Genomic DNA, 288358 nt, shown 5'->3' on the forward strand with positions numbered 1-288358 from the left:
CAAATCGAATCGAAAAGAATCGAATCGAAAAGAACTGAATCGAATCGAAAAGAAACGAATCGAACCGAATCAAAAAGAAAACAATCGAATCGAATCAAATACAAAAGAATCGCTTTGAGTAGCATAGAATTGAAAAGAATCGAATCAATCAAATTGAAAACAATCGAATCGAAAAGAATCGAATCAAAAAAAGTCGAATCGAAACGAAAACAATCGAATCGAATCGAATCTAAAAGAATCGTATTGAATTGCATCGAGTCGAAAAGACTCGAATCAAAAAGACTCGAATCGAATTGAATCAAATCGAAAAGAATCTAATAGAAGCCACTCGAACAGAATCAAATCGAAATGATTCAAAATGAATCGAATAGAATAGAATCGAAAAAAATCGAAACGAATCGAAACGAATCGAAACGAATTGAATCGAAGAGAATCGATTAGATTCGAAATGAAAAGAATCGTATTGAATCGAATCGAAAAGAATCAAATCGAATCGAATCGAAAGAATTGAATCAAATCGAAAAGAATCCAATCGAATCGAAAAGAATGGAACTGAATGGAATCAAATCGAAAAGAATCTAATCGAATCGAAAAGAATCGAATCAAATTTAATGGAATCGAAAAGAATCGAATTGATTCGAAAAGAATCGAAATGAAACAAATCAGATCAAATGGAAAAGCATCAAATCGAATTGACAAGAATCGAATCGAATCGAAATGAATCGAATCAAAAAGAATCGAATCGAAAAGAATCGAATTGAAAAGAATCGAATCGAATCGAAAAGACTTGAATCAAATTAAAAATATCAAATCGAATCGAATCGCAAAGAATCGAATTGAAAAGACTCGAATGGAAACGAATCGATTTGAAACGAAAAGAATCGAATCGAATCGAAAAGAATCGAATTGTATCTAATCAAAAAGAATCGAATCGTATCGACTCGAATCGAAAAGAATCCAATTGCATCATCGAATGGAAACTAATCGAATTGAATAGAATCGAAAAGAATCGAATCGAATCAAATCGAAAACAATCAAATTGAATTGACCGAAAAGAATCGAATTGAATCAAATCGAATCGAAATGAAAGAATCGAATCGATTCAAATAGAAAAGAATCGAATCGAAAAGAATCAAATTGACACGAAAAGAATCGAATCGAATCAAAAAGTATCGAATTGATTCGAAAACATTCGAATCGAAAAGAATCGAATTGAAATGAATCCGATCGAAATGAAAAGAATCTACTCGAATCGAATCCAAAAGAATCGAATCCAAAAGAATCGAATCGAATCCAAAAAATCGAATTGAATTGAATCAAAAGAAATGAATTGAATTGAATCCAAAAGGAACTAATCGAATCAAATCGAAAAAAACTCGAATAGAAGCAAATCGAATCAAAAAGAATCGAATAGATTCGAATAAAAAAGAATCGAATTGAGGGATCCCTGGGTGGCGCAGCGGTTTAGCGCCTGCCTTTGGCCCAGGGCGCGATCCTGGAGACCAGGGATCGAATCCCACATCGGGCTCCCGGTGCATGGAGCCTGCTTCTCCCTCTGCCTGTGTCTCTGCCTCTCTCACTCTCTCTGTCACTATCATAAATAAAAGAATCGAATTGAATCCAGTTGAAAAAAATCATAAAGAATCAAATCGAAAAGAATCGAATTCCATGTAACGAAAAGATTCGAATTGAAAAGAATCGAATCGAAACAAAAGAATCGAATCGAATCGACATGAATCAAAAAGAATCGAATCAAAACGAATCGAAAAGAAACAAATCAAGTAGAATCTAAAAGAATCGAATCGAATCAAATCGAAAAAATTCGAATAGAATTGTCTCGAAAAGAATCAAAACGAATCGAACCGAAGAGAATCGATTCGAATCAAAATAAAAAGTATCGTATCAAATCGAATCGAAAAGAATCATATCAAATAGAATCGAAAGAATGGAATCAAATCTAAAACAATCGAATCGAATCGAAAAGAATCGAATTGAACGGAATGGAATCGAAAAGAATACAATGGAATAGAATCGAAAGAAATCGAATAGAATCAAATCAAACCAAAAAGAATCGAATTGAATTGATCCTAACCAAAAGAAGCGAAATGAATCGACTCGAACCGAAAAAATAAAATCGAAAAGAATCTAATCTCAACGAAAATCATCGAAATGAATAGAATCGAAAAGAATCGAATTGAATCAAATCGAAAAGAATCGAATGGAATCCAATCGAAAAGAATCAGATTGATTCGAATCGAAACAAATTGAATCCAATCGAAAAGAATCTAATTGAATCGAATCGAAAAGAATCGAATTCAATCCAAACGAATCGATTCGAATGGAATAGAAAAGAATAGAATAGAATACAATCGAAAAGAATCAAATCGAATCGAAAAGAATCGAATCGAAAAGAACTGAATCGAATCGAAAAGAAACGAATCGAACCGAATCAAAAAGAAAACAATCGAATCGAATCAAATACAAAAGAATCGCTTTGAATAGCATAGAATTGAAAAGAATCGAATCAATCGAATTGAAAACAATCGAATCGAAAAGAATCGAATCAAAAAAAGTCGAATCGAAACGAAAACAATCGAATCGAATCGAATCTAAAAGAATCGTATTGAATTGCATCGAGTCGAAAAGACTCGAATCAAAAAGACTCGAATCGAATTGAATCAAATCGAAAAGAATCTAATAGAAGCCACTCGAACAGAATCAAATCGAAATGATTCAAAATGAATCGAATAGAATAGAATCGAAAAAAATCGAAACGAATCGAAACGAATCGAAACGAATTGAATCGAAGAGAATCGATTAGATTCGAAATGAAAAGAATCGTATTGAATCGAATCGAAAAGAATCAAATCGAATCGAATCGAAAGAATTGAATCAAATCGAAAAGAATCCAATTGAATCGAAAAGAATCGAACTGAATGGAATCAAATCGAAAAGAATCTAATCGAATCGAAAAGAATCGAATCAAATTTAATGGAATCGAAAAGAATCGAATTGATTCGAAAAGAATCGAAATGAAACAAATCAGATCAAATGGAAAAGCATCAAATCGAATTGACAAGAATCGAATCGAATCGAAATGAATCGAATCAAAAAGAATCGAATCGAAAAGAATCGAATTGAAAAGAATCGAATCGAATCGAAAAGACTTGAATCAAATTAAAAATATCAAATCGAATCGAATCGCAAAGAATCGAATTGAAATGACTCGAATGGAAACGAATCGATTTGAAACGAAAAGAATCGAATCGAATCGAAAAGAATCGAATTGTATCTAATCAAAAAAATCGAATCGTATCGACTCGAATCGAAAAGAATCCAATTGCATCATCGAATGGAAACTAATCGAATTGAATAGAATCGAAAAGAATCGAATCGAATCAAATCGAAAACAATCAAATTGAATTGACCGAAAAGAATCGAATTGAATCAAATCGAATCGAAATGAAAGAATCGAATCGATTCAAATAGAAAAGAATCGAATCGAAAAGAATCAAATTGACACGAAAAGAATCGAATCGAATCAAAAAGTATCGAATTGATTCGAAAACATTCGAATCGAATTGAAATGAATCCGATCGAAATGAAAAGAATCTACTCGAATCGAATCCAAAAGAATCGAATCCAAAAGAATCGAATCGAATCCAAAAGAATCGAATTGAATTGAATCAAAAGAAATGAATTGAATTGAATCCAAAAGGAACTAATCGAATCAAATCGAAAAAACTCGAATAGAAGCAAATCGAATCAAAAAGAATCGAATAGATTCGAATAAAAAAGAATCGAATTGAGGGATCCCTGGGTGGCGCAGCGGTTTAGCGCCTGCCTTTGGCCCAGGGCGCGATCCTGGAGACCCGGGATCGAATCCCACATCGGGCTCCCGGTGCATGGAGCCTGCTTCTCCCTCTGCCTGTGTCTCTGCCTCTCTCACTCTCTCTGTGAGTATCATAAAAAAAGAATCGAATTGAATCGTGTTGAAAAAAATCATAAAGAATCAATTCGAAAAGAATCGAATTCCATGTAACGAAAAGATTCGAATTGAAAAGAATCGAATCGAAACAAAAGAATCGAATCGAATCGACATGAATCAAAAAGAATCGAATCAAAACGAATCGAAAAGAAACAAATCAAGTAGAATCTAAAAGAATCGAATCGAATCAAATCGAAAAAATTCGAATAGAATTGAATCGAAAAGAATCAAAACGAATCGAACCGAAGAGAATCGATTCGAATCAAGATAAAAAGTATCGTATCAAATCGAATCGAAAAGAATCCTATCAAATAGAATCGAAAGAATGGAATCAAATCTAAAACAATCGAATCGAATCGAAAAGAATCGAATTGAACGGAATGGAATCGAAAAGAATACAATAGAATAGAATCGAAAGAAATCGAATAGAATCAAATCAAATCAAAAAGAATCGAATTGAATTGATCCTAACCAAAATAAGCGAAATGAATCGACTCGAACCGAAAAAATAAAATCGAAAAGAATCTAATCTCAACGAAAATCATCGAAATGAATAGAATCGAAAAGAATCGAATTGAATCAAATCGAAAAGAATCGAATGGAATCCAATCGAAAAGAATCAAATTGATTCGAATCGAAACAAATTGAATCCAATCGAAAAGAATCTAATTGAATCGAATCGAAAAGAATCGAATTCAATCCAAACGAATCGATTCGAATGGAATAGAAAAGAATAGAATAGAATACAATCGAAAAGAATCAAATCGAATCGAAAAGAATCGAATCGAAAAGAACTGAATCGAATCGAAAAGAAACGAATCGAACCGAATCAAAAAGAAAACAATCGAATCGAATCAAATACAAAAGAATCGCTTTGAATAGCATAGAATTGAAAAGAATCGAATCAATCGAATTGAAAACAATCGAATCGAAAAGAATCGAATCAAAAAAAGTCGAATCGAAACGAAAACAATCGAATCGAATCGAATCTAAAAGAATCGTATTGAATTGCATCGAGTCGAAAAGACTCGAATCAAAAAGACTCGAATCGAATTGAATCAAATCGAAAAGAATCTAATAGAAACCACTCGAACAGAATCAAATCGAAATGATTCAAAATGAATCGAATAGAATAGAATCGAAAAAAATCGAAACGAATCGAAACGAATTGAATCGAAGAGAATCGATTAGAATAGAAATGAAAAGAATCGTATTGAATCGAATCGAAAAGAATCAAATCGAATCGAATCGAAAGAATTGAATCAAATCGAAAAGAATCCAATCGAATCGAAAAGAATGGAACTGAATGGAATCAAATCGAAAAGAATCGAATCGAATCGAAAAGAATCGAATCAAATTTAATGGAATCGAAAAGAATCGAATTGATTCGAAAAGAATCGAAATGAAACAAATCAGATCAAATGGAAAAGCATCAAATCGAATTGACAAGAATCGAATCGAATCGAAATGAATCGAATCAAAAAGAATCGAATCGAAAAGAATCGAATTGAAAAGAATCGAATCGAATCGAAAAGACTTGAATCAAATTAAAAATATCAAATCGAATCGAATCGCAAAGAATCGAATTGAAAAGACTCGAATGGAAACGAATCGATTTGAAACGAAAAGAATCGAATCGAATCGAATCGAATTGAATTGAAAGAATCGAATTGAATAGAAAAAAATCGAATAAAAAAGAATCGAATCTTAAAGAAAAGAATCAAATTGAATCAGTCGATTAAATTCTAGTCGAATCCAATCAAAAAGAATGAAATCGAGTCCAATCGAATCGAAAAGAATCGAATCGAATCGAAATTTATCTAATCAAAAAGAATCGAATCGTATCGACTGGAATCGAAAAGAATCCAATTGCATCATCGAATGGAAAATAATCGAATTGAATAGAATAGAAAACAATCGAATCGAATCAAATCGAAAAGAATCAAATTGAATTGATCGAAAAGAATCGAATTGAATCAAATCGAATCGAAATGAAAGAATCGAATCGATTCAAATAGAAAAGAATCAAATCGAAAAGAATCAAATCGACACGAAAAGAATCGAATCGAATCAAAAAGTATCGAATTGATTCGAAAACATTCGAATCGAAATGAATCGAATCCGATCGAAATGAAAAGAATCTACTCGATTCGAATCCAAAAGAATCGAATCCAAAAGATCGAATCGAATCAAAAAGAATCGAATTGAATTGAATCAAAAGAAATGAATTGAATTGAATCAAAAAGGAACTAATCGAATCAAATCGAATAGAATCAAATCGAATCAAAAAGAATCGAATAGATTCGAATAACAAAGAATCGAATTGAGGGATCCCTGGGTGGCGCAGCGGTTTAGCGCCTGCCTTTGGCCCAGGGCGCGATCCTGGAGACCCGGGATCGAATCCCACATCGGGCTCCTGGTGCATGGAGCCTACTTCTCCCTCTGCCTGTGTCTCTGCCTCTCTCACTCTCTCTGTGACTATCATAAAAAAAAGAATCGAATTGAATCCAGTTGAAAAAAATCATAAAGAATCAAATCGAAAAGAATCGAATTCCATGTAACGAAAAGATTCGAATTGAAAAGAATCGAATCGAAACAAAAGAATCGAATCGAATCGACATGAATCAAAAAGAATCGAATCAAAACGAATCGAAAAGAAACAAATCAAGTAGAATCTAAAAGAATCGAATCGAATCCAATCGAAAAAATTCGAATAGAATTGAAGCGAAAAGAATCAAACCGAATCGAACCGAAAGAGAATCGATTCGAATCAAAATAAAAAGTATCGTATCAAATCGAATCGAAAAGAATCATATCAAATAGAATCGAAAGAATGGAATCAAATCTAAAACAATCGAATCGAATCGAAAAGAAACTAATTGAACGGAATGGAATCGAAAAGAATAAAATGGAATAGAATCGAAAGAAATCGAATAGAATCAAATCAAATCAAAAAGAATCGAATTGAATTGATCCTAACCAAAATAAGCGAAATGAATCGACTCGAACCGAAAAAAATCAAATCGAAAAGAATCTAATCTCAACGAAAATCATCGAAATGAATAGAATCGAAAAGAATCGAATTGAATCAAATCGAAAAGAATCGAATGGAATCCAATCGAAAAGAATCAAATTGATTCGAATCGAAACAAATTGAATCCAATCGAAAAGAATCTAATTGAATCGAATCGAAAAGAATCGAATTCAATCCAAACGAATCGATTCGAATGGAATAGAAAAGAATAGAATAGAATAGAATCGAAAAGTATCAAATCGAATCGAAAAGAATCGAATCGAAAAGAACTGAATCGAATCGAAAAGAAACGAATCGAACCGAATCAAAAAGAAAACAATCGAATCGAATCAAATACAAAAGAATCGCTTTGAGTAGCATAGAATTGAAAAGAATCGAATCAATCAAATTGAAAACAATCGAATCGAAAAGAATCGAATCAAAAAAAGTCGAATCGAAACGAAAACAATCGAATCGAATCGAATCTAAAAGAATCGTATTGAATTGCATCGAGTCGAAAAGACTCGAATCAAAAAGACTCGAATCGAATTGAATCAAATCGAAAAGAATCTAATAGAAGCCACTCGAACAGAATCAAATCGAAATGATTCAAAATGAATCGAATAGAATAGAATCGAAAAAATCGAAACGAATCGAAACGAATCGAAACGAATTGAATCGAAGAGAATCGATTAGATTCGAAATGAAAAGAATCGTATTGAATCGAATCGAAAAGAATCAAATCGAATCGAATCGAAAGAATTGAATCAAATCGAAAAGAATCCAATCGAATCGAAAAGGATCGAACTGAATGGAATCAAATCGAAAAGAATCTAATCGAATCGAAAAGAATCGAATCAAATTTAATGGAATCGAAAAGAATCGAATTGATTCGAAAAGAATCGAAATGAAACAAATCAGATCAAATGGAAAAGCATCAAATCGAATTGACAAGAATCGAATCGAATCGAAATGAATCGAATCAAAAAGAATCGAATCGAAAAGAATCGAATTGAAAAGAATCGAATCGAATCGAAAAGACTTGAATCAAATTAAAAATATCAAATCGAATCGAATCGCAAAGAATCGAATTGAAAAGACTCGAATGGAAACGAATCGATTTGAAACGAAAAGAATCGAATCGAATTGAAAAGAATCGAATTGTATCTAATCAAAAAGAATCGAATCGTATCGACTCGAATCGAAAAGAATCCAATTGCATCATCGAATGGAAACTAATCGAATTGAATAGAATCGAAAAGAATCGAATCGAATCAAATCGAAAACAATCAAATTGAATTGACCGAAAAGAATCGAATTGAATCAAATCGAATCGAAATGAAAGAATCGAATCGATTCAAATAGAAAAGAATCGAATCGAAAAGAATCAAATTGACACGAAAAGAATCGAATCGAATCAAAAAGTATCGAATTGATTCGAAAACATTCGAATCGAAAAGAATCGAATTGAAATGAATCCGATCGAAATGAAAAGAATCTACTCGAATCGAATCCAAAAGAATCGAATCCAAAAGAATCGAATCGAATCCAAAAGAATCGAATTGAATTGAATCAAAAGAAATGAATTGAATTGAATCCAAAAGGAACTAATCGAATCAAATCGAAAAAAACTCGAATAGAAGCAAATCGAATCAAAAAGAATCGAATAGATTCGAATAAAAAAGAATCGAATTGAGGGATCCCTGGGTGGCGCAGCGGTTTAGCGCCTGCCTTTGGCCCAGGGCGCGATCCTGGAGACCAGGGATCGAATCCCACATCGGGCTCCCAGTGCATGGAGCCTGCTTCTCCCTCTGCCTGTGTCTCTGCCTCTCTCACTCTCTCTGTCACTATCATAAATAAAAGAATCGAATTGAATCCAGTTGAAAAAAATCATAAAGAATCAAATCGAAAAGAATCGAATTCCATGTAACGAAAAGATTCGAATTGAAAAGAATCGAATCGAAACAAAAGAATCGAATCGAATCGACATGAATCAAAAAGAATCGAATCAAAACGAATCGAAAAGAAACAAATCAAGTAGAATCTAAAAGAATCGAATCGAATCAAATCGAAAAAATTCGAATAGAATTGTCTCGAAAAGAATCAAAACGAATCGAACCGAAGAGAATCGATTCGAATCAAAATAAAAAGTATCGTATCAAATCGAATCGAAAAGAATCCTATCAAATAGAATCGAAAGAATGGAATCAAATCTAAAACAATCGAATCGAATCGAAAAGAATCGAATTGAACGGAATGGAATCGAAAAGAATACAATGGAATAGAATCGAAAGAAATCGAATAGAATCAAATCAAATCAAAAAGAATCGAATTGAATTGATCCTAACCAAAATAAGCGAAATGAATCGACTCGAACCGAAAAAATAAAATCGAAAAGAATCTAATCTCAACGAAAATCATCCAAATGAATAGAATCGAAAAGAATCGAATTGAATCAAATCGAAAAGAATCGAATGGAATCCAATCGAAAAGAATCAGATTGATTCGAATCGAAACAAATTGAATCCAATCGAAAAGAATCTAATTGAATCGAATCGAAAAGAATCGAATTCAATCCAAACGAATCGATTCGAATGGAATAGAAAAGAATAGAATCGAATAGAATCGAAAAGAATCAAATCGAATCGAAAAGAATCGAATCGAAAAGAATTGAATCGAACCGAAAAGAAACGAATCGAACCGAATCAAAAAGAAAACAATCGAATCGAATCAAATACAAAAGAATCGCTTTGAGTAGCATAGAATTGAAAAGAATCGAATCAATCGAATTGAAAACAATCGAATCGAAAAGAATCGAATCAAAAAAAGTCGAATCGAAACGAAAACAATCGAATCGAATCGAATCTAAAAGAATCGTATTGAATTGCATCGAGTCGAAAAGACTCGAATCAAAAAGACTCGAATCGAATTGAATCAAATCGAAAAGAATCTAATAGAAACCACTCGAACAGAATCAAATCGAAATGATTCAAAATGAATCGAATAGAATAGAATCGAAAAAAATCGAAACGAATCGAAACGAATTGAATCGAAGAGAATCGATTAGAATAGAAATGAAAAGAATCGTATTGAATCGAATCGAAAAGAATCAAATCGAATCGAATCGAAAGAATTGAATCAAATCGAAAAGAATCCAATCGAATCGAAAAGAATCGAACTGAATGGAATCAAATCGAAAAGAATCGAATCGAATCGAAAAGAATCGAATCAAATTTAATGGAATCGAAAAGAATCGAATTTATTCGAAAAGAATCGAAATGAAACAAATCAGATCAAATGGAAAAGCATCAAATCGAATTGACAAGAATCGAATCGAATCGAAATGAATCGAATCAAAAAGAATCGAATCGAAAAGAATCGAATTGAAAAGAATCGAATCGAATCGAAAAGACTTGAATCAAATTAAAAATATCAAATCGAATCGAATCGCAAAGAATCGAATTGAAAAGACTCGAATGGAAACGAATCGATTTGAAACGAAAAGAATCGAATCGAATCGAATCGAATTGAATTGAAAGAATCGAATTGAATAGAAAAAAATCGAATAAAAAAGAATCGAATCTTAAAGAAAAGAATCAAATTGAATCAGTCGATTAAATTCTAGTCGAATCCAATCAAAAAGAATGAAATCGAGTCCAATCGAATCGAAAAGAATCGAATCGAATCGAAATTTATCTAATCAAAAAGAATCGAATCGTATCGACTGGAATCGAAAAGAATCCAATTGCATCATCGAATGGAAAATAATCGAATTGAATAGAATAGAAAACAATCGAATCGAATCAAATCGAAAAGAATCAAATTGAATTGATCGAAAAGAATCGAATTGAATCAAATCGAATCGAAATGAAAGAATCGAATCGATTCAAATAGAAAAGAATCAAATCGAAAAGAATCAAACCGACACGAAAAGAATCGAATCGAATCAAAAAGTATCGAATTGATTCGAAAACATTCGAATCGAAATGAATCGAATCCGATCGAAATGAAAAGAATCTACTCGATTCGAATCCAAAAGAATCGAATCCAAAAGATCGAATCGAATCAAAAAGAATCGAATTGAATTGAATCAAAAGAAATGAATTGAATTGAATCCAAAAGGAACTAATCGAATCAAATCGAAAAAAACTCGAATAGAAGCAAATCGAATCAAAAAGAATCGAATAGATTCGAATAAAAAAGAATCGAATTGAGGGATCCCTGGGTGGCGCAGCGGTTTAGCGCCTGCCTTTGGCCCAGGGCGCGATCCTGGAGACCAGGGATCGAATCCCACATCGGGCTCCTGGTGCATGGAGCCTGCTTCTCCCTCTGCCTGTGTCTCTGCCTCTCTCACTCTCTCTGTCACTATCATAAATAAAAGAATCGAATGGAATCGTGTTGAAAAAAATCATAAAGAATCAAATCGAAAAGAATCGAATTCCATGTAACGAAAAGATTCGAATTGAAAAGAATCGAATCGAAACAAAAGAATCGAATCGAATCGACATGAATCAAAAAGAATCGAATCAAAACGAATCGAAAAGAAACAAATCAAGTAGAATCTAAAAGAATCGAATCGAATCAAATCGAAAAAATTCGAATAGAATTGTCTCGAAAAGAATCAAAACGAATCGAACCGAAGAGAATCGATTCGAATCAAAATAAAAAGTATCGTATCAAATCGAATCGAAAAGAATCCTATCAAATAGAATCGAAAGAATGGAATCAAATCTAAAACAATCGAATCGAATCGAAAAGAATCGAATTGAACGGAATGGAATCGAAAAGAATACAATGGAATAGAATCGAAAGAAATCGAATAGAATCAAATCAAATCAAAAAGAATCGAATTGAATTGATCCTAACCAAAATAAGCGAAATGAATCGACTCGAACCGAAAAAATAAAATCGAAAAGAATCTAATCTCAACGAAAATCATCGAAATGAATAGAATCGAAAAGAATCGAATTGAATCAAATCGAAAAGAATCGAATGGAATCCAATCGAAAAGAATCAGATTGATTCGAATCGAAACAAATTGAATCCAATCGAAAAGAATCTAATTGAATCGAATCGAAAAGAATCGAATTCAATCCAAACGAATCGATTCGAATGGAATAGAAAAGAATAGAATAGAATACAATCGAAAAGAATCAAATCGAATCGAAAAGAATCGAATCGAAAAGAACTGAATCGAATCGAAAAGAAACGAATCGAACCGAATCAAAAAGAAAACAATCGAATCGAATCAAATACAAAAGAATCGCTTTGAATAGCATAGAATTGAAAAGAATCGAATCAATCGAATTGAAAACAATTGAATCGAAAAGAATCGAATCAAAAAAAGTCGAATCGAAACGAAAACAATCGAATCGAATCGAATCTAAAAGAATCGTATTGAATTGCATCGAGTCGAAAAGACTCGAATCAAAAAGACTCGAATCGAATTGAATCAAATCGAAAAGAATCTAATAGAAGCCACTCGAACAGAATCAAATCGAAATGATTCAAAATGAATCGAATAGAATAGAATCGAAAAAAATCGAAACGAATCGAAACGAATCGAAACGAATTGAATCGAAGAGAATCGATTAGATTCGAAATGAAAGAATCGTATTGAATCGAATCGAAAAGAATCAAATCGAATCGAATCGAAAGAATTGAATCAAATCGAAAAGAATCCAATTGAATCGAAAAGAATCGAACTGAATGGAATCAAATCGAAAAGAATCTAATCGAATCGAAAAGAATCGAATCAAATTTAATGGAATCGAAAAGAATCGAATTGATTCGAAAAGAATCGAAATGAAGGAATGGAAGTGGGAGGAGCAAGATGGCGGAAGAGTAGGGTCTCCAAATCACCTGTCTCCACCAAACTACCTAGAAAACCTTCAAATTATCCTGAAAATCTATGAATTCGGCCTGAGATTTAAAGAGAGACCAGCTGGAATGCTACAGTGAGAAGAGTTCGCGCATCTATCAAGGTAGGAAGACGGGGAAAAAGAAATAAAGAAACAAAGGCCTCCAAGGGGGAGGGGCCCCGCGAGGAGCCGGGCTGAGGCCGGGGCGAGTGTCCCCAGGACAGGAGAGCCCCGTCCCGGAGGAGCAGGAGCTGCACCGACCTTCCCGGGCGGAAAGGGGCTCGTGGGGAGTTGGAGCAGGACCAGGAGGGCGAGGAGGCCCTCGGGCTCCCGGGGACAGTAACAGAGCAACTGCGCGCCCAGGAGAGTGCGCCGAGCTCCCTAAGGGCTGCAGCGCGCACGGCGGGACCCGGAGCAGCTCGGGGGGGCTCGGGGGCGGCTCCGTGGAGGGGGCTGCGGGGCCCCGGGAGCAGCTCGGAGGGGCTCGGGCAGAAGAAGAGGCTCCGTGCGGAGGGGGCTGCGCGGTTCCAGGACCAGCTCGGAGGGGCTCGGGCAGCAGCTCCGCGGAGGGGGCTGCGCGGCCCGGGAGCGCGAATCCACCAGCGCAGGCCCCGGAGCACAGGGCGCCGGGACACAGCCCAGGATCCCGCCTCCCCCGGGACAGGCAGAGGCCGGGAGGGCCCAGGACAGCAAGGACGCTCCTGCCCCAGCTGAGCAGATCAGCGGCCCCGCCCCGGAGCCTCCAGGCCCTGCAGACGGAGTTCCTGCCGGAGCTGAATCCAGGTTTCCAGAGCTGCCCCGCCACTGGGGCTGTTCCTCCTGCGGCCTCACGGGGTAAACAACCCCCACTGAGCCCTGCACCAGGCAGGGGCACAGCAGCTCCCCCAACTGCTAACACCTGAAAATCAGCACAACAGGCCCCTCCCCCAGAAGATCAGCTAGACTGACAACTTCCAGGAGAAGCCAAGGGACTTAAAGTACACAGAATCAGAAGATACTCCCCGGTGGTTCTTTTTTTTTTTTTTTTTTTTTTTGGTTTTTTTTTGTTTGTTTGTTTTGTTTTGTTTTGTTTTGTTTTGCTTTTTGATTTGTTTCCTTCCCCCACCCCCTTTTTTCCTCCTTTCTTTTTCTTTCTCTTTTTCTTTTTTTTTTTTTTTTCGTTTTTTTTTCTTTTTCTTCCCTTTTTTTTTCTCTTTCTCTTTTCTTTCCTTCTTTCTCTCCTCTCTTTTTCTCTTTTTCCCAATACAACTTGCTTTTGGCCACTCTGCACTGAGCAAAATGACTAGAAGGAAAACCTCACCTCAAAAGAAAGAATCAGAAACAGTCCTCTCTCCCACAGAGTTACAAAATCTGGATTACAATTCAATGTCAGAAAGCCAATTCAGAAGCACTATTATACAGCTACTGGTGGCTCTAGAAAAAAGTATAAAGGACTCAAGAGACTTCATGACTGCAGAATTTAGAGCTAATCAGGCAGAAATTAAAAACCAATTGAATGAGATGCAATCCAAACTAGAAGTCCTAACGACGAGGGTTAACGACGTGGAAGAACGAGTGAGTGACCTAGAAGACAAGTTGACAGCAAAGAGGGAAACTGAGGAAAAAAGAGACAAACAATTAAAAGACCATGAAGATAGATTAAGGGAAATAAACGACAGCCTGAGGAAGAAAAACCTACGTTTAATTGGGGTTCCCGAGGGCGCCGAAAGGGACAGAGGGCCAGAATATGTATTTGAACAAATTCTAGCTGAAAACTTTCCTAATCTGGGAAGGGAAACAGGCATTCAGATCCAGGAAATAGAGAGATCCCCCCCTAAAATCAATAAAAACCGTTCAACACCTCGACATTTAATTGTGAAGCTTGCAAATTCCAAAGATAAGGAGAAGATCCTTAAAGCAGCAAGAGACAAGAAATCCCTGACTTTTATGGGGAGGAGTATTAGGGTAACAGCAGACCTCTCCACAGAGACCTGGCAGGCCAGAAAGGGCTGGCAGGATATATTCAGGGTCCTAAATGAAAAGAACATGCAACCAAGAATACTTTATCCAGCAAGGCTCTCATTCAAAATGGAAGGAGAGATAAAGAGCTTCCAAGACAGGCAGCAACTAAAAGAATATGTGACCTCCAAACCAGCTCTGCAAGAAATTTTAAGGGGGCCTCTTAAAATTCCCCTTTAAGAAGAAGTTCAGTGGAACAGTCCACAAAAACAAAGACTGAATAGATATCATGATGACACTAAACTCATATCTCTCAATAGTAACTCTGAATGTGAACGGGCTTAATGACCCCATCAAAAGGCGCAGGGTTTCAGACTGGATAAAAAAGCAGGACCCATCTATTTGCTGTCTACAAGAGACTCATTTTAGACAGAAGGACACCTACAGCCTGAAAATAAAAGGTTGGAGAACCATTTACCATTCGAATGGTCCTCAAAAGAAAGCAGGGGTAGCCATCCTTATATCAGATAAACTAAAATTTACCCCAAAGACTGTAGTGAGAGATGAAGAGGGACACTATATCATACTTAAAGGATCTATTCAACAAGAGGACTTAACAATCCTCAATATATATGCTCCAAATGTGGGAGCTGCCAAATATATAAATCAATTATTAACCAAAGTGAAGAAATACTTAGATAATAATACACTTATACTTGGTGACTTCAATCTAGCTCTTTCTATACTCGATAGGTCTTCTAAGCAAAACATCTCCAAAGAAACGAGAGCTTTAAATGATACACTGGACCAGATGGATTTCACAGATATCTACAGAACTTTACATCCAAACTCAACTGAATACACATTCTTCTCAAGCGCACATGGAACTTTCTCCAGAATAGACCACATATTGGGTCACAAATCGGGTCTGAACCGATACCAAAAGATTGGGATTGTCCCCTGCATATTCTCGGACCATAATGCCTTGAAATTAGAACTAAATCACAACAAGAAGTTTGGAAGGACCTCAAACACATGGAGGTTAAGGACCATCCTGCTAAAAGATAAAAGGGTCAACCAGGAAATTAAGGAAGAATTAAAAAGATTCATGGAAACTAATGAGAATGAAGATACAACCGTTCAAAATCTTTGGGATGCAGCAAAAGCAGTCCTAAGGGGGAAATACATCGCAATACAAGCATCCATTCAAAAACTGGAAAGAACTCAAATACAAAAGCTAACCTTACACATAAAGGAGCTAGAGAAAAAACAGCAAATAGATCCTACACCCAAGAGAAGAAGGGAGCTAATAAAGATTCGAGCAGAACTCAACGAAATCGAGACCAGAAGAACTGTGGAACAGATCAACAGAACCAGGAGTTGGTTCTTTGAAAGAATTAATAAGATAGATAAACCATTAGCCAGCCTTATTAAAAAGAAGAGAGAGAAGACTCAAATTAATAAAATCATGAATGAGAAAGGAGAGATCACTACCAACACCAAGGAAATACAAACGATTTTAAAAACCTATTATGAACAGCTATACGCCAATAAATTAGGCAATCTAGAAGAAATGGACGCATTCCTGGAAAGCCACAAACTACCAAAACTGGAACAGGAAGAAATAGAAAACCTGAACAGGCCAATAACCAGGGAGGAAATTGAAGCAGTCATCAAAAACCTCCCAAGACACAAGAGTCCAGGGCCAGATGGCTTCCCAGGAGAATTTTATCAAACGTTTAAAGAAGAAATCATACCTATTCTCCTAAAGCTGTTTGGAAAGATAGAAAGAGATGGAGTACTTCCAAATTCGTTCTATGAAGCCAGCATCACCTTAATTCCAAAGCCAGACAAAGACCCCGCCAAAAAGGAGAATTACAGACCAATATCCCTGATGAACATGGATGCAAAAATTCTCAACAAGATACTGGCCAATAGGATCCAACAGTACATTAAGAAAATTATTCACCATGACCAAGTAGGATTTATCCCTGGGACACAAGGCTGGTTCAACACCCGTAAAACAATCAATGTGATTCATCATATCAGCAAGAGAAAAACCAAGAACCATATGATCCTCTCATTGGATGCAGAGAAAGCATTTGACAAAATACAGCATCCATTCCTGATCAAAACTCTTCAGAGTGTAGGGATAGAGGGAACATTCCTCGACATCTTAAAAGCCATCTATGAAAAGCCCACAGCAAATATCATTCTCAATGGGGAAGCACTGGGAGCCTTTCCCCTAAGATCAGGAACAAGACAGGGATGTCCACTCTCACCACTGCTATTCAACATAGTACTGGAAGTCCTAGCCTCAGCAATCAGACAACAAAAAGACATTAAAGGCATTCAAATTGGCAAAGAAGAAGTCAAACTCTCCCTCTTCGCCGATGACATGATACTCTACATAGAAAACCCAAAAGTCTCCACCCCAAGATTGCTAGAACTCATACAGCAATTCGGTAGCGTGGCAGGATACAAAATCAATGCCCAGAAGTCAGTGGCATTTCTATACACTAACAATGAGACTGAAGAAAGAGAAATTAAGGAGTCAATCCCATTTACAATTGCACCCAAAAGCATAAGATACCTAGGAATAAACCTCACCAAAGATGTAAAGGATCTATACCCTCAAAACTATAGAACACTTCTGAAAGAAATTGAGGAAGACACAAAGAGATGGAAAAATATTCCATGCTCATGGATTGGCAGAATTAATATTGTGAAAATGTCAATGTTACCCAGGGCAATATACACGTTTAATGCAATCCCTATCAAAATACCATGGACTTTCTTCAGAGAGTTAGAACAAATTATTTTAAGATTTGTGTGGAATCAGAAGAGACCCCGAATAGCCAGGGGAATTTTAAAAAAGAAAACCATATCTGGGGGCATCACAATGCCAGATTTCAGGTTGTACTACAAAGCTGTGGTCATCAAGACAGTGTGGTACTGGCACAAAAACAGACACATAGATCAGTGGAACAGAATAGAGAATCCAGAAGTGGACCCTGAACTTTATGGGCAACTAATATTCGATAAAGGAGGAAAGACTATCCATTGGAAGAAAGACAGTCTCTTCAATAAATGGTGCTGGGAAAATTGGACATCCACATGCAGAAGAATGAAACTAGACCACTCTCTTTCACCATACACAAAGATAAACTCAAAATGGATGAAAGATCTAAATGTGAGGCAAGATTCCATCAAAATCCTAGAGAAGAACACAGGCAACACCCTTTTTGAACTCGGCCATAGTAACTTCTTGCAAGATACATCCACGAAGGCAAAAGAAACAAAAGCAAAAATGAACTATTGGGACTTCATCAAGATAAGAAGCTTTTGCACAGCAAAGGATACAGTCAACAAAACTCAAAGACAACCTACAGAATGGGAGAAGATACTTGCAAATGACATATCAGATAAAGGGCTAGTTTCCAAGATCTATAAAGAACTTATTAAACTCAACACCAAAGAAACAAACAATCCAATCATGAAATGGGCAAAAGACATGAACAGAAATCTCACAGAAGAAGACATAGACATGGCCAACATACACATGAGAAAATGCTCTGCATCACTTGCCATCAGGGAAATACAAATCAAAACCACAATGAGATACCACCTCACACCAGTGAGAATGGGAAAAATTAACAAGGCAGGAAACAACAAATGTTGGAGAGGATGTGGAGAAAAGGGAACCCTCTTACACTGTTGGTGGGAATGTGAACTGGTGCAGCCACTGTGGAAAACTGTGTGGAGGTTCCTCAAACAGTTAAAAATATACCTGCCCTACGACCCAGCAATTGCACTGTTGGGGATTTACCCCAAAGATACAAATGCAATGAAACGCTGGGACACCTGCACCCCGATGTTTCTAGCAGCAATGGCCACGATAGCCAAACTGTGGAAGGAGCCTCGGTGTCCAACGAAAGATGAATGGATAAAGAAGATGTGGTTTATGTATACAATGGAATATTACTCAGCTATTAGAAATGACAAATACCCACCATTTGCTTCAACGTGGATGGAACTGGAGGGTATTATGCTGAGTGAAGTAAGTCAGTCGGAGAAGGACAAACATTATATGTTCTCATTCATTTGGGGAATATAAATAATAGTGAAAGGGAAAATAAGGGAAGGGAGAAGAAATGTGTGGGAAATATCAGAAAGGGAGACAGAACATAAAGACTGCTAACTCTGGGAAACGAACTAGGGGTGGTAGAAGGGGAGGAGGGCGGGGGGTGGGAGTGAATGGGTGACGGGCACTGGGTGTTATTCTGTATGTTAGTAAATTGAACACCAATAAAAAAAAAAAAAAAAAAAAAAAAACAAAAAGGAATGGAAGTATCTGGATGAAAAATCTGGCTCTTGCCAAAAATAAACCTTTTAGTTCCTGGACTGTTGACAACTTGTCTATGAGGAAATCTGAGGCTGTGGAATGCAGACTGAAGAGATCTTTTCTCTCATGCTGGAAAGAACTCTGGACGCAAAGTCACAGGAAATGGTGTCCAATGCAACAAGTGCCAATGCTTTCCAGCTCGGCGATTTTTAGCAAATCACATAAATATTCTGTGACTTGAAGGTTTTTTGTTTTTAATTGAAGTGCATATTTACTTGGATTTCTTTAATTTTTCCTTCATGCCCTTTCTCAGTCCCACAGTTTCCCCCAGGATACCACATTTCATTCCCATGGTCTAAGATCTTCTTGGTTGTGATAGTTCTTTAAACTTTGATTTTGATGACCTTTACAGTTTTAAGGATTACTAGTTAAATGTTGTTTAAAATTGATATTTGTCTAATGTTTTTCTCATGGTTGTACTGGGGTCATGGTTTTGGGAAGAAAGATCACAGAAATGAAGAGCCATTTTCACCATTTCATACCGAGGGTACATACCATCAACATGAATTATAACTGGTGATGTTAATCTGATCATCTGGATGACATCATGCTTGTCAAGTTTTTCTACTGTGAAGTTATTCATTTTTTCCTATCTCCATACTGTGGGACTTGCAAAGATGTATCATCTACACTTAAGAAGTAGGAAGTTTGGCTCTCTCGCTTGACACTGGAATATCTAAATAAATTATTTAGAATTTTTCTAGATGAAAAAAAAAAAAAAAAAAAAAAAAAAAAAGAAAAGAATCGAAATGAAACAAATCAGATCAAATGGAAAAGCATCAAATCGAATTGACAAGAATCGAATCGAATCGAAATGAATCGAATCAAAAAGAATCGAATCGAAAAGAATCGAATTGAAAAGAATCGAATCGAATCGAAAAGACTTGAATCAAATTAAAAATATCAAATCGAATCGAATCACAAAGAATCGAATTGAAATGACTCGAATGGAAACGAATCGATTTGAAACGAAAAGAATCGAATCGAATCGAAAAGAATCGAATTGTATCTAATCAAAAAAATCGAATCGTATCGACTCGAATCGAAAAGAATCCAATTGCATCATCGAATGGAAACTAATCGAATTGAATAGAATCGAAAAGAATCGAATCGAATCAAATCGAAAACAATCAAATTGAATTGACCGAAAAGAATCGAATTGAATCAAATCGAATCGAAATGAAAGAATCGAATCGATTCAAATAGAAAAGAATCGAATCGAAAAGAATCAAATTGACACGAAAAGAATCGAATCGAATCAAAAAGTATCGAATTGATTCGAAAACATTCGAATCGAATTGAAATGAATCCGATCGAAATGAAAAGAATCTACTCGAATCGAATCCAAAAGAATCGAATCCAAAAGAATCGAATCGAATCCAAAAGAATCGAATTGAATTGAATCAAAAGAAATGAATTGAATTGAATCCAAAAGGAACTAATCGAATCAAATCGAAAAAACTCGAATAGAAGCAAATCGAATCAAAAAGAATCGAATAGATTCGAATAAAAAAGAATCGAATTGAGGGATCCCTGGGTGGCGCAGCGGTTTAGCGCCTGCCTTTGGCCCAGGGCGCGATCCTGGAGACCCGGGATCGAATCCCACATCGGGCTCCCGGTGCATGGAGCCTGCTTCTCCCTCTGCCTGTGTCTCTGCCTCTCTCACTCTCTCTGTGAGTATCATAAAAAAGGAATCGAATTGAATCGTGTTGAAAAAAATCATAAAGAATCAATTCGAAAAGAATCGAATTCCATGTAACGAAAAGATTCGAATTGAAAAGAATCGAATCGAAACAAAAGAATCGAATCGAATCGACATGAATCAAAAAGAATCGAATCAAAACGAATCGAAAAGAAACAAATCAAGTAGAATCTAAAAGAATCGAATCGAATCAAATCGAAAACATTCGAATAGAATTGAATCGAAAAGAATCAAAACGAATCGAACCGAAGAGAATCGATTCGAATCAAGATAAAAAGTATCGTATCAAATCGAATCGAAAAGAATCCTATCAAATAGAATCGAAAGAATGGAATCAAATCTAAAACAATCGAATCGAATCGAAAAGAATCGAATTGAACGGAATGGAATCGAAAAGAATACAATAGAATAGAATCGAAAGAAATCGAATAGAATCAAATCAAATCAAAAAGAATCGAATTGAATTGATCCTAACCAAAATAAGCGAAATGAATCGACTCGAACCGAAAAAATAAAATCGAAAAGAATCTAATCTCAACGAAAATCATCGAAATGAATAGAATCGAAAAGAATCGAATTGAATCAAATCGAAAAGAATCGAATGGAATCCAATCGAAAAGAATCAGATTGATTCGAATCGAAACAAATTGAATCCAATCGAAAAGAATCTAATTGAATCGAATCGAAAAGAATCGAATTCAATCCAAACGAATCGATTCGAATGGAATAGAAAAGAATAGAATAGAATACAATCGAAAAGAATCAAATCGAATCGAAAAGAATCGAATCGAAAAGAACTGAATCGAATCGAAAAGAAACGAATCGAACCGAATCAAAAAGAAAACAATCGAATCGAATCAAATACAAAAGAATCGCTTTGAATAGCATAGAATTGAAAAGAATCGAATCAATCGAATTGAAAACAATCGAATCGAAAAGAATCGAATCAAAAAAAGTCGAATCGAAACGAAAACAATCGAATCGAATCGAATCTAAAAGAATCGTATTGAATTGCATCGAGTCGAAAAGACTCGAATCAAAAAGACTCGAATCGAATTGAATCAAATCGAAAAGAATCTAATAGAAGCCACTCGAACAGAATCAAATCGAAATGATTCAAAATGAATCGAATAGAATAGAATCGAAAAAAATCGAAACGAATCGAAACGAATCGAAACGAATTGAATCGAAGAGAATCGATTAGATTCGAAATGAAAAGAATCGTATTGAATCGAATCGAAAAGAATCAAATCGAATCGAATCGAAAGAATTGAATCAAATCGAAAAGAATCCAATCGAATCGAAAAGGATCGAACTGAATGGAATCAAATCGAAAAGAATCTAATCGAATCGAAAAGAATCGAATCAAATTTAATGGAATCGAAAAGAATCGAATTGATTCGAAAAGAATCGAAATGAAACAAATCAGATCAAATGGAAAAGCATCAAATCGAATTGACAAGAATCGAATCGAATCGAAATGAATCGAATCAAAAATAATCGAATCGAAAAGAATCGAATTGAAAAGAATCGAATCGAATCGAAAAGACTTGAATCAAATTAAAAATATCAAATCGAATCGAATCGCAAAGAATCGAATTGAAATGACTCGAATGGAAACGAATCGATTTGAAACGAAAAGAATCGAATCGAATCGAAAAGAATCGAATTGTATCTAATCAAAAAGAATCGAATCGTATCGACTCGAATCGAAAAGAATCCAATTGCATCATCGAATGGAAACTAATCGAATTGAATAGAATCGAAAAGAATCGAATCGAATCAAATCGAAAACAATCAAATTGAATTGACCGAAAAGAATCGAATTGAATCAAATCGAATCGAAATGAAAGAATCGAATCGATTCAAATAGAAAAGAATCGAATCGAAAAGAATCAAAGTGACACGAAAAGAATCGAATCGAATCAAAAAGTATCGAATTGATTCGAAAACATTCGAATCGAAAAGAATCGAATTGAAATGAATCCGATCGAAATGAAAAGAATCTACTCGAATCGAATCCAAAAGAATCGAATCCAAACGAATCGAATCGAATCCAAAAGAATCGAATTGAATTGAATCAAAAGAAATGAATTGAATTGAATCCAAAAGGAACTAATCGAATCAAATCGAAAAAACTCGAATAGAAGCAAATCGAATCAAAAAGAATCGAATAGATTCGAATAAAAAAGAAACGAATTGAGGGATCCCTGGGTGGCGCAGCGGTTTAGCGCCTGCCTTTGGCCCAGGGCGCGATCCTGGAGACCAGGGATCGAATCCCACATCGGGCTCCCGGTGCATGGAGCCTGCTTCTCCCTCTGCCTGTGTCTCTGCCTCTCTCACTCTCTCTGTCACTATCATAAATAAAAGAATCGAATTGAATCCAGTAGAAAAAAATCATAAAGAATCAAATCGAAAAGAATCGAATTCCATGTAACGAAAAGATTCGAATTGAAAAGAATCGAATCGAAACAAAAGAATCGAATCGAATCGACATGAATCAAAAAGAATCGAATCAAAACGAATCGAAAAGAAACAAATCAAGTAGAATCTAAAAGAATCGAATCGAATCAAATCGAAAAAATTCGAATAGAATTGAATCGAAAAGAATCAAAACGAATCGAACCGAAGAGAATCGATTCGAATCAAAATAAAAAGTATCGTATCAAATCGAATCGAAAAGAATCCTATCAAATAGAATCGAAAGAATGGAATCAAATCTAAAACAATCGAATCGAATCGAAAAGAATCGAATTGAACGGAATGGAATCGAAAAGAATACAATAGAATAGAATCGAAAGAAATCGAATAGAATCAAATCAAATCAAAAAGAATCGAATTGAATTGATCCTAACCAAAATAAGCGAAATGAATCGACTCGAACCGAAAAAATAAAATCGAAAAGAATCTAATCTCAACGAAAATCATCGAAATGAATAGAATCGAAAAGAATCGAATTGAATCAAATCGAAAAGAATCGAATGGAATCCAATCGAAAAGAATCAGATTGATTCGAATCGAAACAAATTGAATCCAATCGAAAAGAATCTAATTGAATCGAATCGAAAAGAATCGAATTCAATCCAAACGAATCGATTCGAATGGAATAGAAAAGAATAGAATCGAATAGAATCGAAAAGTATCAAATCGAATCGAAAAGAATCGAATCGAAAAGAATTGAATCGAATCGAAAAGAAACGAATCGAACCGAATCAAAAAGAAAACAATCGAATCGAATCAAATACAAAAGAATCGCTTTGAGTAGCATAGAATTGAAAAGAATCGAATCAATCGAATTGAAAACAATCGAATCGAAAAGAATCGAATCAAAAAAAGTCGAATCGAAACGAAAACAATCGAATCGAATCGAATCTAAAAGAATCGTATTGAATTGCATCGAGTCGAAAAGACTCGAATCAAAAAGACTCGAATCGAATTGAATCAAATCGAAAAGAATCTAATAGAAGCCACTCGAACAGAATCAAATCGAAATGATTCAAAATGAATCGAATAGAATAGAATCGAAAAAATCGAAACGAATCGAAACGAATCGAAACGAATTGAAACGAAGAGAATCGATTAGATTCGAAATGAAAAGAATCGTATTGAATCGAATCGAAAAGAATCAAATCGAATCGAATCGAAAGAATTGAATCAAATCGAAAAGAATCCAATCGAATCGAAAAGGATCGAACTGAATGGAATCAAATCGAAAAGAATCTAATCGAATCGAAAAGAATCGAATCAAATTTAATGGAATCGAAAAGAATCGAATTGATTCGAAAAGAATCGAAATGAAACAAATCAGATCAAATGGAAAAGCATCAAATCGAATTGACAAGAATCGAATCGAATCGAAATGAATCGAATCAAAAAGAATCGAATCGAAAAGAATCGAATTGAAAAGAATCGAATCGAATCGAAAAGACTTGAATCAAATTAAAAATATCAAATCGAATCGAATCACAAAGAATCGAATTGAAATGACTCGAATGGAAACGAATCGATTTGAAACGAAAAGAATCGAATCGAATTGAAAAGAATCGAATTGTATCTAATCAAAAAGAATCGAATCGTATCGACTCGAATCGAAAAGAATCCAATTGCATCATCGAATGGAAACTAATCGAATTGAATAGAATCGAAAAGAATCGAATCGAATCAAATCGAAAACAATCAAATTGAATTGACCGAAAAGAATCGAATTGAATCAAATCGAATCGAAATGAAAGAATCGAATCGATTCAAATAGAAAAGAATCGAATCGAAAAGAATCAAATTGACACGAAAAGAATCGAATCGAATCAAAAAGTATCGAATTGATTCGAAAACATTCGAATCGAAAAGAATCGAATTGAAATGAATCCGATCGAAATGAAAAGAATCTACTCGAATCGAATCCAAAAGAATCGAATCCAAAAGAATCGAATCGAATCCAAAAGAATCGAATTGAATTGAATCAAAAGAAATGAATTGAATTGAATCCAAAAGGAACTAATCGAATCAAATCGAAAAAACTCGAATAGAAGCAAATCGAATCAAAAATAATCGAATAGATTCGAATAAAAAAGAATCGAATTGAGGGATCCCTGGGTGGCGCAGCGGTTTAGCGCCTGCCTTTGGCCCAGGGCGCGATCCTGGAGACCAGGGATCGAATCCCACATCGGGCTCCCGGTGCATGGAGCCTGCTTCTCCCTCTGCCTGTGTCTCTGCCTCTCTCACTCTCTCTGTGACTATCATAAATAAAAGAATCGAATTGAATCCAGTAGAAAAAAATCATAAAGAATCAAATCGAAAAGAATCGAATTCCATGTAACGAAAAGATTCGAATTGAAAAGAATCGAATCGAAACAAAAGAATCGAATCGAATCGACATGAATCAAAAAGAATCGAATCAAAACGAATCGAAAAGAAACAAATCAAGTAGAATCTAAAAGAATCGAATCGAATCAAATCGAAAAAATTCGAATAGAATTGAATCGAAAAGAATCAAAACGAATCGAACCGAAGAGAATCGATTCGAATCAAAATAAAAAGTATCGTATCAAATCGAATCGAAAAGAATCATATCAAATAGAATCGAAAGAATGGAATCAAATCTAAAACAATCGAATCGAATCGAAAAGAATCGAATTGAACGGAATGGAATCGAAAAGAATACAATAGAATAGAATCGAAAGAAATCGAATAGAATCAAATCAAATCAAAAAGAATCGAATTGAATTGATCCTAACCAAAATAAGCGAAATGAATCGACTCGAACCGAAAAAATAAAATCGAAAAGAATCTAATCTCAACGAAAATCATCGAAATGAATAGAATCGAAAAGAATCGAATTGAATCAAATCGAAAAGAATCGAATGGAATCCAATCGAAAAGAATCAGATTGATTCGAATCGAAACAAATTGAATCCAATCGAAAAGAATCTAATTGAATCGAATCGAAAAGAATCGAATTCAATCCAAACGAATCGATTCGAATGGAATAGAAAAGAATAGAATCGAATACAATCGAAAAGAATCAAATCGAATCGAAAAGAATCGAATCGAAAAGAATTGAATCGAATCGAAAAGAAACGAATCGAACCGAATCAAAAAGAAAACAATCGAATCGAATCAAATACAAAAGAATCGCTTTGAGTAGCATAGAATTGAAAAGAATCGAATCAATCGAATTGAAAACAATCGAATCGAAAAGAATCGAATCAAAAAAAGTCGAATCGAAACGAAAACAATCGAATCGAATCGAATCTAAAAGAATCGTATTGAATTGCATCGAGTCGAAAAGACTCGAATCAAAAAGACTCGAATCGAATTGAATCAAATTGAAAAGAATCTAATAGAAGCCACTCGAACAGAATCAAATCGAAATGATTCAAAATGAATCGAATAGAATAGAATCGAAAAAAATCGAAACGAATCGAAACGAATCGAAACGAATTGAATCGAAGAGAATCGATTAGATTCGAAATGAAAAGAATCGTATTGAATCGAATCGAAAAGAATCAAATCGAATCGAATCGAAAGAATTGAATCAAATCGAAAAGAATCCAATCGAATCGAAAAGAATCGAACTGAATGGAATCAAATCGAAAAGAATCTAATCGAATCGAAAAGAATCGAATCAAATTTAATGGAATCGAAAAGAATCGAATTGATTCGAAAAGAATCGAAATGAAACAAATCAGATCAAATGGAAAAGCATCAAATCGAATTGACAAGAATCGAATCGAATCGAAATGAATCGAATCAAAAAGAATCGAATCGAAAAGAATCGAATTGAAAAGAATCGAATCGAATCGAAAAGACTTGAATCAAATTAAAAATATCAAATCGAATCGAATCGCAAAGAATCGAATTGAAATGACTCGAATGGAAACGAATCGATTTGAAACGAAAAGAATCGAATCGAATCGAAAAGAATCGAATTGTATCTAATCAAAAAGAATCGAATCGTATCGACTCGAATCGAAAAGAATCCAATTGCATCATCGAATGGAAACTAATCGAATTGAATAGAATCGAAAAGAATCGAATCGAATCAAATTGAAAACAATCAAATTGAATTGACCGAAAAGAATCGAATTGAATCAAATCGAATCGAAATGAAAGAATCGAATCGATTCAAATAGAAAAGAATCGAATCGAAAAGAATCAAATTGACACGAAAAGAATCGAATCGAATGAAAAAGTATCGAATTGATTCGAAAACATTCGAATCGAATTGAAAGGAATCCGATCGAAATGAAAAGAATCTACTCGAATCGAATCCAAAAGAATCGAATCCAAACGAATCGAATCGAATCCAAAAGAATCGAATTGAATTGAATCAAAAGAAATGAATTGAATTGAATCCAAAAGGAACTAATCGAATCAAATCGAAAAAACTCGAATAGAAGCAAATCGAATCAAAAAGAATCGAATAGATTCGAATAAAAAAGAATCGAATTGAGGGATCCCTGGGTGGCGCAGCGGTTTAGCGCCTGCCTTTGGCCCAGGGCGCGATCCTGGAGACCCGGGATCGAATCCCACATCGGGCTCCCGGTGCATGGAGCCTGCTTCTCCCTCTGCCTGTGTCTCTGCCTCTCTCACTCTCTCTGTGAGTATCATAAAAAAAGAATCGAATTGAATCGTGTTGAAAAAAATCATAAAGAATCAAATCGAAAAGAATCGAATTCCATGTAACGAAAAGATTCGAATTGAAAAGAATCGAATCGAAACAAAAGAATCGAATCGAATCGACATGAATCAAAAAGAATCGAATCAAAACGAATCGAAAAGAAACAAATCAAGTAGAATCTAAAAGAATCGAATCGAATCAAATCGAAAAAATTCGAATAGAATTGAATCGAAAAGAATCAAAACGAATCGAACCGAAGAGAATCGATTCGAATCAAAATAAAAAGTATCGTATCAAATCGAATCGAAAAGAATCATATCAAATAGAATCGAAAGAATGGAATCAAATCTAAAACAATCGAATCGAATCGAAAAGAATCGAATTGAACGGAATGGAATCGAAAAGAATACAATAGAATAGAATCGAAAGAAATCGAATAGAATCAAATCAAATCAAAAAGAATCGAATTGAATTGATCCTAACCAAAATAAGCGAAATGAATCGACTCGAACCGAAAAAATAAAATCGAAAAGAATCTAATCTCAACGAAAATCATCGAAATGAATAGAATCGAAAAGAATCGAATTGAATCAAATCGAAAAGAATCGAATGGAATCCAATCGAAAAGAATCAGATTGATTCGAATCGAAACAAATTGAATCCAATCGAAAAGAATCTAATTGAATCGAATCGAAAAGAATCGAATTCAATCCAAACGAATCGATTCGAATGGAATAGAAAAGAATAGAATAGAATACAATCGAAAAGAATCAAATCGAATCGAAAAGAATCGAATCGAAAAGAACTGAATCGAATCGAAAAGAAACGAATCGAACCGAATCAAAAAGAAAACAATCGAATCGAATCAAATACAAAAGAATCGCTTTGAATAGCATAGAATTGAAAAGAATCGAATCAATCGAATTGAAAACAATCGAATCGAAAAGAATCGAATCAAAAAAAGTCGAATCGAAACGAAAACAATCGAATCGAATCGAATCTAAAAGAATCGTATTGAATTGCATCGAGTCGAAAAGACTCGAATCAAAAAGACTCGAATCGAATTGAATCAAATCGAAAAGAATCTAATAGAAGCCACTCGAACAGAATCAAATCGAAATGATTCAAAATGAATCGAATAGAATAGAATCGAAAAAATCGAAACGAATCGAAACGAATCGAAACGAATTGAAACGAAGAGAATCGATTAGATTCGAAATGAAAAGAATCGTATTGAATCGAATCGAAAAGAATCAAATCGAATCGAATCGAAAGAATTGAATCAAATCGAAAAGAATCCAATCGAATCGAAAAGGATCGAACTGAATGGAATCAAATCGAAAAGAATCTAATCGAATCGAAAAGAATCGAATCAAATTTAATGGAATCGAAAAGAATCGAATTGATTCGAAAAGAATCGAAATGAAACAAATCAGATCAAATGGAAAAGCATCAAATCGAATTGACAAGAATCGAATCGAATCGAAATGAATCGAATCAAAAAGAATCGAATCGAAAAGAATCGAATTGAAAAGAATCGAATCGAATCGAAAAGACTTGAATCAAATTAAAAATATCAAATCGAATCGAATCGCAAAGAATCGAATTGAAATGACTCGAATGGAAACGAATCGATTTGAAACGAAAAGAATCGAATCGAATTGAAAAGAATCGAATTGTATCTAATCAAAAAGAATCGAATCGTATCGACTCGAATCGAAAAGAATCCAATTGCATCATCGAATGGAAACTAATCGAATTGAATAGAATCGAAAAGAATCGAATCGAATCAAATCGAAAACAATCAAATTGAATTGACCGAAAAGAATCGAATTGAATCAAATCGAATCGAAATGAAAGAATCGAATCGATTCAAATAGAAAAGAATCGAATCGAAAAGAATCAAATTGACACGAAAAGAATCGAATCGAATCAAAAAGTATCGAATTGATTCGAAAACATTCGAATCGAAAAGAATCGAATTGAAATGAATCCGATCGAAATGAAAAGAATCTACTCGAATCGAATCCAAAAGAATCGAATCCAAAAGAATCGAATCGAATCCAAAAGAATCGAATTGAATTGAATCAAAAGAAATGAATTGAATTGAATCCAAAAGGAACTAATCGAATCAAATCGAAAAAACTCGAATAGAAGCAAATCGAATCAAAAAGAATCGAATAGATTCGAATAAAAAAGAATCGAATTGAGGGATCCCTGGGTGGCGCAGCGGTTTAGCGCCTGCCTTTGGCCCAGGGCGCGATCCTGGAGACCAGGGATCGAATCCCACATCGGGCTCCCGGTGCATGGAGCCTGCTTCTCCCTCTGCCTGTGTCTCTGCCTCTCTCACTCTCTCTGTCACTATCATAAATAAAAGAATCGAATTGAATCCAGTTGAAAAAAATCATAAAGAATCAAATCGAAAAGAATCGAATTCCATGTAACGAAAAGATTCGAATTGAAAAGAATCGAATCGAAACAAAAGAATCGAATCGAATCGACATGAATCAAAAAGAATCGAATCAAAACGAATCGAAAAGAAACAAATCAAGTAGAATCTAAAAGAATCGAATCGAATCAAATCGAAAAAATTCGAATAGAATTGAATCGAAAAGAATCAAAACGAATCGAACCGAAGAGAATCGATTCGAATCAAAATAAAAAGTATCGTATCAAATCGAATCGAAAAGAATCCTATCAAATAGAATCGAAAGAATGGAATCAAATCTAAAACAATCGAATCGAATCGAAAAGAATCGAATTGAACGGAATGGAATCGAAAAGAATACAATAGAATAGAATCGAAAGAAATCGAATAGAATCAAATCAAATCAAAAAGAATCGAATTGAATTGATCCTAACCAAAATAAGCGAAATGAATCGACTCGAACCGAAAAAATAAAATCGAAAAGAATCTAATCTCAACGAAAATCATCGAAATGAATAGAATCGAAAAGAATCGAATTGAATCAAATCGAAAAGAATCGAATGGAATCCAATCGAAAAGAATCAGATTGATTCGAATCGAAACAAATTGAATCCAATCGAAAAGAATCTAATTGAATCGAATCGAAAAGAATCGAATTCAATCCAAACGAATCGATTCGAATGGAATAGAAAAGAATAGAATCGAATAGAATCGAAAAGAATCAAATCGAATCGAAAAGAATCGAATCGAAAAGAATTGAATCGAATCGAAAAGAAACGAATCGAACCGAATCAAAAAGAAAACAATCGAATCGAATCAAATACAAAAGAATCGCTTTGAGTAGCATAGAATTGAAAAGAATCGAATCAATCGAATTGAAAACAATCGAATCGAAAAGAATCGAATCAAAAAAAGTCGAATCGAAACGAAAACAATCGAATCGAATCGAATCTAAAAGAATCGTATTGAATTGCATCGAGTCGAAAAGACTCGAATCAAAAAGACTCGAATCGAATTGAATCAAATTGAAAAGAATCTAATAGAAGCCACTCGAACAGAATCAAATCGAAATGATTCAAAATGAATCGAATAGAATAGAATCGAAAAAAATCGAAACGAATCGAAACGAATCGAAACGAATTGAATCGAAGAGAATCGATTAGATTCGAAATGAAAAGAATCGTATTGAATCGAATCGAAAAGAATCAAATCGAATCGAATCGAAAGAATTGAATCAAATCGAAAAGAATCCAATCGAATCGAAAAGAATCGAACTGAATGGAATCAAATCGAAAAGAATCTAATCGAATCGAAAAGAATCGAATCAAATTTAATGGAATCGAAAAGAATCGAATTGATTCGAAAAGAATCGAAATGAAACAAATCAGATCAAATGGAAAAGCATCAAATCGAATTGACAAGAATCGAATCGAATCGAAATGAATCGAATCAAAAAGAATCGAATCGAAAAGAATCGAATTGAAAAGAATCGAATCGAATCGAAAAGACTTGAATCAAATTAAAAATATCAAATCGAATCGAATCGCAAAGAATCGAATTGAAATGACTCGAATGGAAACGAATCGATTTGAAACGAAAAGAATCGAATCGAATCGAAAAGAATCGAATTGTATCTAATCAAAAAGAATCGAATCGTATCGACTCGAATCGAAAAGAATCCAATTGCATCATCGAATGGAAACTAATCGAATTGAATAGAATCGAAAAGAATCGAATCGAATCAAATCGAAAACAATCAAATTGAATTGACCGAAAAGAATCGAATTGAATCAAATCGAATCGAAATGAAAGAATCGAATCGATTCAAATAGAAAAGAATCGAATCGAAAAGAATCAAATTGACACGAAAAGAATCGAATCGAATCAAAAAGTATCGAATTGATTCGAAAACATTCGAATCGAAAAGAATCGAATTGAAATGAATCCGATCGAAATGAAAAGAATCTACTCGAATCGAATCCAAAAGAATCGAATCCAAACGAATCGAATCGAATCCAAAAGAATCGAATTGAATTGAATCAAAAGAAATGAATTGAATTGAATCCAAAAGGAACTAATCGAATCAAATCGAAAAAACTCGAATAGAAGCAAATCGAATCAAAAAGAATCGAATAGATTCGAATAAAAAAGAATCGAATTGAGGGATCCCTGGGTGGCGCAGCGGTTTAGCGCCTGCCTTTGGCCCAGGGCGCGATCCTGGAGACCCGGGATCGAATCCCACATCGGGCTCCCGGTGCATGGAGCCTGCTTCTCCCTCTGCCTGTGTCTCTGCCTCTCTCACTCTCTCTGTGAGTATCATAAAAAAAGAATCGAATTGAATCGTGTTGAAAAAAATCATAAAGAATCAAATCGAAAAGAATCGAATTCCATGTAACGAAAAGATTCGAATTGAAAAGAATCGAATCGAAACAAAAGAATCGAATCGAATCGACATGAATCAAAAAGAATCGAATCAAAACGAATCGAAAAGAAACAAATCAAGTAGAATCTAAAAGAATCGAATCGAATCAAATCGAAAAAATTCGAATAGAATTGAATCGAAAAGAATCAAAACGAATCGAACCGAAGAGAATCGATTCGAATCAAAATAAAAAGTATCGTATCAAATCGAATCGAAAAGAATCATATCAAATAGAATCGAAAGAATGGAATCAAATCTAAAACAATCGAATCGAATCGAAAAGAATCGAATTGAACGGAATGGAATCGAAAAGAATACAATAGAATAGAATCGAAAGAAATCGAATAGAATCAAATCAAATCAAAAAGAATCGAATTGAATTGATCCTAACCAAAATAAGCGAAATGAATCGACTCGAACCGAAAAAATAAAATCGAAAAGAATCTAATCTCAACGAAAATCATCGAAATGAATAGAATCGAAAAGAATCGAATTGAATCAAATCGAAAAGAATCGAATGGAATCCAATCGAAAAGAATCAGATTGATTCGAATCGAAACAAATTGAATCCAATCGAAAAGAATCTAATTGAATCGAATCGAAAAGAATCGAATTCAATCCAAACGAATCGATTCGAATGGAATAGAAAAGAATAGAATAGAATACAATCGAAAAGAATCAAATCGAATCGAAAAGAATCGAATCGAAAAGAACTGAATCGAATCGAAAAGAAACGAATCGAACCGAATCAAAAAGAAAACAATCGAATCGAATCAAATACAAAAGAATCGCTTTGAATAGCATAGAATTGAAAAGAATCGAATCAATCGAATTGAAAACAATCGAATCGAAAAGAATCGAATCAAAAAAAGTCGAATCGAAACGAAAACAATCGAATCGAATCGAATCTAAAAGAATCGTATTGAATTGCATCGAGTCGAAAAGACTCGAATCAAAAAGACTCGAATCGAATTGAATCAAATCGAAAAGAATCTAATAGAAGCCACTCGAACAGAATCAAATCGAAATGATTCAAAATGAATCGAATAGAATAGAATCGAAAAAATCGAAACGAATCGAAACGAATCGAAACGAATTGAAACGAAGAGAATCGATTAGATTCGAAATGAAAAGAATCGTATTGAATCGAATCGAAAAGAATCAAATCGAATCGAATCGAAAGAATTGAATCAAATCGAAAAGAATCCAATCGAATCGAAAAGGATCGAACTGAATGGAATCAAATCGAAAAGAATCTAATCGAATCGAAAAGAATCGAATCAAATTTAATGGAATCGAAAAGAATCGAATTGATTCGAAAAGAATCGAAATGAAACAAATCAGATCAAATGGAAAAGCATCAAATCGAATTGACAAGAATCGAATCGAATCGAAATGAATCGAATCAAAAAGAATCGAATCGAAAAGAATCGAATTGAAAAGAATCGAATCGAATCGAAAAGACTTGAATCAAATTAAAAATATCAAATCGAATCGAATCGCAAAGAATCGAATCAAATGACTCGAATGGAAACGAATCGATTTGAAACGAAAAGAATCGAATCGAATTGAAAAGAATCGAATTGTATCTAATCAAAAAGAATCGAATCGTATCGACTCGAATCGAAAAGAATCCAATTGCATCATCGAATGGAAACTAATCGAATTGAATAGAATCGAAAAGAATCGAATCGAATCAAATCGAAAACAATCAAATTGAATTGACCGAAAAGAATCGAATTGAATCAAATCGAATCGAAATGAAAGAATCGAATCGATTCAAATAGAAAAGAATCGAATCGAAAAGAATCAAATTGACACGAAAAGAATCGAATCGAATCAAAAAGTATCGAATTGATTCGAAAACATTCGAATCGAAAAGAATCGAATTGAAATGAATCCGATCGAAATGAAAAGAATCTACTCGAATCGAATCCAAAAGAATCGAATCCAAAAGAATCGAATCGAATCCAAAAGAATCGAATTGAATTGAATCAAAAGAAATGAATTGAATTGAATCCAAAAGGAACTAATCGAATCAAATCGAAAAAACTCGAATAGAAGCAAATCGAATCAAAAATAATCGAATAGATTCGAATAAAAAAGAATCGAATTGAGGGATCCCTGGGTGGCGCAGCGGTTTAGCGCCTGCCTTTGGCCCAGGGCGCGATCCTGGAGACACGGGATCGAATCCCACATCGGGCTCCCGGTGCATGGAGCCTGCTTCTCCCTCTGCCTGTGTCTCTGCCTCTCTCACTCTCTCTGTGACTATCATAAAAAAAAGAATCGAATTGAATCCAGTTGAAAAAAATCATAAAGAATCAAATCGAAAAGAATCGAATTCCATGTAACGAAAAGATTCGAATTGAAAAGAATCGAATCGAAACAAAAGAATCGAATCGAATCGACATGAATCAAAAAGAATCGAATCAAAACGAATCGAAAAGAAACAAATCAAGTAGAATCTAAAAGAATCGAATCGAATCAAATCGAAAAAATTCGAATAGAATTGAATCGAAAAGAATCAAAACGAATCGAACCGAAGAGAATCGATTCGAATCAAAATAAAAAGTATCGTATCAAATCGAATCGAAAAGAATCCTATCAAATAGAATCGAAAGAATGGAATCAAATCTAAAACAATCGAATCGAATCGAAAAGAATCGAATTGAACGGAATGGAATCGAAAAGAATACAATAGAATAGAATCGAAAGAAATCGAATAGAATCAAATCAAATCAAAAAGAATCGAATTGAATTGATCCTAACCAAAATAAGCGAAATGAATCGACTCGAACCGAAAAAATAAAATCGAAAAGAATCTAATCTCAACGAAAATCATCGAAATGAATAGAATCGAAAAGAATCGAATTGAATCAAATCGAAAAGAATCGAATGGAATCCAATCGAAAAGAATCAGATTGATTCGAATCGAAACAAATTGAATCCAATCGAAAAGAATCTAATTGAATCGAATCGAAAAGAATCGAATTCAATCCAAACGAATCGATTCGAATGGAATAGAAAAGAATAGAATCGAATAGAATCGAAAAGAATCAAATCGAATCGAAAAGAATCGAATCGAAAAGAATTGAATCGAATCGAAAAGAAACGAATCGAACCGAATCAAAAAGAAAACAATCGAATCGAATCAAATACAAAAGAATCGCTTTGAGTAGCATAGAATTGAAAAGAATCGAATCAATCGAATTGAAAACAATCGAATCGAAAAGAATCGAATCAAAAAAAGTCGAATCGAAACGAAAACAATCGAATCGAATCGAATCTAAAAGAATCGTATTGAATTGCATCGAGTCGAAAAGACTCGAATCAAAAAGACTCGAATCGAATTGAATCAAATTGAAAAGAATCTAATAGAAGCCACTCGAACAGAATCAAATCGAAATGATTCAAAATGAATCGAATAGAATAGAATCGAAAAAAATCGAAACGAATCGAAACGAATCGAAACGAATTGAATCGAAGAGAATCGATTAGATTCGAAATGAAAAGAATCGTATTGAATCGAATCGAAAAGAATCAAATCGAATCGAATCGAAAGAATTGAATCAAATCGAAAAGAATCCAATCGAATCGAAAAGAATCGAACTGAATGGAATCAAATCGAAAAGAATCTAATCGAATCGAAAAGAATCGAATCAAATTTAATGGAATCGAAAAGAATCGAATTGATTCGAAAAGAATCGAAATGAAACAAATCAGATCAAATGGAAAAGCATCAAATCGAATTGACAAGAATCGAATCGAATCGAAATGAATCGAATCAAAAAGAATCGAATCGAAAAGAATCGAATTGAAAAGAATCGAATCGAATCGAAAAGACTTGAATCAAATTAAAAATATCAAATCGAATCGAATCGCAAAGAATCGAATTGAAATGACTCGAATGGAAACGAATCGATTTGAAACGAAAAGAATCGAATCGAATCGAAAAGAATCGAATTGTATCTAATCAAAAAGAATCGAATCGTATCGACTCGAATCGAAAAGAATCCAATTGCATCATCGAATGGAAACTAATCGAATTGAATAGAATCGAAAAGAATCGAATCGAATCAAATCGAAAACAATCAAATTGAATTGACCGAAAAGAATCGAATTGAATCAAATCGAATCGAAATGAAAGAATCGAATCGATTCAAATAGAAAAGAATCGAATCGAAAAGAATCAAATCGACACGAAAAGAATCGAATCGAATCAAAAAGTATCGAATTGATTCGAAAACATTCGAATCGAAAAGAATCGAATTGAAATGAATCCGATCGAAATGAAAAGAATCTACTCGAATCGAATCCAAAAGAATCGAATCCAAAAGAATCGAATCGAATCCAAAAAATCGAATTGAATTGAATCAAAAGAAATGAATTGAATTGAATCCAAAAGGAACTAATCGAATCAAATCGAAAAAAACTCGAATAGAAGCAAATCGAATCAAAAAGAATCGAATAGATTCGAATAAAAAAGAATCGAATTGAGGGATCCCTGGGTGGCGCAGCGGTTTAGCGCCTGCCTTTGGCCCAGGGCGCGATCCTGGAGACCAGGGATCGAATCCCACATCGGGCTCCCGGTGCATGGAGCCTGCTTCTCCCTCTGCCTGTGTCTCTGCCTCTCTCACTCTCTCTGTCACTATCATAAATAAAAGAATCGAATTGAATCCAGTTGAAAAAAATCATAAAGAATCAAATCGAAAAGAATCGAATTCCATGTAACGAAAAGATTCGAATTGAAAAGAATCGAATCGAAACAAAAGAATCGAATCGAATCGACATGAATCAAAAAGAATCGAATCAAAACGAATCGAAAAGAAACAAATCAAGTAGAATCTAAAAGAATCGAATCGAATCAAATCGAAAAAATTCGAATAGAATTGAATCGAAAAGAATCAAAACGAATCGAACCGAAGAGAATCGATTCGAATCAAAATAAAAAGTATCGTATCAAATCGAATCGAAAAGAATCATATCAAATAGAATCGAAAGAATGGAATCAAATCTAAAACAATCGAATCGAATCGAAAAGAATCGAATTGAACGGAATGGAATCGAAAAGAATACAATGGAATAGAATCGAAAGAAATCGAATAGAATCAAATCAAATCAAAAAGAATCGAATTGAATTGATCCTAACCAAAATAAGCGAAATGAATCGACTCGAACCGAAAAAATAAAATCGAAAAGAATCTAATCTCAACGAAAATCATCGAAATGAATAGAATCGAAAAGAATCGAATTGAATCAAATCGAAAAGAATCGAATGGAATCCAATCGAAAAGAATCAGATTGATTCGAATCGAAACAAATTGAATCCAATCGAAAAGAATCTAATTGAATCGAATCGAAAAGAATCGAATTCAATCCAAACGAATCGATTCGAATGGAATAGAAAAGAATAGAATAGAATACAATCGAAAAGAATCAAATCGAATCGAAAAGAATCGAATCGAAAAGAACTGAATCGAATCGAAAAGAAACGAATCGAACCGAATCAAAAAGAAAACAATCGAATCGAATCAAATACAAAAGAATCGCTTTGAATAGCATAGAATTGAAAAGAATCGAATCAATCGAATTGAAAACAATCGAATCGAAAAGAATCGAATCAAAAAAAGTCGAATCGAAACGAAAACAATCGAATCGAATCGAATCTAAAAGAATCGTATTGAATTGCATCGAGTCGAAAAGACTCGAATCAAAAAGACTCGAATCGAATTGAATCAAATCGAAAAGAATCTAATAGAAACCACTCGAACAGAATCAAATCGAAATGATTCAAAATGAATCGAATAGAATAGAATCGAAAAAAATCGAAACGAATCGAAACGAATTGAATCGAAGAGAATCGATTAGAATAGAAATGAAAAGAATCGTATTGAATCGAATCGAAAAGAATCAAATCGAATCGAATCGAAAGAATTGAATCAAATCGAAAAGAATCCAATCGAATCGAAAAGAATCGAACTGAATGGAATCAAATCGAAAAGAATCGAATCGAATCGAAAAGAATCGAATCAAATTTAATGGAATCGAAAAGAATCGAATTTATTCGAAAAGAATCGAAATGAAACAAATCAGATCAAATGGAAAAGCATCAATTCGAATTGACAAGAATCGAATCGAATCGAAATGAATCGAATCAAAAAGAATCGAATCGAAAAGAATCGAATTGAAAAGAATCGAATCGAATCGAAAAGACTTGAATCAAATTAAAAATATCAAATCGAATCGAATCGCAAAGAATCGAATTGAAAAGACTCGAATGGAAACGAATCGATTTGAAACGAAAAGAATCGAATCGAATCGAATCGAATTGAATTGAAAGAATCGAATTGAATAGAAAAAAATCGAATAAAAAAGAATCGAATCTTAAAGAAAAGAATCAAATTGAATCAGTCGATTAAATTCTAGTCGAATCCAATCAAAAAGAATGAAATCGAGTCCAATCGAATCGAAAAGAATCGAATTGAATCGAAATTTATCTAATCAAAAAGAATCGAATCGTATCGACTGGAATCGAAAAGAATCCAATTGCATCATCGAATGGAAAATAATCGAATTGAATAGAATAGAAAAGAATCGAATCGAATCAAATCGAAAAGAATCAAATTGAATTGATCGAAAAGAATCGAATTGAATCAAATCGAATCGAAATGAAAGAATCGAATCGATTCAAATAGAAAAGAATCAAATCGAAAAGAATCAAATCGACACGAAAAGAATCGAATCGAATCAAAAAGTATCGAATTGATTCAAAAACATTCGAATCGAAATGAATCGAATCCGATCGAAATGAAAAGAATCTACTCGATTCGAATCCAAAAGAATCGAATCCAAAAGATCGAATCGAATCAAAAAGAATCGAATTGAATTGAATCAAAAGAAATGAATTGAATTGAATCAAAAAGGAACTAATCGAATCAAACCGAATAGAATCAAATCGAATCAAAAAGAATCGAATAGATTCGAATAACAAAGAATCGAATTGAGGGATCCCTGGGTGGCGCAGCGGTTTAGCGCCTGCCTTTGGCCCAGGGCGCGATCCTGGAGACCCGGGATCGAATCCCACATCGGGCCCTGGTGCATGGAGCCTACTTCTCCCTCTGCCTGTGTCTCTGCCTCTCTCACTCTCTCTGTGACTATCATAAAAAAAAGAATCGAATTGAATCCAGTTGAAAAAAATCATAAAGAATCAAATCGAAAAGAATCGAATTCCATGTAACGAAAAGATTCGAATTGAAAAGAATCGAATCGAAACAAAAGAATCGAATCGAATCGACATGAATCAAAAAGAATCGAATCAAAACGAATCGAAAAGAAACAAATCAAGTAGAATCTAAAAGAATCGAATCGAATCCAATCGAAAAAATTCGAATAGAATTGAATCGAAAAGAATCAAAACGAATCGAACCGAAAGAGAATCGATTCGAATCAAAATAAAAAGTATCGTATCAAATCGAATCGAAAAGAATCATATCAAATAGAATCGAAAGAATGGAATCAAATCTAAAACAATCGAATCGAATCGAAAAGAAACTAATTGAACGGAATGGAATCGAAAAGAATACAATGGAATAGAATCGAAAGAAATCGAATAGAATCAAATTAAATCAAAAAGAATCGAATTGAATTGATCCTAACCAAAATAAGCGAAATGAATCGACTCGAACCGAAAAAAATCAAATCGAAAAGAATCTAATCTCAACGAAAATCATCGAAATGAATAGAATCGAAAAGAATCGAATTGAATCAAATCGAAAAGAATCGAATGGAATCCAATCGAAAAGAATCAAATTGATTCGAATCGAAACAAATTGAATCCAATCGAAAAGAATCTAATTGAATCGAATCGAAAAGAATCGAATTCAATCCAAACGAATCGATTCGAATGGAATAGAAAAGAATAGAATAGAATAGAATCGAAAAGTATCAAATCGAATCGAAAAGAATCGAATCGAAAAGAACTGAATCGAATCGAAAAGAAACGAATCGAACCGAATCAAAAAGAAAACAATCGAATCGAATCAAATACAAAAGAATCGCTTTGAGTAGCATAGAATTGAAAAGAATCGAATCAATCAAATTGAAAACAATCGAATCGAAAAGAATCGAATCAAAAAAAGTCGAATCGAAACGAAAACAATCGAATCGAATCGAATCTAAAAGAATCGTATTGAATTGCATCGAGTCGAAAAGACTCGAATCAAAAAGACTCGAATCGAATTGAATCAAATCGAAAAGAATCTAATAGAAGCCACTCGAACAGAATCAAATCGAAATGATTCAAAATGAATCGAATAGAATAGAATCGAAAAAAATCGAAACGAATCGAAACGAATCGAAACGAATTGAATCGAAGAGAATCGATTAGATTCGAAATGAAAAGAATCGTATTGAATCGAATCGAAAAGAATCAAATCGAATCGAATCGAAAGAATTGAATCAAATCGAAAAGAATCCAATCGAATCGAAAAGAATGGAACTGAATGGAATCAAATCGAAAAGAATCTAATCGAATCGAAAAGAATCGAATCAAATTTAATGGAATCGAAAAGAATCGAATTGATTCGAAAAGAATCGAAATGAAACAAATCAGATCAAATGGAAAAGCATCAAATCGAATTGACAAGAATCGAATCGAATCGAAATGAATCGAATCAAAAAGAATCGAATCGAAAAGAATCGAATTGAAAAGAATCGAATCGAATCGAAAAGACTTGAATCAAATTAAAAATATCAAATCGAATCGAATCGCAAAGAATCGAATTGAAATGACTCGAATGGAAACGAATCGATTTGAAACGAAAAGAATCGAATCGAATCGAAAAGAATCGAATTGTATCTAATCAAAAAGAATCGAATCGTATCGACTCGAACCGAAAAGAATCCAATTGCATCATCGAATGGAAACTAATCGAATTGAATAGAATCGAAAAGAATCGAATCGAATCAAATCGAAAACAATCAAATTGAATTGACCGAAAAGAATCGAATTGAATCAAATCGAATCGAAATGAAAGAATCGAATCGATTCAAATAGAAAAGAATCGAATCGAAAAGAATCAAATTGACACGAAAAGAATCGAATCGAATCAAAAAGTATCGAATTGATTCGAAAACATTCGAATCGAAAAGAATCGAATTGAAATGAATCCGATCGAAATGAAAAGAATCTACTCGAATCGAATCCAAAAGAATCGAATCCAAAAGAATCGAATCGAATCCAAAAGAATCGAATTGAATTGAATCAAAAGAAATGAATTGAATTGAATCCAAAAGGAACTAATCGAATCAAATCGAAAAAAACTCGAATAGAAGCAAATCGAATCAAAAAGAATCGAATAGATTCGAATAAAAAAGAATCGAATTGAGGGATCCCTGGGTGGCGCAGCGGTTTAGCGCCTGCCTTTGGCCCAGGGCGCGATCCTGGAGACCAGGGATCGAATCCCACATCGGGCTCCCAGTGCATGGAGCCTGCTTCTCCCTCTGCCTGTGTCTCTGCCTCTCTCACTCTCTCTGTCACTATCATAAATAAAAGAATCGAATTGAATCCAGTTGAAAAAAATCATAAAGAATCAAATCGAAAAGAATCGAATTCCATGTAACGAAAAGATTCGAATTGAAAAGAATCGAATCGAAACAAAAGAATCGAATCGAATCGACATGAATCAAAAAGAATCGAATCAAAACGAATCGAAAAGAAACAAATCAAGTAGAATCTAAAAGAATCGAATCGAATCAAATCGAAAAAATTCGAATAGAATTGTCTCGAAAAGAATCAAAACGAATCGAACCGAAGAGAATCGATTCGAATCAAAATAAAAAGTATCGTATCAAATCGAATCGAAAAGAATCCTATCAAATAGAATCGAAAGAATGGAATCAAATCTAAAACAATCGAATCGAATCGAAAAGAATCGAATTGAACGGAATGGAATCGAAAAGAATACAATGGAATAGAATCGAAAGAAATCGAATAGAATCAAATCAAATCAAAAAGAATCGAATTGAATTGATCCTAACCAAAATAAGCGAAATGAATCGACTCGAACCGAAAAAATAAAATCGAAAAGAATCTAATCTCAACGAAAATCATAGAAATGAATAGAATCGAAAAGAATCGAATTGAATCAAATCGAAAAGAATCGAATGGAATCCAATCGAAAAGAATCAGATTGATTCGAATCGAAACAAATTGAATCCAATCGAAAAGAATCTAATTGAATCGAATCGAAAAGAATCGAATTCAATCCAAACGAATCGATTCGAATGGAATAGAAAAGAATAGAATCGAATAGAATCGAAAAGAATCAAATCGAATCGAAAAGAATCGAATCGAAAAGAATTGAATCGAATCGAAAAGAAACGAATCGAACCGAATCAAAAAGAAAACAATCGAATCGAATCAAATACAAAAGAATCGCTTTGAGTAGCATAGAATTGAAAAGAATCGAATCAATCGAATTGAAAACAATCGAATCGAAAAGAATCGAATCAAAAAAAGTCGAATCGAAACGAAAACAATCGAATCGAATCGAATCTAAAAGAATCGTATTGAATTGCATCGAGTCGAAAAGACTCGAATCAAAAAGACTCGAATCGAATTGAATCAAATCGAAAAGAATCTAATAGAAACCACTCGAACAGAATCAAATCGAAATGATTCAAAATGAATCGAATAGAATAGAATCGAAAAAAATCGAAACGAATCGAAACGAATTGAATCGAAGAGAATCGATTAGAATAGAAATGAAAAGAATCGTATTGAATCGAATCGAAAAGAATCAAATCGAATCGAATCGAAAGAATTGAATCAAATCGAAAAGAATCCAATCGAATCGAAAAGAATCGAACTGAATGGAATCAAATCGAAAAGAATCGAATCGAATCGAAAAGAATCGAATCAAATTTAATGGAATCGAAAAGAATCGAATTTATTCTAAAAGAATCGAAATGAAACAAATCAGATCAAATGGAAAAGCATCAAATCGAATTGACAAGAATCGAATCGAATCGAAATGAATCGAATCAAAAAGAATCGAATCGAAAAGAATCGAATTGAAAAGAATCGAATCGAATCGAAAAGACTTGAATCAAATTAAAAATATCAAATCGAATCGAATCGCAAAGAATCGAATTGAAAAGACTCGAATGGAAACGAATCGATTTGAAACGAAAAGAATCGAATCGAATCGAATCGAATTGAATTGAAAGAATCGAATTGAATAGAAAAAAATCGAATAAAAAAGAATCGAATCTTAAAGAAAAGAATCAAATTGAATCAGTCGATTAAATTCTAGTCGAATCCAATCAAAAAGAATGAAATCGAGTCCAATCGAATCGAAAAGAATCGAATCGAATCGAAATTTATCTAATCAAAAAGAATCGAATCGTATCGACTGGAATCGAAAAGAATCCAATTGCATCATCGAATGGAAAATAATCGAATTGAATAGAATAGAAAAGAATCGAATCGAATCAAATCGAAAAGAATCAAATTGAATTGATCGAAAAGAATCGAATTGAATCAAATCGAATCGAAATGAAAGAATCGAATCGATTCAAATAGAAAAGAATCAAATCGAAAAGAATCAAACCGACACGAAAAGAATCGAATCGAATCAAAAAGTATCGAAGTGATTCGAAAACATTCGAATCGAAATGAATCGAATCCGATCGAAATGAAAAGAATCTACTCGATTCGAATCCAAAAGAATCGAATCCAAAAGATCGAATCGAATCAAAAAGAATCGAATTGAATTGAATCAAAAGAAATGAATTGAATTGAATCAAAAAGGAACTAATCGAATCAAATCGAATAGAATCAAATCGAATCAAAAAGAATCGAATAGATTCGAATAACAAAGAATCGAATTGAGGGATCCCTGGGTGGCGCAGCGGTTTAGCGCCTGCCTTTGGCCCAGGGCGCGATCCTGGAGACCCGGGATCGAATCCCACATCGGGCTCCTGGTGCATGGAGCCTACTTCTCCCTCTGCCTGTGTCTCTGCCTCTCTCACTCTCTCTGTGACTATCATAAAAAAAAGAATCGAATTGAATCCAGTTGAAAAAAATCATAAAGAATCAAATCGAAAAGAATCGAATTCCATGTAACGAAAAGATTCGAATTGAAAAGAATCGAATCGAAACAAAAGAATCGAATCGAATCGACATGAATCAAAAAGAATCGAATCAAAACGAATCGAAAAGAAACAAATCAAGTAGAATCTAAAAGAATCGAATCGAATCCAATCGAAAAAATTCGAATAGAATTGAATCGAAAAGAATCAAAACGAATCGAACCGAAAGAGAATCGATTCGAATCAAAATAAAAAGTATCGTATCAAATCGAATCGAAAAGAATCATATCAAATAGATCGAAAGAATGGAATCAAATCTAAAACAATCGAATCGAATCGAAAAGAAACTAATTGAACGGAATGGAATCGAAAAGAATACAATGGAATAGAATCGAAAGAAATCGAATAGAATCAAATCAAATCAAAAAGAATCGAATTGAATTGATCCTAACCAAAATAAGCGAAATGAATCGACTCGAACCGAAAAAAATCAAATCGAAAAGAATCTAATCTCAACGAAAATCATCGAAATGAATAGAATCGAAAAGAATCGAATTGAATCAAATCGAAAAGAATCGAATGGAATCCAATCGAAAAGAATCAAATTGATTCGAATCGAAACAAATTGAATCCAATCGAAAAGAATCTAATTGAATCGAATCGAAAAGAATCGAATTCAATCCAAACGAATCGATTCGAATGGAATAGAAAAGAATAGAATAGAATAGAATCGAAAAGTATCAAATCGAATCGAAAAGAATCGAATCGAAAAGAACTGAATCGAATCGAAAAGAAACGAATCGAACCGAATCAAAAAGAAAACAATCGAATCGAATCAAATACAAAAGAATCGCTTTGAGTAGCATAGAATTGAAAAGAATCGAATCAATCAAATTGAAAACAATCGAATCGAAAAGAATCGAATCAAAAAAAGTCGAATCGAAACGAAAACAATCGAATCGAATCGAATCTAAAAGAATCGTATTGAATTGCATCGAGTCGAAAAGACTCGAATCAAAAAGACTCGAATCGAATTGAATCAAATCGAAAAGAATCTAATAGAAGCCACTCGAACAGAATCAAATCGAAATGATTCAAAATGAATCGAATAGAATAGAATCGAAAAAAATCGAAACGAATCGAAACGAATCGAAACGAATTGAATCGAAGAGAATCGATTAGATTCGAAATGAAAAGAATCGTATTGAATCGAATCGAAAAGAATCAAATCGAATCGAATCGAAAGAATTGAATCAAATCGAAAAGAATCCAATCGAATCGAAAAGAATGGAACTGAATGGAATCAAATCGAAAAGAATCGAATCGAATCGAAAAGAATCGAATCAAATTTAATGGAATCGAAAAGAATCGAATTGATTCGAAAAGAATCGAAATGAAACAAATCAGATCAAATGGAAAAGCATCAAATCGAATTGACAAGAATCGAATCGAATCGAAATGAATCGAATCAAAAAGAATCGAATCGAAAAGAATCGAATTGAAAAGAATCGAATCGAATCGAAAAGACTTGAATCAAATTAAAAATATCAAATCGAATCGAATCGCAAAGAATCGAATTGAAAAGACTCGAATGGAAACGAATCGATTTGAAACGAAAAGAATCGAATCGAATCGAAAAGAATCGAATTGTATCTAATCAAAAAGAATCGAATCGTATCGACTCGAATCGAAAAGAATCCAATTGCATCATCGAATGGAAACTAATCGAATTGAATAGAATCGAAAAGAATCGAATCGAATCAAATCGAAAACAATCAAATTGAATTGACCGAAAAGAATCGAATTGAATCAAATCGAATCGAAATGAAAGAATCGAATCGATTCAAATAGAAAAGAATCGAATCGAAAAGAATCAAATTGACACGAAAAGAATCGAATCGAATCAAAAAGTATCGAATTGATTCGAAAACATTCGAATCGAAAAGAATCGAATTGAAATGAATCCGATCGAAATGAAAAGAATCTACTCGAATCGAATCCAAAAGAATCGAATCCAAAAGAATCGAATCGAATCCAAAAAATCGAATTGAATTGAATCAAAAGAAATGAATTGAATTGAATCCAAAAGGAACTAATCGAATCAAATCGAAAAAAACTCGAATAGAAGCAAATCGAATCAAAAAGAATCGAATAGATTCGAATAAAAAAGAATCGAATTGAGGGATCCCTGGGTGGCGCAGCGGTTTAGCGCCTGCCTTTGGCCCAGGGCGCGATCCTGGAGACCAGGGATCGAATCCCACATCGGGCTCCCGGTGCATGGAGCCTGCTTCTCCCTCTGCCTGTGTCTCTGCCTCTCTCACTCTCTCTGTCACTATCATAAATAAAAGAATCGAATTGAATCCAGTTGAAAAAAATCATAAAGAATCAAATCGAAAAGAATCGAATTCCATGTAACGAAAAGATTCGAATTGAAAAGAATCGAATCGAAACAAAAGAATCGAATCGAATCGACATGAATCAAAAAGAATCGAATCAAAACGAATCGAAAAGAAACAAATCAAGTAGAATCTAAAAGAATCGAATCGAATCAAATCGAAAAAATTCGAATAGAATTGTCTCGAAAAGAATCAAAACGAATCGAACCGAAGAGAATCGATTCGAATCAAAATAAAAAGTATCGTATCAAATCGAATCGAAAAGAATCATATCAAATAGAATCGAAAGAATGGAATCAAATCTAAAACAATCGAATCGAATCGAAAAGAATCGAATTGAACGGAATGGAATCGAAAAGAATACAATGGAATAGAATCGAAAGAAATCGAATAGAATCAAATCAAACCAAAAAGAATCGAATTGAATTGATCCTAACCAAAAGAAGCGAAATGAATCGACTCGAACCGAAAAAATAAAATCGAAAAGAATCTAATCTCAACGAAAATCATCGAAATGAATAGAATCGAAAAGAATCGAATTGAATCAAATCGAAAAGAATCGAATGGAATCCAATCGAAAAGAATCAGATTGATTCGAATCGAAACAAATTGAATCCAATCGAAAAGAATCTAATTGAATCGAATCGAAAAGAATCGAATTCAATCCAAACGAATCGATTCGAATGGAATAGAAAAGAATAGAATAGAATACAATCGAAAAGAATCAAATCGAATCGAAAAGAATCGAATCGAAAAGAACTGAATCGAATCGAAAAGAAACGAATCGAACCGAATCAAAAAGAAAACAATCGAATCGAATCAAATACAAAAGAATCGCTTTGAATAGCATAGAATTGAAAAGAATCGAATCAATCGAATTGAAAACAATCGAATCGAAAAGAATCGAATCAAAAAAAGTCGAATCGAAACGAAAACAATCGAATCGAATCGAATCTAAAAGAATCGTATTGAATTGCATCGAGTCGAAAAGACTCGAATCAAAAAGACTCGAATCGAATTGAATCAAATCGAAAAGAATCTAATAGAAGCCACTCGAACAGAATCAAATCGAAATGATTCAAAATGAATCGAATAGAATAGAATCGAAAAAAATCGAAACGAATCGAAACGAATCGAAACGAATTGAATCGAAGAGAATCGATTAGATTCGAAATGAAAAGAATCGTATTGAATCGAATCGAAAAGAATCAAATCGAATCGAATCGAAAGAATTGAATCAAATCGAAAAGAATCCAATTGAATCGAAAAGAATCGAACTGAATGGAATCAAATCGAAAAGAATCTAATCGAATCGAAAAGAATCGAATCAAATTTAATGGAATCGAAAAGAATCGAATTGATTCGAAAAGAATCGAAATGAAACAAATCAGATCAAATGGAAAAGCATCAAATCGAATTGACAAGAATCGAATCGAATCGAAATGAATCGAATCAAAAAGAATCGAATCGAAAAGAATCGAATTGAAAAGAATCGAATCGAATCGAAAAGACTTGAATCAAATTAAAAATATCAAATCGAATCGAATCGCAAAGAATCGAATTGAAATGACTCGAATGGAAACGAATCGATTTGAAACGAAAAGAATCGAATCGAATCGAAAAGAATCGAATTGTATCTAATCAAAAAAATCGAATCGTATCGACTCGAATCGAAAAGAATCCAATTGCATCATCGAATGGAAACTAATCGAATTGAATAGAATCGAAAAGAATCGAATCGAATCAAATCGAAAACAATCAAATTGAATTGACCGAAAAGAATCGAATTGAATCAAATCGAATCGAAATGAAAGAATCGAATCGATTCAAATAGAAAAGAATCGAATCGAAAAGAATCAAATTGACACGAAAAGAATCGAATCGAATCAAAAAGTATCGAATTGATTCGAAAACATTCGAATCGAATTGAAATGAATCCGATCGAAATGAAAAGAATCTACTCGAATCGAATCCAAAAGAATCGAATCCAAAAGAATCGAATCGAATCCAAAAGAATCGAATTGAATTGAATCAAAAGAAATGAATTGAATTGAATCCAAAAGGAACTAATCGAATCAAATCGAAAAAACTCGAATAGAAGCAAATCGAATCAAAAAGAATCGAATAGATTCGAATAAAAAAGAATCGAATTGAGGGATCCCTGGGTGGCGCAGCGGTTTAGCGCCTGCCTTTGGCCCAGGGCGCGATCCTGGAGACCCGGGATCGAATCCCACATCGGGCTCCCGGTGCATGGAGCCTGCTTCTCCCTCTGCCTGTGTCTCTGCCTCTCTCACTCTCTCTGTGAGTATCATAAAAAAAGAATCGAATTGAATCGTGTTGAAAAAAATCATAAAGAATCAATTCGAAAAGAATCGAATTCCATGTAACGAAAAGATTCGAATTGAAAAGAATCGAATCGAAACAAAAGAATCGAATCGAATCGACATGAATCAAAAAGAATCGAATCAAAACGAATCGAAAAGAAACAAATCAAGTAGAATCTAAAAGAATCGAATCGAATCAAATCGAAAAAATTCGAATAGAATTGAATCGAAAAGAATCAAAACGAATCGAACCGAAGAGAATCGATTCGAATCAAGATAAAAAGTATCGTATCAAATCGAATCGAAAAGAATCCTATCAAATAGAATCGAAAGAATGGAATCAAATCTAAAACAATCGAATCGAATCGAAAAGAATCGAATTGAACGGAATGGAATCGAAAAGAATACAATAGAATAGAATCGAAAGAAATCGAATAGAATCAAATCAAATCAAAAAGAATCGAATTGAATTGATCCTAACCAAAATAAGCGAAATGAATCGACTCGAACCGAAAAAATAAAATCGAAAAGAATCTAATCTCAACGAAAATCATCGAAATGAATAGAATCGAAAAGAATCGAATTGAATCAAATCGAAAAGAATCGAATGGAATCCAATCGAAAAGAATCAAATTGATTCGAATCGAAACAAATTGAATCCAATCGAAAAGAATCTAATTGAATCGAATCGAAAAGAATCGAATTCAATCCAAACGAATCGATTCGAATGGAATAGAAAAGAATAGAATAGAATACAATCGAAAAGAATCAAATCGAATCGAAAAGAATCGAATCGAAAAGAACTGAATCGAATCGAAAAGAAACGAATCGAACCGAATCAAAAAGAAAACAATCGAATCGAATCAAATACAAAAGAATCGCTTTGAATAGCATAGAATTGAAAAGAATCGAATCAATCGAATTGAAAACAATCGAATCGAAAAGAATCGAATCAAAAAAAGTCGAATCGAAACGAAAACAATCGAATCGAATCGAATCTAAAAGAATCGTATTGAATTGCATCGAGTCGAAAAGACTCGAATCAAAAAGACTCGAATCGAATTGAATCAAATCGAAAAGAATCTAATAGAAACCACTCGAACAGAATCAAATCGAAATGATTCAAAATGAATCGAATAGAATAGAATCGAAAAAAATCGAAACGAATCGAAACGAAATGAATCGAAGAGAATCGATTAGAATAGAAATGAAAAGAATCGTATTGAATCGAATCGAAAAGAATCAAATCGAATCGAATCGAAAGAATTGAATCAAATCGAAAAGAATCCAATCGAATCGAAAAGAATGGAACTGAATGGAATCAAATCGAAAAGAATCGAATCGAATCGAAAAGAATCGAATCAAATTTAATGGAATCGAAAAGAATCGAATTGATTCGAAAAGAATCGAAATGAAACAAATCAGATCAAATGGAAAAGCATCAAATCGAATTGACAAGAATCGAATCGAATCGAAATGAATCGAATCAAAAAGAATCGAATCGAAAAGAATCGAATTGAAAAGAATCGAATCGAATCGAAAAGACTTGAATCAAATTAAAAATATCAAATCGAATCGAATCGCAAAGAATCGAATTGAAAAGACTCGAATGGAAACGAATCGATTTGAAACGAAAAGAATCGAATCGAATCGAATCGAATTGAATTGAAAGAATCGAATTGAATAGAAAAAAATCGAATAAAAAAGAATCGAATCTTAAAGAAAAGAATCAAATTGAATCAGTCGATTAAATTCTAGTCGAATCCAATCAAAAAGAATGAAATCGAGTCCAATCGAATCGAAAAGAATCGAATCGAATCGAAATTTATCTAATCAAAAAGAATCGAATCGTATCGACTGGAATCGAAAAGAATCCAATTGCATCATCGAATGGAAAATAATCGAATTGAATAGAATAGAAAACAATCGAATCGAATCAAATCGAAAAGAATCAAATTGAATTGATCGAAAAGAATCGAATTGAATCAAATCGAATCGAAATGAAAGAATCGAATCGATTCAAATAGAAAAGAATCAAATCGAAAAGAATCAAATCGACACGAAAAGAATCGAATCGAATCAAAAAGTATCGAATTGATTCGAAAACATTCGAATCGAAATGAATCGAATCCGATCGAAATGAAAAGAATCTACTCGATTCGAATCCAAAAGAATCGAATCCAAAAGATCGAATCGAATCAAAAAGAATCGAATTGAATTGAATCAAAAGAAATGAATTGAATTGAATCAAAAAGGAACTAATCGAATCAAATCGAATAGAATCAAATCGAATCAAAAAGAATCGAATAGATTCGAATAACAAAGAATCGAATTGAGGGATCCCTGGGTGGCGCAGCGGTTTAGCGCCTGCCTTTGGCCCAGGGCGCGATCCTGGAGACCCGGGATCGAATCCCACATCGGGCTCCTGGTGCATGGAGCCTACTTCTCCCTCTGCCTGTGTCTCTGCCTCTCTCACTCTCTCTGTGACTATCATAAAAAAAAGAATCGAATTGAATCCAGTTGAAAAAAATCATAAAGAATCAAATCGAAAAGAATCGAATTCCATGTAACGAAAAGATTCGAATTGAAAAGAATCGAATCGAAACAAAAGAATCGAATCGAATCGACATGAATCAAAAAGAATCGAATCAAAACGAATCGAAAAGAAACAAATCAAGTAGAATCTAAAAGAATCGAATCGAATCCAATCGAAAAAATTCGAATAGAATTGAAGCGAAAAGAATCAAAACGAATCGAACCGAAAGAGAATCGATTCGAATCAAAATAAAAAGTATCGTATCAAATCGAATCGAAAAGAATCATATCAAATAGAATCGAAAGAATGGAATCAAATCTAAAACAATCGAATCGAATCGAAAAGAAACTAATTGAACGGAATGGAATCGAAAAGAATAAAATGGAATAGAATCGAAAGAAATCGAATAGAATCAAATCAAATCAAAAAGAATCGAATTGAATTGATCCTAACCAAAATAAGCGAAATGAATCGACTCGAACCGAAAAAAATCAAATCGAAAAGAATCTAATCTCAACGAAAATCATCGAAATGAATAGAATCGAAAAGAATCGAATTGAATCAAATCGAAAAGAATCGAATGGAATCCAATCGAAAAGAATCAAATTGATTCGAATCGAAACAAATTGAATCCAATCGAAAAGAATCTAATTGAATCGAATCGAAAAGAATCGAATTCAATCCAAACGAATCGATTCGAATGGAATAGAAAAGAATAGAATAGAATAGAATAGAAAAGTATCAAATCGAATCGAAAAGAATCGAATCGAAAAGAACTGAATCGAATCGAAAAGAAACGAATCGAACCGAATCAAAAAGAAAACAATCGAATCGAATCAAATACAAAAGAATCGCTTTGAGTAGCATAGAATTGAAAAGAATCGAATCAATCAAATTGAAAACAATCGAATCGAAAAGAATCGAATCAAAAAAAGTCGAATCGAAACGAAAACAATCGAATCGAATCGAATCTAAAAGAATCGTATTGAATTGCATCGAGTCGAAAAGACTCGAATCAAAAAGACTCGAATCGAATTGAATCAAATCGAAAAGAATCTAATAGAAGCCACTCGAACAGAATCAAATCGAAATGATTCAAAATGAATCGAATAGAATAGAATCGAAAAAATCGAAACGAATCGAAACGAATCGAAACGAATTGAATCGAAGAGAATCGATTAGATTCGAAATGAAAAGAATCGTATTGAATCGAATCGAAAAGAATCAAATCGAATCGAATCGAAAGAATTGAATCAAATCGAAAAGAATCCAATCGAATCGAAAAGGATCGAACTGAATGGAATCAAATCGAAAAGAATCTAATCGAATCGAAAAGAATCGAATCAAATTTAATGGAATCGAAAAGAATCGAATTGATTCGAAAAGAATCGAAATGAAACAAATCAGATCAAATGGAAAAGCATCAAATCGAATTGACAAGAATCGAATCGAATCGAAATGAATCGAATCAAAAAGAATCGAATCGAAAAGAATCGAATTGAAAAGAATCGAATCGAATCGAAAAGACTTGAATCAAATTAAAAATATCAAATCGAATCGAATCGCAAAGAATCGAATTGAAATGACTCGAATGGAAACGAATCGATTTGAAACGAAAAGAATCGAATCGAATTGAAAAGAATCGAATTGTATCTAATCAAAAAGAATCGAATCGTATCGACTCGAATCGAAAAGAATCCAATTGCATCATCGAATGGAAACTAATCGAATTGAATAGAATCGAAAAGAATCGAATCGAATCAAATCGAAAACAATCAAATTGAATTGACCGAAAAGAATCGAATTGAATCAAATCGAATCGAAATGAAAGAATCGAATCGATTCAAATAGAAAAGAATCGAATCGAAAAGAATCAAATTGACACGAAAAGAATCGAATCGAATCAAAAAGTATCGAATTGATTCGAAAACATTCGAATCGAAAAGAATCGAATTGAAATGAATCCGATCGAAATGAAAAGAATCTACTCGAATCGAATCCAAAAGAATCGAATCCAAAAGAATCGAATCGAATCCAAAAGAATCGAATTGAATTGAATCAAAAGAAATGAATTGAATTGAATCCAAAAGGAACTAATCGAATCAAATCGAAAAAAACTCGAATAGAAGCAAATCGAATCAAAAAGAATCGAATAGATTCGAATAAAAAAGAATCGAATTGAGGGATCCCTGGGTGGCGCAGCGGTTTAGCGCCTGCCTTTGGCCCAGGGCGCGATCCTGGAGACCAGGGATCGAATCCCACATCGGGCTCCCGGTGCATGGAGCCTGCTTCTCCCTCTGCCTGTGTCTCTGCCTCTCTCACTCTCTCTGTCACTATCATAAATAAAAGAATCGAATTGAATCCAGTTGAAAAAAATCATAAAGAATCAAATCGAAAAGAATCGAATTCCATGTAACGAAAAGATTCGAATTGAAAAGAATCGAATCGAAACAAAAGAATCGAATCGAATCGACATGAATCAAAAAGAATCGAATCAAAACGAATCGAAAAGAAACAAATCAAGTAGAATCTAAAAGAATCGAATCGAATCAAATCGAAAAAATTCGAATAGAATTGTCTCGAAAAGAATCAAAACGAATCGAACCGAAGAGAATCGATTCGAATCAAAATAAAAAGTATCGTATCAAATCGAATCGAAAAGAATCCTATCAAATAGAATCGAAAGAATGGAATCAAATCTAAAACAATCGAATCGAATCGAAAAGAATCGAATTGAACGGAATGGAATCGAAAAGAATACAATGGAATAGAATCGAAAGAAATCGAATAGAATCAAATCAAATCAAAAAGAATCGAATTGAATTGATCCTAACCAAAATAAGCGAAATGAATCGACTCGAACCGAAAAAATAAAATCGAAAAGAATCTAATCTCAACGAAAATCATCCAAATGAATAGAATCGAAAAGAATCGAATTGAATCAAATCGAAAAGAATCGAATGGAATCCAATCGAAAAGAATCAGATTGATTCGAATCGAAACAAATTGAATCCAATCGAAAAGAATCTAATTGAATCGAATCGAAAAGAATCGAATTCAATCCAAACGAATCGATTCGAATGGAATAGAAAAGAATAGAATCGAATAGAATCGAAAAGAATCAAATCGAATCGAAAAGAATCGAATCGAAAAGAATTGAATCGAACCGAAAAGAAACGAATCGAACCGAATCAAAAAGAAAACAATCGAATCGAATCAAATACAAAAGAATCGCTTTGAGTAGCATAGAATTGAAAAGAATCGAATCAATCGAATTGAAAACAATCGAATCGAAAAGAATCGAATCAAAAAAAGTCGAATCGAAACGAAAACAATCGAATCGAATCGAATCTAAAAGAATCGTATTGAATTGCATCGAGTCGAAAAGACTCGAATCAAAAAGACTCGAATCGAATTGAATCAAATCGAAAAGAATCTAATAGAAACCACTCGAACAGAATCAAATCGAAATGATTCAAAATGAATCGAATAGAATAGAATCGAAAAAAATCGAAACGAATCGAAACGAATTGAATCGAAGAGAATCGATTAGAATAGAAATGAAAAGAATCGTATTGAATCGAATCGAAAAGAATCAAATCGAATCGAATCGAAAGAATTGAATCAAATCGAAAAGAATCCAATCGAATCGAAAAGAATCGAACTGAATGGAATCAAATCGAAAAGAATCGAATCGAATCGAAAAGAATCGAATCAAATTTAATGGAATCGAAAAGAATCGAATTTATTCGAAAAGAATCGAAATGAAACAAATCAGATCAAATGGAAAAGCATCAAATCGAATTGACAAGAATCGAATCGAATCGAAATGAATCGAATCAAAAAGAATCGAATCGAAAAGAATCGAATTGAAAAGAATCGAATCGAATCGAAAAGACTTGAATCAAATTAAAAATATCAAATCGAATCGAATCGCAAAGAATCGAATTGAAAAGACTCGAATGGAAACGAATCGATTTGAAACGAAAAGAATCGAATCGAATCGAATCGAATTGAATTGAAAGAATCGAATTGAATAGAAAAAAATCGAATAAAAAAGAATCGAATCTTAAAGAAAAGAATCAAATTGAATCAGTCGATTAAATTCTAGTCGAATCCAATCAAAAAGAATGAAATCGAGTCCAATCGAATCGAAAAGAATCGAATCGAATCGAAATTTATCTAATCAAAAAGAATCGAATCGTATCGACTGGAATCGAAAAGAATCCAATTGCATCATCGAATGGAAAATAATCGAATTGAATAGAATAGAAAACAATCGAATCGAATCAAATCGAAAAGAATCAAATTGAATTGATCGAAAAGAATCGAATTGAATCAAATCGAATCGAAATGAAAGAATCGAATCGATTCAAATAGAAAAGAATCAAATCGAAAAGAATCAAACCGACACGAAAAGAATCGAATCGAATCAAAAAGTATCGAATTGATTCGAAAACATTCGAATCGAAATGAATCGAATCCGATCGAAATGAAAAGAATCTACTCGATTCGAATCCAAAAGAATCGAATCCAAAAGATCGAATCGAATCAAAAAGAATCGAATTGAATTGAATCAAAAGAAATGAATTGAATTGAATCCAAAAGGAACTAATCGAATCAAATCGAAAAAAACTCGAATAGAAGCAAATCGAATCAAAAAGAATCGAATAGATTCGAATAAAAAAGAATCGAATTGAGGGATCCCTGGGTGGCGCAGCGGTTTAGCGCCTGCCTTTGGCCCAGGGCGCGATCCTGGAGACCAGGGATCGAATCCCACATCGGGCTCCTGGTGCATGGAGCCTGCTTCTCCCTCTGCCTGTGTCTCTGCCTCTCTCACTCTCTCTGTCACTATCATAAATAAAAGAATCGAATGGAATCGTGTTGAAAAAAATCATAAAGAATCAAATCGAAAAGAATCGAATTCCATGTAACGAAAAGATTCGAATTGAAAAGAATCGAATCGAAACAAAAGAATCGAATCGAATCGACATGAATCAAAAAGAATCGAATCAAAACGAATCGAAAAGAAACAAATCAAGTAGAATCTAAAAGAATCGAATCGAATCAAATCGAAAAAATTCGAATAGAATTGTCTCGAAAAGAATCAAAACGAATCGAACCGAAGAGAATCGATTCGAATCAAAATAAAAAGTATCGTATCAAATCGAATCGAAAAGAATCCTATCAAATAGAATCGAAAGAATGGAATCAAATCTAAAACAATCGAATCGAATCGAAAAGAATCGAATTGAACGGAATGGAATCGAAAAGAATACAATGGAATAGAATCGAAAGAAATCGAATAGAATCAAATCAAATCAAAAAGAATCGAATTGAATTGATCCTAACCAAAATAAGCGAAATGAATCGACTCGAACCGAAAAAATAAAATCGAAAAGAATCTAATCTCAACGAAAATCATCCAAATGAATAGAATCGAAAAGAATCGAATTGAATCAAATCGAAAAGAATCGAATGGAATCCAATCGAAAAGAATCAGATTGATTCGAATCGAAACAAATTGAATCCAATCGAAAAGAATCTAATTGAATCGAATCGAAAAGAATCGAATTCAATCCAAACGAATCGATTCGAATGGAATAGAAAAGAATAGAATCGAATAGAATCGAAAAGAATCAAATCGAATCGAAAAGAATCGAATCGAAAAGAATTGAATCGAACCGAAAAGAAACGAATCGAACCGAATCAAAAAGAAAACAATCGAATCGAATCAAATACAAAAGAATCGCTTTGAGTAGCATAGAATTGAAAAGAATCGAATCAATCGAATTGAAAACAATCGAATCGAAAAGAATCGAATCAAAAAAAGTCGAATCGAAACGAAAACAATCGAATCGAATCGAATCTAAAAGAATCGTATTGAATTGCATCGAGTCGAAAAGACTCGAATCAAAAAGACTCGAATCGAATTGAATCAAATCGAAAAGAATCTAATAGAAACCACTCGAACAGAATCAAATCGAAATGATTCAAAATGAATCGAATAGAATAGAATCGAAAAAAATCGAAACGAATCGAAACGAATTGAATCGAAGAGAATCGATTAGAATAGAAATGAAAAGAATCGTATTGAATCGAATCGAAAAGAATCAAATCGAATCGAATCGAAAGAATTGAATCAAATCGAAAAGAATCCAATCGAATCGAAAAGAATCGAACTGAATGGAATCAAATCGAAAAGAATCTAATCGAATCGAAAAGAATCGAATCAAATTTAATGGAATCGAAAAGAATCGAATTGATTCGAAAAGAATCGAAATGAAACAAATCAGATCAAATGGAAAAGCATCAAATCGAATTGACAAGAATCGAATCGAATCGAAATGAATCGAATCAAAAAGAATCGAATCGAAAAGAATCGAATTGAAAAGAATCGAATCGAATCGAAAAGACTTGAATCAAATTAAAAATATCAAATCGAATCGAATCGCAAAGAATCGAATTGAAAAGACTCGAATGGAAACGAATCGATTTGAAACGAAAAGAATCGAATCGAATCGAATCGAATTGAATTGAAAGAATCGAATTGAATAGAAAAAAATCGAATAAAAAAGAATCGAATCTTAAAGAAAAGAATCAAATTGAATCAGTCGATTAAATTCTAGTCGAATCCAATCAAAAAGAATGAAATCGAGTCCAATCGAATCGAAAAGAATCGAATCGAATCGAAATTTATCTAATCAAAAAGAATCGAATCGTATCGACTGGAATCGAAAAGAATCCAATTGCATCATCGAATGGAAAATAATCGAATTGAATAGAATAGAAAACAATCGAATCGAATCAAATCGAAAAGAATCAAATTGAATTGATCGAAAAGAATCGAATTGAATCAAATCGAATCGAAATGAAAGAATCGAATCGATTCAAATAGAAAAGAATCAAATCGAAAAGAATCAAACCGACACGAAAAGAATCGAATCGAATCAAAAAGTATCGAATTGATTCGAAAACATTCGAATCGAAATGAATCGAATCCGATCGAAATGAAAAGAATCTACTCGATTCGAATCCAAAAGAATCGAATCCAAAAGATCGAATCGAATCAAAAAGAATCGAATTGAATTGAATCAAAAGAAATGAATTGAATTGAATCCAAAAGGAACTAATCGAATCAAATCGAAAAAAACTCGAATAGAAGCAAATCGAATCAAAAAGAATCGAATAGATTCGAATAAAAAAGAATCGAATTGAGGGATCCCTGGGTGGCGCAGCGGTTTAGCGCCTGCCTTTGGCCCAGGGCGCGATCCTGGAGACCAGGGATCGAATCCCACATCGGGCTCCTGGTGCATGGAGCCTGCTTCTCCCTCTGCCTGTGTCTCTGCCTCTCTCACTCTCTCTGTCACTATCATAAAAGAATCGAATGGAATCGTGTTGAAAAAAATCATAAAGAATCAAATCGAAAAGAATCGAATTCCATGTAACGAAAAGATTCGAATTGAAAAGAATCGAATCGAAACAAAAGAATCGAATCGAATCGACATGAATCAAAAAGAATCGAATCAAAACGAATCGAAAAGAAACAAATCAAGTAGAATCTAAAAGAATCGAATCGAATCAAATCGAAAAAATTCGAATAGAATTGTCTCGAAAAGAATCAAAACGAATCGAACCGAAGAGAATCGATTCGAATCAAAATAAAAAGTATCGTATCAAATCGAATCGAAAAGAATCATATCAAATAGAATCGAAAGAATGGAATCAAATCTAAAACAATCGAATCGAATCGAAAAGAATCGAATTGAACGGAATGGAATCGAAAAGAATACAATGGAATAGAATCGAAAGAAATCGAATAGAATCAAATCAAATCAAAAAGAATCGAATTGAATTGATCCTAACCAAAATAAGCGAAATGAATCGACTCGAACCGAAAAAATAAAATCGAAAAGAATCTAATCTCAACGAAAATCATCGAAATGAATAGAATCGAAAAGAATCGAATTGAATCAAATCGAAAAGAATCGAATGGAATCCAATCGAAAAGAATCAGATTGATTCGAATCGAAACAAATTGAATCCAATCGAAAAGAATCTAATTGAATCGAATCGAAAAGAATCGAATTCAATCCAAACGAATCGATTCGAATGGAATAGAAAAGAATAGAATAGAATACAATCGAAAAGAATCAAATCGAATCGAAAAGAATCGAATCGAAAAGAACTGAATCGAATCGAAAAGAAACGAATCGAACCGAATCAAAAAGAAAACAATCGAATCGAATCAAATACAAAAGAATCGCTTTGAATAGCATAGAATTGAAAAGAATCGAATCAATCGAATTGAAAACAATTGAATCGAAAAGAATCGAATCAAAAAAAGTCGAATCGAAACGAAAACAATCGAATCGAATCGAATCTAAAAGAATCGTATTGAATTGCATCGAGTCGAAAAGACTCGAATCAAAAAGACTCGAATCGAATTGAATCAAATCGAAAAGAATCTAATAGAAGCCACTCGAACAGAATCAAATCGAAATGATTCAAAATGAATCGAATAGAATAGAATCGAAAAAAATCGAAACGAATCGAAACGAATCGAAACGAATTGAATCGAAGAGAATCGATTAGATTCGAAATGAAAGAATCGTATTGAATCGAATCGAAAAGAATCAAATCGAATCGAATCGAAAGAATTGAATCAAATCGAAAAGAATCCAATTGAATCGAAAAGAATCGAACTGAATGGAATCAAATCGAAAAGAATCTAATCGAATCGAAAAGAATCGAATCAAATTTAATGGAATCGAAAAGAATCGAATTGATTCGAAAAGAATCGAAATGAAGGAATGGAAGTGGGAGGAGCAAGATGGCGGAAGAGTAGGGTCTCCAAATCACCTGTCTCCACCAAACTACCTAGAAAACCTTCAAATTATCCTGAAAATCTATGAATTCGGCCTGAGATTTAAAGAGAGACCAGCTGGAATGCTACAGTGAGAAGAGTTCGCGCATCTATCAAGGTAGGAAGACGGGGAAAAAGAAATAAAGAAACAAAGGCCTCCAAGGGGGAGGGGCCCCGCGAGGAGCCGGGCTGAGGCCGGGGCGAGTGTCCCCAGGACAGGAGAGCCCCGTCCCGGAGGAGCAGGAGCTGCACCGACCTTCCCGGGCGGAAAGGGGCTCGTGGGGAGTTGGAGCAGGACCAGGAGGGCGAGGAGGCCCTCGGGCTCCCGGGGACAGTAACAGAGCAACTGCGCGCCCAGGAGAGTGCGCCGAGCTCCCTAAGGGCTGCAGCGCGCACGGCGGGACCCGGAGCAGCTCGGGGGGGCTCGGGGGCGGCTCCGTGGAGGGGGCTGCGGGGCCCCGGGAGCAGCTCGGAGGGGCTCGGGCAGAAGAAGAGGCTCCGTGCGGAGGGGGCTGCGCGGTTCCAGGACCAGCTCGGAGGGGCTCGGGCAGCAGCTCCGCGGAGGGGGCTGCGCGGCCCGGGAGCGCGAATCCACCAGCGCAGGCCCCGGAGCACAGGGCGCCGGGACACAGCCCAGGATCCCGCCTCCCCCGGGACAGGCAGAGGCCGGGAGGGCCCAGGACAGCAAGGACGCTCCTGCCCCAGCTGAGCAGATCAGCGGCCCCGCCCCGGAGCCTCCAGGCCCTGCAGACGGAGTTCCTGCCGGAGCTGAATCCAGGTTTCCAGAGCTGCCCCGCCACTGGGGCTGTTCCTCCTGCGGCCTCACGGGGTAAACAACCCCCACTGAGCCCTGCACCAGGCAGGGGCACAGCAGCTCCCCCAACTGCTAACACCTGAAAATCAGCACAACAGGCCCCTCCCCCAGAAGATCAGCTAGACTGACAACTTCCAGGAGAAGCCAAGGGACTTAAAGTACACAGAATCAGAAGATACTCCCCGGTGGTTCTTTTTTTTTTTTTTTTTTTTTTTGGTTTTTTTTTGTTTGTTTGTTTTGTTTTGTTTTGTTTTGTTTTGCTTTTTGATTTGTTTCCTTCCCCCACCCCCTTTTTTCCTCCTTTCTTTTTCTTTCTCTTTTTCTTTTTTTTTTTTTTTTCGTTTTTTTTTCTTTTTCTTCCCTTTTTTTTTCTCTTTCTCTTTTCTTTCCTTCTTTCTCTCCTCTCTTTTTCTCTTTTTCCCAATACAACTTGCTTTTGGCCACTCTGCACTGAGCAAAATGACTAGAAGGAAAACCTCACCTCAAAAGAAAGAATCAGAAACAGTCCTCTCTCCCACAGAGTTACAAAATCTGGATTACAATTCAATGTCAGAAAGCCAATTCAGAAGCACTATTATACAGCTACTGGTGGCTCTAGAAAAAAGTATAAAGGACTCAAGAGACTTCATGACTGCAGAATTTAGAGCTAATCAGGCAGAAATTAAAAACCAATTGAATGAGATGCAATCCAAACTAGAAGTCCTAACGACGAGGGTTAACGACGTGGAAGAACGAGTGAGTGACCTAGAAGACAAGTTGACAGCAAAGAGGGAAACTGAGGAAAAAAGAGACAAACAATTAAAAGACCATGAAGATAGATTAAGGGAAATAAACGACAGCCTGAGGAAGAAAAACCTACGTTTAATTGGGGTTCCCGAGGGCGCCGAAAGGGACAGAGGGCCAGAATATGTATTTGAACAAATTCTAGCTGAAAACTTTCCTAATCTGGGAAGGGAAACAGGCATTCAGATCCAGGAAATAGAGAGATCCCCCCCTAAAATCAATAAAAACCGTTCAACACCTCGACATTTAATTGTGAAGCTTGCAAATTCCAAAGATAAGGAGAAGATCCTTAAAGCAGCAAGAGACAAGAAATCCCTGACTTTTATGGGGAGGAGTATTAGGGTAACAGCAGACCTCTCCACAGAGACCTGGCAGGCCAGAAAGGGCTGGCAGGATATATTCAGGGTCCTAAATGAAAAGAACATGCAACCAAGAATACTTTATCCAGCAAGGCTCTCATTCAAAATGGAAGGAGAGATAAAGAGCTTCCAAGACAGGCAGCAACTAAAAGAATATGTGACCTCCAAACCAGCTCTGCAAGAAATTTTAAGGGGGCCTCTTAAAATTCCCCTTTAAGAAGAAGTTCAGTGGAACAGTCCACAAAAACAAAGACTGAATAGATATCATGATGACACTAAACTCATATCTCTCAATAGTAACTCTGAATGTGAACGGGCTTAATGACCCCATCAAAAGGCGCAGGGTTTCAGACTGGATAAAAAAGCAGGACCCATCTATTTGCTGTCTACAAGAGACTCATTTTAGACAGAAGGACACCTACAGCCTGAAAATAAAAGGTTGGAGAACCATTTACCATTCGAATGGTCCTCAAAAGAAAGCAGGGGTAGCCATCCTTATATCAGATAAACTAAAATTTACCCCAAAGACTGTAGTGAGAGATGAAGAGGGACACTATATCATACTTAAAGGATCTATTCAACAAGAGGACTTAACAATCCTCAATATATATGCTCCAAATGTGGGAGCTGCCAAATATATAAATCAATTATTAACCAAAGTGAAGAAATACTTAGATAATAATACACTTATACTTGGTGACTTCAATCTAGCTCTTTCTATACTCGATAGGTCTTCTAAGCAAAACATCTCCAAAGAAACGAGAGCTTTAAATGATACACTGGACCAGATGGATTTCACAGATATCTACAGAACTTTACATCCAAACTCAACTGAATACACATTCTTCTCAAGCGCACATGGAACTTTCTCCAGAATAGACCACATATTGGGTCACAAATCGGGTCTGAACCGATACCAAAAGATTGGGATTGTCCCCTGCATATTCTCGGACCATAATGCCTTGAAATTAGAACTAAATCACAACAAGAAGTTTGGAAGGACCTCAAACACATGGAGGTTAAGGACCATCCTGCTAAAAGATAAAAGGGTCAACCAGGAAATTAAGGAAGAATTAAAAAGATTCATGGAAACTAATGAGAATGAAGATACAACCGTTCAAAATCTTTGGGATGCAGCAAAAGCAGTCCTAAGGGGGAAATACATCGCAATACAAGCATCCATTCAAAAACTGGAAAGAACTCAAATACAAAAGCTAACCTTACACATAAAGGAGCTAGAGAAAAAACAGCAAATAGATCCTACACCCAAGAGAAGAAGGGAGCTAATAAAGATTCGAGCAGAACTCAACGAAATCGAGACCAGAAGAACTGTGGAACAGATCAACAGAACCAGGAGTTGGTTCTTTGAAAGAATTAATAAGATAGATAAACCATTAGCCAGCCTTATTAAAAAGAAGAGAGAGAAGACTCAAATTAATAAAATCATGAATGAGAAAGGAGAGATCACTACCAACACCAAGGAAATACAAACGATTTTAAAAACCTATTATGAACAGCTATACGCCAATAAATTAGGCAATCTAGAAGAAATGGACGCATTCCTGGAAAGCCACAAACTACCAAAACTGGAACAGGAAGAAATAGAAAACCTGAACAGGCCAATAACCAGGGAGGAAATTGAAGCAGTCATCAAAAACCTCCCAAGACACAAGAGTCCAGGGCCAGATGGCTTCCCAGGAGAATTTTATCAAACGTTTAAAGAAGAAATCATACCTATTCTCCTAAAGCTGTTTGGAAAGATAGAAAGAGATGGAGTACTTCCAAATTCGTTCTATGAAGCCAGCATCACCTTAATTCCAAAGCCAGACAAAGACCCCGCCAAAAAGGAGAATTACAGACCAATATCCCTGATGAACATGGATGCAAAAATTCTCAACAAGATACTGGCCAATAGGATCCAACAGTACATTAAGAAAATTATTCACCATGACCAAGTAGGATTTATCCCTGGGACACAAGGCTGGTTCAACACCCGTAAAACAATCAATGTGATTCATCATATCAGCAAGAGAAAAACCAAGAACCATATGATCCTCTCATTGGATGCAGAGAAAGCATTTGACAAAATACAGCATCCATTCCTGATCAAAACTCTTCAGAGTGTAGGGATAGAGGGAACATTCCTCGACATCTTAAAAGCCATCTATGAAAAGCCCACAGCAAATATCATTCTCAATGGGGAAGCACTGGGAGCCTTTCCCCTAAGATCAGGAACAAGACAGGGATGTCCACTCTCACCACTGCTATTCAACATAGTACTGGAAGTCCTAGCCTCAGCAATCAGACAACAAAAAGACATTAAAGGCATTCAAATTGGCAAAGAAGAAGTCAAACTCTCCCTCTTCGCCGATGACATGATACTCTACATAGAAAACCCAAAAGTCTCCACCCCAAGATTGCTAGAACTCATACAGCAATTCGGTAGCGTGGCAGGATACAAAATCAATGCCCAGAAGTCAGTGGCATTTCTATACACTAACAATGAGACTGAAGAAAGAGAAATTAAGGAGTCAATCCCATTTACAATTGCACCCAAAAGCATAAGATACCTAGGAATAAACCTCACCAAAGATGTAAAGGATCTATACCCTCAAAACTATAGAACACTTCTGAAAGAAATTGAGGAAGACACAAAGAGATGGAAAAATATTCCATGCTCATGGATTGGCAGAATTAATATTGTGAAAATGTCAATGTTACCCAGGGCAATATACACGTTTAATGCAATCCCTATCAAAATACCATGGACTTTCTTCAGAGAGTTAGAACAAATTATTTTAAGATTTGTGTGGAATCAGAAGAGACCCCGAATAGCCAGGGGAATTTTAAAAAAGAAAACCATATCTGGGGGCATCACAATGCCAGATTTCAGGTTGTACTACAAAGCTGTGGTCATCAAGACAGTGTGGTACTGGCACAAAAACAGACACATAGATCAGTGGAACAGAATAGAGAATCCAGAAGTGGACCCTGAACTTTATGGGCAACTAATATTCGATAAAGGAGGAAAGACTATCCATTGGAAGAAAGACAGTCTCTTCAATAAATGGTGCTGGGAAAATTGGACATCCACATGCAGAAGAATGAAACTAGACCACTCTCTTTCACCATACACAAAGATAAACTCAAAATGGATGAAAGATCTAAATGTGAGGCAAGATTCCATCAAAATCCTAGAGAAGAACACAGGCAACACCCTTTTTGAACTCGGCCATAGTAACTTCTTGCAAGATACATCCACGAAGGCAAAAGAAACAAAAGCAAAAATGAACTATTGGGACTTCATCAAGATAAGAAGCTTTTGCACAGCAAAGGATACAGTCAACAAAACTCAAAGACAACCTACAGAATGGGAGAAGATACTTGCAAATGACATATCAGATAAAGGGCTAGTTTCCAAGATCTATAAAGAACTTATTAAACTCAACACCAAAGAAACAAACAATCCAATCATGAAATGGGCAAAAGACATGAACAGAAATCTCACAGAAGAAGACATAGACATGGCCAACATACACATGAGAAAATGCTCTGCATCACTTGCCATCAGGGAAATACAAATCAAAACCACAATGAGATACCACCTCACACCAGTGAGAATGGGAAAAATTAACAAGGCAGGAAACAACAAATGTTGGAGAGGATGTGGAGAAAAGGGAACCCTCTTACACTGTTGGTGGGAATGTGAACTGGTGCAGCCACTGTGGAAAACTGTGTGGAGGTTCCTCAAACAGTTAAAAATATACCTGCCCTACGACCCAGCAATTGCACTGTTGGGGATTTACCCCAAAGATACAAATGCAATGAAACGCTGGGACACCTGCACCCCGATGTTTCTAGCAGCAATGGCCACGATAGCCAAACTGTGGAAGGAGCCTCGGTGTCCAACGAAAGATGAATGGATAAAGAAGATGTGGTTTATGTATACAATGGAATATTACTCAGCTATTAGAAATGACAAATACCCACCATTTGCTTCAACGTGGATGGAACTGGAGGGTATTATGCTGAGTGAAGTAAGTCAGTCGGAGAAGGACAAACATTATATGTTCTCATTCATTTGGGGAATATAAATAATAGTGAAAGGGAAAATAAGGGAAGGGAGAAGAAATGTGTGGGAAATATCAGAAAGGGAGACAGAACATAAAGACTGCTAACTCTGGGAAACGAACTAGGGGTGGTAGAAGGGGAGGAGGGCGGGGGGTGGGAGTGAATGGGTGACGGGCACTGGGTGTTATTCTGTATGTTAGTAAATTGAACACCAATAAAAAAAAAAAAAAAAAAAAAAAAACAAAAAGGAATGGAAGTATCTGGATGAAAAATCTGGCTCTTGCCAAAAATAAACCTTTTAGTTCCTGGACTGTTGACAACTTGTCTATGAGGAAATCTGAGGCTGTGGAATGCAGACTGAAGAGATCTTTTCTCTCATGCTGGAAAGAACTCTGGACGCAAAGTCACAGGAAATGGTGTCCAATGCAACAAGTGCCAATGCTTTCCAGCTCGGCGATTTTTAGCAAATCACATAAATATTCTGTGACTTGAAGGTTTTTTGTTTTTAATTGAAGTGCATATTTACTTGGATTTCTTTAATTTTTCCTTCATGCCCTTTCTCAGTCCCACAGTTTCCCCCAGGATACCACATTTCATTCCCATGGTCTAAGATCTTCTTGGTTGTGATAGTTCTTTAAACTTTGATTTTGATGACCTTTACAGTTTTAAGGATTACTAGTTAAATGTTGTTTAAAATTGATATTTGTCTAATGTTTTTCTCATGGTTGTACTGGGGTCATGGTTTTGGGAAGAAAGATCACAGAAATGAAGAGCCATTTTCACCATTTCATACCGAGGGTACATACCATCAACATGAATTATAACTGGTGATGTTAATCTGATCATCTGGATGACATCATGCTTGTCAAGTTTTTCTACTGTGAAGTTATTCATTTTTTCCTATCTCCATACTGTGGGACTTGCAAAGATGTATCATCTACACTTAAGAAGTAGGAAGTTTGGCTCTCTCGCTTGACACTGGAATATCTAAATAAATTATTTAGAATTTTTCTAGATGAAAAAAAAAAAAAAAAAAAAAAAAAAAAAGAAAAGAATCGAAATGAAACAAATCAGATCAAATGGAAAAGCATCAAATCGAATTGACAAGAATCGAATCGAATCGAAATGAATCGAATCAAAAAGAATCGAATCGAAAAGAATCGAATTGAAAAGAATCGAATCGAATCGAAAAGACTTGAATCAAATTAAAAATATCAAATCGAATCGAATCACAAAGAATCGAATTGAAATGACTCGAATGGAAACGAATCGATTTGAAACGAAAAGAATCGAATCGAATCGAAAAGAATCGAATTGTATCTAATCAAAAAAATCGAATCGTATCGACTCGAATCGAAAAGAATCCAATTGCATCATCGAATGGAAACTAATCGAATTGAATAGAATCGAAAAGAATCGAATCGAATCAAATCGAAAACAATCAAATTGAATTGACCGAAAAGAATCGAATTGAATCAAATCGAATCGAAATGAAAGAATCGAATCGATTCAAATAGAAAAGAATCGAATCGAAAAGAATCAAATTGACACGAAAAGAATCGAATCGAATCAAAAAGTATCGAATTGATTCGAAAACATTCGAATCGAATTGAAATGAATCCGATCGAAATGAAAAGAATCTACTCGAATCGAATCCAAAAGAATCGAATCCAAAAGAATCGAATCGAATCCAAAAGAATCGAATTGAATTGAATCAAAAGAAATGAATTGAATTGAATCCAAAAGGAACTAATCGAATCAAATCGAAAAAACTCGAATAGAAGCAAATCGAATCAAAAAGAATCGAATAGATTCGAATAAAAAAGAATCGAATTGAGGGATCCCTGGGTGGCGCAGCGGTTTAGCGCCTGCCTTTGGCCCAGGGCGCGATCCTGGAGACCCGGGATCGAATCCCACATCGGGCTCCCGGTGCATGGAGCCTGCTTCTCCCTCTGCCTGTGTCTCTGCCTCTCTCACTCTCTCTGTGAGTATCATAAAAAAGGAATCGAATTGAATCGTGTTGAAAAAAATCATAAAGAATCAATTCGAAAAGAATCGAATTCCATGTAACGAAAAGATTCGAATTGAAAAGAATCGAATCGAAACAAAAGAATCGAATCGAATCGACATGAATCAAAAAGAATCGAATCAAAACGAATCGAAAAGAAACAAATCAAGTAGAATCTAAAAGAATCGAATCGAATCAAATCGAAAACATTCGAATAGAATCGAATCGAAAAGAATCAAATCGAATCGAATCGAAAGAATTGAATCAAATCGAAAAGAATCCAATCGAATCGAAAAGGATCGAACTGAATGGAATCAAATCGAAAAGAATCTAATCGAATCGAAAAGAATCGAATCAAATTTAATGGAATCGAAAAGAATCGAATTGATTCGAAAAGAATCGAAATGAAACAAATCAGATCAAATGGAAAAGCATCAAATCGAATTGACAAGAATCGAATCGAATCGAAATGAATCGAATCAAAAATAATCGAATCGAAAAGAATCGAATTGAAAAGAATCGAATCGAATCGAAAAGACTTGAATCAAATTAAAAATATCAAATCGAATCGAATCGCAAAGAATCGAATTGAAATGACTCGAATGGAAACGAATCGATTTGAAACGAAAAGAATCGAATCGAATCGAAAAGAATCGAATTGTATCTAATCAAAAAGAATCGAATCGTATCGACTCGAATCGAAAAGAATCCAATTGCATCATCGAATGGAAACTAATCGAATTGAATAGAATCGAAAAGAATCGAATCGAATCAAATCGAAAACAATCAAATTGAATTGACCGAAAAGAATCGAATTGAATCAAATCGAATCGAAATGAAAGAATCGAATCGATTCAAATAGAAAAGAATCGAATCGAAAAGAATCAAATTGACACGAAAAGAATCGAATCGAATCAAAAAGTATCGAATTGATTCGAAAACATTCGAATCGAAAAGAATCGAATTGAAATGAATCCGATCGAAATGAAAAGAATCTACTCGAATCGAATCCAAAAGAATCGAATCCAAACGAATCGAATCGAATCCAAAAGAATCGAATTGAATTGAATCAAAAGAAATGAATTGAATTGAATCCAAAAGGAACTAATCGAATCAAATCGAAAAAACTCGAATAGAAGCAAATCGAATCAAAAAGAATCGAATAGATTCGAATAAAAAAGAATCGAATTGAGGGATCCCTGGGTGGCGCAGCGGTTTAGCGCCTGCCTTTGGCCCAGGGCGCGATCCTGGAGACCAGGGATCGAATCCCACATCGGGCTCCCGGTGCATGGAGCCTGCTTCTCCCTCTGCCTGTGTCTCTGCCTCTCTCACTCTCTCTGTCACTATCATAAATAAAAGAATCGAATTGAATCCAGTTGAAAAAAATCATAAAGAATCAAATCGAAAAGAATCGAATTCCATGTAACGAAAAGATTCGAATTGAAAAGAATCGAATCGAAACAAAAGAATCGAATCGAATCGACATGAATCAAAAAGAATCGAATCAAAACGAATCGAAAAGAAACAAATCAAGTAGAATCTAAAAGAATCGAATCGAATCAAATCGAAAAAATTCGAATAGAATTGAATCGAAAAGAATCAAAACGAATCGAACCGAAGAGAATCGATTCGAATCAAAATAAAAAGTATCGTATCAAATCGAATCGAAAAGAATCCTATCAAATAGAATCGAAAGAATGGAATCAAATCTAAAACAATCGAATCGAATCGAAAAGAATCGAATTGAACGGAATGGAATCGAAAAGAATACAATAGAATAGAATCGAAAGAAATCGAATAGAATCAAATCAAATCAAAAAGAATCGAATTGAATTGATCCTAACCAAAATAAGCGAAATGAATCGACTCGAACCGAAAAAATAAAATCGAAAAGAATCTAATCTCAACGAAAATCATCGAAATGAATAGAATCGAAAAGAATCGAATTGAATCAAATCGAAAAGAATCGAATGGAATCCAATCGAAAAGAATCAGATTGATTCGAATCGAAACAAATTGAATCCAATCGAAAAGAATCTAATTGAATCGAATCGAAAAGAATCGAATTCAATCCAAACGAATCGATTCGAATGGAATAGAAAAGAATAGAATCGAATAGAATCGAAAAGAATCAAATCGAATCGAAAAGAATCGAATCGAAAAGAATTGAATCGAATCGAAAAGAAACGAATCGAACCGAATCAAAAAGAAAACAATCGAATCGAATCAAATACAAAAGAATCGCTTTGAGTAGCATAGAATTGAAAAGAATCGAATCAATCGAATTGAAAACAATCGAATCGAAAAGAATCGAATCAAAAAAAGTCGAATCGAAACGAAAACAATCGAATCGAATCGAATCTAAAAGAATCGTATTGAATTGCATCGAGTCGAAAAGACTCGAATCAAAAAGACTCGAATCGAATTGAATCAAATCGAAAAGAATCTAATAGAAGCCACTCGAACAGAATCAAATCGAAATGATTCAAAATGAATCGAATAGAATAGAATCGAAAAAATCGAAACGAATCGAAACGAATCGAAACGAATTGAAACGAAGAGAATCGATTAGATTCGAAATGAAAAGAATCGTATTGAATCGAATCGAAAAGAATCAAATCGAATCGAATCGAAAGAATTGAATCAAATCGAAAAGAATCCAATCGAATCGAAAAGGATCGAACTGAATGGAATCAAATCGAAAAGAATCTAATCGAATCGAAAAGAATCGAATCAAATTTAATGGAATCGAAAAGAATCGAATTGATTCGAAAAGAATCGAAATGAAACAAATCAGATCAAATGGAAAAGCATCAAATCGAATTGACAAGAATCGAATCGAATCGAAATGAATCGAATCAAAAAGAATCGAATCGAAAAGAATCGAATTGAAAAGAATCGAATCGAATCGAAAAGACTTGAATCAAATTAAAAATATCAAATCGAATCGAATCACAAAGAATCGAATTGAAATGACTCGAATGGAAACGAATCGATTTGAAACGAAAAGAATCGAATCGAATTGAAAAGAATCGAATTGTATCTAATCAAAAAGAATCGAATCGTATCGACTCGAATCGAAAAGAATCCAATTGCATCATCGAATGGAAACTAATCGAATTGAATAGAATCGAAAAGAATCGAATCGAATCAAATCGAAAACAATCAAATTGAATTGACCGAAAAGAATCGAATTGAATCAAATCGAATCGAAATGAAAGAATCGAATCGATTCAAATAGAAAAGAATCGAATCGAAAAGAATCAAATTGACACGAAAAGAATCGAATCGAATCAAAAAGTATCGAATTGATTCGAAAACATTAGAATCGAAAAGAATCGAATTGAAATGAATCCGATCGAAATGAAAAGAATCTACTCGAATCGAATCCAAAAGAATCGAATCCAAAAGAATCGAATCGAATCCAAAAGAATCGAATTGAATTGAATCAAAAGAAATGAATTGAATTGAATCCAAAAGGAACTAATCGAATCAAATCGAAAAAACTCGAATAGAAGCAAATCGAATCAAAAATAATCGAATAGATTCGAATAAAAAAGAATCGAATTGAGGGATCCCTGGGTGGCGCAGCGGTTTAGCGCCTGCCTTTGGCCCAGGGCGCGATCCTGGAGACCAGGGATCGAATCCCACATCGGGCTCCCGGTGCATGGAGCCTGCTTCTCCCTCTGCCTGTGTCTCTGCCTCTCTCACTCTCTCTGTGACTATCATAAATAAAAGAATCGAATTGAATCCAGTAGAAAAAAATCATAAAGAATCAAATCGAAAAGAATCGAATTCCATGTAACGAAAAGATTCGAATTGAAAAGAATCGAATCGAAACAAAAGAATCGAATCGAATCGACATGAATCAAAAAGAATCGAATCAAAACGAATCGAAAAGAAACAAATCAAGTAGAATCTAAAAGAATCGAATCGAATCAAATCGAAAAAATTCGAATAGAATTGAATCGAAAAGAATCAAAACGAATCGAACCGAAGAGAATCGATTCGAATCAAAATAAAAAGTATCGTATCAAATCGAATCGAAAAGAATCATATCAAATAGAATCGAAAGAATGGAATCAAATCTAAAACAATCGAATCGAATCGAAAAGAATCGAATTGAACGGAATGGAATCGAAAAGAATACAATAGAATAGAATCGAAAGAAATCGAATAGAATCAAATCAAATCAAAAAGAATCGAATTGAATTGATCCTAACCAAAATAAGCGAAATGAATCGACTCGAACCGAAAAAATAAAATCGAAAAGAATCTAATCTCAACGAAAATCATCGAAATGAATAGAATCGAAAAGAATCGAATTGAATCAAATCGAAAAGAATCGAATGGAATCCAATCGAAAAGAATCAGATTGATTCGAATCGAAACAAATTGAATCCAATCGAAAAGAATCTAATTGAATCGAATCGAAAAGAATCGAATTCAATCCAAACGAATCGATTCGAATGGAATAGAAAAGAATAGAATCGAATAGAATCGAAAAGAATCAAATCGAATCGAAAAGAATCGAATCGAAAAGAATTGAATCGAATCGAAAAGAAACGAATCGCACCGAATCAAAAAGAAAACAATCGAATCGAATCAAATACAAAAGAATCGCTTTGAGTAGCATAGAATTGAAAAGAATCGAATCAATCGAATTGAAAACAATCGAATCGAAAAGAATCGAATCAAAAAAAGTCGAATCGAAACGAAAACAATCGAATCGAATCGAATCTAAAAGAATCGTATTGAATTGCATCGAGTCGAAAAGACTCGAATCAAAAAGACTCGAATCGAATTGAATCAAATTGAAAAGAATCTAATAGAAGCCACTCGAACAGAATCAAATCGAAATGATTCAAAATGAATCGAATAGAATAGAATCGAAAAAAATCGAAACGAATCGAAACGAATCGAAACGAATTGAATCGAAGAGAATCGATTAGATTCGAAATGAAAAGAATCGTATTGAATCGAATCGAAAAGAATCAAATCGAATCGAATCGAAAGAATTGAATCAAATCGAAAAGAATCCAATCGAATCGAAAAGAATCGAACTGAATGGAATCAAATCGAAAAGAATCTAATCGAATCGAAAAGAATCGAATCAAATTTAATGGAATCGAAAAGAATCGAATTGATTCGAAAAGAATCGAAATGAAACAAATCAGATCAAATGGAAAAGCATCAAATCGAATTGACAAGAATCGAATCGAATCGAAATGAATCGAATCAAAAAGAATCGAATCGAAAAGAATCGAACTGAAAAGAATCGAATCGAATCGAAAAGACTTGAATCAAATTAAAAATATCAAATCGAATCGAATCGCAAAGAATCGAATTGAAATGACTCGAATGGAAACGAATCGATTTGAAACGAAAAGAATCGAATCGAATCGAAAAGAATCGAATTGTATCTAATCAAAAAGAATCGAATCGTATCGACTCGAATCGAAAAGAATCCAATTGCATCATCGAATGGAAACTAATCGAATTGAATAGAATCGAAAAGAATCGAATCGAATCAAATCGAAAACAATCAAATTGAATTGACCGAAAAGAATCGAATTGAATCAAATCGAATCGAAATGAAAGAATCGAATCGATTCAAATAGAAAAGAATCGAATCGAAAAGAATCAAATTGACACGAAAAGAATCGAATCGAATGAAAAAGTATCGAATTGATTCGAAAACATTCGAATCGAATTGAAAGGAATCCGATCGAAATGAAAAGAATCTACTCGAATCGAATCCAAAAGAATCGAATCCAAAAGAATCGAATCGAATCCAAAAGAATCGAATTGAATTGAATCAAAAGAAATGAATTGAATTGAATCCAAAAGGAACTAATCGAATCAAATCGAAAAAACTCGAATAGAAGCAAATCGAATCAAAAAGAATCGAATAGATTCGAATAAAAAAGAATCGAATTGAGGGATCCCTGGGTGGCGCAGCGGTTTAGCGCCTGCCTTTGGCCCAGGGCGCGATCCTGGAGACCAGGGATCGAATCCCACATCGGGCTCCCGGTGCATGGAGCCTGCTTCTCCCTCTGCCTGTGTCTCTGCCTCTCTCACTCTCTCTGTCACTATCATAAATAAAAGAATCGAATTGAATCCAGTTGAAAAAAATCATAAAGAATCAAATCGAAAAGAATCGAATTCCATGTAACGAAAAGATTCGAATTGAAAAGAATCGAATCGAAACAAAAGAATCGAATCGAATCGACATGAATCAAAAAGAATCGAATCAAAACGAATCGAAAAGAAACAAATCAAGTAGAATCTAAAAGAATCTAATCGAATCAAATCGAAAAAATTCGAATAGAATTGAATCGAAAAGAATCAAAACGAATCGAACCGAAGAGAATCGATTCGAATCAAAATAAAAAGTATCGTATCAAATCGAATCGAAAAGAATCATATCAAATAGAATCGAAAGAATGGAATCAAATCTAAAACAATCGAATCGAATCGAAAAGAATCGAATTGAACGGAATGGAATCGAAAAGAATACAATAGAATAGAATCGAAAGAAATCGAATAGAATCAAATCAAATCAAAAAGAATCGAATTGAATTGATCCTAACCAAAATAAGCGAAATGAATCGACTCGAACCGAAAAAATAAAATCGAAAAGAATCTAATCTCAACGAAAATCATCGAAATGAATAGAATCGAAAAGAATCGAATTGAATCAAATCGAAAAGAATCGAATGGAATCCAATCGAAAAGAATCAGATTGATTCGAATCGAAACAAATTGAATCCAATCGAAAAGAATCTAATTGAATCGAATCGAAAAGAATCGAATTCAATCCAAACGAATCGATTCGAATGGAATAGAAAAGAATAGAATCGAATAGAATCGAAAAGAATCAAATCGAATCGAAAAGAATCGAATCGAAAAGAATTGAATCGAATCGAAAAGAAACGAATCGAACCGAATCAAAAAGAAAACAATCGAATCGAATCAAATACAAAAGAATCGCTTTGAGTAGCATAGAATTGAAAAGAATCGAATCAATCGAATTGAAAACAATCGAATCGAAAAGAATCGAATCAAAAAAAGTCGAATCGAAACGAAAACAATCGAATCGAATCGAATCTAAAAGAATCGTATTGAATTGCATCGAGTCGAAAAGACTCGAATCAAAAAGACTCGAATCGAATTGAATCAAATTGAAAAGAATCTAATAGAAGCCACTCGAACAGAATCAAATCGAAATGATTCAAAATGAATCGAATAGAATAGAATCGAAAAAAATCGAAACGAATCGAAACGAATCGAAACGAATTGAATCGAAGAGAATCGATTAGATTCGAAATGAAAAGAATCGTATTGAATCGAATCGAAAAGAATCAAATCGAATCGAATCGAAAGAATTGAATCAAATCGAAAAGAATCCAATCGAATCGAAAAGAATCGAACTGAATGGAATCAAATCGAAAAGAATCTAATCGAATCGAAAAGAATCGAATCAAATTTAATGGAATCGAAAAGAATCGAATTGATTCGAAAAGAATCGAAATGAAACAAATCAGATCAAATGGAAAAGCATCAAATCGAATTGACAAGAATCGAATCGAATCGAAATGAATCGAATCAAAAAGAATCGAATCGAAAAGAATCGAATTGAAAAGAATCGAATCGAATCGAAAAGACTTGAATCAAATTAAAAATATCAAATCGAATCGAATCGCAAAGAATCGAATTGAAATGACTCGAATGGAAACGAATCGATTTGAAACGAAAAGAATCGAATCGAATCGAAAAGAATCGAATTGTATCTAATCAAAAAGAATCGAATCGTATCGACTCGAATCGAAAAGAATCCAATTGCATCATCGAATGGAAACTAATCGAATTGAATAGAATCGAAAAGAATCGAATCGAATCAAATCGAAAACAATCAAATTGAATTGACCGAAAAGAATCGAATTGAATCAAATCGAATCGAAATGAAAGAATCGAATCGATTCAAATAGAAAAGAATCGAATCGAAAAGAATCAAATTGACACGAAAAGAATCGAATCGAATCAAAAAGTATCGAATTGATTCGAAAACATTCGAATCGAAAAGAATCGAATTGAAATGAATCCGATCGAAATGAAAAGAATCTACTCGAATCGAATCCAAAAGAATCGAATCCAAACGAATCGAATCGAATCCAAAAGAATCGAATTGAATTGAATCAAAAGAAATGAATTGAATTGAATCCAAAAGGAACTAATCGAATCAAATCGAAAAAACTCGAATAGAAGCAAATCGAATCAAAAAGAATCGAATAGATTCGAATAAAAAAGAATCGAATTGAGGGATCCCTGGGTGGCGCAGCGGTTTAGCGCCTGCCTTTGGCCCAGGGCGCGATCCTGGAGACCCGGGATCGAATCCCACATCGGGCTCCCGGTGCATGGAGCCTGCTTCTCCCTCTGCCTGTGTCTCTGCCTCTCTCACTCTCTCTGTGAGTATCATAAAAAAAGAATCGAATTGAATCGTGTTGAAAAAAATCATAAAGAATCAAATCGAAAAGAATCGAATTCCATGTAACGAAAAGATTCGAATTGAAAAGAATCGAATCGAAACAAAAGAATCGAATCGAATCGACATGAATCAAAAAGAATCGAATCAAAACGAATCGAAAAGAAACAAATCAAGTAGAATCTAAAAGAATCGAATCGAATCAAATCGAAAAAATTCGAATAGAATTGAATCGAAAAGAATCAAAACGAATCGAACCGAAGAGAATCGATTCGAATCAAAATAAAAAGTATCGTATCAAATCGAATCGAAAAGAATCATATCAAATAGAATCGAAAGAATGGAATCAAATCTAAAACAATCGAATCGAATCGAAAAGAATCGAATTGAACGGAATGGAATCGAAAAGAATACAATAGAATAGAATCGAAAGAAATCGAATAGAATCAAATCAAATCAAAAAGAATCGAATTGAATTGATCCTAACCAAAATAAGCGAAATGAATCGACTCGAACCGAAAAAATAAAATCGAAAAGAATCTAATCTCAACGAAAATCATCGAAATGAATAGAATCGAAAAGAATCGAATTGAATCAAATCGAAAAGAATCGAATGGAATCCAATCGAAAAGAATCAGATTGATTCGAATCGAAACAAATTGAATCCAATCGAAAAGAATCTAATTGAATCGAATCGAAAAGAATCGAATTCAATCAAAACGAATCGATTCGAATGGAATAGAAAAGAATAGAATAGAATACAATCGAAAAGAATCAAATCGAATCGAAAAGAATCGAATCGAAAAGAACTGAATCGAATCGAAAAGAAACGAATCGAACCGAATCAAAAAGAAAACAATCGAATCGAATCAAATACAAAAGAATCGCTTTGAATAGCATAGAATTGAAAAGAATCGAATCAATCGAATTGAAAACAATCGAATCGAAAAGAATCGAATCAAAAAAAGTCGAATCGAAACGAAAACAATCGAATCGAATCGAATCTAAAAGAATCGTATTGAATTGCATCGAGTCGAAAAGACTCGAATCAAAAAGACTCGAATCGAATTGAATCAAATCGAAAAGAATCTAATAGAAGCCACTCGAACAGAATCAAATCGAAATGATTCAAAATGAATCGAATAGAATAGAATCGAAAAAATCGAAACGAATCGAAACGAATCGAAACGAATTGAAACGAAGAGAATCGATTAGATTCGAAATGAAAAGAATCGTATTGAATCGAATCGAAAAGAATCAAATCGAATCGAATCGAAAGAATTGAATCAAATCGAAAAGAATCCAATCGAATCGAAAAGGATCGAACTGAATGGAATCAAATCGAAAAGAATCTAATCGAATCGAAAAGAATCGAATCAAATTTAATGGAATCGAAAAGAATCGAATTGATTCGAAAAGAATCGAAATGAAACAAATCAGATCAAATGGAAAAGCATCAAATCGAATTGACAAGAATCGAATCGAATCGAAATGAATCGAATCAAAAAGAATCGAATCGAAAAGAATCGAATTGAAAAGAATCGAATCGAATCGAAAAGACTTGAATCAAATTAAAAATATCAAATCGAATCGAATCGCAAAGAATCGAATCAAATGACTCGAATGGAAACGAATCGATTTGAAACGAAAAGAATCGAATCGAATTGAAAAGAATCGAATTGTATCTAATCAAAAAGAATCGAATCGTATCGACTCGAATCGAAAAGAATCCAATTGCATCATCGAATGGAAACTAATCGAATTGAATAGAATCGAAAAGAATCGAATCGAATCAAATCGAAAACAATCAAATTGAATTGACCGAAAAGAATCGAATTGAATCAAATCGAATCGAAATGAAAGAATCGAATCGATTCAAATAGAAAAGAATCGAATCGAAAAGAATCAAATTGACACGAAAAGAATCGAATCGAATCAAAAAGTATCGAATTGATTCGAAAACATTCGAATCGAAAAGAATCGAATTGAAATGAATCCGATCGAAATGAAAAGAATCTACTCGAATCGAATCCAAAAGAATCGAATCCAAAAGAATCGAATCGAATCCAAAAGAATCGAATTGAATTGAATCAAAAGAAATGAATTGAATTGAATCCAAAAGGAACTAATCGAATCAAATCGAAAAAACTCGAATAGAAGCAAATCGAATCAAAAATAATCGAATAGATTCGAATAAAAAAGAATCGAATTGAGGGATCCCTGGGTGGCGCAGCGGTTTAGCGCCTGCCTTTGGCCCAGGGCGCGATCCTGGAGACCAGGGATCGAATCCCACATCGGGCTCCCGGTGCATGGAGCCTGCTTCTCCCTCTGCCTGTGTCTCTGCCTCTCTCACTCTCTCTGTGACTATCATAAAAAAAAGAATCGAATTGAATCCAGTTGAAAAAAATCATAAAGAATCAAATCGAAAAGAATCGAATTCCATGTAACGAAAAGATTCGAATTGAAAAGAATCGAATCGAAACAAAAGAATCGAATCGAATCGACATGAATCAAAAAGAATCGAATCAAAACGAATCGAAAAGAAACAAATCAAGTAGAATCTAAAAGAATCGAATCGAATCAAATCGAAAAAATTCGAATAGAATTGAATCGAAAAGAATCAAAACGAATCGAACCGAAGAGAATCGATTCGAATCAAAATAAAAAGTATCGTATCAAATCGAATCGAAAAGAATCCTATCAAATAGAATCGAAAGAATGGAATCAAATCTAAAACAATCGAATCGAATCGAAAAGAATCGAATTGAACGGAATGGAATCGAAAAGAATACAATAGAATAGAATCGAAAGAAATCGAATAGAATCAAATCAAATCAAAAAGAATCGAATTGAATTGATCCTAACCAAAATAAGCGAAATGAATCGACTCGAACCGAAAAAATAAAATCGAAAAGAATCTAATCTCAACGAAAATCATCGAAATGAATAGAATCGAAAAGAATCGAATTGAATCAAATCGAAAAGAATCGAATGGAATCCAATCGAAAAGAATCAGATTGATTCGAATCGAAACAAATTGAATCCAATCGAAAAGAATCTAATTGAATCGAATCGAAAAGAATCGAATTCAATCCAAACGAATCGATTCGAATGGAATAGAAAAGAATAGAATCGAATAGAATCGAAAAGAATCAAATCGAATCGAAAAGAATCGAATCGAAAAGAATTGAATCGAATCGAAAAGAAACGAATCGAACCGAATCAAAAAGAAAACAATCGAATCGAATCAAATACAAAAGAATCGCTTTGAGTAGCATAGAATTGAAAAGAATCGAATCAATCGAATTGAAAACAATCGAATCGAAAAGAATCGAATCAAAAAAAGTCGAATCGAAACGAAAACAATCGAATCGAATCGAATCTAAAAGAATCGTATTGAATTGCATCGAGTCGAAAAGACTCGAATCAAAAAGACTCGAATCGAATTGAATCAAATTGAAAAGAATCTAATAGAAGCCACTCGAACAGAATCAAATCGAAATGATTCAAAATGAATCGAATAGAATAGAATCGAAAAAAATCGAAACGAATCGAAACGAATCGAAACGAATTGAATCGAAGAGAATCGATTAGATTCGAAATGAAAAGAATCGTATTGAATCGAATCGAAAAGAATCAAATCGAATCGAATCGAAAGAATTGAATCAAATCGAAAAGAATCCAATCGAATCGAAAAGAATGGAACTGAATGGAATCAAATCGAAAAGAATCTAATCGAATCGAAAAGAATCGAATCAAATTTAATGGAATCGAAAAGAATCGAATTGATTCGAAAAGAATCGAAATGAAACAAATCAGATCAAATGGAAAAGCATCAAATCGAATTGACAAGAATCGAATCGAATCGAAATGAATCGAATCAAAAAGAATCGAATCGAAAAGAATCGAATTGAAAAGAATCGAATCGAATCGAAAAGACTTGAATCAAATTAAAAATATCAAATCGAATCGAATCGCAAAGAATCGAATTGAAATGACTCGAATGGAAACGAATCGATTTGAAACGAAAAGAATCGAATCGAATCGAAAAGAATCGAATTGTATCTAATCAAAAAGAATCGAATCGTATCGACTCGAATCGAAAAGAATCCAATTGCATCATCGAATGGAAACTAATCGAATTGAATAGAATCGAAAAGAATCGAATCGAATCAAATCGAAAACAATCAAATTGAATTGACCGAAAAGAATCGAATTGAATCAAATCGAATCGAAATGAAAGAATCGAATCGATTCAAATAGAAAAGAATCGAATCGAAAAGAATCAAATCGACACGAAAAGAATCGAATCGAATCAAAAAGTATCGAATTGATTCGAAAACATTCGAATCGAAAAGAATCGAATTGAAATGAATCCGATCGAAATGAAAAGAATCTACTCGAATCGAATCCAAAAGAATCGAATCCAAAAGAATCGAATCGAATCCAAAAAATCGAATTGAATTGAATCAAAAGAAATGAATTGAATTGAATCCAAAAGGAACTAATCGAATCAAATCGAAAAAAACTCGAATAGAAGCAAATCGAATCAAAAAGAATCGAATAGATTCGAATAAAAAAGAATCGAATTGAGGGATCCCTGGGTGGCGCAGCGGTTTAGCGCCTGCCTTTGGCCCAGGGCGCGATCCTGGAGACCAGGGATCGAATCCCACATCGGGCTCCCGGTGCATGGAGCCTGCTTCTCCCTCTGCCTGTGTCTCTGCCTCTCTCACTCTCTCTGTCACTATCATAAATAAAAGAATCGAATTGAATCCAGTTGAAAAAAATCATAAAGAATCAAATCGAAAAGAATCGAATTCCATGTAACGAAAAGATTCGAATTGAAAAGAATCGAATCGAAACAAAAGAATCGAATCGAATCGACATGAATCAAAAAGAATCGAATCAAAACGAATCGAAAAGAAACAAATCAAGTAGAATCTAAAAGAATCGAATCGAATCAAATCGAAAAAATTCGAATAGAATTGAATCGAAAAGAATCAAAACGAATCGAACCGAAGAGAATCGATTCGAATCAAAATAAAAAGTATCGTATCAAATCGAATCGAAAAGAATCATATCAAATAGAATCGAAAGAATGGAATCAAATCTAAAACAATCGAATCGAATCGAAAAGAATCGAATTGAACGGAATGGAATCGAAAAGAATACAATAGAATAGAATCGAAAGAAATCGAATAGAATCAAATCAAATCAAAAAGAATCGAATTGAATTGATCCTAACCAAAATAAGCGAAATGAATCGACTCGAACCGAAAAAATAAAATCGAAAAGAATCTAATCTCAACGAAAATCATCGAAATGAATAGAATCGAAAAGAATCGAATTGAATCAAATCGAAAAGAATCGAATGGAATCCAATCGAAAAGAATCAGATTGATTCGAATCGAAACAAATTGAATCCAATCGAAAAGAATCTAATTGAATCGAATCGAAAAGAATCGAATTCAATCAAAACGAATCGATTCGAATGGAATAGAAAAGAATAGAATAGAATACAATCGAAAAGAATCAAATCGAATCGAAAAGAATCGAATCGAAAAGAACTGAATCGAATCGAAAAGAAACGAATCGAACCGAATCAAAAAGAAAACAATCGAATCGAATCAAATACAAAAGAATCGCTTTGAATAGCATAGAATTGAAAAGAATCGAATCAATCGAATTGAAAACAATCGAATCGAAAAGAATCGAATCAAAAAAAGTCGAATCGAAACGAAAACAATCGAATCGAATCGAATCTAAAAGAATCGTATTGAATTGCATCGAGTCGAAAAGACTCGAATCAAAAAGACTCGAATCGAATTGAATCAAATCGAAAAGAATCTAATAGAAGCCACTCGAACAGAATCAAATCGAAATGATTCAAAATGAATCGAATAGAATAGAATCGAAAAAATCGAAACGAATCGAAACGAATCGAAACGAATTGAAACGAAGAGAATCGATTAGATTCGAAATGAAAAGAATCGTATTGAATCGAATCGAAAAGAATCAAATCGAATCGAATCGAAAGAATTGAATCAAATCGAAAAGAATCCAATCGAATCGAAAAGGATCGAACTGAATGGAATCAAATCGAAAAGAATCTAATCGAATCGAAAAGAATCGAATCAAATTTAATGGAATCGAAAAGAATCGAATTGATTCGAAAAGAATCGAAATGAAACAAATCAGATCAAATGGAAAAGCATCAAATCGAATTGACAAGAATCGAATCGAATCGAAATGAATCGAATCAAAAAGAATCGAATCGAAAAGAATCGAATTGAAAAGAATCGAATCGAATCGAAAAGACTTGAATCAAATTAAAAATATCAAATCGAATCGAATCGCAAAGAATCGAATCAAATGACTCGAATGGAAACGAATCGATTTGAAACGAAAAGAATCGAATCGAATTGAAAAGAATCGAATTGTATCTAATCAAAAAGAATCGAATCGTATCGACTCGAATCGAAAAGAATCCAATTGCATCATCGAATGGAAACTAATCGAATTGAATAGAATCGAAAAGAATCGAATCGAATCAAATCGAAAACAATCAAATTGAATTGACCGAAAAGAATCGAATTGAATCAAATCGAATCGAAATGAAAGAATCGAATCGATTCAAATAGAAAAGAATCGAATCGAAAAGAATCAAATTGACACGAAAAGAATCGAATCGAATCAAAAAGTATCGAATTGATTCGAAAACATTCGAATCGAAAAGAATCGAATTGAAATGAATCCGATCGAAATGAAAAGAATCTACTCGAATCGAATCCAAAAGAATCGAATCCAAAAGAATCGAATCGAATCCAAAAGAATCGAATTGAATTGAATCAAAAGAAATGAATTGAATTGAATCCAAAAGGAACTAATCGAATCAAATCGAAAAAACTCGAATAGAAGCAAATCGAATCAAAAATAATCGAATAGATTCGAATAAAAAAGAATCGAATTGAGGGATCCCTGGGTGGCGCAGCGGTTTAGCGCCTGCCTTTGGCCCAGGGCGCGATCCTGGAGACCAGGGATCGAATCCCACATCGGGCTCCCGGTGCATGGAGCCTGCTTCTCCCTCTGCCTGTGTCTCTGCCTCTCTCACTCTCTCTGTGACTATCATAAAAAAAAGAATCGAATTGAATCCAGTTGAAAAAAATCATAAAGAATCAAATCGAAAAGAATCGAATTCCATGTAACGAAAAGATTCGAATTGAAAAGAATCGAATCGAAACAAAAGAATCGAATCGAATCGACATGAATCAAAAAGAATCGAATCAAAACGAATCGAAAAGAAACAAATCAAGTAGAATCTAAAAGAATCGAATCGAATCAAATCGAAAAAATTCGAATAGAATTGAATCGAAAAGAATCAAAACGAATCGAACCGAAGAGAATCGATTCGAATCAAAATAAAAAGTATCGTATCAAATCGAATCGAAAAGAATCCTATCAAATAGAATCGAAAGAATGGAATCAAATCTAAAACAATCGAATCGAATCGAAAAGAATCGAATTGAACGGAATGGAATCGAAAAGAATACAATAGAATAGAATCGAAAGAAATCGAATAGAATCAAATCAAATCAAAAAGAATCGAATTGAATTGATCCTAACCAAAATAAGCGAAATGAATCGACTCGAACCGAAAAAATAAAATCGAAAAGAATCTAATCTCAACGAAAATCATCGAAATGAATAGAATCGAAAAGAATCGAATTGAATCAAATCGAAAAGAATCGAATGGAATCCAATCGAAAAGAATCAGATTGATTCGAATCGAAACAAATTGAATCCAATCGAAAAGAATCTAATTGAATCGAATCGAAAAGAATCGAATTCAATCCAAACGAATCGATTCGAATGGAATAGAAAAGAATAGAATCGAATAGAATCGAAAAGAATCAAATCGAATCGAAAAGAATCGAATCGAAAAGAATTGAATCGAATCGAAAAGAAACGAATCGAACCGAATCAAAAAGAAAACAATCGAATCGAATCAAATACAAAAGAATCGCTTTGAGTAGCATAGAATTGAAAAGAATCGAATCAATCGAATTGAAAACAATCGAATCGAAAAGAATCGAATCAAAAAAAGTCGAATCGAAACGAAAACAATCGAATCGAATCGAATCTAAAAGAATCGTATTGAATTGCATCGAGTCGAAAAGACTCGAATCAAAAAGACTCGAATCGAATTGAATCAAATTGAAAAGAATCTAATAGAAGCCACTCGAACAGAATCAAATCGAAATGATTCAAAATGAATCGAATAGAATAGAATCGAAAAAAATCGAAACGAATCGAAACGAATCGAAACGAATTGAATCGAAGAGAATCGATTAGATTCGAAATGAAAAGAATCGTATTGAATCGAATCGAAAAGAATCAAATCGAATCGAATCGAAAGAATTGAATCAAATCGAAAAGAATCCAATCGAATCGAAAAGAATGGAACTGAATGGAATCAAATCGAAAAGAATCTAATCGAATCGAAAAGAATCGAATCAAATTTAATGGAATCGAAAAGAATCGAATTGATTCGAAAAGAATCGAAATGAAACAAATCAGATCAAATGGAAAAGCATCAAATCGAATTGACAAGAATCGAATCGAATCGAAATGAATCGAATCAAAAAGAATCGAATCGAAAAGAATCGAATTGAAAAGAATCGAATCGAATCGAAAAGACTTGAATCAAATTAAAAATATCAAATCGAATCGAATCGCAAAGAATCGAATTGAAATGACTCGAATGGAAACGAATCGATTTGAAACGAAAAGAATCGAATCGAATCGAAAAGAATCGAATTGTATCTAATCAAAAAGAATCGAATCGTATCGACTCGAATCGAAAAGAATCCAATTGCATCATCGAATGGAAACTAATCGAATTGAATAGAATCGAAAAGAATCGAATCGAATCAAATCGAAAACAATCAAATTGAATTGACCGAAAAGAATCGAATTGAATCAAATCGAATCGAAATGAAAGAATCGAATCGATTCAAATAGAAAAGAATCGAATCGAAAAGAATCAAATCGACACGAAAAGAATCGAATCGAATCAAAAAGTATCGAATTGATTCGAAAACATTCGAATCGAAAAGAATCGAATTGAAATGAATCCGATCGAAATGAAAAGAATCTACTCGAATCGAATCCAAAAGAATCGAATCCAAAAGAATCGAATCGAATCCAAAAAATCGAATTGAATTGAATCAAAAGAAATGAATTGAATTGAATCCAAAAGGAACTAATCGAATCAAATCGAAAAAAACTCGAATAGAAGCAAATCGAATCAAAAAGAATCGAATAGATTCGAATAAAAAAGAATCGAATTGAGGGATCCCTGGGTGGCGCAGCGGTTTAGCGCCTGCCTTTGGCCCAGGGCGCGATCCTGGAGACCAGGGATCGAATCCCACATCGGGCTCCCGGTGCATGGAGCCTGCTTCTCCCTCTGCCTGTGTCTCTGCCTCTCTCACTCTCTCTGTCACTATCATAAATAAAAGAATCGAATTGAATCCAGTTGAAAAAAATCATAAAGAATCAAATCGAAAAGAATCGAATTCCATGTAACGAAAAGATTCGAATTGAAAAGAATCGAATCGAAACAAAAGAATCGAATCGAATCGACATGAATCAAAAAGAATCGAATCAAAACGAATCGAAAAGAAACAAATCAAGTAGAATCTAAAAGAATCGAATCGAATCAAATCGAAAAAATTCGAATAGAATTGTCTCGAAAAGAATCAAAACGAATCGAACCGAAGAGAATCGATTCGAATCAAAATAAAAAGTATCGTATCAAATCGAATCGAAAAGAATCCTATCAAATAGAATCGAAAGAATGGAATCAAATCTAAAACAATCGAATCGAATCGAAAAGAATCGAATTGAACGGAATGGAATCGAAAAGAATACAATAGAATAGAATCGAAAGAAATCGAATAGAATCAAATCAAATCAAAAAGAATCGAATTGAATTGATCCTAACCAAAATAAGCGAAATGAATCGACTCGAACCGAAAAAATAAAATCGAAAAGAATCTAATCTCAACGAAAATCATCGAAATGAATAGAATCGAAAAGAATCGAATTGAATCAAATCGAAAAGAATCGAATGGAATCCAATCGAAAAGAATCAGATTGATTCGAATCGAAACAAATTGAATCCAATCGAAAAGAATCTAATTGAATCGAATCGAAAAGAATCGAATTCAATCCAAACGAATCGATTCGAATGGAATAGAAAAGAATAGAATCGAATAGAATCGAAAAGAATCAAATCGAATCGAAAAGAATCGAATCGAAAAGAATTGAATCGAATCGAAAAGAAACGAATCGAACCGAATCAAAAAGAAAACAATCGAATCGAATCAAATACAAAAGAATCGCTTTGAGTAGCATAGAATTGAAAAGAATCGAATCAATCGAATTGAAAACAATCGAATCGAAAAGAATCGAATCAAAAAAAGTCGAATCGAAACGAAAACAATCGAATCGAATCGAATCTAAAAGAATCGTATTGAATTGCATCGAGTCGAAAAGACTCGAATCAAAAAGACTCGAATCGAATTGAATCAAATTGAAAAGAATCTAATAGAAGCCACTCGAACAGAATCAAATCGAAATGATTCAAAATGAATCGAATAGAATAGAATCGAAAAAAATCGAAACGAATCGAAACGAATCGAAACGAATTGAATCGAAGAGAATCGATTAGATTCGAAATGAAAAGAATCGTATTGAATCGAATCGAAAAGAATCAAATCGAATCGAATCGAAAGAATTGAATCAAATCGAAAAGAATCCAATCGAATCGAAAAGAATGGAACTGAATGGAATCAAATCGAAAAGAATCTAATCGAATCGAAAAGAATCGAATCAAATTTAATGGAATCGAAAAGAATCGAATTGATTCGAAAAGAATCGAAATGAAACAAATCAGATCAAATGGAAAAGCATCAAATCGAATTGACAAGAATCGAATCGAATCGAAATGAATCGAATCAAAAAGAATCGAATCGAAAAGAATCGAATTGAAAAGAATCGAATCGAATCGAAAAGACTTGAATCAAATTAAAAATATCAAATCGAATCGAATCGCAAAGAATCGAATTGAAATGACTCGAATGGAAACGAATCGATTTGAAACGAAAAGAATCGAATCGAATCGAAAAGAATCGAATTGTATCTAATCAAAAAGAATCGAATCGTATCGACTCGAATCGAAAAGAATCCAATTGCATCATCGAATGGAAACTAATCGAATTGAATAGAATCGAAAAGAATCGAATCGAATCAAATCGAAAACAATCAAATTGAATTGACCGAAAAGAATCGAATTGAATCAAATCGAATCGAAATGAAAGAATCGAATCGATTCAAATAGAAAAGAATCGAATCGAAAAGAATCAAATCGACACGAAAAGAATCGAATCGAATCAAAAAGTATCGAATTGATTCGAAAACATTCGAATCGAAAAGAATCGAATTGAAATGAATCCGATCGAAATGAAAAGAATCTACTCGAATCGAATCCAAAAGAATCGAATCCAAAAGAATCGAATCGAATCCAAAAAATCGAATTGAATTGAATCAAAAGAAATGAATTGAATTGAATCCAAAAGGAACTAATCGAATCAAATCGAAAAAAACTCGAATAGAAGCAAATCGAATCAAAAAGAATCGAATAGATTCGAATAAAAAAGAATCGAATTGAGGGATCCCTGGGTGGCGCAGCGGTTTAGCGCCTGCCTTTGGCCCAGGGCGCGATCCTGGAGACCAGGGATCGAATCCCACATCGGGCTCCCGGTGCATGGAGCCTGCTTCTCCCTCTGCCTGTGTCTCTGCCTCTCTCACTCTCTCTGTCACTATCATAAATAAAAGAATCGAATTGAATCCAGTTGAAAAAAATCATAAAGAATCAAATCGAAAAGAATCGAATTCCATGTAACGAAAAGATTCGAATTGAAAAGAATCGAATCGAAACAAAAGAATCGAATCGAATCGACATGAATCAAAAAGAATCGAATCAAAACGAATCGAAAAGAAACAAATCAAGTAGAATCTAAAAGAATCGAATCGAATCAAATCGAAAAAATTCGAATAGAATTGTCTCGAAAAGAATCAAAACGAATCGAACCGAAGAGAATCGATTCGAATCAAAATAAAAAGTATCGTATCAAATCGAATCGAAAAGAATCATATCAAATAGAATCGAAAGAATGGAATCAAATCTAAAACAATCGAATCGAATCGAAAAGAATCGAATTGAACGGAATGGAATCGAAAAGAATACAATGGAATAGAATCGAAAGAAATCGAATAGAATCAAATCAAATCAAAAAGAATCGAATTGAATTGATCCTAACCAAAATAAGCGAAATGAATCGACTCGAACCGAAAAAATAAAATCGAAAAGAATCTAATCTCAACGAAAATCATCGAAATGAATAGAATCGAAAAGAATCGAATTGAATCAAATCGAAAAGAATCGAATGGAATCCAATCGAAAAGAATCAGATTGATTCGAATCGAAACAAATTGAATCCAATCGAAAAGAATCTAATTGAATCGAATCGAAAAGAATCGAATTCAATCCAAACGAATCGATTCGAATGGAATAGAAAAGAATAGAATAGAATACAATCGAAAAGAATCAAATCGAATCGAAAAGAATCGAATCGAAAAGAACTGAATCGAATCGAAAAGAAACGAATCGAACCGAATCAAAAAGAAAACAATCGAATCGAATCAAATACAAAAGAATCGCTTTGAATAGCATAGAATTGAAAAGAATCGAATCAATCGAATTGAAAACAATCGAATCGAAAAGAATCGAATCAAAAAAAGTCGAATCGAAACGAAAACAATCGAATCGAATCGAATCTAAAAGAATCGTATTGAATTGCATCGAGTCGAAAAGACTCGAATCAAAAAGACTCGAATCGAATTGAATCAAATCGAAAAGAATCTAATAGAAACCACTCGAACAGAATCAAATCGAAATGATTCAAAATGAATCGAATAGAATAGAATCGAAAAAAATCGAAACGAATCGAAACGAATTGAATCGAAGAGAATCGATTAGAATAGAAATGAAAAGAATCGTATTGAATCGAATCGAAAAGAATCAAATCGAATCGAATCGAAAGAATTGAATCAAATCGAAAAGAATCCAATCGAATCGAAAAGAATCGAACTGAATGGAATCAAATCGAAAAGAATCGAATCGAATCGAAAAGAATCGAATCAAATTTAATGGAATCGAAAAGAATCGAATTTATTCGAAAAGAATCGAAATGAAACAAATCAGATCAAATGGAAAAGCATCAATTCGAATTGACAAGAATCGAATCGAATCGAAATGAATCGAATCAAAAAGAATCGAATCGAAAAGAATCGAATTGAAAAGAATCGAATCGAATCGAAAAGACTTGAATCAAATTAAAAATATCAAATCGAATCGAATCGCAAAGAATCGAATTGAAAAGACTCGAATGGAAACGAATCGATTTGAAACGAAAAGAATCGAATCGAATCGAATCGAATTGAATTGAAAGAATCGAATTGAATAGAAAAAAATCGAATAAAAAAGAATCGAATCTTAAAGAAAAGAATCAAATTGAATCAGTCGATTAAATTCTAGTCGAATCCAATCAAAAAGAATGAAATCGAGTCCAATCGAATCGAAAAGAATCGAATCGAATCGAAATTTATCTAATCAAAAAGAATCGAATCGTATCGACTGGAATCGAAAAGAATCCAATTGCATCATCGAATGGAAAATAATCGAATTGAATAGAATAGAAAAGAATCGAATCGAATCAAATCGAAAAGAATCAAATTGAATTGATCGAAAAGAATCGAATTGAATCAAATCGAATCGAAATGAAAGAATCGAATCGATTCAAATAGAAAAGAATCAAATCGAAAAGAATCAAATCGACACGAAAAGAATCGAATCGAATCAAAAAGTATCGAATTGATTCGAAAACATTCGAATCGAAATGAATCGAATCCGATCGAAATGAAAAGAATCTACTCGATTCGAATCCAAAAGAATCGAATCCAAAAGATCGAATCGAATCAAAAAGAATCGAATTGAATTGAATCAAAAGAAATGAATTGAATTGAATCAAAAAGGAACTAATCGAATCAAATCGAATAGAATCAAATCGAATCAAAAAGAATCGAATAGATTCGAATAACAAAGAATCGAATTGAGGGATCCCTGGGTGGCGCAGCGGTTTAGCGCCTGCCTTTGGCCCAGGGCGCGATCCTGGAGACCCGGGATCGAATCCCACATCGGGCTCCTGGTGCATGGAGCCTACTTCTCCCTCTGCCTGTGTCTCTGCCTCTCTCACTCTCTCTGTGACTATCATAAAAAAAAGAATCGAATTGAATCCAGTTGAAAAAAATCATAAAGAATCAAATCGAAAAGAATCGAATTCCATGTAACGAAAAGATTCGAATTGAAAAGAATCGAATCGAAACAAAAGAATCGAATCGAATCGACATGAATCAAAAAGAATCGAATCAAAACGAATCGAAAAGAAACAAATCAAGTAGAATCTAAAAGAATCGAATCGAATCCAATCGAAAAAATTCGAATAGAATTGAATCGAAAAGAATCAAAACGAATCGAACCGAAAGAGAATCGATTCGAATCAAAATAAAAAGTATCGTATCAAATCGAATCGAAAAGAATCATATCAAATAGAATCGAAAGAATGGAATCAAATCTAAAACAATCGAATCGAATCGAAAAGAAACTAATTGAACGGAATGGAATCGAAAAGAATACAATGGAATAGAATCGAAAGAAATCGAATAGAATCAAATCAAATCAAAAAGAATCGAATTGAATTGATCCTAACCAAAATAAGCGAAATGAATCGACTCGAACCGAAAAAAATCAAATCGAAAAGAATCTAATCTCAACGAAAATCATCGAAATGAATAGAATCGAAAAGAATCGAATTGAATCAAATCGAAAAGAATCGAATGGAATCCAATCGAAAAGAATCAAATTGATTCGAATCGAAACAAATTGAATCCAATCGAAAAGAATCTAATTGAATCGAATCGAAAAGAATCGAATTCAATCCAAACGAATCGATTCGAATGGAATAGAAAAGAATAGAATAGAATAGAATCGAAAAGTATCAAATCGAATCGAAAAGAATCGAATCGAAAAGAACTGAATCGAATCGAAAAGAAACGAATCGAACCGAATCAAAAAGAAAACAATCGAATCGAATCAAATACAAAAGAATCGCTTTGAGTAGCATAGAATTGAAAAGAATCGAATCAATCAAATTGAAAACAATCGAATCGAAAAGAATCGAATCAAAAAAAGTCGAATCGAAACGAAAACAATCGAATCGAATCGAATCTAAAAGAATCGTATTGAATTGCATCGAGTCGAAAAGACTCGAATCAAAAAGACTCGAATCGAATTGAATCAAATCGAAAAGAATCTAATAGAAGCCACTCGAACAGAATCAAATCGAAATGATTCAAAATGAATCGAATAGAATAGAATCGAAAAAAATCGAAACGAATCGAAACGAATCGAAACGAATTGAATCGAAGAGAATCGATTAGATTCGAAATGAAAAGAATCGTATTGAATCGAATCGAAAAGAATCAAATCGAATCGAATCGAAAGAATTGAATCAAATCGAAAAGAATCCAATCGAATCGAAAAGAATGGAACTGAATGGAATCAAATCGAAAAGAATCTAATCGAATCGAAAAGAATCGAATCAAATTTAATGGAATCGAAAAGAATCGAATTGATTCGAAAAGAATCGAAATGAAACAAATCAGATCAAATGGAAAAGCATCAAATCGAATTGACAAGAATCGAATCGAATCGAAATGAATCGAATCAAAAAGAATCGAATCGAAAAGAATCGAATTGAAAAGAATCGAATCGAATCGAAAAGACTTGAATCAAATTAAAAATATCAAATCGAATCGAATCGCAAAGAATCGAATTGAAAAGACTCGAATGGAAACGAATCGATTTGAAACGAAAAGAATCGAATCGAATCGAAAAGAATCGAATTGTATCTAATCAAAAAGAATCGAATCGTATCGACTCGAATCGAAAAGAATCCAATTGCATCATCGAATGGAAACTAATCGAATTGAATAGAATCGAAAAGAATCGAATCGAATCAAATCGAAAAAAATCAAATTGAATTGACCGAAAAGAATCGAATTGAATCAAATCGAATCGAAATGAAAGAATCGAATCGATTCAAATAGAAAAGAATCGAATCGAAAAGAATCAAATTGACACGAAAAGAATCGAATCGAATCAAAAAGTATCGAATTGATTCGAAAACATTCGAATCGAAAAGAATCGAATTGAAATGAATCCGATCGAAATGAAAAGAATCTACTCGAATCGAATCCAAAAGAATCGAATCCAAAAGAATCGAATCGAATCCAAAAAATTGAATTGAATTGAATCAAAAGAAATGAATTGAATTGAATCCAAAAGGAACTAATCGAATCAAATCGAAAAAAACTCGAATAGAAGCAAATCGAATCAAAAAGAATCGAATAGATTCGAATAAAAAAGAATCGAATTGAGGGATCCCTGGGTGGCGCAGCGGTTTAGCGCCTGCCTTTGGCCCAGGGCGCGATCCTGGAGACCAGGGATCGAATCCCACATCGGGCTCCCGGTGCATGGAGCCTGCTTCTCCCTCTGCCTGTGTCTCTGCCTCTCTCACTCTCTCTGTCACTATCATAAATAAAAGAATCGAATTGAATCCAGTTGAAAAAAATCATAAAGAATCAAATCGAAAAGAATCGAATTCCATGTAACGAAAAGATTCGAATTGAAAAGAATCGAATCGAAACAAAAGAATCGAATCGAATCGACATGAATCAAAAAGAATCGAATCAAAACGAATCGAAAAGAAACAAATCAAGTAGAATCTAAAAGAATCGAATCGAATCAAATCGAAAAAATTCGAATAGAATTGTCTCGAAAAGAATCAAAACGAATCGAACCGAAGAGAATCGATTCGAATCAAAATAAAAAGTATCGTATCAAATCGAATCGAAAAGAATCATATCAAATAGAATCGAAAGAATGGAATCAAATCTAAAACAATCGAATCGAATCGAAAAGAATCGAATTGAACGGAATGGAATCGAAAAGAATACAATGGAATAGAATCGAAAGAAATCGAATAGAATCAAATCAAACCAAAAAGAATCGAATTGAATTGATCCTAACCAAAAGAAGCGAAATGAATCGACTCGAACCGAAAAAATAAAATCGAAAAGAATCTAATCTCAACGAAAATCATCGAAATGAATAGAATCGAAAAGAATCGAATTGAATCAAATCGAAAAGAATCGAATGGAATCCAATCGAAAAGAATCAGATTGATTCGAATCGAAACAAATTGAATCCAATCGAAAAGAATCTAATTGAATCGAATCGAAAAGAATCGAATTCAATCCAAACGCATCGATTCGAATGGAATAGAAAAGAATAGAATAGAATACAATCGAAAAGAATCAAATCGAATCGAAAAGAATCGAATCGAAAAGAACTGAATCGAATCGAAAAGAAACGAATCGAACCGAATCAAAAAGAAAACAATCGAATCGAATCAAATACAAAAGAATCGCTTTGAATAGCATAGAATTGAAAAGAATCGAATCAATCGAATTGAAAACAATCGAATCGAAAAGAATCGAATCAAAAAAAGTCGAATCGAAACGAAAACAATCGAATCGAATCGAATCTAAAAGAATCGTATTGAATTGCATCGAGTCGAAAAGACTCGAATCAAAAAGACTCGAATCGAATTGAATCAAATCGAAAAGAATCTAATAGAAGCCACTCGAACAGAATCAAATCGAAATGATTCAAAATGAATCGAATAGAATAGAATCGAAAAAAATCGAAACGAATCGAAACGAATCGAAACGAATTGAATCGAAGAGAATCGATTAGATTCGAAATGAAAAGAATCGTATTGAATCGAATCGAAAAGAATCAAATCGAATCGAATCGAAAGAATTGAATCAAATCGAAAAGAATCCAATTGAATCGAAAAGAATCGAACTGAATGGAATCAAATCGAAAAGAATCTAATCGAATCGAAAAGAATCGAATCAAATTTAATGGAATCGAAAAGAATCGAATTGATTCGAAAAGAATCGAAATGAAACAAATCAGATCAAATGGAAAAGCATCAAATCGAATTGACAAGAATCGAATCGAATCGAAATGAATCGAATCAAAAAGAATCGAATCGAAAAGAATCGAATTGAAAAGAATCGAATCGAATCGAAAAGACTTGAATCAAATTAAAAATATCAAATCGAATCGAATCGCAAAGAATCGAATTGAAATGACTCGAATGGAAACGAATCGATTTGAAACGAAAAGAATCGAATCGAATCGAAAAGAATCGAATTGTATCTAATCAAAAAAATCGAATCGTATCGACTCGAATCGAAAAGAATCCAATTGCATCATCGAATGGAAACTAATCGAATTGAATAGAATCGAAAAGAATCGAATCGAATCAAATCGAAAACAATCAAATTGAATTGACCGAAAAGAATCGAATTGAATCAAATCGAATCGAAATGAAAGAATCGAATCGATTCAAATAGAAAAGAATCGAATCGAAAAGAATCAAATTGACACGAAAAGAATTGAATCGAATCAAAAAGTATCGAATTGATTCGAAAACATTCGAATCGAATTGAAATGAATCCGATCGAAATGAAAAGAATCTACTCGAATCGAATCCAAAAGAATCGAATCCAAAAGAATCGAATCGAATCCAAAAGAATCGAATTGAATTGAATCAAAAGAAATGAATTGAATTGAATCCAAAAGGAACTAATCGAATCAAATCGAAAAAACTCGAATAGAAGCAAATCGAATCAAAAAGAATCGAATAGATTCGAATAAAAAAGAATCGAATTGAGGGATCCCTGGGTGGCGCAGCGGTTTAGCGCCTGCCTTTGGCCCAGGGCGCGATCCTGGAGACCCGGGATCGAATCCCACATCGGGCTCCCGGTGCATGGAGCCTGCTTCTCCCTCTGCCTGTGTCTCTGCCTCTCTCACTCTCTCTGTGAGTATCATAAAAAAAGAATCGAATTGAATCGTGTTGAAAAAAATCATAAAGAATCAATTCGAAAAGAATCGAATTCCATGTAACGAAAAGATTCGAATTGAAAAGAATCGAATCGAAACAAAAGAATCGAATCGAATCGACATGAATCAAAAAGAATCGAATCAAAACGAATCGAAAAGAAACAAATCAAGTAGAATCTAAAAGAATCGAATCGAATCAAATCGAAAAAATTCGAATAGAATTGAATCGAAAAGAATCAAAACGAATCGAACCGAAGAGAATCGATTCGAATCAAGATAAAAAGTATCGTATCAAATCGAATCGAAAAGAATCCTATCAAATAGAATCGAAAGAATGGAATCAAATCTAAAACAATCGAATCGAATCGAAAAGAATCGAATTGAACGGAATGGAATCGAAAAGAATACAATAGAATAGAATCGAAAGAAATCGAATAGAATCAAATCAAATCAAAAAGAATCGAATTGAATTGATCCTAACCAAAATAAGCGAAATGAATCGACTCGAACCGAAAAAATAAAATCGAAAAGAATCTAATCTCAACGAAAATCATCGAAATGAATAGAATCGAAAAGAATCGAATTGAATCAAATCGAAAAGAATCGAATGGAATCCAATCGAAAAGAATCAAATTGATTCGAATCGAAACAAATTGAATCCAATCGAAAAGAATCTAATTGAATCGAATCGAAAAGAATCGAATTCAATCCAAACGAATCGATTCGAATGGAATAGAAAAGAATAGAATAGAATACAATCGAAAAGAATCAAATCGAATCGAAAAGAATCGAATCGAAAAGAACTGAATCGAATCGAAAAGAAACGAATCGAACCGAATCAAAAAGAAAACAATCGAATCGAATCAAATACAAAAGAATCGCTTTGAATAGCATAGAATTGAAAAGAATCGAATCAATCGAATTGAAAACAATCGAATCGAAAAGAATCGAATCAAAAAAAGTCGAATCGAAACGAAAACAATCGAATCGAATCGAATCTAAAAGAATCGTATTGAATTGCATCGAGTCGAAAAGACTCGAATCAAAAAGACTCGAATCGAATTGAATCAAATCGAAAAGAATCTAATAGAAACCACTCGAACAGAATCAAATCGAAATGATTCAAAATGAATCGAATAGAATAGAATCGAAAAAAATCGAAACGAATCGAAACGAATTGAATCGAAGAGAATCGATTAGAATAGAAATGAAAAGAATCGTATTGAATCGAATCGAAAAGAATCAAATCGAATCGAATCGAAAGAATTGAATCAAATCGAAAAGAATCCAATCGAATCGAAAAGAATGGAACTGAATGGAATCAAATCGAAAAGAATCGAATCGAATCGAAAAGAATCGAATCAAATTTAATGGAATCGAAAAGAATCGAATTGATTCGAAAAGAATCGAAATGAAACAAATCAGATCAAATGGAAAAGCATCAAATCGAATTGACAAGAATCGAATCGAATCGAAATGAATCGAATCAAAAAGAATCGAATCGAAAAGAATCGAATTGAAAAGAATCGAATCGAATCGAAAAGACTTGAATCAAATTAAAAATATCAAATCGAATCGAATCGCAAAGAATCGAATTGAAAAGACTCGAATGGAAACGAATCGATTTGAAACGAAAAGAATCGAATCGAATCGAATCGAATTGAATTGAAAGAATCGAATTGAATAGAAAAAAATCGAATAAAAAAGAATCGAATCTTAAAGAAAAGAATCAAATTGAATCAGTCGATTAAATTCTAGTCGAATCCAATCAAAAAGAATGAAATCGAGTCCAATCGAATCGAAAAGAATCGAATCGAATCGAAATTTATCTAATCAAAAAGAATCGAATCGTATCGACTGGAATCGAAAAGAATCCAATTGCATCATCGAATGGAAAATAATCGAATTGAATAGAATAGAAAAGAATCGAATCGAATCAAATCGAAAAGAATCAAATTGAATTGATCGAAAAGAATCGAATTGAATCAAATCGAATCGAAATGAAAGAATCGAATCGATTCAAATAGAAAAGAATCAAATCGAAAAGAATCAAATCGACACGAAAAGAATCGAATCGAATCAAAAAGTATCGAATTGATTCGAAAACATTCGAATCGAAATGAATCGAATCCGATCGAAATGAAAAGAATCTACTCGATTCGAATCCAAAAGAATCGAATCCAAAAGATCGAATCGAATCAAAAAGAATCGAATTGAATTGAATCAAAAGAAATGAATTGAATTGAATCAAAAAGGAACTAATCGAATCAAATCGAATAGAATCAAATCGAATCAAAAAGAATCGAATAGATTCGAATAACAAAGAATCGAATTGAGGGATCCCTGGGTGGCGCAGCGGTTTAGCGCCTGCCTTTGGCCCAGGGCGCGATCCTGGAGACCCGGGATCGAATCCCACATCGGGCTCCTGGTGCATGGAGCCTACTTCTCCCTCTGCCTGTGTCTCTGCCTCTCTCACTCTCTCTGTGACTATCATAAAAAAAAGAATCGAATTGAATCCAGTTGAAAAAAATCATAAAGAATCAAATCGAAAAGAATCGAATTCCATGTAACGAAAAGATTCGAATTGAAAAGAATCGAATCGAAACAAAAGAATCGAATCGAATCGACATGAATCAAAAAGAATCGAATCAAAACGAATCGAAAAGAAACAAATCAAGTAGAATCTAAAAGAATCGAATCGAATCAAATCGAAAAAATTCGAATAGAATTGAAGCGAAAAGAATCAAAACGAATCGAACCGAAAGAGAATCGATTCGAATCAAAATAAAAAGTATCGTATCAAATCGAATCGAAAAGAATCATATCAAATAGAATCGAAAGAATGGAATCAAATCTAAAACAATCGAATCGAATCGAAAAGAAACTAATTGAACGGAATGGAATCGAAAAGAATAAAATGGAATAGAATCGAAAGAAATCGAATAGAATCAAATCAAATCAAAAAGAATCGAATTGAATTGATCCTAACCAAAATAAGCGAAATGAATCGACTCGAACCGAAAAAAATCAAATCGAAAAGAATCTAATCTCAACGAAAATCATCGAAATGAATAGAATCGAAAAGAATCGAATTGAATCAAATCGAAAAGAATCGAATGGAATCCAATCGAAAAGAATCAAATTGATTCGAATCGAAACAAATTGAATCCAATCGAAAAGAATCTAATTGAATCGAATCGAAAAGAATCGAATTCAATCCAAACGAATCGATTCGAATGGAATAGAAAAGAATAGAATAGAATAGAATCGAAAAGTATCAAATCGAATCGAAAAGAATCGAATCGAAAAGAACTGAATCGAATCGAAAAGAAACGAATCGAACCGAATCAAAAAGAAAACAATCGAATCGAATCAAATACAAAAGAATCGCTTTGAGTAGCATAGAATTGAAAAGAATCGAATCAATCAAATTGAAAACAATCGAATCGAAAAGAATCGAATCAAAAAAAGTCGAATCGAAACGAAAACAATCGAATCGAATCGAATCTAAAAGAATCGTATTGAATTGCATCGAGTCGAAAAGACTCGAATCAAAAAGACTCGAATCGAATTGAATCAAATCGAAAAGAATCTAATAGAAGCCACTCGAACAGAATCAAATCGAAATGATTCAAAATGAATCGAATAGAATAGAATCGAAAAAATCGAAACGAATCGAAACGAATCGAAACGAATTGAATCGAAGAGAATCGATTAGATTCGAAATGAAAAGAATCGTATTGAATCGAATCGAAAAGAATCAAATCGAATCGAATCGAAAGAATTGAATCAAATCGAAAAGAATCCAATCGAATCGAAAAGGATCGAACTGAATGGAATCAAATCGAAAAGAATCTAATCGAATCGAAAAGAATCGAATCAAATTTAATGGAATCGAAAAGAATCGAATTGATTCGAAAAGAATCGAAATGAAACAAATCAGATCAAATGGAAAAGCATCAAATCGAATTGACAAGAATCGAATCGAATCGAAATGAATCGAATCAAAAAGAATCGAATCGAAAAGAATCGAATTGAAAAGAATCGAATCGAATCGAAAAGACTTGAATCAAATTAAAAATATCAAATCGAATCGAATCGCAAAGAATTGAATTGAAAAGACTCGAATGGATACGAATCGATTTGAAACGAAAAGAATCGAATCGAATTGAAAAGAATCGAATTGTATCTAATCAAAAAGAATCGAATCGTATCGACTCGAATCGAAAAGAATCCAATTGCATCATCGAATGGAAACTAATCGAATTGAATAGAATCGAAAAGAATCGAATCGAATCAAATCGAAAACAATCAAATTGAATTGACCGAAAAGAATCGAATTGAATCAAATCGAATCGAAATGAAAGAATCGAATCGATTCAAATAGAAAAGAATCGAATCGAAAAGAATCAAATTGACACGAAAAGAATCGAATCGAATCAAAAAGTATCGAATTGATTCGAAAACATTCGAATCGAAAAGAATCGAATTGAAATGAATCCGATCGAAATGAAAAGAATCTACTCGAATCGAATCCAAAAGAATCGAATCCAAAAGAATCGAATCGAATCCAAAAGAATCGAATTGAATTGAATCAAAAGAAATGAATTGAATTGAATCCAAAAGGAACTAATCGAATCAAATCGAAAAAAACTCGAATAGAAGCAAATCGAATCAAAAAGAATCGAATAGATTCGAATAAAAAAGAATCGAATTGAGGGATCCCTGGGTGGCGCAGCGGTTTAGCGCCTGCCTTTGGCCCAGGGCGCGATCCTGGAGACCAGGGATCGAATCCCACATCGGGCTCCCAGTGCATGGAGCCTGCTTCTCCCTCTGCCTGTGTCTCTGCCTCTCTCACTCTCTCTGTCACTATCATAAATAAAAGAATCGAATTGAATCCAGTTGAAAAAAATCATAAAGAATCAAATCGAAAAGAATCGAATTCCATGTAACGAAAAGATTCGAATTGAAAAGAATCGAATCGAAACAAAAGAATCGAATCGAATCGACATGAATCAAAAAGAATCGAATCAAAACGAATCGAAAAGAAACAAATCAAGTAGAATCTAAAAGAATCGAATCGAATCAAATCGAAAAAATTCGAATAGAATTGTCTCGAAAAGAATCAAAACGAATCGAACCGAAGAGAATCGATTCGAATCAAAATAAAAAGTATCGTATCAAATCGAATCGAAAAGAATCCTATCAAATAGAATCGAAAGAATGGAATCAAATCTAAAACAATCGAATCGAATCGAAAAGAATCGAATTGAACGGAATGGAATCGAAAAGAATACAATGGAATAGAATCGAAAGAAATCGAATAGAATCAAATCAAATCAAAAAGAATCGAATTGAATTGATCCTAACCAAAATAAGCGAAATGAATCGACTCGAACCGAAAAAATAAAATCGAAAAGAATCTAATCTCAACGAAAATCATCCAAATGAATAGAATCGAAAAGAATCGAATTGAATCAAATCGAAAAGAATCGAATGGAATCCAATCGAAAAGAATCAGATTGATTCGAATCGAAACAAATTGAATCCAATCGAAAAGAATCTAATTGAATCGAATCGAAAAGAATCGAATTCAATCCAAACGAATCGATTCGAATGGAATAGAAAAGAATAGAATCGAATAGAATCGAAAAGAATCAAATCGAATCGAAAAGAATCGAATCGAAAAGAATTGAATCGAACCGAAAAGAAACGAATCGAACCGAATCAAAAAGAAAACAATCGAATCGAATCAAATACAAAAGAATCGCTTTGAGTAGCATAGAATTGAAAAGAATCGAATCAATCGAATTGAAAACAATCGAATCGAAAAGAATCGAATCAAAAAAAGTCGAATCGAAACGAAAACAATCGAATCGAATCGAATCTAAAAGAATCGTATTGAATTGCATCGAGTCGAAAAGACTCGAATCAAAAAGACTCGAATCGAATTGAATCAAATCGAAAAGAATCTAATAGAAACCACTCGAACAGAATCAAATCGAAATGATTCAAAATGAATCGAATAGAATAGAATCGAAAAAAATCGAAACGAATCGAAACGAATTGAATCGAAGAGAATCGATTAGAATAGAAATGAAAAGAATCGTATTGAATCGAATCGAAAAGAATCAAATCGAATCGAATCGAAAGAATTGAATCAAATCGAAAAGAATCCAATCGAATCGAAAAGAATCGAACTGAATGGAATCAAATCGAAAAGAATCGAATCGAATCGAAAAGAATCGAATCAAATTTAATGGAATCGAAAAGAATCGAATTTATTCGAAAAGAATCGAAATGAAACAAATCAGATCAAATGGAAAAGCATCAAATCGAATTGACAAGAATCGAATCGAATCGAAATGAATCGAATCAAAAAGAATCGAATCGAAAAGAATCGAATTGAAAAGAATCGAATCGAATCGAAAAGACTTGAATCAAATTAAAAATATCAAATCGAATCGAATCGCAAAGAATCGAATTGAAAAGACTCGAATGGAAACGAATCGATTTGAAACGAAAAGAATCGAATCGAATCGAATCGAATTGAATTGAAAGAATCGAATTGAATAGAAAAAAATCGAATAAAAAAGAATCGAATCTTAAAGAAAAGAATCAAATTGAATCAGTCGATTAAATTCTAGTCGAATCCAATCAAAAAGAATGAAATCGAGTCCAATCGAATCGAAAAGAATCGAATCGAATCGAAATTTATCTAATCAAAAAGAATCGAATCGTATCGACTGGAATCGAAAAGAATCCAATTGCATCATCGAATGGAAAATAATCGAATTGAATAGAATAGAAAACAATCGAATCGAATCAAATCGAAAAGAATCAAATTGAATTGATCGAAAAGAATCGAATTGAATCAAATCGAATCGAAATGAAAGAATCGAATCGATTCAAATAGAAAAGAATCAAATCGAAAAGAATCAAACCGACACGAAAAGAATCGAATCGAATCAAAAAGTATCGAATTGATTCGAAAACATTCGAATCGAAATGAATCGAATCCGATCGAAATGAAAAGAATCTACTCGATTCGAATCCAAAAGAATCGAATCCAAAAGATCGAATCGAATCAAAAAGAATCGAATTGAATTGAATCAAAAGAAATGAATTGAATTGAATCCAAAAGGAACTAATCGAATCAAATCGAAAAAAACTCGAATAGAAGCAAATCGAATCAAAAAGAATCGAATAGATTCGAATAAAAAAGAATCGAATTGAGGGATCCCTGGGTGGCGCAGCGGTTTAGCGCCTGCCTTTGGCCCAGGGCGCGATCCTGGAGACCAGGGATCGAATCCCACATCGGGCTCCTGGTGCATGGAGCCTGCTTCTCCCTCTGCCTGTGTCTCTGCCTCTCTCACTCTCTCTGTCACTATCATAAATAAAAGAATCGAATGGAATCGTGTTGAAAAAAATCATAAAGAATCAAATCGAAAAGAATCGAATTCCATGTAACGAAAAGATTCGAATTGAAAAGAATCGAATCGAAACAAAAGAATCGAATCGAATCGACATGAATCAAAAAGAATCGAATCAAAACGAATCGAAAAGAAACAAATCAAGTAGAATCTAAAAGAATCGAATCGAATCAAATCGAAAAAATTCGAATAGAATTGTCTCGAAAAGAATCAAAACGAATCGAACCGAAGAGAATCGATTCGAATCAAAATAAAAAGTATCGTATCAAATCGAATCGAAAAGAATCCTATCAAATAGAATCGAAAGAATGGAATCAAATCTAAAACAATCGAATCGAATCGAAAAGAATCGAATTGAACGGAATGGAATCGAAAAGAATACAATGGAATAGAATCGAAAGAAATCGAATAGAATCAAATCAAATCAAAAAGAATCGAATTGAATTGATCCTAACCAAAATAAGCGAAATGAATCGACTCGAACCGAAAAAATAAAATCGAAAAGAATCTAATCTCAACGAAAATCATCGAAATGAATAGAATCGAAAAGAATCGAATTGAATCAAATCGAAAAGAATCGAATGGAATCCAATCGAAAAGAATCAGATTGATTCGAATCGAAACAAATTGAATCCAATCGAAAAGAATCTAATTGAATCGAATCGAAAAGAATCGAATTCAATCCAAACGAATCGATTCGAATGGAATAGAAAAGAATAGAATAGAATACAATCGAAAAGAATCAAATCGAATCGAAAAGAATCGAATCGAAAAGAACTGAATCGAATCGAAAAGAAACGAATCGAACCGAATCAAAAAGAAAACAATCGAATCGAATCAAATACAAAAGAATCGCTTTGAATAGCATAGAATTGAAAAGAATCGAATCAATCGAATTGAAAACAATTGAATCGAAAAGAATCGAATCAAAAAAAGTCGAATCGAAACGAAAACAATCGAATCGAATCGAATCTAAAAGAATCGTATTGAATTGCATCGAGTCGAAAAGACTCGAATCAAAAAGACTCGAATCGAATTGAATCAAATCGAAAAGAATCTAATAGAAGCCACTCGAACAGAATCAAATCGAAATGATTCAAAATGAATCGAATAGAATAGAATCGAAAAAATCGAAACGAATCGAAACGAATCGAAACGAATTGAATCGAAGAGAATCGATTAGATTCGAAATGAAAAGAATCGTATTGAATCGAATCGAAAAGAATCAAATCGAATCGAATCGAAAGAATTGAATCAAATCGAAAAGAATCCAATCGAATCGAAAAGGATCGAACTGAATGGAATCAAATCGAAAAGAATCTAATCGAATCGAAAAGAATCGAATCAAATTTAATGGAATCGAAAAGAATCGAATTGATTCGAAAAGAATCGAAATGAAACAAATCAGATCAAATGGAAAAGCATCAAATCGAATTGACAAGAATCGAATCGAATCGAAATGAATCGAATCAAAAAGAATCGAATCGAAAAGAATCGAATTGAAAAGAATCGAATCGAATCGAAAAGACTTGAATCAAATTAAAAATATCAAATCGAATCGAATCGCAAAGAATTGAATTGAAAAGACTCGAATGGATACGAATCGATTTGAAACGAAAAGAATCGAATCGAATTGAAAAGAATCGAATTGTATCTAATCAAAAAGAATCGAATCGTATCGACTCGAATCGAAAAGAATCCAATTGCATCATCGAATGGAAACTAATCGAATTGAATAGAATCGAAAAGAATCGAATCGAATCAAATCGAAAACAATCAAATTGAATTGACCGAAAAGAATCGAATTGAATCAAATCGAATCGAAATGAAAGAATCGAATCGATTCAAATAGAAAAGAATCGAATCGAAAAGAATCAAATTGACACGAAAAGAATCGAATCGAATCAAAAAGTATCGAATTGATTCGAAAACATTCGAATCGAAAAGAATCGAATTGAAATGAATCCGATCGAAATGAAAAGAATCTACTCGAATCGAATCCAAAAGAATCGAATCCAAAAGAATCGAATCGAATCCAAAAGAATCGAATTGAATTGAATCAAAAGAAATGAATTGAATTGAATCCAAAAGGAACTAATCGAATCAAATCGAAAAAAACTCGAATAGAAGCAAATCGAATCAAAAAGAATCGAATAGATTCGAATAAAAAAGAATCGAATTGAGGGATCCCTGGGTGGCGCAGCGGTTTAGCGCCTGCCTTTGGCCCAGGGCGCGATCCTGGAGACCAGGGATCGAATCCCACATCGGGCTCCCAGTGCATGGAGCCTGCTTCTCCCTCTGCCTGTGTCTCTGCCTCTCTCACTCTCTCTGTCACTATCATAAATAAAAGAATCGAATTGAATCCAGTTGAAAAAAATCATAAAGAATCAAATCGAAAAGAATCGAATTCCATGTAACGAAAAGATTCGAATTGAAAAGAATCGAATCGAAACAAAAGAATCGAATCGAATCGACATGAATCAAAAAGAATCGAATCAAAACGAATCGAAAAGAAACAAATCAAGTAGAATCTAAAAGAATCGAATCGAATCAAATCGAAAAAATTCGAATAGAATTGTCTCGAAAAGAATCAAAACGAATCGAACCGAAGAGAATCGATTCGAATCAAAATAAAAAGTATCGTATCAAATCGAATCGAAAAGAATCCTATCAAATAGAATCGAAAGAATGGAATCAAATCTAAAACAATCGAATCGAATCGAAAAGAATCGAATTGAACGGAATGGAATCGAAAAGAATACAATGGAATAGAATCGAAAGAAATCGAATAGAATCAAATCAAATCAAAAAGAATCGAATTGAATTGATCCTAACCAAAATAAGCGAAATGAATCGACTCGAACCGAAAAAATAAAATCGAAAAGAATCTAATCTCAACGAAAATCATCCAAATGAATAGAATCGAAAAGAATCGAATTGAATCAAATCGAAAAGAATCGAATGGAATCCAATCGAAAAGAATCAGATTGATTCGAATCGAAACAAATTGAATCCAATCGAAAAGAATCTAATTGAATCGAATCGAAAAGAATCGAATTCAATCCAAACGAATCGATTCGAATGGAATAGAAAAGAATAGAATCGAATAGAATCGAAAAGAATCAAATCGAATCGAAAAGAATCGAATCGAAAAGAATTGAATCGAACCGAAAAGAAACGAATCGAACCGAATCAAAAAGAAAACAATCGAATCGAATCAAATACAAAAGAATCGCTTTGAGTAGCATAGAATTGAAAAGAATCGAATCAATCGAATTGAAAACAATCGAATCGAAAAGAATCGAATCAAAAAAAGTCGAATCGAAACGAAAACAATCGAATCGAATCGAATCTAAAAGAATCGTATTGAATTGCATCGAGTCGAAAAGACTCGAATCAAAAAGACTCGAATCGAATTGAATCAAATCGAAAAGAATCTAATAGAAACCACTCGAACAGAATCAAATCGAAATGATTCAAAATGAATCGAATAGAATAGAATCGAAAAAAATCGAAACGAATCGAAACGAATTGAATCGAAGAGAATCGATTAGAATAGAAATGAAAAGAATCGTATTGAATCGAATCGAAAAGAATCAAATCGAATCGAATCGAAAGAATTGAATCAAATCGAAAAGAATCCAATCGAATCGAAAAGAATCGAACTGAATGGAATCAAATCGAAAAGAATCGAATCGAATCGAAAAGAATCGAATCAAATTTAATGGAATCGAAAAGAATCGAATTTATTCGAAAAGAATCGAAATGAAACAAATCAGATCAAATGGAAAAGCATCAAATCGAATTGACAAGAATCGAATCGAATCGAAATGAATCGAATCAAAAAGAATCGAATCGAAAAGAATCGAATTGAAAAGAATCGAATCGAATCGAAAAGACTTGAATCAAATTAAAAATATCAAATCGAATCGAATCGCAAAGAATCGAATTGAAAAGACTCGAATGGAAACGAATCGATTTGAAACGAAAAGAATCGAATCGAATCGAATCGAATTGAATTGAAAGAATCGAATTGAATAGAAAAAAATCGAATAAAAAAGAATCGAATCTTAAAGAAAAGAATCAAATTGAATCAGTCGATTAAATTCTAGTCGAATCCAATCAAAAAGAATGAAATCGAGTCCAATCGAATCGAAAAGAATCGAATCGAATCGAAATTTATCTAATCAAAAAGAATCGAATCGTATCGACTGGAATCGAAAAGAATCCAATTGCATCATCGAATGGAAAATAATCGAATTGAATAGAATAGAAAACAATCGAATCGAATCAAATCGAAAAGAATCAAATTGAATTGATCGAAAAGAATCGAATTGAATCAAATCGAATCGAAATGAAAGAATCGAATCGATTCAAATAGAAAAGAATCAAATCGAAAAGAATCAAACCGACACGAAAAGAATCGAATCGAATCAAAAAGTATCGAATTGATTCGAAAACATTCGAATCGAAATGAATCGAATCCGATCGAAATGAAAAGAATCTACTCGATTCGAATCCAAAAGAATCGAATCCAAAAGATCGAATCGAATCAAAAAGAATCGAATTGAATTGAATCAAAAGAAATGAATTGAATTGAATCCAAAAGGAACTAATCGAATCAAATCGAAAAAAACTCGAATAGAAGCAAATCGAATCAAAAAGAATCGAATAGATTCGAATAAAAAAGAATCGAATTGAGGGATCCCTGGGTGGCGCAGCGGTTTAGCGCCTGCCTTTGGCCCAGGGCGCGATCCTGGAGACCAGGGATCGAATCCCACATCGGGCTCCTGGTGCATGGAGCCTGCTTCTCCCTCTGCCTGTGTCTCTGCCTCTCTCACTCTCTCTGTCACTATCATAAATAAAAGAATCGAATGGAATCGTGTTGAAAAAAATCATAAAGAATCAAATCGAAAAGAATCGAATTCCATGTAACGAAAAGATTCGAATTGAAAAGAATCGAATCGAAACAAAAGAATCGAATCGAATCGACATGAATCAAAAAGAATCGAATCAAAACGAATCGAAAAGAAACAAATCAAGTAGAATCTAAAAGAATCGAATCGAATCAAATCGAAAAAATTCGAATAGAATTGTCTCGAAAAGAATCAAAACGAATCGAACCGAAGAGAATCGATTCGAATCAAAATAAAAAGTATCGTATCAAATCGAATCGAAAAGAATCCTATCAAATAGAATCGAAAGAATGGAATCAAATCTAAAACAATCGAATCGAATCGAAAAGAATCGAATTGAACGGAATGGAATCGAAAAGAATACAATGGAATAGAATCGAAAGAAATCGAATAGAATCAAATCAAATCAAAAAGAATCGAATTGAATTGATCCTAACCAAAATAAGCGAAATGAATCGACTCGAACCGAAAAAATAAAATCGAAAAGAATCTAATCTCAACGAAAATCATCGAAATGAATAGAATCGAAAAGAATCGAATTGAATCAAATCGAAAAGAATCGAATGGAATCCAATCGAAAAGAATCAGATTGATTCGAATCGAAACAAATTGAATCCAATCGAAAAGAATCTAATTGAATCGAATCGAAAAGAATCGAATTCAATCCAAACGAATCGATTCGAATGGAATAGAAAAGAATAGAATAGAATACAATCGAAAAGAATCAAATCGAATCGAAAAGAATCGAATCGAAAAGAACTGAATCGAATCGAAAAGAAACGAATCGAACCGAATCAAAAAGAAAACAATCGAATCGAATCAAATACAAAAGAATCGCTTTGAATAGCATAGAATTGAAAAGAATCGAATCAATCGAATTGAAAACAATTGAATCGAAAAGAATCGAATCAAAAAAAGTCGAATCGAAACGAAAACAATCGAATCGAATCGAATCTAAAAGAATCGTATTGAATTGCATCGAGTCGAAAAGACTCGAATCAAAAAGACTCGAATCGAATTGAATCAAATCGAAAAGAATCTAATAGAAGCCACTCGAACAGAATCAAATCGAAATGATTCAAAATGAATCGAATAGAATAGAATCGAAAAAAATCGAAACGAATCGAAACGAATCGAAACGAATTGAATCGAAGAGAATCGATTAGATTCGAAATGAAAGAATCGTATTGAATCGAATCGAAAAGAATCAAATCGAATCGAATCGAAAGAATTGAATCAAATCGAAAAGAATCCAATTGAATCGAAAAGAATCGAACTGAATGGAATCAAATCGAAAAGAATCTAATCGAATCGAAAAGAATCGAATCAAATTTAATGGAATCGAAAAGAATCGAATTGATTCGAAAAGAATCGAAATGAAGGAATGGAAGTGGGAGGAGCAAGATGGCGGAAGAGTAGGGTCTCCAAATCACCTGTCTCCACCAAACTACCTAGAAAACCTTCAAATTATCCTGAAAATCTATGAATTCGGCCTGAGATTTAAAGAGAGACCAGCTGGAATGCTACAGTGAGAAGAGTTCGCGCATCTATCAAGGTAGGAAGACGGGGAAAAAGAAATAAAGAAACAAAGGCCTCCAAGGGGGAGGGGCCCCGCGAGGAGCCGGGCTGAGGCCGGGGCGAGTGTCCCCAGGACAGGAGAGCCCCGTCCCGGAGGAGCAGGAGCTGCACCGACCTTCCCGGGCGGAAAGGGGCTCGTGGGGAGTTGGAGCAGGACCAGGAGGGCGAGGAGGCCCTCGGGCTCCCGGGGACAGTAACAGAGCAACTGCGCGCCCAGGAGAGTGCGCCGAGCTCCCTAAGGGCTGCAGCGCGCACGGCGGGACCCGGAGCAGCTCGGGGGGGCTCGGGGGCGGCTCCGTGGAGGGGGCTGCGGGGCCCCGGGAGCAGCTCGGAGGGGCTCGGGCAGAAGAAGAGGCTCCGTGCGGAGGGGGCTGCGCGGTTCCAGGACCAGCTCGGAGGGGCTCGGGCAGCAGCTCCGCGGAGGGGGCTGCGCGGCCCGGGAGCGCGAATCCACCAGCGCAGGCCCCGGAGCACAGGGCGCCGGGACACAGCCCAGGATCCCGCCTCCCCCGGGACAGGCAGAGGCCGGGAGGGCCCAGGACAGCAAGGACGCTCCTGCCCCAGCTGAGCAGATCAGCGGCCCCGCCCCGGAGCCTCCAGGCCCTGCAGACGGAGTTCCTGCCGGAGCTGAATCCAGGTTTCCAGAGCTGCCCCGCCACTGGGGCTGTTCCTCCTGCGGCCTCACGGGGTAAACAACCCCCACTGAGCCCTGCACCAGGCAGGGGCACAGCAGCTCCCCCAACTGCTAACACCTGAAAATCAGCACAACAGGCCCCTCCCCCAGAAGATCAGCTAGACTGACAACTTCCAGGAGAAGCCAAGGGACTTAAAGTACACAGAATCAGAAGATACTCCCCGGTGGTTCTTTTTTTTTTTTTTTTTTTTTTTGGTTTTTTTTTGTTTGTTTGTTTTGTTTTGTTTTGTTTTGTTTTGCTTTTTGATTTGTTTCCTTCCCCCACCCCCTTTTTTCCTCCTTTCTTTTTCTTTCTCTTTTTCTTTTTTTTTTTTTTTCGTTTTTTTTTCTTTTTCTTCCCTTTTTTTTTCTCTTTCTCTTTTCTTTCCTTCTTTCTCTCCTCTCTTTTTCTCTTTTTCCCAATACAACTTGCTTTTGGCCACTCTGCACTGAGCAAAATGACTAGAAGGAAAACCTCACCTCAAAAGAAAGAATCAGAAACAGTCCTCTCTCCCACAGAGTTACAAAATCTGGATTACAATTCAATGTCAGAAAGCCAATTCAGAAGCACTATTATACAGCTACTGGTGGCTCTAGAAAAAAGTATAAAGGACTCAAGAGACTTCATGACTGCAGAATTTAGAGCTAATCAGGCAGAAATTAAAAACCAATTGAATGAGATGCAATCCAAACTAGAAGTCCTAACGACGAGGGTTAACGACGTGGAAGAACGAGTGAGTGACCTAGAAGACAAGTTGACAGCAAAGAGGGAAACTGAGGAAAAAAGAGACAAACAATTAAAAGACCATGAAGATAGATTAAGGGAAATAAACGACAGCCTGAGGAAGAAAAACCTACGTTTAATTGGGGTTCCCGAGGGCGCCGAAAGGGACAGAGGGCCAGAATATGTATTTGAACAAATTCTAGCTGAAAACTTTCCTAATCTGGGAAGGGAAACAGGCATTCAGATCCAGGAAATAGAGAGATCCCCCCCTAAAATCAATAAAAACCGTTCAACACCTCGACATTTAATTGTGAAGCTTGCAAATTCCAAAGATAAGGAGAAGATCCTTAAAGCAGCAAGAGACAAGAAATCCCTGACTTTTATGGGGAGGAGTATTAGGGTAACAGCAGACCTCTCCACAGAGACCTGGCAGGCCAGAAAGGGCTGGCAGGATATATTCAGGGTCCTAAATGAAAAGAACATGCAACCAAGAATACTTTATCCAGCAAGGCTCTCATTCAAAATGGAAGGAGAGATAAAGAGCTTCCAAGACAGGCAGCAACTAAAAGAATATGTGACCTCCAAACCAGCTCTGCAAGAAATTTTAAGGGGGCCTCTTAAAATTCCCCTTTAAGAAGAAGTTCAGTGGAACAGTCCACAAAAACAAAGACTGAATAGATATCATGATGACACTAAACTCATATCTCTCAATAGTAACTCTGAATGTGAACGGGCTTAATGACCCCATCAAAAGGCGCAGGGTTTCAGACTGGATAAAAAAGCAGGACCCATCTATTTGCTGTCTACAAGAGACTCATTTTAGACAGAAGGACACCTACAGCCTGAAAATAAAAGGTTGGAGAACCATTTACCATTCGAATGGTCCTCAAAAGAAAGCAGGGGTAGCCATCCTTATATCAGATAAACTAAAATTTACCCCAAAGACTGTAGTGAGAGATGAAGAGGGACACTATATCATACTTAAAGGATCTATTCAACAAGAGGACTTAACAATCCTCAATATATATGCTCCAAATGTGGGAGCTGCCAAATATATAAATCAATTATTAACCAAAGTGAAGAAATACTTAGATAATAATACACTTATACTTGGTGACTTCAATCTAGCTCTTTCTATACTCGATAGGTCTTCTAAGCAAAACATCTCCAAAGAAACGAGAGCTTTAAATGATACACTGGACCAGATGGATTTCACAGATATCTACAGAACTTTACATCCAAACTCAACTGAATACACATTCTTCTCAAGCGCACATGGAACTTTCTCCAGAATAGACCACATATTGGGTCACAAATCGGGTCTGAACCGATACCAAAAGATTGGGATTGTCCCCTGCATATTCTCGGACCATAATGCCTTGAAATTAGAACTAAATCACAACAAGAAGTTTGGAAGGACCTCAAACACATGGAGGTTAAGGACCATCCTGCTAAAAGATAAAAGGGTCAACCAGGAAATTAAGGAAGAATTAAAAAGATTCATGGAAACTAATGAGAATGAAGATACAACCGTTCAAAATCTTTGGGATGCAGCAAAAGCAGTCCTAAGGGGGAAATACATCGCAATACAAGCATCCATTCAAAAACTGGAAAGAACTCAAATACAAAAGCTAACCTTACACATAAAGGAGCTAGAGAAAAAACAGCAAATAGATCCTACACCCAAGAGAAGAAGGGAGCTAATAAAGATTCGAGCAGAACTCAACGAAATCGAGACCAGAAGAACTGTGGAACAGATCAACAGAACCAGGAGTTGGTTCTTTGAAAGAATTAATAAGATAGATAAACCATTAGCCAGCCTTATTAAAAAGAAGAGAGAGAAGACTCAAATTAATAAAATCATGAATGAGAAAGGAGAGATCACTACCAACACCAAGGAAATACAAACGATTTTAAAAACCTATTATGAACAGCTATACGCCAATAAATTAGGCAATCTAGAAGAAATGGACGCATTCCTGGAAAGCCACAAACTACCAAAACTGGAACAGGAAGAAATAGAAAACCTGAACAGGCCAATAACCAGGGAGGAAATTGAAGCAGTCATCAAAAACCTCCCAAGACACAAGAGTCCAGGGCCAGATGGCTTCCCAGGAGAATTTTATCAAACGTTTAAAGAAGAAATCATACCTATTCTCCTAAAGCTGTTTGGAAAGATAGAAAGAGATGGAGTACTTCCAAATTCGTTCTATGAAGCCAGCATCACCTTAATTCCAAAGCCAGACAAAGACCCCGCCAAAAAGGAGAATTACAGACCAATATCCCTGATGAACATGGATGCAAAAATTCTCAACAAGATACTGGCCAATAGGATCCAACAGTACATTAAGAAAATTATTCACCATGACCAAGTAGGATTTATCCCTGGGACACAAGGCTGGTTCAACACCCGTAAAACAATCAATGTGATTCATCATATCAGCAAGAGAAAAACCAAGAACCATATGATCCTCTCATTGGATGCAGAGAAAGCATTTGACAAAATACAGCATCCATTCCTGATCAAAACTCTTCAGAGTGTAGGGATAGAGGGAACATTCCTCGACATCTTAAAAGCCATCTATGAAAAGCCCACAGCAAATATCATTCTCAATGGGGAAGCACTGGGAGCCTTTCCCCTAAGATCAGGAACAAGACAGGGATGTCCACTCTCACCACTGCTATTCAACATAGTACTGGAAGTCCTAGCCTCAGCAATCAGACAACAAAAAGACATTAAAGGCATTCAAATTGGCAAAGAAGAAGTCAAACTCTCCCTCTTCGCCGATGACATGATACTCTACATAGAAAACCCAAAAGTCTCCACCCCAAGATTGCTAGAACTCATACAGCAATTCGGTAGCGTGGCAGGATACAAAATCAATGCCCAGAAGTCAGTGGCATTTCTATACACTAACAATGAGACTGAAGAAAGAGAAATTAAGGAGTCAATCCCATTTACAATTGCACCCAAAAGCATAAGATACCTAGGAATAAACCTCACCAAAGATGTAAAGGATCTATACCCTCAAAACTATAGAACACTTCTGAAAGAAATTGAGGAAGACACAAAGAGATGGAAAAATATTCCATGCTCATGGATTGGCAGAATTAATATTGTGAAAATGTCAATGTTACCCAGGGCAATATACACGTTTAATGCAATCCCTATCAAAATACCATGGACTTTCTTCAGAGAGTTAGAACAAATTATTTTAAGATTTGTGTGGAATCAGAAGAGACCCCGAATAGCCAGGGGAATTTTAAAAAAGAAAACCATATCTGGGGGCATCACAATGCCAGATTTCAGGTTGTACTACAAAGCTGTGGTCATCAAGACAGTGTGGTACTGGCACAAAAACAGACACATAGATCAGTGGAACAGAATAGAGAATCCAGAAGTGGACCCTGAACTTTATGGGCAACTAATATTCGATAAAGGAGGAAAGACTATCCATTGGAAGAAAGACAGCCTCTTCAATAAATGGTGCTGGGAAAATTGGACATCCACATGCAGAAGAATGAAACTAGACCACTCTCTTTCACCATACACAAAGATAAACTCAAAATGGATGAAAGATCTAAATGTGAGGCAAGATTCCATCAAAATCCTAGAGAAGAACACAGGCAACACCCTTTTTGAACTCGGCCATAGTAACTTCTTGCAAGATACATCCACGAAGGCAAAAGAAACAAAAGCAAAAATGAACTATTGGGACTTCATCAAGATAAGAAGCTTTTGCACAGCAAAGGATACAGTCAACAAAACTCAAAGACAACCTACAGAATGGGAGAAGATACTTGCAAATGACATATCAGATAAAGGGCTAGTTTCCAAGATCTATAAAGAACTTATTAAACTCAACACCAAAGAAACAAACAATCCAATCATGAAATGGGCAAAAGACATGAACAGAAATCTCACAGAAGAAGACATAGACATGGCCAACATACACATGAGAAAATGCTCTGCATCACTTGCCATCAGGGAAATACAAATCAAAACCACAATGAGATACCACCTCACACCAGTGAGAATGGGAAAAATTAACAAGGCAGGAAACAACAAATGTTGGAGAGGATGTGGAGAAAAGGGAACCCTCTTACACTGTTGGTGGGAATGTGAACTGGTGCAGCCACTGTGGAAAACTGTGTGGAGGTTCCTCAAACAGTTAAAAATATACCTGCCCTACGACCCAGCAATTGCACTGTTGGGGATTTACCCCAAAGATACAAATGCAATGAAACGCTGGGACACCTGCACCCCGATGTTTCTAGCAGCAATGGCCACGATAGCCAAACTGTGGAAGGAGCCTCGGTGTCCAACGAAAGATGAATGGATAAAGAAGATGTGGTTTATGTATACAATGGAATATTACTCAGCTATTAGAAATGACAAATACCCACCATTTGCTTCAACGTGGATGGAACTGGAGGGTATTATGCTGAGTGAAGTAAGTCAGTCGGAGAAGGACAAACATTATATGTTCTCATTCATTTGGGGAATATAAATAATAGTGAAAGGGAAAATAAGGGAAGGGAGAAGAAATGTGTGGGAAATATCAGAAAGGGAGACAGAACATAAAGACTGCTAACTCTGGGAAACGAACTAGGGGTGGTAGAAGGGGAGGAGGGCGGGGGGTGGGAGTGAATGGGTGACGGGCACTGGGTGTTATTCTGTATGTTAGTAAATTGAACACCAATAAAAAAAAAAAAAAAAAAACAAAAAGGAATGGAAGTATCTGGATGAAAAATCTGGCTCTTGCCAAAAATAAACCTTTTAGTTCCTGGACTGTTGACAACTTGTCTATGAGGAAATCTGAGGCTGTGGAATGCAGACTGAAGAGATCTTTTCTCTCATGCTGGAAAGAACTCTGGACGCAAAGTCACAGGAAATGGTGTCCAATGCAACAAGTGCCAATGCTTTCCAGCTCGGCGATTTTTAGCAAATCACATAAATATTCTGTGACTTGAAGGTTTTTTGTTTTTAATTGAAGTGCATATTTACTTGGATTTCTTTAATTTTTCCTTCATGCCCTTTCTCAGTCCCACAGTTTCCCCCAGGATACCACATTTCATTCCCATGGTCTAAGATCTTCTTGGTTGTGATAGTTCTTTAAACTTTGATTTTGATGACCTTTACAGTTTTAAGGATTACTAGTTAAATGTTGTTTAAAATTGATATTTGTCTAATGTTTTTCTCATGGTTGTACTGGGGTCATGGTTTTGGGAAGAAAGATCACAGAAATGAAGAGCCATTTTCACCATTTCATACCGAGGGTACATACCATCAACATGAATTATAACTGGTGATGTTAATCTGATCATCTGGATGACATCATGCTTGTCAAGTTTTTCTACTGTGAAGTTATTCATTTTTTCCTATCTCCATACTGTGGGACTTGCAAAGATGTATCATCTACACTTAAGAAGTAGGAAGTTTGGCTCTCTCGCTTGACACTGGAATATCTAAATAAATTATTTAGAATTTTTCTAGATGAAAAAAAAAAAAAAAAAAAAAAAAAGAAAAGAATCGAAATGAAACAAATCAGATCAAATGGAAAAGCATCAAATCGAATTGACAAGAATCGAATCGAATCGAAATGAATCGAATCAAAAAGAATCGAATCGAAAAGAATCGAATTGAAAAGAATCGAATCGAATCGAAAAGACTTGAATCAAATTAAAAATATCAAATCGAATCGAATCACAAAGAATCGAATTGAAATGACTCGAATGGAAACGAATCGATTTGAAACGAAAAGAATCGAATCGAATTGAAAAGAATCGAATTGTATCTAATCAAAAAGAATCGAATCGTATCGACTCGAATCGAAAAGAATCCAATTGCATCATCGAATGGAAACTAATCGAATTGAATAGAATCGAAAAGAATCGAATCGAATCAAATCGAAAACAATCAAATTGAATTGACCGAAAAGAATCGAATTGAATCAAATCGAATCGAAATGAAAGAATCGAATCGATTCAAATAGAAAAGAATCGAATCGAAAAGAATCAAATTGACACGAAAAGAATCGAATCGAATCAAAAAGTATCGAATTGATTCGAAAACATTCGAATCGAATTGAAATGAATCCGATCGAAATGAAAAGAATCTACTCGAATCGAATCCAAAAGAATCGAATCCAAAAGAATCGAATCGAATCCAAAAGAATCGAATTGAATTGAATCAAAAGAAATGAATTGAATTGAATCCAAAAGGAACTAATCGAATCAAATCGAAAAAACTCGAATAGAAGCAAATCGAATCAAAAAGAATCGAATAGATTCGAATAAAAAAGAATCGAATTGAGGGATCCCTGGGTGGCGCAGCGGTTTAGCGCCTGCCTTTGGCCCAGGGCGCGATCCTGGAGACCCGGGATCGAATCCCACATCGGGCTCCCGGTGCATGGAGCCTGCTTCTCCCTCTGCCTGTGTCTCTGCCTCTCTCACTCTCTCTGTGAGTATCATAAAAAAGGAATCGAATTGAATCGTGTTGAAAAAAATCATAAAGAATCAATTCGAAAAGAATCGAATTCCATGTAACGAAAAGATTCGAATTGAAAAGAATCGAATCGAAACAAAAGAATCGAATCGAATCGACATGAATCAAAAAGAATCGAATCAAAACGAATCGAAAAGAAACAAATCAAGTAGAATCTAAAAGAATCGAATCGAATCAAATCGAAAACATTCGAATAGAATTGAATCGAAAAGAATCAAAACGAATCGAACCGAAGAGAATCGATTCGAATCAAGATAAAAAGTATCGTATCAAATCGAATCGAAAAGAATCCTATCAAATAGAATCGAAAGAATGGAATCAAATCTAAAACAATCGAATCGAATCGAAAAGAATCGAATTGAACGGAATGGAATCGAAAAGAATACAATAGAATAGAATCGAAAGAAATCGAATAGAATCAAATCAAATCAAAAAGAATCGAATTGAATTGATCCTAACCAAAATAAGCGAAATGAATCGACTCGAACCGAAAAAATAAAATCGAAAAGAATCTAATCTCAACGAAAATCATCGAAATGAATAGAATCGAAAAGAATCGAATTGAATCAAATCGAAAAGAATCGAATGGAATCCAATCGAAAAGAATCAAATTGATTCGAATCGAAACAAATTGAATCCAATCGAAAAGAATCTAATTGAATCGAATCGAAAAGAATCGAATTCAATCCAAACGAATCGATTCGAATGGAATAGAAAAGAATAGAATAGAATACAATCGAAAAGAATCAAATCGAATCGAAAAGAATCGAATCGAAAAGAACTGAATCGAATCGAAAAGAAACGAATCGAACCGAATCAAAAAGAAAACAATCGAATCGAATCAAATACAAAAGAATCGCTTTGAATAGCATAGAATTGAAAAGAATCGAATCAATCGAATTGAAAACAATCGAATCGAAAAGAATCGAATCAAAAAAAGTCGAATCGAAACGAAAACAATCGAATCGAATCGAATCTAAAAGAATCGTATTGAATTGCATCGAGTCGAAAAGACTCGAATCAAAAAGACTCGAATCGAATTGAATCAAATCGAAAAGAATCTAATAGAAGCCACTCGAACAGAATCAAATCGAAATGATTCAAAATGAATCGAATAGAATAGAATCGAAAAAAATCGAAACGAATCGAAACGAATCGAAACGAATTGAATCGAAGAGAATCGATTAGATTCGAAATGAAAAGAATCGTATTGAATCGAATCGAAAAGAATCAAATCGAATCGAATCGAAAGAATTGAATCAAATCGAAAAGAATCCAATCGAATCGAAAAGGATCGAACTGAATGGAATCAAATCGAAAAGAATCTAATCGAATCGAAAAGAATCGAATCAAATTTAATGGAATCGAAAAGAATCGAATTGATTCGAAAAGAATCGAAATGAAACAAATCAGATCAAATGGAAAAGCATCAAATCGAATTGACAAGAATCGAATCGAATCGAAATGAATCGAATCAAAAATAATCGAATCGAAAAGAATCGAATTGAAAAGAATCGAATCGAATCGAAAAGACTTGAATCAAATTAAAAATATCAAATCGAATCGAATCGCAAAGAATCGAATTGAAATGACTCGAATGGAAACGAATCGATTTGAAACGAAAAGAATCGAATCGAATCGAAAAGAATCGAATTGTATCTAATCAAAAAGAATCGAATCGTATCGACTCGAATCGAAAAGAATCCAATTGCATCATCGAATGGAAACTAATCGAATTGAATAGAATCGAAAAGAATCGAATCGAATCAAATCGAAAACAATCAAATTGAATTGACCGAAAAGAATCGAATTGAATCAAATCGAATCGAAATGAAAGAATCGAATCGATTCAAATAGAAAAGAATCGAATCGAAAAGAATCAAATTGACACGAAAAGAATCGAATCGAATCAAAAAGTATCGAATTGATTCGAAAACATTCGAATCGAAAAGAATCGAATTGAAATGAATCCGATCGAAATGAAAAGAATCTACTCGAATCGAATCCAAAAGAATCGAATCCAAACGAATCGAATCGAATCCAAAAGAATCGAATTGAATTGAATCAAAAGAAATGAATTGAATTGAATCCAAAAGGAACTAATCGAATCAAATCGAAAAAACTCGAATAGAAGCAAATCGAATCAAAAAGAATCGAATAGATTCGAATAAAAAAGAATCGAATTGAGGGATCCCTGGGTGGCGCAGCGGTTTAGCGCCTGCCTTTGGCCCAGGGCGCGATCCTGGAGACCCGGGATCGAATCCCACATCGGGCTCCCGGTGCATGGAGCCTGCTTCTCCCTCTGCCTGTGTCTCTGCCTCTCTCACTCTCTCTGTCACTATCATAAATAAAAGAATCGAATTGAATCCAGTTGAAAAAAATCATAAAGAATCAAATCGAAAAGAATCGAATTCCATGTAACGAAAAGATTCGAATTGAAAAGAATCGAATCGAAACAAAAGAATCGAATCGAATCGACATGAATCAAAAAGAATCGAATCAAAACGAATCGAAAAGAAACAAATCAAGTAGAATCTAAAAGAATCGAATCGAATCAAATCGAAAAAATTCGAATAGAATTGAATCGAAAAGAATCAAAACGAATCGAACCGAAGAGAATCGATTCGAATCAAAATAAAAAGTATCGTATCAAATCGAATCGAAAAGAATCCTATCAAATAGAATCGAAAGAATGGAATCAAATCTAAAACAATCGAATCGAATCGAAAAGAATCGAATTGAACGGAATGGAATCGAAAAGAATACAATAGAATAGAATCGAAAGAAATCGAATAGAATCAAATCAAATCAAAAAGAATCGAATTGAATTGATCCTAACCAAAATAAGCGAAATGAATCGACTCGAACCGAAAAAATAAAATCGAAAAGAATCTAATCTCAACGAAAATCATCGAAATGAATAGAATCGAAAAGAATCGAATTGAATCAAATCGAAAAGAATCGAATGGAATCCAATCGAAAAGAATCAGATTGATTCGAATCGAAACAAATTGAATCCAATCGAAAAGAATCTAATTGAATCGAATCGAAAAGAATCGAATTCAATCCAAACGAATCGATTCGAATGGAATAGAAAAGAATAGAATAGAATACAATCGAAAAGAATCAAATCGAATCGAAAAGAATCGAATCGAAAAGAACTGAATCGAATCGAAAATAAACGAATCGAACCGAATCAAAAAGAAAACAATCGAATCGAATCAAATACAAAAGAATCGCTTTGAATAGCATAGAATTGAAAAGAATCGAATCAATCGAATTGAAAACAATCGAATCGAAAAGAATCGAATCAAAAAAAGTCGAATCGAAACGAAAACAATCGAATCGAATCGAATCTAAAAGAATCGTATTGAATTGCATCGAGTCGAAAAGACTCGAATCAAAAAGACTCGAATCGAATTGAATCAAATCGAAAAGAATCTAATAGAAGCCACTCGAACAGAATCAAATCGAAATGATTCAAAATGAATCGAATAGAATAGAATCGAAAAAAATCGAAACGAATCTAAACGAATCGAAACGAATTGAATCGAAGAGAATCGATTAGATTCGAAATGAAAAGAATCGTATTGAATCGAATCGAAAAGAATCAAATCGAATCGAATCGAAAGAATTGAATCAAATCGAAAAGAATCCAATCGAATCGAAAAGGATCGAACTGAATGGAATCAAATCGAAAAGAATCTAATCGAATCGAAAAGAATCGAATCAAATTTAATGGAATCGAAAAGAATCGAATTGATTCGAAAAGAATCGAAATGAAACAAATCAGATCAAATGGAAAAGCATCAAATCGAATTGACAAGAATCGAATCGAATCGAAATGAATCGAATCAAAAATAATCGAATCGAAAAGAATCGAATTGAAAAGAATCGAATCGAATCGAAAAGACTTGAATCAAATTAAAAATATCAAATCGAATCGAATCGCAAAGAATCGAATTGAAATGACTCGAATGGAAACGAATCGATTTGAAACGAAAAGAATCGAATCGAATCGAAAAGAATCGAATTGTATCTAATCAAAAAGAATCGAATCGTATCGACTCGAATCGAAAAGAATCCAATTGCATCATCGAATGGAAACTAATCGAATTGAATAGAATCGAAAAGAATCGAATCGAATCAAATCGAAATCAATCAAACTGAATTGATCGAAAAGAATCGAATTGAATCAAATCGAATCGAAATGAAAAGAATCGAATCGATTCAAATAGAAAAGAATCGAATCGAAAAGAATCAAATCGACACGAAAAGAATCGAATCGAATCAAAAAGTATCGAATTGATTCGAAAACATTCGCATCGAAAAGAATCGAATTGAAATGAATCCGATCGAAATGAAAAGAATCTACTCGATTCGAATCCAAAAGAATCGAATCCAAAAGAATCGAATCGAATCCAAAAGAATCGAATTGATTTGAATCAAAAGAAATGAATTGAATTGAATCCAAAAGGAACTAATCGCATCAAATCGAAAAAACTCGAATAGAATCAAATCGAATCAAAAAGAATCGAATAGATTCGACTAAAAAAGAATCGAATTGAGGGATCCCTGGGTGGCGCAGCGGTTTAGCGCCTGCCTTTGGCCCAGGGCGCGATCCTGGAGACCCGGGATCGAATCCCACATCGGGCTCCTGGTGCATGGAGCCTGCTTCTCCCTCTGCCTGTGTCTCTGCCTCTCTGTCTCTCTCTGTGACTATCATAAAAAAAAGAATCGAATTGAATCGTGTTGAAAAAAATCATAAAGAATCAAATCGAAAAGAATCGAACTCCATGTAACGAAAAGATTCGAATTGAAAAGAATCGAATCGAAACAAAAGAATCGAATCGAATCGACATGAATCAAAAAGAATCGAATCAAAACGAATCGAAAAGAAACAAATCAAGTAGAATCTAAAAGAATCGAATCGAATCCAATCGAAAAAATTCGAATAGAATTGAATCGAAAAGAATCAAAACGAATCGAACCGAAGAGAATCGATTCGAATCAAAATAAAAAGTATCGTATCAAATCGAATCGAAAAGAATCATATCAAATAGAATCGAAAGAATGGAATCAAATCTAAAACAATCGAATCGAATCGAAAAGAATCGCATTGAATGGAATAGAATCGAAAAGAATAGAATAGAATCGAAAGAAATCGAATAGAATCAAATCAAATCAAAAAGAATCGAATAGAATTGATCCTAACCAAAAGAAGCGAAATGAATCGACTCGAACCGAAAAAAACAAATCGAAAAGAATCTAATCTCAACGAAAATCATCGAAATGAATAGAATCGAAAAGAATCGAATTGAATCAAATCGAAAAGAATCGAATGGAATCCAATCGAAAAGAATCAAATTGAGTCGAATCGAAACAAATTGAATCCAATCGAAAAGAATCTAATTGAATCGAATCGAAAAGAATCGAATTCAATCAAAACGAATCGATTCGAATGGAATAGAAAAGAATAGAATAGAATCGAATCGAAAAGAATCGAATCGAATCGAAAAGAATCGAATTGTATCTAATCAAAAAGAATCGAATCGTATCGACTCGAATCGAAAAGAATCCAATTGCATCATCGAATGGAAACTAATCGAATTGAATAGAATCGAAAAGAATCGAATCGAATCAAATCGAAATCAATCAAACTGAATTGATCGAAAAGAATCGAATTGAATCAAATCGAATCGAAATGAAAAGAATCGAATCGATTCAAATACAAAAGAATCGAATCGAAAAGAATCAACTCGACACGAAAAGAATCGAATCGAATCAAAAAGTATCGAATTGATTCGAAAACATTCGCATCGAAAAGAATCGAATTGAAATGAATCCGATCGAAATGAAAAGAATCTACTCGATTCGAATCCAAAAGAATCGAATCCAAAAGAATCGAATCGAATCCAAAAGAATCGAATTGATTTGAATGAAAAGAAATGAATTGAATTGAATCCAAAAGGAACTAATCGCATCAAATCGAAAAAACTCGAATAGAATCAAATCGAATCAAAAAGAATCGAATAGATTCGACTAAAAAAGAATCGAATTGAGGGATCCCTGGGTGGCGCAGCGGTTTAGCGCCTGCCTTTGGCCCAGGGCGCGATCCTGGAGACCCGGGATCGAATCCCACATCGGGCTCCTGGTGCATGGAGCCTGCTTCTCCCTCTGCCTGTGTCTCTGCCTCTCTGTCTCTCTCTGTGACTATCATAAAAAAAAGAATCGAATTGAATCGTGTTGAAAAAAATCATAAAGAATCAAATCGAAAAGAATCGAACTCCATGTAACGAAAAGATTCGAATTGAAAAGAATCGAATCGAAACAAAAGAATCGAATCGAATCGACATGAATCAAAAAGAATCGAATCAAAACGAATCGAAAAGAAACAAATCAAGTAGAATCTAAAAGAATCGAATCGAATCCAATCGAAAAAATTCGAATAGAATTGAATCGAAAAGAATCAAAACGAATCGAACCGAAGAGAATCGATTCGAATCAAAATAAAAAGTATCGTATCAAATCGAATCGAAAAGAATCATATCAAATAGAATCGAAAGAATGGAATCAAATCTAAAACAATCGAATCGAATCGAAAAGAATCGCATTGAATGGAATAGAATCGAAAAGAATAGAATAGAATCGAAAGAAATCGAATAGAATCAAATCAAATCAAAAAGAATCGAATTGAATTGATCCTAACCAAAAGAAGCGAAATGAAATGACTCGAACCGAAAAAAATCAAATCGAAAAGAATCTAATCTCAACGAAAATCATCGAAATGAATAGAATCGAAAAGAATCGAATTGAATCAAATTGAAAAGAATCGAATGGAATCCAATCGAAAAGAATCAAATTGATTCGAATCGAAACAAATTGAATCCAATCGAAAAGAATCTAATTGAATCGAATCGAAAAGAATCGAATTCAATCAAAACGAATCGATTCGAATGGAATAGAAAAGAATAGAATACAATCGAAAAGAATCAAATCGAATCGAAAAGAATCGAATCAAAACGAATTGAATCGAATCGAAAAGAAACGAATCGAACCGAATCAAAAAGAAAACAATCGAATCGAATCAAATACAAAAGAATCGCTTTGAATAGCATAGAATTGAAAAGAATCGAATCAATCGAATTGAAAACAATCGAATCGAAAAGAATCGAATCAAAAAAAGTCGAATCGAAACGAAAACAATCGAATCGAATCGAATCTAAAAGAATCGTATTGAATTGAATCGAGTCGAAAAGACTCGAATCAAAAAGACTCGAATCGAATTGAATCAAATCGAAAAGAATCTAATAGAAACCACTCGAACAGAATCAAATCGAAATGATTCAAAATGAATCGAATAGAATAGAATCGAAAAAAATCGAAACGAATCGAAACGAACCGAAACGAAATGAATCGAAGAGAATCGATTAGAATCGAAATGAAAAGAATCGTATTGAATCGAATCGAAAAGAATCAAATCAAATCGAATCGAAAGAATTGAATCAAATCGAAAAGAATCCAATCGAATCGAAAAGAATCGAACTGAATGGAATCAAATCGAAAAGAATCGAATCGAATCGAAAAGAATGGAATCAAATTTAATGGAATCGAAAAGAATCGAATTGAATCGAAAAGAATCGAAATGAAACAAATCAGATCAAATGGAAAAGCATCAAATCGAATTGAAAAGAATCGAATCGAATCGAAATGAATCGAATCAAAAAGACTCGAATCGAAAAGAATCGAATCGAATCGAAAAGAATGGAATCAAATTTAGTGGAATCGAAAAGAATCGAATTGAATCGAAAAGAATCGAAATGAAACAAATCAGATCAAATGGAAAAGCATCAAATCGAATTGAAAAGAATCGAATCGAATCGAAATGAATCGAATCAAAAAGACTCGAATCGAAAAGAATCGAATCGAATCGAAAAGACTCGAATCGAATTAAAAATATCAAATCGAATCGAATCGAAAAGAATCGAATTGAAAAGACTCGAATTAAAACGAATCGATTTGAAACGAAAAGAATCGAATCGAATGGAATCGAATTGAAAGAATCGAATTGAATAGAAAAAAATCGAATAGAAAAGAATCGAACCGAAAAGAAAAGAATCAAATTGAATCAGTCGATTAAATTCTAGTCGAATCGAATCAAAAAGCATGAAATCGAGTCGAATCGAATCGAAAAGAATCGAATCGAATCGAAAAGATTCGAATTGTATCTAATCAAAAAGAATCGAATCGTATCGACTCGAATCGAAAAGAATCCAATTGCATCATCGAATGGAAACTAATCGAATTGAATAGAATAGAAAAGAATCGAATCGAATCAAATCGAAATCAATCAAACTGAATTGATCGAAAAGAATCGAATTGAATCAAATCGAATCGAAATGAAAAGAATCGAATCGATTCAAATACAAAAGAATCGAATCGAAATGAATCAACTCGACACAAAAAGAATCGAATCGAATCAAAAAGTATCGAATTGATTCGAAAACATTCGCATCGAAAAGAATCGAATTGAAATGAATCCGATCGAAATGAAAAGAATCTACTCGATTCGAATCCAAAAGAATCGAATCCAAAAGAATCGAATCGAATCCAAAAGAATCGAATTGATTTGAATCAAAAGAAATGAATTGAATTGAATCCAAAAGGAACTAATCGCATCAAATCGAAAAAACTCGAATAGAATCAAATCGAATCAAAAAGAATCGAATAGATTCGACTAAAAAAGAATCGAATTGAGGGATCCCTGGGTGGCGCAGCGGTTTAGCGCCTGCCTTTGGCCCAGGGCGCGATCCTGGAGACCCGGGATCGAATCCCACATCGGGCTCCTGGTGCATGGAGCCTGCTTCTCCCTCTGCCTGTGTCTCTGCCTCTCTGTCTCTCTCTGTGACTATCATAAAAAAAAGAATCGAATTGAATCGTGTTGAAAAAAATCATAAAGAATCAAATCGAAAAGAATCGAATTCCATGTAACGAAAAGATTCGAATTGAAAAGAATCGAATCGAAACAAAAGAATCGAATCGAATCGACATGAATCAAAAAGAATTGAATCAAAACGAATCGAAAAGAAACAAATCAAGTAGAATCTAAAAGAATCGAATCGAATCCAATCGAAAAAATTCGAATAGAATTGAATCGAAAAGAATCAAAACGAATCGAACCGAAGAGAATCGATTCGAATCAAAATAAAAAGTATCGTATCAAATCGAATCGAAAAGAATCATATCAAATAGAATCGAAAGAATGGAATCAAATCTAAAACAATCGAATCGAATCGAAAAGAATCGCATTGAATGGAATAGAATCGAAAAGAATAGAATAGAATCGAAAGAAATCGAATAGAATCAAATCAAATCAAAAAGAATCGAATTGAATTGATCCTAACCAAAAGAAGCGAAATGAATCGACTCGAACCGAAAAAAACAAATCGAAAAGAATCTAATCTCAACGAAAATCATCGAAATGAATAGAATCGAAAAGAATCGAATTGAATCAAATTGAAAAGAATCGAATGGAATCCAATCGAAAAGAATCAAATTGAGTCGAATCGAAACAAATTGAATCCAATCGAAAAGAATCTAATTGAATCGAATCGAAAAGAATCGAATTCAATCAAAACGAATCGATTCGAATGGAATAGAAAAGAATAGAATACAATCGAAAAGAATCAAATCGAATCGAAAAGAATCGAATCAAAACGAATTGAATCGAATCGAAAAGAAACGAATCGAACCGAATCAAAAAGAAAACAATCGAATCGAATCAAATACAAAAGAATCGCTTTGAATAGCATAGAATTGAAAAGAATCGAATCAATCGAATTGCAAACAATCGAATCGAAAAGAATCGAATCAAAAAAAGTCGAATCGAAACGAAAACAATCGAATCGAATCGAATCTAAAAGAATCGTATTGAATTGAATCGAGTCGAAAAGACTCGAATCAAAAAGACTCGAATCGAATTGAATCAAATCGAAAAGAATCTAATAGAAACCACTCGAACAGAATCAAATCGAAATGATTCAAAATGAATCGAATAGAATAGAATCGAAAAAAATCGAAACGAATCGAAACGAACCGAAACGAAATGAATCGAAGAGAATCGATTAGAATCGAAATGAAAAGAATCGTATTGAATCGAATCGAAAAGAATCAAATCAAATCGAATCGAAAGAATTGAATCAAATCGAAAAGAATCCAATCGAATCGAAAAGAATCGAACTGAATGGAATCAAATCGAAAAGAATCGAATCGAATCGAAAAGAATGGAATCAAATTTAATGGAATCGAAAAGAATCGAATTGAATCGAAAAGAATCGAAATGAAACAAATCAGATCAAATGGAAAAGCATCAAATCGAATTGAAAAGAATCGAATCGAATCGAAATGAATCGAATCAAAAAGACTCGAATCGAAAAGAATCGAATCGAATCGAAAAGACTCGAATCGAATTAAAAATATCAAATCGAATCGAATCGAAAAGAATCGAATTGAAAAGACTCGAATTAAAACGAATCGATTTGAAACGAAAAGAATCGAATCGAATCGAATCGAATTGAAAGAATCGAATTGAATAGAAAAAAATCGAATAGAAAAGAATCGAACCGAAAAGAAAAGAATCAAATTGAATCAGTCGATTAAATTCTAGTCGAATCGAATCAAAAAGCATGAAATCGAGTCGAATCGAATCGAAAAGAATCGAATCGAATCGAAAAGATTCGAATTGTATCTAATCAAAAAGAATCGAATCGTATCGACTCGAATCGAAAAGAATCCAATTGCATCATCGAATGGAAACTAATCCAATTGAATAGAATCGAAAAGAATCGAATCGAATCAAATCGAAATCAATCAAATTGAATTGATCGAAAAGAATCGAATTGAATCAAATCGAATCGAAATGAAAAGAATCGAATCGATTCAAATAGAAAAGAATCGAATCGAAAAGAATCAAATCGACACGAAAAGAATCGAATCGAATCAAAAAGTATCGAATTGATTCGAAAACATTCGCATCGAAAAGAATCGAATTGAAATGAATCCGATCGAAATGAAAAGAATCTACTCGATTCGAATCTAAAAGAATCGAATCCAAAAGAATCGAATCCAAAAGAATCGAATTGAATTGAATCAAAAGAAATGAATTGAATTGAATCCAAAAGGAACTAATCGCATCAAATCGAAAAAACTCGAATAGAATCAAATCGAATCAAAAAGAATCGAATAGATTCGACTAAAAAAGAATCGAATTGAGGGATCCCTGGGTGGCGCAGCGGTTTAGCGCCTGCCTTTGGCCCAGGGCGCGATCCTGGAGACCCGGGATCGAATCCCACATCGGGCTCCTGGTGCATGGAGCCTGCTTCTCCCTCTGCCTGTGTCTCTGCCTCTCTGTCTCTCTCTGTGACTATCATAAAAAAAAGAATCGAATTGAATCGTGTTGAAAAAAATCATAAAGAATCAAATCGAAAAGAATCGAATTCCATGTAACGAAAAGATTCGAATTGAAAAGAATCGAATCGAAACAAAAGAATCGAATCGAATCGACATGAATCAAAAAGAATCGAATCAAAACGAATCGAAAAGAAACAAATCAAGTAGAATCTAAAAGAATCGAATCGAATCCAATCGAAAAAATTCGAATAGAATTGAATCGAAAAGAATCAAAACGAATCGAACCGAAGAGAATCGATTCGAATCAAAATAAAAAGTATCGTATCAAATCGAATCGAAAAGAATCATATCAAATAGAATCGAAAGAATGGAATCAAATCTAAAACAATCGAATCGAATCGAAAAGAATCGCATTGAATGGAATAGAATCGAAAAGAATAGAATAGAATCGAAAGAAATCGAATAGAATCAAATCAAATCAAAAAGAATCGAATTGAATTGATCCTAACCAAAAGAAGCGAAATGAATCGACTCGAACCGAAAAAAACAAATCGAAAAGAATCTAATCTCAACGAAAATCATCGAAATGAATAGAATCGAAAAGAATCGAATTGAATCAAATTGAAAAGAATCGAATGGAATCCAATCGAAAAGAATCAAATTGAGTCGAATCGAAACAAATTGAATCCAATCGAAAAGAATCTAATTGAATCGAATCGAAAAGAATCGAATTCAATCAAAACGAATCGATTCGAATGGAATAGAAAAGAATAGAATACAATCGAAAAGAATCAAATCGAATCGAAAAGAATCGAATCAAAACGAATTGAATCGAATCGAAAAGAAACGAATCGAACCGAATCAAAAAGAAAACAATCGAATCGAATCAAATACAAAAGAATCGCTTTGAATAGCATAGAATTGAAAAGAATCGAATCAATCGAATTGCAAACAATCGAATCGAAAAGAATCGAATCAAAAAAAGTCGAATCGAAACGAAAACAATCGAATCGAATCGAATCTAAAAGAATCGTATTGAATTGAATCGAGTCGAAAAGACTCGAATCAAAAAGACTCGAATCGAATTGAATCAAATCGAAAAGAATCTAATAGAAACCACTCGAACAGAATCAAATCGAAATGATTCAAAATGAATCGAATAGAATAGAATCGAAAAAAATCGAAACGAATCGAAACGAACCGAAACGAAATGAATCGAAGAGAATCGATTAGAATCGAAATGAAAAGAATCGTATTGAATCGAATCGAAAAGAATCAAATCAAATCGAATCGAAAGAATTGAATCAAATCGAAAAGAATCCAATCGAATCGAAAAGAATCGAACTGAATGGAATCAAATCGAAAAGAATCGAATCGAATCGAAAAGAATGGAATCAAATTTAATGGAATCGAAAAGAATCGAATTGAATCGAAAAGAATCGAAATGAAACAAATCAGATCAAATGGAAAAGCATCAAATCGAATTGAAAAGAATCGAATCGAATCGAAATGAATCGAATCAAAAAGACTCGAATCGAAAAGAATCGAATCGAATCGAAAAGACTCGAATCGAATTAAAAATATCAAATCGAATCGAATCGAAAAGAATCGAATTGAAAAGACTCGAATTAAAACGAATCGATTTGAAACGAAAAGAATCGAATCGAATCGAATCGAATTGAAAGAATCGAATTGAATAGAAAAAAATCGAATAGAAAAGAATCGAACCGAAAAGAAAAGAATCAAATTGAATCAGTCGATTAAATTCTAGTCGAATCGAATCAAAAAGCATGAAATCGAGTCGAATCGAATCGAAAAGAATCGAATCGAATCGAAAAGATTCGAATTGTATCTAATCAAAAAGAATCGAATCGTATCGACTCGAATCGAAAAGAATCCAATTGCATCATCGAATGGAAACTAATCCAATTGAATAGAATCGAAAAGAATCGAATCGAATCAAATCGAAATCAATCAAATTGAATTGATCGAAAAGAATCGAATTGAATCAAATCGAATCGAAATGAAAAGAATCGAATCGATTCAAATAGAAAAGAATCGAATCGAAAAGAATCAAATCGACACGAAAAGAATCGAATCGAATCAAAAAGTATCGAATTGATTCGAAAACATTCGCATCGAAAAGAATCGAATTGAAATGAATCCGATCGAAATGAAAAGAATCTACTCGATTCGAATCTAAAAGAATCGAATCCAAAAGAATCGAATCCAAAAGAATCGAATTGAATTGAATCAAAAGAAATGAATTGAATTGAATCCAAAAGGAACTAATCGCATCAAATCGAAAAAACTCGAATAGAATCAAATCGAATCAAAAAGAATCGAATAGATTCGACTAAAAAAGAATCGAATTGAGGGATCCCTGGGTGGCGCAGCGGTTTAGCGCCTGCCTTTGGCCCAGGGCGCGATCCTGGAGACCCGGGATCGAATCCCACATCGGGCTCCTGGTGCATGGAGCCTGCTTCTCCCTCTGCCTGTGTCTCTGCCTCTCTGTCTCTCTCTGTGACTATCATAAAAAAAAGAATCGAATTGAATCGTGTTGAAAAAAATCATAAAGAATCAAATCGAAAAGAATCGAATTCCATGTAACGAAAAGATTCGAATTGAAAAGAATCGAATCGAAACAAAAGAATCGAATCGAATCGACATGAATCAAAAAGAATCGAATCAAAACGAATCGAAAAGAAACAAATCAAGTAGAATCTAAAAGAATCGAATCGAATCCAATCGAAAACATTCGAATAGAATTGAATCGAAAAGAATCAAAACGAATCGAACCGAAGAGAATCGATTCGAATCAAAATAAAAAGTATCGTATCAAATCGAATCGAAAAGAATCATATCAAATAGAATCGAAAGAATGGAATCAAATCTAAAACAATCGAATGGAATCGAAAAGAATCGCATTGAAGGGAATAGAATCGAAAAGAATAGAATAGAATCGAAAGAAATCGAATAGAATCAAATCAAATCAAAAAGAATCGAATTGAATTGATCCTAACCAAAAGAAGCGAAATGAATGGACTCGAACCGAAAAAAACAAATCGAAAAGAATCTAATCTCAACGAAAATCATCGAAATGAATAGAATCGAAAAGAATCGAATTGAATCAAATTGAAAAGAATCGAATGGAATCCAATCGAAAAGAATCAAATTGATTCGAATCGAAACAAATTGAATCCAATCGAAAAGAATCTAATTGAATCGAATCGAAAAGAATCGAATTCAATCAAAACAAATCGATTCGAATGGAATAGAAAAGAATAGAATAGAATCGAATCGAAAAGAATCGAATCGAATCGAAAAGAATCGAATTGTATCTAATCAAAAAGAATCGAATCGTATCGACTCGAATCGAAAAGAATCCAATTGCATCATCGAATGGAAACTAATCGAATTGAATAGAATCGAAAAGAATCGAATCGAATCAAATCGAAATCAATCAAACTGAATTGATCGAAAAGAATCGAATTGAATCAAATCGAATCGAAATGAAAAGAATCGAATCGATTCAAATAGAAAAGAATCGAATCGAAAAGAATCAAATCGACACGAAAAGAATCGAATCGAATCAAAAAGTATCGAATTGATTCGAAAACATTCGCATCGAAAAGAATCGAATTGAAATGAATCCGATCGAAATGAAAAGAATCTACTCGATTCGAATCCAAAAGAATCGAATCCAAAAGAATCGAATCGAATCCAAAAGAATCGAATTGATTTGAATGAAAAGAAATGAATTGAATTGAATCCAAAAGGAACTAATCGCATCAAATCGAAAAAACTCGAATAGAATCAAATCGAATCAAAAAGAATCGAATAGATTCGACTAAAAAAGAATCGAATTGAGGGATCCCTGGGTGGCGCAGCGGTTTAGCGCCTGCCTTTGGCCCAGGGCGCGATCCTGGAGACCCGGGATCGAATCCCACATCGGGCTCCTGGTGCATGGAGCCTGCTTCTCCCTCTGCCTGTGTCTCTGCCTCTCTGTCTCTCTCTGTGACTATCATAAAAAAAAGAATCGAATTGAATCGTGTTGAAAAAAATCATAAAGAATCAAATCGAAAAGAATCGAATTCCATGTAACGAAAAGATTCGAATTGAAAAGAATCGAATCGAAACAAAAGAATCGAATCGAATCGACATGAATCAAAAAGAATCGAATCAAAACGAATCGAAAAGAAACAAATCAAGTAGAATCTAAAAGAATCGAATCGAATCCAATCGAAAAAATTCGAATAGAATTGAATCGAAAAGAATCAAAACGAATCGAACCGAAGAGAATCGATTCGAATCAAAATAAAAAGTATCGTATCAAATCGAATCGAAAAGAATCATATCAAATAGAATCGAAAGAATGGAATCAAATCTAAAACAATCGAATGGAATCGAAAAGAATCGCATTGAATGGAATAGAATCGAAAAGAATAGAATAGAATCGAAAGAAATCGAATAGAATCAAATCAAATCAAAAAGAATCGAATTGAATTGATCCTAACCAAAATAAGCGAAATGAATCGACTCGAACCGAAAAAAACAAATCGAAAAGAATCTAATCTCGACGAAAATCATCGAAATGAATAGAATCGAAAAGAATCGAATTGAATCAAATCGAAAAGAATCGAATGGAATCCAATCGAAAAGAATCAAATTGATTCGAATCGAAACAAATTGAATCCAATCGAAAAGAATCTAATTGAATCGAATCGAAAAGAATCGAATTCAATCAAAACGAATCGATTCGAATGGAATAGAAAAGAATAGAATAGAATCGAATCGAAAAGAATCAAATCGAATCAAAAAGAATTGAATCGAATCGAAAAGAAACGAATAGAACCGAATCAAAAAGAAAACAATCGAATCGAATCAAATGCAAAAGAATCGCTTTGAATAGCATAGAATTGAAAAGAATCGAATCAATCGAATTGAAAACAATCGAATCGAAAAGAATCGAATCAAAAAAAGTCGAATCGAAACGAAAACAATCGAATCGAATCGAATCTAAAAGAATCGTATTGAATTGAATCGAGTCGAAAAGACTCGAATCAAAAAGACTCGAATCGAATTGAATCAAATCGAAAAGAATCTAATAGAAACCACTCGAACAGAATCAAATCGAAATGATTCAAAATGAATCGAATAGAATAGAATCGAAAAAAATCGAAACGAATCGAAACGAACCGAAACGAAATGAATCGAAGAGAATCGATTAGAATCGAAATGAAAAGAATCGTATTGAATCGAATCGAAAAGAATCGAATTCAATCAAAACGAATCGATTCGAATGGAATAGAAAAGAATAGAATAGAATCGAATCGAAAAGAATCGAATCGAATCGAAAAGAATCGAATTGTATCTAATCAAAAAGAATCGAATCGTATCGACTCGAATCGAAAAGAATCCAATTGCATCATCGAATGGAAACTAATCGAATTGAATAGAATCGAAAAGAATCGAATCGAATCAAATTGAAATCAATCAAACTGAATTGATCGAAAAGAATCGAATTGAATCAAATCGAATCGAAATGAAAAGAATCGAATCGATTCAAATAGAAAAGAATCGAATCGAAAAGAATCAACTCGACACGAAAAGAATCGAATCGAATCAAAAAGTATCGAATTGATTCGAAAACATTCGCATTGAAAAGAATCGAATTGAAATGAATCCGATCGAAATGAAAAGAATCTACTCGATTCGAATCCAAAAGAATCGAATCCAAAAGAATCGAATCGAATCCAAAAGAATCGAATTGATTTGAATCAAAAGAAATGAATTGAATTGAATCCAAAAGGAACTAATCGCATCAAATCGAAAAAACTCGAATAGAATCAAATCGAATCAAAAAGAATCGAATAGATTCGACTAAAAAAGAATCGAATTGAGGGATCCCTGGGTGGCGCAGCGGTTTAGCGCCTGCCTTTGGCCCAGGGCGCGATCCTGGAGACCCGGGATCGAATCCCACATCGGGCTCCTGGTGCATGGAGCCTGCTTCTCCCTCTGCCTGTGTCTCTGCCTCTCTGTCTCTCTCTGTGACTATCATAAAAAAAAGAATCGAATTGAATCGTGTTGAAAAAAATCATAAAGAATCAAATCGAAAAGAATCGAATTCCATGTAACGAAAAGATTCGAATTGAAAAGAATCGAATCGAAACAAAAGAATCGAATCGAATCGACATGAATCAAAAAGAATCGAATCAAAACGAATCGAAAAGAAACAAATCAAGTAGAATCTAAAAGAATCGAATCGAATCCAATCGAAAAAATTCGAATAGAATTGAATCGAAAAGAATCAAAACGAATCGAACCGAAGAGAATCGATTCGAATCAAAATAAAAAGTATCGTATCAAATCGAATCGAAAAGAATCATATCAAATAGAATCGAAAGAATGGAATCAAATCTAAAACAGTCGAATCGAATCGAAAAGAATCGCATTGAATGGAATAGAATCGAAAAGAATAGAATAGAATCGAAAGAAATCGAATAGAATCAAATCAAATCAAAAAGAATCGAATTGAATTGATCCTAACCAAAAGAAGCGAAATGAATCGACTCGAACCGAAAAAAACAAATCGAAAAGAATCTAATCTCAACGAAAATCATCGAAATGAATAGAATCGAAAAGAATCGAATTGAATCAAATCGAAAAGAATCGAATGGAATCCAATCGAAAAGAATCAAATTGATTCGAATCGAAACAAATTGAATCCAATCGAAAAGAATCTAATTGAATCGAATCGAAAAGAATCGAATTCAATCAAAACGAATCGATTCGAATGGAATAGAAAAGAATAGAATAGAATCGAATCGAAAAGAATCGAATCGAATCGAAAAGAATCGAATTGTATCTAATCAAAAAGAATCGAATCGTATCGACTCGAATCGAAAAGAATCCAATTGCATCATCGAATGGAAACTAATCGAATTGAATAGAATCGAAAAGAATCGAATCGAATCAAATTGAAATCAATCAAACTGAATTGATCGAAAAGAATCGAATTGAATCAAATCGAATCGAAATGAAAAGAATCGAATCGATTCAAATAGAAAAGAATCGAATCGAAAAGAATCAACTCGACACGAAAAGAATCGAATCGAATCAAAAAGTATCGAATTGATTCGAAAACATTCGCATCGAAAAGAATCGAATTGAAATGAATCCGATCGAAATGAAAAGAATCTACTCGATTCGAATCCAAAAGAATCGAATCCAAAAGAATCGAATCGAATCCAAAAGAATCGAATTGATTTGAATCAAAAGAAATGAATTGAATTGAATCCAAAAGGAACTAATCGCATCAAATCGAAAAAACTCGAATAGAATCAAATCGAATCAAAAAGAATCGAATAGATTCGACTAAAAAAGAATCGAATTGAGGGATCCCTGGGTGGCGCAGCGGTTTAGCGCCTGCCTTTGGCCCAGGGCGCGATCCTGGAGACCCGGGATCGAATCCCACATCGGGCTCCTGGTGCATGGAGCCTGCTTCTCCCTCTGCCTGTGTCTCTGCCTCTCTGTCTCTCTCTGTGACTATCATAAAAAAAAGAATCGAATTGAATCGTGTTGAAAAAAATCATAAAGAATCAAATCGAAAAGAATCGAATTCCATGTAACGAAAAGATTCGAATTGAAAAGAATCGAATCGAAACAAAAGAATCGAATCGAATCGACATGAATCAAAAAGAATCGAATCAAAACGAATCGAAAAGAAACAAATCAAGTAGAATCTAAAAGAATCGAATCGAATCCAATCGAAAAAATTCGAATAGAATTGAATCGAAAAGAATCAAAACGAATCGAACCGAAGAGAATCGATTCGAATCAAAATAAAAAGTATCGTATCAAATCGAATCGAAAAGAATCATATCAAATAGAATCGAAAGAATGGAATCAAATCTAAAACAATCGAATCGAATCGAAAAGAATCGCATTGAATGGAATAGAATCGAAAAGAATAGAATAGAATCGAAAGAAATCGAATAGAATCAAATCAAATCAAAAAGAATCGAATTGAATTGATCCTAACCAAAAGAAGCGAAATGAAATGACTCGAACCGAAAAAAATCAAATCGAAAAGAATCTAATCTCAACGAAAATCATCGAAATGAATAGAATCGAAAAGAATCGAATTGAATCAAATTGAAAAGAATCGAATGGAATCCAATCGAAAAGAATCAAATTGAGTCGAATCGAAACAAATTGAATCCAATCGAAAAGAATCTAATTGAATCGAATCGAAAAGAATCGAATTCAATCAAAACGAATCGATTCGAATGGAATAGAAAAGAATAGAATACAATCGAAAAGAATCAAATCGAATCGAAAAGAATCGAATCAAAACGAATTGAATCGAATCGAAAAGAAACGAATCGAACCGAATCAAAAAGAAAACAATCGAATCGAATCAAATACAAAAGAATCGCTTTGAATAGCATAGAATTGAAAAGAATCGAATCAATCGAATTGAAAACAATCGAATCGAAAAGAATCGAATCAAAAAAAGTCGAATCGAAACGAAAACAATCGAATCGAATCGAATCTAAAAGAATCGTATTGAATTGAATCGAGTCGAAAAGACTCGAATCAAAAAGACTCGAATCGAATTGAATCAAATCGAAAAGAATCTAATAGAAACCACTCGAACAGAATCAAATCGAAATGATTCAAAATGAATCGAATAGAATAGAATCGAAAAAAATCGAAACGAATCGAAACGAACCGAAACGAAATGAATCGAAGAGAATCGATTAGAATCGAAATGAAAAGAATCGTATTGAATCGAATCGAAAAGAATCAAATCAAATCGAATCGAAAGAATTGAATCAAATCGAAAAGAATCCAATCGAATCGAAAAGAATCGAACTGAATGGAATCAAATCGAAAAGAATCGAATCAAATCGAAAAGAATGGAATCAAATTTAATGGAATCGAAAAGAATCGAATTGAATCGAAAAGAATCGAAATGAAACAAATCAGATCAAATGGAAAAGCATCAAATCGAATTGAAAAGAATCGAATCGAATCGAAATGAATCGAATCAAAAAGACTCGAATCGAAAAGAATCGAATCGAATCGAAAAGAATGGAATCAAATTTAATGGAATCGAAAAGAATCGAATTGAATCGAAAAGAATCGAAATGAAACAAATCAGATCAAATGGAAAGCATCAAATCGAATTGAAAAGAATCGAATCGAATCGAAATGAATCGAATCAAAAAGACTCGAATCGAAAAGAATCGAATCGAATCGAAAAGACTCGAATCGAATTAAAAATATCAAATCGAATCGAATCGAAAAGAATCGAATTGAAAAGACTCGAATTAAAACGAATCGATTTGAAACGAAAAGAATCGAATCGAATCGAATCGAATTGAAAGAATCGAATTGAATAGAAAAAAATCGAATAGAAAAGAATCGAACCGAAAAGAAAAGAATCAAATTGAATCAGTCGATTAAATTCTAGTCGAATCGAATCAAAAAGCATGAAATCGAGTCGAATCGAATCGAAAAGAATCGAATCGAATCGAAAAGATTCGAATTGTATCTAATCAAAAAGAATCGAATCGTATCGACTCGAATCGAAAAGAATCCAATTGCATCATCGAATGGAAACTAATCCAATTGAATAGAATCGAAAAGAATCGAATCGAATCAAATCGAAATCAATCAAATTGAATTGATCGAAAAGAATCGAATTGAATCAAATCGAATCGAAATGAAAAGAATCGAATCGATTCAAATAGAAAAGAATAGAATCGAAAAGAATCAAATCGACACGAAAAGAATCGAATCGAATCAAAAAGTATCGAATTGATTCGAAAACATTCGCATCGAAAAGAATCGAATTGAAATGAATCCGATCGAAATGAAAAGAATCTACTCGATTCGAATCTAAAAGAATCGAATCCAAAAGAATCGAATCCAAAAGAATCGAATTGAATTGAATCAAAAGAAATGAATTGAATTGAATCCAAAAGGAACTAATCGCATCAAATCGAAAAAATTCGAATAGAATCAAATCGAATCAAAAAGAATCGAATAGATTCGACTAAAAAAGAATCGAATTGAGGGATCCCTGGGTGGCGCAGCGGTTTAGCGCCTGCCTTTGGCCCAGGGCGCGATCCTGGAGACCCGGGATCGAATCCCACATCGGGCTCCTGGTGCATGGAGCCTGCTTCTCCCTCTGCCTGTGTCTCTGCCTCTCTGTCTCTCTCTGTGACTATCATAAAAAAAAGAATCGAATTGAATCGTGTTGAAAAAAATCATAAAGAATCAAATCGAAAAGAATCGAACTCCATGTAACGAAAAGATTCGAATTGAAAAGAATCGAATCGAAACAAAAGAATCGAATCGAATCGACATGAATCAAAAAGAATCGAATCAAAACGAATCGAAAAGAAACAAATCAAGTAGAATCTAAAAGAATCGAATCGAATCCAATCGAAAAAATTCGAATAGAATTGAATCGAAAAGAATCAAAACGAATCGAACCGAAGAGAATCGATTCGAATCAAAATAAAAAGTATCGTATCAAATCGAATCGAAAAGAATCATATCAAATAGAATCGAAAGAATGGAATCAAATCTAAAACAATCGAATCGAATCGAAAAGAATCGCATTGAATGGAATAGAATCGAAAAGAATAGAATAGAATCGAAAGAAATCGAATAGAATCAAATCAAATCAAAAAGAATCGAATTGAATTGATCCTAACCAAAAGAAGCGAAATGAATCGACTCGAACCGAAAAAAACAAATCGAAAAGAATCTAATCTCAACGAAAATCATCGAAATGAATAGAATCGAAAAGAATCGAATTGAATCAAATCGAAAAGAATCGAATGGAATCCAATCGAAAAGAATCAAATTGATTCGAATCGAAACAAATTGAATCCAATCGAAAAGAATCTAATTGAATCGAATCGAAAAGAATCGAATTCAATCAAAACGAATCGATTCGAATGGAATAGAAAAGAATAGAATAGAATCGAATCGAAAAGAATCAAATCGAATCGAAAAGAATCGAATCAAAACGAATTTAATCGAATCGAAAAGAAACGAATCGAACCGAATCAAAAAGAAAACAATCGAATCGAATCAAATACAAAAGAATCGCTTTGAATAGCATAGAATTGAAAAGAATCGAATCAATCGAATTGAAAACAATCGAATCGAAAAGAATCGAATCAAAAAAAGTCGAATCGAAACGAAAACAATCGAATCGAATCGAATCTAAAAGAATCGTATTGAATTGAATCGAGTCGAAAAGACTCGAATCAAAAAGACTCGAATCGAATTGAATCAAATCGAAAAGAATCTAATAGAAACCACTCGAACAGAATCAAATCGAAATGATTCAAAATGAATCGAATAGAATAGAATCGAAAAAAATCGAAACGAATCGAAACGAACCGAAACGAAATGAATCGAAGAGAATCGATTAGAATCGAAATGAAAAGAATCGTATTGAATCGAATCGAAAAGAATCAAATCAAATCGAATCGAAAGAATTGAATCAAATCGAAAAGAATCCAATCGAATCGAAAAGAATCGAACTGAATGGAATCAAATCGAAAAGAATCGAATCGAATCGAAAAGAATCGAATCAAATTTAATGGAATCGAAAAGAATCGAATGGAATCGAAAAGAATCGAAATGAAACAAATCAGATCAAATGGAAAAGCATCAAATCGAATTGAAAAGAATCGAATCGAATCGAAATGAATCGAATCAAAAAGACTCGAATCGAAAAGAATCGAATCGAATCGAAAAGACTCGAATCGAATTAAAAATATCAAATCGAATCGAATCGAAAAGAATCGAATTGAAAAGACTCGAATTAAAACGAATCGATTTGAAACGAAAAGAATCGAATCGAATCGAATCGAATTGAAAGAATCGAATTGAATAGAAAAAAATCGAATAGAAAAGAATCGAACCGAAAAGAAAAGAATCAAATTGAATCAGTCGATTAAATTCTAGTCGAATCGAATCAAAAAGCATGAAATCGAGTCGAATCGAATCGAAAAGAATCGAATCGAATCGAAAAGATTCGAATTGTATCTAATCAAAAAGAATCGAATCGTATCGACTCGAATCGAAAAGAATCCAATTGCATCATCGAATGGAAACTAATCGAATTGAATAGAATAGAAAAGAATCGAATCGAATCAAATCGAAATCAATCAAACTGAATTGATCGAAAAGAATCGAATTGAATCAAATCGAATCGAAATGAAAAGAATCGAATCGATTCACATACAAAAGAATCGAATCGAAATGAATCAACTCGACACAAAAAGAATCGAATCGAATCAAAAAGTATCGAATTGATTCGAAAACATTCGCATCGAAAAGAATCGAATTGAAATGAATCCGATCGAAATGAAAAGAATCTACTCGATTCGAATCCAAAAGAATCGAATCCAAAAGAATCGAATCGAATCCAAAAGAATCGAATTGATTTGAATCAAAAGAAATGAATTGAATTGAATCCAAAAGGAACTAATCGCATCAAATCGAAAAAACTCGAATAGAATCAAATCGAATCAAAAAGAATCGAATAGATTCGACTAAAAAAGAATCGAATTGAGGGATCCCTGGGTGGCGCAGCGGTTTAGCGCCTGCCTTTGGCCCAGGGCGCGATCCTGGAGACCCGGGATCGAATCCCACATCGGGCTCCTGGTGCATGGAGCCTGCTTCTCCCTCTGCCTGTGTCTCTGCCTCTCTGTCTCTCTCTGTGACTATCATAAAAAAAAGAATCGAATTGAATCGTGTTGAAAAAAATCATAAAGAATCAAATCGAAAAGAATCGAATTCCATGTAACGAAAAGATTCGAATTGAAAAGAATCGAATCGAAACAAAAGAATCGAATCGAATCGACATGAATCAAAAAGAATTGAATCAAAACGAATCGAAAAGAAACAAATCAAGTAGAATCTAAAAGAATCGAATCGAATCCAATCGAAAAAATTCGAATAGAATTGAATCGAAAAGAATCAAAACGAATCGAACCGAAGAGAATCGATTCGAATCAAAATAAAAAGTATCGTATCAAATCGAATCGAAAAGAATCATATCAAATAGAATCGAAAGAATGGAATCAAATCTAAAACAATCGAATCGAATCGAAAAGAATCGCATTGAATGGAATAGAATCGAAAAGAATAGAATAGAATCGAAAGAAATCGAATAGAATCAAATCAAATCAAAAAGAATCGAATTGAATTGATCCTAACCAAAAGAAGCGAAATGAATCGACTCGAACCGAAAAAAACAAATCGAAAAGAATCTAATCTCAACGAAAATCATCGAAATGAATAGAATCGAAAAGAATCGAATTGAATCAAATTGAAAAGAATCGAATGGAATCCAATCGAAAAGAATCAAATTGAGTCGAATCGAAACAAATTGAATCCAATCGAAAAGAATCTAATTGAATCGAATCGAAAAGAATCGAATTCAATCAAAACGAATCGATTCGAATGGAATAGAAAAGAATAGAATACAATCGAAAAGAATCAAATCGAATCGAAAAGAATCGAATCAAAACGAATTGAATCGAATCGAAAAGAAACGAATCGAACCGAATCAAAAAGAAAACAATCGAATCGAATCAAATACAAAAGAATCGCTTTGAATAGCATAGAATTGAAAAGAATCGAATCAATCGAATTGCAAACAATCGAATCGAAAAGAATCGAATCAAAAAAAGTCGAATCGAAACGAAAACAATCGAATCGAATCGAATCTAAAAGAATCGTATTGAATTGAATCGAGTCGAAAAGACTCGAATCAAAAAGACTCGAATCGAATTGAATCAAATCGAAAAGAATCTAATAGAAACCACTCGAACAGAATCAAATCGAAATGATTCAAAATGAATCGAATAGAATAGAATCGAAAAAAATCGAAACGAATCGAAACGAACCGAAACGAAATGAATCGAAGAGAATCGATTAGAATCGAAATGAAAAGAATCGTATTGAATCGAATCGAAAAGAATCAAATCAAATCGAATCGAAAGAATTGAATCAAATCGAAAAGAATCCAATCGAATCGAAAAGAATCGAACTGAATGGAATCAAATCGAAAAGAATCGAATCGAATCGAAAAGAATGGAATCAAATTTAATGGAATCGAAAAGAATCGAATTGAATCGAAAAGAATCGAAATGAAACAAATCAGATCAAATGGAAAAGCATCAAATCGAATTGAAAAGAATCGAATCGAATCGAAATGAATCGAATCAAAAAGACTCGAATCGAAAAGAATCGAATCGAATCGAAAAGACTCGAATCGAATTAAAAATATCAAATCGAATCGAATCGAAAAGAATCGAATTGAAAAGACTCGAATTAAAACGAATCGATTTGAAACGAAAAGAATCGAATCGAATCGAATCGAATTGAAAGAATCGAATTGAATAGAAAAAAATCGAATAGAAAAGAATCGAACCGAAAAGAAAAGAATCAAATTGAATCAGTCGATTAAATTCTAGTCGAATCGAATCAAAAAGCATGAAATCGAGTCGAATCGAATCGAAAAGAATCGAATCGAATCGAAAAGATTCGAATTGTATCTAATCAAAAAGAATCGAATCGTATCGACTCGAATCGAAAAGAATCCAATTGCATCATCGAATGGAAACTAATCCAATTGAATAGAATCGAAAAGAATCGAATCGAATCAAATCGAAATCAATCAAATTGAATTGATCGAAAAGAATCGAATTGAATCAAATCGAATCGAAATGAAAAGAATCGAATCGATTCAAATAGAAAAGAATCGAATCGAAAAGAATCAAATCGACACGAAAAGAATCGAATCGAATCAAAAAGTATCGAATTGATTCGAAAACATTCGCATCGAAAAGAATCGAATTGAAATGAATCCGATCGAAATGAAAAGAATCTACTCGATTCGAATCTAAAAGAATCGAATCCAAAAGAATCGAATCCAAAAGAATCGAATTGAATTGAATCAAAAGAAATGAATTGAATTGAATCCAAAAGGAACTAATCGCATCAAATCGAAAAAACTCGAATAGAATCAAATCGAATCAAAAAGAATCGAATAGATTCGACTAAAAAAGAATCGAATTGAGGGATCCCTGGGTGGCGCAGCGGTTTAGCGCCTGCCTTTGGCCCAGGGCGCGATCCTGGAGACCCGGGATCGAATCCCACATCGGGCTCCTGGTGCATGGAGCCTGCTTCTCCCTCTGCCTGTGTCTCTGCCTCTCTGTCTCTCTCTGTGACTATCATAAAAAAAAGAATCGAATTGAATCGTGTTGAAAAAAATCATAAAGAATCAAATCGAAAAGAATCGAATTCCATGTAACGAAAAGATTCGAATTGAAAAGAATCGAATCGAAACAAAAGAATCGAATCGAATCGACATGAATCAAAAAGAATCGAATCAAAACGAATCGAAAAGAAACAAATCAAGTAGAATCTAAAAGAATCGAATCGAATCCAATCGAAAAAATTCGAATAGAATTGAATCGAAAAGAATCAAAACGAATCGAACCGAAGAGAATCGATTCGAATCAAAATAAAAAGTATCGTATCAAATCGAATCGAAAAGAATCATATCAAATAGAATCGAAAGAATGGAATCAAATCTAAAACAATCGAATGGAATCGAAAAGAATCGCATTGAAGGGAATAGAATCGAAAAGAATAGAATAGAATCGAAAGAAATCGAATAGAATCAAATCAAATCAAAAAGAATCGAATTGAATTGATCCTAACCAAAAGAAGCGAAATGAATGGACTCGAACCGAAAAAAACAAATCGAAAAGAATCTAATCTCAACGAAAATCATCGAAATGAATAGAATCGAAAAGAATCGAATTGAATCAAATTGAAAAGAATCGAATGGAATCCAATCGAAAAGAATCAAATTGATTCGAATCGAAACAAATTGAATCCAATCGAAAAGAATCTAATTGAATCGAATCGAAAAGAATCGAATTCAATCAAAACAAATCGATTCGAATGGAATAGAAAAGAATAGAATAGAATCGAATCGAAAAGAATCGAATCGAATCGAAAAGAATCGAATTGTATCTAATCAAAAAGAATCGAATCGTATCGACTCGAATCGAAAAGAATCCAATTGCATCATCGAATGGAAACTAATCGAATTGAATAGAATCGAAAAGAATCGAATCGAATCAAATCGAAATCAATCAAACTGAATTGATCGAAAAGAATCGAATTGAATCAAATCGAATCGAAATGAAAAGAATCGAATCGATTCAAATAGAAAAGAATCGAATCGAAAAGAATCAAATCGACACGAAAAGAATCGAATCGAATCAAAAAGTATCGAATTGATTCGAAAACATTCGCATCGAAAAGAATCGAATTGAAATGAATCCGATCGAAATGAAAAGAATCTACTCGATTCGAATCCAAAAGAATCGAATCCAAAAGAATCGAATCGAATCCAAAAGAATCGAATTGATTTGAATGAAAAGAAATGAATTGAATTGAATCCAAAAGGAACTAATCGCATCAAATCGAAAAAACTCGAATAGAATCAAATCGAATCAAAAAGAATCGAATAGATTCGACTAAAAAAGAATCGAATTGAGGGATCCCTGGGTGGCGCAGCGGTTTAGCGCCTGCCTTTGGCCCAGGGCGCGATCCTGGAGACCCGGGATCGAATCCCACATCGGGCTCCTGGTGCATGGAGCCTGCTTCTCCCTCTGCCTGTGTCTCTGCCTCTCTGTCTCTCTCTGTGACTATCATAAAAAAAAGAATCGAATTGAATCGTGTTGAAAAAAATCATAAAGAATCAAATCGAAAAGAATCGAATTCCATGTAACGAAAAGATTCGAATTGAAAAGAATCGAATCGAAACAAAAGAATCGAATCGAATCGACATGAATCAAAAAGAATCGAATCAAAACGAATCGAAAAGAAACAAATCAAGTAGAATCTAAAAGAATCGAATCGAATCCAATCGAAAAAATTCGAATAGAATTGAATCGAAAAGAATCAAAACGAATCGAACCGAAGAGAATCGATTCGAATCAAAATAAAAAGTATCGTATCAAATCGAATCGAAAAGAATCATATCAAATAGAATCGAAAGAATGGAATCAAATCTAAAACAATCGAATGGAATCGAAAAGAATCGCATTGAATGGAATAGAATCGAAAAGAATAGAATAGAATCGAAAGAAATCGAATAGAATCAAATCAAATCAAAAAGAATCGAATTGAATTGATCCTAACCAAAATAAGCGAAATGAATCGACTCGAACCGAAAAAAACAAATCGAAAAGAATCTAATCTCGACGAAAATCATCGAAATGAATAGAATCGAAAAGAATCGAATTGAATCAAATCGAAAAGAATCGAATGGAATCCAATCGAAAAGAATCAAATTGATTCGAATCGAAACAAATTGAATCCAATCGAAAAGAATCTAATTGAATCGAATCGAAAAGAATCGAATTCAATCAAAACGAATCGATTCGAATGGAATAGAAAAGAATAGAATAGAATCGAATCGAAAAGAATCAAATCGAATCGAAAAGAATCGAATCAAAAAGAATTGAATCGAATCGAAAAGAAACGAATAGAACCGAATCAAAAAGAAAACAATCGAATCGAATCAAATGCAAAAGAATCGCTTTGAATAGCATAGAATTGAAAAGAATCGAATCAATCGAATTGAAAACAATCGAATCGAAAAGAATCGAATCAAAAAAAGTCGAATCGAAACGAAAACAATCGAATCGAATCGAATCTAAAAGAATCGTATTGAATTGAATCGAGTCGAAAAGACTCGAATCAAAAAGACTCGAATCGAATTGAATCAAATCGAAAAGAATCTAATAGAAACCACTCGAACAGAATCAAATCGAAATGATTCAAAATGAATCGAATAGAATAGAATCGAAAAAAATCGAAACGAATCGAAACGAACCGAAACGAAATGAATCGAAGAGAATCGATTAGAATCGAAATGAAAAGAATCGTATTGAATCGAATCGAAAAGAATCGAATTCAATCAAAACGAATCGATTCGAATGGAATAGAAAAGAATAGAATAGAATCGAATCGAAAAGAATCGAATCGAATCGAAAAGAATCGAATTGTATCTAATCAAAAAGAATCGAATCGTATCGACTCGAATCGAAAAGAATCCAATTGCATCATCGAATGGAAACTAATCGAATTGAATAGAATCGAAAAGAATCGAATCGAATCAAATTGAAATCAATCAAACTGAATTGATCGAAAAGAATCGAATTGAATCAAATCGAATCGAAATGAAAAGAATCGAATCGATTCAAATAGAAAAGAATCGAATCGAAAAGAATCAACTCGACACGAAAAGAATCGAATCGAATCAAAAAGTATCGAATTGATTCGAAAACATTCGCATTGAAAAGAATCGAATTGAAATGAATCCGATCGAAATGAAAAGAATCTACTCGATTCGAATCCAAAAGAATCGAATCCAAAAGAATCGAATCGAATCCAAAAGAATCGAATTGATTTGAATCAAAAGAAATGAATTGAATTGAATCCAAAAGGAACTAATCGCATCAAATCGAAAAAACTCGAATAGAATCAAATCGAATCAAAAAGAATCGAATAGATTCGACTAAAAAAGAATCGAATTGAGGGATCCCTGGGTGGCGCAGCGGTTTAGCGCCTGCCTTTGGCCCAGGGCGCGATCCTGGAGACCCGGGATCGAATCCCACATCGGGCTCCTGGTGCATGGAGCCTGCTTCTCCCTCTGCCTGTGTCTCTGCCTCTCTGTCTCTCTCTGTGACTATCATAAAAAAAAGAATCGAATTGAATCGTGTTGAAAAAAATCATAAAGAATCAAATCGAAAAGAATCGAATTCCATGTAACGAAAAGATTCGAATTGAAAAGAATCGAATCGAAACAAAAGAATCGAATCGAATCGACATGAATCAAAAAGAATCGAATCAAAACGAATCGAAAAGAAACAAATCAAGTAGAATCTAAAAGAATCGAATCGAATCCAATCGAAAAAATTCGAATAGAATTGAATCGAAAAGAATCAAAACGAATCGAACCGAAGAGAATCGATTCGAATCAAAATAAAAAGTATCGTATCAAATCGAATCGAAAAGAATCATATCAAATAGAATCGAAAGAATGGAATCAAATCTAAAACAGTCGAATCGAATCGAAAAGAATCGCATTGAATGGAATAGAATCGAAAAGAATAGAATAGAATCGAAAGAAATCGAATAGAATCAAATCAAATCAAAAAGAATCGAATTGAATTGATCCTAACCAAAAGAAGCGAAATGAATCGACTCGAACCGAAAAAAACAAATCGAAAAGAATCTAATCTCAACGAAAATCATCGAAATGAATAGAATCGAAAAGAATCGAATTGAATCAAATCGAAAAGAATCGAATGGAATCCAATCGAAAAGAATCAAATTGATTCGAATCGAAACAAATTGAATCCAATCGAAAAGAATCTAATTGAATCGAATCGAAAAGAATCGAATTCAATCAAAACGAATCGATTCGAATGGAATAGAAAAGAATAGAATAGAATCGAATCGAAAAGAATCGAATCGAATCGAAAAGAATCGAATTGTATCTAATCAAAAAGAATCGAATCGTATCGACTCGAATCGAAAAGAATCCAATTGCATCATCGAATGGAAACTAATCGAATTGAATAGAATCGAAAAGAATCGAATCGAATCAAATTGAAATCAATCAAACTGAATTGATCGAAAAGAATCGAATTGAATCAAATCGAATCGAAATGAAAAGAATCGAATCGATTCAAATAGAAAAGAATCGAATCGAAAAGAATCAACTCGACACGAAAAGAATCGAATCGAATCAAAAAGTATCGAATTGATTCGAAAACATTCGCATCGAAAAGAATCGAATTGAAATGAATCCGATCGAAATGAAAAGAATCTACTCGATTCGAATCCAAAAGAATCGAATCCAAAAGAATCGAATCGAATCCAAAAGAATCGAATTGATTTGAATCAAAAGAAATGAATTGAATTGAATCCAAAAGGAACTAATCGCATCAAATCGAAAAAACTCGAATAGAATCAAATCGAATCAAAAAGAATCGAATAGATTCGACTAAAAAAGAATCGAATTGAGGGATCCCTGGGTGGCGCAGCGGTTTAGCGCCTGCCTTTGGCCCAGGGCGCGATCCTGGAGACCCGGGATCGAATCCCACATCGGGCTCCTGGTGCATGGAGCCTGCTTCTCCCTCTGCCTGTGTCTCTGCCTCTCTGTCTCTCTCTGTGACTATCATAAAAAAAAGAATCGAATTGAATCGTGTTGAAAAAAATCATAAAGAATCAAATCGAAAAGAATCGAATTCCATGTAACGAAAAGATTCGAATTGAAAAGAATCGAATCGAAACAAAAGAATCGAATCGAATCGACATGAATCAAAAAGAATCGAATCAAAACGAATCGAAAAGAAACAAATCAAGTAGAATCTAAAAGAATCGAATCGAATCCAATCGAAAAAATTCGAATAGAATTGAATCGAAAAGAATCAAAACGAATCGAACCGAAGAGAATCGATTCGAATCAAAATAAAAAGTATCGTATCAAATCGAATCGAAAAGAATCATATCAAATAGAATCGAAAGAATGGAATCAAATCTAAAACAATCGAATCGAATCGAAAAGAATCGCATTGAATGGAATAGAATCGAAAAGAATAGAATAGAATCGAAAGAAATCGAATAGAATCAAATCAAATCAAAAAGAATCGAATTGAATTGATCCTAACCAAAAGAAGCGAAATGAAATGACTCGAACCGAAAAAAATCAAATCGAAAAGAATCTAATCTCAACGAAAATCATCGAAATGAATAGAATCGAAAAGAATCGAATTGAATCAAATTGAAAAGAATCGAATGGAATCCAATCGAAAAGAATCAAATTGAGTCGAATCGAAACAAATTGAATCCAATCGAAAAGAATCTAATTGAATCGAATCGAAAAGAATCGAATTCAATCAAAACGAATCGATTCGAATGGAATAGAAAAGAATAGAATACAATCGAAAAGAATCAAATCGAATCGAAAAGAATCGAATCAAAACGAATTGAATCGAATCGAAAAGAAACGAATCGAACCGAATCAAAAAGAAAACAATCGAATCGAATCAAATACAAAAGAATCGCTTTGAATAGCATAGAATTGAAAAGAATCGAATCAATCGAATTGAAAACAATCGAATCGAAAAGAATCGAATCAAAAAAAGTCGAATCGAAACGAAAACAATCGAATCGAATCGAATCTAAAAGAATCGTATTGAATTGAATCGAGTCGAAAAGACTCGAATCAAAAAGACTCGAATCGAATTGAATCAAATCGAAAAGAATCTAATAGAAACCACTCGAACAGAATCAAATCGAAATGATTCAAAATGAATCGAATAGAATAGAATCGAAAAAAATCGAAACGAATCGAAACGAACCGAAACGAAATGAATCGAAGAGAATCGATTAGAATCGAAATGAAAAGAATCGTATTGAATCGAATCGAAAAGAATCAAATCAAATCGAATCGAAAGAATTGAATCAAATCGAAAAGAATCCAATCGAATCGAAAAGAATCGAACTGAATGGAATCAAATCGAAAAGAATCGAATCAAATCGAAAAGAATGGAATCAAATTTAATGGAATCGAAAAGAATCGAATTGAATCGAAAAGAATCGAAATGAAACAAATCAGATCAAATGGAAAAGCATCAAATCGAATTGAAAAGAATCGAATCGAATCGAAATGAATCGAATCAAAAAGACTCGAATCGAAAAGAATCGAATCGAATCGAAAAGAATGGAATCAAATTTAATGGAATCGAAAAGAATCGAATTGAATCGAAAAGAATCGAAATGAAACAAATCAGATCAAATGGAAAGCATCAAATCGAATTGAAAAGAATCGAATCGAATCGAAATGAATCGAATCAAAAAGACTCGAATCGAAAAGAATCGAATCGAATCGAAAAGACTCGAATCGAATTAAAAATATCAAATCGAATCGAATCGAAAAGAATCGAATTGAAAAGACTCGAATTAAAACGAATCGATTTGAAACGAAAAGAATCGAATCGAATCGAATCGAATTGAAAGAATCGAATTGAATAGAAAAAAATCGAATAGAAAAGAATCGAACCGAAAAGAAAAGAATCAAATTGAATCAGTCGATTAAATTCTAGTCGAATCGAATCAAAAAGCATGAAATCGAGTCGAATCGAATCGAAAAGAATCGAATCGAATCGAAAAGATTCGAATTGTATCTAATCAAAAAGAATCGAATCGTATCGACTCGAATCGAAAAGAATCCAATTGCATCATCGAATGGAAACTAATCGAATTGAATAGAATCGAAAAGAATCGAATCGAATCAAATCGAAATCAATCAAACTGAATTGATCGAAAAGAATCGAATTGAATCAAATCGAATCGAAATGAAAAGAATCGAATCGATTCAAATACAAAAGAATCGAATCGAAAAGAATCAACTCGACACGAAAAGAATCGAATCGAATCAAAAAGTATCGAATTGATTCGAAAACATTCGCATCGAAAAGAATCGAATTGAAATGAATCCGATCGAAATGAAAAGAATCTACTCGATTCGAATCCAAAAGAATCGAATCCAAAAGAATCGAATCGAATCCAAAAGAATCGAATTGATTTGAATCAAAAGAAATGAATTGAATTGAATCCAAAAGGAACTAATCGCATCAAATCGAAAAAACTCGAATAGAATCAAATCGAATCAAAAAGAATCGAATAGATTCGACTAAAAAAGAATCGAATTGAGGGATCCCTGGGTGGCGCAGCGGTTTAGCGCCTGCCTTTGGCCCAGGGCGCGATCCTGGAGACCCGGGATCGAATCCCACATCGGGTTCCTGGTGCATGGAGCCTGCTTCTCCCTCTGCCTGTGTCTCTGCCTCTCTGTCTCTCTCTGTGACTATCATAAAAAAAAAGAATCGAATTGAATCGTGTTGAAAAAAATCATAAAGAATCAAATCGAAAAGAATCGAATTCCATGTAACGAAAAGATTCGAATTGAAAAGAATCGAATCGAAACAAAAGAATCGAATCGAATCGACATGAATCAAAAAGAATCGAATCAAAACGAATCGAAAAGAAACAAATCAAGTAGAATCTAAAAGAATCGAATCGAATCCAATCGAAAAAATTCGAATAGAATTGAATCGAAAAGAATCAAAACGAATCGAACCGAAGAGAATCGATTCGAATCAAAATAAAAAGTATCGTATCAAATCGAATCGAAAAGAATCATATCAAATAGAATCGAAAGAATGGAATCAAATCTAAAACAGTCGAATCGAATCGAAAAGAATCGCATTGAATGGAATAGAATCGAAAAGAATAGAATAGAATCGAAAGAAATCGAATAGAATCAAATCAAATCAAAAAGAATCGAATTGAATTGATCCTAACCAAAAGAAGCGAAATGAATCGACTCGAACCGAAAAAAACAAATCGAAAAGAATCTAATCTCAACGAAAATCATCGAAATGAATAGAATCGAAAAGAATCGAATTGAATCAAATCGAAAAGAATCGAATGGAATCCAATCGAAAAGAATCAAATTGATTCGAATCGAAACAAATTGAATCCAATCGAAAAGAATCTAATTGAATCGAATCGAAAAGAATCGAATTCAATCAAAACGAATCGATTCGAATGGAATAGAAAAGAATAGAATACAATCGAAAAGAATCAAATCGAATCGAAAAGAATCGAATCAAAAAGAATTGAATCGAATCGAAAAGAAACGAATAGAACCGAATCAAAAAGAAAACAATCGAATCGAATCAAATGCAAAAGAATCGCTTTGAATAGCATAGAATTGAAAAGAATCGAATCAATCGAATTGAAAACAATCGAATCGAAAAGAATCGAATCAAAAAAAGTCGAATCGAAACGAAAACAATCGAATCGAATCGAATCTAAAAGAATCGTATTGAATTGAATCGAGTCGAAAAGACTCGAATCAAAAAGACTCGAATCGAATTGAATCAAATCGAAAAGAATCTAATAGAAACCACTCGAACAGAATCAAATCGAAATGATTCAAAATGAATCGAATAGAATAGAATCGAAAAAAATCGAAACGAATCGAAACGAACCGAAACGAAATGAATCGAAGAGAATCGATTAGAATCGAAATGAAAAGAATCGTATTGAATCGAATCGAAAAGAATCAAATCAAATCGAATCGAAAGAATTGAATCAAATCGAAAAGAATCCAATCGAATCGAAAAGAATCGAACTGAATGGAATCAAATCGAAAAGAATCGAATCGAATCGAAAAGAATGGAATCAAATTTAATGGAATCGAAAAGAATCGAATTGAATCGAAAAGAATCGAAATGAAACAAATCAGATCAAATGGAAAAGCATCAAATCGAATTGAAAAGAATCGAATCGAATCGAAATGAATCGAATCAAAAAGACTCGAATCGAAAAGAATCGAATCGAATCGAAAAGACTCGAATCGAATTAAAAATATCAAATCGAATCGAATCGAAAAGAATCGAATTGAAAAGACTCGAATTAAAACGAATCGATTTGAAACGAAAAGAATCGAATCGAATCGAATCGAATTGAAAGAATCGAATTGAATAGAAAAAAATCGAATAGAAAAGAATCGAACCGAAAAGAAAAGAATCAAATTGAATCAGTCGATTAAATTCTAGTCGAATCGAATCAAAAAGCATGAAATCGAGTCGAATCGAATCGAAAAGAATCGAATCGAATCGAAAAGATTCGAATTGTATCTAATCAAAAAGAATCGAATCGTATCGACTCGAATCGAAAAGAATCCAATTGCATCATCGAATGGAAACTAATCCAATTGAATAGAATCGAAAAGAATCGAATCGAATCAAATCGAAATCAATCAAATTGAATTGATCGAAAAGAATCGAATTGAATCAAATCGAATCGAAATGAAAAGAATCGAATCGATTCAAATAGAAAAGAATAGAATCGAAAAGAATCAAATCGACACGAAAAGAATCGAATCGAATCAAAAAGTATCGAATTGATTCGAAAACATTCGCATCGAAAAGAATCGAATTGAAATGAATCCGATCGAAATGAAAAGAATCTACTCGATTCGAATCTAAAAGAATCGAATCCAAAAGAATCGAATCCAAAAGAATCGAATTGAATTGAATCAAAAGAAATGAATTGAATTGAATCCAAAAGGAACTAATCGCATCAAATCGAAAAAATTCGAATAGAATCAAATCGAATCAAAAAGAATCGAATAGATTCGACTAAAAAAGAATCGAATTGAGGGATCCCTGGGTGGCGCAGCGGTTTAGCGCCTGCCTTTGGCCCAGGGCGCGATCCTGGAGACCCGGGATCGAATCCCACATCGGGCTCCTGGTGCATGGAGCCTGCTTCTCCCTCTGCCTGTGTCTCTGCCTCTCTGTCTCTCTCTGTGACTATCATAAAAAAAAGAATCGAATTGAATCGTGTTGAAAAAAATCATAAAGAATCAAATCGAAAAGAATCGAACTCCATGTAACGAAAAGATTCGAATTGAAAAGAATCGAATCGAAACAAAAGAATCGAATCGAATCGACATGAATCAAAAAGAATCGAATCAAAACGAATCGAAAAGAAACAAATCAAGTAGAATCTAAAAGAATCGAATCGAATCCAATCGAAAAAATTCGAATAGAATTGAATCGAAAAGAATCAAAACGAATCGAACCGAAGAGAATCGATTCGAATCAAAATAAAAAGTATCGTATCAAATCGAATCGAAAAGAATCATATCAAATAGAATCGAAAGAATGGAATCAAATCTAAAACAATCGAATCGAATCGAAAAGAATCGCATTGAATGGAATAGAATCGAAAAGAATAGAATAGAATCGAAAGAAATCGAATAGAATCAAATCAAATCAAAAAGAATCGAATTGAATTGATCCTAACCAAAAGAAGCGAAATGAATCGACTCGAACCGAAAAAAACAAATCGAAAAGAATCTAATCTCAACGAAAATCATCGAAATGAATAGAATCGAAAAGAATCGAATTGAATCAAATCGAAAAGAATCGAATGGAATCCAATCGAAAAGAATCAAATTGATTCGAATCGAAACAAATTGAATCCAATCGAAAAGAATCTAATTGAATCGAATCGAAAAGAATCGAATTCAATCAAAACGAATCGATTCGAATGGAATAGAAAAGAATAGAATAGAATCGAATCGAAAAGAATCAAATCGAATCGAAAAGAATCGAATCAAAACGAATTTAATCGAATCGAAAAGAAACGAATCGAACCGAATCAAAAAGAAAACAATCGAATCGAATCAAATACAAAAGAATCGCTTTGAATAGCATAGAATTGAAAAGAATCGAATCAATCGAATTGAAAACAATCGAATCGAAAAGAATCGAATCAAAAAAAGTCGAATCGAAACGAAAACAATCGAATCGAATCGAATCTAAAAGAATCGTATTGAATTGAATCGAGTCGAAAAGACTCGAATCAAAAAGACTCGAATCGAATTGAATCAAATCGAAAAGAATCTAATAGAAACCACTCGAACAGAATCAAATCGAAATGATTCAAAATGAATCGAATAGAATAGAATCGAAAAAAATCGAAACGAATCGAAACGAACCGAAACGAAATGAATCGAAGAGAATCGATTAGAATCGAAATGAAAAGAATCGTATTGAATCGAATCGAAAAGAATCAAATCAAATCGAATCGAAAGAATTGAATCAAATCGAAAAGAATCCAATCGAATCGAAAAGAATCGAACTGAATGGAATCAAATCGAAAAGAATCGAATCGAATCGAAAAGAATCGAATCAAATTTAATGGAATCGAAAAGAATCGAATGGAATCGAAAAGAATCGAAATGAAACAAATCAGATCAAATGGAAAAGCATCAAATCGAATTGAAAAGAATCGAATCGAATCGAAATGAATCGAATCAAAAAGACTCGAATCGAAAAGAATCGAATCGAATCGAAAAGACTCGAATCGAATTAAAAATATCAAATCGAATCGAATCGAAAAGAATCGAATTGAAGACTCGAATTAAAACGAATCGATTTGAAACGAAAAGAATCGAATCGAATCGAATCGAATTGAAAGAATCGAATTGAATAGAAAAAAATCGAATAGAAAAGAATCGAACCGAAAAGAAAAGAATCAAATTGAATCAGTCGATTAAATTCTAGTCGAATCGAATCAAAAAGCATGAAATCGAGTCGAATCGAATCGAAAAGAATCGAATCGAATCGAAAAGATTCGAATTGTATCTAATCAAAAAGAATCGAATCGTATCGACTCGAATCGAAAAGAATCCAATTGCATCATCGAATGGAAACTAATCCAATTGAATAGAATCGAAAAGAATCGAATCGAATCAAATCGAAATCAATCAAATTGAATTGATCGAAAAGAATCGAATTGAATCAAATCGAATCGAAATGAAAAGAATCGAATCGATTCAAATAGAAAAGAATCGAATCGAAAAGAATCAAATCGACACGAAAAGAATCGAATCGAATCAAAAAGTATCGAATTGATTCGAAAACATTCGCATCGAAAAGAATCGAATTGAAATGAATCCGATCGAAATGAAAAGAATCTACTCGATTCGAATCTAAAAGAATCGAATCCAAAAGAATCGAATCCAAAAGAATCGAATTGAATTGAATCAAAAGAAATGAATTGAATTGAATCCAAAAGGAACTAATCAAATCAAATCGAAAAAACTCGAATAGAATCAAATCGAATCAAAAAGAATCGAATAGATTCGACTAAAAAAGAATCGAATTGAGGGATCCCTGGGTGGCGCAGCGGTTTAGCGCCTGCCTTTGGCCCAGGGCGCGATCCTGGAGACCCGGGATCGAATCCCACATCGGGCTCCTGGTGCATGGAGCCTGCTTCTCCCTCTGCCTGTGTCTCTGCCTCTCTGTCTCTCTCTGTGACTATCATAAAAAAAAGAATCGAATTGAATCGTGTTGAAAAAAATCATAAAGAATCAAATCGAAAAGAATCGAACTCCATGTAACGAAAAGATTCGAATTGAAAAGAATCGAATCGAAACAAAAGAATCGAATCGAATCGACATGAATCAAAAAGAATCGAATCAAAACGAATCGAAAAGAAACAAATCAAGTAGAATCTAAAAGAATCGAATCGAATCCAATCGAAAAAATTCGAATAGAATTGAATCGAAAAGAATCAAAACGAATCGAACCGAAGAGAATCGATTCGAATCAAAATAAAAAGTATCGTATCAAATCGAATCGAAAAGAATCATATCAAATAGAATCGAAAGAATGGAATCAAATCTAAAACAATCGAATGGAATCGAAAAGAATCGCATTGAATGGAATAGAATCGAAAAGAATAGAATAGAATCGAAAGAAATCGAATAGAATCAAATCAAATCAAAAAGAATCGAATTGAATTGATCCTAACCAAAAGAAGCGAAATGAATCGACTCGAACCGAAAAAAACAAATCGAAAAGAATCTAATCTCAACGAAAATCATCGAAATGAATAGAATCGAAAAGAATCGAATTGAATCAAATCGAAAAGAATCGAATGGAATCCAATCGAAAAGAATCAAATTGATTCGAATCGAAACAAATTGAATCCAATCGAAAAGAATCTAATTGAATCGAATCGAAAAGAATCGAATTCAATCAAAACGAATCGATTCGAATGGAATAGAAAAGAATAGAATAGAATCGAATCGAAAAGAATCAAATCGAATCGAAAAGAATCGAATCAAAACGAATTTAATCGAATCGAAAAGAAACGAATCGAACCGAATCAAAAAGAAAACAATCGAATCGAATCAAATACAAAAGAATCGCTTTGAATAGCATAGAATTGAAAAGAATCGAATCAATCGAATTGAAAACAATCGAATCGAAAAGAATCGAATCAAAAAAAGTCGAATCGAAACGAAAACAATCGAATCGAATCGAATCTAAAAGAATCGTATTGAATTGAATCGAGTCGAAAAGACTCGAATCAAAAAGACTCGAATCGAATTGAATCAAATCGAAAAGAATCTAATAGAAAACACTCGAACAGAATCAAATCGAAATGATTCAAAATGAATCGAATAGAATAGAATCGAAAAAAATCGAAACGGGATCCCTGGGTGGCGCAGAGGTTTGGCGCCTGCCTTTGGCCCAGGGCGTGATCCTGGAGACCCGGGATCGAATCCCACATCGGGCTCCCGGTGCATGGAGCCTGCTTCTCCCTCTGCCTGTGTCTCTGCGCCTCTCTCTCTCTCTGTGACTATCATAAATAAATAAAAATTAAAAAAAAAAAAAAAAAAAAAAAAAAAAAAAAGAAAAAAATCGAAACGAATCGAAACGAACCGAAACGAAATGAATCGAAGAGAATCGATTAGAATCGAAATGAAAAGAATCGTATTGAATCGAATCGAAAAGAATCAAATCAAATCGAATCGAAAGAATTGAATCAAATCGAAAAGAATCCAATCGAATCGAAAAGAATCGAACTGAATGGAATCAAATCGAAAAGAATCCAATCGAATCGAAAAGAATGGAATCAAATTTAATGGAATCGAAAAGAATCGAATGGAATCGAAAAGAATCGAAATGAAACAAATCAGATCAAATGGAAAAGCATCAAATCGAATTGAAAAGAATCGAATCGAATCGAAATGAATCGAATCAAAAAGACTCGAATCGAGAAGAATCGAATTGAAAAGAATCGAATCGAATCGAAAAGACTCGAATCGAATTAAAAATATCAAATCGAATCGAATCGGAAAGAATCGAATTGAGAAGACTCGAATTAAAACGAATCGATTTGAAACGAAAAGAATCCAATCGAATCGAATCGAATTGAAAGAATCGAATTGAATAGAAAAAAATCGAATAGAAAAGAATCGATCCGAAAAGAATCAAATTGAATCAGTCGATTAAATTCTAGTCGAATCGAATCAAAAACAATGAAATCGAGTCGAATCGAATCGAAAAGAATCGAATCGAATCGAAAAGAATCGAATTGTATCTAATCAAAAAGAATCGAATCGTATCGACTCGAATCGAAAAGAATCCAATTGCATCATCGAATGGAAACTAATCCAATTGAATACAATCGAAAAGAATCGAATCGAATCAAATCGAAAACAATCAAATTGAATTGATCGAAAAGAATCGAATTGAATCAAATCGAATCGAAATGAAAAGAATCGAATCGATTCAAATAGAAAAGAATCGAATCGAAAAGAATCAAATCGACACGAAAAGAATCGAATCGAATCAAAAAGTATCGAATTGATTCGAAAACATTCGCATCGAAAAGAATCGAATTGAAATGAATCCGATCGAAATGAAAAGAATCTACTCGATTCGAATCCAAAAGAATCGAATCCAAAAGAATCGAATCGAATCCAAAAGAATCGAATTGATTTGAATCAAAAGAAATGAATTGAATTGAATCAAAAAGGAACTAATCGCATCAAATCGAAAAAACTCGAATAGAATCAAATCGAATCAAAAAGAATCGAATAGATTCGACTAAAAAAGAATCGAATTGAGGGATCCCTGGGTGGCGCAGCGGTTTAGCGCCTGCCTTTGGCCCAGGGCGCGATTCTGGAGACACGGGATCGAATCCCACATCGGGCTCCTGGTGCATGGAGCCTGCTTCTCCCTCTGCCTGTGTCTCTGCCTCTCTGTCTCTCTCTGTGACTATCATAAAAAAAAGAATCGAATTGAATCGTGTTGAAAAAAATCATAAAGAATCAAATCGAAAAGAATCGAATTCCATGTAACGAAAAGATTCGAATTGAAAAGAATCGAATCGAAACAAAAGAATCGAATCGAATCGACATGAATCAAAAAGAATCGAATCAAAACGAATCGAAAAGAAACAAATCAAGTAGAATCTAAAAGAATCGAATCGAATCCAATCGAAAATATTCGAATAGAATTGAATCGAAAAGAATCAAAACGAATCGAACCGAAGAGAATCGATTCGAATCAAAATAAAAAGTATCGTATCAAATCGAATCGAAAAGAATCATATCAAATCGAATCGAAAGAATGGAATCAAATCTAAAACAATCGAATCGAATCGAAAAGAATCGCATTGAATGGAATAGAATCGAAAAGAATAGAATAGAATCGAAAGAAATCGAATAGAATCAAATCAAATCAAAAAGAATCGAATTGAATTGATCCTAACCAAAAGAAGCGAAATGAATCGACTCGAACCGAAAAAAACAAATCGAAAAGAATCTAATCTCAACGAAAATCATCGAAATGAATAGAATCGAAAAGAATCGAATTGAATCAAATCGAAAAGAATCGAATGGAATCCAATCGAAAAGAATCAAATTGAGTCGAATCGAAACAAATTGAATCCAATCGAAAAGAATCTAATTGAATCGAATCGAAAAGAATCGAATTCAATCAAAACGAATCGATTCGAATGGAATAGAAAAGAATAGAATAGAATCGAATCGAAAAGAATCAAATCGAATCGAAAAGAATCGAATCAAAACGAATTGAATCGAATCGAAAAGAAACGAATCGAACCGAATCAAAAAGAAAACAATCGAATCGAATCAAATACAAAAGAATCGCTTTGAATAGCATAGAATTGAAAAGAATCGAATCAATCGAATTGAAAACAATCGAATCGAAAAGAATCGAATCAAAAAAAGTCGAATCGAAACGAAAACAATCGAATCGAATCGAATCTAAAAGAATCGTATTGAATTGAATCGAGTCGAAAAGACTCGAATCAAAAAGACTCGAATCGAATTGAATCAAATCGAAAAGAATCTAATAGAAACCACTCGAACAGAATCAAATCGAAATGATTCAAAATGAATCGAATAGAATAGAATCGAAAAAAATCGAAACGAATCGAAACGAACCGAAACGAAATGAATCGAAGAGAATCGATTAGAATCGAAATGAAAAGAATCGTATTGAATCGAATCGAAAAGAATCAAATCAAATCGAATCGAAAGAATTGAATCAAATCGAAAAGAATCCAATCGAATCGAAAAGAATCGAACTGAATGGAATCAAATCGAAAAGAATCAAATCGAATCGAAAAGAATCGAATCAAATTTAATGGAATCGAAAAGAATCGAATTGAATCGAAAAGAATCGAAATGAAACAAATCACATCAAATGGAAAAGCATCAAATCGAATTGAAAAGAATCGAATCGAATCGAAATGAATCGAATCAAAAAGACTCGAATCGAAAAGAATCGAATTGAAAAGAATCGAATCGAATAGAAAAGACTCGAATCGAATAAATATATCAAATCGAATCGAATCGGAAAGAATCGAATTGAAAAGACTCGAATTGAAACGAATCGATTTGAAACGAAAAGAATAGAATCTAATCGAATCGAATTGAAAGAATCGAATTGAATAGAAAAAAATCGAATAGAAAAGAATCGAACCGAAAAGTAAAGAATCAAATTGAATCAGTCGATTAAATTCTAGTCGAATCGAATCAAAAAGCATGAAATCGAGTCGAATCGAATCGAAAAGAATCGAATCGAATCGAAAAGATTCGAATTGTATCTAATCAAAAAGAATCGAATCGTATCGACTCGAATCGAAAAGAATCCAATTGCATCATCGAATGGAAAGTAATCGAATTGAATGGAATAGAAAAGAATCGAATCGAATCAAATCGAAAACAATCAAATTGAATTGATCGAAAAGAATCGAATTGAATCAAATCGAATCGAAATGAAAAGAATCGAATCGATTCAAATGGAAAAGAATCGAATCGAAAAGAATCAAATCGACACGAAAAGAATCGAATCGAATCAAAAAGTATCGAATTGATTCGAAAACATTCGAATCGAAAAGAATCGAATTGAAATGAATCCGATCGAAATGAAAAGAATCTACTCGATTCGAATCCAAAAGAATCGAATCCAAAAGAATCGAATCGAATCCAAAAGAATCGAATTGATTTGAATCAAAAGAAGTGAATTGAATTGAATCCAAAAGGAACTAATCGAATCAAATCGAAAAAACTCGAATAGAATCAAATCGAATCAAAAAGAATCGAATAGATTCGAATCAAAAAGAATCGAATTGAGGGATCCCTGGGTGGCGCAGCAGTTTAGCGCCTGCCTTTGGCCCAGGGCGCGATCCTGGAGACCCGGGATCGAATCCCACATCGGGCTCCTGGTGCATGGAGCCTGCTTCTCCCTCTGCCTGTGTCTCTGCCTCTCTGTCTCTCTCTGTGACTATCATAAAAAAAAGAATCGAATTGAATCGTGTTGAAAAAAATCATAAAGAATCAAATCGAAAAGAATCGAATTCCATGTAACGAAAAGATTCGAATTGAAAAGAATCGAATCGAAACAAAAGAATCGAATCGAATCGACATGAATCAAAAAGAATCGAATCAAAACGAATCGAAAAGAAACAAATCAAGTAGAATCTAAAAGAATCGAATCGAATCCAATCGAAAACATTCGAATAGAATTGAATCGAAAAGAATCAAAACGAATCGAACCGAAGAGAATCGATTCGAATCAAAATAAAAAGTATCGTATCAAATCGAATCGAAAAGAATCATATCAAATAGAATCGAAAGAATGGAATCAAATCTAAAACAATCGAATGGAATCGAAAAGAATCGCATTGAATGGAATAGAATCGAAAAGAATAGAATAGAATCGAAAGAAATCGAATAGAATCAAATCAAATCAAAAAGAATCGAATTGAATTGATCCTAACCAAAATAAGCGAAATGAATCGACTCGAACCGAAAAAAACAAATCGAAAAGAATCTAATCTCAACGAAAATCATCGAAATGAATAGAATCGAAAAGAATCGAATTGAATCAAATCGAAAAGAATCGAATGGAATCCAATCGAAAAGAATCAAATTGAGTCGAATCGAAACAAATTGAATCCAATCGAAAAGAATCTAATTGAATCGAATCGAAAAGAATCGAATTCAATCAAAACGAATCGATTCGAATGGAATAGAAAAGAATAGAATAGAATCGAATCGAAAAGAATCAAATCGAATCGAAAAGAATCGAATCAAAACGAATTGAATCGAATCGAAAAGAAACGAATCGAACCGAATCAAAAAGAAAACAATCGAATCGAATCAAATACAAAAGAATCGCTTTGAATAGCATAGAATTGAAAAGAATCGAATCAATCGAATTGAAAACAATCGAATCGAAAAGAATCGAATCAAAAAAAGTCGAATCGAAACGAAAACAATCGAATCGAATCGAATCTAAAAGAATCGTATTGAATTGAATCGAGTCGAAAAGACGCGAATCAAAAAGACTCGAATCGAATTGAAACAAATCGAAAAGAATCTAATAGAAACCACTCGAACAGAATCAAATCGAAATGATTCAAAATGAATCGAATAGAATAGAATCGAAAAAAATCGAAACGAATCGAAACGAAATGAATCGAAGAGAATCGATTAGAATCGAAATGAAAAGAATCGTATTGAATCGAATCGAAAGAATCAAATCAAATTGAATCGAAAGAATTGAATCAAATCGAAAAGAATCCAATCGAATCGAAAAGAATCGAACTGAATGGAATCAAATCGAAAAGAATCGAATCGAATCGAAAAGAATGGAATCAAATTTAATGGAATCGAAAAGAATCGAATGGAATCGAAAAGAATCGAAATGAAACAAATCAGATCATATGGAAAAGCATCAAATCGAATTGAAAAGAATCGAATCGAATCGAAATGAATCGAATCAAAAAGACTCGAATCGAAAAGAATCGTATTGAAAAGAATCGAATCGAATCGAAAAGACTCGAATCGAATTAAAAATATCAAATCGAATCGAATCGAAAAGAATCGAATTGAAAAGACTCGAATTGAAACGAATCGATTTGAAACGAAAAGAATCGAATCGAATCGAATCGAATTGAAAGAATCGAATTGAATAGAAAAAAATCGAATAGAAAAGAATCGAACCGAAAAGAAAAGAATCAAATTGAATCAGTCGATTAAATTCTAGTCGAATCGAATCAAAAAGAATGAAATCGAGTCGAATCGAATCGAAAAGAATCGAATCGAATCGAAAAGAATCGAATTGTATCTAATCAAAAAGAATCGAATCGTATCGACTCGAATCGAAAAGAATCCAATTGCATCATCGAATGGAAACTAATCCAATTGAATACAATCGAAAAGAATCGAATCGAATCAAATCGAAATCAATCAAATTGAATTGATCGAAAAGAATCGAATTGAATCAAATCGAATCGAAATGAAAAGAATCGAATCGATTCAAATAGAAAAGAATCGAATCGAAACGAATCAAATCGACACGAAAAGAATCGAATCGAATCAAAAAGTATCGAATTGATTCGAAAACATTCGCATCGAAAAGAATCGAATTGAAATGAATCCGATCGAAATGAAAAGAATCTACTCGATTCGAATCCAAAAGAATCGAATCCAAAAGAATCGAATTGAATTGAATCAAAAGAAATGAATTGAATTGAATCAAAAAGGAACTAATCGCATCAAATCGAAAAAACTCGAATAGAATCAAATCGAATCAAAAAGAATCGAATAGATTCGAATAAAAAAGAATCGAATTGAGGGATCCCTGGGTGGCGCAGCGGTTTAGCGCCTGCCTTTGGCCCAGGGCGCGATCCTGGAGACACGGGATCGAATCCCACATCGGGCTCCTGGTGCATGGAGCCTGCTTCTCCCTCTGCCTGTGTCTCTGCCTATCTGTCTCTCTCTGTGACTATCATAAAAAAAAAGAATCGAATTGAATCGTGTTGAAAAAAATCATAAAGAATCAAATCGAAAAGAATCGAATTCCATGTAACGAAAAGATTCGAATTGAAAAGAATCGAATCGAAACAAAAGAATCGAATCGACATGAATCAAAAAGAATCGAAACAAAACGAATCGAAAAGAAACAAATCAAGTAGAATCTAAAAGAATCGAATCGAATCAAGTCGAAAAAATTCAAATAGAATTGAATCGAAAAGAATCAAAACGAATCGAACCGAAGAGAATCGATTCGAATCAAAATAAAAAGTATCGTAACAAATCGAATCGAAAAGAATCATATCAAATAGAATCGAAAGAATGGAATCAAATCTAAAACAATCGAATCGAATCGAAAAGAATCGAATTGAACGGAATGGAATCGAAAAGAATACAATGGAATAGAATCGAAAGAAATCGAATAGAATCAAATCAAACCAAAAAGAATCGAATTGAATTGATCCTAACCAAAATAAGCGAAATGAATCGACTCGAACCGAAAAAAACAAATCGAAAAGAATCTAATCTCAACGAAAATCATCGAAATGAATAGAATCGAAAAGAATCGAATTGAATCAAATCGAAAAGAATCGAATGGAATCCAATCGAAAAGAATCAAATTGAGTCGAATCGATACAAATTGAATCCAATCGAAAAGAATCTAATTGAATCGAATCGAAAAGAATCGAATTCAATCAAAACGAATCAATTCGAATGGAATAGAAAAGAATAGAATCGAATCGAATCGAAAAGAATCAAATCGAATCGAAAAGAATCGAATCAAAACGAATTGAATCGAATCGAAAAGAAACGAATCGAACCGAATCAAAAAGAAAACAATCGAATCGAATCAAATACAAAAGAATCGCTTTGAATAGCATAGAATTGAAAAGAATCGAATCAATCGAATTGGAAACAATCGAATCGAAAAGAATCGAATCAAAAAAAGTCGAATCGAAACGAAAACAATCGAATCGAATCGAATCTAAAAGAATCGTATTGAATTGAATCGAGTCGAAAAGACGCGAATCAAAAAGACTCGAATCGAATTGAAACAAATCGAAAAGAATCTAATAGAAACCACTCGAACAGAATCAAATCGAAATGATTCAAAATGAATCGAATAGAATAGAATCGAAAAAAATCGAAACGAATCGAAACGAAATGAATCGAAGAGAATCGATTAGAATCGAAATGAAAAGAATCGTATTGAATCGAATCGAAAGAATCAAATCAAATTGAATCGAAAGAATTGAATCAAATCGAAAAGAATCCAATCGAATCGAAAAGAATCGAACTGAATGGAATCAAATCGAAAAGAATCGAATCGAATCGAAAAGAATCGAATCAAATTTAATGGAATCGAAAAGAATCGAATGGAATCGAAAAGAATCGAAATGAAACAAATCAGATCATATGGAAAAGCATCAAATCGAATTGAAAAGAATCGAATCGAATCGAAATGAATCGAATCAAAAAGACTCGAATCGAAAAGAATCGTATTGAAAAGAATCGAATCGAATCGAAAAGACTCGAATCGAATTAAAAATATCAAATCGAATCGAATCGAAAAGAATCGAATTGAAAAGACTCGAATTGAAACGAATCGATTTGAAACGAAAAGAATCGAATCGAATCGAATCGAATTGAAAGAATCGAATTGAATAGAAAAAAATCGAATAGAAAAGAATCGAACCGAAAAGAAAAGAATCAAATTGAATCAGTCGATTAAATTCTAGTCGAATCGAATCAAAAAGAATGAAATCGAGTCGAATCGAATCGAAAAGAATCGAATCGAATCGAAAAGAATCGAATTGTATCTAATCAAAAAGAATCGAATCGTATCGACTCGAATCGAAAAGAATCCAATTGCATCATCGAATGGAAACTAATCCAATTGAATATAATCGAAAAGAATCGAATCGAATCAAATTGAAATCAATCAAATTGAATTGATCGAAAAGAATCGAATTGAATCAAATCGAATCGAAATGAAAAGAATCGAATCGATTCAAATGGAAAAGAATCGAATCGAAAAGAATCAAATCGACACGAAAAGAATCGAATCGAATCAAAAAGTATCGAATTGATTCGAAAAATTTTGCATCGAAAAGAATCGAATTGAAATGAATCCGATCGAAATGAAAAGAATCTACTCGATTCGAATCCAAAAGAATCGAATCCCAAAGAATCGAATCGAATCCAAAAGAATCGAATTGATTTGAATCAAAAGAAGTGAATTGAATTGAATCCAAAAGGAACTAATCGAATCAAATCGAAGAAACTCGAATAGAATCAAATCGAATCAAAAAGAATCGAATAGATTCGAATCAAAAAGAATCGAATTGAGGGATCCCTGGGTGGCGCAGCGGTTTAGCGCCTGCCTTTGGCCCAGGGCGCGATCCTGGAGACCCGGGATCGAATCCCACATCGGGCTCCTGGTGCATGGAGCCTGCTTCTCCCTCTGCCTGTGTCTCTGCCTCTCTGTCTCTCTCTGTGACTATCATTAAAAAAAGAATCGAATTGAATCGCGTTGAAAAAAATCATAAAGAATCAAATCGAAAAGAATCGAATTCCATGTAACGAAAAGATTCGAATTGAAAAGAATCGAATCGAAACAAAAGAATCGAATCGAATCGACATGAATCAAAAAGAATCGAATCAAAACGAATCGAAAAGAAACAAATCAAGTAGAATCTAAAAGAATCGAATCGAATCCAATCGAAAAAATTCGAATAGAATTGAATCGAAAATAATCAAAATGAATCGAACCGAAGAGAATCGATTCGAATCAAAATAAAAAGTATCGTATCAAATCGAATCGAAAAGAATCATATCAAATAGAATCGAAAGAATGGAATCAAATCTAAAACAATCGAATCGAATCGAAAAGAATCGCATTGAATGGAATAGAATCGAAAAGAATAGAATAGAATCGAAAGAAATCGAATAGAATCAAATCAAATCAAAAAGAATCGAATTGAATTGATCCTAACCAAAAGAAGCGAAATGAATCGACTCGAACCGAAAAAAACAAATCGAAAAGAATCTAATCTCAACGAAAATCATCGAAATGAATAGAATCGAAAAGAATCGAATTGAATCAAATCGAAAAGATCGAATGGAATCCAATCGAAAAGAATCAAATTGAGTCGAATCGAAACAAATTGAATCCAATCGAAAAGAATCTAATTGAATCGAATCGAAAAGAATCGAATTCAATCAAAACGAATCGATTCGAATGGAATAGAAAAGAATAGAATAGAATCGAATCGAAAAGAATCAAATCGAATCGAAAAGAATCGAATCAAAACGAATTGAATCGAATCGAAAAGAAACGAATCGAACCGAATCTAAAAGAAAACAATCGAATCGAATCAAATACAAAAGAATCGCTTTGAATAGCATAGAATTGAAAAGAATCGAATCAATCGAATTGAAAACAATCGAATCGAAAAGAATCGAATCAAAAAAAGTCGAATCGAAACGAAAACAATCGAATCGAATCGAATCTAAAAGAATCGTATTGAATTGAATCGAGTCGAAAAGACGCGAATCAAAAAGACTCGAATCGAATTGAAACAAATCGAAAAGAATCTAATAGAAACCACTCGAACAGAATCAAATCGAAATGATTCAAAATGAATCGAATAGAATAGAATCGAAAAAAATCGAAACGAATCGAAACGAAATGAATCGAAGAGAATCGATTAGAATCGAAATGAAAAGAATCGTATTGAATCGAATCGAAAGAATCAAATCAAATTGAATCGAAAGAATTGAATCAAATCGAAAAGAATCCAATCGAATCGAAAAGAATCGAACTGAATGGAATCAAATCGAAAAGAATCGAATCGAATCGAAAAGAATCGAATCAAATTTAATGGAATCGAAAAGAATCGAATGGAATCGAAAAGAATCGAAATGAAACAAATCAGATCATATGGAAAAGCATCAAATCGAATTGAAAAGAATCGAATCGAATCGAAATGAATCGAATCAAAAAGACTCGAATCGAAAAGAATCGTATTGAAAAGAATCGAATCGAATCGAAAAGACTCGAATCGAATTAAAAATATCAAATCGAATCGAATCGAAAAGAATCGAATTGAAAAGACTCGAATTGAAACGAATCGATTTGAAACGAAAAGAATCGAATCGAATCGAATCGAATTGAAAGAATCGAATTGAATAGAAAAAAATCGAATAGAAAAGAATCGAACCGAAAAGAAAAGAATCAAATTGAATCAGTCGATTAAATTCTAGTCGAATCGAATCAAAAAGAATGAAATCGAGTCGAATCGAATCGAAAAGAATCGAATCGAATCGAAAAGAATCGAATTGTATCTAATCAAAAAGAATCGAATCGTATCGACTCGAATCGAAAAGAATCCAATTGCATCATCGAATGGAAACTAATCCAATTGAATACAATCGAAAAGAATCGAATCGAATCAAATCGAAATCAATCAAATTGAATTGATCGAAAAGAATCGAATTGAATCAAATCGAATCGAAATGAAAAGAATCGAATCGATTCAAATAGAAAAGAATCGAATCGAAACGAATCAAATCGACACGAAAAGAATCGAATCGAATCAAAAAGTATCGAATTGATTCGAAAACATTCGCATCGAAAAGAATCGAATTGAAATGAATCCGATCGAAATGAAAAGAATCTACTCGATTCGAATCCAAAAGAATCGAATCCCAAAGAATCGAATCCAAAAGAATCGAATTGATTTGAATCAAAAGAAGTGAATTGAATTGAATCCAAAAGGAACTAATCGAATCAAATCGAAGAAACTCGAATAGAATCAAATCGAATCAAAAAGAATCGAATAGATTCGAATCAAAAAGAATCGAATTGAGGGATCCCTGGGTGGCGCAGCGGTTTAGCGCCTGCCTTTGGCCCAGGGCGCGATCCTGGAGACCCGGGATCGAATCCCACATCGGGCTCCTGGTGCATGGAGCCTGCTTCTCCCTCTGCCTGTGTCTCTGCCTCTCTGTCTCTCTCTGTGACTATCATTAAAAAAAGAATCGAATTGAATCGCGTTGAAAAAAATCATAAAGAATCAAATCGAAAAGAATCGAATTCCATGTAACGAAAAGATTCGAATTGAAAAGAATCGAATCGAAACAAAAGAATCGAATCGAATCGACATGAATCAAAAAGAATCGAATCAAAACGAATCGAAAAGAAACAAATCAAGTAGAATCTAAAAGAATCGAATCGAATCCAATCGAAAAAATTCGAATAGAATTGAATCGAAAAGAATCAAAACGAATCGAACCGAAGAGAATCGATTCGAATCAAAATAAAAAGTATCGTATCAAATCGAATCGAAAAGAATCATATCAAATAGAATCGAAAGAATGGAATCAAATCTAAAACAATCGAATCGAATCGAAAAGAATCGCATTGAATGGAATAGAATCGAAAAGAATAGAATAGAATCGAAAGAAATCGAATAGAATCAAATCAAATCAAAAAGAATCGAATTGAATTGATCCTAACCAAAAGAAGCGAAATGAATCGACTCGAACCGAAAAAAACAAATCGAAAAGAATCTAATCTCAACGAAAATCATCGAAATGAATAGAATCGAAAAGAATCGAATTGAATCAAATCGAAAAGAATCGAATGGAATCCAATTGAAAAGAATCAAATTGAGTCGAATCGAAACAAATTGAATCCAATCGAAAAGAATCTAATTGAATCGAATCGAAAAGAATCGAATTCAATCAAAACGAATCGATTCGAATGGAATAGAAAAGAATAGAATAGAATCGAATCGAAAAGAATCAAATCGAATCGAAAAGAATCGAATCAAAACGAATTGAATCGAATCGAAAAGAAATGAATCGAACCGAATCAAAAAGAAAACAATCGAATCGAATCAAATACAAAAGAATCGCTTTGAATAGCATAGAATGGAAAAGAATCGAATCAATCGAATTGGAAACAATCGAATCGAAAAGAATCGAATCAAAAAAAGTCGAATCGAAACGAAAACAATCGAATCGAATCGAATCTAAAAGAATCGTATTGAATTGAATCGAGTCGAAAAGACGCGAATCAAAAAGACTCGAATCGAATTGAAACAAATCGAAAAGAATCTAATAGAAACCACTCGAACAGAATCAAATCAAATGATTCAAAATGAATCGAATAGAATAGAATCGAAAAAAATCGAAACGAATCGAAACGAAATGAATCGAAGAGAATCGATTAGAATCGAAATGAAAAGAATCGTATTGAATCGAATCGAAAGAATCAAATCAAATTGAATCGAAAGAATTGAATCAAATCGAAAAGAATCCAATCGAATCGAAAAGAATCGAACTGAATGGAATCAAATCGAAAAGAATCGAATCGAATCGAAAAGAATCGAAACAAATTTAATGGAATCGAAAAGAATCGAATGGAATCGAAAAGAATCGAAATGAAACAAATCAGATCATATGGAAAAGCATCAAATCGAATTGAAAAGAATCGAATCGAATCGAAATGAATCGAATCAAAAAGACTCGAATCGAAAAGAATCGTATTGAAAAGAATCGAATCGAATCGAAAAGACTCGAATCGAATTAAAAATATCAAATCGAATCGAATCGAAAAGAATCGAATTGAAAAGACTCGAATTGAAACGAATCGATTTGAAACGAAAAGAATCGAATCGAATCGAATCGAATTGAAAGAATCGAATTGAATAGAAAAAAATCGAATAGAAAAGAATCGAACCGAAAAGAAAAGAATCAAATTGAATCAGTCGATTAAATTCTAGTCGAATCGAATCAAAAAGAATGAAATCGAGTCGAATCGAATCGAAAAGAATCGAATCGAAAAGAATCGAATTGTATCTAATCAAAAAGAATCGAATCGTATCGACTCGAATCGAAAAGAATCCAATTGCATCATCGAATGGAAACTAATCCAATTGAATACAATCGAAAAGAATCGAATCGAATCAAATTGAAATCAATCAAATTGAATTGATCGAAAAGAATCGAATTGAATCAAATCGAATCGAAATGAAAAGAATCGAATCGATTCAAATAGAAAAGAATCGAATCGAAAAGAATCAAATCGACACGAAAAGAATCGAATCGAATCAAAAAGTATCGAATTGATTCGAAAACATTTGCATCGAAAAGAATCGAATTGAAATGAATCCGATCGAAATGAAAAGAATCTACTCGATTCGAATCCAAAAGAATCGAATCCAAAAGAATCGAATCGAATCCAAAAGAATCGAATTGATTTGAATCAAAAGAAGTGAATTGAATTGAATCCAAAAGGAACTAATCGAATCAAATCGAAAAAACTCGAATAGAATCAAATCGAATCAAAAAGAATCGAATAGATTCGAATCAAAAAGAATCGGATTGAGGGATCCCTGGGTGGCGCAGCGGTTTAGCGCCTGCCTTTGGCCCAGGGCGCGATCCTGGAGACCCGGGATCGAATCCCACATCGGGCTCCTGGTGCATGGAGCCTGCTTCTCCCTCTGCCTGTGTCTCTGCCTCTCTGTCTCTCTCTGTGACTATCATAAAAAAAGAATCGAATTGAATCGCGTTGAAAAAAATCATAAAGAATCAAATCGAAAAGAATCGAATTCCATGTAACGAAAAGATTCGAATTGAAAAGAATCGAATCGAAACAAAAGAATCGAATCGAATCGACATGAATCAAAAAGAATCGAATCAAAACGAATCGAAAAGAAACAAATCAAGTAGAATCTAAAAGAATCGAATCGAATCCAATCGAAAAAATTCGAATAGAATTGAATCGAAAAGAATCAAAACGAATCGAACCGAAGAGAATCGATTCGAATCAAAATAAAAAGTATCGTATCAAATCGAATCGAAAAGAATCATATCAAATAGAATCGAAAGAATGGAATCAAATCTAAAACAATCGAATCGAATTGAAAAGAATCGCATTGAATGGAATAGAATCGAAAAGAATAGAATAGAATCGAAAGAAATCGAATAGAATCAAATCAAATCAAAAAGAATCGAATTGAATTGATCCTAACCAAAAGAAGCGAAATGAATCGACTCGAACCGAAAAAAACAAATCGAAAAGAATCTAATCTCAACGAAAATCATCGAAATGAATAGAATCGAAAAGAATCGAATTGAATCAAATCGAAAAGATCGAATGGAATCCAATCGAAAAGAATCAAATTGAGTCGAATCGAAACAAATTGAATCCAATCGGAAAGAATCTAATTGAATTGAATCGAAAAGAATCGAATTCAGTCAAAACGAATCGATTCGAATGGAATAGAAAAGAATAGAATAGAATCGAATCGAAAAGAATGAAATCGAATCGAAAAGAATCGAATCAAAACGAATTTAATCGAATCGAAAAGAAACGAATCGAACCGAATCAAAAAGAAAACAATTGAATCGAATCAAATACAAAAGAATCGCTTTGAATAGCATAGAATTGAAAAGAATCGAATCAATCGAATTGAAAACAATCGAATCGAAAAGAATCGAATCAAAAAAAGTCGAATCGAAACGAAAACAATCTAATCGAATCGAATCTAAAAGAATCGTATTGAATTGCATCGAGTCGAAAAGACTCGAATCAAAAAGACTCGAATCGAAGTGAATCAAATCGAAAAGAATCTAATAGAAACCACTCGAACAGAATCAAATCGAAATGATTCAAATGAATCGAATAGAATAGAATCGAAAAAAATCGAAACGAATCGAAACGAACCGAAACGAAATGAATCGAAGAGAATCGATTAGAATCGAAATGAAAAGAATCGTATTGAATCGAATCGAAAAGAATCAAATCAAATCGAATCGAAAGAATTGAATCAAATCGAAAAGAATCCAATCGAATCGAAAAGAATCGAACTGAATGGAATCAAATCGAAAAGAATCGAAACGAATCGAAAAGAATCGAATCAAATTTAATGGAATCGAAAAGAATCGATTTGAATCGAAAGGAATCGAAATGAAACAAATCAGATCAAATGGAAAAGCATCAAATCGAATTGAAAAGAATCGAATCGAATCGAAATGAATCGAATCAAAAAGACTCGAATCGAAAAGAATCGAATCGAATCGCAAAGACTCGAATCGAATTAAAAATATCAAATCGAATCGAATCGAAAAGAATCGAATTGAAAAGACTCGAATTAAAACGAATCGATTTGAAACGAAAAGAATCGAATCTAATCGAATCGAATTGAAAGAATCGAATTGAATAGAAAAAAATCGAATAGAAAAGAATCGAACCGAAAAGAAAAGAATCAAATTGAATCAGTCGATTAAATTCTAGTCGAATCGAATCAAAAAGCATGAAATCGAGTCGAATCGAATAGAGAAGAATCGAATCGAATCGAAAAGATTCGAATTGTATCTAATCAAAAAGAATCGAATCGTATCGACTCGAATCGAAAAGAATCCAATTGCATCATCGAATGGAAAGTAATCGAATTGAATAGAATCGAAAAGAATCGAATCGTATCAAATCGAAAACAATCAAATTGAATTGATCGAAAAGAATCGAATTGAATCAAATCGAATCGAAATGAAAAGAATCGAATCGATTCAAATAGAAAAGAATCGAATCGAAAAAAATCAAATCGACACGAAAAGAACCGAATCGAATCAAAAAGTATCGAATTGATTCGAAAACATTCGCATCGAAAAGAATCGAATTGAAATGAATCCGATCGAAATGAAAAGAATCTACTCGATTCGAATCCAAAAGAATCGAATCCAAAAGAATCGAATTGAATTGAATCAAAAGAAATGAATTGAATTGAATCAAAAAGGAACTAATCGCATCAAATCGAAAAAACTCGAAGAGAATCAAATCGAATCAAAAAGAATCGAATAGATTCGAATAAAAAAGAATCGAATTGAGGGATCCCTGGGTGGCGCAGCGGTTTAGCGCCTGCCTTTGGCCCAGGGCGCGATCCTGGAGACACGGGATCGAATCCCACATCGGGCTCCTGGTGCATGGAGCCTGCTTCTCCCTCTGCCTGTGTCTCTGCCTCTCTGTCTCTCTCTGTGACTATCATAAAAAAAAGAATCGAATTGAATCGTGTTGAAAAAAATCATAAAGAATCAAATCGAAAAGAATCGAATTCCATGTAACGAAAAGATTCGAATTGAAAAGAATCGAATCGAAACAAAAGAATCGAATCGACATGAATCAAAAAGAATCGAAACAAAACGAATCGAAAAGAAACAAATCAAGTAGAATCTAAAAGAATCGAATCGAATCAAATCGAAAAAATTCAAACAGAATTGAATCGAAAAGAATCAAAACGAATCGAACCGAAGAGAATCGATTCGAATCAAAATAAAAAGTATCGTAACAAATCGAATCGAAAAGAATCATATCAAATAGAATCGAAAGAATGGAATCAAATCTAAAACAATCGAATCGAATCGAAAAGAATCTCATTGAATGGAATGGAATCGAAAAGAATACAATGGAATAGAATCGAAAGAAATCGAATAGAATCAAATCAAACCAAAAAGAATCGAATTGAATTGATCCTAACCAAAATAAGCGAAATGAATCGACTCGAACCGAAAAAAACAAATCGAAAAGAATCTAATCTCAACGAAAATCATCGAAATGAATAGAATCGAAAAGAATCGAATTGAATCAAATCGAAAAGAATCGAATGGAATCCAATCGAAAAGAATCAAATTGAGTCGAATCGAAACAAATTGAATCCAATCGAAAAGAATCTAATTGAATCGAATCGAAAAGAATCGAATTCAATCAAAACGAATCGATTCGAATGGAATAGAAAAGAATAGAATAGAATCGAATCGAAAAGAATCAAATCGAATCGAAAAGAATCGAATCAAAACGAATTGAATCGAATCGAAAAGAAACGAATCGAACCGAATCAAAAAGAAAACAATCGAATCGAATCAAATACAAAAGAATCGCTTTGAAATGCATAGAATTGAAAAGAATCGAATCAATCAAATTGAAAACAATCGAATCGAAAAGAATCGAATCAAAAAAAGTCGAATCGAAACGAAAACAATCGAATCGAATCGAATCTAAAAGAATCGTATTGAATTGAATCGAGTCGAAAAGACTCGAATCAAAAAGACTCGAATCGAATTGAATCAAATCGGAAAGAATCTAATAGAAACCACTCGAACAGAATCAAATCGAAATGATTCAAAATGAATCGAATAGAATAGAATCGAAAAAAATCGAAACGAATCGAAAAAAACCGAAACGAAATGAATCGAAGAGAATCGATTAGAATCGAAATGAAAAGAATCGTATTGAATCGAATCGAAAAGAATCAAATCAAATCGAATCGAAAGAATTGAATCAAATCGAAAAGAATCCAATCGAATCGAAAAGAATCGAACTGAATGGAATCAAATCGAAAAGAATCGAATCGAATCGAAAAGAATCGAATCAAATTTAATGGAATCGAAAAGAATCGAATTGAATCGAAAAGAATCGAAATGAAACAAATCAGATCAAATGGAAAAGCATCAAATCGAATTGACAAGAATCGAATCGAATCGAAATGAATCGAATCAAAAAGACTCGAATCGAAAAGAATCGAATCGAATCGAAAAGACTCGAATCGAATTAAAAATATCAAATCGAATTGAATCGAAAAGAATCGAATTGAAAAGACTCGAATTGAAACGAATCGATTTGAAACGAAAAGAATCGAATCTAATCGAATCGAATTGAAAGAATCGAATTGAATAGAAAAAAATCGAATAGAAAAGAATCGAACCGAAAAGAAAAGAATCAAATTGAATCAGTCGATTAAATTCTAGTCGAATCGAATCAAAAAGCATGAAATCGAGTCGAATCGAATCGAAAAGAATCGAATCGAATCCAAAAGAATCGAATCGAATCCAAAAGAATCGAATTGATTTGAATCAAAAGAGGTGAGTTGAATTGAATCCAAAAGGAACTAATCGAATCAAATCGAAAAAACTCGAATAGAATCAAATCGAATCAAAAAGAATCGAATAGATTCGAATAAAAAAGAATCGAATTGAGGGATCCCTGGGTGGCGCAGCGGTTTAGCGCCTGCCTTTGGCCCAGGGCGCGATCCTGGAGACCCGGGATCGAATCCCACATCGGGCTCCTGGTGCATGGAGCCTGCTTCTCCCTCTGCCTGTGTCTCTGCCTCTCTGTCTCTCTCTGTGACTATCATTAAAAAAAGAATCGAATTGAATCGCGTTGAAAAAATCATAAAGAATCAAATCGAAAAGAATCGAATTCCATGTAACGAAAAGATTCGAATTGAAAAGAATCGAATCGAAACAAAAGAATCGAATCGAATCGACATGAATCAAAAAGAATCGAATCAAAACAAATCGAAAAGAAACAAATCAAGTAGAATCTAAAAGAATCGAATCGAATCCAATCGAAAAAATTCGAATAGAATTGAATCGAAAAGAATCAAAACGAATCGAACCGAAGAGAATCGATTCGAATCAAAATAAAAAGTATCGTATCAAATCGAATCGAAAAGAATCATATCAAATAGAATCGAAAGAATGGAATCAAATCTAAAACAATCGAATCGAATCGAAAAGAATCGCATTGAATGGAATAGAATCGAAAAGAATAGAATAGAATCGAAAGAAATCGAATAGAATCAAATCAAATCAAAAAGAATCGAATTGAATTGATCCTAACCAAAAGAAGCGAAATGAATCGACTCGAACCGAAAAAAACAAATCGAAAAGAATCTAATCTCAACGAAAATCATCGAAATGAATAGAATCGACAAGAATCGAATTGAATCAAATCGAAAAGAATCGAATGGAATCCAATCGAAAAGAATCAAATTGAGTCGAATCGAAACAAATTGAATCCAATCGAAAAGAATCTAATTGAATCGAATCGAAAAGAATCGAATTCAATCAAAACGAATCGATTCGAATGGAATAGAAAAGAATAGAATAGAATCGAATCGAAAAGAATCAAATCGAATCGAAAAGAATCGAATCAAAACGAATTGAATCGAATCGAAAAGAAACGAATCGAACCGAATCAAAAAGAAAACAATCGAATCGAATCAAATACAAAAGAATCGCTTTGAATAGCATAGAATTGAAAAGAATCGAATCAATCGAATTGGAAACAATCGAATCGAAAAGAATCGAATCAAAAAAAGTCGAATCGAAACGAAAACAATCGAATCGAATCGAATCTAAAAGAATCGTATTGAATTGAATCGAGTCGAAAAGACGCGAATCAAAAAGACTCGAATCGAATTGAAACAAATCGAAAAGAATCTAATAGAAACCACTCGAACAGAATCAAATCGAAATGATTCAAAATGAATCGAATAGAATAGAATCGAAAAAAATCGAAACGAATCGAAACGAAATGAATCGAAGAGAATCGATTAGAATCGAAATGAAAAGAATCGTATTGAATCGAATCGAAAGAATCAAATCAAATTGAATCGAAAGAATTGAATCAAATCGAAAAGAATCCAATCGAATCGAAAAGAATCGAACTGAATGGAATCAAATCGAAAAGAATCGAATCGAATCGAAAAGAATCGAATCAAATTTAATGGAATCGAAAAGAATCGAATGGAATCGAAAAGAATCGAAATGAAACAAATCAGATCATATGGAAAAGCATCAAATCGAATTGAAAAGAATCGAATCGAATCGAAATGAATCGAATCAAAAAGACTCGAATCGAAAAGAATCGTATTGAAAAGAATCGAATCGAATCGAAAAGACTCGAATCGAATTAAAAATATCAAATCGAATCGAATCGAAAAGAATCGAATTGAAAAGACTCGAATTGAAACGAATCGATTTGAAACGAAAAGAATCGAATCGAATCGAATCGAATTGAAAGAATCGAATTGAATAGAAAAAAATCGAATAGAAAAGAATCGAACCGAAAAGAAAAGAATCAAATTGAATCAGTCGATTAAATTCTAGTCGAATCGAATCAAAAAGAATGAAATCGAGTCGAATCGAATCGAAAAGAATCGAATCGAATCGAAAAGAATCGAATTGTATCTAATCAAAAAGAATCGAATCGTATCGACTCGAATCGAAAAGAATCCAATTGCATCATCGAATGGAAACTAATCCAATTGAATACAATCGAAAAGAATCGAATGGAATCAAATCGAAATCAATCAAATTGAATTGATCGAAAAGAATCGAATTGAATCAAATCGAATCGAAAAGAATCGAATCGATTCAAATAGAAAAGAATCGAATCGAAACGAATCAAATCGACACGAAAAGAATCGAATTGAATCAAAAAGTATCGAATTGATTCGAAAACATTCGCATCGAAAAGAATCGAATTGAAATGAATCCGATCGAAATGAAAAGAATCTACTCGATTCGAATCCAAAAGAATCGAATCCAAAAGAATCGAATTGAATTGAATCAAAAGAAATGAATTGAATTGAATCAAAAAGGAACTAATCGCATCAAATCGAAAAAACTCGAATAGAATCAAATCGAATCAAAAAGAATCGAATAGATTCGAATCAAAAAGAATCGAATTGAGGGATCCCTGGGTGGCGCAGCGGTTTAGCGCCTGCCTTTGGCCCATGGCGCGATCCTGGAGACACGGGATCGAATCCCACATCGGGCTCCTGGTGCATGGAGCCTGCTTCTCCCTCTGCCTGTGTCTCTGCCTCTCTGTCTCTCTCTGTGACTATCATAAAAAAAAGAATCGAATTGAATCGTGTTGAAAAAAATCATAAAGAATCAAATCGAAAAGAATCGAATTCCATGTAACGAAAAGATTCGAATTGAAAAGAATCGAATCGAAACAAAAGAATCGAATCGACATGAATCAAAAAGAATCGAAACAAAACGAATCGAAAAGAAACAAATCAAGTAGAATCTAAAAGAATCGAATCGAATCAAATCGAAAAAATTCAAACAGAATTGAATCGAAAAGAATCAAAACGAATCGAACCGAAGAGAATCGATTCGAATCAAAATAAAAAGTATCGTAACAAATCGAATCGAAAAGAATCATATCAAATAGAATCGAAAGAATGGAATCAAATCTAAAACAATCGAATCGAATCGAAAAGAATCTCATTGAATGGAATGGAATCGAAAAGAATACAATGGAATAGAATCGAAAGAAATCGAATAGAATCAAATCAAACCAAAAAGAATCGAATTGAATTGATCCTAACCAAAATAAGCGAAATGAATCGACTCGAACCGAAAAAAACAAATCGAAAAGAATCTAATCTCAACGAAAATCATCGAAATGAATAGAATCGAAAAGAATCGAATTGAATCAAATCGAAAAGAATCGAATGGAATCCAATCGAAAAGAATCAAATTGAGTCGAATCGAAACAAATTGAATCCAATCGAAAAGAATCTAATTGAATCGAATCGAAAAGAATCGAATTCAATCAAAACGAATCGATTCGAATGGAATAGAAAAGAATAGAATAGAATCGAATCGAAAAGAATCAAATCGAATCGAAAAGAATCGAATCAAAACGAATTGAATCGAATCGAAAAGAAACGAATCGAACCGAATCAAAAAGAAAACAATCGAATCGAATCAAATACAAAAGAATCGCTTTGAAATGCATAGAATTGAAAAGAATCGAATCAATCAAATTGAAAACAATCGAATCGAAAAGAATCGAATCAAAAAAAGTCGAATCGAAAAGAAAACAATCGAATCGAATCGAATCTAAAAGAATCGTATTGAATTGAATCGAGTCGAAAAGACTCGAATCAAAAAGACTCGAATCGAATTGAATCAAATCGAAAAGAATCTAATAGAAACCACTCGAACAGAATCAAATCGAAATGATTCAAAATGAATCGAATAGAATAGAATCGAAAAAAATCGAAACGAATCGAAAAAAACCGAAACGAAATGAATCGAAGAGAATCGATTAGAATCGAAATGAAAAGAATCGTATTGAATCGAATCGAAAAGAATCAAATCAAATCGAATCGAAAGAATTGAATCAAATCGAAAAGAATCCAATCGAATCGAAAAGAATCGAACTGAATGGAATCAAATCGAAAAGAATCGAATCGAATCGAAAAGAATCGAATCAAATTTAATGGAATCGAAAAGAATCGAATGGAATCGAAAAGAATCGAAATGAAACAAATCAGATGAAATGGAAAAGCATCAAATCGAATTGAAAAGAATCGAACCGAATCGAAATGAATCGAATCAAAAAGACTCGAATCGAAAAGAATCGAATCGAATCGAAAAGACTCGAATCGAATTAAAAATATCAAATCGAATCGAATCGAAAAGAATCGAATTGAAAAGACTCGAATTGAAACGAATCGATTTGAAACGAAAAGAATCGAATCGAATCGAATCGAATTGAAAGAATCGAATTGAATAGAAAAAAATCGAATAGAAAAGAATCGAACCGAAAAGAAAAGAATCAAATTGAATCAGTCGATTAAATTCTAGTCGAATCGAATCAAAAAGCATGAAATCGAGTCGAATCGAATCGAAAAGAATCGAATCGAATCCAAAAGAATCGAATCGAATCCAAAAGAATCGAATTGATTTGAATCAAAAGAGGTGAGTTGAATTGAATCCAAAAGGAACTAATCGAATCAAATCGAAAAAACTCGAATAGAATCAAATCGAATCAAAAAGAATCGAATAGATTCGAATCAAAAAGAATCGAATTGAGGGATCCCTGGGTGGCGCAGCGGTTTAGCGCCTGCCTTTGGCCCAGGGCGCGATCCTGGAGACCCGGGATCGAATCCCACATCGGGCTCCTGGTGCATGGAGCCTGCTTCTCCCTCTGCCTGTGTCTCTGCCTCTCTGTCTCTCTCTGTGACTATCATTAAAAAAAGAATCGAATTGAATCGCGTTGAAAAAATCATAAAGAATCAAATCGAAAAGAATCGAATTCCATGTAACGAAAAGATTCGAATTGAAAAGAATCGAATCGAAACAAAAGAATCGAATCGAATCGACATGAATCAAAAAGAATCGAATCAAAACGAATCGAAAAGAAACAAATCAAGTAGAATCTAAAAGAATCGAATCGAATCCAATCGAAAAAATTCGAATAGAATTGAATCGAAAAGAATCAAAACGAATCGAACCGAAGAGAATCGATTCGAATCAAAATAAAAAGTATCGTATCAAATCGAATCGAAAAGAATCATATCAAAGAGAATCGAAAGAATGGAATCAAATCTAAAACAATCGAATCGAATCGAAAAGAATCGCATTGAATGGAATAGAATCGAAAAGAATAGAATAGAATCGAAAGAAATCGAATAGAATCAAATCAAATCAAAAAGAATCGAATTGAATTGATCCTAACCAAAAGAAGCGAAATGAATCGACTCGAACCGAAAAAAACAAATCGAAAAGAATCTAATCTCAACGAAAATCATCGAAATGAATAGAATCGACAAGAATCGAATTGAATCAAATCGAAAAGAATCGAATGGAATCCAATCGAAAAGAATCAAATTGAGTCGAATCGAAACAAATTGAATCCAATCGAAAAGAATCTAATTGAATCGAATCGAAAAGAATCGAATTCAATCAAAACGAATCGATTCGAATGGAATAGAAAAGCATAGAATCGAATCGAATCGAAAAGAATCAAATCGAATCGAAAAGAATCGAATCAAAACGAATTGAATCGAATCGAAAAGAAACGAATCGAACCGAATCAAAAAGAAAACAATCGAATCGAATCAAATACAAAAGAATCGCTTTGAATAGCATAGAATTGAAAAGAATCGAATCAATCGAATTGAAAACAATCGAATCGAAAAGAATCGAATCAAAAAAAGTCGAATCGAAACGAAAACAATCGAATCGAATCGAATCTAAAAGAATCGTATTGAATTGAATCGAGTCGAAAAGACGCGAATCAAAAAGACTCGAATCGAATTGAAACAAATCGAAAAGAATCTAATAGAAACCACTCGAACAGAATCAAATCGAAATGATTCAAAATGAATCGAATAGAATAGAATCGAAAAAAATCGAAACGAATCGAAACGAAATGAATCGAAGAGAATCGATTAGAATCGAAATGAAAAGAATCGTATTGAATCGAATCGAAAGAATCAAATCAAATTGAATCGAAAGAATTGAATCAAATCGAAAAGAATCCAATCGAATCGAAAAGAATCGAACTGAATGGAATCAAATCGAAAAGAATCGAATCGAATCGAAAAGAATCGAATCAAATTTAATGGAATCGAAAAGAATCGAATGGAATCGAAAAGAATCGAAATGAAACAAATCAGATCATATGGAAAAGCATCAAATCGAATTGAAAAGAATCGAATCGAATCGAAATGAATCGAATCAAAAAGACTCGAATCGAAAAGAATCGTATTGAAAAGAATCGAATCGAATCGAAAAGACTCGAATCGAATTAAAAATATCAAATCGAATCGAATCGAAAAGAATCGAATTGAAAAGACTCGAATTGAAACGAATCGATTTGAAACGAAAAGAATCGAATCGAATCGAATCGAATTGAAAGAATCGAATTGAATAGAAAAAAATCGAATAGAAAAGAATCGAACCGAAAAGAAAAGAATCAAATTGAATCAGTCGATTAAATTCTAGTCGAATCGAATCAAAAAGCATGAAATCGAGTCGAATCGAATCGAAAAGAATCGAATCGAATCGAAAAGAATCGAATTGTATCTAATCAAAAAGAATCGAATCGTATCGACTCGAATCGAAAAGAATCCAATTGCATCATCGAATGGAAACTAATCCAATTGAATACAATCGAAAAGAATCGAATCGAATCAAATCGAAAACAATCAAATTGAATTGATCGAAAAGAATCGAATTGAATCAAATCGAATCGAAATGAAAAGAATCGAATCGATTCAAATAGAAAAGAATCGAATCGAAACGAATCAAATCGACACGAAAAGAATCGAATCGAATCAAAAAGTATCGAATTGATTCGAAAACATTCGCATCGAAAAGAATCGAATTGAAATGAATCCGATCGAAATGAAAAGAATCTACTCGATTCGAATCCAAAAGAATCGAATCCAAAAGAATCGAATTGAATTGAATCAAAAGAAATGAATTGAATTGAATCAAAAAGGAACTAATCGCATCAAATCGAAAAAACTCGAATAGAATCAAATCGAATCAAAAAGAATCGAATAGATTCGAATAAAAAAGAATTGAATTGAGGGATCCCTGGGTGGCGCAGCGGTTTAGCGCCTGCCTTTGGCCCAGGGCGCGATCCTGGAGACACGGGATCGAATCCCACATCGGGCTCCTGGTGCATGGAGCCTGCTTCTCCCTCTGCCTGTGTCTCTGCCTATCTGTCTCTCTCTGTGACTATCATAAAAAAAAGAATCGAATTGAATCGTGTTGAAAAAAATCATAAAGAATCAAATCGAAAAGAATCGAATTCCATGTAACGAAAAGATTCGAATTGAAAAGAATCGAATCGAAACAAAAGAATCGAATCGACATGAATCAAAAAGAATCGAAACAAAACGAATCGAAAAGAAACAAATCAAGTAGAATCTAAAAGAATCGAATCGAATCAAATCGAAAAAATTCAAACAGAATTGAATCGAAAAGAATCAAAACGAATCGAACCGAAGAGAATCGATTCGAATCAAAATAAAAAGTATCGTAACAAATCGAATCGAAAAGAATCATATCAAATAGAATCGAAAGAATGGAATCAAATCTAAAACAATCGAATCGAATCGAAAAGAATCTCATTGAATGGAATGGAATCGAAAAGAATACAATGGAATAGAATCGAAAGAAATCGAATAGAATCAAATCAAACCAAAAAGAATCGAATTGAATTGATCCTAACCAAAAGAAGCGAAATGAATCGACTCGAACCGAAAAAAACAAATCGAAAAGAATCTAATCTCAACGAAAATCATCGAAATGAATAGAATCGAAAAGAATCGAATTGAATCAAATCAAAAAGAATCGAATGGAATCCAATCGAAAAGAATCAAATTGAGTCGAATCGAAACAAATTGAATCCAATCGAAAAGAATCTAATTGAATTGAATCGAAGAGAATCGAATTCAATCAAAACGAATCGATTCGAATGGAATAGAAAAGAATAGAATAGAATCGAATCGAAAAGAATCAAATCGAATCGAAAAGAATCGAATCAAAACGAATTGAATCGAATCGAAAAGAAACGAATCGAACCGAATCAAAAAGAAAACAATCGAATCGAATCAAATACAAAAGAATCGCTTTGAAATGCATAGAATTGAAAAGAATCGAATCAATCGAATTGAAAACAATCGAATCGAAAAGAATCGAATCAAAAAAAGTCGAATCGAAACGAAAACAATCGAATCGAATCGAATCTAAAAGAATCGTATTGAATTGAATCGAGTCGAAAAGACTCGAATCAAAAAGACTCGAATCGAATTGAATCAAATCGAAAAGAATCTAATAGAAACCACTCGAACAGAATCAAATCGAAATGATTCAAAATGAATCGAATAGAATAGAATCGAAAAAAATCGAAACGAATCGAAAAAAACCGAAACGAAATGAATCGAAGAGAATCGATTAGAATCGAAATGAAAAGAATCGTATTGAATCGAATCGAAAAGAATCAAATCAAATCGAATCGAAAGAATTGAATCAAATCGAAAAGAATCCAATCGAATCGAAAAGAATCGAACTGAATGGAATCAAATCGAAAAGAATCGAATCGAATCGAAAAGAATCGAATCAAATTTAATGGAATCGAAAAGAATCGAATTGAATCGAAAAGAATCGAAATGAAACAAATCAGATCAAATGGAAAAGCATCAAATCGAATTGAAAAGAATCGAATCGAATCGAAATGAATCGAATCAAAAAGACTCGAATCGAAAAGAATCGAATCGAATCGAAAAGACTCGAATCGAATTAAAAATATCAAATCGAATCGAATCGAAAAGAATCGAATTGAAAAGACTCGAATTGAAACGAATCGATTTGAAACGAAAAGAATCGAATCGAATCGAATCGAATTGAAAGAATCGAATTGAATAGAAAAAAATCGAATAGAAAAGAATCGAACCGAAAAGAAAAGAATCAAATTGAATCAGTCGATTAAATTCTAGTCGAATCGAATCAAAAAGCATGAAATCGAGTCGAATAGAATCGAAAAGAATCGAATCGAATCCAAAAGAATCGAATCGAATCCAAAAGAATCGAATTGATTTGAATCAAAAGAGGTGAGTTGAATTGAATCCAAAAGGAACTAATCGAATCAAATCGAAAAAACTCGAATAGAATCAAATCGAATCAAAAAGAATCGAATAGATTCGAATCAAAAAGAATCGAATTGAGGGATCCCTGGGTGGCGCAGCGGTTTAGCGCCTGCCTTTGGCCCAGGGCGCGATCCTGGAGACCCGGGATCGAATCCCACATCGGGCTCCTGGTGCATGGAGCCTGCTTCTCCCTCTGCCTGTGTCTCTGCCTCTCTGTCTCTCTCTGTGACTATCATTAAAAAAAGAATCGAATTGAATCGCGTTGAAAAAATCATAAAGAATCAAATCGAAAAGAATCGAATTCCATGTAACGAAAAGATTCGAATTGAAAAGAATCGAATCGAAACAAAAGAATCGAATCGAATCGACATGAATCAAAAAGAATCGAATCAAAACGAATCGAAAAGAAACAAATCAAGTAGAATCTAAAAGAATCGAATCGAATCCAATCGAAAACATTCGAATAGAATTGAATCGAAAAGAATCAAAACGAATCGAACCGAAGAGAATCGATTCGAATCAAAATAAAAAGTATCGTATCAAATCGAATCGAAAAGAATCATATCAAATAGAATCGAAAGAATGGAATCAAATCTAAAACAATCGAATCGAATCGAAAAGAATCGCATTGAATGGAATAGAATCGAAAAGAATAGAATAGAATCGAAAGAAATCGAATAGAATCAAATCAAATCAAAAAGAATCGAATTGAATTGATCCTAACCAAAAGAAGCGAAATGAATCGACTCGAACCGAAAAAAACAAATCGAAAAGAATCTAATCTCAACGAAAATCATCGAAATGAATAGAATCGACAAGAATCGAATTGAATCAAATCGAAAAGAATCGAATGGAATCCAATCGAAAAGAATCAAATTGAGTCGAATCGAAACAAATTGAATCCAATCGAAAAGAATCTAATTGAATCGAATCGAAAAGAATCGAATTCAATCAAAACGAATCGATTCGAATGGAATAGAAAAGAATAGAATCGAATCGAATCGAAAAGAATCAAATCGAATCGAAAAGAATCGAATCAAAACGAATTGAATCGAATCGAAAAGAAACGAATCGAACCGAATCAAAAAGAAAACAATCGAATCGAATCAAATACAAAAGAATCGCTTTGAATAGCATATAATTGAAAAGAATCGAATCAATCGAATTGGAAACAATCGAATCGAAAAGAATCGAATCAAAAAATGTCGAATCGAAACGAAAACAATCGAATCGAATCGAATCTAAAAGAATCGTATTGAATTGAATCCAGTCGAAAAGACGCGAATCAAAAAGACTCGAATCGAATTGAAACAAATCGAAAAGAATCTAATAGAAACCACTCGAACAGAATCAAATCGAAATGATTCAAAATGAATCGAATAGAATAGAATCGAAAAAAATCGAAACGAATCGAAACGAAATGAATCGAAGAGAATCGATTAGAATCGAAATGAAAAGAATCGTATTGAATCGAATCGAAAGAATCAAATCAAATTGAATCGAAAGAATTGAATCAAATCGAAAAGAATCCAATCGAATCGAAAAGAATCGAACTGAATGGAATCAAATCGAAAAGAATTGAATCGAATCGAAAAGAATCGAATCAAATTTAATGGAATCGAAAAGAATCGAATGGAATCGAAAAGAATCGAAATGAAACAAATCAGATCATATGGAAAAGCATCAAATCGAATTGAAAAGAATCGAATCGAATCGAAATGAATCGAATCAAAAAGACTCGAATCGAAAAGAATCGTATTGAAAAGAATCGAATCGAATCGAAAAGACTCGAATCGAATTAAAAATATCAAATCGAATCGAATCGAAAAGAATCGAATTGAAAAGACTCGAATTGAAACGAATCGATTTGAAACGAAAAGAATCGAATCGAATCGAATCGAATTGAAAGAATCGAATTGAATAGAAAAAAATCGAATAGAAAAGAATCGAACCGAAGAGAAAAGAATCAAATTGAATCAGTCGATTAAATTCTAGTCGAATCGAATCAAAAAGAATGAAATCGAGTCGAATCGAATCGAAAAGAATCGAATCGAATCGAAAAGAATCGAATTGTATCTAATCAAAAAGAATCGAATCGTATCGACTCGAATCGAAAAGAATCCAATTGCATCATCGAATGGAAACTAATCCAATTGAATACAATCGAAAAGAATCGAATCGAATCAAATCGAAATCAATCAAATTGAATTGATCGAAAAGAATCGAATTGAATCAAATCGAATCGAAATGAAAAGAATCGAATCGATTCAAATAGAAAAGAATCGAATCGAAACGAATCAAATCGACACGAAAAGAATCGAATCGAATCAAAAAGTATCGAATTGATTCGAAAACATTCGCATCGAAAAGAATCGAATTGAAATGAATCCGATCGAAATGAAAAGAATTTACTCGATTCGAATCCAAAAGAATCGAATCCAAAAGAATCGAATTGAATTGAATCAAAAGAAATGAATTGAATTGAATCAAAAAGGAACTAATCGAATCAAATCGAAAAAACTCGAATAGAATCAAATCGAATCAAAAAGAATCGAATAGATTCGAATAAAAAAGAATCGAATTGAGGGATCCCTGGGTGGCGCAGCGGTTTAGCGCCTGCCTTTGGCCCAGGGCGCGATCCTGGAGACACGGGATCGAATCCCACATCGGGCTCCTGGTGCATGGAGCCTGCTTCTCCCTCTGCCTGTGTCTCTGCCTCTCTGTCTCTCTCTGTGACTATCATAAAAAAAAGAATCGAATTGAATCGTGTTGAAAAAAATCATAAAGAATCAAATCGAAAAGAATCGAATTCCATGTAACGAAAAGATTCGAATTGAAAAGAATCGAATCGAAACAAAAGAATCGAATCGACATGAATCAAAAAGAATCGAAACAAAACGAATCGAAAAGAAACAAATCAAGTAGAATCTAAAAGAATCGAATCGAATCAAATCGAAAAAATTCAAACAGAATTGAATCGAAAAGAATCAAAACGAATCGAACCGAAGAGAATCGATTCGAATCAAAATAAAAAGTATCGTAACAAATCGAATCGAAAAGAATCATATCAAATAGAATCGAAAGAATGGAATCAAATCTAAAACAATCGAATCGAATCGAAAAGAATCTCATTGAATGGAATGGAATCGAAAAGAATACAATGGAATAGAATCGAAAGAAATCGAATAGAATCAAATCAAACCAAAAAGAATCGAATTGAATTGATCCTAACCAAATAAGCGAAATGAATCGACTCGAACCAAAAAAAACAAATCGAAAAGAATCTAATCTCAACGAAAATCATCGAAATGAATAGAATCGAAAAGAATCGAATTGAATCAAATCGAAAAGAATCGAATGGAATCCAATCGAAAAGAATCAAATTGAGTCGAATCGAAACAAATTGAATCCAATCGAAAAGAATCTAATTGAATCGAATCGAAAAGAATCGAATTCAATCAAAACGAATCGATTCGAATGGAATAGAAAAGAATAGAATAGAATCGAATCGAAAAGAATCAAATCGAATCGAAAAGAATCGAATCAAAACGAATTGAATCGAATCGAAAAGAAACGAATCGAACCGAATCAAAAAGAAAACAATCGAATCGAATCAAATACAAAAGAATCGCTTTGAAATGCATAGAAATGAAAAGAATCGAATCAATCGAATTGAAAACAATCGAATCGAAAAGAATCGAATCAAAAAAAGTCGAATCGAAACGAAAACAATCGAATCGAATCGAATCTAAAAGAATCGTATTGAATTGAATCGAGTCGAAAAGACTCGAATCAAAAAGACTCGAATCGAATTGAATCAAATCGAAAAGAATCTAATAGAAACCACTCGAACAGAATCAAATCGAAATGATTCAAAATGAATCGAATAGAATAGAATCGAAAAAAATCGAAACGAATCGAAAAAAACCGAAACGAAATGAATCGAAGAGAATCGATTAGAATCGAAATGAAAAGAATCGTATTGAATCGAATCGAAAAGAATCAAATCAAATCGAATCGAAAGAATTGAATCAAATCGAAAAGAATCCAATCGAATCGAAAAGAATCGAACTGAATGGAATCAAATCGAAAAGAATCGAATCGAATCGAAAAGAATCGAATCAAATTTAATGGAATCGAAAAGAATCGAATGGAATCGAAAAGAATCGAAATGAAACAAATCAGATCAAATGGAAAAGCATCAAATCGAATTGAAAAGAATCGAATCGAATCGAAATGAATCGAATCAAAAAGACTCGAATCGAAAAGAATCGAATCGAATCGAAAAGACTCGAATCGAATTAAAAATATCAAATCGAATCGAATCGAAAAGAATCGAATTGAAAAGACTCGAATTGAAACGAATCGATTTGAAACGAAAAGAATCGAATCGAATCGAATCGAATTGAAAGAATCGAATTGAATAGAAAAAAATCGAATAGAAAAGAATCGAACCGAAAAGAAAAGAATCAAATTGAATCAGTCGATTAAATTCTAGTCGAATCGAATCAAAAAGCATGAAATCGAGTCGAATAGAATCGAAAAGAATCGAATCGAATCCAAAAGAATCGAATCGAATCCAAAAGAATCGAATTGATTTGAATCAAAAGAGGTGAGTTGAATTGAATCCAAAAGGAACTAATCGAATCAAATCGAAAAAACTCGAATAGAATCAAATCGAATCAAAAACAATCGAATAGATTCGAATAAAAAAGAATCGAATTGAGGGATCCCTGGGTGGCGCAGCGGTTTAGCGCCTGCCTTTGGCCCAGGGCGCGATCCTGGAGACCCGGGATCGAATCCCACATCGGGCTCCTGGTGCATGGAGCCTGCTTCTCCCTCTGCCTGTGTCTCTGCCTCTCTGTCTCTCTCTGTGACTATCATTAAAAAAAGAATCGAATTGAATCGCGTTGAAAAAATCATAAAGAATCAAATCGAAAAGAATCGAATTCCATGTAACGAAAAGATTCGAATTGAAAAGAATCGAATCGAAACAAAAGAATCGAATCGAATCGACATGAATCAAAAAGAATCGAATCAAAACAAATCGAAAAGAAACAAATCAAGTAGAATCTAAAAGAATCGAATCGAATCCAATCGAAAAAATTCGAATAGAATTGAATCGAAAAGAATCAAAACGAATCGAACCGAAGAGAATCGATTCGAATCAAAATAAAAAGTATCGTATCAAATCGAATCGAAAAGAATCATATCAAATAGAATCGAAAGAATGGAATCAAATCTAAAACAATCGAATCGAATCGAAAAGAATCGCATTGAATGGAATAGAATCGAAAAGAATAGAATAGAATCGAAAGAAATCGAATAGAATCAAATCAAATCAAAAAGAATCGAATTGAATTGATCCTAACCAAAAGAAGCGAAATGAATCGACTCGAACCGAAAAAAACAAATCGAAAAGAATCTAATCTCAACGAAAATCATCGAAATGAATAGAATCGACAAGAATCGAATTGAATCAAATCGAAAAGAATCGAATGGAATCCAATCGAAAAGAATCAAATTGAGTCGAATCGAAACAAATTGAATCCAATCGAAAAGAATCTAATTGAATCGAATCGAAAAGAATCGAATTCAATCAAAACGAATCGATTCGAATGGAATAGAAAAGAATAGAATAGAATCGAATCGAAAAGAATCAAATCGAATCGAAAAGAATCGAATCAAAACGAATTGAATCGAATCGAAAAGAAACGAATCGAACCGAATCAAAAAGAAAACAATCGAATCGAATCAAATACAAAAGAATCGCTTTGAATAGCATAGAATTGAAAAGAATCGAATCAATCGAATTGGAAACAATCGAATCGAAAAGAATCGAATCAAAAAAAGTCGAATCGAAACGAAAACAATCGAATCGAATCGAATCTAAAAGAATCGTATTGAATTGAATCGAGTCGAAAAGACGCGAATCAAAAAGACTCGAATCGAATTGAAACAAATCGAAAAGAATCTAATAGAAACCACTCGAACAGAATCAAATCGAAATGAATCAATATGAATCGAATAGAATAGAATCGAAAAAAATCGAAACGAATCGAAACGAAATGAATCGAAGAGAATCGATTAGAATCGAAATGAAAAGAATCGTATTGAATCGAATCGAAAGAATCAAATCAAATTGAATCGAAAGAATTGAATCAAATCGAAAAGAATCCAATCGAATCGAAAAGAATCGAACTGAATGGAATCAAATCGAAAAGAATCGAATCGAATCGAAAAGAATCGAATCAAATTTAATGGAATCGAAAAGAATCGAATGGAATCGAAAAGAATCGAAATGAAACAAATCAGATCATATGGAAAAGCATCAAATCGAATTGAAAAGAATCGAATCGAATCGAAATGAATCGAATCAAAAAGACTCGAATCGAAAAGAATCGTATTGAAAAGAATCGAATCGAATCGAAAAGACTCGAATCGAATTAAAAATATCAAATCGAATCGAATCGAAAAGAATCGAATTGAAAAGACTCGAATTGAAACGAATCGATTTGAAACGAAAAGAATCGAATCGAATCGAATCGAATTGAAAGAATCGAATTGAATAGAAAAAAATCGAATAGAAAAGAATCGAACCGAAAAGAAAAGAATCAAATTGAATCAGTCGATTAAATTCTAGTCGAATCGAATCAAAAAGCATGAAATCGAGTCGAATCGAATCGAAAAGAATCGAATCGAATCGAAAAGAATCGAATTGTATCTAATCAAAAAGAATCGAATCGTATCGACTCGAATCGAAAAGAATCCAATTGCATCATCGAATGGAAACTAATCCAATTGAATACAATCGAAAAGAATCGAATCGAATCAAATCGAAAACAATCAAATTGAATTGATCGAAAAGAATCGAATTGAATCAAATCGAATCGAAATGAAAAGAATCGAATCGATTCAAATAGAAAAGAATCGAATCGAAACGAATCAAATCGACACGAAAAGAATCGAATCGAATCAAAAAGTATCGAATTGATTCGAAAACATTCGCATCGAAAAGAATCGAATTGAAATGAATCCGATCGAAATGAAAAGAATCTACTCGATTCGAATCCAAAAGAATCGAATCCAAAAGAATCGAATTGAATTGAATCAAAAGAAATGAATTGAATTGAATCAAAAAGGAACTAATCGCATCAAATCGAAAAAACTCGAATAGAATCAAATCGAATCAAAAAGAATCGAATAGATTCGAATAAAAAAGAATCGAATTGAGGGATCCCTGGGTGGCGCAGCGGTTTAGCGCCTGCCTTTGGCCCAGGGCGCGATCCTGGAGACACGGGATCGAATCCCACATCGGGCTCCTGGTGCATGGAGCCTGCTTCTCCCTCTGCCTGTGTCTCTGCCTATCTGTCTCTCTCTGTGACTATCATAAAAAAAAGAATCGAATTGAATCGTGTTGAAAAAAATCATAAAGAATCAAATCGAAAAGAATCGAATTCCATGTAACGAAAAGATTCGAATTGAAAAGAATAGAATCGAAACAAAAGAATCGAATCGACATGAATCAAAAAGAATCGAAACAAAACGAATCGAAAAGAAACAAATCAAGTAGAATCTAAAAGAACCGAATCGAATCAAATCGAAAAAATTCAAACAGAATTGAATCGAAAAGAATCAAAACGAATCGAACCGAAGAGAATCGATTCGATTCAAAATAAAAAGTATCGTAACAAATCGAATCGAAAAGAATCATATCAAATAGAATCGAAAGAATGGAATCAAATCTAAAACAATCGAATCGAATCGAAAAGAATCTCATTGAATGGAATGGAATCGAAAAGAATACAATGGAATAGAATCGAAAGAAATCGAATAGAATCAAATCAAACCAAAAGAATCGAATTGAATTGATCCTAACCAAAATAAGCGAAATGAATCGACTCGAACCGAAAAAAACAAATCGAAAAGAATCTAATCTCAACGAAAATCATCGAAATGAATAGAATCGAAAAGAATCGAATTGAATCAAATCGAAAAGAATCGAATGGAATCCAATCGAAAAGAATCAAATTGAGTCGAATCGAAACAAATTGAATCCAATCGAAAAGAATCTAATTGAATCGAATCGAAGAGAATCGAATTCAATCAAAACGAATCGATTCGAATGGAATAGAAAAGAATAGAATAGAATCGAATCGAAAAGAATCAAATCGAATCGAAAAGAATCGAATCAAAACGAATTGAATCGAATCGAAAAGAAACGAATCGAACCGAATCAAAAAGAAAACAATCGAATCGAATCAAATACAAAAGAATCGCTTTGAAATGCATAGAATTGAAAAGAATCGAATCAATCAAATTGAAAACAATCGAATCGAAAAGAATCGAATCAAAAAAAGTCGAATCGAAACGAAAACAATCGAATCGAATCGAATCTAAAAGAATCGTATTGAATTGAATCGAGTCGAAAAGACTCGAATCAAAAAGACTCGAATCGAATTGAATCAAATCGAAAAGAATCTAATAGAAACCACTCGAACAGAATCAAATCGAAATGATTCAAAATGAATCGAATAGAATAGAATCGAAAAAAATCGAAACGAATCGAAAAAAACCGAAACGAAATGAATCGAAGAGAATCGATTAGAATCGAAATGAAAAGAATCGTATTGAATCGAATCGAAAAGAATCAAATCAAATCGAATCGAAAGAATTGAATCAAATCGAAAAGAATCCAATCGAATCGAAAAGAATCGAACTGAATGGAATCAAATCGAAAAGAATCGAATCGAATCGAAAAGAATCGAATCAAATTTAATGGAATCGAAAAGAATCGAATGGAATCGAAAAGAATCGAAATGAAACAAATCAGATGAAATGGAAAAGCATCAAATCGAATTGAAAAGAATCGAACCGAATCGAAATGAATCGAATCAAAAAGACTCGAATCGAAAAGAATCGAATCGAATCGAAAAGACTCGAATCGAATTAAAAATATCAAATCGAATCGAATCGAAAAGAATCGAATTGAAAAGACTCGAATTGAAACGAATCGATTTGAAACGAAAAGAATCGAATCGAATCGAATCGAATTGAAAGAATCGAATTGAATAGAAAAAAATCGAATAGAAAAGAATCGAACCGAAAAGAAAAGAATCAAATTGAATCAGTCGATTAAATTCTAGTCGAATCGAATCAAAAAGCATGAAATCGAGTCGAATCGAATCGAAAAGAATCGAATCGAATCCAAAAGAATCGAATCGAATCCAAAAGAATCGAATTGATTTGAATCAAAAGAGGTGAGTTGAATTGAATCCAAAAGGAACTAATCGAATCAAATCGAAAAAACTCGAATAGAATCAAATCGAATCAAAAACAATCGAATAGATTCGAATCAAAAAGAATCGAATTGAGGGATCCCTGGGTGGCGCAGCGGTTTAGCGCCTGCCTTTGGCCCAGGGCGCGATCCTGGAGACCCGGGATCGAATCCCACATCGGGCTCCTGGTGCATGGAGCCTGCTTCTCCCTCTGCCTGTGTCTCTGCCTCTCTGTCTCTCTCTGTGACTATCATTAAAAAAAGAATCGAATTGAATCGCGTTGAAAAAATCATAAAGAATCAAATCGAAAAGAATCGAATTCCATGTAACGAAAAGATTCGAATTGAAAAGAATCGAATCGAAACAAAAGAATCGAATCGAATCGACATGAATCAAAAAGAATCGAATCAAAACGAATCGAAAAGAAACAAATCAAGTAGAATCTAAAAGAATCGAATCGAATCCAATCGAAAACATTCGAATAGAATTGAATCGAAAAGAATCAAAACGAATCGAACCGAAGAGAATCGATTCGAATCAAAATAAAAAGTATCGTATCAAATCGAATCGAAAAGAATCATATCAAAGAGAATCGAAAGAATGGAATCAAATCTAAAACAATCGAATCGAATCGAAAAGAATCGCATTGAATGGAATAGAATCGAAAAGAATAGAATAGAATCGAAAGAAATCGAATAGAATCAAATCAAATCAAAAAGAATCGAATTGAATTGATCCTAACCAAAAGAAGCGAAATGAATCGACTCGAACCGAAAAAAACAAATCGAAAAGAATCTAATCTCAACGAAAATCATCGAAATGAATAGAATCGACAAGAATCGAATTGAATCAAATCGAAAAGAATCGAATGGAATCCAATCGAAAAGAATCAAATTGAGTCGAATCGAAACAAATTGAATCCAATCGAAAAGAATCTAATTGAATCGAATCGAAAAGAATCGAATTCAATCAAAACGAATCGATTCGAATGGAATAGAAAAGAATAGAATCGAATCGAATCGAAAAGAATCAAATCGAATCGAAAAGAATCGAATCAAAACGAATTGAATCGAATCGAAAAGAAACGAATCGAACCGAATCAAAAAGAAAACAATCGAATCGAATCAAATACAAAAGAATCGCTTTGAATAGCATAGAATTGAAAAGAATCGAATCAATCGAATTGAAAACAATCGAATCGAAAAGAATCGAATCAAAAAAAGTCGAATCGAAACGAAAACAATCGAATCGAATCGAATCTAAAAGAATCGTATTGAATTGAATCGAGTCGAAAAGACGCGAATCAAAAAGACTCGAATCGAATTGAAACAAATCGAAAAGAATCTAATAGAAACCACTCGAACAGAATCAAATCGAAATGATTCAAAATGAATCGAATAGAATAGAATCGAAAAAAATCGAAACGAATCGAAACGAAATGAATCGAAGAGAATCGATTAGAATCGAAATGAAAAGAATCGTATTGAATCGAATCGAAAGAATCAAATCAAATTGAATCGAAAGAATTGAATCAAATCGAAAAGAATCCAATCGAATCGAAAAGAATCGAACTGAATGGAATCAAATCGAAAAGAATCGAATCGAATCGAAAAGAATCGAATCAAATTTAATGGAATCGAAAAGAATCGAATGGAATCGAAAAGAATCGAAATGAAACAAATCAGATCATATGGAAAAGCATCAAATCGAATTGAAAAGAATCGAATCGAATCGAAATGAATCGAATCAAAAAGACTCGAATCGAAAAGAATCGTATTGAAAAGAATCGAATCGAATCGAAAAGACTCGAATCGAATTAAAAATATCAAATCGAATCGAATCGAAAAGAATCGAATTGAAAAGACTCGAATTGAAACGAATCGATTTGAAACGAAAAGAATCGAATCGAATCGAATCGAATTGAAAGAATCGAATTGAATAGAAAAAAATCGAATAGAAAAGAATCGAACCGAAAAGAAAAGAATCAAATTGAATCAGTCGATTAAATTCTAGTCGAATCGAATCAAAAAGCATGAAATCGAGTCGAATCGAATCGAAAAGAATCGAATCGAATCGAAAAGAATCGAATTGTATCTAATCAAAAAGAATCGAATCGTATCGACTCGAATCGAAAAGAATCCAATTGCATCATCGAATGGAAACTAATCCAATTGAATACAATCGAAAAGAATCGAATCGAATCAAATCGAAAACAATCAAATTGAATTGATCGAAAAGAATCGAATTGAATCAAATCGAATCGAAATGAAAAGAATCGAATCGATTCAAATAGAAAAGAATCGAATCGAAACGAATCAAATCGACACGAAAAGAATCGAATCGAATCAAAAAGTATCGAATTGATTCGAAAACATTCGCATCGAAAAGAATCGAATTGAAATGAATCCGATCGAAATGAAAAGAATCTACTCGATTCGAATCCAAAAGAATCGAATCCAAAAGAATCGAATTGAATTGAATCAAAAGAAATGAATTGAATTGAATCAAAAAGGAACTAATCGCATCAAATCGAAAAAACTCGAATAGAATCAAATCGAATCAAAAAGAATCGAATAGATTCGAATAAAAAAGAATCGAATTGAGGGATCCCTGGGTGGCGCAGCGGTTTAGCGCCTGCCTTTGGCCCAGGGCGCGATCCTGGAGACACGGGATCGAATCCCACATCGGGCTCCTGGTGCATGGAGCCTGCTTCTCCCTCTGCCTGTGTCTCTGCCTATCTGTCTCTCTCTGTGACTATCATAAAAAAAAGAATCGAATTGAATCGTGTTGAAAAAAATCATAAAGAATCAAATCGAAAAGAATCGAATTCCATGTAACGAAAAGATTCGAATTGAAAAGAATCGAATCGAAACAAAAGAATCGAATCGACATGAATCAAAAAGAATCGAAACAAAACGAATCGAAAAGAAACAAATCAAGTAGAATCTAAAAGAATCGAATCGAATCAAATCGAAAAAATTCAAACAGAATTGAATCGAAAAGAATCAAAACGAATCGAACCGAAGAGAATCGATTCGAATCAAAATAAAAAGTATCGTAACAAATCGAATCGAAAAGAATCATATCAAATAGAATCGAAAGAATGGAATCAAATCTAAAACAATCGAATCGAATCGAAAAGAATCTCATTGAATGGAATGGAATCGAAAAGAATACAATGGAATAGAATCGAAAGAAATCGAATAGAATCAAATCAAACCAAAAAGAATCGAATTGAATTGATCCTAACCAAAAGAAGCGAAATGAATCGACTCGAACCGAAAAAAACAAATCGAAAAGAATCTAATCTCAACGAAAATCATCGAAATGAATAGAATCGAAAAGAATCGAATTGAATCAAATCAAAAAGAATCGAATGGAATCCAATCGAAAAGAATCAAATTGAGTCGAATCGAAACAAATTGAATCCAATCGAAAAGAATCTAATTGAATCGAATCGAAGAGAATCGAATTCAATCAAAACGAATCGATTCGAATGGAATAGAAAAGAATAGAATAGAATCGAATCGAAAAGAATCAAATCGAATCGAAAAGAATCGAATCAAAACGAATTGAATCGAATCGAAAAGAAACGAATCGAACCGAATCAAAAAGAAAACAATCGAATCGAATCAAATACAAAAGAATCGCTTTGAAATGCATAGAATTGAAAAGAATCGAATCAATCGAATTGGAAACAATCGAATCGAAAAGAATCGAATCAAAAAAAGTCGAATCGAAACGAAAACAATCGAATCGAATCGAATCTAAAAGAATCGTATTGAATTGAATCGAGTCGAAAAGACTCGAATCAAAAAGACTCGAATCGAATTGAATCAAATCGAAAAGAATCTAATAGAAACCACTCGAACAGAATCAAATCGAAATGATTCAAAATGAATCGAATAGAATAGAATCGAAAAAAATCGAAACGAATCGAAAAAAACCGAAACGAAATGAATCGAAGAGAATCGATTAGAATCGAAATGAAAAGAATCGTATTGAATCGAATCGAAAAGAATCAAATCAAATCGAATCGAAAGAATTGAATCAAATCGAAAAGAATCCAATCGAATCGAAAAGAATCGAACTGAATGGAATCAAATCGAAAAGAATCGAATCGAATCGAAAAGAATCGAATCAAATTTAATGGAATCGAAAAGAATCGAATTGAATCGAAAAGAATCGAAATGAAACAAATCAGATCAAATGGAAAAGCATCAAATCGAATTGAAAAGAATCGAATCGAATCGAAATGAATCGAATCAAAAAGACTCGAATCGAAAAGAATCGAATCGAATCGAAAAGACTCGAATCGAATTAAAAATATCAAATCGAATCGAATCGAAAAGAATCGAATTGAAAAGACTCGAATTGAAACGAATCGATTTGAAACGAAAAGAATCGAATCGAATCGAATCGAATTGAAAGAATCGAATTGAATAGAAAAAAATCGAATAGAAAAGAATCGAACCGAAAAGAAAAGAATCAAATTGAATCAGTCGATTAAATTCTAGTCGAATCGAATCAAAAAGCATGAAATCGAGTCGAATAGAATCGAAAAGAATCGAATCGAATCCAAAAGAATCGAATCGAATCCAAAAGAATCGAATTGATTTGAATCAAAAGAGGTGAGTTGAATTGAATCCAAAAGGAACTAATCGAATCAAATCGAAAAAACTCGAATAGAATCAAATCGAATCAAAAAGAATCGAATAGATTCGAATCAAAAAGAATCGAATTGAGGGATCCCTGGGTGGCGCAGCGGTTTAGCGCCTGCCTTTGGCCCAGGGCGCGATCCTGGAGACCCGGGATCGAATCCCACATCGGGCTCCTGGTGCATGGAGCCTGCTTCTCCCTCTGCCTGTGTCTCTGCCTCTCTGTCTCTCTCTGTGACTATCATTAAAAAAAGAATCGAATTGAATCGCGTTGAAAAAATCATAAAGAATCAAATCGAAAAGAATCGAATTCCATGTAACGAAAAGATTCGAATTGAAAAGAATCGAATCGAAACAAAAGAATCGAATCGAATCGACATGAATCAAAAAGAATCGAATCAAAACCAATCGAAAAGAAACAAATCAAGTAGAATCTAAAAGAATCGAATCGAATCCAATCGAAAACATTCGAATAGAATTGAATCGAAAAGAATCAAAACGAATCGAACCGAAGAGAATCGATTCGAATCAAAATAAAAAGTATCGTATCAAATCGAATCGAAAAGAATCATATCAAATAGAATCGAAAGAATGGAATCAAATCTAAAACAATCGAATGGAATCGAAAAGAATCGCATTGAATGGAATAGAATCGAAAAGAATAGAATAGAATCGAAAGAAATCGAATAGAATCAAATCAAATCAAAAAGAATCGAATTGAATTGATCCTAACCAAAAGAAGCGAAATGAATCGACTCGAACCGAAAAAAACAAATCGAAAAGAATCTAATCTCAACGAAAATCATCGAAATGAATAGAATCGACAAGAATCGAATTGAATCAAATCGAAAAGAATCGAATGGAATCCAATCGAAAAGAATCAAATTGAGTCGAATCGAAACAAATTGAATCCAATCGAAAAGAATCTAATTGAATCGAATCGAAAAGAATCGAATTCAATCAAAACGAATCGATTCGAATGGAATAGAAAAGAATAGAATAGAATCGAATCGAAAAGAATCAAATCGAATCGAAAAGAATCGAATCAAAACGAATTGAATCGAATCGAAAAGAAACGAATCGAACCGAATCAAAAAGAAAACAATCGAATCGAATCAAATACAAAAGAATCGCTTTGAATAGCATATAATTGAAAAGAATCGAATCAATCGAATTGGAAACAATCGAATCGAAAAGAATCGAATCAAAAAATGTCGAATCGAAACGAAAACAATCGAATCGAATCGAATCTAAAAGAATCGTATTGAATTGAATCCAGTCGAAAAGACGCGAATCAAAAAGACTCGAATCGAATTGAAACAAATCGAAAAGAATCTAATAGAAACCACTCGAACAGAATCAAATCGAAATGATTCAAAATGAATCGAATAGAATAGAATCGAAAAAAATCGAAACGAATCGAAACGAAATGAATCGAAGAGAATCGATTAGAATCGAAATGAAAAGAATCGTATTGAATCGAATCGAAAGAATCAAATCAAATTGAATCGAAAGAATTGAATCAAATCGAAAAGAATCCAATCGAATCGAAAAGAATCGAACTGAATGGAATCAAATCGAAAAGAATCGAATCGAATCGAAAAGAATCGAATCAAATTTAATGGAATCGAAAAGAATCGAATGGAATCGAAAAGAATCGAAATGAAACAAATCAGATCATATGGAAAAGCATCAAATCGAATTGAAAAGAATCGAATCGAATCGAAATGAATCGAATCAAAAAGACTCGAATCGAAAAGAATCGTATTGAAAAGAATCGAATCGAATCGAAAAGACTCGAATCGAATTAAAAATATCAAATCGAATCGAATCGAAAAGAATCGAATTGAAAAGACTCGAATTGAAACGAATCGATTTGAAACGAAAAGAATCGAATCGAATCGAATCGAATTGAAAGAATCGAATTGAATAGAAAAAAATCGAATAGAAAAGAATCGAACCGAAGAGAAAAGAATCAAATTGAATCAGTCGATTAAATTCTAGTCGAATCGAATCAAAAAGAATGAAATCGAGTCGAATCGAATCGAAAAGAATCGAATCGAATCGAAAAGAATCGAATTGTATCTAATCAAAAAGAATCGAATCGTATCGACTCGAATCGAAAAGAATCCAATTGCATCATCGAATGGAAACTAATCCAATTGAATACAATCGAAAAGAATCGAATCGAATCAAATCGAAATCAATCAAATTGAATTGATCGAAAAGAATCGAATTGAATCAAATCGAATCGAAATGAAAAGAATCGAATCGATTCAAATAGAAAAGAATCGAATCGAAACGAATCAAATCGACACGAAAAGAATCGAATCGAATCAAAAAGTATCGAATTGATTCGAAAACATTCGCATCGAAAAGAATCGAATTGAAATGAATCCGATCGAAATGAAAAGAATTTACTCGATTCGAATCCAAAAGAATCGAATCCAAAAGAATCGAATTGAATTGAATCAAAAGAAATGAATTGAATTGAATCAAAAAGGAACTAATCGAATCAAATCGAAAAAACTCGAATAGAATCAAATCGAATCAAAAAGAATCGAATAGATTCGAATAAAAAAGAATCGAATTGAGGGATCCCTGGGTGGCGCAGCAGTTTAGCGCCTGCCTTTGGCCCAGGGCGCGATCCTGGAGACACGGGATCGAATCCCACATCGGGCTCCTGGTGCATGGAGCCTGCTTCTCCCTCTGCCTGTGTCTCTGCCTATCTGTCTCTCTCTGTGACTATCATAAAAAAAAGAATCGAATTGAATCGTGTTGAAAAAAATCATAAAGAATCAAATCGAAAAGAATCGAATTCCATGTAACGAAAAGATTCGAATTGAAAAGAATCGAATCGAAACAAAAGAATCGAATCGACATGAATCAAAAAGAATCGAAACAAAACGAATCGAAAAGAAACAAATCAAGTAGAATCTAAAAGAATCGAATCGAATCAAATCGAAAAAATTCAAACAGAATTGAATCGAAAAGAATCAAAACGAATCGAACCGAAGAGAATCGATTCGAATCAAAATAAAAAGTATCGTAACAAATCGAATCGAAAAGAATCATATCAAATAGAATCGAAAGAATGGAATCAAATCTAAAACAATCGAATCGAATCGAAAAGAATCTCATTGAATGGAATGGAATCGAAAAGAATACAATGGAATAGAATCGAAAGAAATCGAATAGAATCAAATCAAACCAAAAAGAATCGAATTGAATTGATCCTAACCAAATAAGCGAAATGAATCGACTCGAACCAAAAAAAACAAATCGAAAAGAATCTAATCTCAACGAAAATCATCGAAATGAATAGAATCGAAAAGAATCGAATTGAATCAAATCGAAAAGAATCGAATGGAATCCAATCGAAAAGAATCAAATTGAGTCGAATCGAAACAAATTGAATCCAATCGAAAAGAATCTAATTGAATCGAATCGAAAAGAATCGAATTCAATCAAAACGAATCGATTCGAATGGAATAGAAAAGAATAGAATAGAATCGAATCGAAAAGAATCAAATCGAATCGAAAAGAATCGAATCAAAACGAATTGAATCGAATCGAAAAGAAACGAATCGAACCGAATCAAAAAGAAAACAATCGAATCGAATCAAATACAAAAGAATCGCTTTGAAATGCATAGAATTGAAAAGAATCGAATCAATCGAATTGAAAACAATCGAATCGAAAAGAATCGAATCAAAAAAAGTCGAATCGAAACGAAAACAATCGAATCGAATCGAATCTAAAAGAATCGTATTGAATTGAATCGAGTCGAAAAGACTCGAATCAAAAAGACTCGAATCGAATTGAATCAAATCGAAAAGAATCTAATAGAAACCACTCGAACAGAATCAAATCGAAATGATTCAAAATGAATCGAATAGAATAGAATCGAAAAAAATCGAAACGAATCGAAACGAATTGAATCGAAGAGAATCGATTAGAATCGAAATGAAAAGAATCGTATTGAATCGAATCGAAAAGAATCAAATCAAATCGAATCGAAAGAATTGAATCAAATCGAAAAGAATCCAATCGAATCGAAAAGAATCGAACTGAATGGAATCAAATCGAAAAGAATCGAATCGAATCGAAAAGAAACGAATCAAATTTAATGGAATCGAAAAGAATCGAATTGAATCGAAAAGAATCGAAATGAAACAAATCAGATCAAATGGAAAAGCATCAAATCGAATTGAAAAGAATCGAATCGAATCGAAATGAATCGAATCAAAAAGACTCGAATCGAAAAGAATCGAATCGAATCGAAAAGACTCGAATCGAATTAAAAATATCAAATCGAATCGAATCGAAAAGAATCGAATTGAAAAGACTCGAATTGAAACGAATCGATTTGAAACGAAAAGAATCGAATCGAATCGAATTGAAAGAATCGTATTGAATAGAAAAAAATCGAATAGAAAAGAATCGAACCGAAAAGAAAAGAATCAAATTGAATCAGTCGATTAAATTCTAGTCGAATCGAATCAAAAAGCATGAAATCGAGTCGAATCGAATCGAAAAGAATCGAATCGAATCCAAAAGAATCGAATCGAATCCAAAAGAATCGAATTGATTTGAATCAAAAGAGGTGAGTTGAATTGAATCCAAAAGGAACTAATCGAATCAAATCGAAAAAACTCGAATAGAATCAAATCGAATCAAAAACAATCGAATAGATTCGAATAAAAAAGAATCGAATTGAGGGATCCCTGGGTGGCGCAGCGGTTTAGCGCCTGCCTTTGGCCCAGGGCGCGATCCTGGAGACCCGGGATCGAATCCCACATCGGGCTCCTGGTGCATGGAGCCTGCTTCTCCCTCTGCCTCTGTCTCTGCCTCTCTGTCTCTCTCTGTGACTATCATTAAAAAAAGAATCGAATTGAATCGCGTTGAAAAAATCATAAAGAATCAAATCGAAAAGAATCGAATTCCATGTAACGAAAAGATTCGAATTGAAAAGAATCGAATCGAAACAAAAGAATCGAATCGAATCGAAATGAATCAAAAAGAATCGAATCAAAACAAATCGAAAAGAAACAAATCAAGTAGAATCTAAAAGAATCGAATCGAATCCAATCGAAAAAATTCGAATAGAATTGAATCGAAAAGAATCAAAACGAATCGAACCGAAGAGAATCGATTCGAATCAAAATAAAAAGTATCGTATCAAATCGAATCGAAAAGAATCATATCAAATAGAATCGAAAGAATGGAATCAAATCTAAAACAATCGAATCGAATCGAAAAGAATCGCATTGAATGGAATAGAATCGAAAAGAATAGAATAGAATCGAAAGAAATCGAATAGAATCAAATCAAATCAAAAAGAATCGAATTGAATTGATCCTAACCAAAAGAAGCGAAATGAATCGACTCGAACCGAAAAAAACAAATCGAAAAGAATCTAATCTCAACGAAAATCATCGAAATGAATAGAATCGAAAAGAATCGAATTGAATCAAATCGAAAAGAATCGAATGGAATCCAATCGAAAAGAATCAAATTGAGTCGAATCGAAACAAATTGAATCCAATCGAAAAGAATCTAATTGAATCGAATCGAAAAGAATCGAATTCAATCAAAACGAATCGATTCGAATGGAATAGAAAAGAATAGAATCGAATCGAATCGAAAAGAATCAAATCGAATCGAAAGAATCGAATCAAAACGAATTGAATCGAATCGAAAAGAAACGAATCGAACCGAATCAAAAAGAAAACAATCGAATCGAATCAAATACAAAAGAATCGCTTTGAATAGCATAGAATTGAAAAGAATCGAATCAATCGAATTGAAAACAATCGAATCGAAAAGAATCGAATCAAAAAAAGTCGAATCGAAACGAAAACAATCGAATCGAATCGAATCTAAAAGAATCGTATTGAATTGAATCGAGTCGAAAAGACGCGAATCAAAAAGACTCGAATCGAATTGAAACAAATCGAAAAGAATCTAATAGAAACCACTCGAACAGAATCAAATCGAAATGATTCAAAATGAATCGAATAGAATAGAATCGAAAAAAATCGAAACGAATCGAAACGAAATGAATCGAAGAGAATCGATTAGAATCGAAATGAAAAGAATCGTATTGAATCGAATCGAAAGAATCAAATCAAATTGAATCGAAAGAATTGAATCAAATCGAAAAGAATCCAATCGAATCGAAAAGAATCGAACTGAATGGAATCAAATCGAAAAGAATCGAATCGAATCGAAAAGAATCGAATCAAATTTAATGGAATCGAAAAGAATCGAATGGAATCGAAAAGAATCGAAATGAAACAAATCAGATCATATGGAAAAGCATCAAATCGAATTGAAAAGAATCGAATCGAATCGAAATGAATCGAATCAAAAAGACTCGAATCGAAAAGAATCGTATTGAAAAGAATCGAATCGAATCGAAAAGACTCGAATTGAATTAAAAATATCAAATCGAATCGAATCGAAAAGAATCGAATTGAAAAGACTCGAATTGAAACGAATCGATTTGAAACGAAAAGAATCGAATCGAATCGAATCGAATTGAAAGAATCGAATTGAATAGAAAAAAATCGAATAGAAAAGAATCGAACCGAAGAGAAAAGAATCAAATTGAATCAGTCGATTAAATTCTAGTCGAATCGAATCAAAAAGAATGAAATCGAGTCGAATCGAATCGAAAAGAATCGAATCGAATCGAAAAGAATCGAATTGTATCTAATCAAAAAGAATCGAATCGTATCGACTCGAATCGAAAAGAATCCAATAGCATCATCGAATGGAAACTAATCCAATTGAATAGAATCGAAAAGAATCGAATCGAATCAAATCGAAATCAATCAAATTGAATTGATCGAAAAGAATCGAATTGAATCAAATCGAATCGAAATGAAAAGAATCGAATCGATTCAAATAGAAAAGAATCGAATCGAAAAGAATCAAATCGACACGAAAAGAATCGAATCGAATCAAAAAGTATCGAATTGATTCGAAAACATTCGCATCGAAAAGAATCGAATTGAAATGAATCCGATCGAAATGAAAAGAATCTACTCGATTCGAATCCAAAAGAATCGAATCCAAAAGAATCGAATCGAATCCAAAAGAATCGAATTGATTTGAATCAAAAGAAGTGAATTGAATTGAATCCAAAAGGAACTAATCGAATCAAATCGAAAAAACTCGAATAGAATCAAATCGAATCAAAAAGAATCGAATAGATTCGAATCAAAAAGAATCGAATTGAGGGATCCCTGGGTGGCGCAGCGGTTTAGCGCCTGCCTTTGGCCCAGGGCGCGATCCTGGAGACCCGGGATCGAATCCCACATCGGGCTCCTGGTGCATGGAGCCTGCTTCTCCCTCTGCCTGTGTCTCTGCCTCTCTGTCTCTCTCTGTGACTATCATTAAAAAAAGAATCGAATTGAATCGCGTTGAAAAAAATCATAAAGAATCAAATCGAAAAGAATCGAATTCCATGTAACGAAAAGATTCGAATTGAAAAGAATCGAATCGAAACAAAAGAATCGAATCGAATCGACATGAATCAAAAAGAATCGAATCAAAACGAATCGAAAAGAAACAAATCAAGTAGAATCTAAAAGAATCGAATCGAATCCAATCGAAAACATTCGAATAGAATTGAATCGAAAAGAATCAAAACGAATCGAACCGAAGAGAATCGATTCGAATCAAAATAAAAAGTATCGTATCAAATCGAATCGAAAAGAATCATATCAAATAGAATCGAAAGAATGGAATCAAATCTAAAACAATCGAATCGAATCGAAAAGAATCGCATTGAATGGAATAGAATCGAAAAGAATAGAATAGAATCGAAAGAAATCGAATAGAATCAAATCAAATCAAAAAGAATCGAATTGAATTGATCCTAACCAAAAGAAGCGAAATGAATCGACTCGAACCGAAAAAAACAAATCGAAAAGAATCTAATCTCAACGAAAATCATCGAAATGAATAGAATCGAAAAGAATCGAATTGAATCAAATCGAAAAGAATCGAATGGAATCCAATCGAAAAGAATCAAATTGAGTCGAATCGAAACAAATTGAATCCAATCGAAAAGAATCTAATTGAATCGAATCGAAAAGAATCGAATTCAATCAAAACGAATCGATTCGAATGGAATAGAAAAGAATAGAATCGAATCGAATCGAAAAGAATCAAATCGAATCGAAAGAATCGAATCAAAACGAATTGAATCGAATCGAAAAGAAACGAATCGAACCGAATCAAAAAGAAAACAATCGAATCGAATCAAATACAAAAGAATCGCTTTGAATAGCATAGAATTGAAAAGAATCGAATCAATCGAATTGAAAACAATCGAATCGAAAAGAATCGAATCAAAAAAAGTCGAATCGAAACGAAAACAATCGAATCGAATCGAATCTAAAAGAATCGTATTGAATTGAATCGAGTCGAAAAGACGCGAATCAAAAAGACTCGAATCGAATTGAAACAAATCGAAAAGAATCTAATAGAAACCACTCGAACAGAATCAAATCGAAATGATTCAAAATGAATCGAATAGAATAGAATCGAAAAAAATCGAAACGAATCGAAACGAAATGAATCGAAGAGAATCGATTAGAATCGAAATGAAAAGAATCGTATTGAATCGAATCGAAAGAATCAAATCAAATTGAATCGAAAGAATTGAATCAAATCGAAAAGAATCCAATCGAATCGAAAAGAATCGAACTGAATGGAATCAAATCGAAAAGAATCGAATCGAATCGAAAAGAATCGAATCAAATTTAATGGAATCGAAAAGAATCGAATGGAATCGAAAAGAATCGAAATGAAACAAATCAGATCATATGGAAAAGCATCAAATCGAATTGAAAAGAATCGAATCGAATCGAAATGAATCGAATCAAAAAGACTCGAATCGAAAAGAATCGTATTGAAAAGAATCGAATCGAATCGAAAAGACTCGAATTGAATTAAAAATATCAAATCGAATCGAATCGAAAAGAATCGAATTGAAAAGACTCGAATTGAAACGAATCGATTTGAAACGAAAAGAATCGAATCGAATCGAATCGAATTGAAAGAATCGAATTGAATAGAAAAAAATCGAATAGAAAAGAATCGAACCGAAGAGAAAAGAATCAAATTGAATCAGTCGATTAAATTCTAGTCGAATCGAATCAAAAAGAATGAAATCGAGTCGAATCGAATCGAAAAGAATCGAATCGAATCGAAAAGAATCGAATTGTATCTAATCAAAAAGAATCGAATCGTATCGACTCGAATCGAAAAGAATCCAATAGCATCATCGAATGGAAACTAATCCAATTGAATAGAATCGAAAAGAATCGAATCGAATCAAATCGAAATCAATCAAATTGAATTGATCGAAAAGAATCGAATTGAATCAAATCGAATCGAAATGAAAAGAATCGAATCGATTCAAATAGAAAAGAATCGAATCGAAAAGAATCAAATCGACACGAAAAGAATCGAATCGAATCAAAAAGTATCGAATTGATTCGAAAACATTCGCATCGAAAAGAATCGAATTGAAATGAATCCGATCGAAATGAAAAGAATCTACTCGATTCGAATCCAAAAGAATCGAATCCAAAAGAATCGAATCGAATCCAAAAGAATCGAATTGATTTGAATCAAAAGAAGTGAATTGAATTGAATCCAAAAGGAACTAATCGAATCAAATCGAAGAAACTCGAATAGAATCAAATCGAATCAAAAAGAATCGAATAGATTCGAATCAAAAAGAATCGAATTGAGGGATCCCTGGGTGGCGCAGCGGTTTAGCGCCTGCCTTTGGCCCAGGGCGCGATCCTGGAGACCCGGGATCGAATCCCACATCGGGCTCCTGGTGCATGGAGCCTGCTTCTCCCTCTGCCTGTGTCTCTGCCTCTGTGTCTCTCTCTGTGACTATCATTAAAAAAAGAATCGAATTGAATCGCGTTGAAAAAAATCATAAAGAATCAAATCGAAAAGAATCGAATTCCATGTAACGAAAAGATTCGAATTGAAAAGAATCGAATCGAAACAAAAGAATCGAATCGAATCGACATGAATCAAAAAGAATCGAATCAAAACGAATCGAAAAGAAACAAATCAAGTAGAATCTAAAAGAATCGAATCGAATCCAATCGAAAAAATTCGAATAGAATTGAATCGAAAAGAATCAAAACGAATCGAACCGAAGAGAATCGATTCGAATCAAATTAAAAAGTATCGTATCAAATCGAATCGAAAAGAATCATATCAAATAGAATCGAAAGAATGGAATCAAATCTAAAACAATCGAATCGAATCGAAAACAATCGCATTGAATGGAATAGAATCGAAAAGAATAGAATAGAATCGAAAGAAATCGAATAGAATCAAATCAAATCAAAAAGAATCGAATTGAATTGATCCTAACCAAAAGAAGCGAAATGAATCGACTCGAACCGAAAAAAACAAATCGAAAAGAATCTAATCTCAACGAAAATCATCGAAATGAATAGAATCGACAAGAATCGAATTGAATCAAATCGAAAAGAATCGAATGGAATCCAATCGAAAAGAATCAAATTGAGTCGAATCGAAACAAATTGAATCCAATCGAAAAGAATCTAATTGAATCGAATCGAAAAGAATCGAATTCAATCAAAACGAATCGATTCGAATGGAATAGAAAAGAATAGAATAGAATCGAATCGAAAAGAATCAAATCGAATCGAAAAGAATCGAATCAAAACGAATTGAATCGAATCGAAAAGAAACGAATCGAACCGAATCAAAAAGAAAACAATCGAATCGAATCAAATACAAAAGAATCGCTTTGAATAGCATAGAATTGAAAAGAATCGAATCAATCGAATTGGAAACAATCGAATCGAAAAGAATCGAATCAAAAAAAGTCGAATCGAAACGAAAACAATCGAATCGAATCGAATCTAAAAGAATCGTATTGAATTGAATCGAGTCGAAAAGACGCGAATCAAAAAGACTCGAATCGAATTGAAACAAATCGAAAAGAATCTAATAGAAACCACTCGAACAGAATCAAATCGAAATGATTCAAAATGAATCGAATAGAATAGAATCGAAAAAAATCGAAACGAATCGAAACGAAATGAATCGAAGAGAATCGATTAGAATCGAAATGAAAAGAATCGTATTGAATCGAATCGAAAGAATCAAATCAAATTGAATCGAAAGAATTGAATCAAATCGAAAAGAATCCAATCGAATCGAAAAGAATCGAACTGAATGGAATCAAATCGAAAAGAATCGAATCGAATCGAAAAGAATCGAATCAAATTTAATGGAATCGAAAAGAATCGAATGGAATCGAAAAGAATCGAAATGAAACAAATCAGATCATATGGAAAAGCATCAAATCGAATTGAAAAGAATCGAATCGAATCGAAATGAATCGAATCAAAAAGACTCGAATCGAAAAGAATCGTATTGAAAAGAATCGAATCGAATCGAAAAGACTCGAATCGAATTAAAAATATCAAATCGAATCGAATCGAAAAGAATCGAATTGAAAAGACTCGAATTGAAACGAATCGATTTGAAACGAAAAGAATCGAATCGAATCGAATTGAAAGAATCGAATTGAATAGAAAAAAATCGAATAGAAAAGAATCGAACCGAAAAGAAAAGAATCAAATTGAATCAGTCGATTAAATTCTAGTCGAATCGAATCAAAAAGCATGAAATCGAGTCGAATCGAATCGAAAAGAATCGAATCGAAAAGAATCGAATTGTATCTAATCAAAAAGAATCGAATCGTATCGACTCGAATCGAAAAGAATCCAATTGCATCATCGAATGGAAACTAATCCAATTGAATACAATCGAAAAGAATCGAATCGAATCAAATCGAAATCAATCAAATTGAATTGATCGAAAAGAATCGAATTGAATCAAATCGAATCGAAATGAAAAGAATCGAATCGATTCAAATGGAAAAGAATCGAATCGAAAAGAATCAAATCGACACGAAAAGAATCGAATCGAATCAAAAAGTATCGAATTGATTCGAAAACATTCGCATCGAAAAGAATCGAATTGAAATGAATCCGATCGAAATGAAAAGAATCTACTCGATTCGAATCCAAAAGAATCGAATCCAAAAGAATCGAATCGAATCCAAAAGAATCGAATTGATTTGAATCAAAAGAAGTGAATTGAATTGAATCCAAAAGGAACTAATCGAATCAAATCGAAGAAACTCGAATAGAATCAAATCGAATCAAAAAGAATCGAATAGATTCGAATCAAAAAGAATCGAATTGAGGGATCCCTGGGTGGCGCAGCGGTTTAGCGCCTGCCTTTGGCCCAGGGCGCGATCCTGGAGACCCGGGATCGAATCCCACATCGGGCTCCTGGTGCATGGAGCCTGCTTCTCCCTCTGCCTGTGTCTCTGCCTCTCTGTCTCTCTCTGTGACTATCATTAAAAAAAGAATCGAATTGAATCGCGTTGAAAAAAATCATAAAGAATCAAATCGAAAAGAATCGAATTCCATGTAACGAAAAGATTCGAATTGAAAAGAATCGAATCGAAACAAAAGAATCGAATCGAATCGACATGAATCAAAAAGAATCGAATCAAAACGAATCGAAAAGAAACAAATCAAGTAGAATCTAAAAGAATCGAATCGAATCCAATCGAAAAAATTCGAATAGAATTGAATCGAAAAGAATCAAAACGAATCGAACCGAAGAGAATCGATTCGAATCAAAATAAAAAGTATCGTATCAAATCGAATCGAAAAGAATCATATCAAATAGAATCGAAAGAATGGAATCAAATCTAAAACAATCGAATCGAATCGAAAAGAATCGCATTGAATGGAATAGAATCGAAAAGAATAGAATAGAATCGAAAGAAATCGAATAGAATCAAATCAAATCAAAAAGAATCGAATTGAATTGATCCTAACCAAAAGAAGCGAAATGAATCGACTCGAACCGAAAAAAACAAATCGAAAAGAATCTAATCTCAACGAAAATCATCGAAATGAATAGAATCGAAAAGAATCGAATTGAATCAAATCGAAAAGAATCGAATGGAATCCAATCGAAAAGAATCAAATTGAGTCGAATCGAAACAAATTGAATCCAATCGAAAAGAATCTAATTGAATCGAATCGAAAAGAATCGAATTCAATCAAAACGAATCGATTCGAATGGAATAGAAAAGAATAGAATAGAATCGAATCGAAAAGAATCAAATCGAATCGAAAAGAATCGAATCAAAACGAATTGAATCGAATCGAAAAGAAACGAATCGAACCGAATCAAAAAGAAAACAATCGAATCGAATCAAATACAAAAGAATCGCTTTGAATAGCATAGAATTGAAAAGAATCGAATCAATCGAATTGGAAACAATCGAATCGAAAAGAATCGAATCAAAAAAAGTCGAATCGAAACGAAAACAATCGAATCGAATCGAATCTAAAAGAATCGTATTGAATTGAATCGAGTCGAAAAGACGCGAATCAAAAAGACTCGAATCGAATTGAAACAAATCGAAAAGAATCTAATAGAAACCACTCGAACAGAATCAAATCGAAATGATTCAAAATGAATCGAATAGAATAGAATCGAAAAAAATCGAAACGAATCGAAACGAAATGAATCGAAGAGAATCGATTAGAATCGAAATGAAAAGAATCGTATTGAATCGAATCGAAAGAATCAAATCAAATTGAATCGAAAGAATTGAATCAAATCGAAAAGAATCCAATCGAATCGAAAAGAATCGAACTGAATGGAATCAAATCGAAAAGAATCGAATCGAATCGAAAAGAATCGAATCAAATTTAATGGAATCGAAAAGAATCGAATGGAATCGAAAAGAATCGAAATGAAACAAATCAGATCATATGGAAAAGCATCAAATCGAATTGAAAAGAATCGAATCGAATCGAAATGAATCGAATCAAAAAGACTCGAATCGAAAAGAATCGTATTGAAAAGAATCGAATCGAATCGAAAAGACTCGAATCGAATTAAAAATATCAAATCGAATCGAATCGAAAAGAATCGAATTGAAAAGACTCGAATTGAAACGAATCGATTTGAAACGAAAAGAATCGAATCGAATCGAATTGAAAGAATCGAATTGAATAGAAAAAAATCGAATAGAAAAGAATCGAACCGAAAAGAAAAGAATCAAATTGAATCAGTCGATTAAATTCTAGTCGAATCGAATCAAAAAGAATGAAATCGAGTCGAATCGAATCGAAAAGAATCGAATCGAATCGAAAAGAATCGAATTGTATCTAATCAAAAAGAATCGAATCGTATCGACTCGAATCGAAAAGAATCCAATTGCATCATCGAATGGAAACTAATCCAATTGAATACAATCGAAAAGAATCGAATCGAATCAAATCGAAATCAATCAAATTGAATTGATCGAAAAGAATCGAATTGAATCAAATCGAATCGAAATGAAAAGAATCGAATCGATTCAAATGGAAAAGAATCGAATCGAAAAGAATCAAATCGACACGAAAAGAATCGAATCGAATCAAAAAGTATCGAATTGATTCGAAAACATTCGCATCGAAAAGAATCGAATTGAAATGAATCCGATCGAAATGAAAAGAATCTACTCGATTCGAATCCAAAAGAATCGAATCCAAAAGAATCGAATCGAATCCAAAAGAATCGAATTGATTTGAATCAAAAGAAGTGAATTGAATTGAATCCAAAAGGAACTAATCGAATCAAATCGAAGAAACTCGAATAGAATCAAATCGAATCAAAAAGAATCGAATAGATTCGAATCAAAAAGAATCGAATTGAGGGATCCCTGGGTGGCGCAGCGGTTTAGCGCCTGCCTTTGGCCCAGGGCGCGATCCTGGAGACCCGGGATCGAATCCCACATCGGGCTCCTGGTGCATGGAGCCTGCTTCTCCCTCTGCCTGTGTCTCTGCCTCTCTGTCTCTTTCTGTGACTATCATTAAAAAAAGAATCGAATTGAATCGCGTTGAAAAAAATCATAAAGAATCAAATCGAAAAGAATCGAATTCCATGTAACGAAAAGATTCGAATTGAAAAGAATCGAATCGAAACAAAAGAATCGAATCGAATCGACATGAATCAAAAAGAATCGAATCAAAACGAATCGAAAAGAAACAAATCAAGTAGAATCTAAAAGAATCGAATCGAATCCAATCGAAAAAATTCGAATAGAATTGAATCGAAAAGAATCAAAACGAATCGAACCGAAGAGAATCGATTCGAATCAAAATAAAAAGTATCGTATCAAATCGAATCGAAAAGAATCATATCAAATAGAATCGAAAGAATGGAATCAAATCTAAAACAATCGAATCGAATCGAAAAGAATCGCATTGAATGGAATAGAATCGAAAAGAATAGAATAGAATCGAAAGAAATCGAATAGAATCAAATCAAATCAAAAAGAATCGAATTGAATTGATCCTAACCAAAAGAAGATAAATGAATCGACTCGAACCGAAAAAAACAAATCGAAAAGAATCTAATCTCAACGAAAATCATCGAAATGAATAGAATCGAAAAGAATCGAATTGAATCAAATCGAAAAGAATCGAATGGAATCCAATCGAAAAGAATCAAATTGAGTCGAATCGAAACAAATTGAATCCAATCGAAAAGAATCTAATTGAATCGAATCGAAAAGAATCGAATTCAATCAAAACGAATCGATTCGAATGGAATAGAAAAGAATAGAATAGAATAGAATCGAAAAGAATCAAATCAAATCGAAAAGAATCGAATCAAAACGAATTGAATCGAATCGAAAAGAAACGAATCGAACCGAATCAAAAAGAAAACAATCGAATCGAATCAAATACAAAAGAATCGCTTTGAATAGCATAGAATTGAAAAGAATCGAATCAATCGAATTGGAAACAATCGAATCGAAAAGAATCGAATCAAAAAAAGTCGAATCGAAACGAAAACAATCGAATCGAATCGAATCTAAAAGAATCGTATTGAATTGAATCGAGTCGAAAAGACGCGAATCAAAAAGACTCGAATCGAATTGAAACAAATCGAAAAGAATCTAATAGAAACCACTCGAACTGATTCAAATCGAAATGATTCAAAATGAATCGAATAGAATAGAATCGAAAAAAATCGAAACGAATCGAAACGAAATGAATCGAAGAGAATCGATTAGAATCGAAATGAAAAGAATCGTATTGAATCGAATCGAAAGAATCAAATCAAATTGAATCGAAAGAATTGAATCAAATCGAAAAGAATCCAATCGAATCGAAAAGAATCGAACTGAATGGAATCAAATCGAAAAGAATCGAATCGAATCGAAAAGAATCGAATCAAATTTAATGGAATCGAAAAGAATCGAATGGAATCGAAAAGAATCGAAATGAAACAAATCAGATCATATGGAAAAGCATCAAATCGAATTGAAAAGAATCGAATCGAATCGAAATGAATCGAATCAAAAAGACTCGAATCGAAAAGAATCGTATTGAAAAGAATCGAATCGAATCGAAAAGACTCGAATCGAATTAAAAATATCAAATCGAATCGAATCGAAAAGAATCGAATTGAAAAGACTCGAATTGAAACGAATCGATTTGAAACGAAAAGAATCGAATCGAATCGAATTGAAAGAATCGAATTGAATAGAAAAAAATCGAATAGAAAAGAATCGAACCGAAAAGAAAAGAATCAAATTGAATCAGTCGATTAAATTCTAGTCGAATCGAATCAAAAAGAATGAAATCGAGTCGAATCGAATCGAAAAGAATCGAATCGAAAAGAATCGAATTGTATCTAATCAAAAAGAATCGAATCGTATCGACTCGAATCGAAAAGAATCCAATTGCATCATCGAATGGAAACTAATCCAATTGAATACAATCGAAAAGAATCGAATCGAATCAAATCGAAATCAATCAAATTGAATTGATCGAAAAGAATCGAATTGAATCAAATCGAATCGAAATGAAAAGAATCGAATCGATTCAAATGGAAAAGAATCGAATCGAAAAGAATCAAATCGACACGAAAAGAATCGAATCGAATCAAAAAGTATCGAATTGATTCGAAAACATTCGCATCGAAAAGAATCGAATTGAAATGAATCCGATCGAAATGAAAAGAATCTACTCGATTCGAATCCAAAAGAATCGAATCCAAAAGAATCGAATCGAATCCAAAAGAATCGAATTGATTTGAATCAAAAGAAGTGAATTGAATTGAATCCAAAAGGAACTAATCGAATCAAATCGAAGAAACTCGAATAGAATCAAATCGAATCAAAAAGAATCGAATAGATTCGAATCAAAAAGAATCGAATTGAGGGATCCCTGGGTGGCGCAGCGGTTTAGCGCCTGCCTTTGGCCCAGGGCGCGATCCTGGAGACCCGGGATCGAATCCCACATCGGGCTCCTGGTGCATGGAGCCTGCTTCTCCCTCTGCCTGTGTCTCTGCCTCTCTGTCTCTCTCTGTGACTATCATTAAAAAAAGAATCGAATTGAATCGCGTTGAAAAAAATCATAAAGAATCAAATCGAAAAGAATCGAATTCCATGTAACGAAAAGATTCGAATTGAAAAGAATCGAATCGAAACAAAAGAATCGAATCGAATCGACATGAATCAAAAAGAATCGAATCAAAACGAATCGAAAAGAAACAAATCAAGTAGAATCTAAAAGAATCGAATCGAATCCAATCGAAAAAATTCGAATAGAATTGAATCGAAAAGAATCAAAACGAATCGAACCGAAGAGAATCGATTCGAATCAAAATAAAAAGTATCGTATCAAATCGAATCGAAAAGAATCATATCAAATAGAATCGAAAGAATGGAATCAAATCTAAAACAATCGAATCGAATCGAAAAGAATCGCATTGAATGGAATAGAATCGAAAAGAATAGAATAGAATCGAAAGAAATCGAATAGAATCAAATCAAATCAAAAAGAATCGAATTGAATTGATCCTAACCAAAAGAAGCGAAATGAATCGACTCGAACCGAAAAAAACAAATCGATAAGAATCTAATCTCAACGGAAATCATCGAAATGAATAGAATCGACAAGAATCGAATTGAATCAAATCGAAAAGAATCGAATGGAATCCAATCGAAAAGAATCAAATTGAGTCGAATCGAAACAAATTGAATCCAATCGAAAAGAATCTAATTGAATCGAATCGAAAAGAATCGAATTCAATCAAAACGAATCGATTCGAATGGAATAGAAAAGAATAGAATAGAATCGAATCGAAAAGAATCAAATCGAATCGAAAAGAATCGAATCAAAACGAATTGAATCGAATCGAAAAGAAACGAATCGAACCGAATCAAAAAGAAAACAATCGAATCGAATCAAATACAAAAGAATCGCTTTGAATAGCATAGAATTGAAAAGAATCGAATCAATCGAATTGGAAACAATCGAATCGAAAAGAATCGAATCAAAAAAAGTCGAATCGAAACGAAAACAATCGAATCGAATCGAATCTAAAAGAATCGTATTGAATTGAATCGAGTCGAAAAGACGCGAATCAAAAAGACTCGAATCGAATTGAAACAAATCGAAAAGAATCTAATAGAAACCACTCGAACAGAATCAAATCGAAATGATTCAAAATGAATCGAATAGAATAGAATCGAAAAAAATCGAAACGAATCGAAACGAAATGAATCGAAGAGAATCGATTAGAATCGAAATGAAAAGAATCGTATTGAATCGAATCGAAAGAATCAAATCAAATTGAATCGAAAGAATTGAATCAAATCGAAAAGAATCCAATCGAATCGAAAAGAATCGAACTGAATGGAATCAAATCGAAAAGAATCGAATCGAATCGAAAAGAATCGAATCAAATTTAATGGAATCGAAAAGAATCGAATGGAATCGAAAAGAATCGAAATGAAACAAATCAGAACATATGGAAAAGCATCAAATCGAATTGAAAAGAATCGAATCGAAATGAATCGAATCAAAAAGACTCGAATCGAAAAGAATCGTATTGAAAAGAATCGAATCGAATCGAAAAGACTCGAATCGAATTAAAAATATCAAATCGAATCGAATCGAAAAGAATCGAATTGAAAAGACTCGAATTGAAACGAATCGATTTGAAACGAAAAGAATCGAATCGAATCGAATCGAATTGAAGAATCGAATTGAATAGAAAAAAATCGAATAGAAAAGAATCGAACCGAAAAGAAAAGAATCAAATTGAATCAGTCGATTAAATTCTAGTCGAATCGAATCAAAAAGAATGAAATCGAGTCGAATCGAATCGAAAAGAATCGAATCGAATCGAAAAGAATCGAATTGTATCTAATCAAAAAGAATCGAATCGTATCGACTCGAATCGAAAAGAATCCAATTGCATCATCGAATGGAAACTAATCCAATTGAATACAATCGAAAAGAATCGAATCGAATCAAATCGAAATCAATCAAATTGAATTGATCGAAAAGAATCGAATTGAATCAAATCGAATCGAAATGAAAAGAATCGAATCGATTCAAATAGAAAAGAATCGAATCGAAACGAATCAAATCGACACGAAAAGAATCGAATCGAATCAAAAAGTATCGAATTGATTCGAAAACATTCGCATCGAAAAGAATCGAATTGAAATGAATCCGATCGAAATGAAAAGAATCTACTCGATTCGAATCCAAAAGAATCGAATCCAAAAGAATCGAATTGAATTGAATCAAAAGAAATGAATTGAATTGAATCAAAAAGGAACTAATCGCATCAAATCGAAAAAACTCGAATAGAATCAAATCGAATCAAAAAGAATCGAATAGATTCGAATAAAAAAGAATCGAATTGAGGGATCCCAGGGTGGCACAGCGGTTTAGCGCCTGCCTTTGGCCCAGGGCGCGATCCTGGAGACACGGGATCGAATCCCACATCGGGCTCCTGGTGCATGGAGCCTGCTTCTCCCTCTGCCTGTGTCTCTGCCTATCTGTCTCTCTCTGTGACTATCATAAAAAAAAGAATCGAATTGAATCGTGTTGAAAAAAATCATAAAGAATCAAATCGAAAAGAATCGAATTCCATGTAACGAAAAGATTCGAATTGAAAAGAATCGAATCGAAACAAAAGAATCGAATCGACATGAATCAAAAAGAATCGAAACAAAACGAATCGAAAAGAAACAAATCAAGTAGAATCTAAAAGAACCGAATCGAATCAAATCGAAAAAATTCAAACAGAATTGAATCGAAAAGAATCAAAACGAATCGAACCGAAGAGAATCGATTCGAATCAAAATAAAAAGTATCGTAACAAATCGAATCGAAAAGAATCATATCAAATAGAATCGAAAGAATGGAATCAAATCTAAAACAATCGAATCGAATCGAAAAGAATCTCATTGAATGGAATGGAATCGAAAAGAATACAATGGAATAGAATCGAAAGAAATCGAATAGAATCACATCAAACCAAAAAGAATCGAATTGAATTGATCCTAACCAAAATAAGCGAAATGAATCGACTCGAACCGAAAAAAACAAATCGAAAAGAATCTAATCTCAACGAAAATCATCGAAATGAATAGAATCGAAAAGAATCGAATTGAATCAAATCGAAAAGAATCGAATGGAATCCAATCGAAAAGAATCAAACTGAGTCGAATCGAAACAAATTGAATCCAATCGAAAAGAATCTAATTGAATCGAATCGAAAAGAATCGAATTCAATCAAAACGAATCGATTCGAATGGAATAGAAAAGAATAGAATAGAATCGAATCGAAAAGAATCAAATCGAATCGAAAAGAATCGAATCAAAACGAATTGAATCGAATCGAAAAGAAACGAATCGAACCGAATCAAAAAGAAAACAATCGAATCGAATCAAATACAAAAGAATCGCTTTGAAATGCATAGAATTGAAAAGAATCGAATCAATCGAATTGAAAACAATCGAATCGAAAAGAATCGAATCAAAAAAAGTCGAATCGAAACGAAAACAATCGAATCGAATCGAATCTAAAAGAATCGTATTGAATTGAATCGAGTCGAAAAGACTCGAATCAAAAAGACTCGAATCGAATTGAATCAAATCGAAAAGAATCTAATAGAAACCACTCGAACAGAATCAAATCGAAATGATTCAAAATGAATCGAATAGAATAGAATCGAAAAAAATCGAAACGAATCGAAAAAAACCGAAACGAAATGAATCGAAGAGAATCGATTAGAATCGAAATGAAAAGAATCGTATTGAATCGAATCGAAAAGAATCAAATCAAATCGAATCGAAAGAATTGAATCAAATCGAAAAGAATCCAATCGAATCGAAAAGAATCGAACTGAATGGAATCAAATCGAAAAGAATCGAATCGAATCGAAAAGAATCGAATCAAATTTAATGGAATCGAAAAGAATCGAATGGAATCGAAAAGAATCGAAATGAAACAAATCAGATCAAATGGAAAAGCATCAAATCGAATTGAAAAGAATCGAACCGAATCGAAATGAATCGAATCAAAAAGACTCGAATCGAAAAGAATCGAATCGAATCGAAAAGACTCGAATCGAATTAAAAATATCAAATCGAATCGAATCGAAAAGAATCGAATTGAAAAGACTCGAATGGAAACGAATCGATTTGAAACGAAAAGAATCGAATCGAATCGAATCGAATTGAAAGAATCGAATTGAATAGAAAAAAATCGAATAGAAAAGAATCGAACCGAAAAGAAAAGAATCAAATTGAATCAGTCGATTAAATTCTAGTCGAATCGAATCAAAAAGCATGAAATCGAGTCGAATCGAATCGAAAAGAAACGAATCGAATCCAAAAGAATCGAATCGAATCCAAAAGAATCGAATTGATTTGAATCAAAAGAGGTGAGTTGAATTGAATCCAAAAGGAACCTATCGAATCAAATCGAAAAAACTCGAATAGAATCAAATCGAATCAAAAACAATCGAATAGATTCGAATAAAAAAGAATCGAATTGAGGGATCCCTGGGTGGCGCAGCGGTTTAGCGCCTGCCTTTGGCCCAGGGCGCGATCCTGGAGACCCGGGATCGAATCCCACATCGGGCTCCTGGTGCATGGAGCCTGCTTCTCCCTCTGCCTGTGTCTCTGCCTCTCTGTCTCTCTCTGTGACTATCATTAAAAAAAGAATCGAATTGAATCGCGTTGAAAAAATCATAAAGAATCAAATCGAAAAGAATCGAATTCCATGTAACGAAAAGATTCGAATTGAAAAGAATCGAATCGAAACAAAAGAATCGAATCGAATCGACATGAATCAAAAAGAATCGAATCAAAACAAATCGAAAAGAAACAAATCAAGTAGAATCTAAAAGAATCGAATCGAATCCAATCGAAAAAATTCGAATAGAATTGAATCGAAAAGAATCAAAACGAATCGAACCGAAGAGAATCGATTCGAATCAAAATAAAAAGTATCGTATCAAATCGAATCGAAAAGAATCATATCAAAGAGAATCGAAAGAATGGAATCAAATCTAAAACAATCGAATCGAATCGAAAAGAATCGCATTGAATGGAATAGAATCGAAAAGAATAGAATAGAATCGAAAGAAATCGAATAGAATCAAATCAAATCAAAAAGAATCGAATTGAATTGATCCTAACCAAAAGAAGCGAAATGAATCGACTCGAACCGAAAAAAACAAATCGAAAAGAATCTAATCTCAACGAAAATCATCGAAATGAATAGAATCGACAAGAATCGAATTGAATCAAATCGAAAAGAATCGAATGGAATCCAATCGAAAAGAATCAAATTGAGTCGAATCGAAACAAATTGAATCCAATCGAAAAGAATCTAATTGAATCGAATCGAAAAGAATCGAATTCAATCAAAACGAATCGATTCGAATGGAATAGAAAAGAATAGAATCGAATCGAATCGAAAAGAATCAAATCGAATCGAAAAGAATCGAATCAAAACGAATTGAATCGAATCGAAAAGAAACGAATCGAACCGAATCAAAAAGAAAACAATCGAATCGAATCAAATACAAAAGAATCGCTTTGAATAGCATAGAATTGAAAAGAATCGAATCAATCGAATTGGAAACAATCGAATCGAAAAGAATCGAATCAAAAAAAGTCGAATCGAAACGAAAACAATCGAATCGAATCGAATCTAAAAGAATCGTATTGAATTGAATCGAGTCGAAAAGACGCGAATCAAAAAGACTCGAATCGAATTGAAACAAATCGAAAAGAATCTAATAGAAACCACTCGAACAGAATCAAATCGAAATGATTCAAAATGAATCGAATAGAATAGAATCGAAAAAAATCGAAACGAATCGAAACGAAATGAATCGAAGAGAATCGATTAGAATCGAAATGAAAAGAATCGTATTGAATCGAATCGAAAGAATCAAATCAAATTGAATCGAAAGAATTGAATCAAATCGAAAAGAATCCAATCGAATCGAAAAGAATCGAACTGAATGGAATCAAATCGAAAAGAATCGAATCGAATCGAAAAGAATCGAATCAAATTTAATGGAATCGAAAAGAATCGAATGGAATCGAAAAGAATCGAAATGAAACAAATCAGATCATATGGAAAAGCATCAAATCGAATTGAAAAGAATCGAATCGAATCGAAATGAATCGAATCAAAAAGACTCGAATCGAAAAGAATCGTATTGAAAAGAATCGAATCGAATCGAAAAGACTCGAATCGAATTAAAAATATCAAATCGAATCGAATCGAAAAGAATCGAATTGAAAAGACTCGAATTGAAACGAATCGATTTGAAACGAAAAGAATCGAATCGAATCGAATTGAAAGAATCGAATTGAATAGAAAAAAATCGAATAGAAAAGAATCGAACCGAAAAGAAAAGAATCAAATTGAATCAGTCGATTAAATTCTAGTCGAATCGAATCAAAAAGAATGAAATCGAGTCGAATCGAATCGAAAAGAATCGAATCGAATCGAAAAGAATCGAATTGTATCTAATCAAAAAGAATCGAATCGTATCGACTCGAATCGAAAAGAATCCAATTGCATCATCGAATGGAAACTAATCCAATTGAATACAATCGAAAAGAATCGAATCGAATCAAATCGAAATCAATCAAATTGAATTGATCGAAAAGAATCGAATTGAATCAAATCGAATCGAAATGAAAAGAATCGAATCGATTCAAATGGAAAAGAATCGAATCGAAAAGAATCAAATCGACACGAAAAGAATCGAATCGAATCAAAAAGTATCGAATTGATTCGAAAACATTCGCATCGAAAAGAATCGAATTGAAATGAATCCGATCGAAATGAAAAGAATCTACTCGATTCGAATCCAAAAGAATCGAATCCAAAAGAATCGAATCGAATCCAAAAGAATCGAATTGATTTGAATCAAAAGAAGTGAATTGAATTGAATCCAAAAGGAACTAATCGAATCAAATCGAAGAAACTCGAATAGAATCAAATCGAATCAAAAAGAATCGAATAGATTCGAATCAAAAAGAATCGAATTGAGGGATCCCTGGGTGGCGCAGCGGTTTAGCGCCTGCCTTTGGCCCAGGGCGCGATCCTGGAGACCCGGGATCGAATCCCACATCGGGCTCCTGGTGCATGGAGCCTGCTTCTCCCTCTGCCTGTGTCTCTGCCTCTCTGTCTCTTTCTGTGACTATCATTAAAAAAAGAATCGAATTGAATCGCGTTGAAAAAAATCATAAAGAATCAAATCGAAAAGAATCGAATTCCATGTAACGAAAAGATTCGAATTGAAAAGAATCGAATCGAAACAAAAGAATCGAATCGAATCGACATGAATCAAAAAGAATCGAATCAAAACGAATCGAAAAGAAACAAATCAAGTAGAATCTAAAAGAATCGAATCGAATCCAATCGAAAACATTCGAATAGAATTGAATCGAAAAGAATCAAAACGAATCGAACCGAAGAGAATCGATTCGAATCAAAATAAAAAGTATCGTATCAAATCGAATCGAAAAGAATCATATCAAATAGAATCGAAAGAATGGAATCAAATCTAAAACAATCGAATCGAATCGAAAAGAATCGCATTGAATGGAATAGAATCGAAAAGAATAGAATAGAATCGAAAGAAATCGAATAGAATCAAATCAAATCAAAAAGAATCGAATTGAATTGATCCTAACCAAAAGAAGATAAATGAATCGACTCGAACCGAAAAAAACAAATCGAAAAGAATCTAATCTCAACGAAAATCATCGAAATGAATAGAATCGAAAAGAATCGAATTGAATCAAATCGAAAAGAATCGAATGGAATCCAATCGAAAAGAATCAAATTGAGTCGAATCGAAACAAATTGAATCCAATCGAAAAGAATCTAATTGAATCGAATCGAAAAGAATCGAATTCAATCAAAACGAATCGATTCGAATGGAATAGAAAAGAATAGAATAGAATAGAATCGAAAAGAATCAAATCAAATCGAAAAGAATCGAATCAAAACGAATTGAATCGAATCGAAAAGAAACGAATCGAACCGAATCAAAAAGAAAACAATCGAATCGAATCAAATACAAAAGAATCGCTTTGAATAGCATAGAATTGAAAAGAATCGAATCAATCGAATTGGAAACAATCGAATCGAAAAGAATCGAATCAAAAAAAGTCGAATCGAAACGAAAACAATCGAATCGAATCGAATCTAAAAGAATCGTATTGAATTGAATCGAGTCGAAAAGACGCGAATCAAAAAGACTCGAATCGAATTGAAACAAATCGAAAAGAATCTAATAGAAACCACTCGAACTGATTCAAATCGAAATGATTCAAAATGAATCGAATAGAATAGAATCGAAAAAAATCGAAACGAATCGAAACGAAATGAATCGAAGAGAATCGATTAGAATCGAAATGAAAAGAATCGTATTGAATCGAATCGAAAGAATCAAATCAAATTGAATCGAAAGAATTGAATCAAATCGAAAAGAATCCAATCGAATCGAAAAGAATCGAACTGAATGGAATCAAATCGAAAAGAATCGAATCGAATCGAAAAGAATCGAATCAAATTTAATGGAATCGAAAAGAATCGAATGGAATCGAAAAGAATCGAAATGAAACAAATCAGATCATATGGAAAAGCATCAAATCGAATTGAAAAGAATCGAATCGAATCGAAATGAATCGAATCAAAAAGACTCGAATCGAAAAGAATCGTATTGAAAAGAATCGAATCGAATCGAAAAGACTCGAATCGAATTAAAAATATCAAATCGAATCGAATCGAAAAGAATCGAATTGAAAAGACTCGAATTGAAACGAATCGATTTGAAACGAAAAGAATCGAATCGAATCGAATTGAAAGAATCGAATTGAATAGAAAAAAATCGAATAGAAAAGAATCGAACCGAAAAGAAAAGAATCAAATTGAATCAGTCGATTAAATTCTAGTCGAATCGAATCAAAAAGAATGAAATCGAGTCGAATCGAATCGAAAAGAATCGAATCGAAAAGAATCGAATTGTATCTAATCAAAAAGAATCGAATCGTATCGACTCGAATCGAAAAGAATCCAATTGCATCATCGAATGGAAACTAATCCAATTGAATACAATCGAAAAGAATCGAATCGAATCAAATCGAAATCAATCAAATTGAATTGATCGAAAAGAATCGAATTGAATCAAATCGAATCGAAATGAAAAGAATCGAATCGATTCAAATGGAAAAGAATCGAATCGAAAAGAATCAAATCGACACGAAAAGAATCGAATCGAATCAAAAAGTATCGAATTGATTCGAAAACATTCGCATCGAAAAGAATCGAATTGAAATGAATCCGATCGAAATGAAAAGAATCTACTCGATTCGAATCCAAAAGAATCGAATCCAAAAGAATCGAATCGAATCCAAAAGAATCGAATTGATTTGAATCAAAAGAAGTGAATTGAATTGAATCCAAAAGGAACTAATCGAATCAAATCGAAGAAACTCGAATAGAATCAAATCGAATCAAAAAGAATCGAATAGATTCGAATCAAAAAGAATCGAATTGAGGGATCCCTGGGTGGCGCAGCGGTTTAGCGCCTGCCTTTGGCCCAGGGCGCGATCCTGGAGACCCGGGATCGAATCCCACATCGGGCTCCTGGTGCATGGAGCCTGCTTCTCCCTCTGCCTGTGTCTCTGCCTCTCTGTCTCTCTCTGTGACTATCATTAAAAAAAGAATCGAATTGAATCGCGTTGAAAAAAATCATAAAGAATCAAATCGAAAAGAATCGAATTCCATGTAACGAAAAGATTCGAATTGAAAAGAATCGAATCGAAACAAAAGAATCGAATCGAATCGACATGAATCAAAAAGAATCGAATCAAAACGAATCGAAAAGAAACAAATCAAGTAGAATCTAAAAGAATCGAATCGAATCCAATCGAAAAAATTCGAATAGAATTGAATCGAAAAGAATCAAAACGAATCGAACCGAAGAGAATCGATTCGAATCAAAATAAAAAGTATCGTATCAAATCGAATCGAAAAGAATCATATCAAATAGAATCGAAAGAATGGAATCAAATCTAAAACAATCGAATCGAATCGAAAAGAATCGCATTGAATGGAATAGAATCGAAAAGAATAGAATAGAATCGAAAGAAATCGAATAGAATCAAATCAAATCAAAAAGAATCGAATTGAATTGATCCTAACCAAAAGAAGCGAAATGAATCGACTCGAACCGAAAAAAACAAATCGATAAGAATCTAATCTCAACGGAAATCATCGAAATGAATAGAATCGACAAGAATCGAATTGAATCAAATCGAAAAGAATCGAATGGAATCCAATCGAAAAGAATCAAATTGAGTCGAATCGAAACAAATTGAATCCAATCGAAAAGAATCTAATTGAATCGAATCGAAAAGAATCGAATTCAATCAAAACGAATCGATTCGAATGGAATAGAAAAGAATAGAATAGAATCGAATCGAAAAGAATCAAATCGAATCGAAAAGAATCGAATCAAAACGAATTGAATCGAATCGAAAAGAAACGAATCGAACCGAATCAAAAAGAAAACAATCGAATCGAATCAAATACAAAAGAATCGCTTTGAATAGCATAGAATTGAAAAGAATCGAATCAATCGAATTGGAAACAATCGAATCGAAAAGAATCGAATCAAAAAAAGTCGAATCGAAACGAAAACAATCGAATCGAATCGAATCTAAAAGAATCGTATTGAATTGAATCGAGTCGAAAAGACGCGAATCAAAAAGACTCGAATCGAATTGAAACAAATCGAAAAGAATCTAATAGAAACCACTCGAACAGAATCAAATCGAAATGATTCAAAATGAATCGAATAGAATAGAATCGAAAAAAATCGAAACGAATCGAAACGAAATGAATCGAAGAGAATCGATTAGAATCGAAATGAAAAGAATCGTATTGAATCGAATCGAAAGAATCAAATCAAATTGAATCGAAAGAATTGAATCAAATCGAAAAGAATCCAATCGAATCGAAAAGAATCGAACTGAATGGAATCAAATCGAAAAGAATCGAATCGAATCGAAAAGAATCGAATCAAATTTAATGGAATCGAAAAGAATCGAATGGAATCGAAAAGAATCGAAATGAAACAAATCAGAACATATGGAAAAGCATCAAATCGAATTGAAAAGAATCGAATCGAAATGAATCGAATCAAAAAGACTCGAATCGAAAAGAATCGTATTGAAAAGAATCGAATCGAATCGAAAAGACTCGAATCGAATTAAAAATATCAAATCGAATCGAATCGAAAAGAATCGAATTGAAAAGACTCGAATTGAAACGAATCGATTTGAAACGAAAAGAATCGAATCGAATCGAATCGAATTGAAAGAATCGAATTGAATAGAAAAAAATCGAATAGAAAAGAATCGAACCGAAAAGAAAAGAATCAAATTGAATCAGTCGATTAAATTCTAGTCGAATCGAATCAAAAAGAATGAAATCGAGTCGAATCGAATCGAAAAGAATCGAATCGAATCGAAAAGAATCGAATTGTATCTAATCAAAAAGAATCGAATCGTATCGACTCGAATCGAAAAGAATCCAATTGCATCATCGAATGGAAACTAATCCAATTGAATACAATCGAAAAGAATCGAATCGAATCAAATCGAAATCAATCAAATTGAATTGATCGAAAAGAATCGAATTGAATCAAATCGAATCGAAATGAAAAGAATCGAATCGATTCAAATAGAAAAGAATCGAATCGAAACGAATCAAATCGACACGAAAAGAATCGAATCGAATCAAAAAGTATCGAATTGATTCGAAAACATTCGCATCGAAAAGAATCGAATTGAAATGAATCCGATCGAAATGAAAAGAATCTACTCGATTCGAATCCAAAAGAATCGAATCCAAAAGAATCGAATTGAATTGAATCAAAAGAAATGAATTGAATTGAATCAAAAAGGAACTAATCGCATCAAATCGAAAAAACTCGAATAGAATCAAATCGAATCAAAAAGAATCGAATAGATTCGAATAAAAAAGAATCGAATTGAGGGATCCCAGGGTGGCGCAGCGGTTTAGCGCCTGCCTTTGGCCCAGGGCGCGATCCTGGAGACACGGGATCGAATCCCACATCGGGCTCCTGGTGCATGGAGCCTGCTTCTCCCTCTGCCTGTGTCTCTGCCTATCTGTCTCTCTCTGTGACTATCATAAAAAAAAGAATCGAATTGAATCGTGTTGAAAAAAATCATAAAGAATCAAATCGAAAAGAATCGAATTCCATGTAACGAAAAGATTCGAATTGAAAAGAATCGAATCGAAACAAAAGAATCGAATCGACATGAATCAAAAAGAATCGAAACAAAACGAATCGAAAAGAAACAAATCAAGTAGAATCTAAAAGAACCGAATCGAATCAAATCGAAAAAATTCAAACAGAATTGAATCGAAAAGAATCAAAACGAATCGAACCGAAGAGAATCGATTCGAATCAAAATAAAAAGTATCGTAACAAATCGAATCGAAAAGAATCATATCAAATAGAATCGAAAGAATGGAATCAAATCTAAAACAATCGAATCGAATCGAAAAGAATCTCATTGAATGGAATGGAATCGAAAAGAATACAATGGAATAGAATCGAAAGAAATCGAATAGAATCACATCAAACCAAAAAGAATCGAATTGAATTGATCCTAACCAAAATAAGCGAAATGAATCGACTCGAACCGAAAAAAACAAATCGAAAAGAATCTAATCTCAACGAAAATCATCGAAATGAATAGAATCGAAAAGAATCGAATTGAATCAAATCGAAAAGAATCGAATGGAATCCAATCGAAAAGAATCAAACTGAGTCGAATCGAAACAAATTGAATCCAATCGAAAAGAATCTAATTGAATCGAATCGAAAAGAATCGAATTCAATCAAAACGAATCGATTCGAATGGAATAGAAAAGAATAGAATAGAATCGAATCGAAAAGAATCAAATCGAATCGAAAAGAATCGAATCAAAACGAATTGAATCGAATCGAAAAGAAACGAATCGAACCGAATCAAAAAGAAAACAATCGAATCGAATCAAATACAAAAGAATCGCTTTGAAATGCATAGAATTGAAAAGAATCGAATCAATCGAATTGAAAACAATCGAATCGAAAAGAATCGAATCAAAAAAAGTCGAATCGAAACGAAAACAATCGAATCGAATCGAATCTAAAAGAATCGTATTGAATTGAATCGAGTCGAAAAGACTCGAATCAAAAAGACTCGAATCGAATTGAATCAAATCGAAAAGAATCTAATAGAAACCACTCGAACAGAATCAAATCGAAATGATTCAAAATGAATCGAATAGAATAGAATCGAAAAAAATCGAAACGAATCGAAAAAAACCGAAACGAAATGAATCGAAGAGAATCGATTAGAATCGAAATGAAAAGAATCGTATTGAATCGAATCGAAAAGAATCAAATCAAATCGAATCGAAAGAATTGAATCAAATCGAAAAGAATCCAATCGAATCGAAAAGAATCGAACTGAATGGAATCAAATCGAAAAGAATCGAATCGAATCGAAAAGAATCGAATCAAATTTAATGGAATCGAAAAGAATCGAATGGAATCGAAAAGAATCGAAATGAAACAAATCAGATCAAATGGAAAAGCATCAAATCGAATTGAAAAGAATCGAACCGAATCGAAATGAATCGAATCAAAAAGACTCGAATCGAAAAGAATCGAATCGAATCGAAAAGACTCGAATCGAATTAAAAATATCAAATCGAATCGAATCGAAAAGAATCGAATTGAAAAGACTCGAATGGAAACGAATCGATTTGAAACGAAAAGAATCGAATCGAATCGAATCGAATTGAAAGAATCGAATTGAATAGAAAAAAATCGAATAGAAAAGAATCGAACCGAAAAGAAAAGAATCAAATTGAATCAGTCGATTAAATTCTAGTCGAATCGAATCAAAAAGCATGAAATCGAGTCGAATCGAATCGAAAAGAAACGAATCGAATCCAAAAGAATCGAATCGAATCCAAAAGAATCGAATTGATTTGAATCAAAAGAGGTGAGTTGAATTGAATCCAAAAGGAACCTATCGAATCAAATCGAAAAAACTCGAATAGAATCAAATCGAATCAAAAACAATCGAATAGATTCGAATAAAAAAGAATCGAATTGAGGGATCCCTGGGTGGCGCAGCGGTTTAGCGCCTGCCTTTGGCCCAGGGCGCGATCCTGGAGACCCGGGATCGAATCCCACATCGGGCTCCTGGTGCATGGAGCCTGCTTCTCCCTCTGCCTGTGTCTCTGCCTCTCTGTCTCTCTCTGTGACTATCATTAAAAAAAGAATCGAATTGAATCGCGTTGAAAAAATCATAAAGAATCAAATCGAAAAGAATCGAATTCCATGTAACGAAAAGATTCGAATTGAAAAGAATCGAATCGAAACAAAAGAATCGAATCGAATCGACATGAATCAAAAAGAATCGAATCAAAACAAATCGAAAAGAAACAAATCAAGTAGAATCTAAAAGAATCGAATCGAATCCAATCGAAAAAATTCGAATAGAATTGAATCGAAAAGAATCAAAACGAATCGAACCGAAGAGAATCGATTCGAATCAAAATAAAAAGTATCGTATCAAATCGAATCGAAAAGAATCATATCAAAGAGAATCGAAAGAATGGAATCAAATCTAAAACAATCGAATCGAATCGAAAAGAATCGCATTGAATGGAATAGAATCGAAAAGAATAGAATAGAATCGAAAGAAATCGAATAGAATCAAATCAAATCAAAAAGAATCGAATTGAATTGATCCTAACCAAAAGAAGCGAAATGAATCGACTCGAACCGAAAAAAACAAATCGAAAAGAATCTAATCTCAACGAAAATCATCGAAATGAATAGAATCGACAAGAATCGAATTGAATCAAATCGAAAAGAATCGAATGGAATCCAATCGAAAAGAATCAAATTGAGTCGAATCGAAACAAATTGAATCCAATCGAAAAGAATCTAATTGAATCGAATCGAAAAGAATCGAATTCAATCAAAACGAATCGATTCGAATGGAATAGAAAAGAATAGAATCGAATCGAATCGAAAAGAATCAAATCGAATCGAAAAGAATCGAATCAAAACGAATTGAATCGAATCGAAAAGAAACGAATCGAACCGAATCAAAAAGAAAACAATCGAATCGAATCAAATACAAAAGAATCGCTTTGAATAGCATAGAATTGAAAAGAATCGAATCAATCGAATTGAAAACAATCGAATCGAAAAGAATCGAATCAAAAAAAGTCGAATCGAAACGAAAACAATCGAATCGAATCGAATCTAAAAGAATCGTATTGAATTGAATCGAGTCGAAAAGACGCGAATCAAAAAGACTCGAATCGAATTGAAACAAATCGAAAAGAATCTAATAGAAACCACTCGAACAGAATCAAATCGAAATGATTCAAAATGAATCGAATAGAATAGAATCGAAAAAAATCGAAACGAATCGAAACGAAATGAATCGAAGAGAATCGATTAGAATCGAAATGAAAAGAATCGTATTGAATCGAATCGAAAGAATCAAATCAAATTGAATCGAAAGAATTGAATCAAATCGAAAAGAATCCAATCGAATCGAAAAGAATCGAACTGAATGGAATCAAATCGAAAAGAATCGAATCGAATCGAAAAGAATCGAATCAAATTTAATGGAATCGAAAAGAATCGAATGGAATCGAAAAGAATCGAAATGAAACAAATCAGATCATATGGAAAAGCATCAAATCGAATTGAAAAGAATCGAATCGAATCGAAATGAATCGAATCAAAAAGACTCGAATCGAAAAGAATCGTATTGAAAAGAATCGAATCGAATCGAAAAGACTCGAATCGAATTAAAAATATCAAATCGAATCGAATCGAAAAGAATCGAATTGAAAAGACTCGAATTGAAACGAATCGATTTGAAACGAAAAGAATCGAATCGAATCGAATCGAATTGAAAGAATCGAATTGAATAGAAAAAAATCGAATAGAAAAGAATCGAACCGAAAAGAAAAGAATCAAATTGAATCAGTCGATTAAATTCTAGTCGAATCGAATCAAAAAGAATGAAATTGAGTCGAATCGAATCGAAAAGAATCGAATCGAATCGAAAAGAATCGAATTGTATCTAATCAAAAAGAATCGAATCGTATCGACTCGAATCGAAAAGAATCCAATTGCATCATCGAATGGAAACTAATCCAATTGAATACAATCGAAAAGAATCGAATCGAATCAAATCGAAATCAATCAAATTGAATTGATCGAAAAGAATCGAATTGAATCAAATCGAATCGAAATGAAAAGAATCGAATCGATTCAAATAGAAAAGAATCGAATCGAAACGAATCAAATCGACACGAAAAGAATCGAATCGAATCAAAAAGTATCGAATTGATTCGAAAACATTCGCATCGAAAAGAATCGAATTGAAATGAATCCGATCGAAATGAAAAGAATCTACTCGATTCGAATCCAAAAGAATCGAATCCAAAAGAATCGAATTGAATTGAATCAAAAGAAATGAATTGAATTGAATCAAAAAGGAACTAATCGCATCAAATCGAAAAAACTCGAATAGAATCAAATCGAATCAAAAAGAATCGAATAGATTCGAATAAAAAAGAATTGAATTGAGGGATCCCTGGGTGGCGCAGCGGTTTAGCGCCTGCCTTTGGCCCAGGGCGCGATCCTGGAGACACGGGATCGAATCCCACATCGGGCTCCTGGTGCATGGAGCCTGCTTCTCCCTCTGCCTGTGTCTCTGCCTATCTGTCTCTCTCTGTGACTATCATAAAAAAAAGAATCGAATTGAATCGTGTTGAAAAAAATCATAAAGAATCAAATCGAAAAGAATCGAATTCCATGTAACGAAAAGATTCGAATTGAAAAGAATCGAATCGAAACAAAAGAATCGAATCGACATGAATCAAAAAGAATCGAAACAAAACGAATCGAAAAGAAACAAATCAAGTAGAATCTAAAAGAATCGAATCGAATCAAATCGAAAAAATTCAAACAGAATTGAATCGAAAAGAATCAAAACGAATCGAACCGAAGAGAATCGATTCGAATCAAAATAAAAAGTATCGTAACAAATCGAATCGAAAAGAATCATATCAAATAGAATCGAAAGAATGGAATCAAATCTAAAACAATCGAATCGAATCGAAAAGAATCTCATTGAATGGAATGGAATCGAAAAGAATACAATGGAATAGAATCGAAAGAAATCGAATAGAATCAAATCAAACCAAAAAGAATCGAATTGAATTGATCCTAACCAAAATAAGCGAAATGAATCGACTCGAACCGAAAAAAACAAATCGAAAAGAATCTAATCTCAACGAAAATCATCGAAATGAATAGAATCGAAAAGAATCGAATTGAATCAAATCAAAAAGAATCGAATGGAATCCAATCGAAAAGAATCAAATTGAGTCGAATCGAAACAAATTGAATCCAATCGAAAAGAATCTAATTGAATCGAATCGAAAAGAATCGAATTCAATCAAAACGAATCGATTCGAATGGAATAGAAAAGAATAGAATAGAATCGAATCGAAAAGAATCAAATCGAATCGAAAAGAATCGAATCAAAACGAATTGAATCGAATCGAAAAGAAACGAATCGAACCGAATCAAAAAGAAAACAATCGAATCGAATCAAATACAAAAATCGCTTTGAAATGCATAGAATTGAAAAGAATCGAATCAATCGAATTGAAAACAATCGAATCGAAAAGAATCGAATCAAAAAAAGTCGAATCGAAACGAAAACAATCGAATCGAATCGAATCTAAAAGAATCGTATTGAATTGAATCGAGTCGAAAAGACTCGAATCAAAAAGACTCGAATCGAATTGAATCAAATCGAAAAGAATCTAATAGAAACCACTTGAACAGAATCAAATTGAAATGATTCAAAATGAATCGAATAGAATAGAATCGAAAAAAATCGAAACGAATCGAAACGAAATGAATCGAAGAGAATCGATTAGAATCGAAATGAAAAGAATCGTATTGAATCGAATCGAAAGAATCAAATCAAATTGAATCGAAAGAATTGAATCAAATCGAAAAGAATCCAATCGAATCGAAAAGAATCGAACTGAATGGAATCAAATCGAAAAGAATCGAATCGAATCGAAAAGAATCGAATCAAATTTAATGGAATCGAAAAGAATCGAATGGAATCGAAAAGAATCGAAATGAAACAAATCAGATCATATGGAAAAGCATCAAATCGAATTGAAAAGAATCGAATCGAATCGAAATGAATCGAATCAAAAAGACTCGAATCGAAAAGAATCGCATTGAAAAGAATCGAATCGAATCGAAAAGACTCGAATCGAATTAAAAATATCAAATCGAATCGAATCGAAAAGAATCGAATTGAAAAGACTCGAATTGAAACGAATCGATTTGAAACGAAAAGAATCGAATCGAATCGAATCGAATTGAAAGAATCGAATTGAATAGAAAAAAATCGAATAGAAAAGAATCGAACCGAAAAGAAAAGAATCAAATTGAATCAGTCGATTAAATTCTAGTCGAATCGAATCAAAAAGCATGAAATCGAGTCGAATCGAATCCAAAAGAATCGAATCGAATCCAAAAGAATCGAATCGAATCCAAAAGAATCGAATTGATTTGAATCAAAAGAGGTGAGTTGAATTGAATCCAAAAGGAACTAATCGAATCAAATCGAAAAAACTCGAATAGAATCAAATCGAATCAAAAAGAATCGAATAGATTCGAATCAAAAAGAATCGAATTGAGGGATCCCTGGGTGGCGCAGCGGTTTAGCGCCTGCCTTTGGCCCAGGGCGCGATCCTGGAGACCCGGGATCGAATCCCACATCGGGCTCCTGGTGCATGGAGCCTGCTTCTCCCTCTGCCTGTGTCTCTGCCTCTCTGTCTCTCTCTGTGACTATCATAAAAAAAAGAATCGAATTGAATCGTGTTGAAAAAAATCATAAAGAATCAAATCGAAAAGAATCGAATTCCATGTAACGAAAAGATTCGAATTGAAAAGAATCGAATCGAAACAAAAGAATCGAATCGAATCGACATGAATCAAAAAGAATCGAATCAAAACGAATCGAAAAGAAACAAATCAAGTAGAATCTAAAAGAATCGAATCGAATCCAATCGAAAAAATTCGAATAGAATTGAATCGAAAAGAATCAAAACGAATCGAACCGAAGAGAATCGATTCGAATCAAAATAAAAAGTATCGTATCAAATCGAATCGAAAAGAATCATATCAAATAGAATCGAAAGAATGGAATCAAATCTAAAACAATCGAATGGAATCGAAAAGAATCGCATTGAATGGAATAGAATCGAAAAGAATAGAATAGAATCGAAAGAAATCGAATAGAATCAAATCAAATCAAAAAGAATCGAATTGAATTGATCCTAACCAAAAGAAGCGAAATGAATCGACTCGAACCGAAAAAAACAAATCGAAAAGAATCTAATCTCAACGAAAATCATCGAGATGAATAGAATCGAAAAGAATCGAATTGAATCAAATCGAAAAGAATCGAATGGAATCCAATCGAAAAGAATCAAATTGAGTCGAATCGAAACAAATTGAATCCAATCGAAAAGAATCTAATTGAATCGAATCGAAAAGAATCGAATTCAATCAAAACGAATCGATTCGAATGGAATAGAAAAGAATAGAATAGAATAGAATCGAAAAGAATCAAATCGAATCGAAAAGAATCGAATCAAAACGAATTGAATCGAATCGAAAAGAAACGAATCGAACCGAATCAAAAAGAAAACAATCGAATCGAATCAAATACAAAAGAATCGCTTTGAATAGCATAGAATTGAAAAGAATCGAATCAATCGAATTGAAAACAATTGAATCGAAAAGAATCGAATCAAAAAAAGTCGAATCGAAACGAAAACAATCGAATCGAATCGAATCTAAAAGAATCGTATTGAATTGAATCGAGTCGAAAAGACTCGAATCAAAAAGACTCGAATCGAATTGAATCAAATCGAAAAGAATCTAATAGAAACCACTCGAACAGAATCAAATCGAAATGATTCAAATGAATCGAATAGAATAGAATCGAAAAAAATCGAAACGAATCGAAAAAAACCGAAACGAAATGAATCGAAGAGAATCGATTAGAATCGAAATGAAAAGAATCGTATTGAATCGAATCGAAAAGAATCAAATCAAATCGAATCGAAAGAATTGAATCAAATCGAAAAGAATCCAATCGAATCGAAAAGAATCGAACTGAATGGAATCAAATCGAAAAGAATCGAATCGAATCGAAAAGAATCGAATGAAATTTAATGGAATCGAAAAGAATCGAATTGAATCGAAAAGAATCAAAATGAAACAAATCACATCAAATGGAAAAGCATCAAATCGAATTGAAAAGAATCGAATCGAATCGAAATGAATCGAATCAAAAAGACTCGAATCGAAAAAAATCGAATCGAATCGAAAAGACTCGAATCGAATTAAAAATATCAAATCGAATCGAATCGAAAAGAATCGAATTGAAAAGACTCGAATTGAAACGAATCGATTTGAAACGAAAAGAAACGAATCGAATCGAATCGAATTGAAAGAATCGAATTGAATAGAAAATAATCGAATAGAAAAGAATCGAACCGAAAAGTAAAGAATCAAATTGAATCAGTCGATTAAATTCTAGTCGAATCGAATCAAAAAGCATGAAATCGAGTCGAATCGAATCGAAAAGAATCGAATCGAATCGAAAAGATTCGAATTGTATCTAATCAAAAAGAATCGAATCGTATCGACTCGAATCGAAAAGAATCCAATTGCATCATCGAATGGAAAGTAATCGAATTGAATAGAATAGAAAAGAATCGAATCGAATCAAATCGAAAACAATCAAATTGAATTGATCGAAAAGAATCGAATTGAATCAAATCGAATCGAAATGAAAAGAATCGAATCGATTCAAGTGGAAAAGAATCGAATCGAAAAGAATCAAATCGACACGAAAAGAATCGAATCGAATCAAAAAGTATCGAATTGATTCGAAAACATTCGCATCGAAAAGAATCGAATTGAAATGAATCCGATCGAAATGAAAAGAATCTACTCGATTCGAATCCAGTAGAATCGAATCCAAAAGAATCGAATCGAATCCAAAAGAATCGAATTGATTTGAATCAAAAGAAGTGAATTGAATTGAATCCAAAAGGAACTAATCGAATCAAATCGAAAAAACTCGAATAGAATCAAATCGAATCAAAAAGAATCGAATAGATTCGAATCAAAAAGAATCGAATTGAGGGATCCCTGGGTGGCGCAGCGGTTTAGCGCCTGCCTTTGGCCCAGGGCGCGATCCTGGAGACCCGGGATCGAATCCCACATCGGGCTCCTGGTGCATGGAGCCTGCTTCTCCCTCTGCCTGTGTCTCTGCCTCTCTGTCTCTCTCTGTGACTATCATTAAAAAAAGAATCGAATTGAATCGCGTTGAAAAAAATCATTAAGAATCAAATCGAAAAGAATCGAATTCCATGTAACGAAAAGATTCGAATTGAAAAGAATCGAATCGAAACAAAAGAATCGAATCGAATCGACATGAATCAAAAAGAATCGAATCAAAACGAATCGAAAAGAAACAAATCAAGTAGAATCTAAGAATCGAATCGAATCCAATCGAAAAAATTCGAATAGAATTGAATCGAAAAGAATCAAAACGAATCGAACCGAAGAGAATCGATTCGAATCAAAATAAAAAGTATCGTATCAAATCGAATCGAAAAGAATCATATCAAATAGAATCGAAAGAATGGAATCAAATCTAAAACAATCGAATCGAATCGAAAAGAATCGCATTGAATGGAATAGAATCGAAAAGAATAGAATAGAATCGAAAGAAATCGAATAGAATCAAATCAAATCAAAAAGAATCGAATTGAATTGATCCTAACCAAAAGAAGCGAAATGAATCGACTCGAACCGAAAAAAACAAACCGAAAAGAATCTAATCTCAACGAAAATCATCGAAATGAATAGAATCGAAAAGAATCGAATTGAATCAAATCGAAAAGAATCGAATGGAATCCAATCGAAAAGAATCAAATTGAGTCGAATCGAAACAAATTGAATCCAATCGAAAAGAATCTAATTGAATCGAATCGAAAAGAATCGAATTCAATCAAAACGAATCGATTCGAATGGAATAGAAAAGAATAGAATAGAATCGAATCGAAAAGAATCAAATCGAATCGAAAAGAATCGAATCAAAACGAATTTATTCGAATCGAAAAGAAACGAATCGAACCGAATCAAAAAGAAAACAATCGAATCGAATCAAATACAAAAGAATCGCTTTGAATAGCATAGAATTGAAAAGAATCGAATCAATCGAATTGAAAACAATCGAATCGAAAAGAATCGAATCAAAAAAAGTCGAATCAAAACGAAAACAATCGAATCGAATCGAATCTAAAAGAATCGTATTGAATTGAATCGAGTCGAAAAGACTCGAATCAAAAAGACTCGAATCGAATTGAATCAAATCGAAAAGAATCTAATAGAAACCACTCGAACAGAATCAAATCGAAATGATTCAAAATGAATCGAATAGAATAGAATCGAAAAAAATCGAAACGAATCGAAACGAACCGAAACGAACTGAATCAATTAGAATCGAAATGAAAAGAATCGTATTGAATCGAATCGAAAAGAATCAAATCAAATCGAATCGAAAGAATTGAATCAAATCGAAAAGAATCCAATCGAATCGAAAAGAATCGAACTGAATGGAATCAAATCGAAAAGAATCGAATCGACTCGAAAAGAATCGAATCAAATTTAATGGAATCGAAAAGAATCGAATTGAATCGAAAAGTATCGAAATGAAAACAATCAGATCAAATGTAAAAGCATTAAATCGAATTGAAAAGAATCGAACCGAATCGAAATGAATCGAATCAAAAAGACTAGAATCGAAAAGAATCGAATCGAATCGAAAAGACTCGAATCGAATTAAAAATATCAAATCGAATCGAATCGAAAAGAATCGAATTGAAAAGACTCGAATTGAAACGAATCGATTTGAAACGAAAAGAATCGAATCGAATCGAATCGAATTGAAAGAATCGAATTGAATAGAAAAAAATCGAATAGAAAAGAATCGAACCGAAAAGAAAAGAATCAAATTGAATCAGTCGATTAAATTCTAGTCGAATCGAATCAAAAAGCATGAAATCGAGTCGAATCGAATCGAAAAGAATCGAATCGAATCCAAAAGAATCGAATCGAATCCAAAAGAATCGAATTGATTTGAATCAAAAGAGGTGAGTTGAATTGAATCCAAAAGGAACTAATCGCATCAAATCGAAAAAACTCGAATAGAATCAAATCGAATCAAAAAGAATCGCATAGATTCGACTAAAAAAGAATCGAATTGAGGGATCCCTGGGTGGCGCAGCGGTTTAGCGCCTGCCTTTGGCCCAGGGCGCGATCCTGGAGACCCGGGATCGAATCCCACATCGGGCTCCTGGTGCATGGAGCCTGCTTCTCCCTCTGCCTGTGTCTCTGCCTCTCTGTCTCTCTCTGTGACTATCATTAAAAAAAGAATCGAATTGAATCGCGTTGAAAAAATCATAAAGAATCAAATCGAAAAGAATCGAATTCCATGTAACGAAAAGATTCGAATTGAAAAGAATCGAATCGAAACAAAAGAATCGAATCGAATCGACATGAATCAAAAAGAATCGAATCAAAACAAATCGAAAAGAAACAAATCAAGTAGAATCTAAAAGAATCGAATCGAATCCAATCGAAAAAATTCGAATAGAGTTGAATCGAAAAGAATCAAAACGAATCGAACCGAAGAGAATCGATTCGAATCAAAATAAAAAGTATCGTATCAAATCGAATCGAAAAGAATCATATCAAATAGAATCGAAAGAATGGAATCAAATCTAAAACAATCGAATCGAATCGAAAAGAATCGCATTGAATGGAATAGAATCGAAAAGAATAGAATAGAATCGAAAGAAATCGAATAGAATCAAATCAAATCAAAAAGAATCGAATTGAATTGATCCTAACCAAAAGAAGCGAAATGAATCGACTCGAACCGAAAAAAACAAATCGAAAAGAATCTAATCTCAACGAAAATCATCGAAATGAATAGAATCGAAAAGAATCGAATTGAATCAAATCGAAAAGAATCGAATGGAATCCAATCGAAAAGAATCAAATTGAGTCGAATCGAAACAAATTGAATCCAATCGAAAAGAATCTAATTGAATCGAATCGAAAAGAATCGAATTCAATCAAAACGAATCGATTCGAATGGAATAGAAAAGAATAGAATAGAATCGAATCGAAAAGAATCAAATCGAATCGAAAAGAATCGAATCAAAACGAATTTAATCGAATCGAAAAGAAACGAATCGAACCGAATCAAAAAGAAAACAATCGAATCGAATCAAATACAAAAGAATCGCTTTGAATAGCATAGAATTGAAAAGAATCGAATCAATCGAATTGAAAACAATCGAATCGAAAAGAATCGAATCAAAAAAAGTCGAATCGAAACGAAAACAATCGAATCGAATCGAATCTAAAAGAATCGTATTGAATTGAATCGAGTCGAAAAGACGCGAATCAAAAAGACTCGAATCGAATTGAAACAAATCGAAAAGAATCTAATAGAAACCACTCGAACAGAATCAAATCGAAATGATTCAAAATGAATCGAATAGAATAGAATCGAAAAAAATCGAAACGAATCGAAACGAAATGAATCGAAGAGAATCGATTAGAATCGAAATGAAAAGAATCGTATTGAATCGAATCGAAAGAATCAAATCAAATTGAATCGAAAGAATTGAATCAAATCGAAAAGAATCCAATCGAATCGAAAAGAATCGAACTGAATGGAATCAAATCGAAAAGAATCGAATCGAATCGAAAAGAATCGAATCAAATTTAATGGAATCGAAAAGAATCGAATGGAATCGAAAAGAATCGAAATGAAACAAATCAGATCATATGGAAAAGCATCAAATCGAATTGAAAAGAATCGAATCGAATCGAAATGAATCGAATCAAAAAGACTCGAATCGAAAAGAATCGCATTGAAAAGAATCGAATCGAATCGAAAAGACTCGAATCGAATTAAAAATATCAAATCGAATCGAATCGAAAAGAATCGAATTGAAAAGACTCGAATTGAAACGAATCGATTTGAAACGAAAAGAATCGAATCGAATCGAATCGAATTGAAAGAATCGAATTGAATAGAAAAAAATCGAATAGAAAAGAATCGAACCGAAAAGAAAAGAATCAAATTGAATCAGTCGATTAAATTCTAGTCGAATCGAATCAAAAAGAATGAAATCGAGTCGAATCGAATCGAAAAGAATCGAATCGAATCGAAAAGAATCGAATTGTATCTAATCAAAAAGAATCGAATCGTATCGACTCGAATCGAAAAGAATCCAATTGCATCATCGAATGGAAACTAATCCAATTGAATACAATCGAAAAGAATCGAATCGAATCAAATCGAAATCAATCAAATTGAATTGATCGAAAAGAATCGAATTGAATCAAATCGAATCGAAATGAAAAGAATCGAATCGATTCAAATAGAAAAGAATCGAATCGAAACGAATCAAATCGACACGAAAAGAATCGAATCGAATCAAAAAGTATCGAATTGATTCGAAAACATTCGCATCGAAAAGAATCGAATTGAAATGAATCCGATCGAAATGAAAAGAATCTACTCGATTCGAATCCAAAAGAATCGAATCCAAAAGAATCGAATTGAATTGAATCAAAAGAAATGAATTGAATTGAATCAAAAAGGAACTAATCGCATCAAATCGAAAAAACTCGAATAGAATCAAATCGAATCAAAAAGAATCGAATAGATTCGAATAAAAAAGAATTGAATTGAGGGATCCCTGGGTGGCGCAGCGGTTTAGCGCCTGCCTTTGGCCCAGGGCGCGATCCTGGAGACACGGGATCGAATCCCACATCGGGCTCCTGGTGCATGGAGCCTGCTTCTCCCTCTGCCTGTGTCTCTGCCTATCTGTCTCTCTCTGTGACTATCATAAAAAAAAGAATCGAATTGAATCGTGTTGAAAAAAATCATAAAGAATCAAATCGAAAAGAATCGAATTCCATGTAACGAAAAGATTCGAATTGAAAAGAATCGAATCGAAACAAAAGAATCGAATCGACATGAATCAAAAAGAATCGAAACAAAACGAATCGAAAAGAAACAAATCAAGTAGAATCTAAAAGAATCGAATCGAATCAAATCGAAAAAATTCAAACAGAATTGAATCGAAAAGAATCAAAACGAATCGAACCGAAGAGAATCGATTCGAATCAAAATAAAAAGTATCGTAACAAATCGAATCGAAAAGAATCATATCAAATAGAATCGAAAGAATGGAATCAAATCTAAAACAATCGAATCGAATCGAAAAGAATCTCATTGAATGGAATGGAATCGAAAAGAATACAATGGAATAGAATCGAAAGAAATCGAATAGAATCAAATCAAACCAAAAAGAATCGAATTGAATTCATCCTAACCAAAAGAAGCGAAATGAATCGACTCGAACCGAAAAAAACAAATCGAAAAGAATCTAATCTCAACGAAAATCATCGAAATGAATAGAATCGAAAAGAATCGAATTGAATCAAATCGAAAAGAATCGAATGGAATCCAATCGAAAAGAATCAAATTGAGTCGAATCGAAACAAATTGAATCCAATCGAAAAGAATCTAATTGAATCGAATCGAAAAGAATCGAATTCAATCAAAACGAATCGATTCGAATGGAATAGAAAAGAATAGAATAGAATCGAATCGAAAAGAATCAAATCGAATCGAAAAGAATCGAATCAAAACGAATTTAATCGAATCGAAAAGAAACGAATCGAACCGAATCAAAAAGAAAACAATCGAATCGAATCAAATACAAAAGAATCGCTTTGAATAGCATAGAATTGAAAAGAATCGAATCAATCGAATTGAAAACAATCGAATCGAAAAGAATCGAATCAAAAAAAGTCGAATCGAAACGAAAACAATCGAATCGAATCGAATCTAAAAGAATCGTATTGAATTGAATCGAGTCGAAAAGACGCGAATCAAAAAGACTCGAATCGAATTGAAACAAATCGAAAAGAATCTAATAGAAACCACTCGAACAGAATCAAATCGAAATGATTCAAAATGAATCGAATAGAATAGAATCGAAAAAAATCGAAACGAATCGAAACGAAATGAATCGAAGAGAATCGATTAGAATCGAAATGAAAAGAATCGTATTGAATCGAATCGAAAGAATCAAATCAAATTGAATCGAAAGAATTGAATCAAATCGAAAAGAATCCAATCGAATCGAAAAGAATCGAACTGAATGGAATCAAATCGAAAAGAATCGAATCGAATCGAAAAGAATCGAATCAAATTTAATGGAATCGAAAAGAATCGAATGGAATCGAAAAGAATCGAAATGAAACAAATCAGATCATATGGAAAAGCATCAAATCGAATTGAAAAGAATCGAATCGAATCGAAATGAATCGAATCAAAAAGACTCGAATCGAAAAGAATCGCATTGAAAAGAATCGAATCGAATCGAAAAGACTCGAATCGAATTAAAAATATCAAATCGAATCGAATCGAAAAGAATCGAATTGAAAAGACTCGAATTGAAACGAATCGATTTGAAACGAAAAGAATCGAATCGAATCGAATCGAATTGAAAGAATCGAATTGAATAGAAAAAAATCGAATAGAAAAGAATCGAACCGAAAAGAAAAGAATCAAATTGAATCAGTCGATTAAATTCTAGTCGAATCGAATCAAAAAGAATGAAATCGAGTCGAATCGAATCGAAAAGAATCGAATCGAATCGAAAAGAATCGAATTGTATCTAATCAAAAAGAATCGAATCGTATCGACTCGAATCGAAAAGAATCCAATTGCATCATCGAATGGAAACTAATCCAATTGAATACAATCGAAAAGAATCGAATCGAATCAAATCGAAATCAATCAAATTGAATTGATCGAAAAGAATCGAATTGAATCAAATCGAATCGAAATGAAAAGAATCGAATCGATTCAAATAGAAAAGAATCGAATCGAAACGAATCAAATCGACACGAAAAGAATCGAATCGAATCAAAAAGTATCGAATTGATTCGAAAACATTCGCATCGAAAAGAATCGAATTGAAATGAATCCGATCGAAATGAAAAGAATCTACTCGATTCGAATCCAAAAGAATCGAATCCAAAAGAATCGAATTGAATTGAATCAAAAGAAATGAATTGAATTGAATCAAAAAGGAACTAATCGCATCAAATCGAAAAAACTCGAATAGAATCAAATCGAATCAAAAAGAATCGAATAGATTCGAATAAAAAAGAATTGAATTGAGGGATCCCTGGGTGGCGCAGCGGTTTAGCGCCTGCCTTTGGCCCAGGGCGCGATCCTGGAGACACGGGATCGAATCCCACATCGGGCTCCTGGTGCATGGAGCCTGCTTCTCCCTCTGCCTGTGTCTCTGCCTATCTGTCTCTCTCTGTGACTATCATAAAAAAAAGAATCGAATTGAATCGTGTTGAAAAAAATCATAAAGAATCAAATCGAAAAGAATCGAATTCCATGTAACGAAAAGATTCGAATTGAAAAGAATCGAATCGAAACAAAAGAATCGAATCGACATGAATCAAAAAGAATCGAAACAAAACGAATCGAAAAGAAACAAATCAAGTAGAATCTAAAAGAATCGAATCGAATCAAATCGAAAAAATTCAAACAGAATTGAATCGAAAAGAATCAAAACGAATCGAACCGAAGAGAATCGATTCGAATCAAAATAAAAAGTATCGTAACAAATCGAATCGAAAAGAATCATATCAAATAGAATCGAAAGAATGGAATCAAATCTAAAACAATCGAATCGAATCGAAAAGAATCTCATTGAATGGAATGGAATCGAAAAGAATACAATGGAATAGAATCGAAAGAAATCGAATAGAATCAAATCAAACCAAAAAGAATCGAATTGAATTCATCCTAACCAAAATAAGCGAAATGAATCGACTCGAACCGAAAAAAACAAATCGAAAAGAATCTAATCTCAACGAAAATCATCGAAATGAATAGAATCGAAAAGAATCGAATTGAATCAAATCGAAAAGAATCGAATGGAATCCAATCGAAAAGAATCAAATTGAGTCGAATCGAAACAAATTGAATCCAATCGAAAAGAATCTAATTGAATCGAATCGAAAAGAATCGAATTCAATCAAAACGAATCGATTCGAATGGAATAGAAAAGAATAGAATAGAATCGAATCGAAAAGAATCAAATCGAATCGAAAAGAATCGAATCAAAACGAATTTAATCGAATCGAAAAGAAACGAATCGAACCGAATCAAAAAGAAAACAATCGAATCGAATCAAATACAAAAGAATCGCTTTGAAATGCATAGAATTGAAAAGAATCGAATCAATCGAATTGAAAACAATCGAATCGAAAAGAATCGAATCAAAAAAAGTCGAATCGAAACGAAAACAATCGAATCGAATCGAATCTAAAAGAATCGTATTGAATTGAATCGAGTCGAAAAGACTCGAATCAAAAAGACTCGAATCGAATTGAATCAAATCGAAAAGAATCTAATAGAAACCACTCGAACAGAATCAAATTGAAATGATTCAAAATGAATCGAATAGAATAGAATCGAAAAAAATCGAAACGAATCGAAAAAAACCGAAACGAAATGAATCGAAGAGAATCGATTAGAATCGAAATGAAAAGAATCGTATTGAATCGAATCGAAAAGAATCAAATCAAATCGAATCGAAAGAATTGAATCAAATCGAAAAGAATCCAATCGAATCGAAAAGAATCGAACTGAATGGAATCAAATCGAAAAGAATCGAATCGAATCGAAAAGAATCGAATCAAATTTAATGGAATCGAAAAGAATCGAATTGAATCGAAAAGAATCGAAATGAAACAAATCAGATCAAATGGAAAAGCATCAAATCGAATTGAAAAGAATCGAATCGAATCGAAATGAATCGAATCAAAAAGACTCGAATCGAAAAGAATCGAATCGAATCGAAAAGACTCGAATCGAATTAAAAATATCAAATCGAATCGAATCGAAAAGAATCGAATTGAAAAGACTCGAATTGAAACGAATCGATTTGAAACGAAAAGAATCGAATCGAATCGAATCGAATTGAAAGAATCGAATTGAATAGAAAAAAATCGAATAGAAAAGAATCGAACCGAAAAGAAAAGAATCAAATTGAATCAGTCGATTAAATTCTAGTCGAATCGAATCAAAAAGCATGAAATCGAGTCGAATCGAATCCAAAAGAATCGAATCGAATCCAAAAGAATCGAATCGAATCCAAAAGAATCGAATTGATTTGAATCAAAAGAGGTGAGTTGAATTGAATCCAAAAGGAACTAATCGAATCAAATCGAAAAAACTCGAATAGAATCAAATCGAATCAAAAAGAATCGAATAGATTCGAATCAAAAAGAATCGAATTGAGGGATCCCTGGGTGGCGCAGCGGTTTAGCGCCTGCCTTTGGCCCAGGGCGCGATCCTGGAGACCCGGGATCGAATCCCACATCGGGCTCCTGGTGCATGGAGCCTGCTTCTCCCTCTGCCTGTGTCTCTGCCTCTCTGTCTCTCTCTGTGACTATCATAAAAAAAAGAATCGAATTGAATCGTGTTGAAAAAAATCATAAAGAATCAAATCGAAAAGAATCGAATTCCATGTAACGAAAAGATTCGAATTGAAAAGAATCGAATCGAAACAAAAGAATCGAATCGAATCGACATGAATCAAAAAGAATCGAATCAAAACGAATCGAAAAGAAACAAATCAAGTAGAATCTAAAAGAATCGAATCGAATCCAATCGAAAAAATTCGAATAGAATTGAATCGAAAAGAATCAAAACGAATCGAACCGAAGAGAATCGATTCGAATCAAAATAAAAAGTATCGTATCAAATCGAATCGAAAAGAATCATATCAAATAGAATCGAAAGAATGGAATCAAATCTAAAACAATCGAATCGAATCGAAAAGAATCTCATTGAATGGAATGGAATCGAAAAGAATACAATGGAATAGAATCGAAAGAAATCGAATAGAATCAAATCAAACCAAAAACAATCGAATTGAATTGATCCTAACCAAAATAAGCGAAATGAATCGACTCGAACCGAAAAAAACAAATCGAAAAGAATCTAATCTCAACGAAAATCATCGAAATGAATAGAATCGAAAAGAATCGAATTGAATCAAATCGAAAAGAATCGAATGGAATCCAATCGAAAAGAATCAAACTGAGTCGAATCGAAACAAATTGAATCCAATCGAAAAGAATCTAATTGAATCGAATCGAAAAGAATCGAATTCAATCAAAACGAATCGATTCGAATGGAATAGAAAAGAATAGAATAGAATCGAATCGAAAAGAATCAAATCGAATCGAAAAGAATCGAATCAAAACGAATTGAATCGAATCGAAAAGAAACGAATCGAACCGAATCAAAAAGAAAACAATCGAATCGAATCAAATACAAAAGAATCGCTTTGAAATGCATAGAATTGAAAAGAATCGAATCAATCGAATTGAAAACAATCGAATCGAAAAGAATCGAATCAAAAAAAGTCGAATCGAAACGAAAACAATCGAATCGAATCGAATCTAAAAGAATCGTATTGAATTGAATCGAGTCGAAAAGACTCGAATCAAAAAGACTCGAATCGAATTGAATCAAATCGAAAAGAATCTAATAGAAACCACTCGAACAGAATCAAATCGAAATGATTCAAAATGAATCGAATAGAATAGAATCGAAAAAAATCGAAACGAATCGAAAAAAACCGAAACGAAATGAATCGAAGAGAATCGATTAGAATCGAAATGAAAAGAATCGTATTGAATCGAATCGAAAAGAATCAAATCAAATCGAATCGAAAGAATTGAATCAAATCGAAAAGAATCCAATCGAATCGAAAAGAATCGAACTGAATGGAATCAAATCGAAAAGAATCGAATCGAATCGAAAAGAATCGAATCAAATTTAATGGAATCGAAAAGAATCGAATTGAATCGAAAAGAATCGAAATGAAACAAATCAGATCAAATGGAAAAGCATCAAATCGAATTGAAAAGAATCGAACCGAATCGAAATGAATCGAATCAAAAAGACTCGAATCGAAAAGAATCGAATCGAATCGAAAAGACTCGAATCGAATTAAAAATATCAAATCGAATCGAATCGAAAAGAATCGAATTGAAAAGACTCGAATTGAAACGAATCGATTTGAAACGAAAAGAATCGAATCGAATCGAATCGAATTGAAAGAATCGAATTGAATAGAAAAAAATCGAATAGAAAAGAATCGAACCGAAAAGAAAAGAATCAAATTGAATCAGTCGATTAAATTCTAGTCGAATCGAATCAAAAAGCATGAAATCGAGTCGAATCGAATCGAAAAGAATCGAATCGAATCCAAAAGAATCGAATCGAATCCAAAAGAATCGAATTGATTTGAATCAAAAGAGGTGAGTTGAATTGAATCCAAAAGGAACTAATCGAATCAAATCGAAAAAACTCGAATAGAATCAAATCGAATCAAAAACAATCGAATAGATTCGAATAAAAAAGAATCGAATTGAGGGATCCCTGGGTGGCGCAGCGGTTTAGCGCCTGCCTTTGGCCCAGGGCGCGATCCTGGAGACCCGGGATCGAATCCCACATCGGGCTCCTGGTGCATGGAGCCTGCTTCTCCCTCTGCCTGTGTCTCTGCCTCTCTGTCTCTCTCTGTGACTATCATTAAAAAAAGAATCGAATTGAATCGCGTTGAAAAAATCATAAAGAATCAAATCGAAAAGAATCGAATTCCATGTAACGAAAAGATTCGAATTGAAAAGAATCGAATCGAAACAAAAGAATCGAATCGAATCGACATGAATCAAAAAGAATCGAATCAAAACAAATCGAAAAGAAACAAATCAAGTAGAATCTAAAAGAATCGAATCGAATCCAATCGAAAAAATTCGAATAGAATTGAATCGAAAAGAATCAAAACGAATCGAACCGAAGAGAATCGATTCGAATCAAAATAAAAAGTATCGTATCAAATCGAATCGAAAAGAATCATATCAAAGAGAATCGAAAGAATGGAATCAAATCTAAAACAATCGAATCGAATCGAAAAGAATCTCATTGAATGGAATGGAATCGAAAAGAATAGAATAGAATCGAAAGAAATCGAATAGAATCAAATCAAACCAAAAAGAATCGAATTGAATTGATCCTAACCAAAATAAGCGAAATGAATCGACTCGAACCGAAAAAAACAAATCGAAAAGAATCTAATCTCAACGAAAATCATCGAAATGAATAGAATCGAAAAGAATCGAATTGAATCAAATCGAAAAGAATCGAATGGAATCCAATCGAAAAGAATCAAATTGAGTCGAATCGAAACAAATTGAATCCAATCGAAAAGAATCTAATTGAATCGAATCGAAAAGAATCGAATTCAATCAAAACGAATCGATTCGAATGGAATAGAAAAGAATAGAATCGAATCGAATCGAAAAGAATCAAATCGAATCGAAAAGAATCGAATCAAAACGAATTGAATCGAATCGAAAAGAAACGAATCGAACCGAATCAAAAAGAAAACAATCGAATCGAATCAAATACAAAAGAATCGCTTTGAAATGCATAGAATTGAAAAGAATCGAATCAATCGAATTGAAAACAATCGAATCGAAAAGAATCGAATCAAAAAAAGTCGAATCGAAACGAAAACAATCGAATCGAATCGAATCTAAAAGAATCGTATTTAATTGAATCGAGTCGAAAAGACTCGAATCAAAAAGACTCGAATCGAATTGAATCAAATCGAAAAGAATCTAATAGAAACCACTCGAACAGAATCAAATCGAAATGATTCAAAATGAATCGAATAGAATAGAATCGAAAAAAATCGAAACGAATCGAAAAAAACCGAAACGAAATGAATCGAAGAGAATCGATTAGAATCGAAATGAAAAGAATCGTATTGAATCGAATCGAAAAGAATCAAATCAAATCGAATCGAAAGAATTGAATCAAATCGAAAAGAATCCAATCGAATCGAAAAGAATCGAACTGAATGGAATCAAATCGAAAAGAATCGAATCGAATCGAAAAGAATCGAATCAAATTTAATGGAATCGAAAAGAATCGAATTGAATCGAAAAGAATCGAAATGAAACAAATCAGATCAAATGGAAAAGCATCAAATCGAATTGAAAAGAATCGAACCGAATCGAAATGAATCGAATCAAAAAGACTCGAATCGAAAAGAATCGAATCGAATCGAAAAGACTCGAATCGAATTAAAAATATCAAATCGAATCGAATCGAAAAGAATCGAATTGAAAAGACTCGAATTGAAACGAATCGATTTGAAACGAAAAGAATCGAATCGAATCGAATCGAATTGAAAGAATCGAATTGAATAGAAAAAAATCGAATAGAAAAGAATCGAACCGAAAAGAAAAGAATCAAATTGAATCAGTCGATTAAATTCTAGTCGAATCGAATCAAAAAGCATGAAATCGAGTCGAATCGAATCGAAAAGAATCGAATCGAATCCAAAAGAATCGAATCGAATCCAAAAGAATCGAATTGATTTGAATCAAAAGAGGTGAGTTGAATTGAATCCAAAAGGAACTAATCGAATCAAATCGAAAAAACTCGAATAGAATCAAATCGAATCAAAAACAATCGAATAGATTCGAATAAAAAAGAATCGAATTGAGGGATCCCTGGGTGGCGCAGCGGTTTAGCGCCTGCCTTTGGCCCAGGGCGCGATCCTGGAGACCCGGGATCGAATCCCACATCGGGCTCCTGGTGCATGGAGCCTGCTTCTCCCTCTGCCTGTGTCTCTGCCTCTCTGTCTCTCTCTGTGACTATCATTAAAAAAAGAATCGAATTGAATCGCGTTGAAAAAATCATAAAGAATCAAATCGAAAAGAATCGAATTCCATGTAACGAAAAGATTCGAATTGAAAAGAATCGAATCGAAACAAAAGAATCGAATCGAATCGACATGAATCAAAAAGAATCGAATCAAAACAAATCGAAAAGAAACAAATCAAGTAGAATCTAAAAGAATCGAATCGAATCCAATCGAAAAAATTCGAATAGAATTGAATCGAAAAGAATCAAAACGAATCGAACCGAAGAGAATCGATTCGAATCAAAATAAAAAGTATCGTATCAAATCGAATCGAAAAGAATCATATCAAAGAGAATCGAAAGAATGGAATCAAATCTAAAACAATCGAATCGAATCGAAAAGAATCGCATTGAATGGAATAGAATCGAAAAGAATAGAATAGAATCGAAAGAAATCGAATAGAATCAAATCAAATCAAAAAGAATCGAATTGAATTGATCCTAACCAAAAGAAGCGAAATGAATCGACTCGAACCGAAAAAAACAAATCGAAAAGAATCTAATCTCAACGAAAATCATCGAAATGAATAGAATCGACAAGAATCGAATTGAATCAAATCGAAAAGAATCGAATGGAATCCAATCGAAAAGAATCAAATTGAGTCGAATCGAAACAAATTGAATCCAATCGAAAAGAATCTAATTGAATCGAATCGAAAAGAATCGAATTCAATCAAAACGAATCGATTCGAATGGAATAGAAAAGAATAGAATCGAATCGAATCGAAAAGAATCAAATCGAATCGAAAAGAATCGAATCAAAACGAATTGAATCGAATCGAAAAGAAACGAATCGAACCGAATCAAAAAGAAAACAATCGAATCGAATCAAATACAAAAGAATCGCTTTGAATAGCATAGAATTGAAAAGAATCGAATCAATCGAATTGAAAACAATCGAATCGAAAAGAATCGAATCAAAAAAAGTCGAATCGAAACGAAAACAATCGAATCGAATCGAATCTAAAAGAATCGTATTGAATTGAATCGAGTCGAAAAGACGCGAATCAAAAAGACTCGAATCGAATTGAAACAAATCGAAAAGAATCTAATAGAAACCACTCGAACAGAATCAAATCGAAATGATTCAAAATGAATCGAATAGAATAGAATCGAAAAAAATCGAAACGAATCGAAACGAAATGAATCGAAGAGAATCGATTAGAATCGAAATGAAAAGAATCGTATTGAATCGAATCGAAAGAATCAAATCAAATTGAATCGAAAGAATTGAATCAAATCGAAAAGAATCCAATCGAATCGAAAAGAATCGAACTGAATGGAATCAAATCGAAAAGAATCGAATCGAATCGAAAAGAATCGAATCAAATTTAATGGAATCGAAAAGAATCGAATTGAATCGAAAAGAATCGAAATGAAACAAATCAGATCAAATGGAAAAGCATCAAATCGAATTGAAAAGAATCGAACCGAATCGAAATGAATCGAATCAAAAAGACTCGAATCGAAAAGAATCGAATCGAATCGAAAAGACTCGAATCGAATTAAAAATATCAAATCGAATCGAATCGAAAAGAATCGAATTGAAAAGACTCGAATTGAAACGAATCGATTTGAAACGAAAAGAATCGAATCGAATCGAATCGAATTGAAAGAATCGAATTGAATAGAAAAAAATCGAATAGAAAAGAATCGAACCGAAAAGAAAAGAATCAAATTGAATCAGTCGATTAAATTCTAGTCGAATCGAATCAAAAAGCATGAAATCGAGTCGAATCGAATCGAAAAGAATCGAATCGAATCCAAAAGAATCGAATCGAATCCAAAAGAATCGAATTGATTTGAATCAAAAGAGGTGAGTTGAATTGAATCCAAAAGGAACTAATCGAATCAAATCGAAAAAACTCGAATAGAATCAAATCGAATCAAAAACAATCGAATAGATTCGAATAAAAAAGAATCGAATTGAGGGATCCCTGGGTGGCGCAGCGGTTTAGCGCCTGCCTTTGGCCCAGGGCGCGATCCTGGAGACCCGGGATCGAATCCCACATCGGGCTCCTGGTGCATGGAGCCTGCTTCTCCCTCTGCCTGTGTCTCTGCCTCTCTGTCTCTCTCTGTGACTATCATTAAAAAAAGAATCGAATTGAATCGCGTTGAAAAAATCATAAAGAATCAAATCGAAAAGAATCGAATTCCATGTAACGAAAAGATTCGAATTGAAAAGAATCGAATCGAAACAAAAGAATCGAATCGAATCGACATGAATCAAAAAGAATCGAATCAAAACAAATCGAAAAGAAACAAATCAAGTAGAATCTAAAAGAATCGAATCGAATCCAATCGAAAAAATTCGAATAGAATTGAATCGAAAAGAATCAAAACGAATCGAACCGAAGAGAATCGATTCGAATCAAAATAAAAAGTATCGTATCAAATCGAATCGAAAAGAATCATATCAAAGAGAATCGAAAGAATGGAATCAAATCTAAAACAATCGAATCGAATCGAAAAGAATCGCATTGAATGGAATAGAATCGAAAAGAATAGAATAGAATCGAAAGAAATCGAATAGAATCAAATCAAATCAAAAAGAATCGAATTGAATTGATCCTAACCAAAAGAAGCGAAATGAATCGACTCGAACCGAAAAAAACAAATCGAAAAGAATCTAATCTCAACGAAAATCATCGAAATGAATAGAATCGACAAGAATCGAATTGAATCAAATCGAAAAGAATCGAATGGAATCCAATCGAAAAGAATCAAATTGAGTCGAATCGAAACAAATTGAATCCAATCGAAAAGAATCTAATTGAATCGAATCGAAAAGAATCGAATTCAATCAAAACGAATCGATTCGAATGGAATAGAAAAGAATAGAATAGAATAGAATCGAAAAGAATCAAATCGAATCGAAAAGAATCGAATCAAAACGAATTGAATCGAATCGAAAAGAAACGAATCGAACCGAATCAAAAAGAAAACAATCGAATCGAATCAAATACAAAAGAATCGCTTTGAATAGCATAGAATTGAAAAGAATCGAATCAATCGAATTGAAAACAATCGAATCGAAAAGAATCGAATCAAAAAAAGTCGAATCGAAACGAAAACAATCGAATCGAATCGAATCTAAAAGAATCGTATTGAATTGAATCGAGTCGAAAAGACGCGAATCAAAAAGACTCGAATCGAATTGAAACAAATCGAAAAGAATCTAATAGAAACCACTCGAACAGAATCAAATCGAAATGATTCAAAATGAATCGAATAGAATAGAATCGAAAAAAATCGAAACGAATCGAAACGAAATGAATCGAAGAGAATCGATTAGAATCGAAATGAAAAGAATCGTATTGAATCGAATCGAAAGAATCAAATCAAATTGAATCGAAAGAATTGAATCAAATCGAAAAGAATCCAATCGAATCGAAAAGAATCGAACTGAATGGAATCAAATCGAAAAGAATCGAATCGAATCGAAAAGAATCGAATCAAATTTAATGGAATCGAAAAGAATCGAATGGAATCGAAAAGAATCGAAATGAAACAAATCAGATCATATGGAAAAGCATCAAATCGAATTGAAAAGAATCGAATCGAATCGAAATGAATCGAATCAAAAAGACTCGAATCGAAAAGAATCGTATTGAAAAGAATCGAATCGAATCGAAAAGACTCGAATCGAATTAAAAATATCAAATCGAATCGAATCGAAAAGAATCGAATTGAAAAGACTCGAATTGAAACGAATCGATTTGAAACGAAAAGAATCGAATCGAATCGAATCGAATTGAAAGAATCGAATTGAATAGAAAAAAATCGAATAGAAAAGAATCGAACCGAAAAGAAAAGAATCAAATTGAATCAGTCGATTAAATTCTAGTCGAATCGAATCAAAAAGAATGAAATCGAGTCGAATCGAATCGAAAAGAATCGAATCGAATCGAAAAGAATCGAATTGTATCTAATCAAAAAGAATCGAATCGTATCGACTCGAATCGAAAAGAATCCAATTGCATCATCGAATGGAAACTAATCCAATTGAATACAATCGAAAAGAATCGAATCGAATCAAATCGAAATCAATCAAATTGAATTGATCGAAAAGAATCGAATTGAATCAAATCGAATCGAAATGAAAAGAATCGAATCGATTCAAATAGAAAAGAATCGAATCGAAACGAATCAAATCGACATGAAAAGAATCGAATCGAATCAAAAAGTATCGAATTGATTCGAAAACATTCGCATCGAAAAGAATCGAATTGAAATGAATCCGATCGAAATGAAAAGAATCTACTCGATTCGAATCCAAAAGAATCGAATCCAAAAGAATCGAATTGAATTGAATCAAAAGAAATGAATTGAATTGAATCAAAAAGGAACTAATCGCATCAAATCGAAAAAACTCGAATAGAATCAAATCGAATCAAAAAGAATCGAATAGATTCGAATAAAAAAGAATTGAATTGAGGGATCCCTGGGTGGCGCAGCGGTTTAGCGCCTGCCTTTGGCCCAGGGCGCGATCCTGGAGACACGGGATCGAATCCCACATCGGGCTCCTGGTGCATGGAGCCTGCTTCTCCCTCTGCCTGTGTCTCTGCCTATCTGTCTCTCTCTGTGACTATCATAAAAAAAAGAATCGAATTGAATCGTGTTGAAAAAAATCATAAAGAATCAAATCGAAAAGAATCGAATTCCATGTAACGAAAAGATTCGAATTGAAAAGAATCGAATCGAAACAAAAGAATCGAATCGACATGAATCAAAAAGAATCGAAACAAAACGAATCGAAAAGAAACAAATCAAGTAGAATCTAAAAGAATCGAATCGAATCAAATCGAAAAAATTCAAACAGAATTGAATCGAAAAGAATCAAAACGAATCGAACCGAAGAGAATCGATTCGAATCAAAATAAAAAGTATCGTAACAAATCGAATCGAAAAGAATCATATCAAATAGAATCGAAAGAATGGAATCAAATCTAAAACAATCGAATCGAATCGAAAAGAATCTCATTGAATGGAATGGAATCGAAAAGAATACAATGGAATAGAATCGAAAGAAATCGAATAGAATCAAATCAAACCAAAAAGAATCGAATTGAATTGATCCTAACCAAAATAAGCGAAATGAATCGACTCGAACCGAAAAAAACAAATCGAAAAGAATCTAATCTCAACGAAAATCATCGAAATGAATAGAATCGAAAAGAATCGAATTGAATCAAATCAAAAAGAATCGAATGGAATCCAATCGAAAAGAATCAAATTGAGTCGAATCGAAACAAATTGAATCCAATCGAAAAGAATCTAATTGAATCGAATCGAAAAGAATCGAATTCAATCAAAACGAATCGATTCGAATGGAATAGAAAAGAATAGAATAGAATCGAATCGAAAAGAATCAAATCGAATCGAAAAGAATCGAATCAAAACGAATTGAATCGAATCGAAAAGAAACGAATCGAACCGAATCAAAAAGAAAACAATCGAATCGAATCAAATACAAAAGAATCGCTTTGAAATGCATAGAATTGAAAAGAATCGAATCAATCGAATTGAAAACAATCGAATCGAAAAGAATCGAATCAAAAAAAGTCGAATCGAAACGAAAACAATCGAATCGAATCGAATCTAAAAGAATCGTATTGAATTGAATCGAGTCGAAAAGACTCGAATCAAAAAGACTCGAATCGAATTGAATCAAATCGAAAAGAATCTAATAGAAACCACTCGAACAGAATCAAATTGAAATGATTCAAAATGAATCGAATAGAATAGAATCGAAAAAAATCGAAACGAATCGAAAAAAACCGAAACGAAATGAATCGAAGAGAATCGATTAGAATCGAAATGAAAAGAATCGTATTGAATCGAATCGAAAAGAATCAAATCAAATCGAATCGAAAGAATTGAATCAAATCGAAAAGAATCCAATCGAATCGAAAAGAATCGAACTGAATGGAATCAAATCGAAAAGAATCGAATCGAATCGAAAAGAATCGAATCAAATTTAATGGAATCGAAAAGAATCGAATTGAATCGAAAAGAATCGAAATGAAACAAATCAGATCAAATGGAAAAGCATCAAATCGAATTGAAAAGAATCGAATCGAATCGAAATGAATCGAATCAAAAAGACTCGAATCGAAAAGAATCGAATCGAATCGAAAAGACTCGAATCGAATTAAAAATATCAAATCGAATCGAATCGAAAAGAATCGAATTGAAAAGACTCGAATTGAAACGAATCGATTTGAAACGAAAAGAATCGAATCGAATCGAATCGAATTGAAAGAATCGAATTGAATAGAAAAAAATCGAATAGAAAAGAATCGAACCGAAAAGAAAAGAATCAAATTGAATCAGTCGATTAAATTCTAGTCGAATCGAATCAAAAAGCATGAAATCGAGTCGAATCGAATCCAAAAGAATCGAATCGAATCCAAAAGAATCGAATCGAATCCAAAAGAATCGAATTGATTTGAATCAAAAGAGGTGAGTTGAATTGAATCCAAAAGGAACTAATCGAATCAAATCGAAAAAACTCGAATAGAATCAAATCGAATCAAAAAGAATCGAATAGATTCGAATCAAAAAGAATCGAATTGAGGGATCCCTGGGTGGCGCAGCGGTTTAGCGCCTGCCTTTGGCCCAGGGCGCGATCCTGGAGACCCGGGATCGAATCCCACATCGGGCTCCTGGTGCATGGAGCCTGCTTCTCCCTCTGCCTGTGTCTCTGCCTCTCTGTCTCTCTCTGTGACTATCATAAAAAAAAGAATCGAATTGAATCGTGTTGAAAAAAATCATAAAGAATCAAATCGAAAAGAATCGAATTCCATGTAACGAAAAGATTCGAATTGAAAAGAATCGAATCGAAACAAAAGAATCGAATCGAATCGACATGAATCAAAAAGAATCGAATCAAAACGAATCGAAAAGAAACAAATCAAGTAGAATCTAAAAGAATCGAATCGAATCCAATCGAAAAAATTCGAATAGAATTGAATCGAAAAGAATCAAAACGAATCGAACCGAAGAGAATCGATTCGAATCAAAATAAAAAGTATCGTATCAAATCGAATCGAAAAGAATCATATCAAATAGAATCGAAAGAATGGAATCAAATCTAAAACAATCGAATGGAATCGAAAAGAATCGCATTGAATGGAATAGAATCGAAAAGAATAGAATAGAATCGAAAGAAATCGAATAGAATCAAATCAAATCAAAAAGAATCGAATTGAATTGATCCTAACCAAAAAAAGCGAAATGAATCGACTCGAACCGAAAAAAACAAATCGAAAAGAATCTAATCTCAACGAAAATCATCGAGATGAATAGAATCGAAAAGAATCGAATTGAATCAAATCGAAAAGAATCGAATGGAATCCAATCGAAAAGAATCAAATTGAGTCGAATCGAAACAAATTGAATCCAATCGAAAAGAATCTAATTGAATCGAATCGAAAAGAATCGAATTCAATCAAAACGAATCGATTCGAATGGAATAGAAAAGAATAGAATAGAATAGAATCGAAAAGAATCAAATCGAATCGAAAAGAATCGAATCAAAACGAATTGAATCGAATCGAAAAGAAACGAATCGAACCGAATCAAAAAGAAAACAATCGAATCGAATCAAATACAAAAGAATCGCTTTGAATAGCATAGAATTGAAAAGAATCGAATCAATCGAATTGAAAACAATCGAATCGAAAAGAATCGAATCAAAAAAAGTCGAATCGAAACGAAAACAATCGAATCGAATCGAATCTAAAAGAATCGTATTGAATTGAATCGAGTCGAAAAGACTCGAATCAAAAAGACTCGAATCGAATTGAATCAAATCGAAAAGAATCTAATAGAAACCACTCGAACAGAATCAAATCGAAATGATTCAAATGAATCGAATAGAATAGAATCGAAAAAAATCGAAACGAATCGAAAAAAACCGAAACGAAATGAATCGAAGAGAATCGATTAGAATCGAAATGAAAAGAATCGTATTGAATCGAATCGAAAAGAATCAAATCAAATCGAATCGAAAGAATTGAATCAAATCGAAAAGAATCCAATCGAATCGAAAAGAATCGAACTGAATGGAATCAAATCGAAAAGAATCGAATCGAATCGAAAAGAATCGAATGAAATTTAATGGAATCGAAAAGAATCGAATTGAATCGAAAAGAATCAAAATGAAACAAATCACATCAAATGGAAAAGCATCAAATCGAATTGAAAAGAATCGAATCGAATCGAAATGAATCGAATCAAAAAGACTCGAATCGAAAAAAATCGAATCGAATCGAAAAGACTCGAATCGAATTAAAAATATCAAATCGAATCGAATCGAAAAGAATCGAATTGAAAAGACTCGAATTGAAACGAATCGATTTGAAACGAAAAGAAACGAATCGAATCGAATCGAATTGAAAGAATCGAATTGAATAGAAAATAATCGAATAGAAAAGAATCGAACCGAAAAGTAAAGAATCAAATTGAATCAGTCGATTAAATTCTAGTCGAATCGAATCAAAAAGCATGAAATCGAGTCGAATCGAATCGAAAAGAATCGAATCGAATCGAAAAGATTCGAATTGTATCTAATCAAAAAGAATCGAATCGTATCGACTCGAATCGAAAAGAATCCAATTGCATCATCGAATGGAAAGTAATCGAATTGAATAGAATAGAAAAGAATCGAATCGAATCAAATCGAAAACAATCAAATTGAATTGATCGAAAAGAATCGAATTGAATCAAATCGAATCGAAATGAAAAGAATCGAATCGATTCAAGTGGAAAAGAATCGAATCGAAAAGAATCAAACCGACACGAAAAGAATCGAATCGAATCAAAAAGTATCGAATTGATTCGAAAACATTCGCATCGAAAAGAATCGAATTGAAATGAATCCGATCGAAATGAAAAGAATCTACTCGATTCGAAACCAGTAGAATCGAATCCAAAAGAATCGAATCGAATCCAAAAGAATCGAATTGATTTGAATCAAAAGAAGTGAATTGAATTGAATCCAAAAGGAACTAATCGAATCAAATCGAAAAAACTCGAATAGAATCAAATCGAATCAAAAAGAATCGAATAGATTCGAATCAAAAAGAATCGAATTGAGGGATCCCTGGGTGGCGCAGCGGTTTAGCGCCTGCCTTTGGCCCAGGGCGCGATCCTGGAGACCCGGGATCGAATCCCACATCGGGCTCCTGGTGCATGGAGCCTGCTTCTCCCTCTGCCTGTGTCTCTGCCTCTCTGTCTCTCTCTGTGACTATCATTAAAAAAAGAATCGAATTGAATCGCGTTGAAAAAAATCATTAAGAATCAAATCGAAAAGAATCGAATTCCATGTAACGAAAAGATTCGAATTGAAAAGAATCGAATCGAAACAAAAGAATCGAATCGAATCGACATGAATCAAAAAGAATCGAATCAAAACGAATCGAAAAGAAACAAATCAAGTAGAATCTAAGAATCGAATCGAATCCAATCGAAAAAATTCGAATAGAATTGAATCGAAAAGAATCAAAACGAATCGAACCGAAGAGAATCGATTCGAATCAAAATAAAAAGTATCGTATCAAATCGAATCGAAAAGAATCATATCAAATAGAATCGAAAGAATGGAATCAAATCTAAAACAATCGAATCGAATCGAAAAGAATCGCATTGAATGGAATAGAATCGAAAAGAATAGAATAGAATCGAAAGAAATCGAATAGAATCAAATCAAATCAAAAAGAATCGAATTGAATTGATCCTAACCAAAAGAAGCGAAATGAATCGACTCGAACCGAAAAAAACAAACCGAAAAGAATCTAATCTCAACGAAAATCATCGAAATGAATAGAATCGAAAAGAATCGAATTGAATCAAATCGAAAAGAATCGAATGGAATCCAATCGAAAAGAATCAAATTGAGTCGAATCGAAACAAATTGAATCCAATCGAAAAGAATCTAATTGAATCGAATCGAAAAGAATCGAATTCAATCAAAACGAATCGATTCGAATGGAATAGAAAAGAATAGAATAGAATCGAATCGAAAAGAATCAAATCGAATCGAAAAGAATCGAATCAAAACGAATTTATTCGAATCGAAAAGAAACGAATCGAACCGAATCAAAAAGAAAACAATCGAATCGAATCAAATACAAAAGAATCGCTTTGAATAGCATAGAATTGAAAAGAATCGAATCAATCGAATTGAAAACAATCGAATCGAAAAGAATCGAATCAAAAAAAGTCGAATCAAAACGAAAACAATCGAATCGAATCGAATCTAAAAGAATCGTATTGAATTGAATCGAGTCGAAAAGACTCGAATCAAAAAGACTCGAATCGAATTGAATCAAATCGAAAAGAATCTAATAGAAACCACTCGAACAGAATCAAATCGAAATGATTCAAAATGAATCGAATAGAATAGAATCGAAAAAAATCGAAACGAATCGAAACGAACCGAAACGAACTGAATCGATTAGAATCGAAATGAAAAGAATCGTATTGAATCGAATCGAAAAGAATCAAATCAAATCGAATCGAAAGAATTGAATCAAATCGAAAAGAATCCAATCGAATCGAAAAGAATCGAACTGAATGGAATCAAATCGAAAAGAATCGAATCGACTCGAAAAGAATCGAATCAAATTTAATGGAATCGAAAAGAATCGAATTGAATCGAAAAGTATCGAAATGAAAACAATCAGATCAAATGTAAAAGCATTAAATCGAATTGAAAAGAATCGAATCGAATCGAAATGAATCGAATCAAAAAGACTAGAATCGAAAAGAATCGAATCGAATCGAAAAGACTCGAATCGAATTAAAAATATCAAATCGAATCGAATCGAAAAGAATCGAATTGAAAAGACTCGAATTGAAACGAATCGATTTGAAACGAAAAGAATCGAATCGAATCGAATCGAATTGAAAGAATCGAATTGAATAGAAAAAAATCGAATAGAAAAGAATCGAACCGAAAAGAAAAGAATCAAATTGAATCAGTCGATTAAATTCTAGTCGAATCGAATCAAAAAGCATGAAATCGAGTCGAATCGAATCGAAAAGAATCGAATCGAATCCAAAAGAATCGAATCGAATCCAAAAGAATCGAATTGATTTGAATCAAAAGAGGTGAGTTGAATTGAATCCAAAAGGAACTAATCGCATCAAATCGAAAAAACTCGAATAGAATCAAATCGAATCAAAAAGAATCGCATAGATTCGACTAAAAAAGAATCGAATTGAGGGATCCCTGGGTGGCGCAGCGGTTTAGCGCCTGCCTTTGGCCCAGGGCGCGATCCTGGAGACCCGGGATCGAATCCCACATCGGGCTCCTGGTGCATGGAGCCTGCTTCTCCCTCTGCCTGTGTCTCTGCCTCTCTGTCTCTCTCTGTGACTATCATTAAAAAAAGAATCGAATTGAATCGCGTTGAAAAAATCATAAAGAATCAAATCGAAAAGAATCGAATTCCATGTAACGAAAAGATTCGAATTGAAAAGAATCGAATCGAAACAAAAGAATCGAATCGAATCGACATGAATCAAAAAGAATCGAATCAAAACAAATCGAAAAGAAACAAATCAAGTAGAATCTAAAAGAATCGAATCGAATCCAATCGAAAAAATTCGAATAGAGTTGAATCGAAAAGAATCAAAACGAATCGAACCGAAGAGAATCGATTCGAATCAAAATAAAAAGTATCGTATCAAATCGAATCGAAAAGAATCATATCAAATAGAATCGAAAGAATGGAATCAAATCTAAAACAATCGAATCGAATCGAAAAGAATCGCATTGAATGGAATAGAATCGAAAAGAATAGAATAGAATCGAAAGAAATCGAATAGAATCAAATCAAATCAAAAAGAATCGAATTGAATTGATCCTAACCAAAAGAAGCGAAATGAATCGACTCGAACCGAAAAAAACAAATCGAAAAGAATCTAATCTCAACGAAAATCATCGAAATGAATAGAATCGACAAGAATCGAATTGAATCAAATCGAAAAGAATCGAATGGAATCCAATCGAAAAGAATCAAATTGAGTCGAATCGAAACAAATTGAATCCAATCGAAAAGAATCTAATTGAATCGAATCGAAAAGAATCGAATTCAATCAAAACGAATCGATTCGAATGGAATAGAAAAGAATAGAATAGAATCGAATCGAAAAGAATCAAATCGAATCGAAAAGAATCGAATCAAAACGAATTGAATCGAATCGAAAAGAAACGAATCGAACCGAATCAAAAAGAAAACAATCGAATCGAATCAAATACAAAAGAATCGCTTTGAATAGCATAGAATTGAAAAGAATCGAATCAATCGAATTGAAAACAATCGAATCGAAAAGAATCGAATCAAAAAAAGTCGAATCGAAACGAAAACAATCGAATCGAATCGAATCTAAAAGAATCGTATTGAATTGAATCGAGTCGAAAAGACGCGAATCAAAAAGACTCGAATCGAATTGAAACAAATCGAAAAGAATCTAATAGAAACCACTCGAACAGAATCAAATCGAAATGATTCAAAATGAATCGAATAGAATAGAATCGAAAAAAATCGAAACGAATCGAAACGAAATGAATCGAAGAGAATCGATTAGAATCGAAATGAAAAGAATCGTATTGAATCGAATCGAAAGAATCAAATCAAATTGAATCGAAAGAATTGAATCAAATCGAAAAGAATCCAATCGAATCGAAAAGAATCGAACTGAATGGAATCAAATCGAAAAGAATCGAATCGAATCGAAAAGAATCGAATCAAATTTAATGGAATCGAAAAGAATCGAATGGAATCGAAAAGAATCGAAATGAAACAAATCAGATGAAATGGAAAAGCATCAAATCGAATTGAAAAGAATCGAATCGAATCGAAATGAATCGAATCAAAAAGACTCGAATCGAAAAGAATCGTATTGAAAAGAATCGAATCGAATCGAAAAGACTCGAATCGAATTAAAAATATCAAATCGAATCGAATCGAAAAGAATCGAATTGAAAAGACTCGAATTGAAACGAATCGATTTGAAACGAAAAGAATCGAATCGAATCGAATCGAATTGAAAGAATCGAATTGAATAGAAAAAAATCGAATAGAAAAGAATCGAACCGAAAAGAAAAGAATCAAATTGAATCAGTCGATTAAATTCTAGTCGAATCGAATCAAAAAGAATGAAATCGAGTCGAATCGAATCGAAAAGAATCGAATCGAATCGAAAAGAATCGAATTGTATCTAATCAAAAAGAATCGAATCGTATCGACTCGAATCGAAAAGAATCCAATTGCATCATCGAATGGAAACTAATCCAATTGAATACAATCGAAAAGAATCGAATCGAATCAAATCGAAATCAATCAAATTGAATTGATCGAAAAGAATCGAATTGAATCAAATCGAATCGAAATGAAAAGAATCAAATCGATTCAAATAGAAAAGAATCGAATCGAAACGAATCAAATCGACACGAAAAGAATCGAATCGAATCAAAAAGTATCGAATTGATTCGAAAACATTCGCATCGAAAAGAATCGAATTGAAATGAATCCGATCGAAATGAAAAGAATCTACTCGATTCGAATCCAAAAGAATCGAATCCAAAAGAATCGAATTGAATTGAATCAAAAGAAATGAATTGAATTGAATCAAAAAGGAACTAATCGCATCAAATCGAAAAAACTCGAATAGAATCAAATCGAATCAAAAAGAATCGAATAGATTCGAATCAAAAAGAATCGAATTGAGGGATCCCTGGGTGGCGCAGCGGTTTAGCGCCTGCCTTTGGCCCAGGGCGCGATCCTGGAGACACGGAATCGAATCCCACATCGGGCTCCTGGTGCATGGAGCCTGCTTCTCCCTCTGCCTGTGTCTCTGCCTATCTGTCTCTCTCTGTGACTATCATAAAAAAAGAATCGAATTGAATCGTGTTGAAAAAAATCATAAAGAATCAAATCGAAAAGAATCGAATTCCATGTAACGAAAAGATTCGAATTGAAAAGAATCGAATCGAAACAAAAGAATCGAATCGACATGAATGAAAAAGAATCGAAACAAAACGAATCGAAAAGAAACAAATCAAGTAGAATCTAAAAGAATCGAATCGAATCAAATCGAAAAAATTCAAACAGAATTGAATCGAAAAGAATCAAAACGAATCGAACCGAAGAGAATCGATTCGAATCAAAATAAAAAGTATCGTAACAAATCGAATCGAAAAGAATCATATCAAATAGAATCGAAAGAATGGAATCAAATCTAAAACAATCGAATCGAATCGAAAAGAATCTCATTGAATGGAATGGAATCGAAAAGAATACAATGGAATAGAATCGAAAGAAATCGAATAGAATCAAATCAAACCAAAAAGAATCGAATTGAATTGATCCTAACCAAAAGAAGCGAAATGAATCGACTCGAACCGAAAAAAACAAATCGAAAAGAATCTAATCTCAACGAAAATCATCGAAATGAATAGAATCGAAAAGAATCGAATTGAATCAAATCGAAAAGAATCGAATGGAATCCAATCGAAAAGAATCAAATTGAGTCGAATCGAAACAAATTGAATCCAATCGAAAAGAATCTAATTGAATCGAATCGAAAAGAATCGAATTCAATCAAAACGAATCGATTCGAATGGAATAGAAAAGAATAGAATAGAATCGAATCGAAAAGAATCAAATCGAATCGAAAAGAATCGAATCAAAACGAATTGAATCGAATCGAAAAGAAACGAATCGAACCGAATCAAAAAGAAAACAATCGAATCGAATCAAATACAAAAGAATCGCTTTGAAATGCATAGAATTGAAAGGAATCGAATCAATCGAATTGAAAACAATCGAATCGAAAAGAATCGAATCAAAAAAAGTCGAATCGAAACGAAAACAATCGAATCGAATCGAATCTAAAAGAATCGTATTGAATTGAATCGAGTCGAAAAGACGCGAATCAAAAAGACTCGAATCGAATTGAATCAAATCGAAAAGAATCTAATAGAAACCACTCGAACAGAATCAAATCGAAATGATTCAAAATGAATCGAATAGAATAGAATCGAAAAAAATCGAAACGAATCGAAAAAAACCGAAACGAAATGAATCGAAGAGAATCGATTAGAATCGAAATGAAAAGAATCGTATTGAATCGAATCGAAAAGAATCAAATCAAATCGAATCGAAAGAATTGAATCAAATCGAAAAGAATCCAATCGAATCGAAAAGAATCGAACTGAATGGAATCAAATCGAAAAGAATCGAATCGAATCGAAAAGAATGGAATCAAATTTAATGGAATCGAAAAGAATCGAATTGAATCGAAAAGAATCGAAATGAAACAAATCAGATGAAATGGAAAAGCATCAAATCGAATTGAAAAGAATCGAATCGAATCGAAATGAATCGAATCAAAAAGACTCGAATCGAAAAGAATCGAATCGAATCGAAAAGACTCGAATCGAATTAAAAATATCAAATCGAATCGAATCGAAAAGAATCGAATTGAAAAGACTCGAATTGAAACGAATCGATTTGAAACGAAAAGAATCGAATCGAATCGAATCGAATTGAAAGAATCGAATTGAATAGAAAAAAATCGAATAGAAAAGAATCGAACCGAAAAGAAAAGAATCAAATTGAATCAGTCGATTAAATTCTAGTCGAATCGAATCAAAAAGCATGAAATCGAGTCGAATCGAATCGAAAAGAATCGAATCGAATCCAAAAGAATCGAATCGAATCCAAAAGAATCGAATTGATTTGAATCAAAAGAGGTGAGTTGAATTGAATCCAAAAGGAACTAATCGCATCAAATAGAAAAAACTCGAATAGAATCAAATCGAATCAAAAAGAATCGCATAGATTCGACTAAAAAAGAATCGAATTGAGGGATCCCTGTGTGGCGCAGCGGTTTAGCGCCTGCCTTTGGCCCAGGGCGCGATCCTGGAGACCCGGGATCGAATCCCACATCGGGCTCCTGGTGCATGGAGCCTGCTTCTCCCTCTGCCTGTGTCTCTGCCTCTCTGTCTCTCTCTGTGACTATCATTAAAAAAAGAATCGAATTGAATCGCGTTGAAAAAATCATAAAGAATCAAATCGAAAAGAATCGAATTCCATGTAACGAAAAGATTCGAATTGAAAAGAATCGAATCGAAACAAAAGAATCGAATCGAATCGACATGAATCAAAAAGAATCGAATCAAAACAAATCGAAAAGAAACAAATCAAGTAGAATCTAAAAGAATCGAATCGAATCCAATCGAAAAAATTCGAATAGAATTGAATCGAAAAGAATCAAAACGAATCGAACCGAAGAGAATCGATTCGAATCAAAATAAAAAGTATCGTATCAAATCGAATCGAAAAGAATCATATCAAATAGAATCGAAAGAATGGAATCAAATCTAAAACAATCGAATCGAATCGAAAAGAATCGCATTGAATGGAATAGAATCGAAAAGAATAGAATAGAATCGAAAGAAATCGAATAGAATCAAATCAAATCAAAAAGAATCGAATTGAATTGATCCTAACCAAAAGAAGCGAAATGAATCGACTCGAACCGAAAAAAACAAATCGAAAAGAATCTAATCTCAACGAAAATCATCGAAATGAATAGAATCGACAAGAATCGAATTGAATCAAATCGAAAAGAATCGAATGGAATCCAATCGAAAAGAATCAAATTGAGTCGAATCGAAACAAATTGAATCCAATCGAAAAGAATCTAATTGAATCGAATCGAAAAGAATCGAATTCAATCAAAACGAATCGATTCGAATGGAATAGAAAAGAATAGAATAGAATCGAATCGAAAAGAATCAAATCGAATCGAAAAGAATCGAATCAAAACGAATTGAATCGAATCGAAAAGAAACGAATCGAACCGAATCAAAAAGAAAACAATCGAATCGAATCAAATACAAAAGAATCGCTTTGAATAGCATAGAATTGAAAAGAATCGAATCAATCGAATTGAAAACAATCGAATCGAAAAGAATCGAATCAAAAAAAGTCGAATCGAAACGAAAACAATCGAATCGAATCGAATCTAAAAGAATCGTATTGAATTGAATCGAGTCGAAAAGACGCGAATCAAAAAGACTCGAATCGAATTGAAACAAATCGAAAAGAATCTAATAGAAACCACTCGAACAGAATCAAATCGAAATGATTCAAAATGAATCGAATAGAATAGAATCGAAAAAAATCGAAACGAATCGAAACGAAATGAATCGAAGAGAATCGATTAGAATCGAAATGAAAAGAATCGTATTGAATCGAATCGAAAGAATCAAATCAAATTGAATCGAAAGAATTGAATCAAATCGAAAAGAATCCAATCGAATCGAAAAGAATCGAACTGAATGGAATCAAATCGAAAAGAATCGAATCGAATCGAAAAGAATCGAATCAAATTTAATGGAATCGAAAAGAATCGAATGGAATCGAAAAGAATCGAAATGAAACAAATCAGATCATATGGAAAAGCATCAAATCGAATTGAAAAGAATCGAATCGAATCGAAATGAATCGAATCAAAAAGACTCGAATCGAAAAGAATCGTATTGAAAAGAATCGAATCGAATCAAAAAGACTCGAATCGAATTAAAAATATCAAATCGAATCGAATCGAAAAGAATCGAATTGAAAAGACTCGAATTGAAACGAATCGATTTGAAACGAAAAGAATCGAATCGAATCGAATCGAATTGAAAGAATCGAATTGAATAGAAAAAAATCGAATAGAAAAGAATCGAACCGAAAAGAAAAGAATCAAATTGAATCAGTCGATTAAATTCTAGTCGAATCGAATCAAAAAGCATGAAATCGAGTCGAATCGAATCGAAAAGAATCGAATCGAATCGAAAAGAATCGAATTGTATCTAATCAAAAAGAATCGAATCGTATCGACTCGAATCGAAAAGAATCCAATTGCATCATCGAATGGAAACTAATCCAATTGAATACAATCGAAAAGAATCGAATCGAATCAAATCGAAATCAATCAAATTGAATTGATCGAAAAGAATCGAATTGAATCAAATCGAATCGAAATGAAAAGAATCGAATCGATTCAAATAGAAAAGAATCGAATCGAAACGAATCAAATCGACACGAAAAGAATCGAATCGAATCAAAAAGTATCGAATTGATTCGAAAACATTCGCATCGAAAAGAATCGAATTGAAATGAATCCGATCGAAATGAAAAGAATCTACTCGATTCGAATCCAAAAGAATCGAATCCAAAAGAATCGAATTGAATTGAATCAAAAGAAATGAATTGAATTGAATCAAAAAGGAACTAATCGCATCAAATCGAAAAAACTCGAATAGAATCAAATCGAATCAAAAAGAATCGAATAGATTCGAATAAAAAAGAATCGAATTGAGGGATCCCTGGGTGGCGCAGCGGTTTAGCGCCTGCCTTTGGCCCAGGGCGCGATCCTGGAGACCCGGGATCGAATCCCACATCGGGCTCCTGGTGCATGGAGCCTGCTTCTCCCTCTGCCTGTGTCTCTGCCTATCTGTCTCTCTCTGTGACTATCATAAAAAAAGAATCGAATTGAATCGTGTTGAAAAAAATCATAAAGAATCAAATCGAAAAGAATCGAATTCCATGTAACGAAAAGATTCGAATTGAAAAGAATCGAATCGAAACAAAAGAATCGAATCGACATGAATCAAAAAGAATCGAAACAAAACGAATCGAAAAGAAACAAATCAAGTAGAATCTAAAAGAATCGAATCGAATCAAATCGAAAAAATTCAAACAGAATTGAATCGAAAAGAATCAAAACGAATCGAACCGAAGAGAATCGATTCGAATCAAAATAAAAAGTATCGTAACAAATCGAATCGAAAAGAATCATATCAAATAGAATCGAAAGAATGGAATCAAATCTAAAACAATCGAATCGAATCGAAAAGAATCTCATTGAATGGAATGGAATCGAAAAGAATACAATGGAATAGAATCGAAAGAAATCGAATAGAATCAAATCAAACCAAAAAGAATCGAATTGAATTCATCCTAACCAAAATAAGCGAAATGAATCGACTCGAACCGAAAAAAACAAATCGAAAAGAATCTAATCTCAACGAAAATCATCGAAATGAATAGAATCGAAAAGAATCGAATTGAATCAAATCGAAAAGAATCGAATGGAATCCAATCGAAAAGAATCAAATTGAGTCGAATCGAAACAAATTGAATCCAATCGAAAAGAATCTAATTGAATCGAATCGAAAAGAATCGAATTCAATCAAAACGAATCGATTCGAATGGAATAGAAAAGAATAGAATAGAATCGAATCGAAAAGAATCAAATCGAATCGAAAAGAATCGAATCAAAACGAATTGAATCGAATCGAAAAGAAACGAATCGACCCGAATCAAAAAGAAAACAATCGAATCGAATCAAATACAAAAGAATCGCTTTGAAATGCATAGAATTGAAAAGAATCGAATCAATCGAATTGAAAACAATCGAATCGAAAAGAATCGAATCAAAAAAAGTCGAATCGAAACGAAAACAATCGAATCGAATCGAATCTAAAAGAATCGTATTGAATTGAATCGAGTCGAAAAGACTCGAATCAAAAAGACTCGAATCGAATTGAATCAAATCGAAAAGAATCTAATAGAAACCACTCTAACAGAATCAAATCGAAATGATTCAAAATGAATCGAATAGAATAGAATCGAAAAAAATCGAAACGAATCGAAAAAAACCGAAACGAAATGAATCGAAGAGAATCGATTAGAATCGAAATGAAAAGAATCGTATTGAATCGAATCGAAAAGAATCAAATCAAATCGAATCGAAAGAATTGAATCAAATCGAAAAGAATCCAATCGAATCGAAAAGAATCGAACTGAATGGAATCAAATCGAAAAGAATCGAATCGAATCGAAAAGAATGGAATCAAATTTAATGGAATCGAAAAGAATCGAATTGAATCGAAAAGAATCGAAATGAAACAAATCAGATGAAATGGAAAAGCATCAAATCGAATTGAAAAGAATCGAATCGAATCGAAATGAATCGAATCAAAAAGACTCGAATCGAAAAGAATCGAATCGAATCGAAAAGACTCAAATCGAATTAAAAATATCAAATCGAATCGAATCGAAAAGAATCGAATTGAAAAGACTCGAATTGAAACGAATCGATTTGAAACGAAAAGAATCGAATCGAATCGAATCGAATTGAAAGAATCGAATTGAATAGAAAAAAATCGAATAGAAAAGAATCGAACCGAAAAGAAAAGAATCAAATTGAATCAGTCGATTAAATTCTAGTCGAATCGAATCAAAAAGCATGAAATCGAGTCGAATCGAATCGAAAAGAATCGAATCGAATCCAAAAGAATCGAATCGAATCCAAAAGAATCGAATTGATTTGAATCAAAAGAGGTGAGTTGAATTGAATCCAAAAGGAACTAATCGCATCAAATAGAAAAAACTCGAATAGAATCAAATCGAATCAAAAAGAATCGCATAGATTCGACTAAAAAAGAATCGAATTGAGGGATCCCTGTGTGGCGCAGCGGTTTAGCGCCTGCCTTTGGCCCAGGGCGCGATCCTGGAGACCCGGGATCGAATCCCACATCGGGCTCCTGGTGCATGGAGCCTGCTTCTCCCTCTGCCTGTGTCTCTGCCTCTCTGTCTCTCTCTGTGACTATCATTAAAAAAAGAATCGAATTGAATCGCGTTGAAAAAATCATAAAGAATCAAATCGAAAAGAATCGAATTCCATGTAACGAAAAGATTCGAATTGAAAAGAATCGAATCGAAACAAAAGAATCGAATCGAATCGACATGAATCAAAAAGAATCGAATCAAAACAAATCGAAAAGAAACAAATCAAGTAGAATCTAAAAGAATCGAATCGAATCCAATCGAAAAAATTCGAATAGAATTGAATCGAAAAGAATCAAAACGAATCGAACCGAAGAGAATCGATTCGAATCAAAATAAAAAGTATCGTATCAAATCGAATCGAAAAGAATCATATCAAAGAGAATCGAAAGAATGGAATCAAATCTAAAACAATCGAATCGAATCGAAAAGAATCGCATTGAATGGAATAGAATCGAAAAGAATAGAATAGAATCGAAAGAAATCGAATAGAATCAAATCAAATCAAAAAGAATCGAATTGAATTGATCCTAACCAAAAGAAGCGAAATGAATCGACTCGAACCGAAAAAAACAAATCGAAAAGAATCTAATCTCAACGAAAATCATCGAAATGAATAGAATCGACAAGAATCGAATTGAATCAAATCGAAAAGAATCGAATGGAATCCAATCGAAAAGAATCAAATTGAGTCGAATCGAAACAAATTGAATCCAATCGGAAAGAATCTAATTGAATCGAATCGAAAAGAATCGAATTCAATCAAAACGAATCGATTCGAATGGAATAGAAAAGAATAGAATAGAATCGAATCGAAAAGAATCAAATCGAATCGAAAAGAATCGAATCAAAACGAATTGAATCGAATCGAAAAGAAACGAATCGAACCGAATCAAAAAGAAAACAATCGAATCGAATCAAATACAAAAGAATCGCTTTGAATAGCATAGAATTGAAAAGAATCGAATCAATCGAATTGAAAACAATCGAATCGAAAAGAATCGAATCAAAAAAAGTCGAATCGAAACGAAAACAATCGAATCGAATCGAATCTAAAAGAATCGTATTGAATTGAATCGAGTCGAAAAGACGCGAATCAAAAAGACTCGAATCGAATTGAAACAAATCGAAAAGAATCTAATAGAAACCACTCGAACAGAATCAAATCGAAATGATTCAAAATGAATCGAATAGAATAGAATCGAAAAAAATCGAAACGAATCGAAACGAAATGAATCGAAGAGAATCGATTAGAATCGAAATGAAAAGAATCGTATTGAATCGAATCGAAAGAATCAAATCAAATTGAATCGAAAGAATTGAATCAAATCGAAAAGAATCCAATCGAATCGAAAAGAATCGAACTGAATGGAATCAAATCGAAAAGAATCGAATCGAATCGAAAAGAATCGAATCAAATTTAATGGAATCGAAAAGAATCGAATGGAATCGAAAAGAATCGAAATGAAACAAATCAGATCATATGGAAAAGCATCAAATCGAATTGAAAAGAATCGAATCGAATCGAAATGAATCGAATCAAAAAGACTCGAATCGAAAAGAATCGTATTGAAAAGAATCGAATCGAATCGAAAAGACTCGAATCGAATTAAAAATATCAAATCGAATCGAATCGAAAAGAATCGAATTGAAAAGACTCGAATTGAAACGAATCGATTTGAAACGAAAAGAATCGAATCGAATCGAATCGAATTGAAAGAATCGAATTGAATAGAAAAAAATCGAATAGAAAAGAATCGAACCGAAAAGAAAAGAATCAAATTGAATCAGTCGATTAAATTCTAGTCGAATCGAATCAAAAAGAATGAAATCGAGTCGAATCGAATCGAAAAGAATCGAATCGAATCGAAAAGAATCGAATTGTATCTAATCAAAAAGAATCGAATCGTATCGACTCGAATCGAAAAGAATCCAATTGCATCATCGAATGGAAACTAATCCAATTGAATACAATCGAAAAGAATCGAATCGAATCAAATCGAAATCAATCAAATTGAATTGATCGAAAAGAATCGAATTGAATCAAATCGAATCGAAATGAAAAGAATCGAATCGATTCAAATAGAAAAGAATCGAATCGAAACGAATCAAATCGACACGAAAAGAATCGAATCGAATCAAAAAGTATCGAATTGATTCCAAAACATTCGCATCGAAAAGAATCGAATTGAAATGAATCCGATCGAAATGAAAAGAATCTACTCGATTCGAATCTAAAAGAATCGAATCCAAAAGAATCGAATTGAATTGAATCAAAAGAAATGAATTGAATTGAATCAAAAAGGAACTAATCGCATCAAATCGAAAAAACTCGAATAGAATCAAATCGAATCAAAAAGAATCGAATAGATTCGAATAAAAAAGAACCGAATTGAGGGATCCCTGGGTGGCGCAGCGGTTTAGCGCCTGCCTTTGGCCCAGGGCGCGATCCTGGAGACACGGGATCGAATCCCACATCGGGCTCCTGGTGCATGGAGCCTGCTTCTCCCTCTGCCTGTGTCTCTGCCTATCTGTCTCTCTCTGTGACTATCATAAAAAAAGAATCGAATTGAATCGTGTTGAAAAAAATCATAAAGAATCAAATCGAAAAGAATCGAATTCCATGTAACGAAAAGATTCGAATTGAAAAGAATCGAATCGAAACAGAAGAATCGAATCGACATGAATCAAAAAGAATCGAAACAAAACGAATCGAAAAGAAACAAATCAAGTAGAATCTAAAAGAATCGAATCGAATCAAATCGAAAAAATTCAAACAGAATTGAATCGAAAAGAATCAAAACGAATCGAACCGAAGAGAATCGATTCGAATCAAAATAAAAAGTATCGTAACAAATCGAATCGAAAAGAATCATATCAAATAGAATCGAAAGAATGGAATCAAATCTAAAACAATCGAATCGAATCGAAAAGAATCTCATTGAATGGAATGGAATCGAAAAGAATACAATGGAATAGAATCGAAAGAAATCGAATAGAATCAAATCAAACCAAAAAGAATCGAATTGAATTGATCCTAACCAAAAGAAGCGAAATGAATCGACTCGAACCGAAAAAAACAAATCGAAAAGAATCTAATCTCAACGAAAATCATCGAAATGAATAGAATCGAAAAGAATCGAATTGAATCAAATCGAAAAGAATCGAATGGAATCCAATCGAAAAGAATCAAATTGAGTCGAATCGAAACAAATTGAATCCAATCGAAAAGAATCTAATTGAATCGAATCGAAAAGAATCGAATTCAATCAAAACGAATCGATTCGAATGGAATAGAAAAGAATAGAATAGAATCGAATCGAAAAGAATCAAATCGAATCGAAAAGAATCGAATCAAAACGAATTGAATCGAATCGAAAAGAAACGAATCGAACCGAATCAAAAAGAAAACAATCGAATCGAATCAAATACAAAAGAATCGCTTTGAAATGCATAGAATTGAAAAGAATCGAATCAATCGAATTGAAAACAATAGAATCGAAAAGAATCGAATCAAAAAAAGTCGAATCGAAACGAAAACAATCGAATCGAATCGAATCTAAAAGAATCGTATTGAATTGAATCGAGTCGAAAAGACTCGAATCAAAAAGACTCGAATCGAATTGAATCAAATCGAAAAGAATCTAATAGAAACCACTCGAACAGAATCAAATCGAAATGATTCAAAATGAATCGAATAGAATAGAATCGAAAAAAAATCGAAACGAATCGAAAAAAACCGAAACGAAATGAATCGAAGAGAATCGATTAGAATCGAAATGAAAAGAATCGTATTGAATCGAATCGAAAAGAATCAAATCAAATCGAATCGAAAGAATTGAATCAAATCGAAAAGAATCCAATCGAATCGAAAAGAATCGAACTGAATGGAATCAAATCGAAAAGAATCGAATCGAATCGAAAAGAATGGAATCAAATTTAATGGAATCGAAAAGAATCGAATTGAATCGAAAAGAATCGAAATGAAACAAATCAGATGAAATGGAAAAGCATCAAATCGAATTGAAAAGAATCGAATCGAATCGAAATGAATCGAATCAAAAAGACTCGAATCGAAAAGAATCGAATCGAATGGAAAAGACTCGAATCGAATTAAAAATATCAAATCGAATCGAATCGAAAAGAATCGAATTGAAAAGACTCGAATTAAAACGAATCGATTTGAAACGAAAAGAATCGAATCGAATCGAATCGAATTGAAAGAATCGAATTGAATAGAAAAAAATCGAATAGAAAAGAATCGAACCGAAAAGAAAAGAATCAAATTGAATCAGTCGATTAAATTCTAGTCGAATCGAATCAAAAAGCATGAAATCGAGTCGAATCGAATCGAAAAGAATCGAATCGAATCGAAAAGATTCGAATTGTATCTAATCAAAAAGAATCGAATCGTATCGACTCGAATCGAAAAGAATCCAATTCCATCATCGAATGGAAACTAATCCAATTGAATAGAATCGAAAAGAATCGAATCGAATCAAATCGAAATCAATCAAATTGAATTGATCGAAAAGAATCGAATTGAATCAAATCGAATCGAAATGAAAAGAATCGAATCGATTCAAATAGAAAAGAATCGAATCGAAAAGAATCAAATCGACACGAAAAGAATCGAATCGAATCAAAAAGTATCGAATTGATTCGAAAACATTCGAATCGAAAAGAATCGAATTGAAATGAATCCGATCGAAATGAAAAGAATCTACTCGATTCGAATCTAAAAGAATCGAATCCAAAAGAATCGAATCCAAAAGAATCGAATTGAATTGGATCAAAAGAAATGAATTGAATTGAATCCAAAAGGAACTAATCGCATCAAATCGAAAAAACTCGAATAGAATCAAATCGAATCAAAAAGAATCGAATAGATTCGAATAAAAAAGAATCGAATTGAGGGATCCCTGGGTGGCGCAGCGGTTTAGCGCCTGCCTTTGGCCCAGGGCGCGATCCTGGAGACCCGGGATCGAATCCCACATCGGGCTCCTGGTGCATGGAGCCTGCTTCTCCCTCTGCCTGTGTCTCTGCCTCTCTGTCTCTCTCTGTGACTATCATAAAAAAAAGAATCGAATTGAATCGTGTTGAAAAAAATCATAAAGAATCAAATCGAAAAGAATCGAATTCCATGTAACGAAAAGATTCGAATTGAAAAGAATCGAATCGAAACAAAAGAATCGAATCGAATCGACATGAATCAAAAAGAATCGAATCAAAACGAATCGAAAAGAAACAAATCAAGTAGAATCTAAAAGAATCGAATCGAATCCAATCGAAAAAATTCGAATAGAATTGAATCGAAAAGAATCAAAACGAATCGAACCGAAGAGAATCGATTCGAATCAAAATAAAAAGTATCGTATCAAATCGAATCGAAAAGAATCATATCAAATAGAATCGAAAGAATGGAATCAAATCTAAAACAATCGAATCGAATCGAAAAGAATCGCATTGAATGGAATAGAATCGAAAAGAATAGAATAGAATCGAAAGAAATCGAATAGAATCAAATCAAATCAAAAAGAATCGAATTGAATTGATCCTAACCAAAAGAAGCGAAATGAATCGACTCGAACCGAAAAAAACAAATCGAAAAGAATCTAATCTCAACGAAAATCATCGAAATGAATAGAATCGAAAAGAATCGAATTGAATCAAATCGAAAAGAATCGAATGGAATCCAATCGAAAAGAATCAAATTGAGTCGAATCGAAACAAATTGAATCCAATCGAAAAGAATCTAATTGAATCGAATCGAAAAGAATCGAATTCAATGAAAACGAATCGATTCGAATGGAATAGAAAAGAATAGAATAGAATCGAAAAGAATCAAATCGAATCGAAAAGAATCGAATCAAAAAGAATTGAATCGAATCGAAAAGAAACGAATAGAACCGAATCAAAAAGAAAACAATCGAATAAAATCAAATGCAAAAGAATCGCTTTGAATAGCATAGAATTGAAAAGAATCGAATCAATCGAATTGAAAACAATCGAATCGAAAAGAATCGAATCAAAAAAAGTCGAATCGAAACGAAAACAATCGAATCGAATCGAATCTAAAAGAATCGTATTGAATTGAATCGAGTCGAAAAGACTCGAATCAAAAAGACTCGAATCGAATTGAATCAAATCGAAAAGAATCTAATAGAAACCACTCTAACAGAATCAAATCGAAATGATTCAAAATGAATCGAATAGAATAGAATCGAAAAAAATCGAAACGAATCGAAACGAACCAAAACGAAATGAATCGAAGAGAATCGATTAGAATCGAAATGAAAAGAATCGTATTGAATCGAATCGAAAGAATCAAATCAAATCGAATCGAAAGAATTGAATCAAATCGAAAAGAATCCAATCGAATCGAAAAGAATCGAACTGAATGGAATCAAATCGAAAAGAATCGAATCGAATCGAAAAGAATGGAATCAAATTTAATGGAATCGAAAAGAATCGAATTGAATCGAAAAGAATCGAAATGAAACAAATCAGATCAAATGGAAAAGCATCAAATCGAATTGAAAAGAATCGAATCGAATCGAAATGAATCGAATCAAAAAGACTCGAATCGAAAAGAATCGAATCGAATCGAAAAGACTCGAATCGAATTAAAAATATCAAATCGAATCGAATCGAAAAAAATCGAATTGAAAAGACTCGAATTGAAACGAATCGATTTGAAACGAAAAGAATCGAATCTAATCGAATCGAATGAAAGAATCGAATTGAATAGAAAAAAATCGAATAGAAAAGAATCGAACCGAAAAGTAAAGAATCAAATTGAATCAGTCGATTAAATTCTAGTCGAATCGAATCAAAAAGCATGAAATCGAGTCGAATCGAATCGAAAAGAATCGAATCGAATCGAAAAGATTCGAATTGTATCTAATCAAAAAGAATCGAATCGTATCGACTCGAATCGAAAAGAATCCAATTGCATCATCGAATGGAAACTAATCGAATTGAATAGAATAGAAAAGAATCGAATCGAATCAAATCGAAAACAATCAAATTGAATTGATCGAAAAGAATCGAATTGAATCAAATCGAATCGAAATGAAAAGAATCGAATCGATTCAAATAGAAAAGAATCGAATCGAAAAGAATCAAATCGACACGAAAAGAATCGAATCCAATCAAAAAGTATCGAATTGATTCGAAAACATTCGAATCGAAAAGAATCGAATTGAAATGAATCCGATCGAAATGAAAAGAATCTACTCGATTCGAATCCAAAAGAATCGAATCCAAAAGAATTGAATCGAATCCAAAAGAATCGAATTGATTTGAATCAAAAGAAGTGAATTGAATTGAATCCAAAAGGAACTAATCGAATCAAATCGAAAAAACTCGAATAGAATCAAATCGAATCAAAAAGAATCGAATAGATTCGAATCAAAAAGAATCGAATTGAGGGATCCCTGGGTGGCGCAGCTGTTTAGCGCCTGCCTTTGGCCCAGGGCGCGATCCTGGAGACCCGGGATCGAATCCCACATCGGGCTCCTGGTGCATGGAGCCTGCTTCTCCCTCTGCCTGTGTCTCTGCCTCTCTGTCTCTCTCTGTGACTATCATTAAAAAAAGAATCGAATTGAATCGCGTTGAAAAAAATCATAAAGAATCAAATCGAAAAGAATCGAATTCCATGTAACGAAAAGATTCGAATTGAAAAGAATCGAATCGAAACAAAAGAATCGAATCGAATCGACATGAATCAAAAAGAATCGAATCAAAACGAATCGAAAAGAAACAAATCAAGTAGAATCTAAAAGAATCGAATCGAATCCAATCGAAAAAATTCGAATAGAATTGAATCGAAAAGAATCAAAACGAATCGAACCGAAGAGAATCGATTCGAATCAAAATAAAAAGTATCGTATCAAATCGAATCGAAAAGAATCATATCAAATAGAATCGAAAGAATGGAATCAAATCTAAAACAATCGAATCGAATCGAAAAGAATCGCATTGAATGGAATAGAATCGAAAAGAATAGAATAGAATCGAAAGAAATCGAATAGAATCAAATCAAATCAAAAAGAATCGAATTGAATTGATCCTAACCAAAAGAAGCGAAATGAATCGACTCGAACCGAAAAAAACAAATCGAAAAGAATCTAATCTCAACGAAAATCATCGAAATGAATAGAATCGAAAAGAATCGAATTGAATCAAATCGAAAAGAATCGAATGGAATCCAATCGAAAAGAATCAAATTGAGTCGAATCGAAACAAATTGAATCCAATCGAAAAGAATCTAATTGAATCGAATCGAAAAGAATCGAATTCAATCAAAACGAATCGATTCGAATGGAATAGAAAAGAATAGAATAGAATCGAAAAGAATCAAATCGAATCGAAAAGAATCGAATCAAAACGAATTGAATCGAATCGAAAAGAAACGAATCGACCCGAATCAAAAAGAAAACAATCGAATAAAATCAAATACAAAAGAATCGCTTTGAATAGCATAGAATTGAAAAGAATCGAATCAATCGAATTGAAAACAATCGAATCGAAAAGAATCGAATCAAAAAAAGTCGAATCGAAACGAAAACAATCGAATCGAATCGAATCTAAAAGAATCGTATTGAATTGAATCGAGTCGAAAAGACTCGAATCAAAAAGACTCGAATCGAATTGAATCAAATCGAAAAGAATCTAATAGAAACCACTCTAACAGAATCAAATCGAAATGATTCAAAATGAATCGAATAGAATAGAATCGAAAAAAATCGAAACGAATCGAAACGAACCGAAACGAAATGAATCGAAGAGAATCGATTAGAATCGAAATGAAAAGAATCGTATTGAATCGAATCGAAAAGAATCAAATCAAATCGAATCGAAAGAATTGAATCAAATCGAAAAGAATCCAATCGAATCGAAAAGAATCGAACTGAATGGAATCAAATCGAAAAGAATCGAATCGAATCGAAAAGAATGGAATCAAATTTAATGGAATCGAAAAGAATCGAATTGAATCGAAAAGAATCGAAATGAAACAAATCAGATGAAATGGAAAAGCATCAAATCGAATTGAAAAGAATCGAATCGAATCGAAATGAATCGAATCAAAAAGACTCGAATCGAAAAGAATCGAATCGAATCGAAAAGACTCGAATCGAATTAAAAATATCAAATCGAATCGAATCGAAAAGAATCGAATTGAAAAGACTCGAATTAAAACGAATCGATTTGAAACGAAAAGAATCGAATCGAATCGAATCGAATTGAAAGAATCGAATTGAATAGAAAAAAATCGAATAGAAAAGAATCGAACCGAAAAGAAAAGAATCAAATTGAATCAGTCGATTAAATTCTAGTCGAATCGAATCAAAAAGCATGAAATCGAGTCGAATCGAATCGAAAAGAATCGAATCGAATCGAAAAGATTCGAATTGTATCTAATCAAAAAGAATCGAATCGTATCGACTCGAATCGAAAAGAATCCAATTGCATCATCGAATGGAAACTAATCCAATTGAATAGAATCGAAAAGAATCGAATCGAATCAAATCGAAATCAATCAAATTGAATTGATCGAAAAGAATCGAATTGAATCAAATCGAATCGAAATGAAAAGAATCGAATCGATTCAAATAGAAAAGAATCGAATCGAAAAGAATGAAATCGACACGAAAAGAATCGAATCGAATCAAAAAGTATAGAATTGATTCGAAAACATTTGCATCGAAAAGAATCGAATTGAAATGAATCCGATCGAAATGAAAAGAATCTACTCGATTCGAATCCAAAAGAATCGAATCCAAAAGAATCGAATCGAATCCAAAAGAATCGAATTGATTTGAATCAAAAGAAGTGAATTGAATTGAATCCAAAAGGAACTAATCGAATCAAATCGTAGAAACTCGAATAGAATCAAATCTAATCAAAAACAATCGGATAGATTCGAATCAAAAAGAATCGAATTGAGGGATCCCTGGGTGGCGCAGCGGTTTAGCGCCTGCCTTTGGCCCAGGGTGCGATCCTGGAGACCCGGGATCGAATCCCACATCGGGCTCCTGGTGCATGGAGCCTGCTTCTCCCTCTGCCTGTGTCTCTGCCTCTCTGTCTCTCTCTGTGACTATCATAAAAAAAGAATCGAATTGAATCGCGTTGAAAAAAATCATAAAGAATCAAATCGAAAAGAATCGAATTCCATGTAACGAAAAGATTCGAATTGAAAAGAATCGAATCGAAACAAAAGAATCGAATCGAATCGACATGAATCAAAAAGAATCGAATCAAAACGAATCGAAAAGAAACAAATCAAGTAGAATCTAAAAGAATCGAATCGAATCCAATCGAAAAAATTCGAATAGAATTGAATCGAAAAGAATCAAAACGAATCGAACCGAAGAGAATCGATTCGAATCAAAATAAAAAGTATCGTATCAAATCGAATCGAAAAGAATCATATCAAATAGAATCGAAAGAATGGAATCAAATCTAAAACAATCGAATCGAATCGAAAAGAATCGCATTGAATGGAATAGAATCGAAAAGAATAGAATAGAATCGAAAGAAATCGAATAGAATCAAATCAAATCAAAAAGAATCGAATTGAATTGATCCTAACCAAAAGAAGCGAAATGAATCGACTCGAACCGAAAAAAACAAATCGAAAAGAATCTAATCTCAACGAAAATCATCGAAATGAATAGAATCGACAAGAATCGAATTGAATCAAATCGAAAAGAATCGAATGGAATCCAATCGAAAAGAATCAAATTGAGTCGAATCGAAACAAATTGAATCCAATCGAAAAGAATCTAATTGAATTGAATCGAAAAGAATCGAATTCAATCAAAACGAATCGATTCAAATGGAATAGAAAAGAATAGAATAGAATCGAATCGAAAAGAATCAAATCGATTCGAATAGAATCGAATCAAAACGAATTGAATCGAATCGAAAAGAAACGAATCGAACCGAATCAAAAAGAAAACAATCGAATCGAATCAAATACAAAAGAATCGCTTTGAATAGCATAGAATTGAAAAGAATCGAATCAATCGAATTGAAAACAATCGAATCGAAAAGAATCGAATCAAAAAAAGTCGAATCGAAACGAAAACAATCGAATCGAATCGAATCTAAAAGAATCGTATTGAATTGAATCGAGTCGAAAAGACGCGAATCAAAAAGACTCGAATCGAATTGAAACAAATCGAAAAGAATCTAATAGAAGCCACTCGAACAGAATCAAATCGAAATGATTCAAAATGAATCGAATAGAATAGAATCGAAAAAAATCGAAACGAATCGAAACGAAATGAATCGAAGAGAATCGATTAGAATCGAAATGAAAAGAATCGTATTGAATCGAATCAAAAAGAATCAAATCAAATCGAATCGAAAGAATTGAATCAAATCGAAAAGAATCCAATCGAATCGAAAAGAATTGAACTGAATGGAATCAAATCGAAAAGAATCGAAACGAATCGAAAAGAATCGAATCAAATTTAATGGAATCGAAAAGAATCGAATTGAATCGAAAAGAATCGAAATGAAACAAATCAGATCAAATGGAAAAGCATCAAATCGAATTGAAAAGAATCGAATCGAATCGAAATGAATCGAATCAAAAAGACTCGAATCGAAAAGAATCGAATCGAATCGAAAAGACTCGAATCGAATTAAAAATATCAAATCGAATCGAATCGAAAAAAATCGAATTGAAAAGACTCGAATTGAAACGAATCGATTTGAAACGAAAAGAATAGAATCTAATCGAATCGAATGAAAGAATCGAATTGAATAGAAAAAAATCGAATAGAAAAGAATCGAACCGAAAAGTAAAGAATCAAATTGAATCAGTCGATTAAATTCTAGTCGAATCGAATCAAAAAGCATGAAATCGAGTCGAATCGAATCGAAAAGAATCGAATCGAATCGAAAAGATTCGAATTGTATCTAATCAAAAAGAATCGAATCGTATCGACTCGAATCGAAAAGAATCCAATTGCATCATCGAATGGAAACTAATCGAATTGAATAGAATAGAAAAGAATCGAATCGAATCAAATCGAAAACAATCAAATTGAATTGATCGAAAAGAATCGAATTGAATCAAATCGAATCGAAATGAAAAGAATCGAATCGATTCAAATAGAAAAGAATCGAATTGAAAAGAATCAAATCGACACGAAAAGAATCGAATCCAATCAAAAAGTATCGAATTGATTCGAAAACATTCGAATCGAAAAGAATCGAATTGAAATGAATCCGATCGAAATGAAAAGAATCTACTCGATTCGAATCCAAAAGAATCGAATCCAAAAGAATCGAATCGAATTGAATCAAAAGAAATGAATTGAATTGAATCAAAAAGGAACTAATCGCATCAAATCGAAAAAACTCGAATAGAATCAAATCGAATCAAAAAGAATCGAATAGATTCGAATCAAAAAGAATCGAATTGAGGGATCCCTGGGTGGCGCAGCGGTTTAGCGCCTGCCTTTGGCCCAGGGCGCGATCCTGGAGACCCGGGATCGAATCCCACATCGGGCTCCTGGTGCATATAGCCTGCTTCTCCCTCTGCCTGTGTCTCTGCCTATCTGTCTCTCTCTGTGACTATCATTAAAAAAAGAATCGAATTGAATCGCGTTGAAAAAAATCATAAAGAATCAAATCGAAAAGAATCGAATTCCATGTAACGAAAAGATTCGAATTGAAAAGAATCGAATCGAAACAAAAGAATCGAATCGAATCGACATGAATCAAAAAGAATCGAATCAAAACGAATCGAAAAGAAACAAATCAAGTAGAATCTAAAAGAATCGAATCGAATCCAATCGAAAAAATTCGAATAGAATTGAATCGAAAAGAATCAAAACGAATCGAACCGAAGAGAATCGATTCGAATCAAAATAAAAAGTATCGTATCAAATCGAATCGAAAAGAATCATATCAAATAGAATCGAAAGAATGGAATCAAATCTAAAACAATCGAATCGAATCGAAAAGAATCTCATTGAATGGAATAGAATCGAAAAGAATAGAATAGAATCGAAAGAAATCGAATAGAATCAAATCAAATCAAAAAGAATCGAATTGAATTGATCCTAACCAAAATAAGCGAAATGAATCGACTCGAACCGAAAAAAAAAAATCGAAAAGAATCTAATCTCAACGAAAATCATCGAAATGAATAGAATCGACAAGAATCGAATTGAATCAAATCGAAAAGAATCGAATGGAATCCAATCGAAAAGAATCAAATTGAGTCGAATCGAAACAAATTGAATCCAATCGAAAAGAATCTAATTGAATCGAATCGAAAAGAATCGAATTCAATCAAAACGAATCGATTCAAATGGAATAGAAAAGAATAGAATAGAATCGAATCGAAAAGAATCAAATCGAGTCGAAAAGAATCGAATCGAAAAGAATTTAATCGAATCGAAAAGAAACGAATCGAACCGAATCAAAAAGAAAACAATCGAATCGAATCAAATACAAAAGAATCGCTTTGAATAGCATAGAATTGAAAAGAATCGAATCAATCGAATTGAAAACAATCGAATCGAAAAGAATCGAATCAAAAAAAGTCGAATCGAAACGAAAACAATCGAATCGAATCGAATCTAAAAGAATCGTATTGAATTGAATCGAGTCGAAAAGACTCGAATCAAAAAGACTCGAATCGAATTGAATCAAATCGAAAAGAATCTAATAGAAACCACTCTAACAGAATCAAATCGAAATGATTCAAAATGAATCGAATAGAATAGAATCGAAAAAAATCGAAACGAATCGAAACGAACCGAAACGAAATGAATCGAAGAGAATCGATTAGAATCGAAATGAAAAGAATCGTATTGAATCGAATCGAAAGAATCAAATCAAATTGAATCGAAAGAATTGAATCAAATCGAAAAGAATCCAATCGAATCGAAAAGAATCGAACTGAATGGAATCAAATCGAAAAGAATCGAATCGAATCGAAAAGAATCGAATCAAATTTAATGGAATCGAAAAGAATCGAATGGAATCGAAAAGAATCGAAATGAAACAAATCAGA

Source organism: Canis aureus, chromosome 38 (genome assembly GCF_053574225.1).
Source record: "Canis aureus isolate CA01 chromosome 38, VMU_Caureus_v.1.0, whole genome shotgun sequence".
NCBI lineage: Eukaryota > Metazoa > Chordata > Mammalia > Carnivora > Canidae > Canis > Canis aureus.